This window comes from Anabrus simplex, chromosome 1, assembly GCF_040414725.1.
Source record: "Anabrus simplex isolate iqAnaSimp1 chromosome 1, ASM4041472v1, whole genome shotgun sequence".
NCBI classification, from domain to species: domain Eukaryota; kingdom Metazoa; phylum Arthropoda; class Insecta; order Orthoptera; family Tettigoniidae; genus Anabrus; species Anabrus simplex.
The window spans coordinates 444,065,065-444,353,422 of NC_090265.1; the positions used below are offsets into that span (position 1 = coordinate 444,065,065).

Here is a 288,358-nt window from a genome sequence, read left to right on the forward strand (position 1 = left end):
TTCTGGTGGTTCTGCAACTCTGCAGATCGTATTATGAAGCCGTGCCTGTGTACAATGTACCTCGATATGAATGTGTTCAATACGTCATGACAGTAAGGTACCAGAATTGCATAAATTTCGTTCTTCACTTAAGATACCAAAAACTTTGTCAATGGCGGTAACTTACTTTGTGAACTAATATATCAACATAGTTAGAAAATAATTCTTCAATTTCTAATACAAACTGAAATGCAAACTCTCTTTGAAGCATTTAATTCGAGTTAACTTCACATAAGGTAAGCCAGTGGGCTCTAAACTACCTAAGTTATAAAAACATTTCTCACAGTGTCTGGAATTCTGCTTAATGCTCTTAAGCAGATAACAACAATACACAGACCGGGCTGAGTGGCTCAGACGGTTGAGGCGCTGACCTTCTGACTCCATCTTGGCAGTTTCGATCCTGGCTCAGTCCGGTGTTGTTTAAAGGTGCTCAAATACGTCAACCTCGTGTCGATAGATTTACTGGCACATAAAAGAACTCCTGTGGGACTAAATCCTGGCACTTCGGCGCCTCCGTAAACTGTAAATGTAGTTAGTGGGACATAAAAACCAATAACATTACTATTAAACAATACAGAGAGTTCTTTTCACTTTATTTTTCAATCTTAAGCTCATTTTGCTGAAATGTTGCACTTTCTGCTGACGCTCTAATTGTTTAACACAATACCTTCATGATATATTTTCTTAGGCCTGTTGGTACAGTCGAATACACAACAACCCGGCATTTTCACTTGCTTTGCATTTATGACCATTAAAACGTGTTTACAATACAGTGCTAGGGAGAAATATGGCGGATCGAGATGTGGCCAATCAGAAATCGAACCGACTTGGCCGCATTGTATCAGTATATTCACTGTAGGTGGAACTAATTTTTTTGCTATTGGCTTTACGTCGCACCGACACAGATATGTCTTATGGCGACGATGGGACAGGAAAGGGCTAGGACTGGGAAGGAAGCGGCCGTGGCCTTAATTAAGGTACAGCCCCAGCATTTGCCTGGTGTGAAAATGAGAAACCACGGAAAACCATCTTCAGGTCTGCCGACAGTGGGGTTCGAATCGAACCTACTATCTCCCGAATACTGGATACTGGCCGCACTTAAGCGACTGCAGCTATCGAGCTCGGTAGGTGGAACTAATAAGTCTTCAAGGAAGTTCTCAGTCTCGTCACCTGCGTCAAAATAAGTTTTCATTCCAGACAGGAAATAATTTGTCTATGCGATAAAGAAAGTGAGTCAGATGCAAAGCCAATCAAGAGAAGATAAAAAGACAGTGTGAAAGGTCTCCCGTCTATCATTACTTCATTGACTGTGAAATGGCTCGATTTTATTATCTGAGTCCGAAAGTCTATTTATTGACCTTGACTCTAGTCAACATGCGAAGCCTTATAAGTCCTCAGCGAATATGCATGACGTAATGGTTCCTTTACGAAGTGTTATTGATACCTATGCTACTGATTATGTAAATGAGTGTTGCCGCTCCTAATTCCAAGCACATCTTATCTGAAACTGTCACCACTTGACCGATGATGGAAACAGGTGATCTCTGAGGACTTGAGTTTTTGAAGACAACTCAGAGAATGATTAGAGATTGAGTGGCATCCATTTGCGAATCGAGAGATCAAGGCAATTTAGCGATATCCCATGGTCACAAAAATAACAAGAGATCATATGTATTTAAGAAAATATACTGCTGTGCTTTCTATTTTGTAGATAACGTGATCATAAGCCCTGTACCTCAAGAGGAAATTATGTTTCACTCTCCGTGCCAACGAGCTAGAATAACATACAAGGGCTGTATGTCTGACATCAGCGCTCCTTGCGGAAGCAAGTTCATAAAGGGAAGCCATGTTTCGAGTTGTCAAAACAAAGCGAGTTTGTACGAGAACATATAAGGTAAAGCGGAGATTGTGCGTAGCGATTGAACATCGTAAGTTTTAAGAAGTGGTAAGTTACATTCTCGCCTTCAAGAATGCCAGCCGTATGCTCAGCGTACGGCTGCACTAATCGGAGTGTGGCGATTGATAATGTTCCCTCTTTTCGACTTATCATCATAAGGGATGTTTTCTTGGTACCTTGAGAGTTCGTTTCTGTTGCCATCCAGTGTTGCTGTGTGCTTCATTTAAGTTCGATGTTCAAGTTCTTTTTTTCTCTCCCCAATATAGTCCTGAAGGCTGTGTGTCACTCTCTGTGTCGTGCTTGGGCACTGGTTTGATGCAGACCTATTGTAGGTACTTCAGTCAAAAGTACACGAAGCAGGCTATACACAGTGTTTTACTGCTGTTTGTGAAATTTATGAAGTGTTTATTGCAGACTTGTCGCATTAATATTTAAAATTAGGCTATGTATGTTTAGTCCTCAGCCCGTAGGCTGGTTGGATCCTCAACAGTTCCGCCATCAGCTGTCATAGATGGCCTAGGCATCACTGAAGAGGTGTACTAGGGAAATGAGGAGTGAGGTAGTTTCCCGTTGTTTTCCTCACCGAGCCAGAAGTTGCTATTACATATCAGTCTGCCAAGCCCACTGAAATGCATGCACCAACTGACCCTACGTTCCATAATGGACAACTTTCATGCTTACCTTTCAGCTAGTAATCCCAGTATGATACGGTAAAAGGAAAAAACATCCCCTACATTATAATAAATACTTTTACCGAGCGAGCTGGCCGTACGGTTTGGGTCGCGCCGCTGTGAGCTTGCATTTGGGAGATAATGGGTACGAACCCCACCATTGTAGCCCTGAATATGGTTTATCCCTAGTTTCCCGTTTTCACACCAGGCAAATTTGTTTAATTTCCCTGGCACGGGGGTTGGGGGTGTGTGTGTCGTTTTCATCATCATTTCATCCCTATCACGACGCGCAGGCGAGCCAAATATGCCCTCGGACACTCTCGGCACTAAAAGCTATACGCCATTTCATTTTACCAGGCAAATGCTGGGGCTGTACCTTAATTAAGGCCATGGCCGGTACCTTCCCAATCCTAGCCCTTTCTCATCCTTCTGTCGCCGAAAACCTTCGATATGTTAGTGCGACGTTTGACAAGTAGCATAAATAAATAAATAAATAAATAAATAAATAAATAAATAAATAAATAAATAAATAAATAAATAAATAAATAAATAAATAAATAAATAAATAAATAAATAAATAAGCAATTATAGTGGTATTAATACTCATGGGGATGCAATAGGTTTAAACATATGATCAGAATGAGGTATCAACCTAACGTAATAGGCCCATTTCGTTTTAAAGACTTCCTTCATAAATACTCACCTATGTCCACAGTGTTTATTGTAATTTACGCTTAACAACAACAATTCTTTTGCTGTGACCGGTTCCAGACTTTGAAATTCCTTACCACTCAGTGTCAGGGACAGTAACTTATTAACTAAATTCAAGAGATCTTACCGACATTACCTGTTGAAAGCTACCGACTGACGTGTGCACTGCACAGCTGAGTGTGTGAATGGCGACAGACTGTGTTTTTTCTGGTATATGTAGACTAGTTGACCGCTGCGTATGTGTGTGTTCGATTAGTATTATTTCATATTGGTTATGTACAGTATCATATTTTAATTCCTTTATAAATGTGAGTAAGAGTGATAGCGTAATATAATTTTACTAAATTATAACTTAATATATCTGCAGAAAAATATTGTAAGTGTGGTTAAGTGTAAAAGGGAGGGCCATGCGCCCTAACTTCGCCACTTTGAAAAAATAAATAAATAAATAAATAAATAAATAAATAAATAAATAAATAAATAAATAAATAAATAAACATGGTAACGCCCTTGTTCCGATTTCGTGGCCTGTCCGTATGTCACTGTATGACGATTCTCTTTATATCCTTTTCAAAGTACCATACATTCAGCTGATCGTGATGTTGCAATTCTCCCATTAAATCCTACCAACCATATATATAGCAATAATCACACTTCACACTCACTAATCGATCTAATCATAACAAACAATCCTCAGAAAGCCTTAAATCACGGCCAAATTCCTGTTCCATCGATCTCAACACACGACCTAGTGTATTTATCGTATTCTCTTCGCATACCCAAATACAAACCTAAGTTCACCACTTGTAGGAATATAAGAGATATTAATTTAGATCAACTGAAGTATGACGGCTACAACCTACCCTGGAATGATATTCTACTACTAGACGATATTGACGCAAAAATAGACAGACTAAATTCCCTCATTACTAGTCTATACGACAAACACCCTCCCAAACGACAAGTGAAAGTGAGTCGTTCCCCCTGCCCATGGTTAAATGACGAAATTAAGAATTTGATGGCTCGCCGTGGTTCATGGTTCCGACGGTACAAACGTACCCGTAACGAATCCGATTTTGAAAACTATCGGGTACTTAGGAACAGAATTAACCAAGAAATCAGAAATCAGAAATTTAAGTACTTAAACTGTCTTTCAGGTAAACTGAATGCCAGGAATTCCTGGAAAGAACTACGCTCTCTTTGTATTGTAAAAGGCCAACAACAACAACAACGAGAACCAACTGTTCCCCTAGACGAGCTTATTACATATTCCTCTGAAGAACGAATCGCGTTTAAATCAATCAATCAGGCAGAATTAAATACGAATCAACCAGCCATCCCTCCACTTAACCGTCCTCAATTTTCATTCCAAGAGGTCACTAGCAACTAAATTAAAAAAGTACTGTACTCTATTAAATCTAAAGCAGTAGGAGTAGATGACATCCCTATACATTTCATACATAATATAATAGGCGCTATCCTCCCGATTATCACACATATATTTAATTACTGTCTTAGAAATGGAACTTTCCCTGCACTCTGGAAACAAGCTAATGTCATCCCAGTGCCCACGATAAACGATTCTAAACTGACCTCTGACTATCGCCCAGTTTCTATTCTTCCAGCGCTTTCTAAGGTTTTGGAGAGACTGGTGTACGAGCAAGAACTGAAATATTTAAATAACTATTTTCTCCTTGACCCATTGCAATCGGGCTTTAAGAAAGGGTACAGCACTGCCACGGCTCTCCTTAAAGTGACAGAAGACATCAGACTAGCTATGGAACAACGACAAGTTACAGTACTAACGCTACTGGATTTCAGTGGTGCATTTGATACTATAGACTTACAACTATTAAGAAAATGGAATCTTACTTGTTTGACCCTTTAGTACTGAAGTTTTTTACGTCATATTTGAAAGATCGGAGGCAGCGGGTGATAACTCGCGAAAGAAATTCAGAATGGCGTACAAGGAAAGTTGGCACGCCACAAGGTAGTATTTTAGGACCGTTGCTTTTAACATTGTATATCAATGACATTTCATCTTCTCTAAAAACGTGTAATTATCACCTATATGCTGATGATCTCCAAATTTATTACCATTGCAGCTTAAGCGAATTACCAAACGCAGTAAAATGCATAAATGATGACATGAAAAAACTCAGTGAATATGCTCTCGCAAACAGACTTCTCATAAATCCATCAAAATCGCAAGCTATCATTGTCGGTTCCCAGAAGCTCCTACACAAGATCAACGATTTGATCATTCCTCCTCTACAAATAAATAATAGCACAATCCCGTACAGTAAAACAGTGAGAAATCTTGGGGTGACTATGACTGAAACTCTAAATTGGACAGAACGTATCAAAAACGTAAGTCAGAAGGTGTTTGCTACTCTACACCCACTGAAATTAAATTATATTATACCACTAAATATGCGGCAAAGATTAACACAGACCCTAATTCTTCCTATCCTTGACTACTGTGATGTTATCTTGGTAGATGCTACTAAAGAACAAACTAGGAAACTGCAGCGTATTATGAATTGTTGCCTTAGATTCATTTTTAACCTAAGGTGAAAATGAAAACCTACAACCTGTTTTCCAGTCATTGACCGGGTCAGGGATGTAATGAATGAATCATATATAGGTTATTATTACGATGGGGTCGCCACTCCCAAAGTGATTTAGTAATGACTGATAGATGCTATGAAATGAGAATGGAGAGTGTTGCGGAATGAAAGATGACAGGGAAAACCGGAGTACCCGGAGAAAAACCTGTCCCGCCTCCGCTTTGTCCAGCACAAATCTCACATGGAGTGACCGAGATTTGAACCACGGTATCCAGCGGTGAGAGGCCGACGCGCTGCCGTCTGAGCCACGGAGGCTTTTAACCTAAGGTATGATGTGCATATTACTCCTTATTATCAAGCAATGCACTGGTTAAAACCTGATAAGAGACGTGAATATCATATACTTGTCTTAATACACAAACTCCTGCATAGTAACTCCCCCCAGTATATTTCATCTAAACTTCACTTCCTCTCTTCCTTCCATAACCGTAACACTGGCTCGCGCTCCACTTTAGCTATTCCTTTTCACCACTCTTCTGTGTATAATAAATCTTTTATTGTAACCGGTTCCAGGCTTTGGAATTCCCTGCTAGTAAGTGTCAGTTTTCTTTCCTCAAATTTAAAATATCTTGCCGAGACTTCCTGTTGAGAGTTACCGATTGAAGTGTGTATTGGTGTGTATTGTGTGCGTGTGATTGGTAATTGTAAAATTAAAAATTGTTTCTGTTAGTTTTATATAATGTAAACGTAAGGGTAGTTGATAAGTGTGTGCATTGTAAGTGTGTGTGCAAGTGTCTGTGTGAGATAGAAAAGATGACTGAAGTAACGAGCTAATAAGCTAATAAGTGTGGGTGTGTAACTTAAGCTTAATTTAGGAAACAGTATAAGTAGTATAATTAGTAATAGGCAACCTTAATATTATTTGTTGTATTGTGGTTAAGTGTAAGAGAGGGCCGTGTGCCCTAACTTCGCCACATGAAAGAAGCCATAATAAATAAATAAATAAATAAATAAATAAATAAATAAATAAATAAATAAATAAATGTTGGCCTCGCGCTGCAACATGAATGATGTGGTGCTATTTGCATTCTATGATTATTAATGCTCTAAGCTTTGCGGTCTTTAATTTATCACCAATGATTCTATAATGTGTATTTTCAACACGTTTCGTCATTCGACAGCCACGCCCCCTTGCTTATGTGCCCACTGAAAACATGGCGGACGTTCGATCAATTAGCTTCAGTCAGATAACGCTTCCGCCTCTCTATGTTATTCTAGCTCGTGGGTCCGTGCCCAAGCCTTTCTGTAAACCACATCTCGTATGGCGTATTATCAGGAGTACCTACTTTGCCTGACGTACTTAAAATATACACAGCAGTACCGGCATTAGTCACGGTCGAGCGCACGTCAGGCGAGCTGCGTGCAGGTGCAGGGTAAGGTGCCTTTACTCACATGGGGTCTCAGCTGGCACATGCTGACTCGAGCAGAGCAATTCGAAGGAGATGTATGCGTTAGAGGGGCATAGATTACTTCCTTCATTACGAACGAAGTGTGCTACCTCTAAATGAGAACTGCCCTTCACCAATATTAGTAAGGCACCGTAAGTTGTTAATTTACATGAAATAATAACCAGCACATTGATATACGCAAAGACAATAGAATTGTAGGCTATATAAATACTACACATACCGGGCGAGTTGGCCGTGTGGTTAGGAGCGCGCAGCTGTGAGCTCGCATCCGGGAGATGTATGCGTTAGAGGGGCATAGATTACTTCCTTCATTACGAACGAAGTGTGCTACCTCTAAATGAGAACTGCCCTTCACCAATATTAGTAAGGCACCGTAAGTTGTCGGCAGCCCTGAAAATGGTTGTCCGTGGTTTCCCATTTTCACACCAGGCAAATGCTGGGGCTGTACCTTAAGTAAAGCCACGGCCATTTCCTTCCCATTCCTAGGCCTTTCCTATCCCATCGTCGCCATAAGGCCTATCTGTGTTGGTGCGACGTAAAGCAACTAGCAAAAAAAGAAAAATACTACACACATTAACCAAATATTAAAAGAAGAATCAAATTCTGACTTCTTCTTCTTTCTTCTTTTTCTACCGCTTTTCCCACACCTGTGAGGTCGCAGGTGCGAACTGCGTCGCACATGTGGATTTGGATGTGTTTTACGAGCGGATTCCCTTCCTGATGTAATCACTATTGCGTCTCTCTGTGGTGGTTGATAGTGTGGTGTGTTGTCTGAATATGGAAACGAGAGTGTTGGGACATACACGAATACCCAGTCCCCAAGCCAAAATAATTAATCAGAAGCGATTTAAATCCGCGACCCGCCGGGAACCGGACCCGGGACCCTCTGAACCTAAGGGCAGTACTACGCTGACCATTCAGCCAACTAGTCGGACGAATTCTGACATGTTCAAGATACATAAATTAATAAATTAAGCGTATTATAGACTATAGTTCACAAAACAAAGGTGTGATTAAATAACTTAAAAACATCTCGGTGATCACTTGACTACACACTGGTCATAGTGGTTTCGCTTCAACTGAAATTAAAAAAAAAAAAAGAAAAAAAAAGTTACCTAAAAGCGACCCATTTATGTTTTCTGATTTCCTGAGCCCTGTTGACGTTTACTGGCAATAATTCTGTCAATGCTAGGTTTGATGGTGTTGGCACTTGGTAGACACTATATTCATTACTGCATGGAGATGTATGAGTGTTAACCAAGATTGGAATCGAGATTTGATCTTCATCCTGGAAAAGAACTGTTCACGTCTGTAAGTTCTTCCAAAGATTGACAGGATTTCTGGTAAAAAAATATGCCGATATTTGGAACTTTTAACTACCGTTGTTTGGACATTACTGTTTCGCATTGTCCTTACTGGTGGTGGCGGTGGTGATTATTATTATTATTTTTTTTTTTGCCATTTGCTTTACGTCGCACCGACACAGATAGGTCTTATGGCGGCGATGGGATAGGAAAGGCCTAGGAATTGGAAGGAATCGGCCGTGGCCTTAATTAAGGTACAGCCCCGGCATTTGCCTGGTGTGAAAATGGGAAACTACGGAAAACCATCTTCAGGGCTGCCGACAGTGGGGCTCGAACCCACTATCTCCCGATTACTGGATACTGGCCGCACTTAAGCGACTGCAGCTATCGAGTTCGGTGATTATTGTTTTAAGAGAAAGTACAACTAGGCAACTATCCTCTATAAACACTAATCAGAGAGAAAAAATTGAAGGGATCCGACTCTTCGAAAAACGAAGGTATTGGCCGAAGAAAGACAAGGGCCACGGAGGGCGTGAAAATGAAAGATTCCCTAAGCCTTAATACATAACACCGCCGGGGTCGGAAAAGAAGAGGAGTTGACCAAGGGAGGTCGGATAGGATATATGAAAGTGAGGAGCCTGGCACAAGTAAGTGGAAGCAATGTCAAAACTCAGCTAAGGGTCCCGTGGCTTCCAACCCACACACCCCCAGTTCAGAGCCCTGGCGCCCCTTTCAGTCGCCTCTTACGACAGGCAGGGAAACCGTGGGTGTTATTCTACTGCCCCCACCCGCAGGGGTTTTTCCTAACAAACTACTTTTTAAGAACACATCACTTAAGTATACTTACAGCTTTCAAAGTACCGTATTTCGTAGTTCCGCTGTTAATTTCATTATCTCATCCCCAGTAATACCACTGTACTGATGTGCATTATACACCTCATAATGACGCCCAACATTAAACTTGTGCAGACGACATGCCGTTTACACACTACTGTCGACCAAAATATTATGTGCTCTCGAGTTTGGAGGTTGTTTATGAAACACCCAATAGGCCTACTGAAAATTCAATAACACCATCATTTTCCTCGTTTCATTTCACGTTAGGTCATGTAGGTTTCGAATTTTTAATTATTATTGTAATTTTTTTATCGCAAGTGGAGTGCAGAAAGTGCCCATTTTTAAGCGTGTTTCCACCATGCGTCAACTTCTTTAACACATCGTTTCTCCAAAACCTGTCATCTGATTGTATCCAAATTTTAACACAATATACACTTGGATATTTTAAATATAGTTTATAAATTTCAGAATGTTTTGTTTCCAGACTGTATCTCTTATAAGCGCTTCTGATAAGTTCACCTGCATACACCCCAGCGTCAGTGGGTAAGGTCTGACACATCCCACTCTGATGAGTCTAGTGTCAGACCTAAGACGAAACGCTGGTTAATAGAGCAAACGCCTGAAAAGCTTTACATCTGATCTGTTTTGACATTTTTGACATGCTCTATTGGTGAAAAATATCTAATTCCCTCCATGGGAATTTAGAATTTTCCATTCGGAATTGCTAGGCGGGCAATAATTCCATTGTGGAGATTTATCTCCCGTATGCAGTTTTCAGACTGTGCCTCTTATAAGGGCTTCTGATAAGTTCACCTGCCATCATACACATCACAACATTCCAGCTACTTGTGTACTGTATGGCAACAGCTACGAACAGCAACACCTGTATATTAGCAGCAGATCAACAGAGGGCACCATCCGTCGACAATAATTTATTATCTGCAGGTAAAGCAACATTCATGGCGTCCGGAAGTTCTACACCACCACGAGGACAACAAACCGTGATGGACGAGGAAACAATAAAACAAGCAAGGAGTCTTGAATCCAACGATTCTCCGAGTCTCACTCATCGTAAGAAGATCGCCATTGCTCCTGAGGATGACAAGTCCCGTGCATCGACTCGCAGTACCTATACAACACTGTCAGCCAATCCCGAAGCATTTCCAAGCGGCATATCACTTCTAAACATCAAAGAGAGTTATATTATAGCACCGTTTCATTTACCACCTGGGAACCAGTCTCCGGAATTTATGCCATCAAATATTAGAAGTTATGTAGAGGCAGCAAAAAATCCTGCACTGCCCTACCAAGTACAACAGCGCAGTGGCACAGCAAAAAACATTGGTCTACCTGCCCCATTCTACATAGTGAAATTGAGGCATCTGAACCCGGACATCAACCATCCGAAAGCAACCTACCATATTATCACCAAGTTTCTGCCCAACGCCATACATGAATACAATCTAGAAATTCAATGGAGCAAAGACGGCTACAATATCAAAACTTCTAGACCATTCTACACAGTCCTAGTCAACTCCATAGGAATGGCGCACTTTGGAAAGCACGCTGCAGCACAGAACCTGGCTCAACAACCACGGCGAAACCAACCACCTTCGCGTCCATCCCCCATCTTGTCAGTGGTGGCATACGGGGTCGATCGCAGTTACACTGAGGACGAGGTCGCTGCCCAACTCCAGCAGCAGGGACATCAAATCTTCCGGGTCATTCGTATCCGGAATGCCAACGGACCGACCTCGCTGATGCGTATCCTCTCCCGGGATACTGCAACATTGGACCTGCTACTGAGGGATGGTGTGCTGATCTACGCGAAGCAACATCGTGTGGAGGCCTCCCGCTCATCTCCACCACAACGCAGGCGCTGCGATCGTTGTCAATCCTACGATCATCCTACTACTGCACCGTGCTTTCTCGATCAGGTATGTGCAATTTGTAGTGGTCAACACGCCTTACAGCTTGCATGAATAAGGGATTACCCAAATGCAGCACCTGCGGCGAAGCTCATCCAACATTTTCAGTCAAATGCAAGGGTAAACCTCAACCTTCCCCCACTCAACCAGAAACCGTGTTACCTATCACTCCCACTGACCTTCCCACCCCGCCTTCCTCTTCCACTCTTTCCCTCCCTCCACTGAGAACATTCTGCGATTCATCACTATAGTGCTCCAGAATGTTCTCCCCTTTCAACGTCTTAATATTCTGTATCAGGTCCAGTTAGCGGCGCGATTGATCTTCCAGACTCACTTGGACGCAACATTCTCTGGGACAAGAATGCACTGTGCATTCTTTCCCCTTGATCCTAGTCCACTATTGTAGTAAATGAAAATTTATTACGATAGTGTATGTTCTTTGAGGGCCAAGCGCCCGCTGCTGGATCTGAAGATAGATCAACACAAACCGGATATCATAATTTTTAATGAAACATTTTTAACAAGGAAACAAAGTCCAAAATTTAAAAACCATTCTTTCTACCGCTCCGATCGCTCCACCAGAGGCCGCGGAGGGGTAGCTATTAGTATTCATCAATCCATTCCCTCACAACAACACTATCACTATTTAAATGAATACCCATCTGAAAAAATCATAGAAATCACGATTGGAAATCAAATAATAGATCTAGCAACAATTTATATACCTCCAGGTTCTTCCCCACCAAACAAATTTGTGGAATATATCGATCGTAAATACAGTACGTACATTATTATCGCAGATTTCAACATTACGTCATATACGCAGCAACAACAAACCACCTACGACCAACTATTACATGATATCCGGGGTATTGACTTACCCTTCCCCTCCCCCACCCGCCCTATATCACAAACGACCCCTGATATTCTAATCCTCACCCCTAATCTAGCAAAGAACTGTGACATCACTATGCTTCCTTCAATAGGCAGTGACCATGTTTCTGCCCTATTAACCGTCACAAATGTCCTAATTAATCCATACCAATACTATCATTCTCCACACTGGACTCTTTTCTGCCCATTGGGGACATGCTACTATTTTGTTATTTTTAAATCCTAAAAAACTACCATCCCTCCTAAATTCATATTGTCCTATCAGCCTTCTAACAGTGTATTCTAAGATCTTAGAAACCATCCTCGCACGCCGTATATATTCCTATCTCAACTCCCTCCATCTCATACCTAAATCGCAAGCCGGTTTCAGTCCTCAGCACTCCACACATGACCACCTCTTTCATATCTCTGCATCCCTCACAAAATATTTACCTCCCAAAAACCGCGCAGCCCTTATCAGTCTAGACGTTGAGAAAGCATTTGACAAGGTATGGATCGACGGACTGATATTTAAACTTCGTCACCTCCCGGTACCTATGTCGATCATCCGTTTCCTCGCCAACTTTCTTAAATCCCACACAGCCCAAATCAATATCCATAATACATTATCCTACATCTTTCCCATTAAAGCAGGAGTCCTACAAGGTAGTCCATTGTCACCGCTTTTGTATCGATATTCCCCAACCTCTTCCCCCACTCAGATTATATCAATTTGCTGACGACATAGCAATACTGGCTCTAGGAACTAATAACCGATCCCTGCAATCCCGATTACAAACCTACTTAAATGAACTCGAACAATGGCTGAATCTTTGGCACATCAAAATCAATGTAAGAAAAACACAATTTATAATTTTCCGCAATCATAAACGTAGATGCCGTCCTACTAACCAAATTTACCTATCCTTACATGATCAACCCCTTACCGAAAACACCACTCTTACCTACCTAGGCATCACTTTACAAAATAATTTAAAATGGAATATACATTTGGACCAGATTTACAAAAAGGCATCCCGCAGGTTTCATCTCCTCCGCTGGTTGTTAGGTCAAACTTGGGGATTAAAAGCAACACAGATTAATAATACGTACAAAGCTTTTGTTCGACTTGTTATCACGTACGCCTCCTTATCCTGGATCTCCGCCTCCCTTCTTCAATACCTCGACATATTAAAACTAGACCGTCACGCCATCCGACTGGCTTATCGCCTCAGACCAGAAACTAGACTCGAAGTAGTAAATGACCTTTATACATTCCCAACAATCCTTTCACATCTACATTCTATTCGTCTTCGCTATTTACATAATGCTGTCTCCCGCAGCTCATCTGAACCTTTAGAAGCAATTAGCCTTTCTCCTCTCGCCACCGCCATCCTTACAAACCAACCAACACCTCTTATCAAACACCTCTTCCCACCATCGACCTCAGCCCACAGCTAAAGCTAAACGTACATAAAGTTATGGACCACTGCAGATCGCACAATTCTGACTGAAGTTCTTATTCCGGTTATTTTTCCGCTGCCACCATGGGCGCCCGCAAGGGGGGGCACTTGCCCCCCCCCCCCCCTGGAATTCTAAAGATGTTGATGTTCAATTGTTTAATATCATACCAGATTATTTCATAAACTGAAATTACTGACAGTCATCTAGCATGTGTTATAACTGGGAGTTTCTGTAGACAATTTAATGTTGCTGACGTTATATTGGTTTTTTATATTCAAGAAAATTGTTAATGTGCCCCCCTCTGGAAAAGATCCTGCGGGCGCCCATGGCTGCCACCTTACACATTTAGTGGAATTAATGGCGATACCACCGCCATCTCTGATTACATTTGTGTTCAGTGTATGTGTGACCTCTCAAAACTTATGACGACTTGGCTTTTTCACTTGGACAAGAATTGGTTATTAATATTATGTTATTGCGTGTACATTTAAAATCCGATCTTGTTTAGCATTTCATTCCATATTCTTTATCTTCAAGAAAACAATGTTTACTGTTCTTGTGTTAAGTTTGTAGTGCTTCGTACTTCAAGAAACAGACTTTCATTTCTGCTGATGTGTTCTACAAAAGAAGACTTTTTTTTTTTACTTTAGTAAAACGTGTGCTATTAGCACACACTCATATAAAACATTTCACAACAAATTATTGTACATGTAATCGGCCAAAGAGTTCCTTTGTTGGACAGGTAGTCCGCTCCCCTCACGGGGAGAATGAAATAACTATTTGAATAAAAGAATAAATAATAAAAAGTTCACCTGCATACACCCCAGCGTCAGTGGGTAGGGTCTGACACATCCCACTCTGATGAGTCTAGTGTCAGACCTAAGACGAAACGCTGGTTAATAGAGCAAACGCCTGAAAAGCTTTACATCTGATCTGTTTTGACATTTTTGACATGCTCTATTGGTGAAAAATATCTAATTCCCTCCATGGGAATTTAGAATTTTCCAGGAAAAGAGGTTATCAACTTTCTATGGTAACTTTTTCTCGGCTCGGGCTGGTTGAAAAATTGTGTTCTTAGTCGCGTTGTAATCTTTACGAATCCAATAGTTACGTTGTATGTCTGTGAAATACGTAAATGATTTCGCTTTTTTATATCAGTTTGCATTTGTAGTGGGTAGGACGACATAAATGGGAAGCTGACGTGTGGTGGGAAGACCCTGCGACGTTGCCGTGATAGTTCCAGATACCGCGCCATGCCACGCCACGCTGGATGTTGTATCTACTGATTACAGTTGCATGTACAGTAGCATTTGCTTCCCCGTATGCTTAAAACGTTCCTCCGATGTTTAATAATTACCTGGAATCAGCATTGAAGCAAATGACATTATGTGGTAATGGAAAACATTTCCCGTCAGCTTTTCTCACGAGGGCATTGGGCCTCCAATGGCAGCAATAAAATGCTTTTTTTTAAATACTTTTTATGTTATTTGCTGTTTATATTTTATTTTTAATAATTTTGACAGTTTGTATTTACATATAACTAAGTATTTACAATATATACATTGGTTTGATTTAGTTTACAGTTTATCAATAGAAATATCGTCATCAATTTATAATTCATACTAATCGCTTTCAGTATCAGAACTTCCAAGACTGACAAAAACTGGCTGTATTTGAATCTCGTCGGGAAGGTTGTATTTTTTCCAATAATATTTTTCTATGTCTGTGGCATGTTTTGGAGCCTCCGTGGCTCAGACGGCAGCGCGTCGGCCTCTCACCTCTGGATACCGTGGTTCAAATCTTGGTCACTCCATGTGAGATTTGTGCTGGACAATGCGGAGGCGGGACAGGTTTTTCTCCGGGTACTCCGGTTTTCCCTGTCATCTTTCATTCCAGCAACACTCTCCATTCACATTTCATAGCATCTATCAGTCATTAATAAATCACTTTGGGAGTGGCGCCCCCATCGTACTAATAGCCTATATCTGCTTCATTCATTTCATCCCTGACCCGGTCAATGACTGGAAAACAGGTTGTAGGTTTTCATTTATGGCATGTTTTATACCTTTTTTCCAGAGCTCAGACGTTACGAAACGTAGGGTTTCTTGGCATGGGTCTCTTGTCATATTTATGCTTCGTCCCTTCTCTTCAGAGTTCGCAAGGTTTATTTTTGCAATTTTGTTCTTCACAAGTGCCCAAATAAATTATAGAGCATTCATTTAACAGTGAGCTACTGGCAGCCAGATAAGTTCAACCTCTTTTCTTAATTATTTAGTGATTCGTTCAATTTTCTTTCGAGGCGTTCTGAAGTAGGGTTTGGCATGATGGAGTAGTACTGTTTTTGTTAAGGAATTGAAATCAACTGCATCAGGCGGCAGTGGGATGTTTCTTTCTCAATCCACGCAATAATGTCGGATTTTAACCATAACTTGGTAGGGTTCTTAGTTTCTGTGTCCCAGCTTTGTGTGGTAAGGTGCGTGGTCTATAACTACAGCAGATTTTGGAGGGAGTAGGCTTAAAACCTTCCTGAACCCTTCTTCGAAGTAGAGTGAATTAATTTCCTGGTGATAATCACCTGTTCCTTTCTTTCCCACGAAGCAGAGCTCGGCTCCTTGAAGAAATCCCTCCCTGTTCACTGCCAATGTGTAGTACCGGTATTATGTGACACGCTGTCCACAGGGGCGTATATAAGCGGGGGGGGGGGGGAAGGGGCCCCCTCCGAAATAATGAATATAAAGAAAAAATAAGTACCGTAATCTGAATTATTTTAATGAATCATGCGCGAGGGCATCGCCTACTTTCCCGTGTAGGCGAGGGGAGTGGGGTGGAAGTGATGTGAAGTTCGTGGCAGTGATCACTGACAATTTGATTTTTCCGAACATCGGAAGCCCCCGCTCTCGCCCGGCTATCTGCGCGTACGCAGACAACTGAACTACACCAGTCGCCGCCAGAGGCCAGCACAACAACCGGGCGCCGGGGGTGTGATGAACAGTTCAGTGGCAGTCATTGGTTGTTGTTTACGTTTGTTCGACATCTGTTGTACTGAAGTATGGTGCTGTTTTAAGTGTTATTGTTTATGTACTTTGTCAGTATACTGAAGTTGGCCGTAAGTGAACCACTATCGTAATGAAGAGGCAAGCTTCCATTCAAAACTTTTTCGCCAAAAACAAATGTCAATCAGCCTGTTGGCGATAGTCCTGAAGTCGGTAGTGTTACGAATGGACAAAGTGCAAGTGGGCGCGACGGTGACAATGCTGAAGTTGGCTGTATTGGTAGAACTGCTTCTTGTGATGTCGCTACTTCGAGCTCAATTAATGTAGTTCCGCTTGAGGAGGATAGTAGGTCTAACCAAGTAAGGAAAAATATCTATGATATTGGAAACTATTGTCAAAACAATTCCGTTCAGTCTTTCACAAACGAAAAAAAAAAAATGTTAGAAAATGTTTGGATACCTCAGCCTGGATACAAATTTCCCTCAATTACTAGTTCAAATCATATTAGATCTTTTCAAATGAAGTGGCTAGAAAAATTTACGTGGTTAGCTTATTCAGAGGAAAAATCTGGATGTTTTTTGCAAGTACTGCGTGTTATTTTCCCATAGCGAAAATGTAGGGAAAGGAAATCACCAAGTAGCAGGGGCGTTGGTCACTCAGGCTTTTACCAATCTTAAAAAAGCCAGGGAAATGTTTAGCAAACATGAAAACTTATCCTATCACAAGAAATATGTTTTGATCGCTGAAAATAAGGTATAGTTAAGAAAAAGTCTGAAAGTGTTATCAATCAGGTCAATGCCCAAAGAAGACTGGATATTGAGAATAATAGAAAACGGCTAATCCCTATAATACAAACAGTACGACTTTGCGGGAGGCAGCAAATAGCTGTAAGGGGTCATCGTGACTCTGGACGAATAAGCCTTGAAGTACGGACCAAAATGTTGGAAATTTTCGATCGTTGTTGAGATACCGAGCCAACAGTGGAGATAATATTCTTAAAGACCAATTAACGACCAGTGGTGGCAAGACGATGTACACAAGTTCTTTCATTGAAAACGAAATTAACACACTCGGTCACTTAATGCAATCAAAAATTGTAGAAAATGTCAGAAATCTGTTTTTTAATCCGTTTTAGCATATAAAACCACTGACATCAGACAAATCGAACAGTTTTCTCTCTATGTACCTTACGTAGAGGACCAAACTTTCAAAATCAGAGAAGATTTTCTGACTTTCGTACCCTTTATGACGTCACTGGAGCAGGTTTGGCCAACACAATATTGGAGACCTAGTCAACATTAGGGCTTGACCTAAACAAAATGAGAGGCCAAGGGTACTATGGTGCTGCCACGATGAGCGGGCAATTCAGAGGAGTTCAAGCTTCCATCAGAGAAAAGCTACCGTTGGCCCTGTATACACATTGTTCTTCACACACTCTAAGGCCCGGTTTCATCAACACATGTTAAATATATACTAACAAGTAGTTAGTTAATACGGAGTTAAAAATTTAACATCTTGTTAGGTTTCTTGCGTTTCATCAAACTTTTCTTGTGAAATGTTATCTAATCGACTGTTAACTCTCCCAATATTGCGAACTGGTGCGAATCAAAGAGGCAGTGGTACGAACATGCTGTTTTACAGCGTGCTCCGATGCGCTTTTGTTTGCGTACAGCTGTAAAATATGGCGCGAGAAGTGAAACGGAATCGTAGTTCTAATTTTTCCTCCTTCGAAAAATAGTTGTTAATTGAATAAATGTATATAAGTTATTGAGTGCAAGCGCACGGATGGCTTGACGATAAAAGAAAAGGACGAGGCGTGGGAGAAAGTCCGCGATGGTTTCAATGGGGTTAACAGTCAATTTTTTAGCGGGTATCCACTGTCACCTAACAAAATCACTTCGTTAATTGTCCAACTTCAAACTGTGCTCCGATATGGGAGTTATTAAATATTGTATTGTCGTGTGCAGAACCAGACCACCTAGCAAGTATATCCCTGATTTGGAGGTTAGGCGCTTTAATCACCTGAACATTAACAGAGAAATATCCCTTCCGATTACGATATATTTCGGCCCAATTGCCTCCAGGTGATTGGATTCTTACATGTGTGTAATCCATTGCACCTAGAACAAACACTAGGAAAACGGCTTATTTCGTAGAAGTCGCGGATAATTTGCTGACGCTCTTCTACTGAAGGGAATGTTACATACCTCCTCATGGATGCTATTGCTGCAGACACTCGTCAAACAACTCTACTAACTGTGGCTTTAGAAATCCCAGCATTGTCTCCGACCATTATGTGAAAATAACCAGTAGCAAAAAATCGTAATATTATCAGTACCTGCAACATTGGAGAAAGAGGTTAAGTTTTTCTTCGTAGGATATTCTAACCTCACTTGAATTTCGTCAACAACCTTAGCAACGACTATTTTCGATAACCTGTATCTATGAAGAAATTCCGCATCCGTCAAATTTTCAAGTCATTATGTCGCTGAACTCTTCTTCGATCAGGATTGTTTTGTTAAAGATCTAAATATAGCAAGTGCGCATCGAAAGCGAGATTCACAGCAGCCATTTTGGAACAGGTTGCTAAATACTAATGTTAGCCATTTAACATTGGAAATGGCTGATGTTAACTTTAATACGCAGTTTAACATTTGCTAATGTTAACAGTTGTTGATGAAACGCAAATTTTCTTAAATCGTATGTTAAAATGATTTAACACCTTGTTAAGTACTAACATGTGTTGATGTTTGTCAGATGCGAGCAAAATACCTTCTATAAGAAACTGTACGGGTGTCATAAAAGAAGTCTCTGGATTCTTTCATATGCCAGCCAAAAGAACCGAAATATTGAAATCAATAATTTCTGAATGTTGTCCAGAACAAAAGAAAAAGAAACTTATTTCACTGTGTGAAACCCGATGGGTAGAAAGGCACGACTCAGTAATTTTATTTAAAGACATTTTGGAGCCTATCTTTCTGTCCCTTTACAATACAGAAGAGGAATTAAGTGGTTCAGCATCTAAGGCTCACACTCAAAGGAGTGATATTAGTCAATTTGCATTTCTTGTTAATCTTTTTGTTTTGAGCTGGATGCTATCAACCACGCATAACTTATCTTAGCAATTTCGAAATAAAAATATATATCATCCACAGGCTTGACTAACGTCGCGAGTGTCTTGCACCTTCTATCGAAAGAGAGGGCAAATGCTGAAGACTCATTTAAAGCTTTGTATAACCACGTAAAGTCATTCGCTGCCAAACTTGACATTAAAGAAGAGATTCCGAGAATTTACCGCCTTCAAACAGCACGTAGAAACGTCCCTTACACCACAGAAGAAGAATACTATCGAGAAGCTGTTTATGTGTCATATCTGGACGATTTTTGTAACTCACTAAAAGAACGCTTTGAATCGCACAAGGAAACAGTTGCATCCTTACAAAACATCCTTCCACAATTGTGCATCATAACAGATTTCGGTTTACTGGAGGCTGCTTTTAGTTTCTACGAAGAAGATCTGTCACATAAAGAGATTGTGCAAAGTGAGTTTATATTTGTGGAAAGAAAAGTGGAGTCAGGAAAATCCTTCAAATCTTCCAAAAACGGCTGTAAGTTTTCTAGAAAAATATGACAAGACTTTCTTCCCCAACATTTTTACCCTTCTCAAATTACTCGCAGTTCTTCCCGTTTCTGTCGCAACCGTAGAAAGAACTTTCTCTAGCCAAAGGAGACTGAAGACTTACTTAAGGAACAGCACATCTGAAAGTAGGCTTAACGGGCTTGCTTTACTCTCTATCCACAGAGACATTATAATTAGTGACGAAGAAGTTCTTGATAAGTTTGCAAGTGTACCAAGAAACCTGGACTTCATTTTGTAACTTTTGGTGTACTGTATGTATGTATGTATGTATGTATGTATGTATGTATGTATGTATGTATGTATGTATGTATGTATGTATGAATCAGCCCAAATCAATGTTTCCGTTTACCTTTCTCAAGTGTTTGAAATCGTCTGACCTCTTAAATTTACTTAACCTAACCTTACATTAATTCCCCCCCCCCCCCAAATATATTCTATATTCGCCACTGGCTGTCCAGCTCCTGTCGGAGTTTTAAAACCTCCCCTCCATCCGTATATTTCCTGCAGGTGGCATCGGTATTGGTCATAATTATTATGTCTACTCAGAGCTTCAATAACTTTTCTCGCCACGCATACGTCTTCGTTTAGGGCGCGCCATGTTTCACCTGCGTAGAAAACCTTGTAGCCTTCTCCCGGAAGTTCTTTTGTTTGCTAGTTGCTTTACGTCGCACCGACACAGATAGGTCTTATGGCGGCGATGGGATAGGGAAGGCCTAGGTGTTGGAAGGAAGCGGCCGTGGCCTTAAGATACAGCCCCAGCATTTGCCTCGTGTGAAAATGGGAAACCACGGAAAACCATCTTCCGAACTGCCGACAGCGGGATTCGAACCTACTATCAAATACAGTAGAGACAATACGCGACACTCACGGATTTAGCCTTAGTGACTTTAGCTCCTAGTGACTTGACCTGAAAAGTCGCGGTAAATTCAAATATCAATGGAAATGCATATACGAAAATGGATAAATAAATCACGTCTAGAAAGAAAGTGTTATTGAGATATTAACTTCGAAGTTCCTAAAGCAATTCTGGATAAATGAATGAAGAATTATTTAAAAGGTTATTATTCAAAGACTGAAATTAGACATATAAACAAGATGTGAAATGGACTGCTGTGAAATGGCTTGATCTTTCATTTATGCATTACTTTTTTGCTTTAGCATTCCTGCCTGAACTTTTATGGTTAGATTTGTCTTTTTTCTCATTTAAAAAAACAATGTATCATCATATTAAGACACTTGTCAATAAAAATATCGGCACATTCCTTACACACATGATGCAATGAATTAACATTTAAAAGGTGGACAATTTTCCTCTTAACATGAAGCCTACTAACAGAAAGAAAATCTATAAAATCCCGGCTTTAATCTGAGAAGAGGGATAAAAGAAAGAAAAGTATGAAAATGTTGTATATAGTGATGTTTTGAGGAATATTTACATACAATTAGAGTAAAAATGTAACATACCGTTGGCTGTATAGTCGAGGATTTCTAAAGTCGCTGGCCTGGAAATGATCTGAACTGATCTTATAACTCACTGAAAACGCATAAATAACACCAAAAACTTCACACACAAATACATGTGCTCTTATGACAGAATCAGAAGTTCTTAGGTCTACCCGCTAGAGAGAGCTCTAATAGCTGTCCCTCGATATCTCGCTGAGTGTCGCGTATTGTCTCTACTGTATTTGCTACTATCTCCCGGATACAAGCTCACAGCCGCGTGTCCCTGACCGCACGGCCAACTCGCCCTGTCGTCCCGTAGTCGAACGCGTGTCTGGAGGCCTCAACCGATAACGATTTCATAAGAACAGGCTTTTTATTCAGTCTTTTAAAGCGAAATCCGATACTAGGGACAATTTGCCTAAGTTTTTCAAGGGACATTTCTGGAAAGTCGGTCAATGAATGCTGAAGCCGATCTTTTAATTTTAAAATCTGAGAACTCCAATAGTGAACTGATCTATTACAATGCTCGGTCGTTCTGCTGACAGTTGTTTCTTCTTAATGGGCGTGGGAATACGTTCTATGTTTTCCTTACAGTTATTTTCTTTATTCTTCTTCACTGTGTATTTGACAGACCGAAGTGATATTCCAAGGCAATCAGTTGTTCGTTGATGAATAGGAAACCGCTTTTCACCCAGATTCTTGTCCTCTAAGGTAAAAAATAAAAATAAAATAAAAAGGCACTCACTATCATACAAAGCAAATTCAGTGAACGAAAATCTTGGAGACATTGAACAAGACTGAACTGAAGTTAGTTAATACGAAGACGGAAAATACAGTATGTGTTTGTTGAGGGTAGAAAACCCCAGCATGGGAATTCCAGTGACTCGTAGGACGAAAGGCCAGGTAGCAGCGGAGAAGTCAGGCTGGTACGTAAGTACTAAAAACTTTAAAAATTAAGAAATGTAAAATGCAAAAACAACATAAACACAAAAATAATACACTTTTAAATTTGCGTTGGAGGTCCAATGTTCTTACGAGAAAAGCTGTCCACCAATCGAGTTGGCCGTGCGATTAGAGTCGCACAGCTGTGAGCTTGCATTCGGAAGATAGTGGGTTCGAACACCACTGTCGGCAGCACTGAAGATGGTTTTCCGTTGTTTCCCATTTTTACACCAGGCAAAGAGCGGGGTACCTTAATTAAGGTCACGGTCGCTCCTAGCCCTTTCCTATCTCCTCATCGCCACGTAAAGCAAATTGTAAAAAATAAAACAATAGTTACCGGTAAGCATTTCCATCATGGAGGTTGATATACGTTACATGTTATGTGTAATTTAACTGATAAAGAAGAGTCTGTAAACGCAGTGCATGACAGCAGTAGCAAGCTTTTTCATTAGAGACTTGCTTATCAGAACAAGCGTCACGTCAAACAACTTTTCGAACGCGAATTGGGTACAGTTCCATTGGATTCGGAGTTGCAGTATGCGAAGGTGGTGCTAACGGCAAAGTGCATAAACTAAAATTTGAAACTAGAGAAAGAGCAACCGTTTCTGGACAAGTAATTTACGCGGATGTTGTTGGCCCATTTGAGCGTTCAGTGATGGGATTCTATCATTATGTTCTTTTTAAAGACGACTTTTACTCGCTATAGATTAACTTTATTATAGAAAAGTGTGAAGTGCATGATAAGTTTGTTCAACTCCTGAAGGATTGTAGATGAACAAGTCATACACTTAAAGCATTTTGGTCTGACGACAAAGGTGAATTGAATAACACGCAGTCCGAGTCGTTGGCTAAACGGTCAGCGTACTGGCCATCGGTCCAGAGGGTCCCGGGTTCGATTCCCGGCCGGGTCGGGGATTTTAACCTTAATTGGTTAATTCCAATGGCACGGGGGCTGGGTGTATGTGTTGTCTTCATCATCATTTCATCCTCATCACGACGCGCAAGTCGCCTACGGGAGTCAAATACAAGACCTGCACCTGGCGAGCCGAAACCGTCCTGGGATTTCCCGGCACTAAAAGCCATACGACATTTCATTCCAATAACACGCAAATGAAAAATACGTGAGATAAGTGTGGCAATGAACAACTTTTAACTATGCCTTACTGTAGCGAATGAAATAGCAGCTTCCTAAGACGCGAACATGAAGGAGGAGTTCAGTGCTTACTGTCGACCAAAATATTATATACACTGGAGTTTGGAGGTTGTTTATGAAATAACCAATTGACCCACTGAAAATCCAATAACACCGTCATTTTCCTAGTTTCATTTCACGTTAGGTCAAGTAGGTTTCGACTTTTTTTTTTTTTTTTTTTTTTTGAACGCAAAATGTGCCCGTATTTAAGCGTGTTTCAACCACGTGTCAAATTTAAGACATCATTTCTCCCAAACCCGTCATCTGATCGAATCCAAACTTTAACACAAGATACATTGGGATGTTTTAAATGTAGTTTATAAATTTCCGAAGTTTGTGTTTCCAGGATGTTATCAGTTTTCTAAGGTAACATTTTCTCGGCTCGGGCTGGTTGAAAACTCTTGCAACTGGTGCAGCTCTTTTCAGACACACCCCCAATGGAGGTGAGCTGCATGTACCATTCTATAACAGCCTTCCTGGTATTCTTAAATCTGTGGCATTACCGGTAATCGAATCCAGATCCCCCAAGGACGGCATCAAGTAACGCTAACCGTTACACTACGGGAAGAGCCAGGAGTGGGAAGGAAGTGGTCGTGACCTAAACTAAGGAACAGCCTTGTGTGTAAATGGGAAACCACGGAAAACCATTTCAGGGCTTCCAACAGTGGGGTTTGAACCCATAATCTCCCGAATACTAGATATTGATCGCACTTAAGCGACTGCAGTTATCGAGCTCGGTATAACTGTTGTTTGACAGTCAATTAAACATCTGTATATTTCTGTAGTTCGCTCACTTTTTGACATTCACTGCCAACTTGACTTAAATGATTTTGTCCTGAGCAGTTAATATGGAAAATATATTTTTATGCACACCAAGTACATACCACACATTGGATAAGGCAATATCTCTATAGCTATTATTACCATCGTGTATCTTAAGTCTTACGTCACCATATCCCACAGCAGGAACACTGTCTCCATTCGCTATTGAAACCTTGCGCGGTCCTCAAAACTCATTCACTTGCGTAAACAGACTTTTGTTGTTACAAATGTGATTTGTGGCGCCGTTGTCCACGTACCGACTATAGCTATCGCACTCTCCTGAAAACACGTCGTTAGTAGTAGCAAATAAAACCATATTAGTACTTATTAGGTTCAGACTTTGCCTTAGGCGGGCGACGATCCTTCTTCCACTTCAAACAATTTCTATCTACGCAGCCTTGCTTTTGACAGTAATGACAGGTGAATGTAGGCCTAGTTTTAACTTTATAAATTTTAGCGCCTCTTGCGAATCTAATGACTTGCTGATAGAAGGTTTACCTTTCAAAGCTCTCTCAGGAGCACACAGCTGACTTGTCTAAACATACATAGTTCGCTCACTTTTTGACATTCACGGCCAACTTGACTTAAATGAAAAGTATGTAGTAAAATACCTAAAATTTTGCAGATAAGAATATCCGGCAATAGTTGCGGACTAGCACCTTCTGTCATCTCTAAGTTAAGGTTGTTCCAAATGTTCTGTAGTTTGGACAAATGATTTGCCATATCATCATTAACATCGAACTTATACCAAAAAAGAATTGCATATAGATTAAAGGTCTTATCTTCTGTTACGCCTTAGTATAGCCTAATCTGTGTCATTCAAATCAAACATCTCGAGCTGACGTGGATCTCATTACTTTCGTCAAAGTTTCCTCCGTCATATTCGTAGTTACTGTAGTATTAATAACGCTTTAGAATCGCCATTTGTGAATAATTCTATTCATTGTATTCACTTACTTGATCTGCAGTTTTCGTTTATGGTAGATCGTCAGCTTTTGTCAACTTGCCTTTAAAAATGAAAATCCACAGCATGTGTCTAGTCATTCCACCGGGTCAAGAATGGAATGAATGAAGCCCCATCTAGCAGCGAGAATAGGAATTGTGCCAGCTGCCGAAGACTGTCACACTCCTCTGGGGCAATGGTTAATGAATGATATGTGAAATGAAATTATATTGGAGAGTGTTGCTGGAATGAAATATGACAGGGAAAACCGGAGTAGCCGGAGAAAAACCTGTCCCACCTCCGCTTTGTCCAACACAAATCTCACATGGAGTGAGCGGGATTTAAACCACGGAACCGACCGGTGAGAGGCCGGCGCGCTGTTGACTGAACCAAATACAGTAGAGATAATACGCGACACTTACGGATTTCGCCTTGCTAAAATGGGAGACAATTCGACGGTCGCGCTCCTAGTGACTTGACTTGAACAAATCGCGCTAAATTCAAAGATCAATGGAAATGTATATACGGAAATGGATAAATAAATTACGTCTAGAAAGAAAGTGTTATTGCGATATTAACTCCGAAGTTCCTAAAGCAATGAATGAAGAATTATTTAAAAGGTTATTATTCAAAGACTGAAATTAGACATATAAACAAGAAGTGAAATGGACTGGTGTAAAATGGCTTGATCTTTCATTTATGCATTACTTTTTTAGTTTTAGCATTCCTGCCTCAACTCTTACGGTTTGATTTGTTTTTTTCCTCATTTAAAAACATTGTATCATCACATTAAGACACTTGTCAATAAAAATATCGGCACATTCCTTACACATATGATACAATGAATTAACATTTAATAGCCTACTAACAGAAAGATATTCCTCACACATGTGATGCAATGAATTAACATTTAATAATAATAATAATAATAATAATAATAATAATAATAATAATAATAATAATGTTTTTTGTTTTACGTCCCACTAACTACTCTTTTACGGTTTTCGGAGATCCGAGGTGCCGGAATTTAGTCCCGCAGGAGTTCTTTTACGTGCCAATAAATCTACCGACACGAGGCTGACGTATTTGAGCACCTTCAAATACCACCGGACTGAGCCAGGATCGAACCTGCCAAGTTGGGGTCAGAAGACCAGCGCCTTAACCGTCTGAGCCACTCAGCCCGGCGAATTAACATTTAATAGCTGGACAATTTTCCTCCTAACATGAAGCCTACTAACAGAAAGATAATCTATAAAATCCCGGGTTTAATCTGAGAGAAGGAATAAAGAAAGAAAAGTATGAAAATGTTGTCGATAGTGATGCTTTAAGGAATATTTACGTACAATTAGAGCAAAAATGTAACATACCCTTGGCTGTATTGTCGAGGATTTCTAAAGTCGCTGGCCTGGAAATGATCTGAACAGATCTTATAATTCTTATATAAGCGTAACGCCCCTTCTTTCTTGTACACCTTATCCAAATCGCTTCTGTGACATTTCAAAACCCACAGATCACACCTACAACAACACATCGGTATTGAAGGTTAACTGCTGCACTATACAATAAAATATGCGTATTACATTTTATGCCAGTTAAAATATGGGTCGAGCAGGTCAGAAGATTATGAAGTACTATAAAAATCTCTGTCACTGGAAGAATATATATGCAAACACAATATTACTTACATGTTCTTGTCACGAGGGAACCTGAAGAACGACCGCGCATTTTTCTCTACTTCGTAATTACTGCAGCCAAACACAGCACATACCTTTCCCCTCATGTTGAGAGGAGATACCAAGGAATGACACACACTACTATTTATTTATGTCAAGTCACTGAAAACGCATAAATAACACCAAAAACTTCACACAAAAACTTCACACAAAAATACACGTGCTCTTATGAGAGAATCAGTACTGTTCAGGTCTATCCGCTAGAGTGAGCTCCAGTAGCTGTCCCTCGATATCTCGCTCAGTGTCGCGAATTGTCTCTACTGTATTTGCCTGAACCACGGAGGCTCTAACTTACCTTTGACAAAAGTATAAAAACTTTATACCTCCACGAAGCCCAGTTCATCTTCTATCTAAGTTTCCAATGTTAAACTTTAAAAATCTCAAAAATCTCCGATAATAAAGAAAGGAAGTTAACCGTTTCTAGAGGTTAAATTGTTATTTACGAAACTCAATTAGCAGTATAGCGTTACTTGACCCATAACATATTGAATTATTGAAAGTATTTAAACTCTTCTGACTTCTTTACTTGAAGCTTAGGTCCAAGAAAGGAAAATCAAAACTCTGTCAACATAAAGCAATCAGCCGTGACGTCAATAAAACAATAATAAATATCAAAGAATAAAAACTATTAAAACATATTTAATTGAATAATTAAATAACCTTTACATTAACACTTTAACGTTTAATAAATATAGATAGTATAATTTCGTGTGTCTATGTCTAGCCGAGTGCAGCCCTTGTAAGGCAGACCCTCCGATGAGGGTGGGTGGCATCTGTCATGTGTAGATGGTGTTATGTGTAGCGTGTGAGTCGCAGGGATGTTGGAGACAGCACAAACGCCCAGCTCCCGGGCCATTGGAATTGACCAATTAACTGATTTAACGTTAACCCGGGGCCCTCTGAACCGAAGGCCAGTAGCTGACCATTCAGCCAACGAGTCGGACAATAAATATAGTGAGTCTAATATAAACCGTGCTGATCTTATTACTTACCGAAACACCGTGCCTTTTCAACATAGGGTGCCTGGAACTGCCACATTAATTCATTTCTATTTTCATTTTTTTACTTTTACACAGATCGCTTTGCATAGAGTTCCAGTTATCAGTATCCTTAAACTATGACTGGCAGTAGGAAAGGGACCTGCCAGTATAATGAAAACTCCCCAAAACGACTGTGACTGATAGTAGGAAATGAGGTCTGCCATTATAACGAAACACCACTACTCGATTTTGACTATCAGTAGGGGAGGGGCCTGTCATTATAATGAAAACTCTCCAACTGGAATTTGTCTGGAAGTAGGAAAGGGAGCCTGCCATTTTAATGAAAACTCTCCAAATCTATTGTGACTAGCAGTAGGCAAGGGGGCTGTTGGGAATACTGAGTGAGCTGTATCTGTTTGCTAAGATAGAAGAGGCTGTATGTAGTCCATCTCTTATGATCCTTGTAGTCAATTAGGAAGAATTGGCGACGTAGGCATTATTATGCAACAAAGTTGTGTTTCTTTAAGTTTATAGAATCTTTCCAGTTGGTGGAGGGTGGAGGACCGAACATTTGACATTTGGCGCCCAGCGTGACGGCAGCATAGTTTTCTCGTCAGTGTTTTGTGATTATTTCCGCAATGGAGAAGATTAAACGTAGAAGAAAAATCGACAGATCGTTGTTTACCCGACATTCCGTTGCTCTTAATAGGTTTCTTGAAGAGAAGAAATATGAAGAAGCTCGCGCAGCATTTGCTTCTTTGGAAGAATATTTCGAGAATATCAATGCCCAGAATGAAGAAGTTATGGAATGGATGTTGGATAACGGTGCAAGTGAAGAAGAATTATATCAAGAGGTGCTATCGGCCGACGAGTACCGCAGTAAGTACGAACTGTTGAAAGTAAGTTGCTTAAAAATTGATTCCCTAGACCGACAGTCTATCGCAAGTGAAGATTCAGCAAATTCAGTAAATGTTGCTCAAGTAAATAGGAAAATCAAGCTCCCAGCCATAGAATTTCGTAAGTTAGGTGGCAAACTTAGAGATTGGTTGCCATTTTGTAACCAGTTCCAGCGTAGTCATGACAATATAGAGATTGCACCAGTGGATAAATTTTTTTAAGTTACCTGATGCAAATAACTTTACAAAACTCAAGAGCTAGGTCTGTTGTAGACTGTTTTCCAGCTACAGATTACAATTACATGTTAGTGATAGAGGCACTTTAAGAACGTTTTGGGAGGGAGGATCTTCTAATTGAAGTATACATTAGGGATCTTCTCAGTTTGACCCTTCCTGCAAGTAAATCATGCCGTTCCCTCACGGAGATGTATGATAAGAAGCTGGAGTGTCATTTAAGGGCACTTGAATCTCTTAGGTGTCACAACTGGGAAATGTGCAGCAATCCTTTGTCCTTTGTTAGAATCATGCATTACGGAAGACTTTTTAAGAGAAAGGCAACGAAGTCCTTTATATAGTGATATTGCTAATGCAGAACAACGGCTTCTAAATTCATGTCATTTATGAAGGCTGAAGTTCAAAATGAGGAAAGGATCCATGTTGCCATGTCTGGTTTTAAACAATCAGCTGATAGGACAAAGTAAGTTCAGAAAGATAGCAGTTCTAAATCATGCTCAAGGCAAGATGTTCCTGCAGTAATGGGCTTACTCTCTTTACAGAAAAATAAGCATTCTGCGTGTATATTTTGCGGTGATGTACATCATAGTAACACTGACTGCCTCTCTCGGAAAAAAACTTGAAATTATTAAGGATAAGAAATGTTGTTTTATTTGCAGTGACGTGCAGTAAACACATTCGTTACCCCAGCTGAAAAAGAAAAGGAAAAAAACAACAAAAAAGATTGCAGCCCCACCAATCTCTAAAGCCAACATTACTATTTTACAAACTCATTCCATAATTAAGTGGAAATATAACAAGCAAACAGATCAGACATTGAGTAAGACAATAATTTAGGTCTCTATTTTCAACCACATACTCGCATATATTTCCAAATTGGTAATAACGGGAGTGACGGCACCATCATAACTTAAACTACAGCAAATTTTAAACATTTTTCTTACAGTTATCCGCTGGCGCTTCGTAATAGTACAGTCATGGATTTCACAAGAATATACTGTGGCCAACTTTGTTTTTTAACTTAAAAATTATAACCTAAAATGAATGAGCCAAATTTAGCAGGTATTTTACTGTCGCCGAAGTTTTACAGTTTCACTCGCTTACCGAGTGTAGGTACAGCAACGACAAACGAGAGAAAATATTCCTCACGACCTATACCACTGTCATATTCACGAAGAATGACACAAAACTCGCGAAAACTTCACCTGCATTCAAAGAGGAACGCTATAAAAATTTACAATATACCACCATTACAGCTAAACCCACTCGTATAAAGCAACCAAATGCAATTTTTTTATACTTCGCGCTTAACTCTGTGTTCAAGCTGGGCAAACAAATTATTTTTCCGCGTGAATCAAAAAAACCTCTACACGTGCCATCAATGAATCACTCCCAAAAGCCTCATACGTGCCGAAATCCACACAATAAAATAAATACTTTTATTTCAATTGTTTTCATAAAATGGCTATTTTTATTAACAAGACTAGGCTATGTGCAAGTGACTGTACTATTTTTGTCTTGTGCCTCCGGTGTGTGGCGCAACACTTCGAGTCTTAGCTATTACAACTAACGTGTACCCTAGCTAGCTGCTCCCTCGCTGCAAGACACTGTGAATCTCGAGCGAGACCAACAGCTATCACCCCGCCTTCCCAAGAAAGGAGGCTTAAAACGCACACGTCAACCAACCGACCTGAATATCGCTGGGGTATCTCTCTTACGCGTCGGAAACCAGCTCGCTGGAGAGAGCTGGACTGATTTCGCGCCGGCAAATAAATTGCGGTGGAGCGAACAGGTTATCGAGACAGCTGTACTTGCCTTGACTTAGCTGTTTGCATTTTTTAACTTGATAAAATCCGGCTCCATGGCTAAATGGTTAGTGACCTCTTTGGTCACAGGGGTCCAGGGATCGATCCTGGCACGGCCGGGAATGTTAACCATGATTTCGCTGGCACGGGAGCTGGGTGTATGTGTCGTCTTCATCATCATTTCATCCTCATCATGACGCGCAGGTCGCCTACGGGTGTCAAATAAAAAGACCTGGATCTGGCGAGTCGAATTTGTCCTCGGACACTCCCGGCCATACGCCATTTCATTTCACTTCAACTTGATAAAGAAACGTTCTAAGGAATAATAAGAATATGTAAATACAATTGTTTTTCCCAGCAGCCCTGGGATAGCTGGAGTTCAGTGCACACCACTGTTTATTTGAATTAAACGAAACCATGTGGCTAAAAAGTGCACTTTTAAGCAAAAGTGTTTGATTTCTTATATGCGTCACGTTATCTTGTTATGTCTAGATTTAAAGAAAGTAAGAATATAGTTACCAGTAATGACTCCTGCAGACCTGAAGTCGTGACTGTGCAGGATGAAACCCTTGTCAATCTGACGTGTGATAATAGTGCGTTGCTTCCCACGCTTCTGGTGAAGGTTCGAGGGAATGGATCTGATCGTACTGCGAGGCAGTTCTTTATACAGGGTTACAGCGATCCTACATCTTGATGGGAATCTCGAGCGAGAATGAATTAATCACATCTCGGGAGGGAAACTATTGTCCACTCACTATTTTGAGGTCGAAAAACTGGCAATTGTGAGCATGATATGTATATAATTCATCTTGCGAGTCTCAGGAATGATTTTTGTGCAATTTCGAGGTCTTGGACTAAGACAATATTTGTGACAATGTACCTCATATTCAAGATAGGGCATTGGTTAGTGAAATAGTTCATGATAACAATTTGCAGAAAGTCATACGTACTCCAGGTCCTATAGAAATTCTTATTGGTGCTGACATTGCTGTCAGACTCTTCACTGGCAATGTTAGAAGTTTATCATGTGGTTTGCTAGCTATGGAGACTAGGTTAGGTTGGACTATTTTCAGTAAATATCCCAGTAAACAACCCAGAATTACAACTGTTATGATTGTCAAATCTATGCTAACTAATGAATTAAATATCTCAGATCTTTGGAAAATGGAGTTGATTGGTATTACTGATCCTGTTGATAGTGTACCATTTCACTGCCCTGATTATCTAATACGGAATGTTAAAGTCGTCATTTGCCGTGAATAACGCTAACATTTTCGTATATCAGACGGCAGAAAATACAGGTTAAATGATACGAGCAAGTGGAATCAATGTGGCCGTGACCGAGGTAAATGTACTCATTTCAAATTGTTAAAAGTCAACAGAGAGAACAATCGAACACTGAATTGAGATAAGCCAAGGTGAAATTCGAGAGACAAATTTCGTGAAGAAAATAACGTATTTTAAAGGAAGAATACCAAATTAATCGATAAAACTATACGTATTACGTAATCCTATCGCTGTGCATCTCAAATATACGAGATTTAAAACGAAGTATATAGGAGATAAAAATACAGTTGAATGTATAATGGGATTGCACTGAAGAATAACGAAAGTTTCTCTAGGAAACATTTACGAAAACGCTACTATTTAGAGCGAATTATCGATAAATTAGACGATACTAAGCTACCATTAACATCATAGAAACTTCTGTAGCAGATCATTTGACGTCATATTTTACCTTAAAAAACATAGTACAAGAAGGCTTTGCAACTAAGAAGGAGATGATATTAATATTGTCTTTGGATATGTTTTTATGCATGTGCCCGAGAACGTAATGATGGGTTGCTAAATCAAAGATGGGATTGACATCTGATGAAATCCAGCCGACTCTACCCATGAATACGAGTTCAACTGCCGAGACTCGTAGATAACTGAACCGAGGTCCAGAGAAGAACGTTCCCGAGGAAGGATGTAGCAACAACTACCGCGGCCCACAAACACACGCAAAATAAGATAAGTTTCATGGAATATTTTTAAAATCAATTAAGTTTTTCTGTCTTGTAGTGAGTTGTTGATTGTGATGTTTATAAGGAATAGGTCGTTATGTCTTCGTGGAGTGTTTTAAATACGCAGTTTCAACGCGAGTGAATTAATAGTGATATTTTAAGGAAGGTTATGGGTAGTCTTCCGAAAGATTTAAACACATCCAAGTGTAGGAAGAGATGCGTATGTCAATGAAGTGTTATGCTAACAATATTTCAGTTTATTCTACAGAGATAATACCAAAGATAGTGAGTTTTGATGAATATGAAGTACGATATAGGTTTATATGAAGTCATAGGTTACCGAGGTCATAAATATCGGTAACTTATTGCCAAATGTAAGTCAGGTTAAATATGGTAATGTTTTGATAAGTGAAGTGCATATTGCTAGGAATTTGTTAGTTCTTGATCCATGAAATATTAATTTTACTGAGTTGAGAAGTTAATTGAGTTGTGCGTTACATTGAATTAATTAAATAATATTTGCATATGCTGCGATATAAAGATACGATGAAAATATGAGATAAGGAATGTGAGATTAAGGAATAGTATTATCTTGGATAAAGTAGTTGCGGAATTATGATAAATATGACGCCGTATGAGGAAAGATATTTATGTAAAGTTAATTAATGAAAGATTAAGTAACGCAAATATGGATCAAAGTTATAATAGATGCTAGTAATGATGTGAAATATGGAATAACCCATAATATGAGTTTATGGCAATTTGATAATGGACTTACGAGACAATAATAGATTGTGGTCATCAAAAATAATTTCAAGTAACCTATAATTAAGAATCTGATGGCCACTTCAAAGAGAAATTCATGTTATATTTCTGGTTTAAGCTGATTTAAGCTGAAATAGCAGATCATTCATAGCAGATACTACCTTAGTGTCTCTATTATGTTAGTATATCACTATTAAAGAATTAGAAAGTTCATTCATGGTATTCCTTGACGACTTGCAATCATATGATTGTATTTTATGAAGTGATATAACTTAAGTACAACCTGTCAACAAATTTGTTAAAACTATTTAGGAAAATTTTACCTATTTCTTAGGACCGAGCTCGATAGCTGCAGTCGCTTAAGTGCGGCCAGTATCCAGTATTCGGGAGATAGTAGGTTCGAACCCCACTGTCGGCAGCCCTGAAAATGGTTTTCCGTGGTTTCCCGTTTTCACACCAGGCAAATGCTGGGGCTGTACCGTAATTAAGGCAACGGTCGCTTCCTTCCCACTCCTAGGCTTTTCCTGTCCCATCGACGCAATATGACCTATCTGTGACTGTGCGACGTAAAACAAGTAGCAAAAAAAGCTATTTCTTAGAAAAGTATTTCGAATATAACTATTCATGATTAACATATTTTTATTATGATAGGTAGCCATTGAAAGCTACAAAAGTGAAGGTGATCTTATTCTGCGTATATTTAATAAAATAATTGATCGCGTACATCGAAGATGAATGAAATAATCTGCCTTAATCATTCTTAATTGACCTGAAGAATTTTATTTTATTCTTATTGTATGATTTCAATACTTTCAAACATGTTAATCGAGTTATTTTTTTCGTTTTCAACATAAAGAATTCTTGAATTTTTATTCTTCAATAAGAGACATGGGAGATGTGAATAGTAATTTATATGAGGTCAAGATGATTTCATTTAAGTAATTTCAATCCGAGCAAACTTCAAGGAGAGGAATTATATTTGTTTATGAACTCAAGACCTTGGAAGAGCTGATAGTATATTATATGATTGCGGACAAGAATGTCGAGATCAAGAGAATGAATACAAAACAATACTTTCAGAGATATATTGGTGTAAATAGTAAACAAATATTGGAATCAAAGATTTAACTTATCCAAAGTATACTACTTTATTTTGAATAAATAATGCTTATTAAGAATGTAATCCATTTTTTGATTCGTTGTACCCAACTGTGGAGCGCGTTTGAACTTATTTTGCACAATGTTTCTTCTTCTTTTCTTCCCAATCTCTCTTCATTTTTCACTGTGTTCCTTTCTGCGTATTTCTGTCCAGCCTGTATTTTCTCTTGTTGGTTTCTCTGCAAATTTATGTTTGTTTACTAAGCTTTTAAATTTCATTCTATCTTGAATGGTTTCGTCCTCAATGCCCATTTCTTGTAGATCTTCATGAATTTCTGCTAACCAATTGTTGCGGATTTTGAGGGTTAGAGCTAGATTTAGAATTTTGTCAGCCTGTTGTTATCCATTGTGTGTAGGTGTCCGTAGAATTTTAGTCGTCTCTTTCTGATGGTATCTGTGATTGTTTCTGTGACTGAAAAATTTCGTGTGGTTTCTTTTTCATCCAAATTCCATTTTCGAACTTTTGTCCTAGGATTTTTCTGAAAATTTTCCTCTCTTGTTTCTCAACGCTTTTAATTTGTGACCTGCCGCCAATGATCAGTGTTTCAGATGTATAAAGTGCCTCTGGTTTGATGACTGTATTGTAGTGTCGTAATTTTGCATTTTTGATATACATCTTTTGTTGTATCCGTTCCATGTGATTTTGTAAGCCCATTGCAGTTTAGCAGTTCTTTACTTGTTAGCTTCCTGATTTAACCCTGCTGGCTGAATAATTTCACCTAGATACTTGAATTTGTCTACTTGGGAAATTATTCCACATTTGGTGATTAATGGTTAATTGTCGAATCTTGATTTAGTTCCTTCCATAAACTGCGTCTTTTCAAGTGAAATTTGAAGTCCGGTTTTGGCGGCTATTTCATACAATTTTTATATGGAGTAGATTGCATCTTGTCTGTTGTTCGAAAGGATCGCAAGGACATCTGCGAAAGCTAAGCACTCAAGGTGAATTTTGTCTTTAAGAAGCCTGCCAATGTTTATACCTTTAGTTTCTTTTCTCCATTCACGAATCACTTTTTCCGAAACTAAATTGAATAGTAGTGGGGATAGTCCATCTCCCTGTCGGACACCAGTTCTGATTTCGAACGGTTCAGAAATTTCTCCCAAGAACTTAACTTTTGATGTTGTGTTGGTGAGAGTTTGTTTAATCAATTCCCTCGTTTTCCTGTCGACTTGAAATTCCTCTAGTATGTTGAACAGGGTCTGCCGATCTATGGAATTGATGTGAAGGAACATGTAATCACCTTTTATAAGGTTTTATTAAACTTAAGACGACCAACTGGTGCATAAACAAATTCAGCGGCAACAGTAACATGTGACTAGAAAGTGTCAGAGAAAATAAACAAATAAGGCAACTTTAAAACTGGACTAAGACATGTCAAAGAGATCACACAAATAAATTATATCATTCACCTCCACCTAGATAATAGTCCTTAAGGTGGGCAGGACAGCGACGGATTCTTGTGCTCCGTCTCGGTAGCTGGTCAGGAGTGGGAGACGCGGTTGGACCCCTTTCTTCTAACCTTAATGATTCAGGAGATTCCGTCTCGCATGGAGCTGGATCTGAAGATTCGGGTGATGAGACAGGGGTGTGGCAATGTTCTGGGCTTCCATGGGAATGTTGTTCATCTATTACTCCTCCGGCATCTTCTTTCTCTCTAGTCGAAACAGTAGTTTCCCTTCCACCTTGGTGTTGTATATGAGCATACTCGGGATTTGCTTCAAGAAGAGTAACTTCTTCCACGAGTAGTCCGTACGTAGATTGCCTGACATGCTTCCTTAGGAGTATTGGACCTGGAGTCAGAAGCCGCGAGGGGATTGAGTGTCCATAACTGGATTTTCTTTGGTGCTTAACATTCGCTCGTGGGGAGTTTCATTGGTAGTAATACACAGCAGTGATTTGACGGCATTGAGGGCATCATATACAACTTCTTCCCACTGTTGGATATGCATTCCCCTTGATTTCAAAGCTAGTTCTATAGTTTTCCACACAACTCCAACATATTTTTCTGCTTGGCCATTGCCTCTTGGGTTGTATGGAGTCGTTCTGCTTGTCGCCACACCAACAGCCGTGAAGAATGTCTTCAATTCGTGGGACATGAATGCTGAGCCTCGATCGGAATGAACATATGCAGGCAATCCAAATATGGAGAAAAGTTGCTTAAGTTTAGATTACATCTGGGCAAGGAAAGGCGAAGGGGAATCTGGAATATTCATCAACTAATATGAGGAGATAACGGTTTCTAGATTTGGATGGTAGAGGTCCCTTAAAGTCTATGTTGAAGCGCTCAAAGGGACGGGTAGCTTTGACGAGATTACCTTCATGCCTGATGAATCTAGGTTTCAATTCAGCACAAATTTTACAAGCTGATATGACCTTCTTTACATCTTCTAGCGAATAAGGCAAGTTCTTCGACTTAATAAAGTGATTAAGCCGTGTTATACCAGGGTGACATAAAGCTTCATGGAGGATTTTCAGTTTAGGTCCGCAACACTCAATAGCCAAACAAACTCTGGAGAAGGCATCTGCAGCTTCGTTATGTTGTCCTGGTCTGTAAACTATTTCATAATCAAAACACGAGAGTTGAAGTGTCCAGCGCAATATCTTCTCATTCTTCACCTTACCAAGATGTCTAGTATCAAACATAAAGGCTACTGACTTCTGGTCAGTGATGAGTCGAAAATGTCTTCCTAGCAGGTAATGTCTCCATTTTTTCACGGATTCAATGATAGCCTGCGCTTCTTTCTCCGCGGATGAATGTCGTTGTTCAGATCGGTTTAGTGTGCGAGAGAAGAACGCAATGGGGCGTCCATTTTGTGTTAGTGTTGCTCCAATGGTGTGTTCTGAAGAATCAGTCTCTACAGTGAACATAGCTTTATCATCTATAGCTGATACTAGTGCATTTTTCACATCATCTTTCAGCGCTTTGAATGCTTCAATAGCTTTGTCATTTAATGGTAAAATACCACTTGAAAGGTTATGTATTTTCTGGGAGAATCTTGGGATGAAGTTGGTGAAATGAGCGAACATGCCCATCGCTCTTCGAAGAGAAGCAGTGTCAGTTGGTAATGGGAGCTCTTGTAAAGTTGTCAATCGGTCGTGATCTGGGCGAATTTGATGATTCGAGATGATATAACCCAGTAGGTCTATTGTTTTGACCGAATAAACGCTCTTCTTCTCGATGATCGTGAATTCATACTTTTGCACGGCTTTCAGGAACTTCTTCAAATTGAAGTCGTGTTCTTCCTTGGTCTTGCCACCCACAATGATATCGTCTAGGTAAGCAGTAACCCCATTAAGTCTTTCATTTTAGATGATCGTATCTATTGTTCTTTGGAAACAAGGTACCCCATTTGTAGGGCCAAACGGAATCCGTTTGTACTGCCAAAGTTTACCGCATGCCTCGAATACTATGTATGGGCGATCCTCCTCATTGATGGGGATCTGGTGATAAGCGTTTTTCAAATCAACTGAACTGAACACTTCATAATTTGCTACCTTGTTCACTATATCCTCGATACGTGGGAGTGGGTAAGCATCTAACTCGGTATACTGATTTATTGTTCGTGAATAGTCAAATACCATACGGCGTTTGTGGTTTTCTGATTGGGTAACAAGAACCTCAGCACGCCATGGAGAAAAGCTTTCTTCTATAACATCCTCATTCAAAAGTCGCTGAACTTCTTGTTGAATGAATTTGGTATCAGTTACTGTTTGGCGTCGGGACTTTATGGCGATAGGCTTGCAACCTGGAGGTATATTTCGGAAAAGTCGAACAGGTTCGACCTTCGCGACTGTTAATCCGCAGATACTCAGAGGTTCTCTATGACCCCTAAACTTAATCTCTACAGATGAATGACGGCCAAGTATATCATGTCCTAAAATGACGTCATAGCAAAGGTCTGCCAAAATGTTAAGTTCAACATCTTTGTAAATGTGGTCTTTAATTTTTATATCTACAGAACAGGCTCCTTTCACTAGAGAGCTAAGCGACATTGAAGCCATAGTTACAGTGAGGCCGCTAGCAGAAATAGGTACTTTGAGCTTTTGGACCAGCTTCTCGGAAATAAAACTTGTTGAACTGCCCGTATCAACTAGAGCGTTGGCCTTCATTCCATTCAAACGGATGGGTATTATAGCTTTAGATAAACAACCCAGTGGAGAAATAGAAGCTAAAAGTATGGTATGACAATGGCAAGATTTGTTGGAGCTTGAAGATTTTGAGCTCTTACACACCTTTGCGTAGTGGCCGATTTTTGAGCAGGCACGGCAAATGGCCTCCCTTGCTGGACACGAGTTTCTATTGTGATAATTAAGTCCACAGAAGTAGCATTTCTTTGTTGTTGCGGCGACAACCTCACCTGATATTTCACTACCCGCCGAGCTACGTTCACGTCTTTCGCCGATTGAGTGAGATGGACTAGAGAAACGATGCTCCTGGACAGTATTGACTAAAACAGGTCCTTGGTACTGAATAGATTGTTCCAGTGCCGACTCTAAAGCCTTTGCTTTCATCGAAGCCTCCTCGAGAGTAAGATTAGGATTCTCCAATAACCTCTGACTAATGCTTGAGTCGAGAAAGCCGGCAATAAAAGCATTGCGAATACAATCGTCTCTGTTCACTTCTGCCGTCACAGCTTTAAAATTACAATCTTTGCTCAGAAGCTTTAAAGACTGTATATATGTATATAGATACAGTTTCGCCAGATAGCTGCTTCCTAGTTGCCATTTTGTGTCGGGCAAATATCTCGTTCACGGGCTTGGAAAAAATACTAACCAGGATACTAATGGCGTCATTATAAGTTTTGGCTTCATTGATATATTCGTAAACGGTAGGTGAAACATGGTTGATCAATATGCGTAATTTGTCAGCCTCACTTACTTGATACGCCAAAATGAAGTTCTTGAACGTGCTGTACCATGTTTCCATTCTTGTTGGGCGTTACTGGATTCTGGGTCAATGCTTAAACGTTCCGGACGAAGTAATTTTTCCATTATCTTGCTTTCTTCTTAAGTTTAATAAATTGATGTGAAAGAACATGTAAGTTAAGCACCTTTTATAAGGTTTTATTAAACTTAAGACGACCAACTGGTGCATAAACAAATTCAGCGGCAACAGTAACATCTGACTAGAAAGTGTCAGAGAAAATATACAAATAAGGCAAATTTAAAACTGGATTAAGACATGTCAAAGAGATCACACAAATAAATTATATCAGGAATCATGCGTCTTTTTGAATTCAACAAAGGTGATTACTGTTTGTTTGGTTTTGCGAATCTGTAGCATGGTTTTTAGGTTTAGGATTTGTTCTGCGCAGGATCTCCCTTTTCGGAATCCAGTCTGATAATCTCCGATCAGGTGGTCTGTTTGTTTCTCTAATCTATTAAGTAGAGCTTTAGAGAAGATTTTATATACGAGTGAGCGGAGATAAATTCCTCTGTAGTTATTAATATCTGATTTGTCTCCTTTCTTGTGAAGTGGGTAAATCAATGCATATTTCCAATCCTCCGGAATTTCTTCAGAAAACCAGATGTCCTGTAAGATTTTTTGAATACTCTGGGCCAGTTTGTCACCACCAATTTTCAACATTTCAGCGATTATTCCATCTTCTCGTGGTGCTTTGTTATCTTTTAAATCTCCGATTATTTGTTTGACTTCTTGTAATGTGGGGCGTTCTGAATCTGGATTAGATGTTGGTTTTTCGTAGGTGAATTGTTCTTTCGGAGATTCACAGTTTAAAAGGTCCATAAAATGGTTTGCTAGGAGTTCACAATTTCCCTTATTACTTGTTTCCAAAGTCCCATCTGTACGTTTGAAACAGAGACTAGGTGCCTGGTAATTGGATAATTCTTATCTGAATGTTCTGTAGAAGTTCCGTGTATTGTTTTTCTTGAAATCTTCTTCGATTTCTGCCAGTCTGTTTTGATCATATTTTAGTTTTTCAGATCTGATGATTTTTGAAGTTTGTTTCTGTGTTTTGAAGAATTCATCACGATTTTGATCAGTTTTATGGGAAATCCAGTTTAGCCAGGACCTAATTCTTACTTCTATGGCCTTGTTAGAGGTATCATTCCATCACCTGTGTTTGCGTTTCCTTGGGGGGTTGCTGATGTTTTGTGAAGCTTTCAAGAGTGTGTCCTTGAGTTCTAGCCAGTTTGAAGGAGCATCGTTGGAGATATTCGCAAGGAACTTGTCTGAGTTCTGTCTCAGAAATTCAGGGTCGATTCTTGGGTTTCTGATTGTTTTGGTTTTCTTCCTGTTGGGATGAAACTTCACTTTAACAAGAGATAGGTGGTGGTCGGAGTCAATACTTCCCTTTTTGACTTTAACGTTCATAATTTATTTTTGGTTCTTCTTGGAAATAGCCACATGGTCTAGTTGAAATTCTCCTAAATGCATGTTCGGGGATCTCCATGTCATTTTCTTTTGTGGAAGTGCCAGGAAATGGGTTGACACCAATTTTAGATCAAAATTCTCGCAGAAGCCAATTAAACGTTCTCCATTTTTATTGGTTCTTTTGTGAGCAGGGTAAAGTCCTACAGTGGTCCTAAATTTCTTCTCTTTGCCAATTTGTGCATTGAAGCCCCCCAGCAGAATTTTGACATGATCTACCTTCTGTGGGTCTTTTTGACCGTAATTGTTTGTAGGTGCATGTGCATTGATTAGTGTATGAGCTTTGTTTCCTGATTTGATTGTCATTAGCGAAATTCTTTCAGAAGGAGATGTAAAGTATAATACCGAATTTGTGATATTTTTTCTCACTGCAAAACCAGTGCCAAATTGTAATATTTTGTTAGGGAGGAGGGTAGCTGGTTTACCTTTATAAATTCTATAGTTTCTTCATTCAAAATGATTTTCGTCACTGTACCTAGTTTCTTGGATTGCCAGAATTTGGATGTTGAGTTGGTCTAATGTGTCTGTTAAGTGCTTCAACTTTCCAATTTTGCGAAGCGTGTTGATGTTTAAAGTGCCAATAAAATGTTTTCCTTTGGGCGAAGAGATTTGGGAAGCTCCGATACATTCCCGCATGATGTTCTCGGTCCCCCAGAATCCGATGACAGAGAAAACCTAGTATGAATACTAGGGCCTGGGGTAGTAGTATCATTAACTGACGTTGCCATCATGCTAGTAAGTCGAAGATAATGGGGAGATTGATCTTTGTCAATCTCATAGTTACAACTAAGGTATTGAGCCTCAGAGGTTGCCTCAAGATGATTTCTGGCTGTGCCTGCTTTTGGTCCGCGAGAGGTATTTTATTTCCCTCAAGCCCTCCGGACAAGTCCAGCGAGCCCTCCGATCCGCCACCTGGGACGCGCCTGACAGGGGAACAGGCAAAAACCCCCACGGGAATGTAATCCATTATTATTATTATTATTATTATTATTATTATTATTATTATTATTATTATTATTATTATTATTATTAATAATAATATATTATAATATTAATATAAGTTAATCTTATAGTTGATAATAAGTTGTAGAATCTGCAGTTGAATTTTAAGGCACAAAGGTCCGTAAAACTTAAATATCGCAAATGAAGGAGAGATAACGGATAATTCTCAGTCGAAATTACGTAAAATATTTTATGTTTAACATAGTCCCTGAGATGTTCTCCGACTTTAGCTGCGGATATTTTTGAACGCCAACGTGGGCTAAATGGAAGAAAGAGAGTATACCCAATAACCACGCACGGCGCAATAGGAAAACAAAGTTTGAATTGCAGATAGAAATTGATAAGCATTTTGGAGAGACTGTAAGGGTAAATTTTGAAGGTCGATACAAAGTTCGGCTTCCCTGGAAGGATAGGCACCCTCCTCTTCCATCGAATTACATCCTGGCTGAAAAACGGCTGGACTCCACTGTCAAGAAGTTGAAGGCTAATGCGCTGTACTTAGAATATGAACATGTTTTTGAGGAGTGGCTTGAAGAAGGTGCAATTGAAAGAGTTCCTGACTTAGATATTGTTAGCGATAGGTGTCATTATCTTCCTCACAGACATGTAGTGAAAGAAAATAGTACCGGTGCTACAAAAATTAGACCTGTGTTCGATGCATCAGCTCGTGAAAATAGTCCATCATTGGATATGTGCTTGGAGAAATGGATACCGTTGATAGAACAGATACCACTACTTCTTTTAAGATTCCGTCTGAAGCTAGTAGGAGTTGTACCTGACATCAGGCGAGATTTCTTGCAGATTAGTGTGAATATAAATGATAGGAACTTCCTACGCTTTTATGGAAGGATGATTTAGGGAACGTCATTGTTTATCGTCACAGGAGAGTTGTGTTTGGTGTTGTTTGTACCCCTTATCTGTTAAATGCAGTCATAAGACTTCATCTCACAAACGTTCTAGTTGAAAGTAATCAGAGAGTTTCTGCACATTCAGAGACCACAATTAAAAGTCTTTAAGATTGCTTTTATGTTGATAATATAGTCACGAGTGTTAATGGCGAGGATCAGCTTAGAACATTAATTCAAGAAGCCACCTCTATCATGGCTGATGGAAAGTTCGAATTACGTGGATGGGAGTTCACAGATCCAGATTCAGTTACAGGGGCTTGTTTCACTAATGTACTTGGTTTAATGTGGGACAGAAAACATGATACTCTGCCCATAAGCTCGGACTGTTTCCAGAATTTTCCGGAGAAAATTAGCAAAAGGACAATTCTTTCCACAGTCGTGCTTTTAAGGGTGGAGGCGATTCAGCAAGTAAATGTACAGTTAATTCAGGCAAAAACGAGAGTTTCTCCTACGAATAATATAGTCGCGATACCTCGTCCAGAATTGCTTGCTGCATTGATAGGTGCTGGGCTCCATTCATCAATCATTGAATATCTTCCCAGTAGCTGTGAATCATATTTCTGGAGTGGTTCATCTACAGTCATAGCATGGGGAAGCGGGTGAAAGAAATAAAGAAGCTGGCTCAAGTAGAACAGTGGCATCACGTTCCAGGTGTTTGTAATCCTGCTGACCTGCCATGGTTGTTCAGGGAAAGAGTTACTTCAATCATCATGGTGGGAGGGACCCGAATGGTAGTACCAAAAACATAGCAGTTGTCCTTCAGCCGAAATAAAATTTGAAGAGAATGTTATTATTCAAGAAAGAAAGAATACTGTTGTTTCCTCTACGCTTCGTGCAGATGCTGACTCTCTTCCAAGTGATTGGTACTACAGGTACTATTCAAAGAGTGCGAAAACTATCAGAATGGTTGCTTGGATATGTCGATTTGTAAATAATGGAAGAAGGTGTAATTGAAAGAGTTCAGTTGATTCAGAGATAGTGATAGGTGTCATTATCTTCCTCACAGATATGTAGTGAACCAAAATAGTACTACAAAAGTTAGACTTGTGTTCGATGCATCAGGTCGTGAAACGAATAGTCCATCATTGAATATGTGCTTGGAGAAAGGGATACCATTGATAGAACAGATACCACTACTTCTTTTAAGATTCTGTCTGAAGCAAGTAGGAGTTGTAGCTGACATCAGGCGAGATTTCTTGCAGATTAGTGTGAATGTAAATGATAGGAACTTCCTACGCCTTTTCTGGAAGGTTGATTTAGGGAAGAAGACGGGACCCCTTTCTACTGAAGAAGTTAAAACTGCTGAAATAAGGGTATTGAAACTAGTACAGGAAGATGCATTCCCCAGTATTGCGAACCCTAGAATCTCAAGTCTACAACTCTTTGAAGATCACGACGGTCTCCTCCGCTTACGAACCAAGATCTCCAATAGACATGATAGCCGTGACTTCCGGTATACTGTACATTTACCTAAAAATTATCCCTTTGTGTCACGGCTGACTATGGATATTTATGTTCGAAGATGCCATGCTGGAGTTAAAGGTCTGCTTTCGATTATGAGGGAAAGATTCTGGGTGATAAGAGGAAGAACTCTACGGTCAGTGTTAACAAAATGTGTCATCTGTAAGCGCCAGGAATCTAAACTATTGGTAGTATCCACACCACCACCTCCATCAGAACGTGTAAGAGATACTGCTGCCTTTGACATTTCAGGTGTTGGACCTCTTTACCTGAAATACTATGAAAAGGCGTGGATTTGCTTATTCACTCGTGAAGTCACCAGAGCGGTCCACTTAGAGCTGCTTTTATCATTATCAACAGATGCGTTTTTGAAAGCTTTTCGTCGATTTGTAGTCAGGAGAGGACGACCAGCTGTAATCTTTAGTGATAATGTTACTAGATTTGCTGGTACTGTTACTGCCTTCAGTCGAATTAATTGGTCAAAGGTACATGAGTATTGCTCAGCGGAGAGAATAAAGTGGAAATTTAACCCATCACCTGCTGCCTGGTGGGGAGGTTGATAGGACTTGTGAAAAGGTTACTTCGGAGAGTACTAGGACGAACATCTCTCACCTACTTTAAGACGGAAACGGTGCTATGTGATTGTGAGAGTGTAGTAAACTCAAGACCTCTGACGTATACAACCGATAATTCAAATGAACTAGGAGTAATAACGCCTGCCATGCTCCTTCAAGATATTCGTGAAGCTGCTGTGCCTGAGATTGATGTCACTGAGTCCTCCAGTTTGAACAAAAGGTTGAAGTATAGATTAACACTGAGGGAGACTCGGAGAAAGAGGTTCCTCAGTGAGTATTTGGCTCAACTCCGCCAGCAGATGGATGCCAAGTAATGAAAACATGTTCAGGTTGATAATGTTGTCTGCATTGGAAATGAAGACTGGATTGGCCTTTAGAAAAGGTTCTAGAACTTCTGCCCGGAAAGGATGGAGTCACCCGTCTTGTCCGCCTGAAGAATGCTTCTGGATAATTTCTGCGCCCAGTTCAAAGACTCTACCTCCTCCTAGAAGGCAAAGATAGTGAACCTACATCAGAGATTAAATCTTCTGTTCCAGACACTGGAAGGATGACTGAGTTGACTGTGTCGTTGGATAATGTGAGTGACGTGGGAGATGTAAACAAGACTCGAAGTGGAAGAATTCTTAAAGTACCAAAAATATATTTGGATTAACTTGAACTTGTCTGTCTTTTGTGTCACTTTGTTTGTTTGTTTGTTTGTTTGTTTGTTTGTTTGTTTCAGGTGTGAGCAGAAATGATGATGTTCCACATCCGTTAACTTGGTGGGAGAGTGTTGCGAACATTGAGTGAGATGTTTTTGTTTGCTAAGATAGAAGAAGCTGTGTGTAGTCTATCTCTTATATGATCCTTGTAGTCAATTAGGAAAAATTGGCGATGTAGGCATTATTACGCAATAAAATTGTGTTTCTTTAAGTTTATAAATCTTTCCATTTGGCGGAGGGCCGAACATTTGACAGGGGCTACCATTATAATAAAACTCCCAAACTCTACTGTTACTGGCAGTAGGAAAGGGGGCCTGCCATTATGATCTAAACTTTCCAACCCGGACTTTACATGGGATGCAACGTATGGGGGACCCCACCCCCCACGTGGTGCTTCTCGCATAACGCTAAGAGACATGCAATTTAATAACATGTTACTCATTGCGTGTACAGTAATTGACCTAGAAATCCGTATACAATGTAGAATACCGTATCGAAGCACGGATACATTTGCTAGTACAGTATAAACATATTCCCTAATACGTGCTTTTTAAATGGGAAAGAATTACACTTTTTGCTCGCTTAGAAGAAACTTCGGTTGGAAAGGGTATATTTAATCAATCATGTACCTACTTACATAAGTATATTGATATGTATAATCTATTTAGAATCAATTAATTCCCACACTCTAATAAACTAACACTAACTCAAATAAATAAGCCGAGCTGAGTGGCTCAGACGCTTGAGGCGCTGGCCTTCTGACCCCAACTTGGGAGGTTCGATCCAGGCTCTGTGCACAAATACGTCAGTGTCATGTCGGTAGATTTACCGGCACTGACTAAATCTGACACCTCGGCGTCTCCGAAAACCGCAAAAATAGTTAGTAGGACGTAAAGCCATTAACATTATTATTCCAATAAATAAATAAATAAATAAATAAATAAATAAATAAATAAATAAATAAATAAATAAATAAATAAATAAATAAATAAATAAATAAATAAATAAATAAATAAATAAATAAATAAATAAATAAATAAATAATAACATTTATTATAGCAATGTTTATAGTTTAAGTACTTCATAAAAGTGGGTGTGTTGTGGTTTTAGAATAAATAACTCGCGAGATCATGATCAAACTATCACTATTGGCAATTAAAGTTAACTGTTAGTCATAGCAATGCTATACCTAGTGAGACTTGCAATGTCCAAATACGACTTCAGACTGAACAATTTTACTACGTTTCTCCAATTATTTATTGCAAATATGACCCATCTAATGGCAGAATTAAAATAAAAATAAAACTAACATGAGTATGCTTGGAGAAATATGTCCCAACATTTGCTGTACGGCATCTGTTGATTTTTCCTCGGGATAGGGGTTCTCTTTGCATGCCTTTATTTTCGTTCTTCTGAGTCTGGGAGCCTTTTGTTAACCGACTTACCCAGGGTTATTTAAGGGTTTTACAAATGCAATTACTTTGAGAAAAATTGGAAATGATTAAGTAACATTTTAGTGATTACCATGAACTGTTTAAAAAATAAATAGTTTTCATTTATAAGCTTGAATACGTGACAGCTATTCGGAAAGAAGTCTATTGGGACACTATAATAATAATAATAATAATAATAATAATAATAATAATAATAATAATAATAATAATAATAATAATAATAATAATAATGGCGTATGGCCTCCGGAAAGGCCTGGTGCGGGTCTTTTTCTCGTAGACGGCCTATTATAAGCTCATTCCATGTTAAGAAAACAGTATTGCTCTTATGACAGCAGGGTTGTCATATCGAACGGCTCTACTCAACGCCATCACAGGAAAATGACGGCACAGAAATTTGTGAAATTCAGTATATAAGTTCAAGACAAGAAGTGGAAGAAACTCAGCTACAAATTATTTTATGAACTAAAGGGGACGGGGCAATTACAGGGGCTATATTTTGTTTGTTCCGAATCAAAGATAAACTACGGCACATAAAAAACTTCAGCATTGAAGTGTAAGGCAAATTGGAGGAGTAAATAGACAAATATTTTGTATGGGCTCGAGGGGGAAGGGATGTATTTAATAAATTTCTCCAGACAATAAAGTCTAGAAAACCGACGCAACAAATAAATACTGTAGATGACTCTACAAAAGATCACAGAATTAATCTTAAAGAAAGAAATCACACACGTAGGTTTATTGCCTAACTCTTCCTCAACACAAGGCAATTACGCACTGATTTAAAGCCTAAAAACACACACGCAACAAATAAATACTGTAGATGACTTCACTACGGAAGTGAGCTCCGGCGGTTCACATAGTGAGGGTTTACGCAAGGCGTGTACCAGATCAACACAGAAAAGGAAAATGAAGGAAGGCAACAAAGCGATGGCTGTTCCCGCCATTGCGCTTCCTCCCTACAAATGTATTTATGCAAAACAATGCTATGTAGTTATTTTAATAACTCGCGGGCAAAAATGCCTCATCCTTTTTATCTATCTTTCAGAATACATTACAAAGTACAGTATAATATCCCTTAATCACGAGGAATTATGGGTGTCTCAAGGGGAGTGTGTTCACTCCTTGTAGGTCCATAAGAGCAATACAGTTTTCTTAACGTGGAATGATCTTATAGGCGACCTGCATGTCTGTGAAGATGAGGGCCCTACCTAGGATGATTTCTAATGCTGAATATGCCACATTCACCCAGCCCCCGATCCATTGGAATTAACCAAATAAGGTTGAAATCCCCGACGCGGCTGGGAATCGAAGCCTGGACCCTCTGGACCAAAGACCAGCACCCTAACCATTTAGCCATGGAGCCGGACTATTAGGACACTGAAAAATGGCCTTCGGTTCATATGGCCCCGGGTTTGATTTTCGGCTGGGCCGGGGATTTTAATCACGTGTGGTTTATTTCTCCAGCTCGGGGACTGAGTGGTTGTGATCGCCTTTATACACATGACATATCACACTACTAACCACCACACAAAAACACAACAGTGATCCCTCGATGTAGATTTGGTCTCGGGAAGGAGCGTCCTACCGTAAAAATATAAGGCTTAATCAATATTATTGCCAACCCCGTTAACTGGAATAAAGGTCAGAAAAAAAGAAGAGGAATCTTTTAAGCATATCTGAAACATGAACTTACAACAAGCGTGTCAGAAGCCGAAGACAAAATATATCATTCATGCTTAGATGTAAGACCATTTAATTTAAAAGTATTTATGTTATTTCTGTATTTGTACGACGCTAATAAATTGCCCAAACAAAACATTTTAGATAAAAAAGTACATATATGATGTAGGCTACACTGGTTGCCATGGTTACCGTGGTGTCGGGAAATTTTCGACGCAAAACTCTCCACGCTAATTCTAGATAGACCTCCAGCCCAAAAAAATCATTATAACCATGTTAAAAATTACCGACGTTCCTCCGCTATACAGAGAAGCATATATACATAGATATAGTTTTCCTGTTCTAGTATACATAGGTGGCGTACACGCTTTGCCATGGCTACAGTGACTCTATAATGTATCACTGTAGCCATGTTACCGTGGTGTTGGAAAATTGTGGACGCAGAACTCTACACGCTAATATATTCCAGATAGACCCCCAGGCCGAAAACATATCCATGTTAAAACTTGGTCTGGAGTGAAAATAATTTGACATGGGTGCGAAATTTATAAAGAACGTTATAAACCATTCATATATCTCGCCCAAATTAACATTTCCCTTTATATTTTCAATAAATTTAACTACACGGTATTCATAAATATGGCCTAACTTTTATAGGTTAAATTCAAGTGTTTTATTTAACAAATGGGTTTCAAAATCTGTCCGCCAGTGTATTTCAGCACATACAGCATTTCACAAATATTTAAGGTGGAAGTTTTAGGCGATTCACTCTCACTGGCAAACACAGACGATCATTTCTCCCGGCGATTGGCCTGGCCGAATCTTGATGGCGACTTGCGTGATTCTAAATCGATAGAGGAAACGGTCTATCGCCCTAATAATAACAATAATGCCATACGGGAGAATAATAATGAAACATGAGAATTTAATACTGAAGTCAACATACATAAGTACGTAACCAATAGATCGTGTCCAAAGGTAGCTGTTCATTTTAGGGTGGTCTATGAGCAGGGCTGTAGTCGAGTGTACATCTGCGTAAACGCCGTATGCCCTCTGCTTAACTCTAGTCATTAGAATATGCCTTCTGAATTTTTACATATACCTTCTACTTTGGTTTCCGTCAGTGAGTTTTTAACTCTCCAGCAACGCCCGTAACATGAAAGGTTTAGCTTGATGAACGTCTCCAACCTTATGTTCATACATTCAACTGTCTCAACCAGTTGACCGATTTAAGCCTGAAAAATATATGAAGGGCCGCCTCTGTGGTGTAGTGGTTAGTGTGATTAGTTAAAACCCCCGGAGGCCCGGGTTCGATTCCCGGCTCTGCCACGAAATTTAAAAAAGTGATACGAGGGCTGGAACGAGGTCAGCCTCGGGAGGTCGATTCCCACCTCAGCCATCCTGGAAGTGATTTTCTGTGGTTTCCCACTTTTCCTCCAGGCAAATGCCGGGATGGTACCTAACTTAAGGCCACGGCCACTTCCTTCCCTCTTTCTTGTCTATCCCTTCCCATCTTCCCATCCCCACCAAAGCCCCTATTCCGTATAGCAGGTGCGGCCGCCTGGGCGAGGTACTGGTCATCCTCCCCAGTTGTATTCCCCGACCCAATCTCTCACGCTCCACGACACTGCCCTTGAGGCGGTAGAGGTGGGATCCTTCGCTGAGTCCGAGGGAAAAACCAACCCTGGAGGGTAAGCAGATTAAGAAAGAAAGAAAGAAAGAATATATGAAGACGTGGCTGCAAAACCACCGCACTACAACATACACCAATTCAAGAGTTTGTTCCGGTGAAAAGTGTGATCGCAAATAAAAAGAGGCTACCTTGGATTGTTTTTAATAACTAGCTGGCAGTAAGTCCAGTAGAATACTACTGTGTAAGCAAATTAAGATTTTCAAACTAGTGCATTAAAATATGGATTTCTCATTTATCTCACAAAATGTCTTCTATATGCCTGATTTATGCCAAATTGAGCTGTAAGCCACTACATGTATGCTCCGGGGAGGTCTGGCATCCGGATTTGTCATGCTGTGACTTATTTAAAGAGAGGAATTTGGGACCTGCGGCAGCGCTGTCTTATGTTACCTATTTCATAATCGAAAGGAAGGGTACTCTTTAGAGACAGTTTTCAAAATAGACTAAGCTAATCTAGAACCAGACCCTGTTTAAATTGATAACATACTGGACTTCCAGTCTACTTCGGAACTTTCCACTCAACTCAAACCATGTGGAAAGTTACTGCACAACTTACTCTGCTATTACGCCACCGTTCTTGCTCTTCTTTTACCTGCAAGTGACAGATAGGCCTACGGCAGACTGGGAGAGATTAATTTGTTCCTCCTTGCAAACACGTTCAGTGACATGACGTCATTGTCTTCCGCTGCAGGTACCGTACCGTACTGCATAACAAGTGTGGAAGAAGACGAGGGATTGTGAGAATATAAATATAGTGTTACTATAGCCTGTTCTCTTTGGTGTATAGGACGGTGCAGCATGGGACTCCTTGGCTGAATGGTCAGCATTGAGGCCTTCGGTTCAGAGGGACCCGAGCTCGATTCCCGACCGATTCGGGGATGTTAATCCCGTCGGATTATTATTTTGGCTCGGGAACTTGGATTTGTGATTGTCCTGACACCCTCCTCTTCATATTCAGACAACACGCCGCACTACCAACCACCACAGAAACAAGCAATAGTGATTACATCCCTTCATATAGGATTGGTGTCAGGAAGGGTAACCTCCGTAAAACAGGACCTAATCCACATGCACAACACAGTTCGCACCCTTGACCCCATAAGTGTAGGAAAAGCGGCACGACAGTTTAAAATAAAATTCAGAGTAAAAAAGGAAAGTATTAATGCAACAGGAATCAGAATGTCTTGAGACACGTCGTGAATTCACTAACCGCACACGGGTATCACCACAAACTCTGCAAGTCACATGTTTCCATGAACCACAGACATATACTTGTACCGTATGTCTGTGCCATGAACCGAATGAGACTGTATCTGCGAACAGTTGTGTGATTAATTTTGTGATCGGTACCATGTTATTCACTGTGTTATACGGAACAGATCGCTAATTTAATTTTGCCTTAACTCACAATGTAACGCTATTGTAACTCCGCACTTCTTGTGCGAATTATAAAATATACAAGATGTCTTAAGAAATTAAAATAACTGATTATAAAGTTGGGAATCCTCGAAGTGGTTTTGCGCGGTTTCCATGGGCGCCCGCAGGATGTTTTCCAGAGAGGGGGGTAGGGGAGCACATTTACACTTTTCTAGATCAACTTCCCTGCTATAAAGAAGATACATTATATCGTTTCATTACCTACCTAGATGATGATGATACGCAAGCAGCCCCACCCCCACCCATTTTCGTTGCATTTCTTACTTGCTTCGTTAAATGCAGCACTTTGCTGCTCTGAAACCGTTGGCTACTTTATGGCCGGAATGAATGGATATTTAACCTTTAGTTCAAAGATTTTGACTACAAAATTTAGTGTTTCCTCTTCTGTGATTCATTATCAAAAGGTTGAGTTCTTAAAATGGTTACAAATGATATAATTATCAGTTCGTATTTCCAAAAATTAGAAATCAAGCAATTCTTAAAATGGTAATGCTAACCAAGCTGGCGGATTTTCTAAACAAATGGATATATTTTGAGATAACTCCAAGTCACTATGTTAAATTAAACTATAGAAATATCTCTAAAACTCAACCTGGCTAATTATTCGAATAGCACACACAATGGAATAATTTGTCGGTTTTTTAAATCTAGTTTTACACTCACCGTTACAGTGGATCATCACGTTTTTCCTCTTCTTCGCAGCCAATCATGAATATCTTGCAGTGCTCTTGTTAGAATATTGAAACACTTGTAATATTCATTTTATTTCCTCACACACTTAGTTTCACGGCAGTGATAAAAAGTACTGGCTACGCAAATGTTCTCTCTACTTTAAGTGAGAAGAAAAAAGTACGAATCAAAAATCTGTACTGACTTAGCAGCGTTAGGAATATGAAGGCTTAGTTTCGTAATAGGATTTCCAGCATACACATTCATTCAATCAAAACACATCTACCACTTGACAAAATATTATCCATCATTTTGATATACATGGACGTAAACCACACTTGAATCTGATCAATAGTTTAATTTTTTTAAAAACGTAATATGTCCTTAAACATCAGAATCGGGTAAGGGAAGTTGCATTCTTCTAGGAGCTTCTCTAGAAAATCGTGTAAGAACGTTTTTAATAAACTTCTGTTTGTCCTCTGCCATTCTTTCACGGTGCAAAGACAGCGTGCAAAACTCACTAAGTCGATCATTGTTGTTCTAAGCCAAGATTTCACCCACAAAGCGGCTGAAACTCCTCTCCGTTGTGCACGTTGTCGCGGGTAGAGAAATACAAAATTCTAAAACAACACCTACGCTTGGGTAAAAATCCTTACTTTCTTTTAAAAGTTCCAGGAAATTCATATCTGGTTTACAGTCCTTGGTTTGCCACACGTCATACCACAACTCTGCGTCCACCATTAACCTGTCTATTTTGTAGTTATTAGAAACAACTTTCAAATCTTCCTTTCTTAATGTCTTCATAACACAAGGATGAAGAGAATATAGCATCAGCATGGTCTTGTTTTGTTCTTCAAAACGCGATTCCAGAGACTGTATCAGTGAGTCCATGTAGGGAATGTTCTGTAGATTGAAACTCTGTAATAGTCCCTAGCCCTACTTTCATTCGCCCTGTGACGCTGCTTGGCAGCGAGGCGAGGGAGCGTTATTTCAAATCCACTATTAGAAGCTGTGTCCTCAGCATCCACCATTATTCTTTGATAGTGGGTAATTGCGCCTGATCGTTGCCTTTTAAAAAGGTCCAGTAGCAACAAGATATGTTCTCTAAATTTGAAGAGCTCCAGTCCTTCCGCTTGAAGGGAGTTTGTTACCGGTTCTAAAATGCCACTGTATTTTGCCATTACGTGAAATGCTGAACAGTGAAGGTTATGTGCACATTGTCGAGCCTTGGAATTGAAACTTCGCCAGTTAGAAATATTTTCGAGAGCCTTCATGATACTGGAAAAGTTTTCTGAAAAGAGCCTAATGCTTTTGTACCTTGAGGACCATCTTGTTTCACAGAAAAGAGGTAATTTGCAGATCTGCTTTCTTCGGAGTGGACTTTCATGAAAAAAGTGAGTCTCATTCTGAATGTAAGCACCTCCAGTCTTATTACCGACGTTCTTGACCTACGTAGAGCGTTCTCCTGTCCAAGACTAAAGATATCCCTTAAGCCTCTGCAGCTTGTATATATATCCTGGTCTGGCGCTTGCTAACTAGTGAGAGGGGGAACTCCCACCCTAGTACTAGTCTACCCCCAACTGGGATCCCTCTCCAGTAGGTGGTGCTATAGTGGTCAATCTCAGAACCACTTATTCTCTGTCTCACTCAGCCTAACTCATATCTCTCACTGAGTGGAATGTTTTGCCATGAAGTGGAGATTTTCCGATGCTCCATCCTTCCATGAGTCATGTATTCTTTCCTTGTCTCTCCCAATGCTAATTATTCTGAATGCTGGATTTGTGCTTGTAGCTAGCCACTGTTCATTTACTCAACCCTTGGTCAGTTTACATAGATAAGATTACAACTCAATAACAAGTTACTCATAAGCCTTCCGTAGCAGGACTTGAAGAACAAGTAATTTCACATATCCTATTCTTAATGTTTCAAATATAAAGTAGCACATTTTACACAATTAATAACCATAATTCTTCTTATAAGAAAACTCTTTATCCTTTCGTTTATACATTCCTAGTGGTCTCCTGTACTGAGGATACACTAGTTCAAGTCTAATCTCCTTAACTTAATATATGCTATGGGACTTAATATATCTTGGTTCGATTCCCGGCATCGGTGCCATCACGACACCTACCTTACCCGGGAAGAAATGGGCGCAACACATTTGCGTCCATTTCGACTATGAGGAACTCACAGCCTCGCTTCTGATGACCTCAACGGTCTCCTGGCTATTGGTGGTGGCGTGCCTCGTTCTCTTATCTCGTGTGAACTTGCCTCGATAACTACTACTTCTCGGGATTCCACAGGTGAACTGAGACGTCTCTCAGTGAGCCTGGGACTTTCCAGTCTCAAAAGCCCCGCAGGTGAGTCAGGACGTCTCCCAACAAGCCTGGGGTGCTGAAATATCACATTAACATTCTCTTCCGAGGTTTTCGCCTTACCTTCCTTATTGATTACAGTTTGTTTGATACAGATACTTGGACAATGCTCCTTCGCATCGTCCATACATTTACTGAAAGAGTATCCTACCTTTCTACAGGAATTACAACAACAACAATTACAACAATAACACCATATGAATAAACCCACTATACTCACCATGGTCCAGACTATGTATCTATATATATTTACATGTTGATACATGGCTTTTTGCCTTATTTCTTCCTCTTTTTGTCTGACCATGTTTTCTACTTCCTCTGTCTTATGGGTAGCCCAACGTAAGTCATCGATGTGATTTAACAAGTTAGTTGTTGCTACTTTATTTAACTCAGGGACCTGATCTAACCTTAATTCACTGTCTATCTGCTCACAGCAATCATACTGTAGTGCTATCATTGGCACTAAATCCTTGTCTTGCGTACTATTTATTTTCCCTACTCCCTGAATTTTACTATTTGGGCCATACAGTGTACACATAGGACTTATTTCTATCGTACCTGTACCCTTAAGCATGATATCACTAGTAGTATCTTTGCACATGCAAGTCACCTTTTTCTCTTCAGGGGACACATATATATATTTATTATTCTCTATGAGAATCCACATCAAGTCTCTAACGGGCAACACGCGTTTGGCACAATTTTCAGGCATTTGATTGACTCCACTAATTAATTTAACAACACAATTATTTTGCGTGTGCACCGTATTAATTGGAAACCTTACCTTGCATAATTTCCACATGGAAGTTACCTGTTTGCATTTGTTTAATTGTTCTTCACTCAATTGCGCGAATGTTTGTTTTTCCTTATCCATGATTATATAATTCTTTTCCTCGTTCACATACACGTAATGATTAGGGTTATTTATCACTTGAGTAGGAAAAGGTATCACTTTATACAATAAATAGGTTGTCTTATCTGTTAAGGGTGTTTTCATTTCATACACTAAGAAATTTTTACTTAAAAACACTTCTGCTGAAGCTACCCTGTATATAAGGTAGCCATAAGTCGACTTTAATTCAAATGGCAAGGAAATACCTCTTGGAAAATCTCCCTGCGCTTTTCTATAGGCCTTAATGATCTCATCTGGTGTAATTATCTGAGGATGTATTATCCCAGACTGAGCATTCATAATACCTTCCAATACTATACTATAATGATCATGCAACTGCATTAGAAGACCTTCAATTTCAATTAAGTGTCTATTAATAGCTATCTCCAATTCTGCTTGCCTAATCGCTCCAGCTACTTGGAGTGTTTCATTCTGTAAATACAATCTAATTTCATCTAAATTCTTACTGATTCTAAGTTCATTTGCATTTACCTCGTAGATGGTGCTGTTCGTGGTTTGTAGGGTGGACCTAACAACAATCATCTGCTCTTTAGCAATTTTCATAATAGAGAGCTGCTCCTTCTCTAGCTCAGAAATCTTTCCCTCGTATCGTTCTGCATCGTCTTCGCTAAGTGTTCCAAATAACGTTTTCGCTATTGATCCTACGGCATTAATTAATCCTCTCCTTCGTCTATTCCCTTCTTCCCTTGCCACGCCTTTTGTGATCCTATTAATAACATCTTTTGATCCCTTTATTCTTTCCAAATGTGTCTGCAGCATATTTACGTCCTGCTGGCAAGTAAAATTTGAAGTAACTTCTAATTGCAAACATAGCAACCTCGTTCGTCTCACATATCTCTGAGCTAGAGCAAATGTTTCTGTCAGCTGATTCAAATTTACATACGTTACTAGGGTCCATTCTGTAGTATATAACTGCACTTCGCCCTGGTCATCGAAATATACACCAGGTGTATTCTCATATGGCGTCACTCTGACGTCTGTCACCTCTCCACCTGCCTCGAGATGAGACGACATCATCATCCACAGGGTTACTACGATGTGGAACCAACTCGTTATCTCCGCCATCGTCTTCTGTCAACTGTAAGGTCCGACAGGAAATTCGTTACCTAACAATTATAAATTTCCCCAAACTTAATTTCTATTACTTAACTGACTGTTTACATTCCCGCATTATTAACCTAGCTAATTTCCTTTATTTGTGTACCTCTTTTGCTATCCCACTTAGCTCTCACAGGAACATCCTTAGTCTATTTTTGTGAACTTTTGTTCTCTTTCCCTTTTTGTTCATTTGTAAGGTGCAATTTACACCTGATTCGCCTACTATAATGTATGGACCTTCAAAAGGTGGGCTCAATTTCCTGGATTTCCCTCGTCGCAGTGCGTCATTACGTAACAAAACTTTATCTCCTACTTGGAAGGTTACTTCGTTTTGCTTCTTGTCATAGTCCTGCTTCTCTCTTTCTTTTCTCTCTATTAAGGTTCGTCTTGCTGCCTCGTGGTTTCTCCTTAACTGCTGGGTTAGCTCCTCAACCACTGTCTGATACTCGTTATAACCTGACTCAGGTGGTTTTTGCAATACTCCTGGGATGTTTGCCTTCTTACCGAATATCAATTCGTAAGGCGTGAACCCCGTACTTGTGCTCTTGGTCGTGTTGTAGACAAAAGCTGCCGTTGGGAGATACCGGTCCCAATCGTTCTGTTCATTGGCACAAACATAGTGCCTAAGGTACTCCACTAACACTTTATGGGATCTTTCAATGCTCCCATTTGACTGTGGCCTGAACGCTGTGGTGTGAGTTTTCTGTATCCTCAACACCTTACAGAGTGTTTTGAACACCTCGCTCATGAAGTTACTACCCTGATCAGTCAATATCTGGTTGGGTATCCCGTATATACTGATGACATTATTTATTAATGTACGTGTCACCGTATCTGTTTCTTGATTTGGCATTGGACTTGCCACTAGATACTTGGACAGCTGGTCCTGGCAGGTGAGAATGTACCTGTTACCAGCTTCCGTCAAAGGCATAGGGCCTACTACGTCAAGCGACATCTTCTCGAAGACTGTGCTTGGAGTATCTGTAATTACCATGGGGGCTCTGATGTCTGGCCGAGTCCCCTTATTTCGCTGACATGATGGACAAGAGCGAATGTACTCTTCTACGTCCTTTTTCATACCCTTCCACTGTATTCGCTCGCTCAGTCTTGCGAATGTCCTCGCAATCCCTTGATGGCCTCCTATTAATGAGTTATGACACTCCTTCATTATGGCTAATTTCTCCTCCTCTCTTAGCCCTTCTATTTCTCCTTCCGGTGAACTACCTTCGGGCTTGGATTCCTCTGCCTTAGCGTCCTCGGAGCCCTCGTCCGTGGTGTAGCCGACTTCGATTCCCTCTGCCTTGGCGTCCTCGGGTTTTGAACTCGCTACTCTAACCTTAACGTCACCAGGATACTGAGTGTCTCTTCTGACCTCCGTCTGGGGTCCTTTCCGAGCTGAACTGACCACTCTAGTTTGGCTCTTCTCTACAATGGGATTACGACTCAGGGCATCGGCGTTACAGTTCCGCTTACCCTGCTTGTATTCTATGACAAAATCGTACTCTGCCAGCTTTAACCTAAACTTCAGCAGGCGTGAAGACGGGTCCTGCACATTGAAAACCCACTTCAATGGCTTGTGGTCCGTCACTACAGTGAAATGCCGCCCAAATAAGTACGGCCTGAAATACTTCACTGCCCACACTATTGCCAATAATTCCTTTTCGGTTACACTGTAATTTACTTCTGCCTTGTTAAGCGTCCGGCTTGCATAGGCAACTGGAAGATCCTTCCCAATGGGTCCTTGTGACAGTACTGCTCCAACCGCCTCGTTGCTTGCATCAGTGGTAACAACGAAGGGTTTTTCAAAATCTGGATATTGCAGAACAGGCTCCTCTATTAGCCTTCGCTTCAGTGTTTCAAACGCTTGCTCCTGTTTGTCTCCCCACACAAAGGGAACGTCTTTCTTTACTAATTCATAAAGTGGCTTTGCAATTTTACTATAGTTAGGGATGAACTTCCTATAGTACCCACTCAGCCCGCAGAACTGCTTGATCTGGTGGCTGGTGGTCGGCCTGGGAAAATCCCTGACTGCCTGGACCTTTTTAGCATCTGGGTGGACTCCATCTTCTGTGATTACGTGCCCTAAAATGCCACCTCGGCCCTTAAAAATTCGCACTTATCAGGCTGGAGTTTTAAATTATTCTCTCGCAGCCTCTGGAGTATTACTCGTAACTTGGCATTGTGCTCGTCTACTGAGCTACCATACACAATTATGTCATCCAGATAACATAAACATTTAATGCCAGTTAACCCTGTTAGCACAGTGTTCATCAGCCTTGTGAATGTGGCTGGGGCATCTCTGATACCCATCGGCATTCTCTTATATTCATACTTCTGCCCTAATGCTGAGAAGGCGGTCTTGGGCCTATCTTCAGGCTTCAGTAGCACTTGGTAGTACCCACTCGCTAAATCTAGAGTCGAGAAATATTTAGCCTTTCCAAGGGCATCTAACAATTCGGAAATTAATGGTAGGGGATAACTAACTCCTATTGTAACCTCATTTAATTTCCTATAGTCTATAACGACCCTCCATTTCTGTATGCCTGAGGCATCTAGTTTCATTGGGATTAAAAGTAACGGCGCATTCCAGGGTGACACACTGGGACTGATTATGTCATCCTCCAACAGTTTATCTATTTGTTTTCGTATCTCTCCCTTCTGTGTTTCTGGGAGCCTATAGGGCCGTACGTTAATAGGAGGTTGTTCCCTAGATATTGGAATCTCATGCTGTATTACCTTCGTATGGGTCAACTTGTCCCCCTCTAAGTGAAATACATCATCATACTCTGTACAGATGGCCAATATTTTCTCTGCATCTACCATGTTCAAATGGTCTATCCGCAGCTGTTCGGTCACTCTCTGTGAGCGAAACTTTCCGAAACCTAAACCATTGTCTTCGGTCTCCTTGGTTAGCCTTACCCTTCTTCCTTGTGACAGGCATGTGTAATCAACCTCATGAATGCATACCACAGGGCTCTGTATCTCTACTTCTTTCTCGGTGGTGTTAATAATGCTTACAATAGCCTCATTTCTCTGGGACCTGGTTAAACATTCGGCTAAATACACCCCTGGTGCTACTTCTGCTCGCTCTATTACGCCAACAGGTAGATTCTTATTTACCTCAATGGCCACTACCTTCTCGGTCCTAGGTTCGAGACGGATCAGCTTTGTCTCTCGAGCCCCCCTTGAGTACCTGGTCCCTTTTATTATGACGTAGCCTTCCTTGTAATTTATTACGCCATCTGACAAGAGGTCCTTCCCAATAATGCCATCTTGGGTCAAGTTAATGTCTTTACCCACTACATGGAAGGTGTGACTGGAACCACTTATCTCAAACCGTACCGTACCCTTGGTATATAGCTTGCCTTCACTGACCCCGGTGAGTTCTATGACATGTCCCCTCATAATTGCGCATACTTTCGGTACGCTTCCTTCTTTGACCAGGCTAATTTCTGACCCTGTGTCTAACAAGAATCGAAGCGGTTTCCCTCTCTGGACGATGCTAAGTAACATTGTGCCTTCGTCATCTGAACTTTCGAGACTTATTTTTCTACGGGATTCCGAGGTTGTCTCCGGCCTTCGGTCCCTGCTTAGTTTGTTGCTAACCTGGTTTTCATAGCCTGTCCTTGGCTACTCACTGATCCAAACGGGCCCTCCTCGGTTTGTTGCGACCCCCTGTCACCCTCGTCTCCAGACCTTCGGAAGACTTTCATGTCCGTTCTCCCTGTCTGTTGACCCATTGTTTTCGTGCGACAGTACCTCTGTAAGTGCCCCGCTTTCCCACAAGCATAGCACTGTTTAGTGGACTGTTTACCAAGTACATTTCTCCAACAGTCCCTTTCCAAGTGACCATCTCTACCACACGAATAGCATCTCGTTATTTCGGTATGTTGTCTGTTAACCGGTAGCCTGCAATTATCTTGCTCATGCCCTTTCCTATGGCAATTGTAGCAAGTTCGTGTACCCCTGGTACTCTCCCTCATGCCCGCCTTGACCGTGCGGACCGTTCGCGTTTCTACACCTACTTGGTCCCTTTGCTTCTTTCGGCAGTCTCTCTCTATGTGCCCTTGTTTCTTACAATACCGACACGTTAGCGTTGTCGGTGATCTTTTTAATTCTGACTCTCCGATAGGTTGACCCTGTGTTTCCTTTCTCGGACTTGTACATTGCCTAGCTAGGTGGCCCTCTTTATTGCAATTGTAGCAAATCACCCTAACCATTGCTGTTTTAGGCTTAGGATGCCACCTTCCTTCTGGTTTTGCTACATTAGGCTTGTTCGTTTCAATTCTCCGTGTGAACCCTAGTGTGTTCCGCCTACTTTGCAATCCTTCCTTAGCCTGTTTGGATATAATGACTGCTTCTTCCTGCCTAGCTATTGCCACGGCTCTTTCAAATTTTAAAGGTTGCTGATCCTGCACTCTACATTGGATTCTTGGGTTGTTTAACCCTTGTGTGAAACTAGCCACTCCTATCTTTCTCACGCACTTCAACTGTGCCTGCCTGTCCTCTAAGCATTCGCCCTCCAATAAAGCATCCCTGAAAGCTGACGCCATCGTGTCTACGCGATGCGCCCAGGATGCTACACTCTCTCGCGGTTCCTGACTGCTTTGGAACATTTGGCAGATATATAGATCTAACGTGCCCTGCCTACCATAATATTCATTTAGCGCTACTTTAGCGTTCTCCCAGTTAGTAATATCAGCTCTTACCAAGAGCTTCTCTCGGGCCTTGCCTGTAATTTTTGTCAATATATATTTAAAGAAAAGTGCCTGATTATTCTCCCTGATCATGCGTACAGCCGCATCTACGTTGGCAAGAAACTCTCGTAGTCTGTCTGGCTGACTACCGTCAAATTCTCGACCAATCAGTCTGTGTCCCTCTACTACAGTTACATACGGTCCTTCTAAGCTACGTGCATCATCATCATCATCAGCCTCTGCTATCTGAAATTCTGGCCTTCCTGCATTTAAATCTACATCCTCCTCCTGACTTGCCATACTGAATTAAAGTGGACTCACCCTACGATGTCTTCTGTACTGCTGGGCTTGTTGGCTGCGATCCGTGTAGGCTGCTTAATAGGCTGCTGGGCTTGTTGGCTGCGATCCGTGTAGGCTGCTTAACAGGCTGCTGGGCTTGTTGGCTGCGATCCGTGTAGGCTGCTTAATAGGCTGCTGGGCTGCTGGCTCCCTGCAGCTGGGCTGGATTGTGGCTCCTACGATGCGCGGTTCGATCTTCTGCGATGCGCGGTTTTCGAACAATCTTCTTCGGTGCGCGGTTCAATCTTCTGCGCTGCGCGGTTTTCGGACAATCTTCTTCGGTGCGCGGTTCAATCTTCTGCGATGCGCGGTTTTCGGACAATCTTCTTCGGTGCGCGGTTCAATCTGACTGATATGGTTCTACTGTTCGTCGGAGTTCGAACTAAGGGCACCCCACACCTGACACCAAAACGTAAGTCTGTCGTGACTCACCTTGTCCCGAGATGTTCTGGACGATTTGTTCTCCCGAGCGGCTTGGAGAATCTGTGGGTTGGGTGCCCTGAACCATTAAATGAAGTACTGAGTCCCATTTAATATGATATATATTTGAATTCAACTCTGACTTCCCAACTACCGTACATATTTACAATGTCTATTTACAGCATACTTCAGTGATGTGCCTGCTCCGGAAGCTTTTAGAATACTGACTTCCGACCTGGGTAGAGTCTATGTTGAAAACCTGAGAGTTGCCCTCTAGCTTGTCTCTAAGCCTAAGTCCGCATCTCCCACTACTGTCTGAGAGACTAAGTCTTTCCAATATCACTTCTAACGCGGCTATGTCCTACTCCTCTCTCTCATTCTGAATGTAAGCACCTCCAGTCTTATTACCGACGTTCTTGACCTACGTAGAGCGTTCTCCTGTCCAAGACTAAAGATATCCCTTAAGCCTCTGCAGCTTGTATATATATCCTGGTCTGGCGCTTGCTAACTAGTGAGAGGGGGAACTCCCACCCTAGTACTAGTCTACCCCCAACTGGGATCCCTCTCCAGTAGGTGGTGCTATAGTGGTCAATCTCAGAACCACTTATTCTCTGTCTCACTCAGCCTAACTCATATCTCTCACTGAGTGGAATGTTTTGCCATGAAGTGGAGATTTTCCGATGCTCCATCCTTCCATGAGTCATGTATTCTTTCCTTGTCTCTCCCAATGCTAATTATTCTGAATGCTGGATTTGTGCTTGTAGCTAGCCACTGTTCATTTACTCAACCCTTGGTCAGTTTACATAGATAAGATTACAACTCAATAACAAGTTACTCATAAGCCTTCCGTAGCAGGACTTGAAGAACAAGTAATTTCACATATCCTATTCTTAATGTTTCAAATATAAAGTAGCACATTTTACACAATTAATAACCATAATTCTTCTTATAAGAAAACTCTTTATCCTTTCGTTTATACATTCCTAGTGGTCTCCTGTACTGGGGATACACTAGTTCAAGTCTAATCTCCTTAACTTAATATATGCTATGGGACTTAATATATCTTGGTTCGATTCCCGGCATCGGTGCCATCACGACAGTGAGTCCATGTAGGGAATGTTCTGTAGATTGAAACTCTGTAATAGTCCCTAGCCCTACTTTCATTCGCCCTGTGACGCTGCTTGGCAGCGAGGCGAGGGAGCGTTATTTCAAATCCACTATTAGAAGCTGTGTCCTCAGCATCCACCATTATTCTTTGATAGTGGGTAATTGCGCCTGATCGTTGCCTTTTAAAAAGGTCCAGTAGCAACAAGATATGTTCTCTAAATTTGAAGAGCTCCAGTCCTTCCGCTTAAAGGGAGTTTGTTACCGGTTCTAAAATGCCACTGTATTTTGCCATTACGTGAAATGCTGAACAGTGAAGGTTATGTGCACATTGTCGAGCCTTGGAATTGAAACTTCGCCAGTTAGAAATATTTTCGAGAGCCTTCATGATACTGGAAAAGTTTTCTGAAAAGAGCCTAATGCTTTTGTACCTTGAGGACCATCTTGTTTCACAGAAAAGAGGTAATTTGCAGATCTGCTTTCTTCGGAGTGGACTTTCATGAAAAAAGTGAGTTATTTCCTTGATGGTACCTGCCGCATTATTCACAACCGAGAGCTCATTTAGGTCGTTTATTGCCAGGTTAAGTTTATGACTAGCACAGTGACAGAAAATAGCCTTTTGATACCTATCTTGTATTAATTTTGCAACTCCACCTTCACGTCCTGCCATAGTAGCACAACCTAAAACAACATAAAAACAAAAACCAAACCCCATGGCACTAGAGCCCTTGAAGGAACTTGGCCTACCAAGCGACCGCTGCTCAGCCCGAAGGCCTGCAGATTACGAGGTGTCGTGTGGTCAGCACGACGAATCCTCTCGGCCGTTATTCCTGGCTTTCTAGACCGGGGCCGCCATCTCACCGTCAGATAGCTCCTCAATTCTAATCACGTAGGCTAAGTGGACCTCGAACCAGCCCTCAGGTCTAGGTAAAAATCCCTGACCTGGCCGGAAATCGAACCCGGGACCTCCAGGTAAGAGGCAAGCACGCTACCCCTACACCACGGGGCCGGCTCCTTGACCACATAGTTTGATTCAATCCAGACCAGAGCTTGTTAAAAATTTCAAAATTGAATTTACGATTGACTTGGCATTCATTTCTTCCAAAGGCTGAAACCCAAGGAATTCTTCACATACTTTCAAATCATCACTAGATGTATTCTTGACGAACCGAATTCCAATAGACAGCTGCTCGGTTTCAGATATGTCAGCTGTCTCGTCAGCAATAACAGAGAAAGCATTGCATGAATTTGCTTCGGTAACCAGTATCTCTCGTAATTCCTGTTCACAAAATCTTCTCTTTTCATTTTGAATTCGATAAGAAGTGTACCTACTTGGCATTTTTTGCAGAATTTGAGCTAGGTGTTCTTGTAGTAGAGCATCTCTCGCCTCCAGGCGGAATTCCAATAATTCATGGAAAATTCCGCTGTCTGACGTTTTCCCTCGAAGTGCCACAAAAAATAATAGTTGACAAAATTGGTTCCAGCTTCTTTCTATTTTGTTCAATCTGATGGTGGAGACTACTATTTATTTGATCAGCTACCGTGAGTTGCCTTCCTTCATAGATGTCCACAAAGTTTTTCGCCTTTTCTGATGATTCTCTTTGCCAATTTGATTTTGTATGGCCTTTGGCGCTGGCATTGAAGTCATTATATTTTGTGAAAGGTTTCGTAATGAATGAACCTTGAAGAAGTCTTTTAACGCTCCTCTTAAACAGAACACACGTTCGGCATAAAGTGGCCTTCAGTCAAATACAGTAGAGACTTTTAACAATAATTCATACTTAAGAGTGTCACATATATTTTCCTGCATTAAAAACATGCCAAATGTCTTTTCTGTCACTTTCATCTTTCAGAAACACTCTCTTCTGTTCAATACTGTCACTTGACGCACTTATTTCCTCAGAACGTCCAGCCCCTTCACTAAAGTTACTAAATTACTTAAGTTACTAAGTTTAGCCTTTTTGAAAAACCGTCTTATATCCATTCCTAATGCATAAAAGTCGCTAAATCGTTTGATTGTATTAGCAAACATTTGTAACCGCTAACTTAAATAGATAAAAATTACTAAATCACTTCTCACTATAATAATTGTAGATGATTTAACACTACAAGTTAAGAACCTACTGTACAACAACAATGGCAGGCTGCCATTCTATTATAGCAATCGTCACTTTGTTCACAAGAAATTAGCTACGTATTTTTCACGTCTTAAAAATAACAATATACAGAATTTCACAGCACGAACAAAGATTGCGGTAAGATGAAACGGCGTAAAATAAGGAGAGAGCACAATAAATAATCCGCTTTGTAAGCACGACCTTATGGGACTCATGTCTTCCGAGTCAGCAAACACGACCTTAGTTTAGGGGTTGAGCTTCGCTAGAGGTGTGGTAATGTATAAAAAATATGTGCTTTCCGTTATGGTCACTGCTGAGGGCAAATTCCTAAGGCACTGTATGAGGGGTGGCAAAAGTAGGTAGTCGCCACTCATGATGATGATGGTGATTAATGTAATGGAAACATATGGTACCTAAAACTAGGGTAGGCGAAACCATATTGGAAACTGAAGCAATGTTTCCATTAGTAGCCTATTGTACGACATTATTAGAATATTTTTCTAGAATATAAAAACCAATATAACGTCAGCAACATTAAAATGTTTACAGAAATTTCCGATTATAATAGATGTTTGATGACTGTCAGCAAGTTCAGTTTATTAAATAATCTGGTACAATTGAACATCAACCTTTTTAGAATTCCAGGCGGGTGGGCAAGCGCCCCCTCCCCCTTGCGGGCGCCTATGCTGGTTTCCCACTTTTCTTCCAGGCAAATGTCAGGATGATACCTAACTTAAGGGCACGGCCGCTTCCTTCTCTCTTCCTTGTCTATCCCTTCCAATTTTCCCATCCCTCCACAAGGTCCCTGTTCAGCATAGCAGGTGAGGTGATTGGTGGTGATTATTGTTTTAAGAGGAAGTACAACTAGGCAACCATCCTCTATATAACACTAATCAGAGAGAAAAAAGAAAGGGATCCGGCACTTCTAAAAATGAAGGTGTCGGCCAAAGGAAGACAAGGGCCACGAAGGACGTAAAACTGAAAGACTCCCTAGGCCTCCATACGTAATACTGTCGGCGTCTGAAAAGAACAAGAGTTGACCAAGAGAGGTCGGATAGGATAGATGAAAGTGAGGAGCTGAGGGCCCCGTGGTCGCCAACCCATGCTCCAAAGTTCAGAGCCCCTGGGGCCCCTTTCAGTCGCCTCTTACGACAGGCAGGGGATACCGTGGGTGTTATTCTACCGCCCCCACCCACAGGGGCCACCTGGGCGAGGTACTGTCCCTCCTCCCCAGTTGTATCCTCCGACCGAATGTTTCACGCTGCCCTTGAAGGATCCCTCGCTGAGTCCGAGGGAAAAAACAACCCTGGACGGTAAACGGATTAAGAAAGATACAAAAGGACAAACTAGGTATCTGAACAATTAATAAGAAAACAGCTCTGGAGGACCTCATTAATGTAACCAAATACAGTGATGTAACCTACAAATGATACCGCAATATGGTGATCGACCGCTTTTAAAGGAAACTGGCTGGCGTAAAGAACCTACCAACCGAGTTGGCAATGCGGCATGGGTCGTGCCACTTTGTTTGCTTTCGTGAGATGATAGGTTCGAATCCTACCATCGACAGACCTGAAGATGACAATCTGCGCCAAGTGAATTGGCTATGCGGTGTGATTGTGTAATTGTAAACTTCCATTTAGGAGATGGTGGGTTCGAGCTCTAACGCTGGCAGTCCAGAAGTCCGTGTTTTGCCAGTTTCAAGTCAGACAAATGTTGGGGTGGTATATTCATTCTTCACAGCCGCTACTTTTCCAAGTCCTAGCCCTTTCCCATTGTGCTAATCCTTGTAGCTCTTCGTGGACAAAGTAATCAATTTACTGATGATTATCAATTGAATTGGCAATTGTTGTTGTTGTTTGAGTCATCAGTCCATAGACTGGTTTGATGCAGCTCTCCATGCCACCCTATCCTGTGCTAAACTTTTCATTTCTGCATAACTACATCTGCTCTAATCTACTTGCCATATTCATACCTTGGTCTACCTCTACCGTTCTTACCATCTACACTTCCTTCAAAAACCAACTGAACAAGTTCTGGGTGTCTTAAGATGTGTCCTATCATTCTATCTCTTCTAATTTAGCCAAATCGATCTCCTCTCGCCAATTCGATTCAGTATCTCCTCATTTGTGATTCGATCTATCCATCTCACCTTCAGCATTCTTCTGTAACACCACATTTCAAAAGCTTCTACTCTCTTTTTTTCTGAGCCAGTTATCGTCCATGTTTCACTTCCATACAATGCCACGCTCCACACGAAAGTCTTCAAAAACGTCTTTCTAATTCCTATATCAATGTTTGAAGTGAGAAAATTTCTTTTCTTAAGAAAGCTCTTCCTTGCTTGTGCTAATCTGCATTTTATGTCCTCCTTACTTCTGCCATCGTTAGTTATTTTACTATCCAAGAAACAATATTCATCTACTTCCTTTAAGACTTCATCTCCTAATTTAATATTTCCTGCATGACCTGCCTTCGTTCGACTGCACTCCATTACTTTTGTTTTGGACTTATTTATTTTCATCTTGTACTCCTTACCCAAGACTTCATCCATACCATTTAGCAGCTTCTCGAGATCTTCTGCAGTCTCAGATAAAATAACAATATCATCGGCAAATCTCAAGGTTATGATTTCCTCTCCTTGGATTGTGATTCCCTTTCCAAATTTCTCTTTGATTTCCTTTACTGCCTGTTCTATGTAAACGTTGAAAAGGAGGGGGGACAAACTGCAGCCTTACTTCACTCCTTTCTGGATTGCTGCTTCATTTTCAATGCCCTCGATTCTTATCACTGCAGACTGATTTTTATACAGATTGTAGATAATTCTTTGTTCTCAGTATCTGATCCCATTCGCCTTTAGAATCTTGAATAGCTTGGTCCAATCGACATTATCGAATGCCTTTTCTAGATCTACGAATGCCATGTACGTGGGCTTGTCCTTCTTGATTCGATCCTCTAATATCAGACGTACCGGTAAAGCCAGGATTGCTTCACGTGTTCCTACATTTCTTCTGAAGCCAAACTGATCTTCTCTCAACTCAGCTTCAACTTGTTTTTCTATTCTTCTGTAAACAATACGTGTTAAAATTGTGCAGGCATGAGAGTATGGCAGTATCCATAGTAATATACTGTAATTTACCTGTTATGACAAAAGCAAACAGGGCAAGGAATTCGGTTCAAAACAGACAAAAGAAGGAAGCTGGCATGGTAGTGCGTTGGCTGTGTTGATCATTAGAAAGTGAATTGTCTTCGTGAGGCACTCTTTGGACTTCATTTGCATGTACTGAACCAATAAGAGAGCTTGATTTTCGTGACGTCAGATGTTTCGCAACCAGAACAACACGTAGGCTAAACAGATTACAATTTCTTCTTAGTTTGCGAAAGGAAGCGTCTGACGGTGGTGGTATAAATTTTCGTAATAAGGAACAGCGTAATTGCAAGTTTTTAATCCATCGAATTCTTATTCGACAACACACTCAAGCATAACAATGGGCATTAAAGATAAGGTAAATCTAGTTATTAACCAAGTACTTGGAGCTAAACTATTTGAGAATATGCGAGGCATTCTATCCCGCTCGAGGTAGTTGTATTTTGGATACCAAAGTGAGATTGTGATTTCCCATTTCGTACACAGGTAAATCGTCGCTAGCATTTTGTTTGATAATCGGTTGTCAAATGACAGTGTGTGTTCCCATTAGTTATATAGTTTAATTTCGAAGCTCTCTGCCTTAGGATATATTTTTGTTAATAATCTTTTAAAATTCGAAATACTGTAGATTGATCGATGTGGGGAAATTCATAGCTTGCCCTCTGTTATTGATTCGAAGGCAGCTGTCAGTTCTACATTCCAGTCAACCGAAGTACAGTAGGCTATTTACAGTAGGCTATTTGCTTTCGGCTATCGTTGCTGGCTCAGTGTGGTCCTGTGTTGCCATTTCCTACATGCCCCGCCCGTCTTAGGGCCCGCTCATTGGAATATTTTGCTAGTGGTGTATCGATCCGTGAGCATAAGGTCTGCCAAGGATCATGTAAGAGAATTGGACATTTGTTATATAAATTATTCCATTTGAGAGTATGGTGAATCCCTCTCTCCAAATGAAATGAGTGAGTGTGTTGAAAATATGCTCAAATGTGATTGGTGAAAATGATGTTGAGTTTCAGGCATTTGCATGAACATAACTGGTTTTAATGATTGCTTCAATTTTTATTTAATGTTTTGTAAGATACAGTAATAATAGCTAGACAGATGTCTTTCCAGTATGCTCTGAACAAGTTTCGTGACAACCTGTTACCTGCAACACGAGAAATTGTGTGACTTATTGATCCAGTTCAATCGTTGGGACCAGAGGTGTCAGTAGTGCGAAGTTGTCACTTTTAATCCGAAAATCTGTAACTGTACGGCCTATTGCATGCAACATCAGCCCTTGTATTTTAGTGGTATATTTTGAAGCATTAGCAATTCGTTTTCCTTATCAACCGTACCTATTGTGGAGAGATCTCATAGCATGCCCCATGTATAATAGCATAAAATACAATTGGTGAAATAGTACTGCAGTGTTGATTTGGGAAGATTATTTGTTTGTTATGGAACATTGCCTCTGATTATTATTGGTTCCAGACTTTGTCATAAATGTCTGGAAGGAAATCAGAATTGGCAAGCTTTCAGACAGAATGAAAAGAAATAAACAAATGGTTTGCTGATGTTAAGATGATGGAAGGGGGAAGGATACCAAAGCAGATGATGGATGTTAAGGTAGAAGGAAATATAATTATAGGTAAACTGAGATGGTTGTACTCTTATCAGGAGCAGCATAGTAAGAAAGTCTGGTTTGGAATGCAGTTGAGGAGCAGCGTCATACAGCAGTTCCTTGGCTGAATGTTCGGCGTGCTGGCCATCAGTTCTGAGGGTTCAGGGACGGGGTGTTAAGTGTTAGTCCCAACACACTCCTTTTTAATACACGTACAACATTTCCACTCTGCAAACCACCACAGAAATACACAATAGTCAATACCCTCAACATAGGTTTGACGTCAGGGACATGCAGCGATAAAACTGGCTCATATCATTAACATATAATAATGATGAATTAAACACACTGTGTACTTTTAACAAATAGTTGTTATAATGTCCCTTGAAAGTTATCATCGTTTGCATAGAAGTTCAGGGAATTTCTCCTCTCCTTACAATCGATCAAGTGGTACTGAGGGCAATACAAGCCGCAGAGCGTACAGGAACACTGGGTTGAAGCATGATGGTAACCTCGTTGGTGACAAATTCTGTGATGAAAGCCATGCGCTGCAGTCCGCGTGAAGACATGTCGGAGTTCAAAGTTGGACTCTTTCCATACATCTGTGTTCATTGCTGGAGTTTCATAGAAGTCTGGATCTATTGCTGCAAGCTTTTGCCATCTTTGCTCGATGTGGGCTTCATATGCTGGGGTGGATTCTAGATTATTGCTTATCATTATCTCCCTTATGAAAAAGTCCGTGTCTACCAGTTTGTACACTAACCGTGTCCGAACTGTTCTGTGTAGTCGTAGTGCTCTTTTCAAGTAGGTGGCTTTCACAGCTTCCAGTCTCCCCAGGTTGGCCATAGTGAGGTGCTTCCATATTTTGCTGATGGCATAGCAGGCTGTTGGAGCTATCTTAATGTTAAAGAGAATGAGGGCGGATCTTGCTGATAGTTTCTCAATGCTCTTTATTTCAAATATGGATTTGATCGCTGCGGTGCAACGTTCCTCTATGTGTTTAGTGAACGTCTTCCCAGTTACTTGCAAAGTTAAGCCTAGATAACGGTACGAGTTTACCAGCTCTATTTTGTTATTGCCGCACTCAAAGACATCTTCTGTGGAGATATTTCCTCCTCGCCTAAATTTCATAACTTTTGTTTTGCTGGTATTTATCTCTAAATCATTTCTCAGTGACCATTCATTTAGCTTATTGAGTCCTTGCTGCAGGGATTTTCTGTTTTTTGATAGCAATATCATGTCATCAGCGTACATGACCATTGCAATATCTTCCGAGGCCACCTCACTGATGACATCGTGAGTCAACAGATTAAAAAGCATTGGGCTGAGAGGGTCCCCTTGGAGTACGCCATTAGTCTGGGCTATAAGTCCAGACCGGCCTACTTTATCACTAACCGTAAGCCAGTTAGAACTTAGTATATCTTCCAATAAGTGCAATAGTGGATTCCCTGGTCCTAAGATAAAAGATAGTTTCCTAAGTTGAATGGTTCTGTTAACTCCATCGAACGCTTTAGTGTAGTCCACAAAGATAGCGTAGACGAAGCCTCCAGTTATGCTTGTAGCATCCCATATAATGCTAAGTACCCTCTCAATTGCTTGGATTGTTGATCTACCGGCAGTAAATCCATACTGTTCTTTTGGTATGTACATCATGGCTTGTGGTAGGATGCGGTCTAATATTAACTTGGTAAATACTTTAAAAGGAGCACATTCGAGGGCTATCCCACGATAGGAATCTGGAGTCCTTTGGCCCTTTTCCTTTATATAGCACCTGGATAGTAGATTCCCTCCACCTCCTAGGGATTTTCCTCTGTACGATGCATTCATTGAATATTGCTGTCCATATAACTACAGTTAGAGGAACTGATTCTTTTAGAAGCTCGTTTGTGAGGTTGTCCGGACCTGGCGCTTTTCCTTGTTCACATCTTTGAAATGCATTCCACACTTCTTCCACTGTGATTGGCACGATTGGATCCTGTTGCGTGGTTCGAGTCTGTGTGACGGCCATTTGGGTCCTTTGATATATACTTGAAAAAATGTTCCTCCCATATTTTCATCGGTATAGTGGGATTCACTTTCGTTCTGTGGGGTTCTAGTATTCTATACGGTTTTGATTCTGCTGCTGCTATTGTCTCCAGCTCTTGCTTTAAAATGAAGTCTTGTCGTTTCTTTCTGATTAATTCCTTGTATTTGCTCCTTTCTTCTGAGTATTCTTTCAGCGTTATTTCTGTTTTGTGTTCTCTCCATCTGTGGAGTTTCTCCAAGGTTACTTTCCTTTGGGTGTAACAATCCTCGTCAAACCAGGGCTTGCTTATTCTTTTCCGGGGCATCTTTCCCGCTGAGTTAAGTAAGGTATTTTCTAGTATGTCTATGGCCTTATCGATATTCCCTCTAGATAGACATGAGGTTATTGCGTTTTTATCTAGTGACTGTTCCAGTAATGCTATGTTGATGTGCCGTGGGGCCCATTGTTGCTTAATGTTAATGATTTCCAGGTCATCTATTTTGAAACTAGTATGTATTGGAATGTGCTTTCTGATCGGTAACCAAATGTGTTTCTGTTGTAGTATGTGAAATTCGTTACCTCTGAAGAATATTAAGTGTATGACACTCGAGCCATTGTGACCTATGTACGTTGGGAGTTGTTCTTGGTTGACCAGAGAAAATCCTTCTTCAAGGGTTTCGAAAACTGTTAGAGCCTTACGGTCGGGTTTGTCCAGACGGCAGTTAAAGTCCCCTGTTAGTAGTATTGGTAAGTTATTACTCACTTTTTCTAAAGCATGTAAAATGGTTTCTATCACAACTTCTGCAGAAACGTTGGGTCTTATGTACATTCCGATTACAGCAAAGTGTCTAAAAGTGACGATCACGGTGTCGAATTCTGTGTATTCACTAACTATTTGACCCATAGACGGCTTGTAGAAACAGGATACTCCTCCTGACGGTCTGCCTTGATGTCCTATCGTTGCCAGTGAATGAACCGAGTAGTAGCCCTCGATGCTGATTGGTTCCAGGAGGAAAGTTTCAGTTAGGATTATTAAATCTTGAACTAATATGGATATCTCAGGAGTGCGCGTAAGTGACTTGAGGCCTTCGACGTTCCATAGGAGGCATGTTAGTTCACTGCTGTCGGATACGAAAGGAGCGAAAAGTCACATCTTCTGGCCAAAAATCAGGGCTGAATATTCTCTCCTTAAACTTAATGGGAACTCCAACCTTAAAGGCTTTGTTTGATCCTTGGGTGGTCAACATGGAACATTCGGTGACATTATCAATACCATTCTCCTTCAGATATTGGGTGATGTCAGACGCAGTTGTATCGCTGTTAAGGTGACCCACATATATCCATACTTTTTTTCTGCTGCTTTCAGTGCTCCAACTGTTGCAGTACCTCTTTGAGCGTCTGGTGGTCTTCTGCGTCTTGATTGCACCTGGTGGCCTGGATATTGATTGTGTTGTCCACTTGTTCGTCCTATAACTTTGTTCCATGGGGCTTCTTCTTCGCCGGGTTGAACGACTACCTCATTTACATCCGCCTCTCTCTCTACGCCGACTGGAGCAGTAGCTCTTTGGAAGTCTGGTGAAGTTCATATTTTTGATTGCAATTCTTGTTCTGGATATTGACTGTTTTGTCTACGCTTAAGTCCCATAGCTGTGGGCTGCTGGGCGTCCCTTTCAACAAATCGGTCAACTGTATCTTCTGTTTCTGTCACTGAAGTGTGTGGTGCGATTGCGACGGCATTTGAGGTTATCCCGGATTGCTGATCGTTTAAGGAATTCCTACGTGTAGATGCAGCTGGTGACTCTGTCAATTTTCTTCTCGGCTTCTGCTTATATGATCCTGATCACTTTCAGAATATCAACAGCTTAGACATTATCAAAAGCCTTTTTCATATTTATAGATGTCAAGTATGGGGACTTGCCACTGATTTCATATTCCTTCCAATGTTCCTACATTTCTTTGGAAACTAGTTTGATTTTCACTCGACTTGACTTCAGCTTGTCTATTTATTATTCTGTAAATAATTTGTGTTAACATTTTACACTCATAGGGAGAGTCACTACAGTGTATAAGCTATTTGAGAAATCCTTAAAGAGTCAGCATTAAAAAACAACTATATGTGATGATTAACAACATATATTGTCAGACTTGGCTGAACAGTCAGCCTACTGGCCTTCAGTTCAGAGGGTCCTGGGTTCGATTCCCGGCCGGGTCGGGGATTTTAACCTTAATTCCCATGGCACGGGGGCTGGGCGTATTATGTGTTGTCTTCATCATCATTTCATCCTCATCACGACGCGCAGGTCGCCTACGGGAGTCAAATAGAAAGACCTGCACCTGGTGAGCCGAACCCGTCCTGGGATATCCCGGCACTAAAAGCCATACGACATTTCAACAACATGTATTGATACAAAACTGTGTACACAGATGTAGTAATGGTTGGCATACAGGTTTATTCAGTGTAACTGCCTGTAACTGCAATAACAGCTATAATGCACAGATCACATGATCGTAATGTAATGGCAGCTTTTAGGGAATATTCATTAGTCTCCTGTTCAGCAGTGCTTCACACATAATAATCTAGGTGATTTAGATTTGGTGAGTTATCTGGCCTCAATCTTGTGGGTTTGTGCACACGTACAGAGTCTTGCCAAAACATCTACGGCCTTCCTATCTGTCTATCCTGTGTTTTCACAACTGTTTCCTGCACCCCATTGAGGCTAGCAGTATTCACCCTAAGACCTTGTGGAGAGAAGTTGGAGACATGAAGTGTTCTTCACTACTCGCCACCCATAAAACCATCACAGTTCTGGGAATTTTTTGCATCCATGCTACTGGCCTGGACTTATACCCCCCACCCACTGAAATTTTTTGGGTATGCCACTGCATCCACTCGCCATTTAAGGTAGTTAGAGGTAAGCCCAAAGAATGGTTGGATCCTCAAAATACACCACCATTAATGATGCGGTTATGGCTCAAAAGTGCTAAAGAAAGGTAAGGGACGGGATCTAGTGTTTTAAGTAGAATCCGAATCAATAGAACATGATTTCCCATTTTAAAAATGTTTCATGCATCGACTGCAATTCAAGCCTCGGCCTTCTTGATGAGAGGATAGAACCATTGGAATTGAGTTGTCACGCCCGCTAATTAGAAAATAGTTACCCGCACTTTTGATGGTGCCATTTGAGGTTCCAATCAGTCCCCGGGCATTTGACAAAATATACAGTGGAACCTTGGATTGCGAGCATAATCCGTTCCGGCAACATGCTTGTAATCCAAATGATGATTCGTCCACAACACAAAAATATTTATTCGCATACCATTTCTGAAACAAAATATAACGTAAAACAAATTAAAGTGCACTTTACCTTACCATTGAATCATTGTTGGTGTGAGGGAGACGAGAGATGACATGAGAAAAGTTACTGTGTGGCACGAATTTCACGAACGGGATCACTGCTATCTGTTGGCTCACTGGAATTGTTTTCTTTTCGTGCAACTTTAACGAGGAGCCTGTCCAATGACTGTTGCTTTTGCCTCTTTTTTGAAGATTTCATGAAAATATGACATTGCATTCTCATTAAACTGGTTTATAGCTCGCACTGCTACAGCCTTATTCGGGTGGTGTTTCTCTACAAAATTTTGCACAGTTTCCCACATTTTGCAAATCTCCTGAATCTCAGTTGAAGTGAGAGATTCTTCCCCGGACGAGATTTCCTCCATAACTTCCTCTTGTTGTTTGCGATGCACGCCCATCAGTTCGTTGGTGGTCAGTTCCTGGCTATGTTCTTCCACCAACTCTTGAATGTCCACGCCATGCACCACCAGCACCATAGTCTTCCCTAAGGACACAATTTAATCAACAATCGGCGGCTCACTGTCACCAACAATCCCCTCAAAGTCACGTCCAAAAACACAGTCGGGCCACAGCTTTCCCCAAGCGGAAGCGGAGTTCCCTTGGTGACTCCATCTCTGGCTTTATCAATGATCTTCAAGCAGTACATGATGGGGAAATGATTTCTCCCAAACTCATGGAGGGTAAGTTTTATTCCTTCGGTCACTTCGAAGCATCACTGAAATAGTGCTTTGGTGTATAGCTTCTTGAAGTTCGAAATGACTTGCTGATCCATAGGCTGGAGTAGTGTTGGGAGGAAGGAACTTACCCTTAACGAGCTTGAATTCCTCCAGTAAGTCGTCCTCAAGGCCTCAAAGCCTGGAGGATGAGCAGGGGCATTGTCCATAACCAGCAAGATTATGAGCGGCAGATTATTTTCTGAAAGGTATTTCTTCAGTAAAGGACCAAAGACCACGTTCATCCATTCAACAAAGGCACAGGGGGGGGACGTAGACACACGTGACGCTCGTATTGCGGAACCTCACTCGCTTATCAAGTTACAATAAAATGTTTGCTCGTCTTGCAAAACACTCATAGATCGAGTTACTCGCATTCTGAGGTTTCACTGTATAGGCCTACCTATAGAACTTCGGCACGCATCTGCGATCTGTCTTGCTACTGTTAGAATAAAAAATGTTTTTTTTCATAACTTACCAAGGATGCACATAGTTTTGTCTTTATGACAAAGTGGTCCATTTTCTTTCATCGTCTGGAGCAGTTTCCAACCACAGGCTGGGTCTGCTTGAAACGTAAGCCGCTCCATTGTTTTCTGTCCATCCACCACTTCTCTGTTCTCACTCTAGTCCAGTTGTCTCGATGCTCTTCTTTACACCTTTCAGCCATCTCTCTCTCGGTTTTCCTCTAGGTCTCCTTCTCTTCAACTCCATTTCTAACATTTTTCTTGGTATCCTTTCTTCTCCCATTCTCTTAACATTTCCATACCACTGCAGCCTTGATTTTTCTATCTTTTCCTGTAGGGATACCTTATTTACCATCTTCCAAACTCTCATTTCTTACTCTGCCCATTCTTGTTAACCCTAACTGACACCTTTGAAACTTCATTTCCACTGCTTGTATTCTTATTTAATGCCTCACCTTCATCACCCATGTTTCTGATCCATATGTCAGAATTGGCACAAATAATTCTTGTAGATACCACCTTTACATCTCTGTGATACATCCCTGTTCCATATCAATCTTCCCACACTCGTAAAAAATCCATTTGCACGCCTTCCATCTTCAAAAAAAAAGTTACTTATATGGCACAAATTAAGGAACTAACGTGCAGCTCACAATCCTCCCACTGTCTTCTGAACGCTGCAACTCTGAAACACAGCACATCTCTCAACCCTGGTACTACCCCACATCTCTCAACCCTGGTACTACCCCAGGATCCCTACGATATTGTTGTTTCCTGGAATCGATGTCCAAAAGCTGACACAATGTTGTAAATTTGCAACTGTTTCTTGCCGTGGCCCTCGTTATCTCGGTCACGTTCCGGCCCCCTTCTGAGTAATCCCTTGCTAATTGCCCTTTTCCTCATCTCTTGACATTTGTCAACACATGGTTATGTTCCCAATACTGAGGCATCTACAACACAGGGAAGTATCCCCTCGCATCACAATCCTAAATGTCTCCCTTATATTCAAGCAGTACAAATATGGAAAATTATGTATGGCCGTACTGAGCCTTGCTAGTAGGTTCTTTGTCGCTACGTTAATTTAACATTTCGGCGTAAGTTTTTAAGTTGTTCGTACCGTACGTAAAGTAACAGCTGATCCTCGCTCTAGATTCAGGAAACATTTTTTTGGGGGGTGGGGGCTCCCCCCCTTGCTACGCAAGTGCATTACAAGTCTTATGTTTTAGGGTGTTCAAACTGTTATTCCCACCACCGCCAGTGGTCACAAATAAATAGAAATCTGCACCACAGGAAAGCGATCTTGCAACTACTAGCGAGAACTTTCTTTGAAGTCAGTCTCAACCAATCCTCCACTCGCCCTGTTTTGGGTGTTGACAGTGCAGAGACAAACCTGCTTTTGTTTCACTGCTTCCAGGCAGGTTTGGAGAGAGGGTAGTGTGAGTGGGAGAAAGGAGGATAGTGTGAGCGACAGAGATGGTATAGTAAGCATCATAATGTATGAGCTTCACGTTCCGTATTAATGATATGTACGAATATAGCACTAGTGGGTGTTCCTCCTAATTAATACAAGTCAAGTTGGTACACAGTTATATTATTATACATACATTATACTAGTTTCGGCCCTACAATCTTGGGCCATCTTCAGCTATATAACCATAAAATATGATAAAAAATAATTAGCCTAAGCATAAAAATCTTTCAACATAATACACTTGACTTAAAATTATCCTGATAATTTTTCATTGGTTGCATTAATATGTATTGGATATTGCTATGTTTATTCTTATGTTATTGATGTTAATCATGTGTGTGGATGGTTCATGTGTGTGGGTTACTGTAGTCACGTCCTAGTTCATGAACCATGGGTAACGGCTGAGTGGCCTAGTAAGTGGTCCTGAGAGTCGGGATACCAGTTGCTATGGAATGGGAGTGGGCATCTCGGACTTATTCTGAGTCCTAGCCCTCCTTGTGCTCAGGCGGCTGGGACTATACAATCCACCGGTGGTCCATAACCCGTTGGAGGAGAGATCCTCACTTGGACTATGTGCAAGTAGGGCAGCATCCTGCTTCATGAATTTACAGAGCTCAGAACATTTTAAGCAAGCCTCTGACCTATGAGAGCAACGGAGTTCCACTCCCATTTAACAGGCGAGGGACTCCTTGGAAACAACTTGGCGAACAAAATGGAATTGGATGGGGAGCTATCAATATTAATGGGGTTTATGGAAGAAAGAAAGTAGAACTGGCTGAGTCAGCAAAGAAGATGCATCTGGATGTGCTAGGAGTAAGTGATATTTGGGTAAGGGGAGATAACAAGGAAGAGATAGGAGATTATAAAGTGTACTTGACGGGTGTTAGAAAGGGAAGGGCAGAGTCTGGGGTAGGGCTCTATCAGGAATACCATTGCACGCAACATAGTTTCTGTTTGGCACGTACATGAGCGAATGATGTGGGTAGATTTGTCAGTTGGAGGAATTAGGACTAGAATTGTGTCCGTGTATTTACCATGTGAGGGTGCAGATGAGGATGAAGTTGACAAGTTTAATGAAGCATTGAGTGACATCGTGGTCAGGGTCAACGGCAAGGATAGAATAGTGCTAATGGGCGATTTCAATGCGAGAGTTGGGAATAGAACTGAAGTATACGAAAGGGTGATTGGTAAATGTGGGGAAGATATGGAAGCTAATGGGAATGGGAAGCGTTTGCTAGACTTCTGTGCTAGTATGGGTTTAGCTGTTATGGATACATTCTTCAAGCATAAGGCTATTCACCGCTACACATGGGAGGCTAGGGGTACCAGATCCATAATAGATTATATCTTAACAGACTTTGAATTCAGGAAATCTCTTAGGAATGTACGAGTTTTCCGGGGATTTTTCGATGATACAGACCACTATCTGATCTGTAGTGAACTAAGTATCTCTAGGCCTAGGGTAGAGAAAGTGAATTCTGTCTGCAAACGAATAAGGGTAGAAAATCTCCAGGATGAGGAAATTAGACAGAAGTACATGGATATGATTAGTGAGAAGTTTCAGTCAGTAGACAGTAAGCAGGTTCAGGATATAGAAAGTGAATGGGTGGCATCCAGGGATGCTGTAGTAGAAACAGCAAGGGAATGCCTAGGAACAACTGTGTGTAAAGATGGGAAAAGGCGAACATCGTGGTGGAATGATGAAGTGAGAGCAGCTTGTAAACGTAAAAAGAAGGCTTATCAGAAATGGCTCCAAACAAGGGCCGAGGCAGACAGAGATTTGTATGTAGATAAAAGAAACAGAGAAAAACAAATAGTTGTTGAATCCAAAAAGAAGTCATGGGAAGATTTTGGTAACAACTTGGAAAGGCTAGGTCAAGCAGCAGGGAAACCTTTCTGCACAGTAATAAAGAATCTTAGGAAGGGAGGGAAAAAGGAAATGAACAGTGTTTTGAGTAATTCAGGTGAACTCATAATAGATCCCAGGGAATCACTGGAGAGGTGGAGGGAATATTTTGAATATCTTCTCATTGTAAAAGGAAATCATCGTGGTGGTGTTGTGAACAGCCAAGCTCATGGGGAGGAGGAAAATGATGTTCGTGAAGTTATGCTTGAGGAAGTGAAAAGGATGGTAAATAAACTCCATTGTCATAAGGCAGCAGGAATAGATGAAATTTGGCCTGAAATGGTGAAGTATAGTGGGAAGGCAGGGATGAAATGGCTTCATAGAGTAGTAAAATTAGCATGGAGTGTTGGTAAGATACCTTCAGATTGGGCAAAAGCAGTAATTGCACCTGTCTATAAGCAAAGGAACAGGAAGGATTGCAACAACTATCGAGGTATCTCATTGATTAGTATACCAGGCAAAGTGTTCACTGGCATCTTTGAAGGAAGGGTGCGATCAGTCGTTGAGAGGAAGTTGGATGAAAACCAGTGTGGTTTCAGACCACAGAGAGGCTGTCAGGATCAGATTTTCAGTATGCGCCAGGTAATTAAAAAATGCTACGAGAGGAATAGGCAGTTGTTTGTTTCGTAGATCTAGAGAAAGCATATGACAGGGTACCGAGGGAAAAGATGTTCACCATACTGAGGGACTGTGGAATTAAACGTAGATTATTGAAAGCAATCAAAGGCATTTATGTTGACAATTGGGCTTCAGTGAGAATTGATGGTAGAATGAGTTCTTGGTTCAGGGTACTTACAGGGGTTAGACAAGGCTGTAATCTTTCACCTTTGCTGTTCGTAGTTTATATGGATCATCTGCTGAAAGGTATAAAATGGCAGGGAGGGATGGAGGTGGAAATGTAGTAAGCAGTCTGGCCTATGCTGTCGACTTGGTCTTAATGGCAGATTGTGCCGAAAGCCTGCAGTGTAATATCTTGGAACTTGAAAATAGGTGCAATGATTATGGTATGAAAATTAGCCTCTTGTAGACTAAATTGATGTCAGTAGGTAAGAAAAACAACAGAATTGAATGTCAGATTGGTGATACAAAGCTAGAACAGGTTGATCATTTCAAGTATTTAGGTTGTATGTTCTCCCAGGATGGTAATATATTAAGCGAGATTGAATCAAGGTGTCGTAAAGCTAATGCAGTGAGCTCGCAGTTGCGATCAGCAGTATTCTGTAAGAAGGAAGTCAGTTCCCAGACGAAACTATCTTTACATCGGTCTGTTTTCAGACCAACTTTGCTTTATGGGAGCGAAACCTGGATGGACTCAGGTTATCTTATTCATAAGTTAGAAGTAACAGACCTGAAAGTAGCAAGAATGATTGCTGGTACAAACAGGTGGGAACAATGGCAGGAGGGTACTTGGAATGAGGAGATAAAGGCTAATTTAGGAATGAACTCGATGGATGAAGCTGTACGCATAAACTGGCTTTGGTGGTGGGGTCGTGAGGCGAATGGAGGAGGATAGATTACCTAGGAGAATAATGGACTCTGCTATGGAAGGTAAGAGAAGTAGAGGTAGACAAAGACGACGAAGGTTAGACTTGGTTTCTAACGATTTAAAGAGGTATAGAACTAAATGAAGCCACAACACTAGTTGCAAATCGAGGATTGTGGCGACGTTTAGTAAATTCACAGAGGCTTACAGACTGAACGCTGAAATGCATAACAGTCTATAATGATAATGTATGTATGTATTGATGTTAAAATAACTTGCTCACACTTAGATTCTTTTATAAAATTGATCAAAAACAAATGTGGTATTGTAAGTCATATTATTGATACTTTCTTGGTCGTTGTGGTCCATATGTGGTAGAATTGAAGTTGGTTGCCTTAACAGTATGTTTGAGTAGCACATATGAATCTTGGCAAATGATTCTATTACAAGTAACTAACCTCATGTTTTAATCTGTATTGAAAGTCTGTTTAATTACAATAAAGAATGTTTTATTATAAGCAACCTATTCAATACATTAAAATGTTATTACATTTAGAGTTTCACTATTAATATAAAGTTATAAGCGGGACATGTTTCGTTCCCTTATAGAGCATCATCAGTCAATCTAGAATTCCAAAGGTTGTTTTATGTTTACAACTAATGACTTAAAAAAAACTATTTGTACATTTTACAATCTTAAACTTATTTTACTAATATCATAGAAGGGAGAATCATTGGTAGCGTGCCTTATTAACTAGAACTTAATAGTGGAAAAGTTGTTAAACATACATTCATTTAAAATTACGGTAGAATAAGTTAGCTCTCAAATATTTATAAACATTTGGTAGGCTATGTCTAAAATGTTGAAGAATGACTTGTGATTCAATCTTAAGGACTTATGATTAGGTCATAGATATTTAAAGTTTAAAAGATGAGATCGAGCTAAAAGTTTGTTATCCTTTGATGGTAAAAGTCTATGAAATTCTAAGATTTCATCATCTTGTTGATTTTAACATGTGACAGGTTAAACTTTAGTCTTTACGAAGTTTGAACTTTTGTTGTCATTTTACACCGGTGATGTTGTTGATTATATATTTGTTGACATCAATGAACAAAGCTTTGAAGCAATGAATTAAAATGGAGCATAGTTAAAATGGACGTGATTCGACAAACAATGTAGGTACAAGTTGTTAAATAGACTATCACTTGTTGGCATGTCTGTAACAAGAAAAAAGGATTCGTGTGAGTGTCGAATGTTGTTACTAGTTGAGTGAGCACTTAAGGAAACTTCACTTACCCCTCTAATTATTGCTTGTCTATCTAGTGTTGTCTAAAGTTGCATAGCAACTGCGTGTTGTTCCGCGTCTGCTCCTTGTGTTGTACGAGTGAGATGGTAGGGGTTGGGGTGGGTGGAGTAATGTTAGTACATGTGGCTTTGGGAGGGGAGCGTTTAGAGGAAGTGCAGGGAGGGATTGTGTTCATTAATGTTACATGATTATTGTTTTGGGGATAAAAACTTTAGGAAAATTTCTTTTCTCTGGATTGAGCATTTGTAAAAGTTTAGGCAATTGTTCATGTAAAGGATTTTTTATTTTGATTTCATCATTTAAGTTTTTTCCCTATTAAAATGCTGGTGTAGATGAAAATATATATTTTCTAGTTCTGTCATTAATTTTCCCTTTTCTATCTTTTTGATGATTTGTAAGTCTTTTTCTATAGTTGTAAAATGGTGGCCTGATTTTCTTATGTGAACACTCATAGCAGAATGTTTATTGTTTTTTGCAGCATTGACATGTTCAAGGTATCTTGTAAGAAAGCTACGGCCAGTTTGGCCAGCATATGAAAATTTACATTCTACACATGTTAGTCTGTAAATACTGGAATTTAGATAAGGGTTATTGCTTGAATTTACGCTATTGTGGTTGAAAAAAAATGTTTCGTTTTGTGTCTTGAATCCTATTTTAACATCCCATTTCTTAATAGAATTAGTTATTTGATAAATGGCTGGATTAGTGAACGTGAAGGTTGCAATTTTTGATTTCTTAGTTTTGTCAGGAGTAAGGTTAGTTGCTAATTTGTTTTTTACTTTATTAATGATAAGATTGACCATATCCATTTTGTAGCCATTAATTGAAACCAGATATTTTATGAATTTAAGTTCCTCTTTTTAAGTTACTATTTGAAAGAAGAATTTTGAAAGCTCTGTAAATCACTCTAAAGAAAGCCTGTTTGTGTGATTTAGGGTGGAGTGAGTAGTTTTTTTATCGTTAACGGAGTGTATGTTAGTTTTCTAAATATTTGAAAGTCAAATTTGTCACCTAATCGTGTTACACTAATGTCTAGAAAGTTTCGAGTTGTTAGATTCGTCGTCTTTCGTGAATTTTATATTGTAGGTCAGTATTATCAAATATAGTAGAGACAATACACGACACTTACGGATTTCGCCTTGCTAAAATGGGAGACAATTCGACGGTGGCGCTCCTAGTGACTTGACCTGAACAAATCGCGCTAAATTCAAATATCAATGGAAATGTATATACGGAAATGGGTAAATAAATTACGTCTAGAAAGACAGTGGTATTGAGATATTAACTTCGAAGTTGCTAAAGCAATTCTGGATAAATGAATGAAGAATTATTTAAAAGATTATTATTCAAAGACTGAAATTAGACATATAAACAAGGTGTGAAATGGACTGCCGTGAAATGGCTTGATCTTTCATTTATGCATTACTTTTTTAGCTTTAGCATACCTGCCTGAAATCTTACGGTTGGATTTGTCTTTTTTCCTCATTTAAAAACAAAAACAAAAACAAAAAACAAAAAATATCGGCACATTCCTTACACATATGATGCAATGAATTAACATTTAATAGCTGGACAATTTTCCTCTTAACATGAAGCCTACTAACAGAAAGAAAATCTATAAAATCCCGGCTTTAATCTGAGAAGAGGGATAAAAGAAAGAAAAGTTTGAAAATGTTGTCGATAGTGATGCTTTGAGGAATATTTACGTACAATTGGAGTAAAAATGTAACATACCCTTGGCTGTATAGTCGAGGATTTTTAAAGTCGCTGGCCTGGAAATGATCTGAACAGATCTTATAATTCTTATACAAGCGTAACGTCCCTTCTTTCTTGTACATTTTATCCAAATCGCTTCTGTGACATTTCAAAACCCACAGATCACACCTACAACAACACATCGGTATTGAAGGTTAACTGCTGCACTATACAATAAAATATGCGTATTATATTTTAAGCCCGTTAAAACATGGGTCGAGCAGGTCAGAAGATTATGAAGTACTATAAAAATCTCTGTCGCTGGAAGAATATATATGCAAACACAATATTACTTACATGTTCTTGTCACTAGGGAACCTGAAGAATGAGCTCGCATTTTTCTCTACTTCGTAATTACTGCAGCCAAACACGGCACATACCTTTCCCCTCATGTTGCGACGAGATATCAAGGAATGACACACGCTACTATTTAATTATGTCAACTCACTGAAAACGCATAAATAACACCAAAAACTTCACACAAAAATACTCGTGCTCTTATGACAGAATCAGTACCGTTCAGGTCTATCCGCTAGAGTGAGCTCCAATAGCTGTCCTTCGATATCTCGCTCAGTGTCGTGTATTGTCTCTACTGTATTTGGTATTATTTAAGAAATCTGGGATTTTTTCACTATCGTTTTGTTGACTGTCACTTATGACAAAGATGTCATCTACATATCTAAGCCAAAGAGAAAGTCCTTTTGTTTTTATTTTGTTTTGCTCCAAATGGTCTATATATATATATCGGCCTGTATGCCCGACGTGGGGTCACCCATTGCGAAACAGGTTTAATGGTAAATCTTTTTGTCAAAGGTAAAATTATTATTATATAAAACAGTCTTCAATATTTTAATAAATTTTTCTATTAAGCAAATGTGAAATAGTGGTGAAACTCTAATTGTAATAATGGTTTAATGTATTGTGTAGGTGGTTTGTAATAAAACAATAAAACATTTATTGTAATGAAATGATTCTATGTTGTCGATGTTACGTACCGGTAGTGAGTTATCACAATAAGTGAAGTCGAGTAGTTATTGGCTTAGAGGGAACATTCTTTCTGGTGCCATTTTGTTTGGTTTAATGGAACATGTTGATAATATTGCAGTCCCAGGAGTTGTTAGTCTATTGTATGCATCTGGATTGGATATGCTGGATGTCTGTAAGTATAGAAAAGTCTAAATGAGGAGTTGAACGGAATAGACTGTGAGTATAAAATGTGATAAATTTTAAGTAACGTACTTGCTCCCTCTAGCTCGTGTGGATCTTAACACCACGTTCGGGTCATGCTGTCTACTGTCTTCTGTGCAAGACTTGTGTGGTGAGAGGTCATGAAGGAGGGGTGGGGTGGGGGGAGGTGTGGTAGGCAGGATCGGAGGTGGTGCTTGAAGTCGCTGTGGGGGTTGATGTATATGGTATGGGTTGGAGAACTTGTTAAGATATGCGTCAGAAATTAAAGAAATGATAGAAACGTATAAAATACTTAATTTTTCAGTGAATTCATTTACATTATAATTTGGATTAGTGTACTGGTCAATTTGAATAAAAAATGTGTCTAATGTTGAGTTGGGTGCCTTTTTGTCAAATTTTTAGGACACACAAATCTTGTTTTATCCAACTGAAATCATGTTTGAGGTCTGTCATGTGTTGGCCCGTGGCTGAAAATCTATTATAATTTGTAGCATTGGGATGTGCTCAGCGTAACGTGTTGCTAAGTTCCTTCCCGTCTGGCCCACGTAACTGGCTTGACATTTTTTACATTCCAGTCTGTAAATTCCTGAATTGTGAAACATATTAGTGGGGTTGATATTGGAATTATGAAAAAAGTGGGTGTTATTAGTAGAGGGTCGTTATTTATGCTTGGCAGAAACTTTCTCGCTCGGCCTTGGCCGCCAGTGACGGTTCAGTTGCCGGCTACTGTGCGTGCATATGTACGGCAGAATACGGTGCTCAAAATCATTATCATGCATTTTACTCACCATGTTTACAGTTTATGCTCAAAAATCATTGTCATGCATTTTACACACTATTTTTACAGTTTATGCTGAAAATATTCCACATGCGCTGTCAAACATAATCGGCATCTCCTAATGAAGTTTTAAGTTACTCTACCAAGTTCTTCAGCACTGATGGATACAATTGCAGCTCTTATATTGTCCTTAAGTTCATCTAGTGTGTGAGGGTTGTTCCCATAAAGTACAGTTTTTAACATTCCCCACAAATAAAAATCACATGCCGTTAATCTGGGCTACGAGGGGCCACAGATTTTTACTTATGATCCTCGTACCAAACACGCTTCAGTAAGGAGATAATGGCCATTACGTCTATTTTTATTGTTTACTGAACCTGTAGGTTTGAATCTCTTGGGCAATTGTTTTATTGTCCTATTGATAGGAATGGGTCTCCCTGGAAATTCTGCTCGGAACTTTTGTCTTGTCTTAGCGCACGATTTTCTGCACTTAATGTAAATATTGTGCAAATATACACGTTCACGTAACGAATATTTCACATAGATTACAGCACTATACACAATCACAATAAAACACTATACAATACGACAGACAGTACGCAGTAGCTTCATTGAACACCCTACTATCTCGGAGCTCGGCTCTCAGCAACTGCAGAAGTGCCGGAAACCGTGCGCGCCAGCGGTCGGTAGCAGCCTGTCGGCGGCGACCAAGTTCAAGCGATAATGTCCCTGCAAATCATAAGTAAAGACCCTGTAGTTTTAAATGCTATTTTACTTTGTTTCTTGAACAAGTTGGTTATATGGTGTATATTATTGTTATTGAAGGTAAAGGTTGAGAATTCATTCTTGATCTTTGGTTCTTTAATTTTGATTTAGGTTTGTTTTGATTTTAGGTATTCGTTCGTTGAGGAAGTCTTTGTTGAAACCATTTTTGTTTGCTATAATTCAAATAGTGTTTCTTTGTGCAGATTATCTTTTGATAATTGGTATGTTATGTGCTCTCTCTATATCTTTTCTTAGATGTGGGTTGCATAGAATCCTGTCTTGCGGTATTTGCCATTTGTGTAGGTTGTTTTTTCGCAATTTTAGACACACATCACACCAATAGCAATCACGTACTAGAGAAACTGAATACATTGGATCTTCACATTAAGTTCATAGAAACAGCAGAAACCAATCATTCACTCAATTACTTAGACTTAACAATAACTAGAATAAACAACCAGTTAAAATATAACATTATAGGAAACCTACACAAACAGTAAATACCATAAGAAAGGATTCTGTACACCCCACATCTAAAAAAAAAAAAAAAAAAAAAAAGCAGTGTATTACAGCATGAGATATAGAGCATGTAACGTACCATTATCAAAAGATAATTTGCGCTAAGAAATAAAACTCGATTCAAATTATAGCAAACAAATATGGTTTCAACAAAGACTTCATCAACAAATTATCTAAAATTAAAAACAAACCTAAATCAAAATTAAGGAACCAAAGAAGAAGAAGAAGAAGAATAAATTCTCAACCTTTACCTTCAATGGCAATAATACACACCATGTAACCAACTTGTTCAAGGAACAAAGTAGCATTTAAAACTACTAATAACAACACCCACTTTTTTCATAATTCCAGTACGATCAACCCCATTAATAAATTTTCAGGAATTTGCAGACTGAAGTGTAAAGAATATAAAGCAAGTTACGAGGGACAGATGGGAAGGAACTTGGCGATATGTTACGCTGAACATACCACCGCTACAAAAAAATAGATTTTCAGTCATGGGCCACCACATGACAACCTTAAATATAATTTCAGTTGGATAAAACAAGATTTGTGTCCTAGAAATTTTACAAAAAAGGCACCCAGCTCAACATTACAATTTTTTAAATTCAAATCAACCTATACACTTCCCCCAGATTATTATTTTATATGAATTAACTGGAAAAGTAAATATTTTATAAGATTCTACCATTCCATTAATTGCCAACACATATTTTAAAAAGTTCTCCAACCCATACCATATACAGTACCATAATTTCAAACTCCACCACCTTCACATCCTCTCACCACACAAGTCTCGCACAGTAGACAGTGTAACCCGAACATGTTTAGAAGATCAAAACAAGCTAGAGGGAGTAAGCACATTACTTAAAATTGATCACATTTTATATCCATAGTCTACTCCATTCAGCTCCTTATAATACTTTTCTATACTTAGACATCCGCAAGATTATTGTTCGATGAAAACTAAGGTAAGAAATAGCAGTTACAGAATATTATTGATAAGAGAAATAAAAGCACACAAACAAGGGTATTCGTAAGATGCCCAATATTAGGAAAACACTTAAAAACTAATTATTGATATTTACATTGTTTGTACAACCAGTGTCCCGTTCCTCTACGTGTTCTGGTATGAGGTGAGATGAGTCTGTCTTTGTGGTTTTTATGACCGGATGCCTTTCCTGACATCCTCATCAGAAGTGTTAACGAGATGCAATGAATGACGTGATGATAGTAGGAAGGGAGAGGGTGACACCCGGTGCCGGGACATAGCCTATTCATGTCAAATAGCACCAAGGGGTCTGTTCATGGCTTAACGTCCCCATCCGACAGATGAATCACCATCAACAGCGTTATGCCCTCATTCCATGTGAGCACTGCAGAGAGGTTTGGAATTTAATCCAGGCTTTTGGCAAGCAATCTAGTGATTAGAAATTGTTTACCACCCCCTACCCTGCCAGCCTATATTCTGTTGGTGAAAAATTTTTAACCAACAGGACTTGAACCAGCTAACCATGGTTTCAGGCCATTTAACTTCAAACGCCTTAACGATCATGGCCACCAGGCAGGCTATTGATATTTACATTAAGGAACATTAATATTTCAACCTCTTTTCATGAGAACTTTGTTCTTGGCGTTAATTACCAATCCAGTTCGGCAAAACAAGTCTTCCACATGGCACCGATGTGAAATTACTTCTTTCACATGATACCCGTTACGAAAAATACTTGGCACTAATTCTTCGTATTTACAATGAGGAACATCAACATTTTGACCTTTCTTGATGACAGCCTTGTTCTCCTTTCATTAACAATCAGTCCAGTTCAAGGAAAAAGTCTTTTACGCGGCACTGATGTGACCACTATGTTTCACTTTTTTTAATGAATATTTGTGCCTAATTGGGATACACGTTAGTGATTTTTTCACTAGTCTAAGGGGCAGTTACATTCTCCTGCTTCTTTTACACGAGGTTAAATGTCATCTTTCAAATAGAAATCCACTTCCTTAATGGCTCAAGACAGAGGGCTGGTTTGAGTACATTTATCTCCAATACCGCCATTGAAAATGCTCCAAGCGCTTATTGGACAAGAGGGCTGAAATGCACCAGTTGTAGATGGAAGTGAGGACGGAATGTCACTATTTTTCTTCTCGCTGGTCTGGGTTTTCCTCTCTATTAGATCCACTACTAAATTACACAACTTCTTTTTGATGTTTTCTAGTGCTTCAGGGTCTTGAAAAACATTGTCTTTATAGCGTGGATCTAACAGAGTGCATAAGGCAAAGGTGCTGTTTTTGTTCTTGAACCTTTCTCCTAACCCTATAATAAGGCTAGCAGTTATGGCCCTCACTCCTGTGTACTTGGATGATCAAGTTTTTTTTTTTGCAAATACCCTTGAGACACCTGACGGCCACAGTCACGGAACTTCATCATATCCTACTCCACTCAGTGAATTAGTCATTTCTTCAAACAGAGCTAGCAAAGTAGCAGTGCAGTAGTAGCCGTGAGCTTCTTAAGAGTTCTACAAATTGACGCAGCATGGAAAAAGTTGAGTTCCAGCGCATCGTGACATCTTGGGAAAGGCGTTTAGGCACTGCATGTCCACTTGATATTTGGTATTTCAGTATTTTTTCGTTTGTTGGTGAACTTCTCTTGAAGTAACTAACAATTTTTTTATTTTCTCAATGGTGACTTTCATTTCCTGAAGAGAACACTGGACAATCAAATTCAGTTTATGAGCAAAACAGCCATAGTGTTCCCACTTCAATATTTCCTCAAATGCGTTAGTTATATTACTAGCATTATCAGAAATGGAAAAAATCATTTTGTCATTCAGCTTCCAATCGGTTAGTATGCTCTTAATTTTGTTTGGTAACACAACAGACTTATGGCTTCCAGAAAAACTAGAACACATCAGTAAAACAGTTTTGAAGGAAACTCCTTCGTAATGTAGTGTGCTGTTATGGCAATGTAACACTCTGCAACTAACATTGTCCACAAATCGATTGCTATGCACACACTCTGCTTCATTGGTCACTGTGTCGTTTGTTTTCCATCGGAAAACTGTTTTCTCCAAACAGTTCGGCGTTTTCCTGTCCATCACTAGTTGAAAAGGAAAGAATAGCCTACCTGTTCGAACAACTGATAATATCGTCATAAAAGGAAAGAAAAATTCCACCTAATCAATACATTTATTTTCTTGTAAAGTATTACAATCTAGGACCGGTTTCGACCCTTCATAGGTCTTCCTCAGCTACATCAGAATCACATTTGCATTTCTATCTTATACCTCTGAAAGACCTTCATGATATATTGTTTCATAATTTTCAGTGAAAACTTATCTTAAAAACTTACAAATTTCTAAGCGTTGTGTTAAAATTAAAAATTAAAATTACAAAACTTTGTCTAGTATATACATGCCCTTTGGCTGACAGAATGCGTCCTTGGGTTGATTAAGCATCTGTCTTAGGTATTGTTGCTTATTCTGTTGAATCGATTCCCTTTTATACTTATGTACAATCGTGAATAGACTATCAGTAAAATTTGATAAATAAAGCTTGCGTGATAATTATAATAAAATATCATGTTACATCATTATACCATATTGCTGGAGTGATATTATTTTAGGTAGAATATAAATGCGTGTTGACCTCTATAAAATATTTTTACATAAACATATTTTAAAGTCTAATCATTGTACTTTAAAGTCTAAAATACTTATTGCTTTGGATCTTGCGTTGTTATGTGGTAAAATATTGAAACAATTTGTCTTATATAACATCAGATATTGATAATATTTAAATATGCCGTGTATGGTTGGCTTTTAAGTCTAGTGATTAAATGTCAGTTCCTTCTTGCATAAAATTACAAGTTTCATATTATGTTGATTATGTATTGTATAAAACATAAATGTCTATTAAATAGAATGCTTATCATTTACTACAGAAGTTTTTTTTTTTTTTTTAAACACTCGAATGTCTATTTAATATAGTCAGTGTATTAGTGACACTGAAAAGTGTTGGCCTTGATTCTTGCGTTATATTTCCATAATTTGCCTTTTTTTATATATGTCGAATGTTGGTCTTTATAGGTTCCATTTGTAAATAACAGCACTTTCCTATAATTGTGAAATGGATCAATATAAGCTTGATACGTGTTAAATTATGCACTATATGTGTGATTCAGTTCTGGCCTAACTTCTGGAGTTTTCTCCCATCAAATGCCGTAAGAATGTGGTGGTTCCTTTCCCTTTTTGAGGCTGGTAAAGTCTGTAAGCCAAAATGAATGAAGTGAGTTAGCATTTAAGACTACACAAAATAATAGGCATGTCATATACAATAGCAAATCAGTAAATAGTAGTAACAAATATCTTCAATCAGGAGTCTACCGAATGAAATGTAACTACTGTTTAACAAGTTATGTGGGGCGTACGGGCAGGAATTTCACGACTAGATATAATGAGCACGTAAACGCAATTAGGCATAATCATTTCTCGGCAATAGGGCTTAATATAAGTGAAGAATTATATATAACACTAGATCAGTATGCAAATCCTAATTATAACATAAATGAGTTATCTGAAAAAACTAATATTTTGTTCAATAAAATCGTTCCTGTCTTAAAAAACGACTACGTCAAAATAGTCAACAGACGACGTCATACACAAGCTACGGCGCAGACAGCGAACCTCAGTGACTCCGCCCATACACACGTAACAACCTCCCCTACTTATCCCTCCGCCCCTCTCACAACAGACAACACTAGAACCATCAGTACGAGGTACATTACTCGTCAAACGGCCAAGAAACTCTCATTTCAAACATCCAGCAGTAAGTAAATTAATTCAGGCTTTACAAATTCACACAATATTACACTTCTATTGAAATCTAACTCGCTTCATTCATTTTGGCTTACAGACTTTACCAGCCTCAAAAAGGGAAAGGAACCACCACATTCTTACGGCATTTGATGGGAGAAAACTCCAGAAGTTAGGCCAGAACTGAATCACACATATAGTGCGTAATTTAACACGTATCAAGCTTATATTGATCCATTTCACAATTATAGGAAAGTGCTGTTATTTACAAATGGAACCTAAAAAGACCAATATTCGACATATATAAAAAAGGCAAATTATGGAAATATAACGCAAGAATCAAGGCCAACACGTTTCAGTGTCACTAATACACTGACTATATTAAATAGACATTCAAGTGTTTAAAAAAAAAAAAAACTTCTGTAGTAAATGATAAGCATTCTATTTAATAGACATTTATGTTTTATACAATACATAATCAACATAATATGAAACTTGTAATTTTATGCAAGAAGGAACTGACATTTAATCATTAGACTTAAAAGCCAACCATACATGGCATATTTAATTATTATCAATATCTGATGTTATATAAGACAAATTGTTACAATATTTTACCACATAACAACGCAAGATCCAAAGCAATAAGTATTTTAGACTTTAAAGTACAATGATTAGACTTTAAAATATGTTTATGTAAAAATATTTTATAGAGGTCAACACGCATTTATATTCTACCTAAAATAATATCACTCCAGCAATATGGTATAAAGATGTAACATGATATTTTATTATAATTATCACGCAAGCTTTATTTATCAAATTTTACTGATAGTCTATTCACGATTGTACATAAGTATAAAAGGGAATCGATTCAACAGAATAAGCAGCAATACCTAAGATAGATGCTTAATCAACCCAAGGACGCATTCTGTCAGCCAAAGGGCATGTATATACTAGACAAAGTTTTGTAATTTTAATTTTTAATTTTAACACAACGCTTAGAAATTTGTGAGTTTTTAAGATAAGTTTTCACTGAAAATTATGAAACAATATATCGTGAAGGTCTTTCAGAGGTATAAGATAGAAATGCAAATGTGATTCTGATATAGCTGAGGATGACCTATGAAGGGTTGAAACCGGTCCTAGATTGTAATACTTTACAAGAAAATAAATGTATTGATTAGGTGGAATTTTTCTTTCCTTTTATGACGATTGGTAAATGTCAATACGGAAAATGAAATTCATAAATCAAGAACTGATAATAGTCCATCATGCTTATGGGGATGTCTCGGAGACAAATAAAGCAAGCTTCTTTATTTACCAAAGAGTACAATAGTGAGAAGATTCAACAACGAAGACAGATTGGAGACAGCTCCCTAAGGAGGTCAGCCCAAGAAACTCGCTGAGTGTGAAGAATGTATATTGATTACGGAGATAAACATCCCAGGTGGAGTGGTCATAAATTAGCAAAGAAAAATGTTGTTGGAATGCTGGAATCATCACATTTGAAATAGTCTTTCTACCAGATAATTCATAGCCAGGGATCCACTTCATAAGTTTAGAAAATCCTGTGCTGTCTGTACATTGCTCAGAATTTAAAAAGAATGGTATTTCTGTATCGGTCGTGTCCATAGTGACAAGGAAATGCAGTTTTAAATTTTCCGTAATGTATGTATGTATGTACAGTAGAGTCTCGATTATCCGACCTAAACGGGACCTGGAGTATGTCGGATCACCGAAAATGTCGGATAATACAGAACAACTTTGAAAATGAACTGAAGCAAACAGGAAGGCTGTACTCTAGCACTAAAACAATGACATGTTTTACGGTACTCTATTTAATGCATTATCAGATCAATTGTACATTGCATGCAGTATTGAATGAAAGCATTCCAAATGTCTTATGTAAAGAAACTTGTCAACAATGTCTGCTTGCCTGCTGATCCACGTTTTCTTGCTGCGAGATCCCGCCATCGATGAAAAATCAGCACCTCTGTTGCGCTTGCTTCCGGCTGTTGCTCAACATAGGTTAATGCCATTTCCAATGCACTTAATCCTTCACTGTGAGTCATCGTTTTCTCCTCTTGTTCTGCAATGCCTCGTTCTTCTTCATCATCATCCTCGTTTCCATTAGCATTCACAAAATCAATAATATCAGGGTCAGTTAGTTCAAACACCTGATCTTGTGCACACCACTTACTCGCATCTTCAGTCGTAGCATCCTCACAGCCAGGAATGCAATTCAGTAGGGGCACAATATTTTCCATGTCTTCTTCTACCACCTCTCAATGTTCAACCTCACTCAACAATATGTTCCAAGACTTTGCTAATGTCGTTGTTTCAACTTCTTCCCAAGACTGCGCTATCCAATATGCCACGTCTTTCATGTTGATTTGTTTTAACTTTTCTATCATGTCATTGCCATTGTCCATTTCCTCTATCAGGGATGAAAGGAGTTTCCGCCGATATTTCCTCTTCAATGTTTCCAGCACACCTTGGTCCATTGGCTGGCATAATGACGTCACGTTAGGAGGGAGGAACATGACTTTGATGTCACCACTTCTAAGTTGCTCTTCATTTGGGTGTGATGGAGCGTTGTCTAGTAGAAGAAGCGCTTTTCTCGGGAGATTATTCGAAGCTAGAAATTTTTCTACATCTGGAACAAACTGTGTAAAAAACCAGTCTTTAAATATGTCAGCAGACATCCAGGCAGCCTTCTGATTCGTGTACTGGACTGGAAGAGCATTAACAGAAATGTTTTTAAAAGCCCTAGGCTTCTTTGCTTTACCGATCATAACCAATTTTGCTTTTAAGTTCCCAGTAACATTACTACAGGCAAGAACAGTAACTCTTTCCTTACTACGCTTGTACCCAGGTGCAGACGTCTCGGCTTGGGCTGCGAGAGTTTTTGATGGCAGCATCTTGAAATTTAGCCCAGTCTCATCACAATTAAAAATCTGATCACCGGTTAATCCTTCAGCAAGAATTATTTCTTGAAATTCCTTTTTAAATTTCACAACCTCATCGGATTTAGCTGACAGTTTTTCTCCACAGATATTAAGCTGCCTAATGCCGTACCGTTTTTTCCACCGATCAAGCCACCCCGCACTGGCAGTAAAATTAGGGTCCCCTTCATTAAACTCCTTCTGGAAATACACCGCCTTTTCTTGCAGAATAGGGCCCGATATTGGCAGGCCCTTTTCCCGGTGTTGAGTGAACCAAAGAAATAGCGCTTCACTTACTTTTTCGTACTCACATTTTTTCATTGTTTTTCTAATTTTCAGTGCATTACTTGTTGCTCTGGTAGAGCACCACTTTTCAATTTCTTCCCTCTTTTTTTTCCAGTCTCCCACTGTAACACGTCCAACACCATAATCTGAAGCCACTTTTTGAAGAGTTTCCCCTTTGTCCAGTCTCTTTAGTGCACTCAACTTGTCTTCCATAGAAACAATCACTTTCTTCCGTTTACTCGCCATACTCACAAAGGATATGAAAACTATAACATCCGCACCCAACCAATACTATAATGAACAATGACTGAAGACTCACTGCACCTGTCCTTGAGAGAAAAGCCGGTCCTACCGCCAGCGGTCAGGCCAGTGCTTGTCCCAAGGTCGCACCCTCCACACCGGGTGTCCCTGAATTTAGTCTCCACCAAAAGTTCAAATTAAGTCTACCAGTGTCGGATAACACGGAATGTCGGATAAGCGAAGGTCGGATGAGCGGGACTCTACTGTATGTACACGCATCACGAGAAAATGGCTGAAGAGAATTTAATAAAAATCGGTACGTAAAGTCTGGAAATAAGTCGCTACAATCTAGGCCATAAATAATCTTATTCACGCTGAGAGAAATGGTAGTTTAGGGGAAGGCTTAAGATTTAATTTTCAAATATTTGTTATTAGTGGTCCTATCTTAATGAAAATCGTTATGCCAATTCGGGGAATAAGTCTCTACAATCTAGGCCATAAATAATCGTATTCACGCTAAGAGAAATGGTAGTTTAGGGGAAGGCCTAAAAGTAAATTCTCAAGTATTTATTAGTGGTCCTATCTTAATGAAAATCAGTATGCAAAGTCGGGGAATAAGTCGCTATAATCTAAGCCATAAATACTTTTATTCACAGTGAAAGAGTAGTTTAGGGGAAGGCCTAAAATTTAATTCTCAAATATTTCTGTTGTTAGTGGTCCTATCGACAAATGCTACATAACTATATAGTATAAAATTTCCGATCATTTATGACTTATACATATTTGCCGTACCGGCTATGATAACATTCATGAATGGTTTTTTTGTTGTTGTTGTTGTTGTTGCTAAGTCCATATCAGCACCAAGTCTCAAGAAAATGAGTAGGCCCTATACAGAATTTAATGAAAATCAGTATGCAAAGTCGGGGAATCAGGAACTACAGTCTGCGCTATAAATAATATTGTAAGGCGCTCTAATATCACAGAGTCGAAAGAAAACTAAATGTGAAGGCCTACAGTAGAGAAAGCTCATAACATTGGTCAACGATAACATTACATTGATCATTGTTGTGATGTGCTCTGTGTCTCTGTTGCCACTCATGTCCGATAGATCGGATTACCGCAGTATACCGAGTATTTTTTAAGAAATTTGCTTTACATTGCACCGACAGATAGGTCTTATGGCGACGATGGGATAGGAAAGGGCTAAGAGTGGGAAGGAAGCGGCCCTGGTCTTAATTACGGTATAACCCCAGCATTTGTTGGGTGTGAAAATGGGAGACCACGGAAAACCATCTTCAGGGCTGTAGACAGTGGGGTTTGAACCCACTAACTCTCAGATGTAAGCTCACAGCTGCGTGCCCCTAACAGCATGGCCAACTTGCCCGGTCGTACGGAGTATAACAGCCTGCCTGAATATTGGCGAGAAGTAGCTGGGAAGTTAGATAACTATCTTCTTTAGCATGCCATTCCTCTGGTTCATAAATTTTCTGATACTACTGGTACGTAACAAACTGGTTCATCATAGCATTCGAGCTATTAAATCCCTACTCTGAGGTATTGATTGGAATTAGCAGTGTGCATATTTAATGGAATAATGGCAGAGAAGTGTTCACAGCTGTCTGCGGCCTGGTCATTCCAGCACTGGAACTTTGGACTGTTAGATCGGCACCGTAATAACGTTCGTTAAAAGTGAGAACATGTACGGTTTTTCATTTGATCGAGTATTTTACATAATAACATTGCTTTCAATCGCTACATTCCTACTGATGTTTTTTAATGACCTAAGTTGACGTCACTTAGGAAAACCACGATGACATTCTTTCTGAGGATCCCGTAGCAAAGCATGCGTAAATCAGCTAGTCTAAAATAAATCAAGTCATGATAGGTTAATTTCTTTTGGGCAGATGAGACATTTTTGGTGACGTACGACCTAATTAATCCTTATCTTTTAGGCACGACACATGAATCAGCAGTCAAGGCTTTGCTATCAGTCCTGCTAGAGCTAGTACCAGGTTCCTCTCTATCCTCTGTAGGCCTACTGGGTCGTTTTTGCATAGGCGGTATTTTCTTAACACTGAGACATTAATTCAGTGTATATTACTATGTTTTCTTTGCAGGCCTCCTTTCAAATTGGTAATAGTTGACTTGTAAGAAATAAGTTGCTTGCAGATGGTGCAAAGTGCCTTATCATTTTCACTTCATGAAATAATTCCACACCTTGCTTCATTTTGACATGATATAAAACAACTCTCCTCCCTCAGCACTTGACAAAGTACTGCTCCGTTAGCTGTTTTGACGATACCCGTAAATCACCTACCAACAGCTAGCAACCAGCAATAAGCTAAAACGCTGAACTGTTTGACTAAAACCTGCTTTCCAAACAGCTCTTGTCTCACTGCCTCCTGATTACGAGACAAACAGTTGATTTGAGAGCGAGGGAATGGGAGTGGTTAACTATCGAACAATGCCAATCTCAGCCAAATAGCTCCGAAAGCGTGGTTAGTTTCCATGAAAGGTTACATCTAGTCACTAGCGAACAGTGAAAGACGAATGGTGGATCATATTTAAGGAAAAACTGTTATGTGTATCTTTTAAAAAGTTTGTTTGTTTTCCATCGGAAAACTGTTTTCTCAAAACAGTTAGGCGTTTTTCCCATCACTAGTTGCAACAGAACTCCCCTAAATTGAATGTTTTTTGTGCCATATCCCAGTGGAAGGTTTATAGGCCTGTATTTTATGCTGAAGCAACTTTTACTGGTCTTCCTTATCTTAATGTGCTTGAACAATGGTTCTTTCCTCAATTACAAGAAGCGGAACTAGAGAACGTTATTTGGCAGCAAAATGGTGTGTTGCCTTGTTGGCATAACTCGGTACGATCAGTTAAACAACAGTGTACCCGACTGCTAGATTGTCTGTAAGGTGCCAGATGACAGAGCTTGTTTCGCATGGCCTCCACGTTCACCCGATCTGATGCCATGCGATTTTCACCTTCGGGGATTCACCAAGGTTTACAGCTTATAAATCTCATATTTTGTTCCGTATTGGCTCAACACAACTAAGGTTAAGTCATAAGGAGATTCTCACCTTCCAATACTTGTCAATTTCTTATAATAGTTTTACTGTTTACATGACATAATCCAGCTTAATCTCTAGGTGTATACTAAATAGGACATGTTTCGTTCTGATTATGGAACATCTTCAGCTAAAAGATTTGACAAAATGGCAAGACATTTAAAACACATGTAATGATCATGGTGATAAAATAAAATGTTCATTCATGCTGGGTTAAAATTTCCAACAAGTCAATGTCCAAGTAACGAAGGAAAATCGGCGTACAGGGTCGTCTTTATGCTGGAGACGTGTATGCTTGTTGATCTTGATGAATACAATTAGTGATATAAAAGATTTTCTTAAAATATAGTTGTCGGGGGAACTCTTGGAAAAAAAAAAAAGTAGTTGAAGTTATACTGTCAAAATGAGTGAAACAAGAAGAAATTAAGTAAGGAGGGATATATTTTAAACCTTAGTTGATTCATCAAGGATCGTGTGTTTGTACCTCTGCTGCCAGCTGACCTAACCAATTTGAGAATCAGGATTGATGCAACTGTTGCAACAATTACTCTAGACACACTGAGCAAAGTGTGGGATGAACTCGGCTATCGACTCGATATGTGCCGTTTGATGAATGGTGCTCACATTGAACACTTGTAGAACAAACTGTTTGAGTGGCTCTTTCACTTGATGTATTATTTACAAATGTAACTACAGAGCCTTAAAATCCCAATATTGATTTTCAAACACCTTGTATATGAACTTTTTGCACTTTCTTGATTGTAATGGACTAGTATCTTATACATTGCATGAGTGTGCATTTTCTGCAACTGTTACTCTTGAAAATGACTTGTTTTAACAAGATGATTTTTTTGTTAGATGTCTTGTGACACACTGGAGATGCGTGAGAAGGCTGCTCGGCTTTGTAGGGACTATCTGCATGGTGTCTGGAAGCACATTACATCCAAAGATATTGTATTGAAAAGAATCAGGTAAGATGTGTTATAATTTTACAAACTCTTTATTATGCTTGTGAGATGTAGGTCAATGGTGTAAACTTGAAAGTATTCATTGGTGCTCATTAAGATGATATAAGATAAATAATTTCCTAAAGTTTCTTATAATGTTAATCAGAGGGATTTTCTGAGTCCCTTTTCCTTCAGCCACATCTTAATCTTAGTTTTGTAACTAATAACTCTGCCTCGTGAAATAGAGGGAGCTGATGTTACTATCACCAAACATGTTCCTAATTGCTGGCCCTTTGAATGTCAAAGGAGTGTTAAGATATTGTTCATGTATTGTTCTGAAGTTGTGGTTTCTTACAAGAATAATGTTACCAACTCTTTATACTGCTGGGATGTAGATCAATGGTAAAAACTTAAGTATTCATTAGTGATATTCTAGGTCCACTAACTACAAAACCGTATGTCCACCTGCCACTTTTGTATCCCATGAGTTATGTGTGAATTCTCTCTCCCATGGCAAGTGTTTCGTGTATGTATAGTCGCTCAAAGAAAGAATGAGCACGTGGTATTGTACAAGTTCCTCACAGGCACAGCTGCGCATGCAGGATTCCATTGAGTACAATTTGGCTAGGGTTTTTAGATTATTCTGGGCAATGGAATGACAGAATGTAAAGAATTCAAATTCACATTAGCTCTTAATAATCTGCCTTAATAATCTGGTAAACTAACCTCTTAACTGAAAATTAATTTTCCACGTGTTGTGTATTTGTTTTTTTACTTCAGATAATTTTTTGTCACTAAGGAAATGTTCAAGCATTGTCAATGGTTCGGGATTATCCCCACAGTTGGCATGAATCCCACTGTTGCTGGTAAAATCTAATCTGTTCTGCGGCCCTCCAAACGTAACCCAGTCAGTCTGTATGTTTTCAATTTCTTCACATTCATGTCTGTCACCGTGGAATTCATCCCTCGATTTGGGAGAATAATTGTCACTTTCGTCTTTACTTCCATCGCAAAGCAAAAACATTAGCTCAGTATCACTGTTTGCTTAATTACTTTATTTGTTTACACTCGGGGATTTTGGTCCGGAAGCCATATTTCTTCAACTGCTGACCACACAGAAAACGTGGGTACGGCCACATGAATTCTACACAGAATATGATATTCTATGGAAATAAAATTCAGTACTTTGTTGCAAAATAAGGCCAATAAATGTCGAAAGTATCTATAGACTTCTGCTGCTTCTAAGCGGTTGACGCAATCTGAAATACACACAAACTTGGATGTGCTTATAAGAGGTTCATGCAACTTGCGAATAATTACTTTGATGCTTATAAGCAGTTGACACTGGGAAAGGGTTAAGAAATGAACATTGCCTGTAATTACATTTATCCATCCAAGTTCAATAGTATGATGCACAGCAGGCTGTTTCGTATCTGTGCCAGGTGGCATAGGCGGCTGAAACGTAGATAGTCGTAGACATGTCCAAATATTGGAATTTTTCATTTGTACATTTCGAAGATAAGTTTTGTTATTCACCTCATAGAATTCATTACTACTTAAATTGCTTATACTCAATCAATCTCAGGCATTCCGTTCTTGTGTGTTTGTTATCAAACATGAAAAAATTTCTTGTTTCCTGTTACAATGTCCAAAAGAATATTGTGATGCCTTTTACTACCTACTATCTAATATCCTTGTATGTTGGTATGTGGCCCCTGCACTGTTTACATCTGCTGTTCCTATAATGGCGCAGGCCGATGACCTCGATGATAGGCCCATTTAAACAAGCATCATCTATAATGGTGGAACTTGTGGACTGAAGGTCAGCCATGTTGGTGCTGGTGAAGGTTTGTTTTTGAGCTACAGAAACTGATCATAGGGAAGGAGTTCCCATTTTTAGTACTAAGCAATGGGTTAAGCTTTACAACGAACATGCTCAACAAGCAAAGAAGCATTCTACAGGCTGCCTGTGCATCTCTACTAGAGATCAGGATGAGGCCCTCCTTGCAGCACTAGAGAACCCCTTCCTGACGGTTGTTACACTGAGGGCTTTGTCTTCCTTTTCTGGCACTTTGCAGACTGCTCATCACCGGATTAGGGATGTGGGACTCCACAGTTATGTCGCCATGGGGAAGGTTTCCTTGACCAAGGACCAACTAATTGTCTTGTATGTGCCATGGGAACGCTGAACTTGCGTGGAAAGATGTCTTCAGTGATTGAAGTCATGTTTTCCTATGGAGATGAGGAGCAGTTTTGCGTGTACCATGAATCTAACGTCATATATGATGCTAAATTCGTTGCCACCTGTAATGGAAATGGTCGTGTTATTATTCATTGCTTGGGTTGGTTTACCTCACATGGTGCTGGGGAACGTTCAGAGAATTCTGGAAACTCTTCCAATGCAGAGCTTTACAAACTGCTTTTGAGTCTGGTTGATTCCAGCATTGGACATGATTTATCACGAAGAACAGCATGTTTGCTTCCAGCGGGATAATCACCTAGTTCATACCTTGAAGGCAGTTCAATGATAGTTTGTTTTGCGGGCAAGGATTGAATTGGTACCTTGGCCTAGAAATAGACCTGACATGGAAAGAACTGAGGAAATGCCATTGTCGCCTGAGCTTAAAGGAAGAGCTATGGACATTGACGCTCAACCTTTGGGAAGAACTGACCCTTACAGAACGGTTCTTCCAGACCAACCCATGCTTCTTCTGTGCCCAATCGACTTAAGTGGTCATAGAGCACAAGGGTTGGTAGACCCAGTACTGATTTACGTTTATTTCTGGTGTGCAATATTTGTAGAGATTGATGTTAGTCACATTTTAATATTTGTAAACAAAACTCCAGATGAGTAAAACCTACTAGTGATAAATATAACATTCGTATACATTAATGTCCACATCTCTCTTAGCAACAAGACATTGGTGTAATGAAATTTGGAAAAAAAAAACCAGCATGCTAAGAGGATTTGAATCTACCATAGTTTCCAATTGCCTCCGTGTCAGTTTTTCAACCCAATGCCTCTACCCACACAGCTTACCACGCGGCTCCTCCTGTGGGTTTGGACAGTAGAATACATCCACAGTAACCTCTGCCTGTTGTATGAGGGGATTAAAAGAAGGACTAGCGGTTCTCAGTTTGGGAACATGGGTTGGTGACCACGGTCCCCCTAGCAGAGTTCATTGCTTCCACTTAACCTGCATCAGGCTCCTCACTTTCATTTTTATTACCTGACCTCCTTTTTTCAACTTTTGCTCTCTTCCAACCTGATGGTATTAGGTTTACAAGGCCGAGGGTCTTTTTCATTTTCACTCTCTTCATGGCTCTCCCTGCAATACCATCATTCTTCCAAGTGTCGGATCTCTTCAGTTCTCCTGATTAGCGTTGCCCTGTTGTACTTCCTTTTAAAATGGTAATCATCACCAGAAATCATTAACACATGGCTTCCTAAGTCACTTCATTTCTTTCTGACTTATCAAGAGGATTTTATTTTTATGCAACTGTACATATCCACTAGGAGGAAACAAGCTTTTAAGCTTGTTTAATCCTGTGCTTGACAAGATTCTACATTCCTATGATGGGTGGCTGAAAGGTTTACTGTGGTTTTCTTGTAGCTTGGCTGTTCTATAAGGACTCTTTTGAGATGGCACATGTCTCACTCCACATTTCAAACTAGTTGCAGTGGTACATGTTAGAGGCATATGCCAGGAAAATGTCATTACTTCAACAACAGAGTAAGTTGGCCATGCGGTTAGGGTCGCATACCTGTGTGTTTGCATTTGGGAGGTAGTGGGTTTGAATCCCACCGTCGGCAGCCCTAAAGATGGTTATCTGTGGTTCCCATTTTCACACCAGGCAAATGCTGGGGGTATATCTTTATTAAGACTACGGTTGCTACCTGCCTTTCCCATTCTTGTGTTGTCGAAAACCTTTGATGTGTTAGTGTGACATAAACCATTAACAAAAGATACTTCTGCATGCGCTTGGAACTATGTTACGAAGTACATATCAGTGATAAATACTCTATGCTTAGTGCTGGGCTGGGTGACTTGTAGAGTACAGTAGCAACTTTCTGAGCTAAGTTTGCTCATATACACCAGCCTCATGTCAGATGTAAGACCGATAATGCTTCTTCACAATCTGCTTTACATTGCACCGACATAGATGGGTCTTATGGCATCAATGAGATAGGAGAGGGCTAGGAGTGGGAAGCAACCGTGGCATTAATGAAGGGAAATGTAGGGTAGAGGATAGGAAAAGACAGGTAGAACAAGGTCATGGGAAGAGAAAAGGGAGGAGTAAGTAGCTTCTGCAGCTATCAGGAAACATAGGGCTGACCAGGAGGGGAGGGGATCAAATGAGGTGGGTAGGGTTGAGGCTCTGGTCATGGGGGATTCTATCGTTAGACATGTGGGGAAAGTGTATGGAGGAAAGGGAACCAGGGTAGAGTGTTATCCAGGAATTAGGTTGAGGCAGATGTTGAGGAAAGTACAAGAGAGGGAGGTGGGGAAGGAGAACGTGGTAGTGTTTCATGTTGGTACAACAACTTAAGGCAAGCTGATATAAGTACCAACATAGTTGGAGATGTGTGGGATCTGGTAAATGCTGCGTGGGTGAAGTTTAAGGAAGCGGAGATTTTTATCATTGGAATACTGTGTAGGAAGGATACTGACTGGAGGGTGATTGGGGATTTAAATGAGACTATGGAGTGGGTATGTGGGGAAACAGGGAGTGAAATTTCTAGATCCTAATGGGTGGGTAGGAGATAGGGATCTGCGCTCACATGGCCTTCACTTAAACCGCAGTGGTTCGTATAAGTTAGGAAATTTGTTTAGAAGGGTAATAGGGAGGTACATTCAGGGAAACGGGGTGGCCTAGGGAGCGGTGATAAGGGAACTGGGATTCAAGCAGAGATGACATAAAAATATTAGTGTTGAACTGTAGAAGTATTGTAAAGAAAGGAATAGAATTAAATAATTTGATAGATATATATTTACCAGATATTGTAATAGGAGTTGAATCTTGGCTGAGAAATCATATAATGATGCAGAAATTTTCTCATGGAACTGGAGTGTGTATCGTAGAGATAGGATAGGAATGATGGGATGGGGAGTATTCATTCTGGTGAAAGAAGAATTTGTAAGCTACGAAAAAGTTGAAGATGACACATGAAATTCTAGGTGTAAGGCTCATTTCTAAAGATAATAGGCAAGTCGATATCTTTGGAGTGTACAGACCGGGAAAGGGTAACGCTGACACAGATCCAGAATTATTTTATAAGATAATCAGCTATGTGGGGAAACGACATGGAAAGGAAGCGGGAGATCTGAATTTACCAGATGTCAATTGGGAAGGAGATGCGAACGACAGGAAGCATGACCAACAAATGGCAAATAAGTTAATATGGGAAGGACAGCTGATTCAGATAGTGATGGAACCAACTAGAGGGAAAAATATCTTGGATGTGGTGCTGGTAAAACCAGATGAGCTCTATAGAGAAACCGAAGTAATAGTTGGTATTAGTGATCACGAAGCTGGTTATGTCTTAGTTAAAAATAAATGTGATAGAAAGGAAGGTCTTAAAAGTAGGACTATTGGGCAGTACCATATGGCTGATAAAGCAGGGATGAGGCAGTTTCTAAAAAGTAACTATGATCGGTGGAAAACAGTAAAAAAAAAAATGTAAACAGACTCTGGGATGGGTTGTAAGCAGTTGTTGAGGAATGTGAAAACAGGTTTGTACCTTTAAAGGTGGTAAGGAATGGTAAAGACCCACCTTATTATAATAGAGAAGTAAAGAGACTAAGAAGGCGGTACAGATTGGAAAGAAATAGTTAGAAATGGCTATGGAAGTGAGGAGAAATTGAAGGAACTTACTAGGAAATTGAATCTAGAAAAGAAGGCAGCTATGGATAATATGATGGCAAGCATAATTGGCAGTCATACAAATTTTAGTGTAAAATGGAAGGGTATGTATAGGTATTTAAGGCAGAAACAGGTTCCAAGATGGACATTCCAGGAATAATTAATGAACAAGGGGAGTGTATATGTGAGGATCTTTAAAAGGCAGAAGTATTCAGTCAGCAGTATGTAAAGATTGTTGGTTACAAGGACATTGTTCAGATAGAGGAGGAGACTAATGCTAAAGAAGTATTTAATTTAAATATGATAACAGTGACATATACAGTAAAATACAAAAGTTGAAAACTAGAGAAGCAGCTGGAATTGATAGTATTTCTTGGGGATATACTAAAGACAATGGGTTGGGATATAGTACCACATCTGAAGTACATATTTGATTATTGTTTGGTTGAAGGAGCTATACCAAATGAATGGAGAGTTACTATAGTAGCCCCTGTGTATAAAGAAAAAGGTGATAGACATAAAGCTGAAAATTACAGGCCAGTAAGTTTGACATGCGTTGTAAGCTTTGGGAAGGCATTCTTTCTGATTATATTATTAGACATGTTTGCGCAATTAATAACTGGTTCGACAGAAGGCAGTTCGGTTTTAGGAAAGGTTATTCCACTAAAGCTCAACTTGTAGGGTTCAAACAAGATGTAGTAGATATCTTGGATTCAGGAGGTCAAATAAACTGTATCACGATTGACCTGTCTAAAGCATTTGATAGGGTGGATCATGGGAGACTACTGGCAAAAATGAGTGCAGTTTGATTAGACAAAAGAGTGTCTGAATGGGTTGCTATATTTCTAGAAAATATATCTCAGAGAATTAGAGTAGGCAAAGCTTTATCTGACCCTGTAATAATTGAGAGGGGAATTCCTCAAGGCAGTATTATTGGACCTTTCTTTCCTTATATATATGAATATGAGTAAACAAGTGGAATCAGAGGTAAGGCTTTTTGCGGATGATGTTATTCTGTATAGAGTAATAAATAAGTTACAAGATTGTAAGCAACTGCAACGTGGCCTTGATAATGTTCTGAGATGGACAGTAGGCAATGGTATGATAATAAACGGGTTTAAAAGTCAGGTTGTGAGTTTCACAAATAGGAAAAGTCTCTCTCAGTTTTAATTACTGCATTGATGGGGTGAAAGTTCCTTTTGGGGATCATTGTAAGTATCTAGGTGTTAATATAAGGAAAGATCTTCATTGGGGTAATCATATAAATCGGATTGTAAATAAAGTTTACAGATCTCTGCACATGGTTATGAGGGTGTTTAGGGGTTGTAGTAAGGTTGTAAAAGAGAGGTCATATCAATCTCTGGTAAGACCCCTACTAGAGTATGGTTCCAGAGTATGGGAGCCTCACCAGGATTACCTGATTCAAGAAGTGGAAAAAATACAAAGAAAAGCAGCTCGATTTGTTCTGGGTGATTTCCGACAAAAGAGTAGCGTTACGAAAATTTTGCAAAGTTTTGTCTGGGAAGAAATAGGAGAAGGAAGAGGAGCTGCTCGACTAAGGGCTGGTTCTACCACCTACTGGTAAAGTAGCGCGTAACTTGCCCTCCGCGTAAAATGATGTTTCCGTTGTACCACTCCCAGGTAGCGCTATCGGCAGCATTAATCGTCGTTACCCGGCGCGTAATTTATCGTCCACTTCGAGGGCCCGATAAGACTTTACCTGCCGGGCAAGTTTTGAGAGCTGAACATTATTAGCTGTATTTCTGGTGACATACAACTCAAATTAGCATAGTATACTGAGAAAAGCATTATACTGGAACAGTGATCGATATTGTATTGCAGGATTTTCAACATTAATGCTTCTTTTAAGTTGCAACGGTCACGCCAGCCTCTCGCATCGGTAGCGTAGGGAACAAATTTTATACGTAAAGCTTTCGTAAAGAAACTAAAAGGATATAAAAACAAAACCTATTTGTAAATAATTTCAAATAGGATTTAATTTTCTACTTTTTCAGTTTTCATACACCAGGTATAAGTTAGTCCTGTGCATCCCAAATATCCTAAGTTCTCTCGTAGCATAATGGCTAACGCGCTCAATTCATAATACGAGGTTTACAGGTTCGAATCTCCATTTTAATGAATCCTTTTTATTTCATTATTAGCGTTGTATTAATCTGTATGCCTCTTTACATACGTTCTTTTGTTAATATATTTCATTGAAATGTTTAATCACAATATTATGTCTACAAGGAAAATGCTTTATCCTATTTGTGCTACTTGTAGAAAGTGATGTTACGATTAATATAGCATATAGGACTGTCGCCCAGGTTGCAGATTTCCTATCAGTTGTTTACATAGTCTTCTTGTAAATGATTTTGAAGAAATTGGAAACTATTCAATTCCCGAATTCCTCTTTCTATGATGGACATTTCCCCCCGATTAGTTCTTTAACAGTACGTTCCAACTTTATCTTCATAAAGTTAAACATTAGAATGACATGCATTATCAATAAATGGAAGCATGTGGAACTAAACGAGGTCACACAGCTAGTTGCAAATAGCGCATCGTGGAGATACGTAATCAATTCATAGAAGCCTGCAGATAGAATGCTCAAAGGCAATAAGACCGTAAGGAAGATGAGGGTGTGTATATATGTAACTTATATGGAAGCGTGTGAAAAAGAGTTAAGAACGTCAGGGAACGAAAATAATTTTTTAAAACCTGCTTACCTTCTATTTCGGAGCGAGCGACTTGACTAATCTACTACGAGAATACTATCCAAAAACGCTGCGTTACATGACAGGTTATAACTCGCGTAAGAAAATGTAATCTCGAGATTTTAATCCCAATTAGGTATTGATTTTGAAGCTCATAGATTAAAATCACGAAAGCTTTACATAAATCATTGTCCATAACTCTTAAGACTCCCCTTATTAGGTTTTTTGATGATATTCAACAGATGCAAGAACAGGAAAATAAGCAATCGAAATAAGCTTCATACATCTAACGATAGATAGCACCAAACTCGAAAGCGAGAAGTCGCTGAAAATCAGTCTAGCCAACTCCGTATATCGGTGTCTAGCTCCGGGTAGCTACCCAGCGCTTGCACGGAGGTGGTTGGACGCAAGGCAAAGTACCAGCCGATTTACACCCCCAGGTAGTTTACCTCCCGGGCAGCTGCCAGCCACTTTACCAGCAGATGGTAGAACCGGCCCTAAGTGGTATGTTCCGAGCTTTCAGCGGAGATATGGCGTGGAATGATATTAGTAGACGGATAAGTTTGAGTGTTGTCTTTATAAAAGTAGGAAAGATCACAATATGAAGATAAAGTTGGAATTCAAGAGGACAAACTGTGGCAAATATTAATTTATAGGAAGGGGAATTAGGGATTGGAATAACTTACCAAGGGAGATGTTCAATAACTTTCCAATTTCTTTGAAATCATTTAAGAAAAGGCTAGGAAAGCAACAGATAGGGAATATGCCACCTGCGCGACTGCCCTAAATGCAGATCAGTATTGATTGTTTGATTGAAGGTACAGCCTCAACATTTGCCTTTTGTGAAACTGTGAAGCCACAGAAAACCATCTTTAGGGCTGCTGACAATGGGGTTCGAACCCACCATCTCCCTAATGCAAGCTGATAGTTACGTGACCGAAACAGCACAGCCACTTGCTCAGTGATAATGTTGTTATTATTTGCTAAGTGGTATATTTTATCACAAAAACTTTATAAAAATGTGCATGTTAGGTTTACATCTTAATTGCACAAGAGCGTCCTAGATTGAGAGATGTGCAAGAACATTGCCTATGAGATATACAAGGCCATGAAGATGAGCTCTAAATAGAACGGAAAAACAGGACAGTATGTTTAAGTTTCCTGCTAGAAATCAGTTTTAAATGTGATGTTACTAGTCCAATGCTGGTGGAAAGGTTGACAGATGTGAATTGTAATTAATTAATACTGTTGTTAAACTATGGCCTTATGTTTCCTATTTAAAAATAATTAAGTTGTATTCCTTATTACATCTCAGAATCCCCTAAAAATGAAGACAAAAATTTATTTTCATTTCTTTGCGGGAGATGGAACCTGGGAGGGAAAATGGATGTCATTTCCATTCAAGGTATTAAATTGGATATTCTGTCATCTGTCATCCAAAGTACTGTATCTAGTTTACGTTCCAAGGAATTATACTTCAAAAAAGTGGCTGCTTCCTGATACCACACCCATTTTTGCTTGGTTATCCAGTCTGTAAGTGATAAACCATACCTATAGTGCAGCATATCAACAAGGCAAAGTGTAGTTGTGAAACTGAAAGCATCCTCCACAGCGGAGTTAGTTTGGCAACAGGAGCGTTCTGTACAAGCCCCATTGCTAGCCTGCTTTCTGATTTTACTTTATCTGACCCATGATGTGAAAACTACACCTAAAAGTAAGAAGCCTTTTCCTAGGTCATTCACTTTACCAGTTTCTCAGAAATCAGAGGAAACCATTATGGTTTTGGTCCTGATAATTATCAGGCATGTTCAATGTCTTCTCAAAGTTCACAAAGAATGAAATACAATAGGAATTTAAGTCTCTTCTTTGGTAATTAAACAAGCTCTTATGAGACATAGTTATTTGCAGATGAAAAATGTAATTATTGAATGGTAAAAAATTCAGAACTTTTGCATGGGATGAGCACAACTGAGAATTCTAAGTTGTATGGTTAAATAAAAAAACTACAGGAGAATTCAGAAAATGAGGAACTTGAAACAAAAATTTATTTTGGATCACATTGAAGCATACAAAAAATGGTTAAGCTACAAGGAGTCAACATTAAAAATATGTGTACTCTGAAACACTCAGGATATAAATATTTCTGCATGTTCCCAATCCAGCGGCATTGAAAATCTTGTAGGTTCACAAAGAGCGAAACTGGAGTAACGTTCTCCATTCACCACGGACATCTTGTGAATTTAGTAATCTTGCATGCGCACAGGTCTTACGGCGGGGTTCTGTAATAATAGACGAAATGTGTAAGAGGATCTGAGAGTTTACCAGTTCTTCTGGTTATAATGAAAATGAATTTGAAAATCTAGAGTGAATTGACAGAGAAGCCAACAAGCTTCTGAGTTTTATGTTTTGGGAGTCTTATCGATAGCATTGCCCATCCTGGTAGAATTTTATTTGCTCACGAAATAGCTGATGAATATAGGTGAACATTGTAATGAGTACGGGAATATCTGAAGTAGGGAAAACTGGTTTTTCAGACTTTAACGACTTATTGTGGCAGACAATAGTAATTCTTCAGCTAATTGTAATGTGATGACAGATGTACTAGGGCATCATTCGTCCAGAAATTCCACATTCAAGAGATAAAAACATATCCTAGTATTTAAGTTTCATTTCCAGTGCTATTCTTAAGAATGTACAATTGCAGTTTCTTCATTGGGATTTCTTGCACAACAGGGAAACTAATTTCCACTTTGTACTTATGAACACCAAAGGAAGTTTGTTGTTTTCCCATCCACTGTCTAACAGACTAGTCTTTGTTTCAAATGTATGTGGAAAGAGTTGAAAACTACTGTAGGCGCAGAAAGTATGCACAGTCGATTTTAAATGCTAATAAAATTTGAACCAGTCCACCAACCTAAAATATAACCACACCATTATAAATCTTGTTTTATTCTGCGCCCTTTTGTATTATTTGCATATTTTTACATGTTTCTTGTAAAAGTTATATTGGGCAGAATGCAAGAAGTACCTATTTTCATGCCAGTTTTTTGTAAGCAAAAAATTTATAGTACCATTAGATGAAAGTGCACTGTCAGATTTTCATGAAATTTAAATGGATTGTGGAATGCACTATTATACATATATTTCAGAAGTTTAATTACTTTACACACCTGGGCAAAAAAAAAAAGTTATTGTTTTGTAAAAGGCTGTCCGTTTGATACTAGTTAATCTTCGAACATAGGGATAGTTCATCAGAAAGGTCTGAAGTTTTGTTTCCAATCGTTGTATACCGAAAACGCACAATGATTTACGTATTTTATACAGATTTTTATTTGAAAGCGAGCAAGAAGCGCTCCGGTGTGAAATAAGCTTGCTTTCGCCAGGGGTAGTACAGCTAACAGGTGAGGCCAGTTAGCGCAAGCCTGAACGTGTTCGCGTATGTTCTGGTGCTCACGTGTTACATTAACAAAAGTTCCTAATTGACTTGTTGTATATTTACAGTATTTGCATTTCCCATCAGTTTTTCACTTGAGGGCTTTGGACCTCCAGCAGCAGCTTAAAAATGTTTTTATTTTATAAGTATATATTTTTTAAATTTTATTTTGTAAATTTAGAATATTATGTATGGATATCGCCTACAGTACTGTCTGTAAAATGGTTACTATTTACTATGTAAGCATCTGTTTGCACAAGTCATTTATTTACCTAAATCTGATATATCGTCACTGAAGTGGAAATTATCGGCACTTTTGGAATCAAGAGTCCTCAAGATCAATAATTAGAGGCTGTAGTTGTTCTTCCTCTTAAAACAATAATCACCACCACCTGTCATTAACGTATTTTCTGAGAGATGATCTTTCTCCCAGCAATAATTCTCAATTTTCTGTACGTGCATTACACTCTTTTTTCCAAAGTTCAGGTGTCACGGAATGTAACCCCAAATGAATTTTATGGCATTTAACTCGCAATGCACGGCAGGAAACCACACCAATTCAACATTTTGGCACAATTCTTTCGTAATTTGTTCAAGTCTCTTTTGTGGAATACCAAAATAAGGCTTAGCGTGATCATTCAGAGTAGTTTTTGTTAATATATTGAAGTTAGAGGCATCTGGAGGCAGAGAAACGTTCCTTTTCTCTATCCAGGAAATACTACTAGTCTTCAGCCAAGCCATCATGGAGTTTTTTTGTTCTGGGTAAAGCATTGTATGGTATGGTGCCTGATCAATCAAAATAGCCGACTTCGGTGGGAGTTTCATTAAAATCTTGCAAAACCATTCCTCAAAATTCAAGAAAGAAACCATATTTTCCAGTGTTGACTTATTAAATGTAGGCCTAATAAAAACTTTCCAGTCTGTCAGATACAAAGAATGACATGTTTCTTTCTACAAGAACATCCTCAGATTCTATCATATTACTTAAATTATATGCATAAATGTACAGTATAGTTTACATAGTGTAAACTTGTCAATGATATGGAGTTACGTGATAATTTGAACCACATGTGAGCAAAAAATGATTGTATGGGAAACGACCAACATCGTATAATGAAATATTTTGTACCTGTCTGCACTGCTGAAGAAACGTCTGTTCTCACCTCACTGTAACAGATCTGTGATCTCTGGGAGAGGAGCGGTTTTTAGCTTAGCTAACATTTCCCTGGGGCAGAGGTAGGGGAGGGGTGCGTGAAATAATGTTGATCTTTCCTATTGGTTGGGGGCATTATTAGCGGCGGAGCGTTGCGAAACTTTCTTCAACTATCTACTTCTAGTAATTATGTGTTATGAATAAATGCAAGTTTATGATGTGGATTTAATTAGTTATTGAAATAGTGTACCTATTAGGTGTTATTTTTAATGTTAGTTCAAGTTCTGACTACATGAGTAATTTATTTTATTGTTTTTTATGTTTACTAGTAATATTATTACAATACTTTAGGAGTGTTCCTGTGAGTTTATGTAGCGATACTTGATAATCTATAAAAGATCATCCTGAGTCTGCAAGGACAGTGTGCAAGTCAGGTGCTCTTACTACAGATAAGAATATTCTAACCCACATTCCAGACCTTTAAGTCAGAGATTACCTCCTGTGGGATTAATTAAGCGCTAATGTATAAGTGTAAATGTTGTCCAGATGTTAATTAAGATAAATAGGGGGAAATTTTTTAAAAAGGTATGTTCGTTCAGGTTGTTTTTGTCATCTTTTTTGGCGATGTAAATTTTGATGGCTTCCTTAATATTCAAAGATTTACTGTTATTTTCGAAGTGTAAGATTTTTAGATCCATGTTGATGTCTATGAAATGGTGTGAACTGTCGTATATGTGCTCTCCATAGGCTGAATGCTGATTATTTCTGATTGAGTTTTTGTGTTCTTTGTATCTTGTTTGGAAGTGACTTTTGTTTGGCCTTGGCTTTGCAGTTAGGTTCTTGGCATTTGAGTTCATATACTCCTGACTTGGTGAGAGGGTCTTTTTTGTTTAGGTTGCACTTGCTGATGTGTCTCTGTAATGCGTTATTTGTTCTAAAGGCAACTTTTAGACCTTGTTTTTTTTGAAAACATTAGCTACTTTGTGTTCTTGTTGACGTGCTGTAGTTGATAACTACGTATTTTCCCCTGTCATGCGTGGTGGTTTTCTGGGCATTTTTCTTATGTTTATTTAATAGTTTATCTACTGTGCTCGGAGGGTGGTTGTTTTCTTTTGCTATTTGTTTAATTATTTTATCTCGTCATTGAAATCTGTTGTGCTCATAGGTAAGGAAAAATAGCTCTGTGTACCATTGTGTTCAGACCTGCTGTTTTGTGCGGGTGTGGGTGGTTTGACTCATCAGTAATATGCGATGTCTGAGTGAGCTCCCTGTATACTTTATAAGACAAGTTGTCACTATTCCTCCTGATAATGATGTCTAAATGGTTTATTTTTTATCGTGAACCTGATGGACTTGTGCAAAGAATTTAGTGTGTTTAATAACTGGTGTGCATTAGTGATGTCTTTATCATATATGCAAATTACATTATCTACAAATCTGCTCCAGTTTAAGATTCCATTGGAATTCTTGCTGTTTAAGAAGGTGTTTTCGAAGTTTAAGATGATGTTTGCTATTATACCTGACAATGGTGACCCCATGGCTAACCCTTCGTTTTGACAATAGATTTTGTCATAGCAGCAAGCAATCCCCAAGGTGATCAACTGGTCCAGATGTGCCAGGAAGAGGGCCTTATTTTAGCAAACACGTATTTCCAGCTACCTCCAAGTCGCCTCTATACGTGAACCTCAAATGTTGACAGCAGTATTAGGGACCAGATTGATTACATCACAATTAACAATCAGTTCAGAAATTCTATCAATGTGTGAAAACATACTGTTGTATCTGGTCTAAACACCTCTCTGGTAGCTCACTAAATAAGTTAAATCTCACTAGATGAAAACACATGTTTATTTTACACTATACACACTTAAAAGCTAACAAGTACATCGTGCCAAAACACGGGTGGCATGACCACGCTCTTACTCTCTCGCACTTCCTCGCATCATGCCACTCGCTTCTCACTCAGTCCTTGACCAGTGCTGCCACAAGTTCCACATGTCGTCGGGTGAACTAAATACAGCTAAGTAACCAAACCCATACCATGGTGCCAGACCATAGCCTACTGTTTGTTTCTATGAATCTCAGGCTGAAGAAATGCCATTTAAAGGGGAGTTTTAGTCAGATTGAAATTCAGAAACTTCAAGGTCAAGCCCTGAAGGATGAAGTTCAGTCAGCCCTACATGTAAAACTTACGGAAGTTCAATACAGTGTGAATGTAAATGTGCAATGAACAACATAATTCAAGTAAAATTAAGGGATGCTTGAAGAAGGAAAAACAAGCCGTGGATGACAGAAGAAATTCTGAAGCTGATGGACCAGAGAAGATCTTTTAAGGACAAAGGTCCTGTAATTTCCAAAAGTTTGCAGACGTTAATAGAACAAAAAATAAGGAATGCAAAAGAACAACAACTTGCTGGGGAATGAATCGAAATAGAATTACTGAATTCAAAACATGATTTTCAACATGTACTAAAAAGTGAAACAAGTAACCAGTGCATACAACAAGAAGGGTAGTGGAGTCCTCCTTCATAAGAATGGTGACATCTTAGTAAGTACAGAAGAGAAACTGAAGGAATGTATTGAACATGTACAAAATCTCTTCTTGGACTGCTGAAATGAGGATAATGGTGCTTGGGCAGATGATGGTATATCACACGTGCAGAAGTAGAGTATGCCATAAGAGCAGTGAAGAATGAGAAGGCTCCAGGCCCTGATGAGATGTTTGCCGAGATACCGAATCTGCTTGAGAAAGAAAAATCCCTTTAATTATTAGTTGACCTATTGAACAGTATTCACCGCAGTGTAACCATTCCTCGTGACTGGCTCAAACTTTTGTAATATTAGTAAGAAAGACAATGCAAAATTCTGCAATGAATATAGAATAATTAGTTTGATGAGCCACGTTCTGAAAGTATTCCTAAAGGTCTTGCATTTGAGATTTTATCAAAAATCTGAGGAGAATATCGGAACCTCACAGTTTGGCTTCAGGCATGGTTTTGATACTAGAGAGGCATTATTCAGTCTACAGGTATTAGCCCAACGGTGCCGAGATGTCAGTGTCAAAGATTTTGCTTACTTCATCGACTACGAAAAAGCCTTTGATACATTCTGCCGTGACAAACTTTTGAACATTCTTCGAGAATTAGGACTTGATGGGCGGGACATCCATATTATTCGTAATTTCTACTGGAACCAGAGTGCTGGCATAAGAGTTGATGGTCGTGTTTCGGAAGAAGTCTCAATTATGAAAGGAGTTCGCCAATGCCGTTATTCATTCAGCCATGCTTTTCAAATATTCAGAAAAGATTTTTTGAGATGTTCTTTACGGAAAGACTCAAGGAGTTGTGCTTTTTTTTTTCTGTCATAAATATCAGGTATGCCAATGACACTGCTACGTGCAACCAATCTCCAGGATCTACAGGAACTATTTAATGCTGTCACTGAAACCAGCAACGCCATGGGCTTGAGGCTCAATGTAAAGAAGACTAAGTGGATGGTTATAAGCAGGAAAGATGGCATTGGAGGTAATCTCACAGCAACAAAGGACCAGATTGCAAGAGTGGCAACATTACAAGATATTAGAATCATTCTGTATTGACTGTTTTCGCTTTCCAAAGGTAAAATTAAGTGTATACTCCTAATTCAAACATTTAAATACCTGGGATGTCACATCAATGATGACTGGGACCTTGGTCATGAGAAGATCCGATGCAGAATTTAGCAGGCCAGAACTTCTTTTCAGAGACTTAAAAAACTTTTGACAGGCCGTGACCTTTCCGTTACACTATGGATACGACTACTCCAGTGCTACGTTTTCAGCATTCTGTTATACGGCATTGAGGCATGGACACAGACCATGTGCAAGAAGTTGCGAGAATTTGAAAAGTGGATGTACCAAAGGATGTTGAAGATGTACCAAAGGAAGATAGAACACTTTGGTCATATGAACTGGAACAGTAAATACCACCTTCTGCAAGTAATACCCCAAGGGAAAATTAATGGAAAACATGGTCTGGGGAGAAGTAGGACATCGTGGCTCAGCAACTTAAGCCAGTAGTTTGGGGTGACAGAGCTTACTCTGTTTGAACAGCTATGAACAAACATAATGCTACTGATCGCCAGCTATCTGCAGTGACATGGCACAAGAATAAGAAGCAGCTCATCTTTATAATACACTTTATACCCACTTTCTCTGAGTCTTATTTTTCTTAAAAATGCTTGTCTTGGAGCAGCAACAGACAATGATTCCATAAGGACAGGCTAATTGTTTTATTTTTTAAACCTAAAACCCATAAGATTACTCTTCAATTTTTTGATAGTTGAAAACGGTTTAGCCAGAAAGAACTCATGAGTAGACCTGCGAATTACTCCAATAGGGAAGTTTATCCACTTGAATACTCTGCCATCTGCTCGATATCCTCTTCCTCTTAGCCGGGATTGATAAATCAGCACACAAATTTTTTGTATTTTCCGCTTTAACTTTATGCACTGATTGCAGCGAAATACTAAGACAATCTGCCACTCGGCACACAGGACATCGGTTTTCACATAGCCTTTCTCCCTCTAGCATGAAAAAGCAAATTGCACTCGAAGGTATTTTTCACTCTGTCTTAACTGAGCAATACAGCCAGTGATACTGAAAGTGCAGATGAATGCAAATAACTACATCACAAATAAGTCTGTAAATACCAGGATTCCATGTCATCTTATCATGAAAGGGAGCTCACACAACGGGGTTTGCCTGCTTACTGGACACTCCTGAGTGCATATCGCTCACTCGCTTTCAAATAAAAATCGGTATAAAATACAGAAATCACTGTACGTTTTCAATATACAACGATTTTGAAACCAACTTCGTTCCTTTCTCAGTCTCAATTTTGGAAAACCATCCAGTATCAAATGGACAGCCTTTTACACAGAGAAAGCTACAATGTTAAAGTATTAAGAGCAGCAGATACAGGTTCAGATCATTACATAGTCAAAATGAAAAATAAGTTCACACCACTAAAAAGGAAACCAAGACGCAATAAACGAAAGAGTAACTTTGATTCACACAAATTAATTAAAAATGATAAATATAGAGAAGTCACACAAAACAAAACTGACTTAACTTAGAACTGGTTCCATTTCTCAGGCTGAAAATTTAGCCCCATTGGACTCGCATAAAAGACATGCCTTGTTAGACCTCAGAATGCGACAAAATTCGTGAAGAAAGACATCGGGCATGGTTAAAATTTCAAACACACAGAACACAAGAAAGTGCAACCAACCTCAAAAATATCAGGAAAAAGTTCACACAAATTATCTGATCCACTCAACGGAAGAAAATTGCCACAAAATGAATTCTGGAGACTTTTACAAAATGTTTGGAAGACTATTACAAAAATTTTCCTCTCCCACGTTAGTGATGGAAAAACGACACGTAATGACAAGGAAAATGCTGAAATCGTAGCAAAAGCATTCATTAAAATTATTGAATTGTGAAGAACCCCAAGAACTTTTAGCAATTAATACAAACACGCCCATCAAAACCCCGCCTGAACTCATAAACCCCCCAACAATTCAAGAGGTGGAAACAGCACTCAGAGAGTTGGAAAATGATCAGGCATGCAGAGAAGACAAGTTTTCGCAGAAATGTGGAAATATATTCCAGTGATTTGATTCGAATATCCTTACACATGGCCCTAACAAAAATCTGTATAACAGAAAAGTTCCCCGAACATTGGACCACAGCCATAATCCACCTACTGCACAAAAAAGATAAAAACAATCCAGGTAATTCTAGAGGTATCTCTCTCTTAGACTGCACATACAAGATTTTCTCCAGAATCCTATACAGGAAGATCAAAGAGCAACTAGAGGAAGAATTAGGTGAATACCAAGGAGACTTCAGACCTTGGAGGAGCTGTGCAGAACAAATCATTGCTTTAAAATTAGCCATAGCATAATGGAAGGAACAAAACAAACCTGTAGCAATAACCTTCATGGACTTTAAAGAAGCATATGGCTCTATCCATAGACTTCAAATGTTAAGAATCTTAAGAAATTTTGGGCTCTATCCAAAATTAATCAAATTGATAGAACTCGCCTTAACTAACACTAAATCAAAAGTAGAGTTCAGAGGGGAATTCTCTGAGCCATTCATCATAAAAACAGGTTTAACCCGGCAACGCCAGGCGGTACCGTACTGTACCAGGACGTCTTACTTCTGATTTTCTCCTACTGATTCTTACTCGTGCCATAAATCTGGCAACTTCGCTTTACATTGTCAAGGAGATACTCCCTACAATGCCCGACATCAAGAAAAGACTTTGAGTATTTGTTCGTGGAAACAACTGTTTGTAATTTGAGATCATGTCGAGAGAAATAAAAATGACTGCCCGTCTAAAGTAAGTTGCTCTACTTTGTTTATAAATGTTGACAATACAATTATGTATCATGTGGTTTATCTTGAAATATAAGTCCATAAAGTGAAATAACAAGCAATTGGTCAGCATTCTTGTGTTAGCTGTTATGACACTAATTATTCTGTTGGGACAGTACGATACCGCACGGCGCTTACCTTACCTCTGTTTCTTTTCTCCTCCTTACTTCTAAGGGTAATTCTAAAGTAACAATTCATACTGTATTTGCAAATAATGATTTATATGTATCATAAAACTGTATAATTGTAGATTTTACCTAAAAATTAACGACATAACATACTGAACCACTGGAATCTTATATATAATCTGAGGAAGATGAAGGGGGTCTCACAGATAACCTTACAGGAGGTCAGTTCCGGGCACCAGCAGAAATAGTGCTAAAGCAACAAATTCCGCACAGGAGTAGATAATCCATGTCCGACAATGATTCATGGCCCGGGAAGAGAGTGAAATCACCACCTTATCCACCAGGTACCTGGATGACAGATGGCCCACAACAGTCCAATTACGTTGTGCAAATTTTCCAATTTTCGATATATGATGCCGACCGATATATTTGAGAGTTTTTACGGTGAAATTGTGAATTTGTTGTGCTTGGAAGTCAACAACTATGAGCTTTTTACAAACGAAAAATAACCTTGAAGAAATTAAAATATTCATCGCCATTTTCCTTCTAAGTGGCTATGTGGAAGTGCCACGATCAGAAAACGGTAGTTGCAAAATATTTATTATGATATATATGTGTGTGTGTGGGTGGTATTTTGAAGATAAATAAATACAGTTGTTTACACTTCTTTTCTTAGTGTATCTGACACCTTGATATTCAATGGCCTAAATTACTATATCACTCCAACAAACCAATGCCGGGGCTGTGCGGCAAACAAATGCGAATCCCGCGGCCACACAGAATGCATTACATGTAATAAATATCATTTTTGGTCCGTATTGATGATATTTGATTGAAATAATAACACTCGACGCATTCTGTGTGATTGAAATAATAACATTAAGTTATTTATTAGACCACCTAATCAATACAAAATCGTCTTGGATGATTTACATAAATTTGTTAGCTAATAGTGGTACATGTTTCGCCTTCCCTGAAGGCATCATCAGCCATAGTCTTAACCTTAAATTAAAAATAAGCGTCTAAATAACATGTAGTAATGAAATGAATTTTAAAATCTTGAAGAGATTTGAAGTAAAATAACAATAAAAATAACAATGATGGTTTGAAAATGCAATGTGATGAGATACAATAGTGGAAGTATTAACAAAATTAACATTAGAAGGCTGCTAAAATAAGTACAATGGATAAAACAACAGATTGTTATACAACAAGTAGTAAGATTGCATAAAAGTAAAGTTGATAGTCTGGCGGTTATAATTAGATGATGGCGAAAAATCTTATATAATCAAAGTAAAGAAGAGAGAATAAAAGTCAAAGTTAGTCGAGAGATCCGAAGTTAATCATGATCTTGAAGATAAAAGACGAAAGTCAGATGCATATGGCGAAGTTGTAGAACACGTTGAGGATATGAAGTTGGTGAATAGAAGTTGAAGAACAGTTTCAAATAGGATCACTATGGACCATCTCAAAATTTTGAAGTGATGTTCAAATGTTGCAAATTGTGAGCTTGCAGATATTCAAGTTGAAAAAGCATATAAAAGTGGAATCTGTAAATGGAAGCAAGAAACGTAGAGTTAATTGTGTGAAAAGATATTTGAAAAATATTGAAGTAGAATCGTATGCACTTACCATTTGACGGTGACAAAGATAGCTTGCAATATTATGAGTTAGAAGTATTTGCAACAGTAGACTTCTTGCTACGTGTGTTATAACTGTAGTTTTGTGCTGGAGGGGGATCTGTTTGCGTTGACGTAATTATTGGAGGGGGGCTGCTATTGGTGGGAGGGAAGGAAGAGAGTGTATTACTGCGCGTGTTGTAACGGTGTAAGGCTATTGGAGGGAGCGATGTTACGGTGGGTGTGGCTATGGGTTTATTGGTTGTATTTGAATTAGAGGTACTAGCGGCGGGGGGAAGGGAGGGGGGTATATTAGCTGTAGGGGAGGTGGGAACTCTAATTGATGTGAGGTTGAAGATTTTTAAGAATTTGTTGGTGAGGGAAGTTGATTCTCATAATAAAATAAGAATCTGTTCATACAAGGGGCTTTTTTTATCAATAGTGTCATTTAGATTTTTATCTTTATTAAAATGTTGGTCGAGGAAAATAAATAAGTTTTCATATTCTGTCATGAGTTTGCTTTTATCGACTCTTTTTAGGATATGGAGGTCTTGTTCTATTGTGGTGAATTTATGCCCGGTGTCCCTCATATGGTTGGCCATTGCGGAGAATTTGTTGTGTCTTGTGTTGAGCATTACAATGCCCAAAGACACAACAAATTCTCCGCAATGGCCAACCATATGAGGGACACCGGGCATAAATTCACCACAATAGAACAAGACCTCCATATCCTAAAAAGAGTCGATAAAAGCAAACTCATGACAGAATATGAAAACTTATTTATTTTCCTCGACCAACATTTTAATAAAGATAAAAATCTAAATGACACTATTGATAAAAAAAGCCCCTTGTATGAACAGATTCTTATTTTATTATGAGAATCAACTTCCCTCACCAACAAATTCTTAAAAATCTTCAACCTCACATCAATTAGAGTTCCCACCTCCCCTACAGCTAATATACCCCCCTCCCTTCCCCCCGCCGCTAGTACCTCTAATTCAAATACAACCAATAAACCCATAGCCACACCCACCGTAACATCGCTCCCTCCAATAGCCTTACACCGTTACAACACGCGCAGTAATACACTCTCTTCCTTCCCTCCCACCAATAGCAGCCCCCCTCCAATAATTACGTCAACGCAAACAGATCCCCCTCCAGCACAAAACTACAGTTATAACACACGTAGCAAGAAGTCTACTGTTGCAAATACTTCTAACTCATAATATTGCAAGCTATCTTTGTCACCGTCAAAAGGTAAGTGCATACGATTCTACTTCAATATTTTTCAAATATCTTTTCACACAATTAACTCTACGTTTCTTGCTTCCATTTACAGATTCCACTTTTATATGCTTTTTCAACTTGAATATCTGCAAGCTCACAATTTGCAACATTTGAACATCACTTCAAAATTTTGAGATGGTCCATAGTGATCCTATTTGAAACTGTTCTTCAACTTCTATTCACCAACTTCATATCCTCAACGTGTTCTACAACTTCGCCATATGCATCTGACTTTCGTCTTTTATCTTCAAGATCATGATTAACTTCGGATCTCTCGACTAACTTTGACTTTTATTCTCTCTTCTTTACTTTGATTATATAAGATTTTTCGCCATCATCTAATTATAACCGCCAGACTATCAACTTTACTTTTATGCAATCTTACTACTTGTTGTATAACAATCTGTTGTTTTATCCATTGTACTTATTTTAGCAGCCTTCTAATGTTAATTTTGTTAATACTTCCACTATTGTATCTCATCACATTGCATTTTCAAACCATCATTGTTATTTTTATTGTTATTTTACTTCAAATCTCTTCAAGATTTTAAAATTCATTTCATTACTACATGTTATTTAGACGCTTATTTTTAATTTAAGGTTAAGACTATGGCTGATGATGCCTTCAGGGAAGGCGAAACATGTACCACTATTAGCTAACAAATTTATGTAAATCATCCAAGACGATTTTGTATTGATTAGGTGGTCTAATAAATAACTTAATGTTATTATTTCAATCACACAGAATGCGTCGAGTGTAGTGTTAGCGTTTGTGTAAACTGCATTTTGCCATTCTAAACTAGTGAAAAGTGGAAATAGTTGACTAAATAAGAAAAGCTGAAGTCTTTAGTAATATTCGTATTTCTTAGAGATATATATTACGTCTGAGCTAATGTTATTTTTTGGAATTCCCAAAGGGATATCACAAATAAACCTATAAACACCGTTTGTTCTTTTGTTTATTGCTCAGTAATTTGTAAGTGATATTCTGTAACAGTATTAAGCATTAAATTTCATGGTATTCTAAAGAGGTAACAATTTTTATGTTCCAACCAAAAGCTATGTCAGGAGTTGTAAGGTACCAGGCCCTCATTTAGAAACCAGCGATCCAATTTTTTGAAAAATTACTTTTAAATGTTCTCTGATATGTGTGTGCTGGGAATTAAATTTAAAATTTTTTTTAAAAATCGAAAATTGAAAACTCTGGCGTTCCTGGGTTAAGATAAGGAGATTGCTTGTCACCACTGCTGTTCAACTGTGCCTTGGAATATATAATGAGGGAATGCTACAAGATTAACCCAAGAATTGGAAGAACCAAAGACAACATAAGTTTAAATTGTCTAGGATTTGCTAATAACCATGTGCTCTTGACCAACAATATTCAGGAAACCAGACAATCACTACAGGAAATAGCACAGAAGATTGGTCTTGGAATATCGTTTGATAAGACAGTAATCATGTTAAATGACCCACCACTCAAAGAAAATTGCCATAGGAAACCAAGAAAAAAAAATGTAGGTATATTTAAATATCTGAGAGAAATCATAACATATAACCTCAACGAAAAGCCAACATGGCATAACAGAATTAAAAAATTGACCAGAACACAATATGTCACCAAGAAAACCTACAATGAAAAGGGCCTGTCAGTAGCAACAAAACTAAAACACTACAAAACAGTCACTCAACCAGAAATGACATATGCAAGTGAAACTATCTTCAAAACAACTAACACTTCACAAATAGACAAAATTCTCAAGATGGAAGAATCATTAGAACGTACATCAACAAATAATACCAAAAACATCGACACTGGAGACTAGCTTCTAATAAACAGTCTACAAGGAAGTAGAACCAGTAATGAGCACAGTCGGGAAGAAACACATTTCGTTTTTTGGACATGTAATCGGGACACCAGAGAACAGAATCATCAAGATAATAGAAAAATTATGGAATAGTAAGTGCAACATTAAGTGGATTACAGAAATCAAGGAAGATATGAACTACAAATTACGGTGGAATACCTAAGAAACAAAACCAACAAATCAGGAAACTCACAGAAAAACAAACCAGACTGGAAACCAGAATCAGCAAACAGACAATAGGAAGGATGATTTTCGATGAAGAAAGAAAGATAAGGTCCGAGAGAATGAAGAAGTACTGGGCTGACCGGAATCTGAAAAATTCTTTGTATAAAGTTGGCTGGAGTGGTCCAATGAAGGCCATAAAATGTAAATAATAATAATAATAATGGGCCCTTTTGTTCACAGCTCAGAATCTTCAAATCTTGGTCTATTGTCATGTAATTATGGTTGGAGTCTTTATGGTGGGCACTCATGGCTGACAAACGATAAAGTTTTTTTGGCATTACGATGTGTGTATCTTGTTATGAAATTTCGACCTGTTTGTCCAATGTTCTGTGTATCTTGTTATTAAATTTGGACCTGTTTGTCTGAAAAATGATTCACATGCTTGGCACGCTAGTTTGTATATTCTGAAATTAGTATACAGTACAGGTTTTATACATACATACAAAACCTGCCTTAACGGGCACTTCTCACTGGCAGACACCCCTCCTTAGCGGATGATTTTCTAGTTCCATAATTAAATCCCATGTTGTTTAGAAGTAATTTACCCCTCTTACACGGACACCCTCTATTATGGATGCGGACACTGTATAGCCACTAGAAACTCCAATTAAACCTCTCTTAACGTACTTTTTTTTTCAAAAACTATTTGTCCTGGAGAACTCTTACTTCCAAGATCTGTGATCTGACATGTTCGACAGCGCTGGAATTCGTACTTTCACTGCCAAGTTATTTTTAATTGACTCGTGGGCCTTTGGGGTATTCAGTTTTACATTAGTAAGCTGCTGTATTTTAATATGGCTCCGAGGAAGTTTATAACTCTAAAAGAAAAGGTAGACGTAATAGACTATCATAAACATGAGAAGTGTGGTGTGCGTCAACTGTCTGAAGTGTTCATGATTGGAAAGATACAGGTAGATGAAATTGTGAAAAAACAAGGTCTAGTGAAAGAATGGCATTTAAATAGAGAATTAAACTGTTTCAGAGTGTTAGTGGAGCTTTCATCGACAAGGCAATGCTAGAGTGATTCAGTAAAATAAGAAGTCAGAATGTCCCTGTGTCAGGACCAATGATACAAGTGAAAGCATTTGAATTTGCAGCATTGGAGATTTCAGAGCCTCAAATGTTTGGCTAGAAAGATTCAGAAAGCAACATCGTATTAACTTGGAGTGATTTGCGGAAAATCATCCATTGTTAATAACTTATGAAGTTTGTTGAAATCTGGTAAGAAAAATATATCTTCAATCATAGACAGGTATTCTCCAGAAAATATTTTGAATGCCGATGACACTGAATTATTTTTCCGTGCTTTACCTGATAAAACTTTTGTGTTTCAAAGGAAATCGTTGTACAGATGGAAAAGTTGTGAAAAAACGTGTTATGTGCAAGTTTGGGTGGAGAATGGGAAAAGCCCTTTGTGATAGTCAGAGCTGCAAAATCAAGGTGTTTAAAGAATTTAGTCATTACGAAGTTTGGCATTGAATGGAAAGCAAATAGGTTTGCATGGATGACCAGAGAAACAATGACTGACTGGTTCAGCTGCTTGACCAAGGACTGACCCATAACTTCAAGGTTATGTACAGACAGTGATGAAGCACATTGAATAGAATAGAACATCTCTTTATTGCCCACCCTAGTATACAACATCGGCTTACAGGCAATAAAGATAATAAAACAATATCTACTATATAACTCTTAAAACTACTTAACTACATAACTAATTTGGTGGCGCATGCACAGGGGGAATACCAGACCATGAGCTGCACCACCCTTCACTAGAACTACAACTAACAGAAAAGAAAAAAAAAGACAACTGGCTGTTCACGGTATCCCCTGATATGGAGAGAGCCCCTCCCACCTATGATACCACTATCAGCCACACCTGTGGGTCAGATGTCATCCCCACCTAAATCTCGTTGGCAATGTGCTTCCCTCCCATTCTTTGCGTGATGAATCCCTGAAGCGGAAACCAGTCTATCATGTGACCCGTCACGCTCTTATCTACTGCCCCGCCTGCTAAACCGAGTCGTCTCACATACACATTGCCTGCTCCCATCTTTGACTCTCCAGTACCTCTCTGTGCGGACATGCTTATTCTTTTCACTTTGGGATGGGTCTGTCACACCCCACCCTTCCGCCTCTTATATCCCCCACCCTTTTCCAAATCTTTCCATCTCTCTTTCTCACTTACACCTGTTCATCTACCTTATAGTAACTTATCCACTATAGTTACACACTGCTTACTTATTTTCAACACTATGTCCTAGAGTTAAAATTTTAAACACCTTTTAACAACACTGAACTTGTCTACAGTTCTACCGTTCCTTATTCCTCACCGATCTTTCATCTTATTTCCGTCTCTTAGTCTAAAAAAAAACCACACTAACCAAATGCACATTTCTTTACATTACCATTCAATACACCTGTTCATCTACCTTATTGTAACTTATCCACTGTAATTTACACACTGCTTGTTTATTTTCATCCGCTATGTCCTAGAGTTAATATTTTTAACACTTTCAACACCGAACTTGCCAACAGTTCTGCAGTTCCCTTACTCCTCACAGTTCTGTGATCTTATTTACGTCTCTTAGTCTAAAAAAACACTCACTAATTGCACGTTTCTTTACATTACCAATTCAACTATTATACCATCTCTTTACAGGTCCTCTCTCAACTTCCCTTCATCTATCTAATTTCTTTATAACAAGGTTTTCCTACCTCACCTTATCTAGCAATTACCTATTCATCACTTACTAGAATCTTTTATTCATATTTACAGGCTTCTTCTATTATGTTTAGATTGTCTATCCTATAACACATTTATCAACTCATCCTCGTCCCAAACCAAAGACCTTAATATTACTTATCTAGACACAGAGCGCACTGGTGCTATGCGGAAAATTTAATATCTTCGCACATTGCCATGTTGCGGGCACTTCAGTTTTGAATGCATGGTTAACACGTGGTGATGTTTACAGTTTCTTGCGTGTTTTTCATACCGATTCCTATCGGTTAGTGGATCTGTGGTTGTGTTATGTGATAAAGTGATAATTTATAGTATTGGCAACTATTTTAGTGATAAGTGGGAGCTTACATTGATCGGCGATATTAAAGGAGAGTAGGCCTACGTTAAGCCGTAAGTGCGGAGTGGAGAACTATTCACGATGGTGACCTCTTTTGCAGCTTTCAATTGCACAGTCGGTATCAGAAAGGATCTGGTATTTCTTTTCACAACTGAGTAGAAATTGAAATGTTATAAAATTACCCTAATTGAGAATGGGATACAGATTGCTGGATTCAGGGATGTATGGACGTGGCATTCTCAATATTTAGGCTTCTCCTTCTTGGTGTTTTTCATTTCATTAGGGGCAATTCTTAAGAACTAATCAGCTACTCTGAAAAAGTGCACAGTTTGTTCTTACAGACTGTGAACCCGTATTAAAATTTCGATAAACACGGGCCTAGAATCCGAAAAATATGATTGATGAAGTTTGGTAAACCATCTATATTTAGGTCAGATTATGACTTCAGATTATTAACAATTATCAGAAAAATGATTTATTGATACCATTATCCATGTTTTCACATCTCCTTTATAATAAAAGAATAATTGTTAAATATGCTGTTCCAGAGAAGTTTGACTAGTCTGACTCCTACTTTGCACTAGAAAACACTAATCGATCTACCTGTTTAAATGTTATATATGCTTAATATTCTAGCTCCTTTATTTTCTTCTTATCTGAATCAAAATGTTCCTGTAATAGAAAAGTTAGAACACATTTTCAATTTTAATTTGTGCTCAGAAAATCTCCTTTTAGTTCAAGTTGATAAAATCAGTATGCCTAATATTGGTATTCAAGACGAGAATAGTATGAGAGGGAATTTTGCATCCTAAATTATATATTTTTCCTCTCTTAAATTTAACCAACTGGTAAAAATATATTTAATTCAGAGAAACTTAAACTAAGCTAGGTATTCTTTTCATTGTTAGATACATTTAGAATTATGAGGTAGAGTAGCACTAGTGTAATGAGTTTTTTCAGGAAGAATATTTTGAAAATGTAAAATAATTTAGTGAAATGTGAATGATTGCTGGCTCCACCACTCTGTTCTGAAATATATCACATCAGGTTCTATTTATGAAGCAGATGAATATTTTGTGATAAATCAATGGGAGAATGTTCTGTCATTGTACCAGGAATGGTTGAGAAAAAAGGGAGGAGATAGATGTATATACATTTCTTTGATTTCGAATACATAGCTAATATTTTTTTAGACATATTGCTTACAGTTTTCTATTGAATAAGCCTGAACTTCTGTCGAAGTGGCTTGTTGCTGGTAAAAGAGACACGTTTGTTCTAACTTATTCCCATAGACTATGTTCAATTCACTTCAAAGAAGTAAGTTTTTGGCAATCTGAAGGGAACAAAATTCTGAAAGATGATGCAGTGCCAACACTGTTTGCCTTTCCAAATCATCAAAAAAAAGTACTTGTATGTCAAGTAATTTGGATTAGATATTGTATTACTTCATTTTTTTATTTTTTTATCAATGATAGGGCTTTGCTTATGGTAGACCCAATAGGCATATATATATTTATTTTTTCAGACTGACAAGGCTCCCCGTAGGATTTTAAAAAGGAAGTTAGATTTTGGAGGGACAAATCAACAGAATAACACCATAGATCCCAGTCCATGTAGCAGTTCAGTCAGTGTTGTTACACACTGCATTTCATCTGAGCACAATTATTTTAGTGCAGAAAGCCCCACAAAACATAATATAAAAATCTCAGTATATCTCAGTAGGTTTTAGATAGCTATTTTTCAGACCATATAGAAATCATAATTGAAGGTATACTCATCCTGATATACTATTTCATATTCTGGAAATAATAAAAAAGAAAAAATTCATTCAGATGGGAATTAGTAAAGTACTTGTGGTGAACACTGGGCATAGTTGTATTTTTTTACCGATTTCTGCAGTTATTTACCTTTTCAACAATCTGTTCATAGTACTGAATGATACCTGCTGTGATTACTCATCAGAAAGAAAAGATCTGCCATGTAACTTTCATAGAAAACATTCTATTTCACAGGTTTTCTTTTTGCCAATATTACAGATTCTTGCTTTTCATACAATTGTTGTTAATACTGTAAATATTGAAAGAATTGGATTATTGATGTTCTCCAGTCTCCAGAGTCACAGGTAAAAGATTGCTTTTCTCCTCATGATCTGTAAATCATACTGAAGTTGTAAACTGCTGTGATTTGAAAATGTCTTGGTATTTTCATGATAGCTTAACTGTCGAGTCTAGGATTTAATGGGACGTGTCTATTCCGAATATGCAAACAAATCAGTTAAAAATATGATCATTATAGTAGGCCTAATGTGAGCTACATGTTCTTTCTTGAAGATTATTAATTTAATGTACTAATAAACAATGTTTTTCTGTTTTTGGAGAGAGTTCTCTAAATTTAAGGCATGAGTTTATCTATGTAGTTATATATTATTTTACTATCATTACCAGTGTATTTTGAAGTCTTCTTATCCAGTCTTCTAAGTGTTGTTTTATTATGTCTGTTACTTATAGGCCAGCTATCCAAATGATTTGCAGAGATTTGTTCAATAAGAATGCAAATGTGTTCAGTTTGTATGCATAAGTATCATTTTCGTGTTATTACCGTCTTGATTCTTGTATATTTATTGCGTATATTCACGTTGGTCGGTCAGTCTGAGCCATTTATTATTAATGAATTAGGACCTGGGAATTACTAAATTTCCCCTGATGCTTGGAATGCAACATTTCCGTATGGATCTTCTGTTTTCTAAAGCGGCACCTTTTTAACATTTTATCTTGGATGTATCTAACGAACGTCTTTTCTTACCGTGTTATTCTGTATCGCAGGCATAAAAATAACCTGTCGCGAGGTGTTTTCATTCGTGCGTAATTCAAGTTAATGCATTAATTCCATACTACGATCACCTCGGTGAGCTGTGGAGTGCCTGCAACATGGCGATAACGCATGGACAGCTCTTCCCTAAGCATATGCTACTGCGCAGCCAACGGTGTAGGGCCTTGTCACTAACTAACTATTTCAACTCTTTTCTTAATACTAATATCTACAATCCCTTCTTTTGTCACTACATTAACTGAACATAATCCATTCTACAACGTAATACAATCTTCTTTCAATAATACATTCTTTTCCAGTATATTCAAATCTCCTCTTATTTATTTACATTGTATATAATCTAACAATTTTGTCTACATGTTTCATCCCATTCCTCTGAAACATCCTACCTATTATTCCCTTAATTTCTTTAAAAATCTAGCTCTAACCAAATTTTAAATATTTTGATATATTTGTTCCTCTTTCCCATTCTCTGCACAGCCATGACATCATCTTATAACCCTTTTCTACTTTTTCTCTCTCTTTCTTATTCAACACTTTCTTTTTCATCTCCTCTAATGCACTACATTGAGTAAATATATGCAGGTCCGACCATCCCCCCCCACATGAAATACATCTATCCTTATTTTCTCAACCTATTCATCCCCCTTTTTTTTTTTAACTCCCATAACTCACCAGTATAAACCTCTTTTACCCTTCCTACCCTCAAATTTGGTTTTCGAGTTCGTAGTTTTCACAAATTTGTTTAATACTGATAGCGAGTCTCTTTCCTTACATTCCATTATTAAACTCTGTCTTTCTATATCAGCCACTCTCTTTTTAACCCTTTTCCATAGCCATTCTTTCCTCTCTCCCCCTCTCTCACACCCTAGATCTCCTAACCCTAACTTTTGTAATTTATTTTTGCACTTATTCACCCAGTACCCTTTGTTCTCCATAATTTTCTGGAAGCTATACACCTCTTGTAATAAATCCCCTCCCTTCCCTTCTTTCAGTCTCATCCAATACATCACCGTCTTAGGTATGGTAATGTCTATCGTTTCTTTACATACTAATCTAGTCCCCACATTTGCAGTACAGTCTCGAATCCCCATCATAATCTTACTAAATTTTGCCACCACCTGGTTTAATTCCTTTCTACTCTCCTCCAATCCCCACACTTCTACCCCATATAACATTTTTCCTTTAACCATTGATTGGAACACCATTCTCTGAATTTTGTACCTAATATCCAGGAATTTATTTTCTAATACCCCTACTACTGCAAGTGCTCCCCTCCCCTTCAGTTTGGCTCTTTTGTTGTGATCCTTCCAGGATCCGTTACTACTAATTATCACTCCTAAATACTCTTTTTTTTTTTTTTTTTTTTTTTTTTTTGTCTGATTTCTTCCTGCTCTACTATCCAATTTTTTTTCTTTCTTGGCTTTCCTTTTCCTGCATACCATTATCTGCGTCTTCTGAACATTTATTCTAAGTGCCCATCTTCTAGTGTATTCCACAACTTCTTCTAGCCTCTTTTCAATCCACTTGCTGTTAGTGCCAAGATCAATAAATCATCTGCAAATAGCAGTCCCGGTATCTCACGTTTCCCTATCCAAGGATATTGCCATCCTTCACCTCCATGCCTGTCTAATATATTATTTATAAACAATAAAAATAATATCGGTGACAGTGATGAAGCACATTGTATCAGAACTTAACGAGAATGAAGTAACCCTTCAAACACTGACAAGGGGACTGATGTTTTAAAACAATTTTGTTAATAACCAATTCATGGAAAAACGTCACAACTTCAAAAGTTAGTAACTGCTTTCTGAAAGCTGGGTGTCTTGATAGTGGTGGATATCCCAAAATATAATCTGATATTTCTGACAGCATGGAAGCAACACAACAGTTAATTGATATAGCAGGTTATAGGGTAGAAGCGAATATTTACATCGAAATTGATTCAGATATCCCAACAGAGTGCAAGAGTGGAGACATGAAAAAGATTCTTCAGTCAATCCAAGGGAAGGAGGACAAAAATAAAGATTCTGATGAAAGCAGCAGTGAAGGTGATGCTAATGATGACTTTGAAGAAAATATGTGGAAATTAATGTGCTGCCAATAACCTTATACAGTGAGGCTCTCGGCTATGTTAAGCGACTGAAAGAATGTTATAAACAAAACAATGAAAACAATTTGACACAGTAAGCCAAAGTGGAAAAAACAAATGAACATAAGGGATTTTTTCAAGTGCTAATGTTTTACCAGAGATTGCTGCATGTACATATGGATTAAAAGTTTGAAAAACTTGTATGTTGTTCTTAATTTTAACATGGTGAATGGTTATAGTATACAGTATGCTCAATAGAGGTTTCCACAAAAGTTTTTTGTCTCTTTGATACATCGCAGCTGCTGCAGCAAATCTATAGCTTTCTTACACGAGTACAGTACAATATAACGTACAATACTATATACAGTAATCTGCGAGAGTTTTTAGTGCATGCAATACATGGCTTATTGTGTTCCAACTTATGTTTTATGGTACCGTTTTCATACCCTCTCTCGGGCTGACACCCCTTCATAATGGACAATTTTTTTGGTCCCATTATGGAGAGGTTTTACTGTATTTGTTGTTATCATTAACTGTATTTGTTGTTGTTAATGGTGTGGGGTTAAAAATTAATTTAGAATTGATGTTATTAGTTCTAAATGCTATTTTTATATAACATATTTTTAAAACATTAATGATCTGATATGTTACTGTTGTTGAATGTAAAAGTGAAAAACATTTTTTTAGGAGTGGGTTCTTTAGTGAACGTAGTCTTGCATTTATTTTTGTGTTTATTGGTGATTTTATTTATAAATGTTCTATAATCCATTATTCTCTGCTATAGTTTGGATAGTTCTTATTTCTCTTTTTAAATTCTTCTGGGATAATTTCCATAGAGGTATTAATATTTTTTTATTTTTTATTTTTTTTGCTAGGGGCTTTACATCGCACCGACACAGATAGGTCTTATGGCGACGATGGGATGGGAAAGGCCTAGGAGTTGGAAGGAAGCGGCCGTGGCCTTAATTAAGGTACAGCCCCAGCATTTGCCTGGTATGAAAATGGGAAACCACGGAAAACCATCTTCAGGGCTGCCGATAGTGGGATTCGAACCTACTATCTCCCGGATGCAAGCTCACAGCCGCGCGCCTCTACGCGCACGGCCAACTCGCCCGGTGGTATTAATATTATAAAAGTACATTTTCATACAAATGGTCCACTTTAGAACCAGGTCTCCTTTTTTAATTACGATAGTAAATCAATATTTAAAAATAGAAGTTCATGTACTTTTGATATGCAAGAGAGCGATCTGGCTGAGAACGGCCTAATTAGTAGACTAGTTTTGAACTCCACATTTCTTGACCTTGTATATCTTGTAGGGAATGGTAAGAGGCAGCTAAGTGCTTGTGTTCAAGCTGGACTACTGTTATACTGTTAACTGTTGGGTGGATGAGAAATATTTTTATTTGGTATCAGTTTTCCTTATAAATTTGAAACAACTTTTGAAACACTTTCGGCCGCATGATTCGGGTCACGTAGCTATCAGCTTGCATTTGGGAGATAGTAGGTGCAAACTTCAGTCAGCAGCCCTGACGATGGTCGTTTCCTTCCCATTCCTAGTACTTTCTCATATCTTTGCTGCCATAAGACCTATCTGTGTCGGTGTGACGTAAAGCAAATTGAAAAAAAAGAACCTTATTTCACACTATTCATATACACCTACGTTAGTACTCTATTATTTACCGGACGAGTTGGCCGTGCGCATAGAGGCGCGCGGCTGTGATCTTGCATCCGGGAGATAGTAGGTTCGAATCCCACTATCGGCAACCCTGAAAATGGTTTTCCGTGGTTTCCCATTTTCACACCAGGCAAATGCTGGGGCTGTACCTTAATTAAGGCCACGGCCGCTTCCTTCCAACTCTTAGGCCTTTCCTATCCCATCGTCGCCATAAGACCTATCTGTGTCGGCGCGACGTAAAGCCCCTAGCAAAAAAAAAAAGTACTCTATTATGTCAGAGTAAGAAAATTAACATAATTAAATATAATTAGTGTGTCGGTGTGACGTAAAGCAACTAGCAAAAAATATATATATATGATCAGTGTAATAAATGCTCAGTGATGGCTTTCTTCCTCAATATACTTATCAATTCTTTTAAGAAATGACTGATGTACACTATATGTAAAGGACTTGGGATCCTCCTCAATGACTTGCAAAAAGTTTCTGGTGACATATTTCTGACCCTGGAAATAGCTCTGTGTTTCCCAACTACATGTAAATAAACTGGTAGGATCTGCTATGGAGACCCTCCAGCTTTTGATATAACTTCACTAAATACACAATAATAATACTTTGTTGTAATATATACAGCACAGGAGTTTAATATACTATGTTCCATAACAAATATAACTATGGGGTTCTTGGGTACAGAGAGAGTATAAGAATTGATGTTTGCTTCAAAACTCTGTTGATTTTGAGATTGGGATTGTAGATGTTTATAAAGGATATTGTGTTTAGCTTCCTAGAGATTCTGGGGCCAGGCTTGACTGTATACATGATGCAAGATACTGTCTTTGATTTTCATGACCTTGACATTTTCCTTTCTTTTTTTAAAATAACTTTAATCTTAGAAAGGTTAGATCTCTTCCATTTTCTCCTGATTATAAGAGAGGATGATTCTTGTATTTCTCCTTAAAACAATGATACCACTGCTTTCTGTTGTAGTGGAGGAATGAGCAACTACCTGTACCATGTATCTCTGCCAGTCTCTATGCCACCACGTGCATCAGAACCAGCGCAGGTACTGTTAAGACTGTATGGGCAGATTCATGGAGAACATGCTTTGGAAGGACTCATTACTGAATCTGTGATCTTCACCTTGTTATCAGAGCGACGATTAGGTCCTAAACTCCATGGTATCTTTCCAGGTGGCAGACTTGAAGAATATATTCCTGTGAGTTCAAATCTATAATATTCTTTTTAATTGTAACTAAATTTTCAGAAGAAGTTGTGTTTTCAACTTAATGAATTCATACATATGTAGTAGTTAATTTAGTAACTTAAGATGTTCTATAAATATACCCTAATGAAAAGCAATGTTTAAACGGAGGGTGTTACGACTTACAACTTGCTCCAGACAGTTGATCTGGATAGTTGCTCCATCAGTTTAAAATACTGTATTAAATAGCGTCAGTCAGTCATTGAATGTTTGTTTAAGGCAAGTCCAATATACAATCTTTGTAGTCTACCCAGCATTTTTCAAAAAATTATGGAGAAATATTCTTAGTGAACAATATGTATAATTTTTTACTGGGTCAAATAATCACAGTCCTGAATATTTATATTTTGGAAAGGATAGGGATGTAGGGAACTCTTTCAGCTTTTTTAAAATCACAGATTTCTTCTCTCACAGGATGGAAAACAAAGTTAAGGACTTTACGAAGTAAGGACATAAAAGAAGTAAATCAAGACCATTCTTGTTATTCTGTTTGCTTGGGATTATCAATGTTAATATTTGTTTTACAAGCTCTGCCTTGCCTCAATAAGTCTTTCTATTCTTCCATTTGAACATTATTATGTGTATTCTATCCTGAAGACTTTCTATCTGTGTCCTGATCCTTGTTACAGTCGGCTATCGCAAAACTTCCATAACCACTGTTACTTCCTCCGAAAAAAGAGGAATAAGAAATCTTGAGGAATTTGTTAAATTTGTGTTACATCTTATTTGAATGGAAAAATAATTTACTTGGTAGTGTTTTAATGTGTTTTACTGACTTGCTTTCATATAGCATGTAATTATTTCCATTTTATAGGCTCGAGCACTGAAAACAAAGGAACTGAGTGATCCAAGATTGAGCCCATTAATAGCTGAGAAAATGGCACTGATTCATAAGATGAATGTTCCTATCAGTAAGGAACCACGTTGGCTCTGGGATACTATTAATAGGTATGTTCATTTTTACCCTTTGCATTAGCTTGATAATATCGGAGACAAATGAATGATAGAGAAAATTAGTATAACAGAATTGGTTTTATGTGGACACAAGTTAGTATTGTAGTGGATTATCAGAGTTCTTAACTCTAAGATTTAGGGATTTGTCGCGACTGGAATAGTGAAAAGTCTATTCCATATGCCCGGGGAATCGGGTAACAGATTCCAGAATCTATTCTGAGAAACTAGTAGCTCCATCTGTGATGCAGATACGTAAACATTTTCAGCACGAATGTGAGTTTTTGTTTTATAACCAGGTCATTCTACAAGCATTGCTTGCTCTCATAGTGTCCTTGAGTTATATACTTTAATGTGACTCTGTTTACAACTAATCAGTTGTATGGATTGTCAGTCAGTCAAAACTTGTACGAGGATTGTCTTAACTCATTGCGGACCGTGGACGGCGTAAGACGTGTAAGCTTGCTCCTATGCTGCAGGCCGTGGACTGCGTAAGACGTTTAATGTTCTGCGCGAAGCAATGCTGTTTATATTAGTCATCTATGCATTCTTACACCTTAGTCAGCTTTACTGGTTGTAGCAGGAAGTTGGTTGACCTTTTTGAGATAACCCTCGCATTGAGTGGCCTCATGTTTATCTTAGCTGTTTTAGCGGGAATATCTCGGCACTTCCTCGCGCGTCAAGACGGTACTTGAGATTCCAGTGCAGTGCATGTCGTTCTTAGCGAGTGTAGTATAATGGCTTATAAAACAAAGTTTCTTACGGAAGATTAATTATTAGATATTGTTCACAATGATTATTCTGGTGATGAAATTATTCCTGAAATAGACTCAGATAGTGAAAGTGAGAGTGACGAAATTCCGATTCCCGAATCCGATAGGCCTTAGAGGAAAGTGAAGTGCCTGATACATATCATCCTAGTTATTGTCCACCCGTTCCACCATTTACAGAGAATTCAGGTGTAAACGTTCAAATAAAAATAAGCAGGATCTTACGTGAGTATTTTCGTGAATGACGAATTTTATCAGTGTGTGTGAGCAGACCAATCTATACGCAAGTCAAGTGATAAGTGCGGTGTCCCGGCCTTTCACAAAGAATTTGATCATGCAATCGTGGAAACTGATTGGTCCAAAATCCTGATATAAAAATGTACTGGACCGAAGACCCTGTTTTTCATACTCCGATATTTTCCAAAACAATGTTCCGAATACGCCATCTTCATATTCTTTCGTTTCTTCACTTCAGTGACAGTAATCATTATGCCGAAAATACAGATAGGCTGTATAAAATACACGTATTTTGAAACCTGTGACACCAGATATAACGCCCTAAATATTTACTAGAGGGAAGCACAAAGTATCATTTTTCTAACATTTATATTTTAGGAGTAATTGTAAATTGTATCAAGTGATACACGTTAAGAGGGCCGGGCATGAAAATGACTGGTGCAGGCATTCAAGTGTCCCGCTCAGAAGCAGGTACTGAACGTGTTAATATAATTACACTATTTCAACAAAATATAATTGTACATAAGAGACAACCTTAGCTAGTGTTAAGCAGTGATGAAAAAAAAATTAGTAATTCTGACCAAACCAAACCCCATGGCCTACTAAGCAACCGCTGCTCATTCTCAAAGGCCTGCAGGTTACGAGGTGCCATGTGGGCAGCACGACAAATCCTCTCGGCCGTTATTCTTGGCTTTATAGACTGGGGCCACCATCTCAGCATCAGATTGTTCCTCAATTGTAATCACATAGGCTGAGTAGACCTTGAACCAACCCTCAGATCCAGGTAAAAATCCCTGACCTGGCCAGAGTAGAACTGAGACCTCAGAGTAAAAGGCAGGCACGCTACCCCTACACCGCAGGGCCGGCAGTAATTCTAACAGTTTTTCATAAGAATATTTAGTATTAGTATGAAATGTTCATTCCAAATTAAATGTATCTGAAGACAGGTATGCTACAAAATAAGTTGTGTACTTTATTACAAATGTTACTTAATTTCATAGGCTTTATACATTTATACTAGCAATATTTGAAAACCACATTAGAAGCAGAATACAGTATAAGCATAAATAACATCGATTGCTACATGCAGTGTCAAAATGTGTAATGTTATTTCCAGACTACAAGGTTTGTTGTTTCATTACTGTGACATAATTCATTCATAACAACTAATAAGACGTTTAATTTAAATGGGTGTTATATACTATACTGTATACAAACGAAAGGGTAAATGTTGCATGTTCGAATTTGCTGGAGTTATACGCGGATGACTCACTAGTGATGTAACTGTTCGACCCTAAGCTTCTCACTTGAGGAGACGAAAGTTATTACCTTGGGACACATGAATATCAAATAAACTATATGTGGCTTGCCCGCAAATTGCCACGCAAATAGAAATAATTAACATTCCATGGTTTCCCATTTCTCTATGTGATGTTTGGGCGCCAGGGGTAAACCAAAATTTATATTTACTAGCATAGAGACTTATACTTAAATCACAGGGGTAGGATTTTAAATAATTAACCATTAAGTATCGCTTAAGAAAGAAAATTAACGCAATGAATTTATTATACAAAAAAAATGAGATGAATCGGAAACGTTCCTTAAAGCGTGGAGGGATTTAGAATTTACGTTACTGAAATTACTAATTGCTTGCTTTATCTAATTGAAGCTCACCAGTTTCCGTTGAAGTCATCTGGTTTCCATGGTTACTCGTTCTCTTCTTCTCGATGTAGAATTAGCTCCATGGACATCCTTCTCTGATGTGGTACGGGCCATCTGGACTAACACTCCCTAATTGCCTAGTCTTTAAATTAGACATTGGCCCTTTATTTGTAAAAACTGATCAGCGTTGATCGTATGAGGAGAAAATTCAGAGATATGAATTTTTCCATGTTAGTAGAAATCTCTATCCAACTGAGCTATACTGTTTATACGGTACAGACTTGTACCAAATTCCATGGACTTGAACTAAACATAGTTCTTCGTCCAGAGGATTTACTGAATATAACACAAGCCGTAAGCTTGTTTCGTCTCACGTAGATCCGATAACATTACCGCAGCTGAGTAAAGTGTTGAAACGACAACACACTGTACAAAAATAACTATGTCTCGGAGAGACCGCACACCGTCTCAAAATCAGTAACGTCGTTCAAAGTAGATGTTCACAGTAGAAGTAGCGATGTGAGTCAGTATCCGAGACTCCGTGAATCGAGGAATGCTCCGCGCTACATAATATATCACCGGGCTCTCCCCACTCTTGATAATAGCTCAATATCAATTCTCTATATAACGAAGCATCTGATTCGTAGATCGCATTATCATCTCCCTCTCTTCTTTCTTCTTGACAAGTCCAGTAGGCGTGGCGATGATGTAGTCTGCAAGCCTAGCCTTGCACGCGGGTCGCTGTGTACTGCCTTGCTCATGAGTTTAACCCAATGACTCATGTAATTTTCCCCATTATAAGAATAACCTTTTCCGTATACACAAGTATGAGATGAAATGACAACAACTATGTCTCAACATATTGACCATATTTACAGTACATAATGAATTCCTATCCTACCTAATATATTAATTTAAATAATAAATGATGTTATAATTATATAATATGATTGCAAAAGCCTTATTTACAAATGCATGACGTTGAATAAATATGATATTACGAATAATTGCCGATGGCGGATAAACTTGATATCAAGTGATATCGCGTAAAATGATAGTATATTAAATTAGTCTGGCTGGAGAAGCCTGGACGGTTACAGTGAACCCAGGACACTCTGGTGACATCATCGCGGAACCGATTCCTCGCATGCTGTATTGAGTGCAGCCTCGGAGTCGCAGGAACTGATTCTCATTATTCCAGGCGTCATTTGCGCACATTTATTGAACTACCATCTACAGTACTACAGTTTACAGCAATCAAATGTTCACTCGTGTTTGAGTTTTCCTCTCAGCACAGTTTTTACTCCCGATCATAATCCACACCAACTCGGGCAATCATACTGCACATCCGCACCTCAAACTCTGTTTCTACACGGTTTCTGGCTTTACAGTGTCGTTCCAGAATAGCTCACTGCTAGCAAGCCTCGCTGAACTCTTGTTGTGTGCTGCATCTGTTGATTTTATGATCTGAATTGTGTTCTTATGAATGTCTTTAAGTTTTATAAGTTTTATACAGTGTCTGTCTTATAAACCCAGACCGAACGCACAGTGTTTGTGCGCTGCGCTATGGCGGCTGCCCTGCTTTAAGAGTGTATACAATCTTACATAAAATCTGACCTTGTAACAGTTCCTACAATGTGTGAGGATTTGTTCGATACACTTTTTCTTTCACTTTACCTCACAAGTAAAAATCACACACTGTTAGATCCGTAGAACGAGGGGGGAAATAGACCAACAATATCACTCTCTCTGCAAATACTTCCGAGATTGTAAGAAGGGAATCTTCTGCTGTATGAGCAGGGGCTGAATCTTGCTGAAACCACCCATGCATTCTTCTTCTTCTCCTCCTTCTTCCGTTAACTGATGGTATTCGGTGTGCTGTTAGTGCAAGACGAGTAGACGGCGTCACTGTCATCTTGGTACCTCTTTGCATTTACTGTCGCTTCAAAAAAAGCCTAAAGACTCAAAAGAATACACGCACGTAGTTATATGAGGACTATAACCTTGAGAATAAACATAACCACACCAAGCACAGAGAATCAAGTTTCATTCATACTGTGGGGTAATCAAGGGATATCAACAACCATGATAACATAAAGAAAAAAATCATTAAACGATATTGTTACCTGAAGTAATGTCAACGTGCAATAAAAGAAGGCCAGTGGTAGTAGAAAACCCATTTGAAATGTTTAAAAATTTTCAGTACATTAAAATTGCTGCATCTAGATGCATGGAATCCATCTTATATCTTATTAAAACCAGACACATGTTCTTCCAGTCAAAGAGATAAGAATACATTCTGGTGGAAAGTTAGACCATCCATGGCAGAGAACACAGACTGCCATAGGTCAGGAAGAAACCGAACTGACATAAGAATCAGAAATGGTTCATCTTATCACCCCCCCCCGCTTTAGAAAATGTCTTTAGCTGTTGATCAGACAAGGGGACACATTTTAAAAAGGGGCCCCAAAAATATTACTAAAGTGAGCACACTGACTTAAACTATGGTTCTTACATCTAAACAAAGTATTAATATACAGGATTATACACGGTTACGATAATTGGTTGCACCAAAGGGGAAGAGACACAGTGCACTCAAATTGCGGTCCATACACTGTCCAAAAGCACCAGGTACACATAAACGGTCCTTATCTTTTGTTATTGAGTACGGAGGTCACCTATGATTCTGATATTCTTAAATAGCATTGTCATTTTCATGCGAAGTCGGCCTTTTTCCTTGGCTTATGTGATCAGTACCAGGTCGCTTTTAAAACTTCTTCCCTATTTTAAAATTTTATTTTTATTGTCCTAGGAAAACAGTAGTTCATTGTTCCTGGAAAAGAAAATGTCTTGGAATTCTAGTATTACACGGACAAGAGAAAAAAATATTGCAACACCAGAAAGATGAAGTAAAAGGGGTATAAGGTTTTTAAGTTGTTTTAGATAGTAAGATTTTAGTAAGGATACGTGGGATTTAGATACCCTTTGACTTTTATGTCTTCTAGTTTAACTGTGAGGTCCAAGAAATTCAATCATTTTCTTGGGGCTGGACAATTTGTGACAAAGTTTAGCGGTGATTTGGTCCACTGCTGAACTGACAGGAAAAGATATCACGACGACCAGATCTCCAGCTTAGCAACTAATTGCTTTCCTTCCTTGGTTGAACCTTTTTGCCACACGATTGTGGACTTTGATCAGTTGTTCGATGGTTTCTTTCCATTTTGTCTTTACATCCAGGTTCCTCGATGACTCAGACAGGTATTAGATGTTCCATTTTAATGGAAGTGGATCCGCGATACTTTTCCCTAGAAATGAATCAGCTGGCGGATGGCGGTGAGATTCATGCACATCGTTGTTGTTGAAAGCTAGAACAAAAAAGGCTAGATTATCATCCCAATTGCGTTGATCAGTACTGTGGAAGGCGCTCAGGCAGGATTTAAGATTTCTCTGGAATCTTTCCACGTGGGATGACTTGGGGTAATGTGGACTTGGGAAAATATGCTTGATTCCCCACCCGAAGCAGAGGTGACAGAATTTATTACAGTTGAAAGTAGAGGCATTATCGGAAACTAAAACCTTGGGAGGCCTGAATACTCCAAAAATGTGCCGGGGCAGCACATAGGCGGCAGCATTCGAGTTTATTTTACAGACCGGGAACAACCATCAAATATAGAAAAGGCATCGATAACAGAAAGTATGTAGGATGCTAAATAGTTATTATGTCACCTATTCAATACATTAGAAATTTTAAACATTTAGGAATTTATCATTTCCATATGAGATGTTTTGCCCTTCTTTAAGGGCATCATCAGTCATAGTACTACCTCAAGGCATAAATCAGGTACCTGATTGTAATTAAATTGTAAATAGTAAGATATAAAATTGACATATTACAGTGGGAAAGTCAAGCGAAAAACAATGCTCACTGATGATATAGATAACAATATATCAGCTGTTGGTTGTAAATTATCAGTTGTGAAGGATAACAGCATCAAAATGTTAGGGTATGTCCTACAAAGTATGACTTAACATATTGACAAGTGGTCCATATGAACTGTTACTAAAATTTCATTAAGAAACCGTGTTCTTTGAGAAAACAATGTTCATTAATAAATGGAGTTTAAAGCGGTTACATTAACTTATTTGTAGACACAGTAGTCGGCACCAATGCGTAAAACCACAGGGTATTTTAGCAGTGTCCAGCAGTGGTGGTCCAAAGAATCATTGACACTACTCTATTAGAAAATTTTAGGAAATTATAAAGTTTATATATACATGGAAGCAATTTGGGGAGAAAGGGTACAACTGTCTGGCACCAATGTTCATACACTAATTACTGCCGTTGGTTGACGATCACAGTTTGACAGGACAACTACACGGTAATATTTACGTTATTCTATTGAACAGTTGGGAAATTACAAGCTTATAATACATATTTACAAGGGAGCAGTTTGGGGAGAAAGGATACAAAATGTCTGGCACAAATGTGTATCACATTATTTCTGCCGTTGGTTGATGATTGCAGTATTAACAAGACAACTACACAGTAATATGCAGTGTGGTCTGACCTCAGTTCAGAATTATTGGACTGCTAGGAAAAATATTCAAACGTTTTTTAAAGATTGCCCAATGAGGTTCTATTAGGCGATAGTCATACTGGAAGCTGCCTGGTTGAAGTCCCGGGTTCGTGAATATGGTTCTGTAAGCAACGGTGAATTTGGCTAGCGTGAAAGGAAACTTGTTTGGGTGTCGTAATGTTTAGGCATAATTTCAGTGTAGTTGAAACGAAAGGTCGTTGAGTACACGGTGCATTGTGAATGGCAACAATGACGGCAGTTATTTGTTGATAATTGTATTTTCAGGGAACATGTTGCGGGGTTAGAATCTTTCACTTTTGAGTTTGATAACTTCTTGATAACTATGAATGCTATGTGAAAAATACCAGCATGAGAATTTTGATGAAGTAAATAAAAATGTGAAGAACATGGGACGAAGTTTTTGTTTTTGTGATGTTGGCCTAGTGAAATAGAATGGAGTTGCTTTTGGTATAAACCGCAGTTGAGGGTTTAAATGAGAAAGTACACTACTAAAGAGTCGGAGTGTCATGGGTAGGACGAGACACCTTCATTTCTATTTGTGAATTGGAGCTGTAGTGTCACGCCATGTTCGTGCCGGTGCGTGCTGGATTCTAGCTATTGTTAAAAGCTGTGGTGGATGGAGTGGAAGTTATCTGTAATCGAGATGTTATTGTGAAATTGTTTTTTAAAGTAAAAGATCTAGGTAAGTAAAGAAGAGTAAAGGTTAGTGTTACATACCCGATGTGCCGCTGAGAAGCTACTTGTTTCTGAGTGTTGACTGACTATGAAGAAAGCTCAGCAGGTATTCCGCGCATGTGTTTGTGCGTTGGGGGACGGGGAGCGGGGAGCATTTGGGAGGTCGGAGCATGGGCAAAGTTCATGTGCAGAGGAGAGTTGACGGAAAGGTGGAAGGTAGTGGAGGGGCGAGCTTGTAATGTGTTGGGAGTGTTGGTTGATATGGCGTTGTGGTGAAAAAAGAGGAGGAGTGGGGGTGGGGTGTATGGTCTCGAAAATTATGTGGATAGTGTTGTCTTTCTATTGCAGTTGAGATATTATTTATTTGTGTTGGGTGTTGTTGTTTTGAAGGCCTTGTGGTTTTTACTTCTCGTATTGTATCCATGGGGTCGTAGTGGAGGGGGAAGTGCTTGGGAGGGAGGAGTTATAGGCTTGCTGTCATTGCATAGGGGAGGATTGGTGGGAGTGAGGGGGGAGGGGGGTGTCTGTCAACATGTTGGGAGACTTAGTTGATGTGGTATTAAAGATTTTAGAAAAGTTATTGCCTTGAAAATTCATTTCTTGGAGCTAAGTGGGAATGTCATCATAAAGGGGGCTTTTTATATCTATTACCTCGTTGAGGTTTTTGTCTTTATTGAAGTGTTGGTCTAGAAAGATGTATAGGTTCTCAAATTCAGTCATTAGTCTGCCTTTCTCAACTCTTTTTAGGATTTTAAAATCTTGTTCTATTGTGGCGAAGTGGTGGCACTTGCAACAGAAAGTATTCCGACATGATTGTTCTTAGATTTCATTAGAGGACCGAAAATGTCAATTAATAATTTTTCACCAGGGTAAGAAGCAACATCAGCAAAATGGAGGCCAATTTGCGAACTTTGTGTGGAGTTACACCGTTGGCAGATATTGCAGCTATTTACGTACTCTAAGACATCGTTTTTGAGGTTAGGCCAGAAGTAATCCCACGAAACTCTTTGCAAGGTTTTGAATTTACCTTGATGAGCGCCTAGGTAAGAATCATGAAAGTAATGCAGCATCGTTGATCTTAATTTAACGGGAATAAAAATTTTGTCCCTCCTATTCTTGTGGTTACGGGAGCCAACAATCCACGTTTGATTAAAAACGCGCTGTCACGAATGGACCCATCAGCGATCCCTTTGATCATTTCAGAACACTCTGTCTTCCTTTTGGTGCACAGAAATATCGGTGAAAAACCACGGATAGTTTTGAAGAATATGGATTCGCACTTTACAAAGGACTCGCCGTCAGGCAGTTTAAATCCATCGAACATCCACGACAAACAGTCTGCCACAACATTGTCTTTCCCACGAACGTGCACGACAGTGAATTTATAAGCTGATAATCGCAGAATCCACCTAGCCATCCTCCCAGTCTGGCGCTCATCCACGATAAGACTTGATTATCTATGTGGATGAAGAAATGACGGTGTTCCTAGTGGGAATGAAATTTCTCAACACCCAAAACTACCGCCAAACATTCCTTCTCATAAACAGAATACCGCAATTCAACTCCGTTCAATAACTTGCTGAAATACGGAATAGGAACCAGTTTCCCGTCGTCAGCACGTTGATTTAATACTGCAGAAACTGCAACCTCACTAGAGTCGCATTGTAGGACAGAATCCCTGGAAAAATCAGGACTGTGGAGAACAGAGGCTTCACAAAGGGCTTCCTTCAGCAGATCAAAAGCATGGGTTTGGGCTTCTCCCCAGACAAAAGATTCTTTTTTTTTTTTTTTTTTTTTTTTTTTTCTTTAGAAGGTTAAGAGGGGCTGAAACCTGAGAATTTTTTGATGGAATGACTGTAAAAACTGACCATACCCAGGAATCTTCTCACACCGCACACAGTTTTGGGCTGTGGAAAATCATGAATACATTTAACCCTGTCAAGATTAACGGCAATGCCAGAATCAGATATGACATGACCAAGGAAATTCAAACGCTTGGAACAAAGAGACACCTTTTTCGGATTTATAGTAAACCCATGCTTGCGTAAATGAGATAGGACCTCTCGGAGATGAACTAGGTGTTCCTCAAAGGTTGGAGAAAATATAAGATCGTCAAGATAGTTGAACACGTAGGAAAATTTCACATTCCCAGGGCTCGAATCTAGGATGTGGCCGAGCGCTTGACAAACTATAGATATGCCCATCGGCACTTTATTGAATTCAAAAAGTCTAAACAGGGTACCAAAGAAGTATAAGGACGACTTTTAGTGTGTAAGGTGATTTTATAGTATACTGAATTAAAGTCAGAAACGGTGAAAAATTTAGCTCCATGGAAATGTGTTGGAAGGCACTTTCAATGGTGGGCAGCGGGAAACTGTCAAAAATTATTTTTTTATTGACCTTCTTATAATCGACAATAAATCTGAATTTACTGTCCTTTTTAGGGACAAGGAAGGCAGGACTACTGGAGGGAGACTTGGACGGACTGATTACCTTCTTATCCAAAAGGTCATTGATGCAATCTCGCATAGCAGACAGTTTGGGAGGGGAACAACCAAAAGGAGGAGATCTAAGAGGAGTATCATCCTTTAATTCAATTGAATATGAAATTTTTTTCGCGCACCCTAAATCAGCAGTCAGGACATCAGAAAATTCCTCCAATAAACTGTTTAACATCAAACTCTGATTATCTGTCAAATCACAAGAGGCGTTGGATAGTTTGAAATTGGAAACGGAGCAAATGGCAGCCTTCCAATGGGGTGATTCAAAAGGGTAATTTTCGCCAGATTTGAAACGAAAAGCAAAGGCTCGGGTGAAAAAGTCAATGGATAAACCAGTAGATAACATAAAATCTGTGCCCAAAATGACAGGGACAGATAGATCAGGAACAACATTGGACATCCAGTTCCATGAGAGCTTGCGGATTTTGATATGACATTTAACCCGACCCACAGGACATACTTGACGACCATCAGCTGACATAAATTGCACTGAGCCCTCATCTTGGAGGTATTTCAAATTGATGCCACTCACAATAGATTGGTCCATGAAGGAACTACAAGATCTTGTATCTAACACATATAGTATGCGCGATCCACAAAAAAAAAAATTTGGTCCAGGGTGTGGACGAGGGAAGACTCCAAATCTTTTTACACGCATCCCTATCAGGCGCCAGCGACGGGCCATCACGCCGGCACGGATTTAGTTTCCCTGTTGAGACTTGCACCTAGTACATACATTGTGCGTAACACCATTTAGACCACGTTTGACATTTTAAGGGAGACTTAGACCAACAGTACTAAGAGACATGCCCTAATTTCCCGCAGTTCCAACATTTTGCTACACCACATTTCCTTTCAACAGTTAAGTTAGAATTTTGGACGACATTAATACTGCGATGAGTAGGAGAGACTAAGTTCGACCTACGATCAAAACTTCCAGGAGAACGGGTTGAAGAAGGAATTGCACCATGGGAGACAGATTTTGACGGAGCATGATAAGTGACATCGGGGAACAATCAATCAATCAGATGGCACGGGAGGCAGACAGTACAATTCATTCTGATAAATGTTTGTCTCAAACTCTCGACCCATCATCATCCTCACATTCATATGTAATTTTAATACAATCAGGTACCTGATTAATTACATTTTAGATTGAGATTAAGGCTGAAGATGCCCTTAATTAAAGGGCGAAACATGTCCCTATAATTTTATTCAAGATTTAATTTCTTAATTAAAATCTCTATTTGTGTATTGAATGGGTGGAATAAATAAATTTTAATATTTATTTGGCTCCAAACTAATGATTTCTTCCATGCTCTCAATCTGTGATTCTTTTACTCAACCTGTGATTCTTTTATGTAAAGTTTGTAATCGGGGGCCAGATTCCTATAAAACTGATCAAATACTTCTGATTCGGAGACCTTGATACACAAACAGTTGAATAGCATTAAAATGCCAGTGGCATAGTCATCAATGGATTCTTCTACTGCTTGAGTTCTTCTGAAAATTTCCTGTTTCAAGCAGTAGTCCATATTGGACAAACGAAATCTGTTTTATTTGCCTAGCAAAATCGTCCCAGGATTGTATATTCATTTTTACTAATCTGAACCATTTCAACCCCGGTCCTTCCAGCATTCCAGGGATGACTGGTACGAACAGATAAGGAGCTACATTCGGCAATATCTTCAACCCGTTCTAAGAACGCAATAATGCTAGAACTATTCAGCTTCCATTTACGGACAGTGTCAAAAAACCGGGATAATATTAGGAATACGTTTGCTAATTGGCCTAGTAATTTGTTAATCAGAGTTCACACGTTTTTCAACGAGGGCATTTCCATCACCAGCAGTCGTGCCCCTCGCTTCAAGATATCTAGCACTCTCACTACCAGATACGGGAGATGTGTTAATTTCATCTAATTGATGACCCTTTTCTTTCTCTTTGTTGGAGATATCTCCAGGAAAAATTTCACTCTCGCTGCTCATATTCAAGACTTATCTCTTTCCATAATTAGAACGAAATTTCAGCAGCAATAGACATGCAAAGGATAACGGAACTACAGAACTCAGTAAGCATACCCAAAATTAAAACCAGGACGTGACAGCAACACACATGGAGATTGGGGGTTAATCGGGAGTGATTTAACATACCCAGAATAAGTTTTCATCCCCAGCTCTAACTCGGTCTGAATTTGTTTCGAAGGAGATATCCCAGACCAATCGCGCGACTGCTGCCATTTGAGCCACACCCCGCAACATTCATAGAATCCTGCTCACCGTGCATAATATAACGTCATAAACTAAAAACTGAGACCCAGATCACATCTGGGAAAGGCTACAAGCCTTGAGTTGGAGATGAGCCTCTCGGCAGAAAAAAATACCAAGAGACTAATTCTCAAATCAAAAATACAATGAAATTCAACAAATAACAAGGATAAATTTATTGAAATAATAAATTGAAAATTAGGAGAAAAGTAAATGGATTTAAAAACGGGGAAAGATGATCGATATGAAAATATACATACGCAATCGCCCTTTGACAGAGCTGTAGCAACAGTGTCACCATGACAGCATACAGTCATTACATAAAATCAGCTTCATGGTCCGTATCGCACTTAATTTTAAGGACACTTCCTCTAAAGCATTACTTTGTCAATTTTATACATTTTTCATCTAAACAGTGTTATGTGGCTGAAGATGTTGATAATATACGAAACATGTACCACTTTTGACCATTAAAAATTGCCTTAAGCAATCATTGTATCGACTAGGTGGAAAATAAATACTTAATTGTGAAGCATACAGTCATTCGGAATCATTATATTCCAGTCATTTGAACCACTTATCAGCGTGCAATTGCATTCGTATTATACCTGTCACAAATACGATGCAATCCATACAGTTCATTAAAAGGTGGCGTAACTTTTCAACAGCTATTAATTTCACCAACTCGTCTCCACTCCTATATATCAAACCTTTAATCTTTTTTTTTTATCTCACGACCATCCATCCCAAAAAAAACTATACTCCCGTGCATCAAAGAGCAGACTAAAGGAAATAATTATTCGTAAAACTCCCTGAATAGATAAAAAAGGAACACGAACCACACAACATTTTTTTTAAAAATAATGGTGAGGGCCAAAGGCATGCACAGTGCATACATGAGAGAAAGATAAAATATGTTGGTCGGAAACAAAGCAAGAGGCAAAGATAGATGCAAAGGCTGGAAGGAAAATGCATCAACAACCCTGTAGAGAATTTTTTTTTTTTAATTCAAAGATATTCCTTCTTGATTCCCCACCCACTTACACTCACACCCGTACACACATACATTCAGGCAACAAAACAATAAGAGCGAAGAGAGGTCCTGAGTGTCCATCAAGGATAACACAACACCAAGGTCGGTAGAAAGGGGTACCCAATTATTTGGGTCATGTGTATACATAATCATAAATTTAGCAATGTAATCGGAAAGTCCTGTATTTGTACAAAATAAAATGGAGATTAACTTTAGTGAGGTGGATATAGATGATGTGTATAGAATAGGGAGAAAGAAGGGCAATAGGCCCATTAAAGTTTTGCCGAACAGCCGTCATTGCAGTACTGCCTACAGTTCAGTGGACATGACTAGCCAGCGACATCTAGCATGACAGTGACTGCTGCTTGCCGATAAGCGATTTCCAAAGACTGCCAATTGATCATGCTTCCACACACATCACTAAAGGAGCATTTTAATTTAACGCGTTAACTTTGGATTGAAATTACGGGAAAACAGAAGTTAATTAACATTTCAAGCAAGTTTAGAAAAAAGTATCTTGATGCAAATTTTCGTTACACCGGGATGTGCGATGGAAATATATTCCTTAGAAACGGACTTTTCCTTATGTTGGGGTTTGTTTGAAGGGGGTTTAAATAACATTGTGCATATGGTGATTTGGCTGTTTTACGAAAATCTTCATTAAAAGTGGGAATTCCTTAAAAGCGGGCATGTTAAAATGGGGTTCTATGTATGTTGGAAGATAGATTTTGTAAATATTGAGGGGGGTGAAAAGCAAGTTGGGTAATGGAGAGTGGTAAAATTAGTGGAGAGTTTTGATATTGTGGCCCGTTTGGAGACGTGGTAGGGAAGAGTCTATTGTGGAAGGGGTTTGTAGTAAGGAACATAACGAAAAGGAAACTGAGGCAGAGGGGAAGAAATCCAGGGGGATTAATGTTATTGATAAAGGAAGACATATGCAAATTGATTGAGGAAATAGAAAATGAGATCGAGGTGATTTAGATTAGGTTCAAGATGGAGTTGAGGAGGGAGTACAAGAGAAAAATAATAGAAAGGAAAAGTTATGGAAGAGGGAACAAACAGAGGCAATTAACGGCGATTGTAAAAACAAGCAAGGAGAGAAGGTATGGGAGAGAATCAATAAAATTAACAGGGGAGAGAAATTACGTAAAACTTATAATTGACTATGAAACATGGGTGGAATATTTTCGTATTCTAGGAAGGAAGGATGGGTGGAAGGAAGAGAAAGGGGCTAAGGAGATCTGTAGTGAGATAGTAATAGGGAGTTATGAGCTGGATAAAGAAATATCAGGGGATGAGGTGTTGGAAGTGGTAAGAAAAGCAAAAAAAAAAAAGGACAGTAGGGGGTGGGAATGGAATAACAAATGTGTTTTGGAAAGAAGCTGTAAAAAAAAAAAAAAAAAAAAAAAAAAAAGGTCTGATAAGGGTAAGTATAGTCGAGTTATTTAACAAGGTGTTCGAAGGTACCAAACATTCTAAAGGGTGGCAAAAATGTTTCGTATGTCCTATTTATAAAAATTAAGAAGTAAGGAATAATCCTAGTAAAGACGCATCGAGTAAGGTGTACAGTATACGGGCATATTCGCGAACAGGTCGAGAAACTGTGTGGAAGAGTTTTCCATACTATCGATTTACCAGAGTGGTTTTAGGAAGGGACGGAGGACGATGGATAATGTAATAATAGTTAAGACAATAATAGATAAAATATGTGAGGAAAGAAGGAAGAAATGTGTATACAGCAGGGGTGGATTTTGAAAAGGCCTTTGATACAGTGAGTAGGAGGGCGCTGTTTGAGAGATTGGGGAGGTGGGAATTTCAAAAAAGATGACTCGCGATTGAGGCCATATATGAGGAGATGTATTGTAGCATTAGAATAGAGGAAGGGGTTGTAAATGGTTTACTTGAATCAAATATAAGTTTAAAACAGTGTTGTAAATTATCTCCAATTCTACTTTTGATATTAATAAATGACATATTTAGGCAGGCATGGGGAGGAGAAGTGGGCTTGTCCTGTATTAGAACAAGAAATCCCAAGCTTGATATTTGCAGATGATGTCTTATTGATGGCACTGGCTGGAGGGGGTTTACAAAAAAAGTATAAATGAGGTATCAGAGTATGCTAGTAAATGGTCATAGAGAATAAATAGTAATAAAACAAAGGTGGTGACTTACTTGGCATTAATTAAGGTGCAGCCCCAGCATCTGCCTTGTGTGAAAATGGGAAACAACGGAAAACCATCTTCAGGGCTGCGGAAAGTGTTATTTGAACCCACTATCTCCTGGATGCAAGCTCACAGCTGTGCGCTCCTAACCACATGGCCAACTGGCCCGGTGTTTCAGCTTTCGCCATATCCAATGTGAGTGTCCTTTTTCATAGCAGTTGTCACTTCTTTTGAATCGGTTCAGCTATTGTTTTGGTTTCTTGGAGATTTATTCGGGTTAGCGAGAGTTATCGGCCCAAGCGTCCTAGCCTGGTGAGAGGCTGCCCCTTTGCGCTTCCAGGTATGCGGGAGTTTTCTGTTTTGGTTCTCTCCTTTAGCCTTTAGGGATCCCTCCCTTTCCCCACAGGGCAGTGGTTGCTAATCCTATCTATTTACCCAGGCAAGCTGGATTGCCTCTTTTGCCAGTTCCACCGTTCCAAGAACTCTCCACCTTCACTACCATTGAGGACATCAGCAGAATTCACCAGAGCCACGTTAGCCACTGCTTTTCAGGGTTCCTGCAGGGCCTTCACAGCTATCATGGCGGTGCCGGGGCACACAAAGTCCCCACTGTACTTTGCCCCTACAGGCCATCCCCTACTTCCTGCCGTTGCCCTTTTCCCACCACAAGGAGGGGGGTTGGACTTGTGGGAAACGCAAAGGTGATGATATGCAGGAAAAGTAGGAAAAGGAAGATAAAGAAGAATTGGGTGATAAAAGGATAGGAAATAGCAGAGACTGATAAACTAGAGTATTTGGGTGTTTGTATAAATAGGCATAGTAAATGGTCCGATCAAATTAAACGGGCAAAGTGGAGGGGGTTAGCAGCACTTTCAGTTATAAGGACATTGGAAAATAAATTCCTGGTTATCGATTATAATATTCAGAGAATGGTGTTTAAAGCAGTAAAAAGTAGGGTGTTATGTGGAGTAGAAGTATGGGGAGTTGAAAGGGAACATTATACACTAAATCAGATAGTCAGCAGATTTAGTAAAATTGTAATGGGCCTTCCTAATTGCACGGCTAATGCAGCTGCTAGAGTTACGTGTAATGAATACATAGAGGTCAATATTATGAAGAGTGTTTAGTTATTGGAGAAGATTCAAAATGGGTGGGGGTGGCCTACTCCTGCAGACAGCTTACCAGCACCAAAATGAGAGTAGGTATGGGGATTACTGGATAGATAAGGTAAAGTATCATTGATAAGTTGATTTACTTGACTTACTTGACTTGACTTGACTTATTTCCTGTGGCTCCTTCAGGAGCATAGGGGTTCAATGAATTTTCGCCAGCGGACTCTTCTGCGGGCCATCCGACTTAGTTCTCCCCAGGTCTTTCCTGCCTCCAAATAGTGTTACCCGTTTCGTGCTAAAGGTCGTCAGCTTTTTGTGCGTCCGGCTATTTCCCGTCTCTGTTTCTTTAATAGGTTGATTTAAGAGCTTAAGAGTTATTGGCCCATAAACTCCCAAGTGCCTTGGTGGGGCTGCCACCTTAAGGCCAAGGCACTCGCCCTTACACGGATGTTGGTGTATATACTGAAGAAAGAGCATTTTCTCTCCTCTTAACAGTGTATACTTCGGTTACTCGGTCGTCATTGACCCAATCTGTGATAACAGGGAGCACCATGAGAAGGTTGGGTTTGACATTTGGCTGACATAGGCTGTGTATTGCGCATCATCAGCCCTTGCTCCCCATTGATAAGTTGGGTTTAGGAATCTATTGGGAGAAGGGGTGGGAAAGGATATAGTCTATTATTTAGAATAATCTGGAGGAAGAAAGAGATCCCTGAAGAGTGGGGAAAGGGATTAATTGAGGCGTCTAGTATCAAAACCGGCCAAGTCACAAAATTTACGAAAATGGGTTAAGGTTATCAATTTGAAGTAGGAGTATAGCACTATCAGGTGAAACAGGAATATGCTTTAAAATAGTCCATGTCTTCATGTTACAGAGCACCTAATTCTTGGTCATGCAACAGAATGGGCCAAGCCATGCAGGCAATAAATTCATAACCAGCCATTTCATATTGCAGCACAATTGTCTGGAATCTTGTATTGTTACAAAATGCAACAGTGTGATAATATCAGTAGGCAAAATCGTTCCTTGTATTGTATATTCTTTGAAGTCCTAATATTTCGTATGTTGTTAGTTTGCAACACTGATTTACGTATTCACAAGCTTCTTATCGTCATTTGCGCGAAAGCAATCCTATTTCCTGTGTGCTCGTATTTTGTCATTGTGTAGTGTACTGTAACGTGTATATTTTTGTGAGTGGTGAACTGAAAATTTATTTTCATGCCTTGTTGTACATAATGGAAACATCAATAGATGAAACCCCCAGTTCAAGTGCGAGATCACAGTGGAAATCACAACAACTTAAAGCGAGAGTGGCAAGAATAATATTTCATTTTATTTTACTACAGATTATCAAATTCTACACATTGTGTGGACAACCTTTTTCTGTATTAGAAGAATATTATATACATAAGAAAATGCCCCTATAATAACAGTCCATAAGTAAGTTTGGCTTTCGACAGAAAAGAATGCTTCCAGTCACTATGTTTTACATTGGGAAGTACAACTCGCAACATATGCTAGTTGTTGATAAACTTAACCATGATAGGTTAATATGGTTGTTTGATCTGTATTGACTAGTCTGAATGTATTACATAACTACTTAAAATACTGTAGTTTTATTTGAATCTGCCTTGTCAATACACTTATTAATGAAAGACAGCTATTTATTTAACCATACATGTTTTGGGAAGTAAACCATTACCTTCATCAGTGGTCAGTTCAAAGAATAAAACAATATAACACAATCTTTTGTTCTTACAATTTAAAGAAGTATTGTGACCTAATACACCATATCAATGAATAAAGAAAACTTACAAAATATTATAAAAATTATTAATACATAACCGGGCTCGATAGCTACAGTCGCTTAAGTGCGGCCAGTATCCAGTAATCGGGAGATAGTGGGTTCGAGCCCCACTGTCGGCAGCCTGAAGGTGGTTTTCCGTGGTTTCCCATTTTCACACCAGGCAAATGCCGGGGCTGTACCTTAATTAAGGCCACGGACGCTTCCTTCCACTTCCTAGGCCTTTCCTATCCCATTGTCGCAATAAGACCTATCTGTGTCGGTGCGACGTAAAGCAAATAGAAAAAAATTAATAATACATAAAATTTTGTTGAACTGAATGAGAATACTTATATAAATTTTCTTCTTTTTCTCTTATTTTTGTTCCTTAAATGATCATATGCTAGTCTATACTGTGGGTTATCTTCTGCATTTCTCTCATTTAAACATGATTCAACATTATTTTTTTGTGTAAGATAAATTTCTAAATTTTCCAAAACAGTCATTAATTGCCCCTTCTTGGCCGAATGTCATAATTTCATGTCATTAGAAATGTCTGTAAATTTATGATTTTTTTCAACCATATGTTCTCTCATTGCCGAATATCTTTTATGCTTGACTGCATTAACATGTTCTTTGTACCTTATAGCCAAACTACTTCCAGACTGTCCTATGTATCGTTGTTTACATGTTTGGCATGTTAATTTTTAAATTCCTGATTTATTAAATATACATTTATTCTCTATCTTAATTGAAAATTATCTTAGTATTGTTATCCATTTTGTATGCGACATTGATGTTCTTTTCCTTGATAATTGTAGCCAGTTTATAAGAGTGCTTATTTTGAAAAGTTAGAATTGCTGATTTTCTCCTTTTGCTCTTTAATTAAAGTTGTTTTTGGTTCATTTTTCACTTTATCATTCTGTTAATAAATCTTTTGGAATATCTGTTTCTACAAGCAATTTGATGGATTATATTTATCTCTTTTATAATTCTTCTTAGACATAGGTATCTTCATAGCTCTATTAATTAAACTGTAAAATGTTGCCTTTTTATGTTGACCTGGGTGATTGGAGTTGGTTCCGATAATAGTATCTGTTTAGGTAGCTTTTCTGAAAGTTTCAAAATCGAAATGACCAGAATTTCTAGTAATTGTTAAATCTGAATAATTTAAAGTCCTATCATTTTCAGATACCATCGTAAAATGCCCTTGTTTATCCAAAGTATTTAAATACTCTATCATCAGGTTTAACCTTTTGTTCATCGATAATAAATATATTGACGTATCTCAACCATGTAATAAATCCATCAATTTTATTCACTATTTTATTATATTCCATGTAATCCATGAATATGTTTGATGAAATACCTGAAGCCGGCGAACCCATTGCTAGGCCTTTAGACTGTTTGTAAATTTTGTTGTCAGAAACGAAAGTTTTTTTCCAAAGTAAATTCTAGTAATGTTAAAAATTCTTCAATTTCCACCTTACTTAATTTGCTATGTTGGGTTAAATTCTTTCTTACTATTTTTATAGTATCTACACTAGGAATGTTGGAGTACATATCTTTGATATCCAAACTATGTATCATGTAGTAGTCTGTTAGCTCAATGTTTTAAATTCTGTTACAACAGTGAATAGTATTAATTAGGTGCATCTGGCTTATAGTGTTCTTTTAAAAATCTTTGTATGAATTTGGCCGTATGTACCGGACTGTTTCTAAAATTAACTATTGGTCTAATAGGAATTTGTTTATGAATTTTCGGTAGTGCCCTTAAAGTAGGTATTTCTGGGCTCATGTTAACTATTAATATTTATAAATTTCATGATCCCTATTGAAGTGGGATTACAATAATTGAAATTAAGAGGGTTCCTCCTATTCAATACAAAGATATTTATTAACATGAATGAATCGCATATCGTTCACATGAGGTACTAGTTTCGGCACCAAACTATGTGCCATCATCAGCCAACAAGTCAAATCGGGCAAACACAATATAACCTTAAAACAACTTCAAATACACTATAACACCTGCTTGGATGAATATGAACTATAACTTTGGCGGTTTGTCCAGCTTGATTAAATCCAAAGAATTAATTCCCACTTCAATATGGGTTTTGGAACCTTGAGCAGCCTGAGTGATCGGCGTCCATGTTTTTTTTTTTTCGGAACCAAATTACAGAACACACATAGTGTCAACTTCATACGACATTAAACTCCGCAGCATAACTTAACAGTTTACATAAACTAATGACATATACAAGCTGAACAAACCGCCATGGGTATACAACAATGGAGTCATCGTCATTTTAACAGATTTTAAACTGAAATGCAACATCATCATGTACCATATTTTATTTTATATTCATCTGTGCAAGTTTTATAGTGTGTTTTAAAGTTGTTTTAAAGTTATAGTTCATATTCATCCACGCAGGTGTTATAGTGTATTTAAATTTGTTTTAAGGTTATATTGTGTTTGCCCGATTTGACTTGTTGGCTGATGATGGCACATAGTTTGGTGCCGAAACTAGTACCTCGTATTGAATAGGAGGAACCCTCTTAATTTAAATTATCATGTTAACTAGACAGTTAGTATCTTTGGAGTCTAATAAACAAGTTATGTTATAGAGAATTTGTTTAAGATTTTTCTGCATAGATGACATGGGATCTTTTTTTATGAATTCAAAATTATTACTACTGGTAGTTCGAAAGTTCTAAGTATTTTCAATATAATCTTGTCTTCCTATCAGCACATTAGTATTGGCTTTATCAGCTTTTGTCACATTATTATTATTATTATTATTATTATTATTATTATTATTATTATTATTATTATTATTATTATCTATCTTATTCTTCAATAATTTAAGTTCAGTAAGAATATTAAATTATTGAAGAATAAAATAGATAATAATATTGTTTGACAAAAGCTGATAAAGGTAATAGTATTGTGGTGATAGGAAGACAAGATTATATTGAAAAGACTAAGAACTTTCGAACTAGTAGTAATTTTGAATTCATAAAAAAGATCTATGCAGAAAAACATCAATCAAATTCTCAATAACATAACTTTTTTATTAGACTCCAAAGATACTGTCTAGTTAACATGAGCACAGAAATACCTACTTTAAGGGCACTACCGAAAATTCATAAACAAATTCCTATTAGACCAATAGTTAATTTTAGAAATAGTCCAGTACATAAGGCCAAATTCATACAAAGATTTTTAAAAGAACACTATAAGCCAGATGCACCTAATTAATACTATTCACTGTTGTAACAGAATTTAAAACATTGAGCTAACAGACTACTACACGATACATAGCTTGGATATCAAAGATATGTACTCCAACATTCCTAGTGTAGATACTAAAAAAATAGTAAGAAAGAATTTAATGCAACATAGCAAATTAAGTAAGGTGGAAATTGAAGAATTTTTAACATTACTAGAATTTACTTTGGAAAATAACTTTCGTTTTTAACAACAAAATTTACAAACAGTCTAAAGGCCTAACAATGGGTTTGCCGGCTTCAGGTATTTTATCAAACATATTCATGGATTACATGGAATATAATAAAATAGTGGATAAAATTGATGGATTGATTACATGGTTGAGATACGTCAATATATTTGTTATCGATGAACAAAAGGTTAAACCTGATGATACATTAGAGTATTGAAATACTTTGGATAAACAAGTGCATTTTACGATGGAATCTGAAAATGATAGGACTTTGAATTATTTAGATTTAACAATTACTAGAAATTTTAATCTCTTCGATTTTCAAATTTTCAGATACTATTATCAGAAATGACTCCAATCATCCAGGTCAACATAAAAAGGCAACATTTTACAGTTTAATTAATAGAGCAATGAACGTACCTGTGTCTTAAGAAGAATTATAAAAGAGAGATAAACATAATCCATCAAATTGCTCGTAGAAACAGATATTACAAAAGATCTATTAATAGAATGATAAATAAAGTAAAAAATGAACCAAAAACAACTTTAATTAAAGAGGGAAAGGAGGAAAGAAATCCGCAGTTCTAACTTTTCGAAATAAGCACTCTTATAAACTGGCTACAATTTTCAAGAAAAAGAATATCAATGTCGCATACAGAACGGATAATAATACTAATAAGATAATTTTCAATTCAGATAAGATAGAGAATATATGTATATTTAATAAATCAGGAATTTAAAAATTAACGTGCCAAACATATAAACAATACATAGGACAGTCTGGAAGAAGTTTGGCTGTAAGGTACAAAGAACATGTTAATGCAGTCAAACATAAAATATATTCAGCAATGGGAGAACATATTGTTGAAAAGAATCCTAAATTTGCAGACATTTCTAATGACATAAAATTATTACATTTGGCCAAAAAGGGAAAATGAATGACTGTGTTGGAAAATTTAGAAATTTATCTTGCACGAAAAAAATTATTTTGAATCAGGTTTAAGTGAGAGAAATGCAGAAGATAACCCACTGTATAGACTAGCATATGATAATTTAAGGAACAAAAAGAAGGGAAGAAGAAGAAAAACTTGATCTTAATTTTATATAAGTATTCTCATTCAGTTCAACAAAATTTTATGTATTAATCATTTTTATATTATTTCATAAGTTTTCTTTATTCAATGATATGGTGTATTAAGACACAATACTTCTTTGAATTGTAAAAACAAAGGATTGTGTTACATTCTTTTATTCTTTGAACTGACCACTGATGAAGGTAATGCTTGACTTCCCGAAACATGTATTGTTAAATAAATAGTTTTCTTTCATTAATAAGTGTATTGACAAGGGAGATTCAAATAACACTACAGTATTTTAAATGGTCCTGTAATATATACTGTAACAGTAAATATGGTACTTTGATGAGCATGAGTCAGACGCAGGGCGTTTACCGTTCTGATTGAAGTGCATACAGAGGGAGAGGGTTTTTCTTTTGAAAAAAATTCTTGAGTTTTTTCTGAGTTTATTAATAAGTTCAAAATCATATCACCTCTGTACAGAAGAAACAGGGTTGGCGATGTCCTAGAATTCCGGCTGCTCCGCTCCTCTCTGCACCATTGAACCACCGTTCCTCCCTCGATGGAAGTCCTTGAAGATCTCGAATTTCTAGAAGATCCATGCGGTGTAGAAGTAAGGGCGTTGAAGTAGACCACGTAAATGATAAACGTGAACGAACACCGTCAAGCCTTGGACGTGTTTATGCGAAAAGCGGCTTCTGCGCAGATGAAAAAAAAGATATAGCAATGGTTTTGACAAGGTTCGTAACACATAGGAACTGTATAATTGAAAAATTATCACACGGTAGAATGTCACTGAAATCTATCCGGTGTTATGCCATTAATCATTTGAAATTAACTCTATGCGGCAATATGTCACTAAGCTCGAATAAGCACATAAGTTTAACACTCGGAAATTTAACTCTTAAAATGAATAGCCCCTTGAAACTTGTTGTCGAATGTCAATAATGTCAACCTAATAAATAGGCATATACTTATGATATTATTTAATTTATTTTCCGGGTTGAACCGTGTTGTACTTGTACGCATATCACGTACAGTTTGCCGACGTTTCGAATACATTGCAGTATTCATTGTCAAGGCGACTGAAATACCCCTACTCGATCCGAGGTAATCAGTCTTCCAGGCAGAGTTACACTACTAGAGTGGCCTTGATCTTGGCCTTTTATATCCTAGCCTATCTGGCTGGCGTAAGCCCTGGCTGTCTCGCGAGGCTTCTGGAAAGTTTATGTCACAGCCAGGTAGCGGGGGCTTGCCCGCGCTGTTATGTAATGGGGTTGCGGCCCGTGTGTTTATGTTGTGGTCTGTATGTCTTAAACTATGAATGATGGGCATCCAAGAATTACTGATTTTGTATCCTTCTTCTAAATTAATGTTATTCGGATGTTTCTTGATTTCGATAGCCTCGCGGATTTTTCTTTCCAGATTCCAAAATCCGCGAGGCTATCTAAATCAAGAAACATCCGAATAACATTAATTTAGAAGAAGGATACAAAATCAGTAATTCTTGGATGCCCATCATTCATAGTTTAAGACATACAGACCACAACATAAACACACGGGCCACAACCCCATTACATAACAGCGCGGGCAAGCCCCCGCTACCTGGCTGTGACATAAACTTTCCAGAAGCCTCGCGAGACAGCCAGGGCTTACGCCAGCCAGATAGGCTAGGATATAAAAGGCCAAGATCAAGGCCACTCTAGTAGTGTAACTCTGCCTGGGAGACTGATTACCTCGGATCGAGTAGGGGTATTTCAGTCGCCTTGACAATGAATACTGCAATGTATTCGAAATGTCGGCAAACTGTACGTGATATGCGTACAAGTACAACACGGTTCAACCCGGAAAATAAATTAAATAATTCTTCACACCGTGGAAGCTTCACTTCTAAGATATACTTATGATACTTGGCATAATCTGAAGTTATTCCACACGACATATTTCTGAGTCTGAACACTGTTCAATGAAATCAATTGGATTGAAATGAAATAAGAATCTTTCACTCGTGAAGTTAATCTTGTTCACGCATGTTAATGAAAAAATAAAGTGAGATTGATCATTTATCACCAGTCCTTAGTTCGAATGTTTGTAGAGTTGAAAAATGCACAGTTCAAATACACAGTCTACAGTCCATCATCTACAAGATATTTACACAGTTTAGAGAATTATCTACGCACGAAATTGTAAGTTAGTGACGTAGTCGCTAAGTTCAAGTTAATTCTGTACTCAATCACTTGTTCATGTTTGCCACTTGAGGAATTCTAAGTTAAAACACAGTCACGTCAGTGAGATTTCTCAAAATATTCAATCACTTTTCTTTCATTTATGGCTTATATTCAATCACTTCGTAAGGAGCAAAGACTGTTCCAAATTCTATCACTATCCACAACATTAACTTTGAATTATGAGCACTGGGAAAAATAATCGCAAGTCTTAGACATTCATTCAGAATAAACAATCATTTGAGAATATTAAGAGTTTGATGAAGCACAATTTATATCACTCTCCATTGTAGCAGAATTCTATCACTCATGAGGTAAAGAAAATTGTGTAAGTCCACACTCAACGCTACGGAGTTAAAGTCCAGGACTCGACGAAATATGACAATCGCTTCACGTCGTATCGCAGTCCCCACGAGCCAACCGCTCGCTGCTAGCCGCACGAACTCCACTGCGATACACACTGGTCTGCTAAGGTAAGCAGCTCTCCATTTATACCTGATCCACGCCAAAACATGCCTTCACATCTCGCTCCACGACTTCGTTGTCTCTCGTCGGATTTTTATCAAACTTTGTAGGAATGGGGATAAGATATCGGGCTACACAATGATGTGGTTAATTTTGTCTAGTTATTATCGTGGGGAAAGTTATTAACCGAAGAAACTCAAGGAACATTCCATACTGATCTAGGCTCTCTCGGTGTTAGGGGGAGGCAGGCTGTGACGTCACTCTGTTCTACGTCACACACAGCTGTTCCTTGCTGTTCCAGTCTGTCTTCCGCTGCTGGGCCGGCGCGTAACGCGAAGTTTTAAATTTAATTACGGGGACTTAGTTTCGTACCGCTGTTCCCGGTACAATACATACGCTAGTTATCGGCTGGTGGTTTGGCGCATTTTCTACAGCACGGCTTTATTTGGAAGGAGTGACTTCTACACATACAGCGAGTGGGAATATCAGAGACCATCTCTAGAAACCATTTGGGAATAGATTCTCACTGTTTGGACTCCATATACTTGGGAACAAACTATTTTTAAAAGTTTCAAAAAGAAAGGACCTTGAATGCTCTCAATTGCAGTGCTTGGCTGATGAGATGGCAGTGAATATGACGTCATTTGGAATTTTGACCCGCCGGTAGCAGGGAAGTTGGCAGCATAAGACGATAATTCAAATGAAAACAGTGGTAAGGTTTACTCAGGTTTACTGTGCGCTAAGCCTACTGCTCAGCTGAGACACAAATGACTAACCGTTAAGTTCTTTTGTACCAATATTGCATAATATGACAATACGATACCCTTATCCCTTTCCTTTATGGGGCCGAGTATAAAGTGAGACAAATCTTCATAGAGAGTTTTTACAACCATATGCCCTTCCTGACTTCAACCTCATCAGAGGAATTAATGAGATGAAACGAATTATAAATATGATATGAGTAACTAAAACAACTATATTTACTTCATATGTAGGCCTAAAAGTTGTGTTCACCATTTGTCTTTTTACATTTAGAAATACTGCCTTGCAAAGAAAATAGCCATTAGAATTCAAATACATTAACAAGTTTGTTAAAGAATGGTGTAGAATGTTTACATGTAAAATGTATAGCTTGTTATAGCATAGAAGTCACATGTTCACTACACAAAATTTGAGGTTTTTGCATGTTGGACTCCGCCTACTTTTTTTTTTTGTTGTTGTTGTTGTTGCTGTACAAGTGGGAAAAATGGGAAGTCTAATATGCGAGTTAACATGGTAATATATTGAACCATCTTGGTGTTAGGATTAGTAAAATTGATTGAAATGTTTTTCTTTCATAGGTTGGCCCACTTTATTTCTGTTACATAAGTGTATTTAAGTTTTAAAACGTGAAAATGATTTACACTGGTATTTTATGTTTGACACAGGTGGCTACAGAATATGGAGACTGACATGAGTGAACTCCAAGGAGGAGATATTGAAAACAAGAAATGTATTGACAAGCTCAGCAGCTACAATTTAAGAGAAGAAGCACAATGGCTAAGGTATATGTTGTATATTAAATACATGAAATACTGTATACAGTTATACCTTGCTTTTACGTTCCCATATTCAAATATTTCCCGTTGTTTACAACTTTTTTTTTTTTTTTTTTTTTTTTCGGTCCCCTCAGATTTCTAATGCCCACAAATGCATTAAAATCCTCAAATTTATGTTTGCAATATTTCATTCACACCACATCGGGCTGTTCGAGAGGGGAACAAATAGAAGTAAAATGGTGTTGCAACTAACCTAAAACTCGTAGAGTAACCATGGCATGATGACTAAATCAAACAACCATTGTCTCGAGCATGGAAATTCTTTCCCTTGCTCGCGTGTAGGTATGCTCTGAAGCTTGACCCGAGCATGTTCTTTCTTTGAAAAGCTACATTGGTGTAGTTATTGAGTGATTCAGCGTTCGTTATTTCATGGTTGCTGTTTTACTGTTGATTTTGTTGTTGCAGTTGCGAATACTCCCCCTATATTTTTTCCAGAATTTAGTGAAGAGAAACTGGGTGTGCCCATTATTTGAAATATGGTTAGTACCGGTACCACTTCACTTCAAAGAATAGATCAAGTTATACTACAGCTTTGTCCAATCTTCGTCTTTGTAGCGCCTTTGCGCAGTAGAAGTTACGTGTGAACTGCATATTAAGTACGGCTACAGGTTCTCGTAATCACTCGCTCAAGGCTATAGGAAAGCTTAGGGTTATTAAAGATGCAAAGAACATTGGAAACTCTGATGTCAGAGAAAGTTGTTCTTGCAACTGGCAAAAAGACAGACTTTTTTTAAAGTTTAATCGCCAGCCATTTCGCACAATAATACTGGACAGTGTACTCATGACAACAACACATGGGCGAGACTAGCTGATTACAAATGTCAGGGGAAGGTAAGCAAACCGTATGACGAAGTCTGACGAGCAGGATGCCTGCCAAACAGATTTATATTTTAACACGTTCAATGTGGATCACGCGCTGGGCGCGTGACGCTACTTTATAAGCACGTGCGGAGCACGCGCCTAGCGCGTCATGGGACGGTTGCTAGGAAATGTAAATCACAGGTTTCCCGCATGGTAAGAAAGGCTCTAATTGTCATCCCACACATCGTGTAAGTGCAGTCTACTAGCAGATTCATCTGTAGCCATATTTGCGCATGCGTATTCAGTTTCCCGCGCATTTCCTCTCCAGAGTTGTCGTCATATGTCATAATTCATTTACGAGATCTTTGAGCAGCAAGACCACTTCAATGCGAGGTAAGACACTGTATTTTCTGTTCAGTAATTTTTCAGGAGAATTAAGAGTGGTTCTGCTTTTGAAATAAATACATTCCACTACTGCAATATGTTCAGTAAAAGAACTGAACTTGTTTTTATTCTTGCATCATATATGTGTATAAGATGAAAGAACTTCTAATTGTCATATATTCCTCATCACATTTATAAGGAACTTGAAAGAACGTGCAGTAATCATTTTTGACTGCATCGCGATGCTTGTTATCATTTTATTTACACTTAAGAAAATGGAAATTGTACCACCATGAAGGCATTGGTCGTTTGTGTTGATTTTTAAGATATGGAACAATGCCATGTAGGTATGTAAATGATCAAAGTTTCAGACGATTGTTGCTACATGTCTCCCCACGTGATTGGTCGCGGAGGAATCAACTCCAGTATACGGACTCTGGTGTAGCGTAGTTGACTTGCATTCTGTGCAGTGAAGTGTTCCCCGTCAAACGTGCCTTGACGACAGAGAAGAGCACGCTATCAACAACTGTCGGCGTTTAGAGGGCTCGGATAATTGGGCTTTGTGAGGCTGGATTATCGGTAAGGACTGTCGCTGCACGTGTTCACCGACAGGCATCTACGGTACAACGTATATGGCAGCAGTGGTCAAATGAAGGTACTCACACTCGTAGATCTGGCACAGGCCCAGCACGACAGACAACTGTGAGAGAGGATCGCCGCATCATTCGGATGGTCCGGATGGAACCCCATGCAACAGAGCAAATTTGAGCAGCTTTGACACCCCACGTTCCACAACAAACAGTTGGTAATCTCCTACATGCAGCTGGTTTACGAGTCCATGTCCCTGCAGAAGGTGTTCCATTGACCCCACAACAGCGACGTGTTAGGCTGGCCTGGTGTCGAGAAAGATCGACGTGGGTCGATGAATGGCATAAGGTCGTCTTTAGTGATGAATCGCACTTCTGGCTTGCCTGCAGTGATCGCCGGAATCGTGTGCACCGACGTACCGGGGAGAGGGGCCGCCCAGATCTTATTGTCGAGAGGCACACAGGGCCAACACTAAGCATTATGGTCTTGGGAGCTATTGACTTTAATGTGAAATCATAATTAGTGCTTGTTGAGGGCACTATGACTGCTCGACAGTACGTTGATAGGGTACTCAATCCAGTGGTTGTCCCTATGATGGCGAACATTGCTAATGGAATGTTTCAGCAGGACAATGCCCGGGTTCACACTGCACGCATCTCCAGGGAAGCTCTCCACGACATCACAACCTTAGAATGGCCCGCCAGATCCTCGGACCTCAGTCTTATTGAGCATGTGTGAGACATGATGGGTTGGCAACTGGCCATGGGCAATGGGCCACAATTCCTCAGGAAGCGATCCAGGGCCTTGCTGACTCCATGCCTCGACGAATTCATCAATGTATTGCAGCTCGTGGTGGGCACATCCTGTATTGATTGTTGTCCAAACTTGCAGTCAGTGGGACCTGAAAGTGTTATCATCGAATCACAACTGAACACTCGTCCTGTATGTTCAATTGCAGCAATGTAGCACTACTACTTCTGGGTGCTGCAATTTCCATTTTATTCAGTGTATATTTTTTTCTGATGGCCGAAAATGTGGTTCCTTCAACATCACAAGACCTACCCAATTAGCCAAAGTATTTACTCTGCAAAATGCACACGGCCTAACCACCCAAAAGCTGGTTCTATTCCTGTGATTATTTAATTTTTGTTTGTCAAATTCTGCAATAGAGAAGTGTAAATATGAATACTGTATATTTACGTCTGTAACATACTTAATGCATTTGTTTGCTATCTGCAGTATATAATGCAGAGTAGTCTACCAATGCGCGTGGCTTGTGATCCGTCTGGTGACCAGTATTACTTGTCGATTTCAACCACCGTGCGGGTCATGCACCAGGCACCAGTGGGATAAGTCCACGAGTTCGATAGAACTCGTCCTACCAGAGTACAAAACTTCGATAATTACAACTCTTAGTCCCACACAAATATTTTGCTCAGGTTGGCAGGTATGTCACGCTCTGTTAATACGCAGTGAACGTATTAATTAGGATGGGAATAGATAAAAAAGTAAACTCGTGCCTTCAACCCGAGGTGATGCAGCTCTTTTCAGGCACACACAGAGTGGAGGTGGAACTGCATGTACCATTTCAATCACATACCATGAATCTAACCTGAGCCCCTGAGGGCAGCTGCTAATAACACTAACCGTTGTGCTACGGGGGCAGGCTAATTATGTAAGGCCGGGCTGCGTTGCTCAGACGGTTAAGGCGCTGGCCTTCTGACCCCAACTTGGCAGGTTCGATCCTGGCTCAGTCCGGTGGTATTTGAAAGTGCTCAAATACGTCAGCCTCGTGGCAGTAGATTTACTGGCACGTAAAAGAACTCCTGCGGGACTAAATTCCGGCACCTCGGCATCTCCGAAAACCGTAAAATAGTAGTTAGTGGGAAGTAAAACAAATATTATTATTATTATTATTATTATTATTATTATTATTATTATTATTATTATTATTATTAATTATGTAGGATTAATTTCTTGCACATAAAACACAAATTAAAGGTAATTTTCTTTTTTCTCTAAATTCTCTCGTAAAATTAGGGTTTGCAAATTATTCATTGGTGCGGATTATTGGCTTATACCAGGCATCGTCAATCAAGAGCGAAATTCCTTCGGAGCCAGTTTGCTCCCCACTCTCGAGCAACGAGAGTAGCTCGGCGAACAAGTAGGGGAAGTGCATTGAGTCTGTACTGAAGGCCAGTGGTGCAAGGGTATTGCACATCTTTTTGGACAGGTTAGATTGTGACACGATACGGGTGAACTCGTGAGGTGACAGTGCGTTTCCGCCTTTATCCTTACACTGCACGGTGCTCAAATCTAGTAGGTAAATGGTGCATTTACTATGGAAGAGAGTTCAGCACAGCATAGGCCATCGACGCCAACAAGTTTCAAACCTTCCTGGGAAGAAGAGCATTTAATACTTCAAGAAAAATACTGTTGTCTGTAGATTTTTCTGGTACGTAAAGGAACTCCTCTGAGTATAATTTTGACACCTCAGCATCTCCGAAAATCGTCAAAGTAGTTAGTGGGATGTAAAACCAATAAGGTTATTATTATTATTATTATTATTATTATTATTACCAAAAGTACGCTTAAATCAGTTTTTGAGCGACTAAAAATGTATTGTATAGGCCTAATATATTTCATGTATCTTTCATATTTAAATATATACTGTAAATAAAATTCTTGTATATCTGCATTCCATGAATAATTTACTCAGCCAAATTGTTTGCCCGTAATTTTGGTCAAAAAAAAAAGCATTCATTTTTCAAGCAAATATGGTTGATTTGTTGCCTCTTTGGAAAATTCTCTTTCTTTTGACACCTCATTTGTTGCGACTAGTTGGAGCAAGAAGATGATAGGGCTTGTTCAGACATTCTTGTGATTATAAAGCTCATAATGAACATAAAGGAGAAGATAAATTGTAGAAGAGTGCAAAAAAAATTTAAAAAAGAAAAAGAAATGCATTTTAAAAAAAAAAGCAGATTGAATGACATAAGGTAAATTAATTTATTCATTTTATGCTGGCAATTTACGTGAATATTTAGTATGTATTGTTGTTGCATTGACTACATTTTGATTTTAAAGAGGGTTTCATGCACGGCATTTTAAGGGTATATGGTATGTATTTTATGTACCTTAACCCTACACTGCATGAATTTCTTTAGCTCCAAAACTCTGACGTGAAAATATTCTTAGAGGGAGATTAGATATGTAACATCACGTTGACAGCACATTTTTGATGTATTTAATCATGCTCGTGAGCAAAATTGGAAAAATTCAGGAATGTGCAAAAACGCTACATCATGCGTAGAAGGCTACTTATGTACAGATGTTACCTAGTACAGTATATGAGCAGAATTATTGTTTATTACTTATAATAACATAGAAAACTAATAAAATTATTTTTAAACAATTAAGAGATTTATTGCATTGAAGGAATTGGAAAATAATAGCTTGCTCAAATGGGTAGGTCATATCCGCAGTTCAACTGATGTGATAGCATTTGAAAGAATCTGCATTCTTTTTCAAACACAATGCTGCTCGGTCATGGTCATCCATCAATGGCTGCTAATTTCAGATTACCACCAGCCATAAAACATAGATTGCATGGTTGCTGGTTAACATTGTTTGGCCATCCATCCACCCATACATACATACATACATACATACATACATACATACATACATACATACATACATACATACATACATACATACGTACATCACACCACAGCCTACATGGTTCCAAGGTACCATTGTCTGGCCAGCCATCCATACCTTACATCACAGCCTGCAGAGTTGCTAGGGTTACACTTTTGTCAAGCTAACTTCCATAACACAAATTTTCAGATGTTCCCCAGATATAAGATATTTATGTCAAAAGGAATTACGAATATATTTGATAAAGGTAAATAAATCCATGTTGAGAAAATGCAATATAAATTACAATACAGTACATATTGTTATTATTATTATGGTTATTATTATTATTATTATTATTATTATTATTATTATTATTATTATTATTATTATTATTATTATTATTATTATTATTATTATTATTTGGACTTAATTCTTGCAGCATGGATGAAATAATCATTAAGTAGAACACTATCAATAAGTACTTAAAGTACTTAGCTGCATGATGTAGCAAAACTGTCACTCATATTTCATGACTTTTTAGTAACAAATATTGTAAATTAAACATTATTAGACATTTATGATAAAAGATAAGTATATTGTGGATAGTGCAGTATTTTTGTTAAACTTCAATCGTCAGCGAATCACCTAGAATTATATTTCAATTCTACTCATGCATGTACAGCCGCCATGACACATGTCCAACTGCCTCAGGCTAAGATAGCATATAGATGGAGAAAATCATTGCCTTTAGCCCCTGGTAGCATAACTTCTGGAAGTACAGATTTCAAAGATATTATGTACATAGCTAGGTTTGCCATGTTTTAGCGTATTACTGAAGAAGAAGAATATTACGTAGCGAAACACTACACTATACAGTGTAGGGTTAAAGTCCATTAAATTAAATTTTGAGTCAATCATAAATCAAAGTCTCTCAACAGCTAAGAAACTGCGTATGAAGAAAGAAGAATGGAAAGAATTCGATAATCGCATAGAGAGAAATGATATTGATTCAGCTGCCATGACACTGGAAAAAAGCGATTCAGTCTACTATGGTATACAGTCAAAAGAGAAGAGCTCGCAAATGGTTTGACGCAGAATGTTATGAAAAGAGATAGATTACCCTTCTTGCATTACATACAGCCAAATCCAGTCATAGTTTATTAGGAGCATATAAAATCCTACAGTCAAATCAGAATAGAATATAAAAATCTACTGAAGATTTAAAAAAAAATTTACATGGAAAAGGAAGCAACAAATATGGTGGAAGAAGTCAGAAAGGACCCGAACGTGGCATTGAGGCCACGGAAATCTCAGAGCAATAGCAAAATAGACATAGCAGTTTGGGAAGAACATTTCAACAACATTCTCAACATTGATAAAACAAACACTGCATATGAACCGATGAATATGAAGACATGCCTAGCAGAAACTGAAACCTTCACGACAGAAGAGGTATACAAGACAATAACATGTCTAATAGACAAGAAGGCACCAGGTCCCGATGGCATATATAATGAACTTATCAAAGGCTCAGTTATCAGTAATAAGATTATTATTAGTTATGTTATTGCTTCAAGCAGTCAGATATGTTAAACCTATGCTTAAAAGAGGGCAACATAACAAAAATATGGAGGATCTCTACAATTAACATATTTTTTAAGGGGAAAGGCAATCAATTGGACCCGAATTCCTACAGGGGAATTTCCCTGGAAAATTGCATATTGAAGATGCTCACAAGCATTATCACAAGGCAAATTTATAAGGAAGTAGAACACAAGATTCCAGAAGAACAATTCGGTTTCCGAAAAGGCAAGAACACTCTCCTTGCCATTAACAATTTAATTGATGATATAGAAGATACATTAAGGCATCCTCAAGGAAAATTCCATGTAGTCTTTGTAGATTATACCAAAGCTTTCGATACACTAAACAGACGTATCCTAATCTCAAAGCTGGAATCAATAACAGGAAAAGATAAGCTCACTGCACTAATCCATAATATAATGACAGCCAATTTCATTCAGATCACAGATGGCGCAACCACATCGAAAACAATAACTCAGACCAATGGCGTCCTGTAGCCTGACCTATTAAGCCCCCTACTCTTTAATATCGCCACATACGATGTACAGATGATTAGGCAAGAGACGAAAGATACAAAAATCTACATATATGTGGACGACATGGTCATTGGATCGAACTCCACCCACAACCTGCAAAGAGCCATAAACCAACTTGAGAAGTGGGCGCAAGAAAGCAAAATGGAAATTAACACCCAAAAAACTGTGCAGGTGACATTCCGCAATGGGAGTCGAGAAGCTGTGGAGGACAGGATATATCTAGGACCGAAACCTCTTGTGACAGTCAACAGCTTCAAATACCTGGGAGTGACTCTGCAAACCACTGCCAGATCTTTCAGAATATACATGAAATCCTGTGCAGCATCTGCCAGAAAAGCAATTTTTGACATCAAAGAAATATCCAGATTATCATTAACCACTATGACCTTATTCCGTGCAAAAATAGTTCTCATCGCAACCTACCGAATAGATATTATTTGGGATAAGTTAAGTCTATATAAGATCTAATGAGTTGGGAAGCAGTTAAATCAAGACTCTTGAAAGCCGCTCTAGGTGTTTCGAAACGCACCAAGTCGACGTTAGTATACAAGCTCACGAGAAGCTGTGGAGGACAGGATATATCTAGGACCGAAACCTCTTGTGACAGTCAACAGTTTCTTTACAGAAGAACTGCGTATGAGACTCCCATCTACTGACAGCTCGAATAAACTGCTTCTTGAAAGACAAAAGAAACGAAGATAAATTTGGCTGGACTTTTTTTATACTACAGAAACCATGGTAAATAGATCCTGGGCCAACACAAAGACCTCCGACATTTGGTGACGTCAACAGCTGTTCATGGGTACCACCACAAAGTATGCAAGAACAAGCGTTTTCACGATCCCGGGAATAACTGCGTATGTGAGTTGTGCGATCAACCTTGTGATCATTACCACATGACCACTTGTAAAAAAGGAGTAATACCCTTCGTAGACTTTTGTGCTTAATTAAAATGTGTACAATCAAAATGCGGAGTATAAAATGTATTGCCGAAACTTATGTAACTTATATACACAACTTGAGTGCATTTCTTAAAATAATAAATAAAGCCCATTAAAATTTGTAACCCAGATTGTCGTTTGTTTTTAAATTTACTGTTCACCCCTTCCCGGGCATTAGAACAAATAATCAAGGTTTTAATGTAACTTGCTGGAATCCTACAAGTTGAGCTTCAGTGGAAAAAACTTTTCCTAAACCCAAACTGCCTTCTATCGAACCAGTTATTAATTTTGCAAATATGTATAATATAAATCAGAAACAATGCTTTCCCAAAGCTTACATGCAGCATATCAAACTGACTGGCCTCTAATTTTCGGCTTTATATTCATTTCCCTTTCCTTTATACACAGGCTATGGTACAATAGCAACTCTCCATTCCTTTAGTATAGCTCCTTCTTGCAAACAGTAATCAAATAAGTATTTCAGGTATGGTACCATAACCCAACCCATTGTCTTTAGTATATCCAGAAATCTTATCAGTTCTAGCTTTTTTTTTTTCTAGTTTTCAACTTTTGTATCTTATTGTAAATGCCTTGTTATCATAGGTAAATTTCAGTACTTCATGTCCGACTCATTGGCTGAACGGTCAGTGTACTGGCCTTCGGTTCAGAGGGTCCCGGGTTCGATTCCAGGCCGGTCGGGGATTTTAACCTTAATTGGTTAATTCCAGTGGCACGGGGGCTGGGTGTGTTGTCTTCATCATCATTTCATCCTCATCACGACGCGCAGGTCGCCTACGGGTGTCAAGTAGAAAGACCTGCATCTGGCGAGCCGAACCCGTCCTGGGATATCCCGGCACTAAAAAAAGCCATACGACATTTCATTTTCATTTCAGTACTTCATGTATTATTAGTCACCTCCTCTATCTGAACACGATCTTTATAACCAACTATCTTTACATACTATTCTGTTGTCTGAATATTTCTGCCTTCTGTACATCCACACACACGCGCACACACACACACACACACACACACTCCCCTTGTTCAATGATGATCTGTAAAAAGTCATTCTTGAAGCCTGTTTCTGCCTTAAAGTACCCATAAATTCCCTTCCCTTTTTTTTACTAAAATTTGTATGACTGCCAATTATGCTTGCAGTCATGTTATTCTTAGCTGACTTCTTTGCTAGATTCACTTTCCTAGTAAGTTCCTTCAATTTCTCCTTACTTCCACAGCCATTTCTATTGCTTTCCAATCTGTACCTCCTTCTTAGTCTCTTTATTTCTCTATTATAATAAAGAAGGTCTTCACCATTCCTTACCATCTTTAAAGGTACAAACCTGTTTTCACATTCCTCAACAGTTGCTTTAAACTCATCCCAGAGTCTGTTTACATTTTTGACTGTTTTCCACCGATCATAGTTACTTTTAAAAACTCATGCCTGCTTTATCAGCCATATGGTACTGCCTAATAGTCCTACTTTTTAAGACCTTCCTTTCCATCACATTTATTTTTAACTACGACAGAAACAGCTTCATGATCACTAATAATACCCTGTATTACTTTCTCTGTAGAGCTCCTCTTGTTTTACCTCCTTCTCTCTCTGGACATTATCTTTATAACCAACAATCTTTACATACTTTCTGCTGTCTGTACATTCTCACACACACTCTCCCAGTTGAGCACCACGTCCAAAATATTCTTCCCTTTAGTTGGTTCCATCACTTTCTGATTCACCTCTCCTTTCCAGATTAACTTATTTGCCATTTGTTGGCCATGCTTCATGTCGTTCACGTTAACTTTCCAATTGACATTGCTACAATCCCTTTCCCTTCTGTATTGTTTTCCACATAGCTGATTATCTTGTCAAATAATTCTGAATCAGCATCTGCTTCACCCTTTCCAGGTCTGTTCACTCCAAAAACATCAAGTTGTCTATCATTTCATTTTTGTCATCCTGAACTTTTTTGTAGCTTACAGATTCTTTTTTCAACAGAATGAACACTCCCCCTCCTACCATTCCTATCCTATGTGTACTATAAACACTCCAGTTCCGTGAGAACATTTCTGCACTCATCATTTCTCAGCTATGATTCAACTCATATTACAAGATCTAGAAAGTATATATCTATTAAATTACTTATTTCTATTCCTTTCTTTACAGTACTTCTACAGTTCAGCACTAACATTTTTATGTCATCCCTACTTGACTTCCAGATCCCTTGTATCCTTATTACTACTCCTTAATCCATACAGTTTCCCTGAGTGTACCTCCCTATAACCCTTCTAAACAAACTTCCTAACTTATACACATCATTGTGATTTAAGTGAAGGCCATTTGAGCGTAGATCCCTATATCCTACTCACCCATTAGGATCTACAAATCTTGCTCACAATTTTCCACATGCCCTTTCCAAAGTCTTGTTTAAATCCCCAGTTACCCTACAGTCGGTATCCCTCCTGATAACACTTTCTGCTTTCTTAAACTTCTTCCATGCTGCTGTAAGTAGATCCCACACATCCCCAACTATGTTGGTACATATTCGTGCTTGCCTTATGTTATTGGTACAAACGTGGAAAAGTATCACCTTCTCCTTACCCTCCTTCATCCCTTCTATGTGCCTCAACATCTGCCTTAACCTAATTCTTGTATAACAATCTACACTGGTTCCCTTTCCTCCACACACTTTCCCCACATACCTGACAATTGAGTCGCCCATGCCCAGAGCTTCAACCCCACCCTCATCATTTGATCCCTTTCTCTCCTGGTCTCCCTTAACTTACCTGACACCTGCAGAACCCACTTTTCTTTTCTCCCTCTCACTACCCTGTTCCACCTTTCTTTTCCTTTCCTGTACTCCCACATTTCCCTTTCCTTTGGCCCCACCCCTTCTCTGTAACACTTAACTAATCTCCATTTTCCCTCTACTGATCTTCCTGCAGTGACTCGTACAGATTCCTCGCCGATACCTGTCCTGTGCCTACTGCCTGAGGAAAACCCTTAGTTCTTGTTTTCCTTGACCTTAAAACATTAGCCCACCTATCTTTCACAACTTCTCCCCTTCCTTCCCCTCCCTCTTGCCCACTTACCATATTCTGTACATTGATTGAGGACCTATCTACATTCCTGTCCTCCATTACAAGTCTTATCTCCCTCAAACTCTATCCATTCCCTCATCTTCCTCAGTTCCTGTTCACCCACAGTCGTTACATCTGCCTCTCTTATCTCTTCAAAGAAACCTGAAATAATATGGAAATGTCAACAGAAATAAAATAGCATACTCTATGAATAGAAGCATGTATATATGTCTGCGGGAGGTAATAATGTATACTACACAAAGATTTCATGACTAGTGCAACCAGGAAACCAACTTGTACAATAACTACACTACAAATATTCAGTACTCTGTCCCAGCGTACTTGCGAGATGGAGTAAACACAAGAAGCTGTCTCTCCCTACTGCTGCAAATGCGTGTGAGGAACGCTATTAGCATTCATGAAAACATACGCTGTCTCGCTGAGGCAAGCTCTGTTGTGCTAAATAAACACATGCAAACATTTAAAAATATAAATAAAAATAATAAAATTGTTAATAATAAAATAAATACATAGATAAACCAACTTGTTAAGAAATAAAATAACTGTAAGGAAAGATCAAACTGACCATAAAATTTCTCACTGTCTATGACGGCTTTGATCCCTTGCATAGTGTTGTCACTGTCAGTGTCATCACCCAGTTTGACGACAGAGTTTTCCATGACATCCAACTATGTAATCATCCGTTCTCATATCATTAACACACTAACCCCTACATTGTTTTTAATATCATTTAATTTAATTGGTATTTTTAGTAGTTTTTAAGTGAATCAATGTACCTGCAAATTAACGTGTTTAAAATCTTAGCAATTCACCTAAGCTACAATAACAGCTGAGGATGTTCCTAAATAAGGAACGAAACATGTACTGTTGACAAATAAAAAATTTGCCAAAAGGCAAAAAAAAGTATCAAAACGGTGGAAGAATTTTAAATATTGTAAAACTTAGTGATTAAATTTTGATACGGAAAATGAAGTTGATTACTTGCAATTTACTTCCTTAGCCTTTGAAGATCCCTCTTCTCCACAAGGCAGTGTGTCCTCTTCTAATTATCCCCAGGGAGGATTGGTTGCCTCATCCACCATCTCCGCCATTCCGAAGGTTTCCTTCTCTGCCAAAGATGCTGTTAAGGTCTTCGCCTGTAACCCTGGGCATGGATTCCATCCTTCCACAAACAAATTAACTGGGGTTTTGTGTTTGAATTTCAAATGGGAGAAAATTATATTGAAACTGCATTTGGAAACTTTTTAGATAAATTGGTTGACTTGTGGTATTTATGTTCACCTCTGGTAATATATATATTGAAACAGGAACGCCTGTACTTCAGATTTTCGGAGAGCATGAGAAACGACAAGGCGTGTACGGCCCATGCTAAGAGAGTGAGAGAAAGGGTAGTGAAAAAAAAATTTTATGATTAAAGTGGATCCTTCAGTTTATTCAATAGATATGCAAAGAATTATGTCACCTTTTACAGCTGAATCGTGGGGTTGTCCTTGAAGGCGTGGAGGGGACGTCGTCCTGCGGCGTCCGCGTCGTCTTGCGGTTGGCGTCGGCGTTGTCTTCCGTCGTTGGTGTTTTCTCTGTATTAGTGTTGATAGCTACTCGAACCTGAGGCAGGAACGGGGAAATGTGGAGCTTCCGCATCGGACGTCATGGGACTCTGGTGTGACACCTTTCTAAGGCGAAGCACACCGAAATAGTTCCCGCAGTCAGTGATGTTGAACGCGCTTTAGCAACAAGGATAAAGTCAGTCACAGTTCCATGAGAATAAGATGGAAGGAATTATCGTATTTGGAATAATAAACAAACGAAAACAATCTAGGACCTTCCGAGGTGCAGTGATTAAGCACTTCACAAAGAAAATTAAATTCAGCGGGTACAGTCTCTGCACTGTACACCATGAGCATAATATTCACACACTTGTTGAAATAAACGACGGTCCAAGTTCTGTTATGTCGTAATTTTCAGAAGATTATCACTGACACTTAAGATCATACGTGATTCTGAACAGGTTATGATGGGAATTGGCATGGTCCCTCGGAAAGAAATGACGATACCGTATTCCACAAGTTAATACTGTCTTTAAGAGGGAATGTCGGCACAGTTTTATTACGAACACAGTTCCGAAAAATGGATAGACACAGTCTTTAAATGAAATGAAGACTGGCACAGTTTATGTTAGAAACATTATCGCTGTTTTCACACAGTCTTTAAATGAAATCAAGGTTGGCATAGTTTATGCTAGAAACATTATCGCTGTTTTCACACAGTCTTTAAATGAAATGAAGGCTAGCAGAGTTCATAACGCACATTCATAGTCCACAAACAAAATATAATCGCCCAGTCGTACAGACTGATAAAAACGAAATTACGTTTTTGTTCATGCACAAAGTTCAAGCCCACGGAGAAGGCTTCCAACACTAACGTTTCCGAACTCAAGTACACAGCCGGACCGAGTGACGAATTATATCGCGACGTGCTTACTTGCACACACACACACTGAGCTCACGGCTTACTGTCGACTCCTCTCGCTCTCTCCGCCTACGGCACACTGCAGCTACACAGAGCACACACTGCACACTCTCCGATTTACCCCAGGTTGGCGATTCGCTTATATTGCCGAAGGTCGGTGGGCGTGGCTACACCTGTGGGCCCCAAGAAAATTTTATATCTTGGCCATCTTTACACCGATTGACATGAAATTTCGGCTAACAGCGTTCATTATTCCTGCCTGCAAGGTGACGTTATTGAAATATTGATATCACATTTCGTTCATGCTGCAATGCTATGGAACACGAAAGAACCTTCTGCGTGACGTCGCTTGACCTTGGCCGGTGTTCTGGAACAGCGCGAGCTTGCTTGCAGTTCCCACAATGCCTGTGCGCTCGGCGCAAGTTTTAAATGCTTACGGCCGGGTGTTAGCGAGTTCCTCTTAATAAATGAATGAAACGTGAATGCTCGTAGGGCATTCCCGTTTCATCATATATATATAAAACAAGTTTTGTTTGTACATTGCTCAGAATTTGAAAATAATGGTATTTCTGTATCAGTCATGTCCACAGTAACAAGGAAATGAACTTTTTACTTTTCCCTAGTTTCTATCTGTATGTACACGCATTACGAGAAAACGGCTGAAGAGAATTTAATAAAAATCGGTATGTAAAGTCTGAGGATGAGCCACTACAATCTAGGCTATAATTAATTTTATTCACGCTGAGTGAAATGGTAGTTTGGAAGAAGGCCTAAAATTTAATTCTCAATATTATTACTGAGCCTATCGATAAATATTACATAACTAAAGTTACATAGAATTAAATTTCCGATCATTTGTCATACATTTTTAATGTGCCGGCTATGATAAGAGATATTCATGAATTTAATGAAAATTGGTATATAGAGTCGGGGAAACAAGGAAGTACAGTCTAAGCTATAAACAATTTTATTGACCCTGGATGAAATTGTAGTTTAGGGGTAGGCTCCTAAAATTTAATTTTTAAGTACTTGTGTTATTGGTCCTATCAAAAAGTACTACATAAGTTATAGAAAATACAATTTCCGATCAATTATGTTCTACTCGGTTTTACCGTACCGACTATGATAAGAATGGTATTTCAGAGTCAGAAGAAAACTAAATATGAAGGTCTACAATCTCAGTTTATAAAAGGATTAATTTTATTACCCCACCTATTCAGTACAATTAATACCACGTTATGTGGTTAAATATAGAAATTCTAAATTTTTGGGGGACATGTTTCACCCTTCTTTTATTGGGCATCATCAGCCTTTATTTAATCTTAAAACAAACATTTTTAGAGGACATTGACATTTATAATTTATAAAAATTGAACTGTGATTTCGTATGGTATTAACACTAAGGAATAGTAGTTATAAAATATGATGTTGGGGCATGACATGTACAACACATGTTAAAATCATTGTAAACAATTTTTAAAATCTTGTCCTAAAGAAAATTTGTCATATAAAATTCTAAAAACCTCACAGGTCTGCTACTGAAGTGGATCCTCTTCGTAAGAAAATTCAGCATATACTTGCTTGGGGCAGTTGTCAACACAAGTTTTCAAGAGAAAAGGCGAATGTTAAAAGTTGATTAATCCAAAAATTATCATGTTATAAGCAATGCAAAAAGATGTTGATGTGCTGGTTGAAGCTGCTTTTGAGACAAGTATATCAGAGTATTTGAAGGGTATGTTTGATTGTCACGTGAAAATGTAGTCCTTCTAGAAGATGCAGAACACCAAGGAAAAGAATGTGGTTATACTGTAAAGGAACAAAAAAACGAGTTTTACGTGTGCATGTTTAAATCGTATATTTATGTCCAAGAATTATGTAAAGCGGGTACTTACTCATTCGCCGTAATTATGTCTATCTTACTGTATTAGCAGCGTTGGTCTGTCTGGAGTTCCTACTCCTCGTGTTCTGTCGATGTGATAGAGAAGGGGAATGCTGAGGGGAAGTGGAGGTAGGCGGAGCATTACAAGTCTGTTAATGTGGAAGGGGGATTGTTTGGAGGGGCAAGTGCAGGCTCAGTATTCAGTGAGATAAGGGAAGTTTTTGATTCAAAGGATTTAAATATTCGTGGGACTCTATTCTGATTTGGATTGACTATTTTTAATAGCTTAGACATTAACATATATTAGGGACTCTTGACTTCCGTATCATCGTTAAGGTTAAAACTCCTTATCATATCCTGTCTTTGTAAATATCCTATCAACAAGCCTATCAATATTTAAGTTTAAAAGAGGTAATATTATTTCTTTCTCCCAACCCAGAATCGAAACAGAGTAAGACCTAATCTACAACACTCAATCTATCAAATGCCTGTGGAACTACCAATTTAAAATCTAAATAAATATCACTAAACTCATTCACTAGAAATAAACATTAAACACCAATGTTTATAGAACTAAGTGGATCACACACAAAAAATTTCTTTTACACATGATACTGTATAGGCATTTGGGCTTATGCCGTGTCAAGAAAATAAGGTGAAATTCTTAACGTTTCACAGAAAACTGTGTTCTCGTCCTCAGAAGAAATTTCAACTGACCACAAGATAGGCTTCTTAAACGATGACACTTTGAAATTTGGACGTTATAATAGGAGTGGAAATGTAAACATTTTGCTGGGTGCGATACATCACCATAAACAGGACAAAATCTGAAAACTAGAGATATTTGAAGAGGATTATACAAGAGTGCGGGCAGTATTTAAGAAAAATTTAAGGTGGTTGTCATTTTGACCCTTTCTGCTTTTCTAGTGTTGAGTTGAGTGTGTACTCTGTACTTGTGACTAAGCTGTCCTGTCCACTCTACTCCCCCTGAATGAGAGGGAGGCTAGAAAATGTACGCTAAACATAGCCTAGCTATCATTACCAGATTGGACAGTCACATCTGGAGAGTACACCAGGTACAGTTGAAACTCTACTAAGAAAATTAAATTCACTACATCAAACATTCATATTCTGAAGGACATTTACACAGACCACAATGTTAAACAGCAGTATTTTGATTCATGAATTGAAAAATTTAGGCATAGACATTGTTACTTGGAGGGAAACTAGATGAGCAGAAGGGAGGTCAGCAAAGTCAGTAGGTGGTAGATACACTTGGAAAGGAAACAGTGTACATGAAACTTTGTGCTCTCAGCATTGTAGGAAATAAAATCCATTTGATTTCATCTTCTCATTAAATTTTACCAATCAACCTGTGAAATCATTATGTCTTTGATATATTTTTTCTTCTTTGCAGGAAATTCCTTTGTCAAGTACAGTCACCTGTTGTATTCTGTCATAATGACATGCAGGAAGGAAACATCCTTCTTCATTGTGACAACATGACTGATCAACAGGCTCTTAATGACCCCCGACTGGTAATAATTGACTTTGAGTACTGTTCGTACAACTACCGTGGTTTTGACATCGCCAATCATTTCCTTGAGTGGACATATGATTACACATATGAAAGGCATCCATTCTACTCTGTCGAATATAGTAGATATCCTTCCAAAGAACAACAGGTAAGACGGTGACAAGTGGGATAGTAAGGGTTTGCATTTGATATACTCTTTACAGTGATATAGTTGCTATAAATATGTCCATCTCATTTTTTGGCTGTATTGAATGCTGTTTTCTTCTAAACACAAATCTCTTTAAAATCTCCCAAAGTTGCTGGGGAGACCTGTAATGCTCTTCAAATTATGTTAGGTGTCTTTAAAACAGCATGAAGGTTCCTGTCGTACTGTTAATCTTTTACGAGCACCTGTTTTCCTTTTGGCATGATTTTTAAAACTTTCATTTAAATGGTCTAGAACAGACATAAATTGAAGGATGGACACATTTATTCTTTCAGAGGTTTATTCAGTGTTTCTGCTGCTTGAGATATTGTCATTCTTTCCAGATTGATCAGCCTAAGTTATTTTATGATTTGTAATGGAATTTCTTTCAGTTCTAAGCTAGCCAGTGACACATTCTCATTACATTGTTCACCATTTTCTTCTTAAAAACATTTAAGCTCATTAAGTCTTTAGGCTTTTTCAATCTTGAAATTATCAGCCTAAAGACTTAATGAGCTCAAATGTTTTTAACATTACACAATTGATGAAATTAAATTATGGTTTCCTTCTAGGAACCTTATTTTCATTTTCTTCTTGTTTCACAGTCACTTTCATTTTAAGTTACTGCATGTGTTTGTACATTTAAATGACATTGTCCTTTTCTAGACAGTGTTTGGTGTGATGATTGTTATTGGTTGGCATACAAAAAAACAAATTTGAAAGTAGTTTCTTTCAATAAAATGTAGCTTCTGAAAAGGGATGAGGCAGATTGTTCTAATAAACCATTAGTTTGACAGGTTTACATGAGATGAATTGCTCATATTCATGTTAATCCCATGGGAACAGCTGCTGCGTTAGTAATAGAGAATACTCTTACCATCTTGTCATTAATTTTATAAAATTAGGATTCTCTGTTTGTTTGCAAAGGAAGAAGTCTTCAGGAAGTGCATTAAAAGATTCAGGGAATGATTATGGAATAGGAGCCTGGCTGAGTAGCTCAGAACAGAGCGATTTGGCTGTGCAGTTAGGATTGCACAGCTGACTTTGCATTCAGGAGATAGAGTTCGAACCCCACTGACAGCAGCCCTGCAGATGGTTTTATGTGGTTTTCCATTTTCACACCAGGCAAATGCCGGGGCTGTACCTTAATTAAGGCCACAGCCTCTTCCTTCACACTCCTAGCCCTTTCCGCTCATAATTGCCATAACACATATTTGTTGATATACCAATAGATGTTGATTCCTGTAGGGAACCTGAAATATTTGTCATGAATGTGTAAATTTATATTTGTTTTGGTGTGACAAAGCAAATTGTAGAACAACATTTTTAAAAAAGGTTGTGAGAACACTGACTTTCTGAGCTCAAGTTAGCAGGTTCCACCTGAGTCCAGTGATATTTGGAAGTGCTCAGATATGCCAGCCTTGTCAGTACATGCAGACACACAAAAGAACTGTGGGACAAAATTTCAGCATCTCCAAAAACAGTAAAAAATAGTTAATGGGTCATAAAGCCAGTAACATCATCAATCAAACAGAATACAAATCCAGATGTGTGAGTTTGGGATTAACATGTCACATTCTAATACACAGAAAACATCTGTTATTGTGAAGAGTTTTAGAATGTCAAACTGCCAAATTTCTTTGAAATTAGCTTTGATTCTTGACGTAAATGTTTCTGGCATTTACAAAACATGCCATAATTGAATAAGGGAATTTAGAGAAGGGGGATATCTTCTATAGTATTCTTCACGCTTACCATAGCTGAATTGTCAGAAAAAAATCTTTGGTTATGGAGTGAAGGAGTGTCATTCCCTACTGCTGAGTTAAGCCACTAGTATGCGGGATTGGTTTATGTTTGTATTTTTTTTTTAAAGTTGTGTAGGCATTGTTAATACCTGCATATAAGGTTGAATGAATTGAAAGGAACATGTGGCTTCAGTAGGTATTGTAATTGTGGTGCATAGCTCTTATAAGGAAAGTTCTACACCTAATTTTTATCGCAACTGAGTTTCCCTTGAAGAGCTAGTTTTTTATTCCCTTATTAATGAAAGAACAGGGCATTTTTCTTGTCTGTGAGAAGTTCTGGTTGGAAAAGGCCTTTGACATTCTAAAGCAGAGTACAAACATTTTTGAACATAGAATTTTATTTTCATCTTAACAATCAGGTAAGATACTGCAATGAATAATTCATTATTTGCTTTTGTTTCCCATTTGTATCATTATTTCCTCATTTGACAGGAAAATCTTTTGGACACCTTTAATTTGATATGTTACCCATATAAATGTAATGTTCTTGATAAATGGCAGTCTTTTGCAGGCTGACATGAAAATATTCTGAATCAGGCAAGGGAGAAACATGAGTTGCAAGCAGAGTTTTGGTACTGATGTAAAATTTGTTCTCTTTTTTTTTTTTTTTTTTTCCTTAAGCATATTGGAAAAGTTTCTTATTTCCTTTCATAAGACCTATTTACATTATGCCAAATGATATTTCAGATATTCATGTATAGTACTGTATATACTAACTTCCAGTTACAATTAAGTTGCATTCTGAAGTTGCTGTTTTACTTATTCAGGAATATTATATATATATGGGTAAATAAGCTAATGAATACTGGTGCAGATAGTCTCAGGAAGCCCAGATTGGAAGGATTGTTCCTAAAGAAGAGGAGCTGTCTGTGATGTTGTTTTTTTCAGGCCTTGGGACAAGTTGGCAGCAATAGCATACTATTTATTCAAGAATCTATTTTGAGGCATGAGTGTCTCGATTCGCCTTTTGTTTTTTTGTGTGCTTACATTTCCCAGTTCGGTGTTCGCTGAGCGAATGAACGAACGTACCAACGATTGGGTTGGAGGGACTGACTGCATCCGCCTCGAGCCAGCAAACTAAGGGCCCATCAACTGCTGAGCACAGTAAAAAAAGACAGTTCTATTAAAGAGAAGTGGAGTATCACATCCGGTTGCGGCTTTCAAATTATTAAATTATTTTGGAAGTTGTCCATTAATGGCTGTGAGTCTGCTTAACCATGGTCATTTTCCTATGAGCTTTAGTTAGTCCTTAAAACATCTTCCCTTGTATGTTCCTTTTGGCACTAAAACCTATCTCTGAATCTCTTTACAATCCATTAATGTTACAATAGACTATTTTGATATAAACATGATTGTTAACTTTTTTTTTAATGCACTTCAGAACAGATTGGTTGATTTTTTTCTTTTCTATCAAGTGGGTGTGCTGTTTTGGTCACGTAGCTGTCAGCTTGCATTCGAGAGATGGTGGGTTCGGCTCGCTGTCGGCAGCCCTGAAGATGGTTTCCCATTTTCACACCAGGCAAATGCTGGGGCTGTACTTTAAGGCCACAGTCGCTTCCTTCCCATCCTAGCCCTTTCCTATGCCATCATTGCCATAAGACTCATCTGTGTCGGTGCTATGTAAAGCAGATTGGTTTTTTTTTCTTTTCTTTTTTTAATGTTCAATTTGTAATTTGACTTGCCATTGTATGTTTAGACATATTGCTTGTTCTGACAAAATAAATTGTAGGGATATGAGGGCTCATAAAAAAAACACGAAAAATTTAAAAGATTCATATTTTATGTTCCAAAGTTATCCCGCTTTATCATATTTGTTACGTGCATTTCAAAATCCCTTCCAACTTTGAGAAATGATACACATATAATGTAACAAATAACAATATTTGAATATTTTGGGATTGTTGATTGACCACTTCATGTTAATATTTTCATCATTATCTCTGAACTCTTGGCACATCCTTGGATTTCTCCATTATTGTATTAGTCTTGAATAAAATTGGTGTTATCCTCAGTCAGAGTGATGTGCGTGTTTCTTTGAAACACTTCACCAGTGTGGCAGTAGAATTCTCTCTTAATTACCACTCATTTCCTGTTCTCACTTCACGTTGAACATGATCGTTTCTCTGGGAGTATGTAGTTACGGGTTATATGACTGGTACATGTAACTCTTGTGTATTTTGTTCAGATACATCTTTAGCTGCATCATTTCTGTGAAGATATAATGAAGGTAAATCTTTACCAAACTCTCACCAGCGGAGGTATCACGGTTTGATTTATCGCTAGGGACGTACTTAGTTCCTAGCAACTGCTTCCAACTGAGAGGGACGGACGTTGGATGGGCACGCTGTTTAATTGATTCGTTGCTATGTCGGTAAATAAATTTCTAGTTGCTATGTTAATAAATAACTTATTCATTGCAATAGTAATCTATAATTTATTGTTAAAATGGATGCTGCTTAGAGATCACTGATTTAAAGCATAACTTCAAAAGTTTAGTGATGTGTTACATTAATCACAGCCTGATAACCAGGCAAAGAAAACTTGAAAAATGAGGGCATACCATGAAATTGAGTATTAGGCAAGGGAACCCCTTTCTATTAAGGTATGTACAATTTTGCTACATTGTTTTGTCTATATACGTTACACTTTGTTTACATGTGTGTATGAAATAATTTTTCAGCATTTGTTTCCCCTGGACCAATACTAGTACTAATTGCAAAATGATGGTTAGCCCTGGACCAAATATGACTTACTAACAAATTGCACGAGAAATTGATAATTTGAAAAAGTTATATCACCGCAGTCTATGTTAGTGTTGAAATTTCTAATTCTTTTTTTGTGAAAAATGCTACATTATACCAGGGTTTTATTGGGGTCAATTCTTCAATCTGTTGAAGGTTATCAGTGACTTTTTTTTTTTTTTTGCCTTTTCCGCCCCTAGTTTCCTATTTTCCTTCCAATGACTTAAAATACAATTTTTATTATTCACAATTGTGCTCTCGCAGTTTAATTTTTCAGGGAGTTTCTCTCGCTGAAAGTCCGTTCCCGCTACATTTTTTTCTTGTCTCGAGATCTAAACACTCTCATCCCTCCTACTCGTGTACTGGGCAAGAAATGCTATGATATTTATGCTTCAAAAACAGCTCATGAAAATCTCTTCGTTGTCAGTAAACATTGTCAGATTTAACTACCTGACATCGACCTTATCAGCGACAATCCAAGTGTGAGTAGAATGATGCAAGATATGCTGGAAAATCCCTTGGTAACTTGTCAGTAAGCAGTCACAGGTAGCATTCCCAGGCAACTATTGTCCGTGCAGAACTAAAATAGGATTGGCGTTTAAGAGAGCGAGATGCTCAGTGTTGCATGAAATAAATTTCACAGTTGAAAGCCTGTATTGTCAGTGCTAAAATATATGTGAAATTCCACGTTTTCAATACTTTAATACATATTTATGCGCAGTGTTGCCACGTCGTATTACTCATTGAAGGCTTCTTCACGGCAAAGTCAATAACGTAACATTAAAGATGTTGTTTAAAGAATGCAAGCAGTTATTCAAAGTAAAATATAACCATGAGCTTATGTAATGCATAATTAAGATTAGTATATGCTGCAAGAACAAATATGTGTGAATGTCAATAAATATAATTCCTGTACGACAGTTGCCCGTTTACAATCATACTTTTTTCCTGTTTTAACTAGTGGTTTTGCTTACTCTAACTGCACCTTCAGTTCTACCTTACTTTCCATTCAAAGTACTCCCATACTTAACAAATAACGTCCTGAGATTGTCACTTAACGGGAATAACTTTGCCAAAACTTTTCCTCTCTTCACTTTCCGCCATTGGATTAAAATTAAGATACTGGGCATGTAATATACAGCGACAATATTTAAAAATTAACTGCACTACTATAACTAAACTATTATTATTCACGCACACATGTCTTTGGAGAAATTGTTTATGAATAACAGTACAATAATTATACACACGGACACAAATACAAACGCAAAGTAACCTTCACTGTTAAGAAACTGATAGCACTGTGTACACTGCTGGGGAAAGCTGTCTCTTCCTGCACATGTTACAAAAACAGCAACATTATCTTAAGCTTTCTGTCCCTTCTCTTTGCTGGTCCATGATCTTTCGTGATAATAGTCGCATGTGATTGGTCAAATTCTGGGTTGTCAAGACAACCTGCTAACACTTTCTTCCCAGTGCATCCCCATTACAGCTGGAGAACACGTTGAAGCAATCCCATTCTAGTTCCATGCGGACAGTAGAATTCTCAGAATGTACAGTAATTAGAACACAAGGAGACTAACAGGTGTGGAAAGAGCTCTGTTCAGAACATTTAACTTCATGGCTACTTTAGTATTCCTATGTGCGTTTCATCTCTTTTTCTTGGACTCAAAGTAGTACAAATATTCAAATGGAATTCCTGTATGTCTCCAAAATTATTTTAAGATATGGGATGACATAGCCTTGTTTACAGAAAGTGTCCTGGAACGCATATAAGTGCCTGCTTAAGACAAGTGGACAAGACTAATGGCAATGTCTGCTGTCCAGAATTTAAGGGTCCGCTTAAGTGAGGCTTAATTAGCACATGTCTTATGTAAAATCAAATTGATTTCGTGGAAAAATGTCTGTATAGGGAGGTGTCCGCTGAAGAAGTGTCCGTTAGGGCAGGTTCGACTGTATTTGTTATTGAGATTGTTTCAAGAATAAGTAATGCATTGCTTTTAATAAATACTATTTTAAATGCAGATCTGAGAAAAGTGTAAGATGCTGTAGTTCGGGAGCAACTAGTTGACAAGTAGCGAAATAAAGAAATTAATGTTGTTTTTTGTTTTTGTTTTTGTTCATATATATATATATATCTATAGCTCTGTTCTGAAGTCTTGGTTATTATTTCTGAAGAGATTTTGAGGTAGTGTAACTGTCAGAAAGGATATTTATCCACTTTCCTTGCTTTTAATGGATTGGCCATTCATAGACAACTCAAATTATATTAGTTTGCAACTTGGAAGGTTTCATGTAATAAATGAAGAGAAATCAAGAATAAATAAACTTACAGTAAGGTAGACTGAAAAACAAGATATCTGTAAATAAGATAAATTAAAATGTAAATTTGAGTAATGAAGTCAAATGGTAATCTTTGCTTTGTATAAATTTATTCCAAACTTCTGGAAAAGATGTCCTTGAAACCATTTCTAAATGTGCATCTTTGTATTCTGATCATATTTTAAAATTTAATGAGGATTTGTGGGACAAAATTACAGAACCTTCACTGTTGCAAACCATCAGAAAATGGTATGGAACTTTTAAATGTAAATATTGATCTGCACTCAGCTCATAATTAAGTTAGGTCATTCTTTCACTGTCGGAGAGTTTGTGATTTCTTCTCATCTTTAAAGAAAGAATTCATAACTGCATTATTGATCTAGTCTGTGATTCAGAAAAGTTAAAAATAAAAGTAATCAAGGGTAGGCATGTGTATGTAGGTGGAAGGTGATTTTGTCCCTAATTTGTTTGAAATTATTTGCTCTGCATGCTTTTTATTTCTTGCTTATATTGCACACCAATACTCTTTTATAATTGTTTTCTGTTTTTATTCATGAATGTAATGATGGATAGAGCCTTATTTGGAACATCAGTTTAAAGTGCATAATTTCTACTCCTTCTGCTTAGTATATATCATGGGTTTACAAGCAAAACACACAAGGTTAAAATCTTACTTCTGAGAAAACAGGTTTGAAAGTTTTCAGGCTTCCATTGCTAATATCTACTCTCAGAATTAGAATATTTCTCTTTGAAATTTTGCAGTGGGTTTGTATCCAGAATAGGACTGTAGGGCAGTGTGAAAATGTAAAAGACTTAAAAACTGACGACGTCTTTTGCATGTAAATTCATTATATATTCTATGTTTAAGAATGCATTTGGCTGCTGTAGCTTCTTCATTTCTCTATGCTGTTGATAGGTTGGAAGGAAACTTATCTTTCTGCTTGCATTGATAACACTGCTTGAATCATTCATAATATGATTTGGTTACATTAAGATTGGAAAGATAATTTAATGTGTGTACTCCTTATGAACATTTTCTTTGTACAATTTATAATAATGAATTAAGAAGGGAAGACTTTTTTTTTTTAGGGAGGTTGAGATTCTTTGCTATTAGTAAGTTATTAGTAACAGATGTAGAAATCCATATTACGGCAAAAATATTACAAATCGAATTTCATTAATTATGACAGCTGTGTTAGAATAAATTTGCTGATGAATGTTTGCCTTTGGCTACCTAAGGGTTAAAAATGCTTTTATAAGTTCTTAATAATTCAAAGACAGAGACACGGTATAATTGATTTGAAAGTTGCCCCAAATTCAGATTTTAATTGTAGTAATATTCTGCATGTCTGTCTTGATCCATAGGTAGGGAACCTAATGGTGCATACCTTTTGATAGATGTAGATGGTTGCACACATGAACACTGTATAGCATTTATTCAAGTTGGCTGTTCATTTTTCTTTACCAGAATATCGTGCTACGGCCTGTTCAGAGATCCTTGTTATGATACTTTTGTCCTCTCAATTAGAAGATTCATGATCAGAACAGAAGGCTAATTGTGCAAACTGACCATGAGTAAAATAGAAAGTCAAATTGCCTCAGAATCTGAGTGTATCAGGCAGTGTTCAACTGTGTATTTGCTTTTGCTCCACTGGCTGGTAAACCAAGGAAACACGAGTAGCTCTGATGTTACTGTGCTGTAAGTGCTGAGTGAACTAACTGCTCCATCAAGTTGATTATAATATGTGCGCTGCCTCACTTCCGTTTATTTGAAGTGTTTTTATCATAATCAAATGTGATGACAGTTTGTCGAAATGCCTACCTGTAGTGTGTGTGTGTGGCTGTAAAAGCATGAGGAGTAGAAACCGGAAGTGTAGGGAGAAAGAAATACATTTCCCATCTAAGAAAGTCTCCACATAGGTTCAGCACTTGGGTACAATTTTGCAAGACAAAACGTTTTTCTTCCAGTAAGGGAACTACTGTGTGTTCAGTGCATTTAAAAAATACAGATTATGATGAAACACAACTTTTGAAAATGAAGTTGATGCGTACGGAAAAGCTACAAGGTCCAAAGTTGAAGCCAGGGGCTGTTTCTTCAATAAGATGTTTGGCGCAGACAAATGGATATACTCCTCATACAGGAATACAAATTCCTACAGAAGCCGCTTCACAAAATACACTGTGGGAGTACTAGTCATTAACTAAAAAGAGCAGGATGGAAAGGAATGAGACTAAAGACGAAGGGAGTTTGTTGACACAGTATTAAACAAAAGTGATAATTGATAAAGATGTACAAAACATTCAGAATGATTAGTGAAAATATTTCACCAGACAAACGTGAATGTACTGTAGTTTAGAAATATAGCCCAGCTGTGAACAGTGGCTAATTGCAGTCCATGAATTTACCCAGAAAGTGAACTGTTGGTAACGAATGAAATGCCAAATTCTGTTGAATGGCTGCGAGTAAATAAACGTTTCTTTGCCCTGTTCATTGTTCTTAAGTTTATTATACCTTGTCATTGTCAGCACTTCACTGTCTAAAATAAGCCTTGTAAACAAGGGATTTGTTGTTATACACATGAATTCCTCCGATTCCACTGCTTTTACATTGTTTAATTCACAACAGCATACACTTCATATACATGATGGTACACTCATTGCATTTACACCAAATTCACGTGCAGCTCAGCCTGTTGTGTTTAACATATCCATGCCAAGATCACTATCTGAATGGACATCAGCAAACATCGTTCCTTCTGGCTCAAACTTATATGGATGAATATTATTTATATCCATTTTAAGTCAAAATAAGCCCACTAACCTTGGCAAAAGAACAACACTGCAGCAGCAGATGGAGTGAGGTAAAAGACTGCTAGAGTTCATGCACATTGTCAAGGCTATGAGGTAGACTCTGTAGCGGAGTGACGTCGCAAGAACTTACTACTTCCTCACGTAACTTGGGAACGATTGGTCATAGGGACACCAGATTAACGGCATTGCCATTAAATTCCAATATTACATATTTAGCAATGAATAATGAAATGAGCATAAAATAAACACCAGTTCCAAGTATTTCATATTATGATTGAAATTCAAGATAACTTTTTATTTTCTATTATGATAATTTTGCTTTCTGAGTGTGGTACTTCAACACTTCACATTTTAATCTCATCCATTGGGTAGGCTTACTTTCTATTCAGTTATTTTTTAATGTGTTCTTGCTAACCTTTAATGTAGTTCTTCAGTCTTAAAAATTTCAACAAATTAAAATACTACAAATATAATAATAAAGCAGATAAAAGAAATTACTCTTGGGAGGGTGGTCCTCCAAGCCTTCCTTGCTAATTTTTTTCTACCCGACATTCATATACTTGACTAACAAGGTTACCTTTTCTATAATTGGTGCATTTTGTGCATCGTGGTGTATAAAATGTCCTGAATTATTTTTACGCTATCATGGAGTCGATTTGTTTTCATCACAATTCAGTTACAGTATATGTATTAGATACAGTAAAGAAACTAGTAAATATCCAAGGCTACGACAAGTAGATAAAACACAACTAAGCATTCCTGAAAGAGATTTAATTATAAAGTGTTGGCGTCTTCAAATACCTGCCAACATAATATACTTTTATTTTAGTATGGTGAACTGAAATAGGGTGCATTTTGTGAGAGAGACGTTATACCATTCTCTTGGAGGTTAGAATGCTGCAGTTTATATGGTACCTTGCTTGAGTTATGATGATTGATTTTCATCATTTCAAAAGATAAAACGTTTCATTTCTCTTCTATTCCATTGAAATCTCCTTTTGAATCAAGAGTTACTTTTTTTACTGTACATTTTTAAGATAGGGTTGAATTCTTTTGTGTGTATAAGAATTATATGTACAGAAATCCTATGATGATTTTTTTATTCTTGCAGCATTGGTTACTTGGTCACTTAGAATGGCTGAGGTTTCTGCACACCTCCGGCTAACAGGAAAAAAGATGGACAGTTTTCTACTGCATATAAAACATATACTGTGACTTTCTCATTGCCTTCTGGTGTTATTATTTGTATATAATGCTAGTTATTTTTCTCTGAAGCCATAATGAAATAGTGTCTGTGGAAAGGATTCTAGTAAGATTCCTAAAGTTGGTAGTATTGACTTTTGTATTGAGTGTAAATGTTTATACGTTTGCAAAGTTGCTAGTGCTTGGCTCATGACGTGATGAGTAGAACTATTGTATTTGACTGCAGTTCCTTAATGATTCATGTAATACAATACTAAAAGATATATTTCTGTATTGAAAAAAAAAAAAAAAAAAAAAAACGTAATTTCACCAGTTTCTGGTAGATGTCCTGATTTTCAGAATTAGGAGTGTCAAGATTAGAGAACTCAAGAGTTGTTGAGAAATGGAAATCTCAAGAATTTTTTCTTCTCATGATTTAAATAGGACTTCGGTCAACAACTATGGGAACTATTGGAAAAGATAGGTTTAGCTTGGACCATGAACAAAGAAAAGTCCCGTGGTTTTGGACACCTGACCTTTTCATACTGTTCACATGTAGTCCAGGGTGGAGAGAAATAACCGATAAGGTTGAGAGAGGTTTCGTTTCCTTCTCAGAATTCCATTTGAAATTGTTCACATTTAGACATTTAGTTTATCTGTTTGAGAGTGCTGAATATTTTCAGTTCAGTAATAACTGGTTTGAGTCATCTTAACCTTTTTACTAAAAAAATTTATCATGAAATTTTATAGTGTTTAGTTGTTCATTACTTTTCAAAATAAAAGTACATTAAACTCCCAATTCCTGCATTCTCTGTAATATAGTAAGGAGGACTTATTCCTATAGATACAGGATGACAAATGTTGTTAATGTCCAGAGAGAAATGCAGAATATCGATTAGATGGTCGCTGGGAAAGGAAAAAGAGAGCAGAGCAAATTCACTTCACTAAAATACAATTGAAACAAGAAAAGGAATATATGATATGACGAACATAATTGTTGGTCAGTGTGGAAAGAGGGAACAGCAGGAGATGGACAGACATGAAAACACAAAAGGACAACAGCAATCATTGCATCTTCAAACACTGCAGCCTTCAAATAGACACTCTCTCTTCTCAACAATCCAAGTTGTTCTACATCTCTCTCTTCTCAACCTCCGATGAGCTCGTTTCTGCTTCCCAACTTCTTCAGAAGGGCGGGTATTAACACTCATTGAGGAGCCATGTTGACGGATCTTCAGTCTTGATGAGGGTGAGAAGTAGTGCAGGATAAGAAGAAAGCTGAATAAATACAGGATTTCAGGATTGGAAGTGTCAAGATTAGAACGAGCTATCGAGAACTAAGGAGTTGCTTAGAAATGGAAATCTCAGATTTGTTGTTCTTCTCAGGATTTAAATAAGAGTTTGGTCAAGTACTATGGAAACTACAGGGCTTTATTTTCAACACTTGACAGATGCGTTCACCTTTCTGCCACCAAGTGTGCGTCCAGAGTGCGTTCTCGGACTATCTGCTTCAAATGCTATTTGTACAATACGATAAAAAACTTATAAATAGAGCCCGAATTATATGTAATATAAAAATGTGAAATATGTACATAAATATGTAGCTAAAATAGACAAAATATGCAGTTAAATATGTAATAAATAAAAAATATGTAACTTAATATCTGAGCTCTATTTGATGTAATTTTGCACACAGAAAAGTAAACGAAACCAAAAAAAGTTAAAAGTGCAGAAGTTATTCGACATCTAATTATCATTGTAACTAAATATTTTTTTCAAATGTTTTGTGGCCATCGAATGCCTTCTCTCTGTTAGGATGTTCATATATATATAATAAAAAGACCTTTCAACTTAACATGAAGTCACTGGCACGTATTTCAAATGAGGAATGATACTGGAAGATATGTTCTCATTTACGGGAGCTGCACAGACACGCTGTTGAGCACACCTTCGAATCTTGAAGACACTCGTACACACCTTCGAATCTTGAAGACACTCGTACACACACACAGATGCTGCATTTTCACGAGGATGTGTTTCCACAGACTTCACTGCTTGAAAATGCTCTTTAAAGAAGTTCACAGCTTCTGTCCACGTACCCCACCTGGTGATCACAGGCTATGGAGGTATAGGCACATCTGGTAACAATTTCTTGTAACACTGCACGCGATAGGGAGATTTGCGGAAAACTTCTTTTGTTGCTGATACTCTTGATGTAATCCATGTGCCAAACACATGAAGTGGACCATATTGGGGTAAATAAAACACAGACAACGCAACTGCAGCATTTAGCAGATGCAGCATCTGAGTAGAGCACCAACACTTTTTCTTCATTAATCCCTAGTACTTTAACACCCGGTTTCAACAACACGTTAAATATATCGTCCCTACTCTGGCAAACTAACGAATCTGCAAATTGTCAAAAGGTTAGGAGTGCTGAAAGAAGTTGTGATTACTCATGTCAGATCAGTGTTTATATTTAATGATTGGTATATTGACAGATGATGTACAAAGAATATACACGTACAATTGAAGTCGGTCACATAATGTGACGTACTGGAACTAGCCTGTATCTATGAAGAAATTCAGCATCCGTCAAATTCTCAAAGTCTTTTACATCGCTGAACTCTTCTTCGATCAGGATTGTTTTGTAAAAGATCTAAATAGAGCAATTCCGCATCGAAAGCGAGATTTGCAGCAGCCATTTTGGAACAGGTTGCTAAATGCTAATGTTAGTCATTTAACATTGGAAATGGCTGATGTTAACTTTAATACGCAGTTTAACATTTGTTAATGTTAACAGTTGTTGATGAAACGCAAATCATATGGTAAAATGATTTAACACCTTGTTAAGTACTAACATGTGTTGATGAAACCGGGCCTAAGTCTGTTGTTGATGAATCGCGAAACTGTAGCATGATTTGTATGTTCCAGTGGTAAATTAAATAAGACTCGCATGGAGGGTCTGGAGTCAATTTACCTGCTGGATTTGCAATGAAACGACCCAAGGCATCGGTCGGCTCGTCAACGGCAATCCATATGTATGAATCGTCAAGTTCAGCTCTAATTGTTCTCATCGTGTCAATGTAGCAGGAGTTCAGATAGTTTTTCCGGAGTGTTGATTCATCCAGAATATTCAAGTTGCAATATTTGCGTAGTAATCCTTGAAACTTCGGACTCCAATTTTACTCGGTATGTTTTTAGCGGTCATTTCTATGTACAAATCTTCATTAAATTCACTGGTAGAAGACGAAGGTTCCAGCACCCCTTGTGGAAGAAGAACTTGTTTCTTTGACGGAGCAAGTTTTTTTTTATTTCTCACATGAAGATCAGTTTTTAAATGCTGTTCTAATTGTGACTTCATGGAGCACCGAATATGTTTGTCACACACTCTGCATAGCACGATTTTACAGTCACTTGTAAAAGCTTCATCAATCAAAATCCAATCTTTTAACTTTGACGCTAGTTTGGATATGATGGGTGCCATAGCGATTCACTAACTGTGACTCAGGATATGGTTTGATGGTGGTGGTGGTGGTGATTGTTGTTTTAAGAGGAAGTACAACTAGGCAACCATCCTCTATTAAACACTAATCAGAGGGAAAAGTGGAAGGGATCCGACACTTCAAAAAATGAAGATATCGGTCAAAGAAAGACAAGGGCCACGAAGGGCGTGAAAATGAAAGACTCCCTAGCCCTCGCAAACCTAATAGCGTCGGGGTCGGAAAGAACAAGAGTTGACCAAGGGAGGTCGGATAGGATAGATGAAAGTGAGGAGCCTGGCACAAGTAAGTGGAAGCAATGACAGGACTCGGCTAAGGGCCCCGTGGTCGCCAACCCACGCTCCAAAGTTCAGAGCCCCTGGGGCCCCTTTCAGTCGCCTCTTACGACAGGCAGAGGATACCGTGGGTGTTATTCTACCGCCTTCACCCACAGGGGGTGATATGGTTTGAGCATGGTTGTTTTCGCCAAGCAGTCATCCCAGCTGCAGGGTAACTTTCAATTTGTGTCTTCCTCCGTAGTAGCAGCGACATGTCATTGACCCACCCTTCACACTGTACCATTACTTCTTAGGGATGTACTGTCGTATCCCGGCCAACAGGTGAGACGCCGAGCGGTGAGTGGAATCACCTGATGGCTAAAAACAGTACTAAAAATGAAAGGGATATAAGATGGTAATTTATAGGCGTTAGGTAAGTTGGTTGTTAAGAGTTGAAACTCGTATGATTTCCTGTATATGTGCGTATATTGACAGATGATGTACAAAGAATATACACGTACAATTTGTTGGTCACATAATGTGACGTACTGGAACTAGCCTTCCTCAGAACGGCTAGTCCAAGTAAATGCAAGTGGACTCTAAAGCATTAGAGTACCACTGAAATGCTAAGCGATGTTAAAAACAGAGTATCGTGGAGTCTCACAGAGATTCCTCAAGCTTTAAGTTGCCAACTACGATAAAACACAGAAGAACTAGGGCTTAAGTCGAGAATCAAAGTATGAATGGTGAATACCAAGTGTTAGCACCACTGTTCAACCTGATCTACTAAGAAATATTCTAAGTAGTGAGACCGCTTGGAGAATTGATCGCAATTCTCTAACGTGAGCGGAAGGCAAGGCTCCCAAAGCGAAGACTAATGCAATAAGACGCTTGTTCCTTCAATTACATACGTATTTAAAGGGACTAGCAATATGATATGAGGGTCTCCCCTCCTCTCAGATAAAGCCTTACTGGCTTACCATTGGTGCTACCACCTCCCCCCATGCATCACAAAATTCCAAGCTATGAACGTGGCAGTATTTATTAACATGAACTTGACTTCTCGCCCTTAAACCTATGCTCATAAAATAACTCCCCCATTTCTAATACTTGTCATCATAAACATGACTCTGCGTCCCGTTTCACTTAATTGGGTCTCCCATTAATTTTAAGTATGTTATCCTTCAAACTACCCCCTTTTCTTGCCATCTCCAGACGACAGGACATGACTATTTAGATTCGTCCGTATCGACTTCCTCGTGAGACCTCTTGACCTCACACAACGCTGTTTTTAACTGTCATTCTATATCACCCCCAACACATGGCTGCTCAGACAGCATGGCCAATGGATTGAGTTTCCAAAATAATCACTATGTATTACTTATGTACTGCTACTTGATGACTGAAGATGGTTTTCCGTGGTTTCCCATTTTCACACCAGGCAAATGCTGGGGCTGTACCTTAATTAAGGCCACGGCCGCTTCCTTCCAACTCCTAGGCCTTTCCTATCTCATCGTCGCCATAAGACCTATCTGTGTCGGTGCGACGTAAAGCCCCTAGCTACTTGATGAAGGTTCGTGTCCCTGGACATAACAGTACAAACCATCAACATAGCTAAGGGATGAGATTCTTTGACAGAATACTTTACTTTAAATTATTAAATTATTTTTAGATGTTAGAGACATACAGGATTTTAAAACTATTTTAAAGTGTTTAATTGAAAACTTAAATTGATGTAAAATTAGTGAAAAAGAATTGCTTTTCTTGTAGCTACATGTATGGGAACAGAATATGTAAAAACTGTTAATTTGTGCTTGCATTTGTTTTCCTCTGAGCCAGTACTGTCAAATTTATTTACAATATTGTGAATTGCTATTTAGAAGATGGCTCTTCACCAAGAAAGTTCCAAACAAATTCAACATGCACCCAACAAGCTGATTCATATTTAAAATATTTTTTACACTTGAAGATGCACTGCTGTAATGAAAGTATCTTTGCAAATGAACAATCCAGGGCTTCGACCTTTGATTGAGCACTCGCCACCATACACTATAGACCAGCTTTCAAGAACAGAACCGGTGCTGTTGCACTCATGTCATTGGGCAAGAGTTAAAACATAAAGCCCCATACTAGAAAGGATAGGTTTAGCGTAGGTTAAGAATAAACAAAAATAAATCCCCTGAGAAAGGTTTTGTTTCTTAATCAGAAAACAGTTTAAAATTGTTCACATTTAGTTTATCTGTCTCAAAGTGTTAAATATTTTCAGTTCACTTTTTGAATAGGTTGATGGATGTAGAAACAACTGGGATTGATGAGAGAGAGCCTATCTATTCGAAACAGCAGTGCTTGAAGATATGGGGATTCTTATCCTATTGTGTTTTCCTGTTTGTCCTTGTCTCAAGTTTCCATTGCTCCCTCTTCCCAAACTGACCTGCTATTATGTTTGTCCTATCATGTTCTCCTTTTCTTGTTCCACTTTCTATATATCAATTGATTGCTCCTATTTAACATGTAGAATATAATAGAGGCTCTAATGTAGTAGAACAGTATCAGAGTGCTATACTCTTCCAGTTGTTTAAGACATAATATTGAAATAATCCTTGTCTGAAATTGTTGTAAATTGCTTTCTGCATTCTTGCAAAGTTAACGTAGGTCTTCATTCATACATATTCAGATATGATACCCAGCAGCATTATAGTATGGTAACTACTGATTTACACTCTGTCAAAATATGTTGCTGGTTATCTGGGATGCGAGTACTTTTTCTTACTCTGTACAGGTCACTACTATTACCTGATATTTTTACATATCTGTTGTTTGATCATATTGGTCTCATTTTTTATGCAGTTGTTATTCATCCGGAGCTACCTCCGAACATATCGGAGAGATAAGCAATCTTCCCAGGGATCTGCAGATGAAGAAAACATGCTCTTAAAGGAGATCAAAGCTTTCACCCTTGCATCACATTTCTTTTGGGGACTCTGGAGTGCTGTCAATGCTAGATTGTCACAAATTCCATTTGGTTACTGGGTATGTAAATGTTTATTGCTCTTTTAATTTTTACATAAAAACGTTCAAATTTAACTTTTCTAAAACCAAGATTAAGAACACACACGGATTACCAAGCAGGGTACAAATGTACCTAACAGAATATTGTGTAGTTTTCCATATTTTATTCAAAAAAATTCAAATATTGTCAGCTGATACAGTCAAAATTAATCTTGCTTATGATGTGAAATACTTTCACAGTCATTATGAAACCTAAGTCGCCCTTTTGAACTTTCAGACTTAGTGTCTGAATGTTCTAAAGTTCAAGAACCAAATACATTAATTTTTCGGATTTCCTCTCTTTCTTGTTTGCACAAACATTTCACAATCTAATGGTAGAGCTTGTTTCCAGCATACTTTTCTCCTCAAGTTGGGTTCTGATAAGTCCCTTCAGTTGAGTTACCATGTAAATCCAAGTATTCCTGAACAGGAATTGCATGTTGTTTTAGGTGCATAATTTTTAAAATGCTGTTTCATTTTTACTTTTGGCTGTATCCTGATGTTCAGCAATGTTTATTTAACAATGTAACAGTGTATGAAAACCGACAAAAATGTTAATGAATATACTGTAATAATTTTAAAACTAACACCTGTGGTACATTAGGACCCCGCTTGGTATATGAAAGGTTAATTGACTATTATTTCATGTGAAGCAGCATTGTTTGTCAATTTTCAGTAAGCTGTATTAAGTTATGTTGGGATTAGATTTAACTAAGGATGTTAACTGAATATCATAGGATATAAACTTCATGGTTTTGAACCGTATTAAATTGTGATCAAAATAATAATTATTAAATTAATGTCATAATACATTCAATGTATTACATTAAGGCTGAAGATGGCCAGCCAAGGCCAAAACTAGTCCCTAGTTAAATAATGTAATTCAAATATATTGTGTATTATAGTTTGAAAAGGTAGACCATTACTACATTAATTTAATAATTATTATTGTTATGTTAAATGAATAGTCATTCCTTGTTTATATATATATATATATATATACTGGGTGTACCAAAACTCGACGGCAAAAAGTTAGGAATGGATTCCTCACGTAAAGGGAAGAAAGAAAGGTTATGACAACATGAGTCTGGAAACGTATACTTACGGACTTATTCAAACTTTGTCACACAAATTAATGTTAGTAATAATTTACATGTCCTGTTTGCTGCAAAAGAATCGAATCACCGGTTATAATTGTTACATAAGTAATCATGTTGTGAATGAATCTGATTTTGAGTCTTAAAATACCTTAGCTCTCACACATCTGGAGACTGCTACGAGAAAACCTTTTGTATCTGTACCATCTGCAGCGTGTACAAGCCTTGTCTGCTGCAGATTGCAAGAGTAACGTTCTGTCGGTGGTTCCGACAACAATGCAGCATGACGCCTAACTTTGCAGCTTCTGTGTTGTTCACAGATGAAGCGACATTCCCAAGAGACCGAATACACAATTTCCATAATCAACACATGTGGAGTGATACAAATCCTTATGCAATCATCCAATCTTCCCATCAACAGAGGTTCGCCGGTAACACCTGGGCAAGCATTGTTGGTGAATCCTTGTTGGGCATTCGTGCTTCCAAATAGGCTTACTGGACAGAACTAAACTAATTTCTTGTGTACTGCATTGCCTGATTACTTGGAAGACATGCCACTTGCATCCCGTCGACAAATGTTTTTCATGCACGATTGTCTTCCAGCCCATTTCAGTCTACCTGCTCGCAGGTACCTGAATACCCATTTTCCTGAGCGCCACACTGTCCTGACTTGCACCCCCTGGACTTTTACCGGTGGGAACGCGTTAAGTCTCTCGTGTATACGACTCCTGTTCCTGTTTAAGCAACTTTACGTGAGCTCATTGTGACAACCTGTCAGGCAGTACACTACACCAGGCATTTTTGATCGCGTGTGTAACTCCATGCAACGATGAGTAGAGGCTTGTATTCAAGCTGAAGGTCGTCACTTTGAAAATTTCCTCTGATACATGCTCAAAGTGTTTCAGCTGCCGTTACAGACGTACAGTGTAAATGTACAAAAGTTTGAATAAATCTGTAAGTATACGTATCCAGACCCATGTTGTCATAAACTTTTTTTCTTCTCTCTATGTGAGGAATCCATTCCTAAATTTTTGCCGTCAAGTTTTGGTACATCCTGTATATCTAGGCTAGTCCATAAAGTTCTGACCTGATCTACCTGTAATTACTCATGTATTAACCCCCCCCCCCCCCTTGGCTTTCTGAGACAAAGAAAACTAAAAATATCTCGCACACAAGACCCCCCCGCCCAAACGTAATTGTCAGAGAAGAGCAATGATTCTGCTTTGAAGCAGGTACAAGCCTTACTGCAACTCTGATGACATCACACAGATTTGTGAATAGTTTCATCTGTACGACCCACGCAATGAAAACGCTTCGAAGTCATGCGGTACATCTGTGTCTTGTAGTTAAGAAATGTCCACCTCCGTAGCGTGGCCTACTGCAGCTCTGATGTCGCATAAATATGTGAATAGTTTCAAGTCCGACCCACGCATTGCAAGCATGCATCAGTCATGTAAATATGTCTGTTTTGTAGTTACGAATGTCCACCAGCATAATGCTTAGGACCATTGGCTGCCGTTCTCGGGAGCCTGAGTTCGATTCTCAGTACCATATCGCCAGAGATTTACAAATGGCAGGACGGTTTATATGCGGTAAAAAATGGTACATACAAACTAGGCCACGCTACGGAGGTGGACATTTCTTAACTACAAGACACAGATGTACCGCACGACTTTGACGCGTTTTCATTGCGTGGGTCGTACAGACGAAACTATTCACAAATCTGTGTGATGTCATCAGAGCTGCAGTAAGGGGCTGTCTATAAAAAAGAGCTGCACTACCTCGGGATAAGGAAACGAGTTTAGTTAAGAAATATTCACGGCTGTTGCTATTAATATAGCAGGTGAAATCATTAACAAGTGATTGTTTAGTATCTCGTAACTTGGGTCAATATCAGTTTTTTTTAGATATGTACGTTTAAAATGTGATAAAAACAATCCAGTCATAACGATTATTTTATTCGCTATCATACCTCACAAATAATAATTTTACGTCCCCACTTAATGATTTTCGGAGATGCCAGACAAAACATACTATGTGTTAATAAAAAATTGGAGATGATTATACGAAATTAAACATAATGAAACGTATTACCGCCACACCTGTAGATATCCATAAATGCAGCAAACTTTCCTGTTATTTTAATTTTCCTGTCGTGGAACTTCTGGCACTATGCGGGTACTTGATAGCATACCTAACCTACACAATGCGGTCTCTCTTATCTCACAGCTGTTTAGGTAAATCCTGGTGTGATAAATATGGAGAACAAGCGTGAAATATACTTTAGGGTTTGGCTTTCAGCAGCAGCATTTATCTAAAGAACACTTCCATTCACTATGTATTACATTCAGAAGTACAACTTGTGACATTCGCTAGTTATCAACTGGTTGTTCGGCGCGCTTTGTACAGCACGGCTTTATTTGGAAGCAGTGACTTCTGCTACACATACACTAAGTGGGAATATCAGAGACCATCTCCAGAAACCATTTGGGAATAGTTTCTCACAGTTTGGACTCTATAGTCGGGAAAAAAACAAAAAAGTTTCAAAAAAGACAGGACGTCGAATGCTCTCGATGCTTGGCTGACGAGATGGCAGTGAAGATAGTCATTTGGAATGATGACATGCCAGTAGCAGAGAAGTTGATGGCACAAGACCTAATTCAAATGAAAGCAGTGATAAGGTTTACTGTGTGGTAGGCCTACTGCTCAACTGAGAGAAAAATGACTGTCCATTAAGTTCTTTTATATCAATATTGCACAATATGATAATACGATCATCAAATCAAATCAAAATCTCTTTATTTGCAAATGGGGTGTCTACCTCGGTGGCAAATGGTACACTAAAATACATAATAATAATAATAATAATAATAATAATAATAATAATAATAATAATAATAATAATAATAATCGTATGGCCTCAGCTACCATGTGCAGACAGTTCGATTTGACGCCATCTGGCTGTCTGCTCGTCAATTTCGACTTTCCGTTTTACTCTAGGCCCACTAGATGGCAGACCGAGTAAACTGGATCTCTCTTGGGCGTCTATGGCTGAGATTTAATTAATTTTGTCGCGTAAATACCAAATGTATCACCAGAGATCTTTTACATGCCGACATCGTACGACATGGAGTATCAAATGGACTTTTTTCCGCCCTTCAAAAATCCAACTACCGCTGCCGGGTTTGAACCCGCTATCTTGGGATCCGGAGGCCGACACTCTACCACGGATCCACAGAGGCAACTAACTAAAATACATTATTGTCAAGCACTAAATATTAAATTAAGAAGGGAAGAAAATTTTCCTATAATACAATATTATACAATTTACGCTAACAATTTTTTCTATTAAACACACAGCTCATCCTTAATAAATTTAAATTGTTTACAAAATTCTACTTACAATATCTCCTGTACTACTTACAAATATAGTCAAGTGATATACAGTATGTGGAATTGCTTCAAATGACACTATACAACTGGTATAAGATTAAACTTTACATTGCATTTATTTTTATATATATATATATATATATATATATATATATAAAATTCGCTGGGGCCATCAAGGACCATGTTAAGTCTTGTTGCATTTGACACTGAACTTGGCCTTCTTTAGAGCCCAAATTTCCCTCATTCTTTGTGAGTGGGCCTGCTTACGCTCCTCTGTCCAAGGAGCACAGTGTCTTCTCTTCGGTTGCTCGTCTTGGTTTAGCCCGTTCGTCAATATTTTCTTGCGGAAGAGATCTCTGTTAAGGGCATCTTCAGCTGAGATATGTAGCATTTGCAGGTCTTCTTTGGTATTTTTAAACCAGGGAATTGTGGTTTTGGGGTTTGAATCAAAAAAGTTAAAGATTTCTTTAGTTAACTTTCTTCCGTCCATTCTTTTCAGATGAACGTAAAATAGTGCCCATCTTTTTCTGATTGTGTCGGTAATTTTCTCTATTTTTCTGTAGACTTCCTTGTTGGATCTCTTTTGATGGATTCCATTTCTGTACTTTGATCCCAAGATTCCTCTCACAATTTTGCGTTCTTTTTTTCTCCAGTTCTTGAAGGAGTCCTTTGTTGGCATTTAGAGACAGGGTTTCGGCTGCATATAGAACTACTGGCTTCAGAACTGTTTCATAGTGACGTATCTTGGTGTTTTGGGAAAGGCATTTTTTGTTGTAGATTGTGCGGGACGTTTGGTAGGCTATTTCCAGTTTGTGTACTCGCTCCTGAAGTGCTTCTTTGTCCAGTCCATTTTTCATGATGATCTCACCTAGGTATTTGAATTTGTCTACTCGGGTCTACCCATTCTGGACGTCGAATCATCATATTACGCAATATCCCTTTTCTCTACGGGGTCGGGTATGAAGTGAGACGAATCTTCGTAGCAAGTTTTTATTACCGTATGCCCTTCCTGACGTCAGCTTCATCAGAGGAATTAATGAGATGAAACTAATGACGTGATATGAGTAACTAAAATTGACTATACTCTATTTATATGTAGGCCAGAAGTCGTGTTCACCATTTGTCTTTTTACATTTAGATATGTTGCCTTCCAACAAAAATAGCCAGTATAACTCAATACATTCATAAGTTTGTTAATGATTAGTGCAGAATGTTTACATGTATAATTTATAGCTTAGAAGCCATGCATTCACCGCACAGAATTTGAGGTTATCGCATATTGTACCCCCTCCCCTACATGTTTTTGGCTAAAAATGTGGGGGCGGGAAAGGGGGTCTAATACATAAGTAAATGTGGAATTTCACACATAAAGCTGGAGATAAGGGAGTGTTTAGTTTCAGCTTGAAGTATTATTGTTGATAAATGGAAAGAAAGCTGTATCATACTTTTGAATATTATTTTCTTTCCATGTTCTTTTAAAGTCCTGCTTTGTCTTTACTTTTTGGGCTTTTTCTTGTTTATTGTAATGGTCTCGGGCAGGTCTTCAGATGATTGACTCCAGTCCGGATCCAGACCCCAATGCTTTTTTCTTGGACCTGTTCGATTTATGTGACATCAAGAGTAAGAATGAAAGGGGAAAAAATTACAATTAGAACAGTACAAATAAATATTCTGGAGAGTAATGTAGCACTTTCACGTGCCCTGACCTAAAACAATATTTTCTCTACAAATGGCGGTACTAAATATTGAAGAAATTAGTGTGAACGGGTTTTGTATTTGCTCCACAAATGGCAGTGAGAGGTTTCTTCCTTCCCCCCCCCCTTTAATCTGTGGCCTCTAACCTGCCGCAGTTAGTAGTTAGTCGTTGCTTGGTCTGCCCTCAAATTCAAAATGTTTTGTTTATACATCATTGTAACTTTTCAATTATTTTAGTGAACTTTTGTGTCGTGAGTGAATACTGGCATCTTCAGGCCTGAATGGGAACAGCAGTTCTCGGTTTGCCTGAATGTACAGACACAAAACAAACATGTTTTATTTGCACTCAGACAGTTGCTTTGATTAATAGTAGGAATTTAATGTGGCATTTTAACAGTAAGCATTTCCGTTACAACCAACAATTTTCACTTAAACATTGATGCAAAATAACTGGAAGGTTAAAGATTTGGAAGCTTTGTAAAGAAGGAAGTCATACTTTCCAGTGTCAGCTCAGTTAAATGTAACTTTAAAGCTTTTCAGTCTGTCAAACACGCAAGTTAGTTATAAATATTACACTGTAACATACAGTACCTGTAAAAAAAAAAACACATTATTTTGTTTTGTGTTCATATTTTAAATACCAGATAAGTCATGATGTATTGTAATTAATGAGCAGTATATTAGTTTTTTTTTTAAATGGTGTTTGATTTGTGGAAGAATATTGCTTGGCCTCAAGGTTATTCAACGCAGTCATGCAGAATACTTATATTGGACACTATACCGCATTGTCGTAGTATGATATGGAATAGGAAAAGTGTTATAGGTGGCAACAGATGATGGGTACTCCTGTGTGGTGGGAGGTAATAATCATTTAAGATCAAAATAGTAATGTGTTTTGCCACTGCATTGTGCACTAAGTTGTCTCCAAAGTTGTTTGACATACGTTCACCTGTATAGTTAATTTTTATGTGAGAGATCATCAACACGCACACTTTTCAGAACCTACCTTGAAGAATTTCATGCCATACACACTGATCATTTGCTTCACAACAATGTTCACTGGCTTAGCAAAGAAAACACAATTCTTTAGTTTGAAAGACAAAATTAGAAGTGTTCACAATGGGTGTGATGTTAAAGACAGTAAGCAAAAACGTCAGTTCATTAACTTCCTCGGCGGCTAAGAAACAATCCAGCAGGTTGCTTTCTTCGGTCACATATATTACCATTTGACAATCTTGCCACAATATCACAGGTGTGCATGAACTGCATGCTAACTTAATGTCTTTATTCATGACCTGAGGGAGGAAAGAATTCATTTTCCCAAAGTTTGTTTGTATCTTGTAATAAAGGTTTTTGCAAAAATTGTCATATTTTTGTAGCAAGTGTAGAAAGAATAATGGTGTACCTCTAATTCAAAATCAGCCAATTCAAAATCCTGTTTCAGTTGGAAGAACCTCTGGTTACCAGAAACGTGTGGTACGATTTTGCATGTTATTTAAATTAATTCGAAGTATGGATAGTTCGTAATTCAAAGAACAATATTGGTCCCATTACCAAAATTCAGACTTTTAATTCAAAATTGTCTTGACATTTAAAAAAAAAAATTTTTGCAGAGTAATTTAAATTCAACATTTCTCCGCATCACGATAAAACGAGTCTTTCGGTACATAAATGTGTAGCTTTCTGCACTTTCACTCACTTCGGCGTGTCTTACACTGTGCTTTAGAGTTGCAAAGTTAGAGTGAAATTGTATTTCTTCTGTTTATTTGCAGTTACTCATTTTACCTAAGTTTTAGTGTACATTTGTGTACTTCATAGTTATATTTTATTAATACTGTATTTTAGTTTAAGGTACACATCTTCAGTTTTGTGTTTCGAGATGGCTTGAATACTGTGATGCTCAAATCTAATCTATATAATTACACGGTATATCACCATTTCACAGCCTCCTCCGAGGGTGGATGAACGAATTGAGGTCAGGGCACTCTCTTGTCCTTGGGGTGAGAAATTGCCCCTAAAGGCAGATGAACCTATACATATTGGTCAACTGCACAGAATGGGAAAGGCAATGGGAAACCACTCCATTAAAGATCTTACGGATATCCCAAGTAGAATGCAACCATGGAAGCTGACATCAATGAGGAAACGTTAATTACTGATCATGGATTTCAGAACCCAAGGTCTGGCAGGAGAGGTAAGAGGGCTTCTCAGGTCATTAGCAAGCAAAATCCCTCTAAAGCCGCCATGAAGGTGGGAACATGGAATGTACGAGCCCTATTGAAAGCAGGAAAACTGGATGAAGTGAAAGACCAGATGAGGAAGAATGAGAGATATATTAGGTATGTGTGAGACAAGATGGGGAGGAAATGGAGACTTCTACAGTGATGAGTTTAGAGTAATTTATAGTGGTGGAGAGAAAAGAGGAAACCATGGAGTGGCAGTTATAATAAGAGGAAAATGGTCAAATAATGTTTGCAGTACCTACCATGTCAGCGACCGGTTAATGATGGTGAAAATTAATAGTGCACCTGTGGACTTAGTAATAATTCAGACATATTTCCCAACATCGGCTCATGACTTAGAAGAAGTGGAGACTATGTATGAAGATATTGAAGAACTATTAAAACTAACTAAAGAAAAAGAAAATGTCGCAAAAATGGGCAATTTTAATGCAATAGTGGGATCCCATGCAGGCAGCAAGACGGTAGGTAATTTTGGTCTGGGGGAAACAAATGAAAGAGGTGAAACTTTGGTAGATTTCTGCAGTCAAAATGATATGGTTATTACAAACACATTATTTGAAGTTCCTCTTAGAAGAAAGTACACGTGGGAGGCGCCAGACAAAAGACGATTTCAGTTAGATTATATACTAATGAAGCAAAGATACAGGAATCAGATAAAATCATGCCACAGCTACCCAGGTCCTGATACAGATAATGACCATACACTTGTGTTAGCCAAGTGCAACATTAGATTTAAAAGAACCACAAGATCTATCAAAAGGAAGTGGAGACTAGGACTGAAAGAAGCAGCAACAAAGGTGGCTTTTGAAGAACAAACCAATAGTAGATAATGGAAGTGATAGGCCAGTGCAGTGGAATAACTTCAAGATAAGGATAATTGAAGCAACAAATGACATTTTAGGAAAAAGGAAATTGGAGCCCAGAAAACCTTGGATGACAGAAGAAATACTAAACCTAATTCAAGAAAGGAATAAGCTCAGGAAGGAAAACGATGTAGATGACTACAAAAGGATTAAAAATCAGATCACAACCAAATGCAGAGAAGAAAAAGAGAAATGGATCAAAAACATTGCTGAAGAGATAGAAGATATAAAAAAGGGAAAACAGGATCAAGTTTATAAGAAAATCAGTTCCCTTCAGTACAAAAATAGAACCAAATCTGTAATAGTAAAAAACAAAGAAGGAATGTTGCTTATAGACAACGATAAGATACGTGCTCGATGGAAAGAATACATAGAAGAACTGTACGATGATAAGGCCTTAAAGAATGACAATAAGCTAATTGAAGACATCAATGAGTGTGGAAGAGAAATTCAAGGTCCTCCAATCATGAGACATGAATTTGAACATGCCCTTCAGAGTCAGAAAGAAGGAAAAGCAACCAGTGTAGATGACATCCCAGCAGAATTACTGAAAACTTTAGGTATCAACATGAAAGACCAGTTATTCAGAGTAATAAATGAATGCTACAAAAGGGGAATCGTGCCGGAAGACTTCACACAATGCAGAACCATTACCATACCTAAAATAGGAAGGGCAGTTGACTGCACCAATTACAGAACACTATCAATATTAACACATGCCTCCAAGATACTCCTTAACATAGTTAAGAACAGAATAAAAGGAAAAGTAGATAAGTATGTTGGAGAAGACCAATTTGGATTTAGAGAAGGCAGAGGAACAAGAGAAGCAATTCCGGCCTTACACATGTTATTGGAGAGAAGGATGGAAATAAATAGAACGACTTATCTTACCTTCATTGACTTAGAAAAAGCTTTTGACAATGTGAACTGGGAACTACTGTTTAGAACTATGAGGAAAATAGGACTGGACTGGAAGGATAGAAGAATGATTAATCAACTGTATCTGAACCAAAGCACAAAAAATAATCAATCAGGTAGAAGAAAAGGCCAGGATTAGGAAAGGAGTTAGACAAGGTTGTCCCCTATCACCGTATTTATTTCATATGTTCATTGAGGAAGCTATTTAGATCATGAAGGAGAAGACAAAGGGAATAAAAATCAATGGTGAAAGGATACATTGTTACAGATTTGCAGATGATATCATATTAATTGCAGACTCAGAAAAAGGAATGAATAGAATGCTGAAAGTCCTCTCAGGCACTCTTAAACTATGGAAATTATAAGTAAACAAACGGAAAATGAAAGTAATGGTAGTACGGAAAAATATGGAAGAAATTAAAACCAATATCAAAATTGATGTCGGAATTGATCAGGTCAAACAATTCTGTTATCTTGGTAGTATGATAACAGAGGATAACAGATGCTTCCTGGAAGTAAAGAGAAGAATAGCATTGGCAAAACAGGCATTTATGAGCAAGAAAAACATTTTAACCAGCACACACATGAATATAGGTCAGAAAATCCTTTGCAAAATCATTTGTATGGAGTACACTTCAGTATGGAAGTGAGAGTTGGACTCTGGGCAAATTAGAAAGGAATAGACTTGAAGCTGCTGAAATGTGAATATGGCGGAAAATGACCAGAATGAGCTGGACGGAAAGAAAAACCAACCTGGAAGTCTTAAGGGAAGTTAAAGAAGGGAGAATATTTTTAAACGAAATGGAAAATAGAAAATTAAAATTTATTGGACATGCCATCAGACACAATACTTTCATCACTAACATACTTGAAGGGAAAGTGCTGGGGAAAGAAAGGCAGAGGAAGACCTAGGATGAAGTATTTGGACTACATTAAGAAGAGGTTAGGTTGTGTCAATTACATGGAACTGAAACGAACAGCCAATGAAAGAAGAGTGGTTGCATCGACAAGGCATTAGCCTTTAAGGCTGGTAAGGCTAGGAACTTTCTATCGCGACACGTCCAGAGTAGATCATGTTGTGCAACATCTGTATCATGTATCCCATTTCGAATGGGAGTCCTGCGACATGCAACTTTTGTATCACGACAGACCTAAAAACGGAAAAGATGTCGCAGGACATCCCTGGGACTTATCGCGATACATGTGTTCCGCAACTTTGTCGCTTGGTGTGTACTAGCCTTGAGAATATTGAATTGAATCACCATTTCACCACCTGACGATGGAGCCTGGTCTTCCACTTTTTCAAAAGCGAGTGCATTTCTTTAGCAATTGTTTGCTACGGCCAGCTAATGTCTTTTCACTTTTTCTTTCAATACAAAAAACATAATTACTGATGACAAATATGTATCATAAAAAAAACACTTACCTTCATCAGTTTGCTTTCATTATACACTTCATCCCTTTCAGTTTCAGGAATCATCCTTAGCTGGCAAAACCAAGGAGACAGAAACATTGGCATCTTGTGAAACAAATGTGTGGGGTATTTTCCTGTATAAATGTTGGTAATCTTTGTTCAATTTCGTGATGGTTGCTTTATCACTAGGCAGCTGTTCACAATGACTGGTGAGATTATTAAACCATAGTAGCACTTTTTGAATTACTGGAATACTATCTCCTTCCAACTCATTTTTCCCTCTGTGGGTGCGGGCAGTAGAATACATCCTTGGTTTCCCCTGCCTGTCGTAAAGGGTGACTGAAAGGGGACTCCTGGGCTTTCATCTTCAGAGCGTCGGTTGGCGTCCACAGGTCTTTATCGGAGTCTCGCATTGCTTCCTCTTCGAATGGGAGTCCTGCGACATGCAACTTTTGTATCACGACAGACATCATGTCTTAAATATTGCATACCAATCTTTCTTCTTCTTCTTCCTCTTCCTCCTCTTCTTCTTCTTCTTCTTCTTCTTCTTGCTGCATAGGATCACTTTTGTCACCTTCATCTTTCCTACCTGACCTCCCTTGGTTAACTATTCCATTCCGATCCTGATGGTATTAGGTTTGCGAGGCCTAGCGAGACTTTGATTTTCCTGCTGTTCATGGCCCTTTCTATTCTTTTGCCGTTACCTTCATTCTTCCAGGCATCGGACCTCTTCGTGGCTTCTTTGAAAGGTTGAATGAGTTGGGGAATAGTTGGGTTAAAGAAACTCCCGATGCATGGCGACTTAAAAATGTGTAGTGAACAGCAAGAGGAAATCATTTTTGGTAATCATCCTTGCACACTTCTGTAGTTATGCAGCAGAATTATTATTTTACTTTGCTTCCTGAACTTCCAGTATAACTAATTGATAAATAGGACCGACAAGTTTATGACTTAAAAATGTTAGAAATATGCATTTACGGCCTAAAAAGGTTTGACAATAAATATGACTTAACATTTTTTGGTCACATTTTTGAGATCTCCAGAATCTTGCTGCTGTTAAATTAGGTATTCTGTTATTCTATCAGTTCCTCTTAGATGCAGTAGAGAAATTATCAGGTAGACTGCATTTATACAGACTTCTCAAAAGCTTTCAGCACTGTTGACCCTGATATCTTGTTGCAAAAAACTAACAGGTTATGGAATTAATAGGTCTCTCCTATCCTGATTGGCATCATGTCTTAAATATTGCATACCAATCTTTCTTCTTCTTCTTCCTCTTCTTCTTCTTCTTCTTCTTCTTGCTGCATAGGATCACTTTTGTCAGTCCATTGTTCAGGTCTAAAATAAGGAATCATTTTTCTGAACCTATCACTGTTATCAATAGAGTTCCTCAAGGATCTTGCCTTGCTCCCTTACTCTATACATAAAGGACACAAAAAAGAATTAAAAGTTAATTTTTCTGGATGATTATGCAAAAAATTTGTTAAAGTTAATTGTCCACTTTATTGTTTAAAACTCCAGGGTGATTTACATCAAATGAAAAAGTATTGTACACAAAATAAGTTTAAAATGAATCATGATAAATGTATTTTTTAACAAAAGGAACTTTCATTTCAGTACAAATTCAGTAATAACAACATTCTCATCAATCAATCGATCAGTGATAAATGTATTTAGGGCTGTCGTCCATGTGGCAGCTTCCCTTTCATTTGTTTACCTAGCATTTTCTTAAATATTTTCCAAGAACTTTGAAATTTATTGAACCTTTTCCTTGATAATTTATTCCAGTCCCTTCCTCCTCGTCCTATAAATGAATATTTTTCCCAATTTGTCCTCTTCATTTCCAACTTATCTTCATATTGTGACCTTTCCAATTAATGTCATGGTCATTGGAAAAAAATATATGCAAAAATAAACAGAACATTATTGTTTGGCTCTTGGGTACTTCCCAAAAGCCAATATGTAAGATCGATGTACTTGCAACATGTAGTAGTTGAGTTGAGAAAAAAATTATGCTGGTAAACTGTGTGTTTATCAACAAGGCGTGAGTCAAATCCGTTCAATTATATCTATTGTTATCCAGATACTCTTTGTCCTTGGGCAACCTGCAGCTATTGCAGGAATATTTTACAATAAATAGTAATTTCCGTGGTTTCCCATTTTCACACCAGGCAAATGCTGGGGCTGTACCTTAAGGCCACGGCCGCTTCCTTCCCACTCCTAACCCCTTCCTGTCCCATCGTCGCCATAAGACATATCTGTGTCGGTGCGACGTAAAGCAACTAGCAAAAAAAAAAAAAAAAAAAAAAAATAGTAAATAAATAATTTAAGCAAAGCTGAGTGGCTCAGACGGTTGGGGCACTGCCTTCTGACCCCAACTTGGCAGGTTTGATCCTGGCTCAGTCCTGTGGTATTTGAAGGTGCTGGCACGTAAAAACTCCAGTGGGACAAAATTTCGGCACTTCATTGTCTCCAAAAACCGAAAAAGTAGTTAGTGGGATATAAAAACATTATTTTTATTTTTACACATATTCAGGTACTGTTCGTCCTTGGGCAACCTTCGGCTGTTGGAGGAAAGCTGTACAGTAAATAATTACATATCCAAAATGGTGTCTTCAGCCTTATTTAAGAAACAAAATCAGAATTTGTTAGTTTCTGCTGTAAATTCAAACAGCAAAATTTCATGTTGCAGTTTCATGTGTTTTATTTTTGACAGTCATGTTGTTTTTGTCATGATTAGAAAAATGTACTATTCTGTTTTCTTTTGCAGGACTATGCCACTGATCGTTTGGAATCATATTTCTATCTCAAGAACAAACTTTTACATAACCCAACCCCATCAGGAGACTTGCGTGTTAAGAGAAAAATTACAGACCTAGAGGGGTGAAGTCATATAAACTGTAACTTAAATGAATGCCTGAAGCATTCTTCGTGAACAGCGGATGCATTTGGGAAGCCTAATGTCCTATGTATGTGCCCAAGAGATTATGCTAAGTCATCCAGGAAGCAGCAGAATGGGGCAGGATTTTACAGCCTTTTGCAGTCTAAAATGCTGTGCATGTTAAGTCCATTTTATATTTGGTCACCATTTAGGTAGTGATGATTATTATTATGGAAATTGCACAAAAATTGTTATTTATTTAATATGAAAGAGAATGAAGCATGTTGAGATTAGCTTCTGTGATAGGTCATGAAGACCCAGGGGAAATTGTTGATAATTCTTCTGAGCTACTTAATTGCTCAGTTCACGTATGTTAGTTTTCCCTTTATGGAGAACGAACATGACTTCATAATAGTTGGCAATATTTGCCACTTGGTTTGTACATAGTTTGAAGCGAAATGAGATGTATTTAAAAAAAAGCTTTACTCAAACTGTTGTATTCACACCAAAGAATAGGTTTGATTGTAATTGATATAAAAATTTTAGCAGCTTTTTATATAGTTAATTTATTTTTATTTGTCAGACATAAGCACGAAGGGAATCAGTCTGGATTGTGTGTTGTCTTCATACTTTTGTAAATAATAAATTCCAGTCTTTCAACAGTATTGTACAAAACACACGTTATGTATATTAAAATCTCGTTTTGTATATTTATGTACATGCTGTATGTTGGATATTTTGTATTTCTGTATACTTTTTTTATTTTCAAGGAATGTACAAATTGAATTTGAATAAATATATATTTCAGTCAGAGAATGAGCGTTCTGTTATACCATGAATTTTGAATTTCCTATCCAGGAAGGTGAACGAACTAAGAACTGAATAATATAAAGTATGGACGTTACAGGTGACTAAATTCATTTTTCATGCTCCATATTGACTATGATCAAAAGAAGAATCTGTGTGTCCACCTATTCAATACATACATACCTATCTCATAGATTATTTTACATAACTATAGTACGAGTTTACAAAGTGGTATAGACAGGACGGTTGCGATCACCATCACATCTTGCGGTGACTTTTTTTTGTTTTTTACTGTGTAATGGCAGAAAGGTGCGTGTCTTTGAACAACTGTTTTCTAGCCATGTACTTACAATACTCACCGTGTTAGAAGTGTAATCACATATTACCTTACTTTATACAGCAAAATTGGTCTAAATTATGTACGGTAATAACCTTTTATAAAAATCATGTTCAGAACTCTTAATTGTACAAGGTATATTATTTAGGGTTAGTTGTGCTACAATAGCACTGTCTGGCCCAGTGAGGAAAGCAATGGCAAACTACCTCACTCCTCATCTTGCCTAGTACGCCTCATTTTGGTACTGCCATTGGTTTTTGTGGTTTCCCTATAACTGCATAGCCTTTGGTGATGCTATTTGAGGATCCAACCAGCCTCTGGGCTGATGACCTAACAGACAGACCTTATTTTTAATTAATGCACATATTTTGTATGAGGGGGAGGGGGATCAGGATATATGGAATACAAGTAATGTTCCTTTCTTTGTATGTATCAATAGAGTATTTTTAACATTCATTAGAATAAGAACACGGTACAGAAACACGTCCATGTAAGGTAGATGTACAGTATTTAATAATACATTTCATTGAAATAAATAAATAAAGGGCGTGTGGCCTCTGAAGAGGCCTGGTGTAGGTTTTTGGATTTGACGCTTGATAGGCGACCTGCACATCTGTGAGAATGGAGCCCTACTGTCATAAATTCTAATGTTCAAGGCAGCAAACACACCCAGACCCTGAACCATCTCAGTTAACCAATTAATGTTACAATTCCCAACCCAGCCAGGAATCTAACCCAGGACCTCTTGGACCAAAGGCCAGCACTCTAACCATTTAACCATGGAGCCGGAGATACATTGAAATCAGCACACTGCACAGAAACACATCAATTTAAGCTAGATGTACAGTGTTTAATAACTATCATATAAATAATTGCACTGTGCAGGAAAATACTCCCTGTGGGTGGGGGTGGTAGAATTAACACCCACGGTATCTCCTAACTGCCTTAAGAGGCTCCAGTGGCTCTTAACTTGGGAGCCTGGGTTGGCAACGACGGGCCCCTTAGTTGAATCCGGGCATTGCTTCCACTCACTTGTGATAAGACTACAGTGACAACCTCATGTACAGTGTGGTGAATTCAATGAATTTTAATTAATTTTGTTAAATTTTGTACATATAGCCTACACTGGTATTTCTCTGCACAGGTGGTGGTTCCTCTATTAACACGTTCACTACCAGCTCCTCAGCGGGTGCTTTAAACCTCCAGCCCAGCCTTTTTAAATCCCCTCAGCTCTATTAATGCACTATGTTATATTAAATGTTACTGTAAGAAAACTATCGTAAGTACAATATTGAAATTTTCAACATACCTTTAGGATGATAACTAGTAGTGCTTGAGGCTGTGGTACTGGGTTTGACATTTTCCTGGATGGAGAGGCACGCCACACTTTCCACAGAACCACCTGGTTTTGCGCCGAATGTTGCTTTTCGCGCACACTCTGCACCGTGTAGTTGGGAAATTGTCTGATTTCATGCCTGGGAATTTATGAAGTACATGCTCCTTTATTTTCCCATCAAGTCGAAATGGTGGATCATTAGCCGGAGTTCGCTTAGGAGGCTGCACCGTTGGGCTACACATAGATTCTGACGAGCCTACTGAAGACTGAGATGGGACCGGTGACACAGAAATATTCGCGGCTTCTGATAGTTTTTTGAGTTCGGATTCGATTTTTGGAAAAGCCAGAATGCATTAAAAAATGTACACTGCAAAATGTCACTTCACCGTTTTTCGCATGAAAGGATACATTTCCAAATACTGGTCGGCTGTATCCATTCCGTGTATAAACTGATTATAATCAATGATGCTTACAGGTTTCATTTTTATTTTCCCAAACCTGTTCAGAACTTCGGCCATTTCTGCAGAATGTACTGTTGAAACCATGGTAATTACTTTTTTGTCCTTCCATGAACATAGCAATACTTCATTGTCCCTATCAAAAGTCATTTTCCCTGGTTTCAACTTCTTCAGCCTTTCACTGAATTCCTTAGAAAGTCCCCTATCCTGCCTTATTGTCCTAGATACAGCTGTTTCTCGTTCATGCAGTTCCTTCGCTAAGCCTACACTATTGTAAAATTTGTCCATGTACACTGTATACCCCTGGCCAAGGTAGGGATCTAACAAGTCAAATATAGTGTCTCGGATGTTCATGCCACTTGCATCATATATCTTCAACTTGCATATGTACCCTGCAGGGGATTCACACCATTCTTACTAAAATCCCATACTTAGTTATTTTTCCTGGATTATAAACTCGGAAACGCAAACAGCCCCTCCAAGATAACCCCCTCTAGGGACACCATGACCTTGACGTCGGTGTGGGGGCTTGTGTGCTTGTTGATCCCGAGGGCTGTGCCAGCACAGGGTTACCCGTGCTGGATTGGCCTCGGTGTAGGGCCAGACTAACAAGGTGTCCCCCGAGTTGCCTGAGAGGTGTCTGTGCTCTTTAGATTTCATAACTATTTCTACCCTTCTGTACTCACATTCTTAAATTTCTTTCCTCTTCCTGTCCAGCCAACCTCTCTGCCTCTGGTAGAATAGGATAGTATGGAGGTTTTATCCTCCCCCAATTGCAAGTTTCGGGTCGTAGCAAGGTGATGCATGGCTACTGGGAAAGTAGTTCTTAGCGGCCCAACCCAATCACAAGTTTCTGGTCGTGTCGAGGTGATGAATGGCTACTGGGAGAGTAGTTCCTAGCGACCCCCCTCCGGACACCGGGCGCCCTCTGGAGTATATAGCATTGCCTTCGGTACGTCAGGGCTCTGCCGAAGGTCGGCCTTTTATATCCCGGGTACTCGTGGGACATGTATGGTTTTTGAGTTTGATATTGGTTTTAATTCGTCGAAGGCTGCAGGCCTTAAAACTGCGTCTTTAAATTGTACCGCAAAGAAACGTAAACGCTTCAACAGAGCCAATGATTTGTTCAATAGGGAAACGTCTGAGGAAAATCTGCCTCGATTCCTGGTTGCCTCCAGAGTCGATGGACAGAGCTTCCTTCCAGAAAATCTGTTTCTAATTAGTAATGCTGTACAGGATATTGTTGGTGGAGAGGTTGATGAGATGCGGAAGCTACGAGACGGCTCCGTACTTATCAAGACTACTGCGGTTGTACAGAGTAAGAGGTTACTGGAAGCTACAATGTTCGGACCAGTACCTGTTAATTTTTTTTTTTTAATTTCGTGTGGCTATTTCTAGCCGGGTGCAGCCCTTGTAAGGCAGACCCTCCGATGAGGGTGGGCGGCATCTGCCATGTGCAGGTAACTTCGTGTTATTGTGATGGAGGATAGTGTTATGTGTGGTGTGTGAGTTGCAGGGATGTTGAGGACAGCACAAACACCCAGTCCCCGGGCCATTGGAATTAACCAATGAAGGTTAAAATCCCCGACCCGGCCGGGAATCGAACCCGGGACCCTCTGAACCGAAGGGCAGTACGCTGACTATTCAGCCAACAAGTCGGACACCTGTTAAGGTGGAAAAGCACAAGTCCCTGAACTCCATTAAAGGAGTCGTCTTTCACAGGGACTTAGTCAAAGCCTCTGATGATGATCTCATCCGAAGCCTTGCACGTCGGGGAGTTTCAGACGTCAAGAGGCTCAAGAGGCGTGTCGGAGCTAATCTTCACGACACAGGTGCTTTCATACTCACCTTTGACAAACAGACACTGCCCGAACGAATTAAAGTTTCAATGTATACGCTGACAGTTCGACCGTATATTCCAGCACCTATGCGCTGTTACAACTGCCAACGGTTTGGTCACAGATCACCGCGCTGCCAAGGCCCAGCAACTTGTGGGGAATGTGGAAAAGGGGCACATGCCAGTGTAGAATGCACACCACCACCCGTGTGTGTAAACTGCACAGGTGAGCATGCCCCCCGATCCAAGAATTGTCCTATATTCAAGGAAGAAAAGAAGATCCAGGAGATTAAGACACTGGATAAACTATCTTATCCAGATGCCCGGAGGAAATTTAAATCAATGGCCCCCCCAGAATTCTCCGTCTCCTTTGCTGAGAAGGCAGCGAAAGTACCAATAACACCAACAAGTTTTGTAGCAACTGCTCCGGAGAAACCATCAACTAGCAAGCAGACAGTTCCTCACAGCACCAGTAACCAAGAAAAGAGAGAACAAATACCGACAAAAGCATCGGTAAGAAAGTTATTGCCAAAAAATTCTGGAAAGAGCACTTCTCAGACACCTTCGGCTGGAAACCAAAGCACAGGTCAAGGAGGAGAAAGGGAAGGGAAGAAATTGGCAGGTAGCTGATTGATAGAAAGAAGGGCAGGCAATTGTCCTAATTTCCTAACGCTACCTATCCACACAATGGCACTATTGCAGTGAACTGTTGCCTAGCTGAGTTACGTCAATTGATATCCGTCTATGCGGTCTCCATAGTCTGTCTACAGGAATCTCGTTTGAGACCTGGACACGACACGACTATGAGAGGATATCGTCTTTATTCCAAAGATAGATTAGCTGTGGATGGCGCGGCAACTGGGGGGGTTTGTACCCTAGTTCGCTCCGACATCTTCAGCTAAGAAGTACCGCTCCGTACTCGGCTAGATGCAGTTGCAGTTCGCACTCCGTTGCCAGTAATGACAACGGTGTGCAACGTGTACTTTCCACCGGACTATGATCTTGAAACACATGCACTACAAGATTTGATCGCTCAGTTGCCTCCCCCTTTCCTTATGCTGGGAGATGTGAACGCCCATAACACACTATGGGGTTCTCAATCTTCCTGTGCTAGGGGGAGGATGCTCGAGCGACTGATCAATATGTTTGATCTTTGCGTGCTTAATACAAGGGAACCGACACACTTCAGCAGCGCACATGGCACATTCTCACACCTGGATGTCACGTTGTGCAGCCGTGCGCTAGTTCCCCTGCTACAATGGCAAGTGCACGATGACCTCTGTGACAGTGACCACTTCCCGATAATTATATCTATCTTGAATCAAAGACCGTCCGAAGTACCGAAGCGCTGGTTACTTCGGCGGGCAAACTGGCCAGAATTTTCAAAATGCGCAGTGATGGCCGATGATATGCTGGAGTCTGTTGATGACCACGTCTCTTCCATTACTACGGGAATTTTGGCTGCTGCAGAGGAAACAATTATTTCCTCGTCCGGTACTCGTCGCCGGAAAGAAGGTCCCATGGTGGACGGACGAAATTGCAGCAGCAACACGTGATCGCCGACGGGCTTATAAGCATTATCGTCGGAATCCTAAGATGGCCTATCATATCACATTTAAGCGTCTGCGCGCGAAGGCCTGTTTTTTGATTCGAGAAAGTAAGAAAGCTACGTGGGAAAAGTATGCGTCTTCTATGACTGCACATTCTCCATCATCACAAGTGTGGACGAAACTCCGCCATATTGTCGGTGTACAGAATGTGCCCTCAGTACCCGGAATCTCCATTAATGGAGATATAGTTACGATTCCTTCTGTCATTACTTTACATAAAAACAATATATCCATCAATATCCATCAATACGGAAATGAAACTTATAAACAACAGTCCTTCTGTCATTGCCGACCACATCGCATCACATTTTTCAGATACATCCAGCTCTGCGAGATACGACCCTGCATTTCTACAAATTAAGCACGAAGCAGAGGCACACCATCTCTCTTTCGCCTCCAGTGCTTCGCATCCCTACAACGTGCCCTTCACGGAGTGGGAGTTGTGAAGTGCACTCGCGCTATGCAGGGATACGGCTCCTGGACCGGACAAAATCCATAAAAGCATTTGAGTGACAGATGTCTCAAGGATATCCTCGGCCTGTTCAACAGAATATGGAGTGAGGGAGTATTTCCATCTCAATGGCGTGAGGGAATTGTGATACCAATTTCCAAGCCAGATACAGATCCAAAACTCCTGGATAGTTATAGGCCAATGTGCCTTACAAATGGCCTCTGTAAGTTATTTGAAAGGATGGTTAACCGGTGTCTTGTGTGGGCCATGGAAAATGAAGGTCTCTTGTCTAACTACCAGTGTGGGTTTCGCTCTCATCGGTCTGCCACTGATCATCTGGTCAGACTAGAGAGCGCCATTCAGGAGGCCTTGCTCCGGAAGGAACACCTAGTCGCTGTGTTTTTTTGACCTGGAGAAAGCTTACGACACTAGCTGGCGATATGGGATTCTCTCCACACTACACCAGTGGGGATTTCGGGGAAATTTGCCAACGTTTATTGAGAACTTCATGTCCCTCCGTCTCTTTCGAGTCCAAGTAGGGAATGCATTTTCTCAATATTACGTTCAGGAAAATGGAGTACCTCAGGGATCTGTACTAAGTGTCACGCTGTTCGCAATCGCCATCAACGGCATAGTTGCCGCTGCTGAGTCCGCAGTCGTTCCATCGCTGAATGTAGACAACTTAGCTCTACATTACAACTCCGGAAGGGTGGCTTTTGCTGAGAGACAGCTACAGCAAGCTATTAACCGAGTCGACAGTTGGGCCCTGCAACATGGTTTTCGATTTTTAGCAGCAAAAACCTCAGTTGTACACTTCTGTCGACGTCGGCCTGTGCATCCCGAACCAGAGCTCCGCTTGCGAAACAGTGTCTTACCAGTGGTTGACACCTACAGATTCCTGGGTCTCCATTTTGATAAGAGACTAACGTGGCAGCCCCACATCTGTCAGTTGAAGGTTGCCTGCATCAAGAGACTGAACATGCTTAAGTTTCTCAGCAGCACCTCGGGGGGGGCTGACCGTGCGGTACTGCTACGATTTTACATGGCGACGGTCCTCTCCCGAATAGACTATGGAAGTGCGGCTTATGGCTCGGCATCAAAATCTACGTTGAGCCTTTTAGACAGTATTCACCATCACCATAGGGGAGTAAGGCTGGCAACGGGAGCTTTCCGTACTAGCCCCATTCCCAGCTTACTCGCTGAAGCAGGAGTTCCACCTTTACGGATAAGGAGGCAGCAGTTACTTCTCACATACGCTGCGAAAATTCGTGAAATGCCGCTACATCCAAGCTATCAATGCATCTGTCGTACCCAATACCACCAGAGGTCCCAAGACCGGCCGAATGCCACACGGCCGGTTGGGTTTCGGATTGATAGCTTGTGTCATGATTTGAATATCAATATCGGTGGTTGTCTTGAACAAACGCTTAGCGAGGTACCTCCGTGGTTGGTTCCGCGACCGGATGTACGTCTAGATCTGCTCCGTGGACCCAAGGTGAACACGGATTCCTCCGTTTATCGAAGGTATTTCCAGGACTTCGTTCACCAATATCCGGCTGCGAGACTTATCTTTACGGATGGTTCTAAAATCGGAGATAATGTTGGTTGCTCCTTTGTCATTGATGATATGAGCTTGAAGATCTTGCTTCCTAAAGTACGTAGCATGTATACTGTAGAGATGTTGGGATTGCGGGAAACGAACTTGCGGATGAAGCTGCAAAGGAAGCTGTACTTTTACCTCAAAGACCAGTCAATGTACCTGCTAAGGATATTTGTTCTCAGCTACGTCGAACCATCTTGGCGTCCTGGGAATCGGAGTGGCTAGATATCCGAAATTCCAACAAGCAGAGAACAATTACGAAGACTACTACCGTGTGGCGGTCCTCTTTCCGACCTTCACTGAGAGAGACCATAGTACTGTGCAGGCTGAGGATAGGTCATTTACGATCCACGCACTCTTATCTCCTGAAGAGGGGAGACCCCCCCCCCCAGTGTGTTCTTGTGGTGCCGACACCGTGGCCCACATCCTCACAGAGTGCGCCGATCTCTCTGGCCTAAGACGGAGCCTCGGCCTGCAGGAAACACTCGAACGCATACTAGCCGATGACGCGACTACTGCTGATCTCGTCATCAGCTTTATGTGCGACAGTGGACTTATCAAAGGTATATAAATTACAAGTGTACTTTTACTCGGGGAACGTACGTTCCCTTTTGATACGCTAGTAATCTTTTCGGCCTAATTCTATAATTATATTTTGTACTGCGTTTCAAAATTCCTTCGTTGGATAAATAATTTTGTTTTATTTTAAATTTCTTTTCCACTAATTTGTTCAGAGAGGATGATTACCTTGTTGTACTTCCTCTTAAAACAAAAATCACCACCACCACTCCAAGATAACATTCCTTCATCAAGGGCGATTTTCCAATCTGGAGTGTACACAACTGAAAACTGGTCGCTGAGCCTTTCGAGAATCGGCCTAATTTTTTATAGCTTATCAGGATACCCCTCATAATGACTGCTATCGCTAAAGTGCAAGAACAAAATGTTTTCGAACCGGGTTCGTGCCATTGTTTTAGAAAAAATCGGCGACCCGAAAATAGTGTCCTCTGTCCAGTACATTTTCAAATCTGATTTTTGAATTATTCCCATTACAAACATTAGTCCTAAAAACTTTTTCATCTCATTTACATTGACCGGTTTCCACGTCTGAAATGTAGAATATTTAGTGAAAGGACGCGGCGCTGTACTAATAACTTGTTCTGTGTAAAGGTTTGTCTGATCGCGTATATATTCAAGGAAATCGCCATTTACAAATAAATTGACGAAAGACATAATTTCGTTGCTATCTTCGATCTCAACATTTAATCCTACTCGGTCAGTGAAATTGGAGGCAGGCGATAAGACGGATGCGTATCGGTTATTTGAATGTGCTGAATTTCACTTTGCCCATAGTCTGGTATGTCATCATCGGAATTGCTATCACTGAAATCAGGGATGAGTTCATCACTAGAATCATCGTTCAGTAGTATGTCTTAAATTTCCTCACTTCGAATACTGTCTTTGTAACTCGTCATCTTGTTGCGACACAAAAACTCACTTCACTACAAACCCTCACAAGAATATCACGACTGGCTTGGGTCTGTGTTTACTCAAAGAAAAAAAGAAAGAAAGCATTGGAATGTACCCTCTGGTCCGGTAGTCAAGGCGAGGGTCTGGTCATTTATATGCCATCTATGGTTTTCATCACGAACTACGACTTCGTGCGAATTTTGCGCTAAAATCAAACTGTTTACATCGTGCTGCAATAAACGCCTTAACTCGGATACGGTCCCGCACATAGGTAGCTTTTAAACGCCTTAAGGCGTCTATGGGAGTGGATGTGTTAACACTAATCAGAGGGAAAAAATGGAAGGGATCCAACACTAAGAAAAATGAAGGTATCGGCCAAAGAAAGACACATGCCACGAAGGGCGTGAACATGAAAGACTCCCTAAGGCTTCGCGAACATAATACAGTCTGGGTTGGGAAAGAAGAGTGTACCAAGGGAGGTCAGATACGATAGAGACAGAGCTCTGTAGCTGCAATCGCTTAAGTGCAGCCAGTATCCAGTATTCGGGTTCGAACCCTGCTAACGGCAGCCCTGAGGATGGTTTTCCATAGTTTCCCATTTTTTCACCAGATAAATGCTGGGGCTATCTTAAGGCCACAGTCGCTTTCTTCCCACTCATAGCCCTTTCCTATCTCATCGTCACCATAAGACCTATCTCTGTTGGTGCTACATAAAACAACTTTTTTTTTTTAAAAAGTACAGTAGATGAAAGTGAGGGGCCTGGCACAAGTGGGTGGAAGCAATGCCAGAATTCGGCTAAGGGGGCCGTGGTCATCGACCGAGGCTCCCAAGTTAAAAGCCACTGGTGCCCCTTTCATTGGCCTTGTACGACAGGCAGGAGATACCGTGGGTGTTAATTCTACCACCCCCACCCACACGGGGGTATTTTACTATACAGTTTGATTATATGAATGTTATTAAACGCTGTACATCTAACTTAAATTGGCATGTTTCTGTGCAGTGTGCTGATTTGCAATGAATGTCCGGCTTCATGGTTGAATGTTTAGCGTGCTGACTTTTTGTCCAAGGGGTCCCGGGTTCGATTCCTGGTCGAGTTGGGGATTTTAACCTTCATTGGTTAATTCCAATGGTTCGGTATCTGGTTGTGTGTGCCATCTTGATCATTAGAATTCATGATAGGCAGGGCTCCATTCTCACAAATATGCAGGTCGCTTATGAGGCATCATATCAAAAGACCTGCACCTGCACACTATTTATTTAATTATTTATTTATTACAAGATATAAGAATCATTCCGTATTGACAGTTATCACTTTACAAAGGAAAAATTAAGTGTATCCTCCTAATTCAATACATAATATAATTCCATCATTAGATGGAGTAATCAAATTCAAACATGTTTCGACTCGTTTGAGCCATCTTCAGTGCAAAAAGGGCGGGATTGAAGTAATTTATATAATACAAGCTAAAAATGTGCCCAAAAACATAATGAAGGAACAAATGAAAAAACAAGAGAGACATGACGGAAATAAAAACAGCACAATATACAATATTTACAGTACATCATCATATGGAGCAATAAACAACTCGCTGCAATAAAATTCAGTGAAAACAGGGGTTAATACAAAACATAATTGAATCTAAAAACTGTGTTTACCTAAGAAGAAAAGAATGAAAAACAAATGATACAGATGGAAACGAACAATAAGTGCATATGGCGAGGTTGGGGACCTTTCGGTCTAAAAAAAAATTGATTTTATAACAATTTAAAACAGGATGAAATCAGTGTCGAAAATTCAGGCCGAAAGTCTGCCGTTGTAGAAACACCATCACATCGAATGGCTAGGAGGGGAGCAGGAGCAAAAAAGTTTGAGAAACCAAGCCTGAGATAATGTGCAGGCGAAATGCATGTGACAAGTGATGGAAAAACGCCTATGAAATTTAAAACTTTAGAACAGCGGCATTCTCAATTTCTTCTCAATCTAGCGGTCCCGTTCTCAATTACTGTTTCAGAATGTAGGCTGGTTTGTTTGCCTTATTTTAAAAGGTCGGGAGGGCCGCAACAAAAATTGAGAAGCTGTTTTAGAGAAGATGACAGATGCATGGTAAACTGTAAGTGACCCTAGTGGAAACCATCAATGACGTTCCAATCTGTGATGGAAAAAATGAGGTTGTGTGAAAAACTTGGGCTGATAAATAAAAAGTGTAAAATGGGTGTGAAAAAAGCTTTTAAACTTACGGTGTTTAAGAGGTGGTTGTCCCCTCGAAACGGCCTGGCCTTCTCAAAGTTAACGGTCCCGTTCGTACGATCAAGTTTATTGTTGGCTCAGCTGTGTAGGATGGAAGGAGAGGAGGGTGGGGGGGTGGGGGGAGTTGCAGGGCTGGTGGGGAGCTGGGAGTAATGGTGAGTAGGAGAGATGGAGGTGGGGTTTGTTTATATTATGGAAGTTCTGACAAATATCAAATCTTTCAGTTCAGCAATTTAAGTATAGGCGAAATAGATGAATTTATTCAGATTCTGAAGTTTACATTGAATAACAATTTCTTCACTTTCAATAATGTCATTTACCAACAGATACGTCTTCCCATGAGGTCACCAGCTTCAGGAATCCTTGCAGATATTTACATCGATAATTTAGAACATTCTCACAATCACTAGTAAAATGAATGGCATTCAACCCTGGACACGCTTTGTAGATGACACGTTTGTTATTTTAGACTCCCGCATTACTAAAAGCAACACAGTACTTGAATTTCACAACTCCACTGACCCACATATAAAGTTCACCAATTGTTGTAAAAGGAAAAGAAATTCCACCTGATCAATACTTTTTATTTACATGTAATGCAGATTATCACATGTCTAGGACCGGTTTCGACCTCTAAACAAAGTCCTAGATATGTGATAATCTGCATTACATGTAAATAAAAAGTATTGATCAGGTGGAACTTTCTTTTCCTTTTATGACAATTGGTAACTATCAATACAGAAAAATGAAATTTATAAATCAAGATATAAAGTTCACCCTAGTCAGAAAACAATAATGCCCTTAGTTACCTGGACTTAACCATTATGTGCAACAGCAACAACACTATCCTTAAATATATACAGGAAACCCACCCACACCATCAGTACCATCCAAAAAACCTCTGTGCACCCAGACATACATAAGAAAGCAGCTTACAATAGCATGGTCCTCAGAGCATTAACTGTTCCTTTATCTCGCAAGAATTACCAAAAAAAAAAATTAATACTATTTACAATATTGCAGAACATAACGGTTTCAGTAGAACGTTCATAACCAGAATCAATAGATATAAGAGCAGGCTCAAGACTACCCTAGAAAAAGATTCCGCTCAAAAAGAAAAGTTTTCCACATTCACTTTCAGTAATAGTAGCATTTACCAAATTTCTAATATTTAAAAAAAAACACAATATCAAAATAGCATTTAGAACCTCCCACACAAACTCCAAACTCATTTCCAATCCACACACTTTCAACAACAATAACATAAATAATAGATGTTTGAACTCTGGAGTTTACAAATTAGAATGCCAATCCTGTAATTCCAGCTATATAGTAGTGATGGGCAGCCTTGAGACTAGATCTCCAGATTTCTCGGGATTTCTCGAGACGTGCGCAGGCACTATTTCTCGTGAGAAATTTCGAGAGATCTCGAGAGCGTTGTCCCCGCATTGTGCGGCGAACAGCGTGTTGTAGGCCTACAGGTAGTCGGAGCTGAATGTTGTTTGTGCCGAGTATGCCTTCTCCATTTCATAAATACGTGTCAACAAGCAACTAGGGCGTTCATTTTTACTGAGTTATATTTTGACACAGTAATAACATAATTATAAAGGATATGCATTCTGGCATTGTATGCAGTGGTAGGTACATGAATTAATAGGCTAAGTACAGAAACTGACGACTACTGTAGGTACACCTACCTGGATACTAGAGGCGAGCATTATTCGAACTTGATACGAGGCAAGATGTGCCTTGCTGCGTATGCAACCACCATTACCCATGAGTGGAATGTGTAATCTTAAGTACTTCAGTTTGTTCCAATACTTTCGACAGATAGGTGTACATCGTTATCACACTCCACAGTCAATAACATAATTATGACCACTACTTGTGTTAACCGATATTTTGGTGACGAAGGATGTAATTCCTTACAATGTTATGGAGTATTCCCGGCGTAATTCGGTACTTCTATATACGACGTTGCAATGTGAAATTGTACTAGTTGTACGCGACAACTTGAAGACAATGTCCGAAACGCAACATAAGTCGTGGATGTCGGTTATTTCGAAGAGATGTCACATAGCGGAGCCCGCTGTGTTGCTTCTTCAAAAGAAGTAAAATACGTCAGCAGAAATACTTCTGGGACGATCCGGCACTTACAAACGCATAATATCAATGAAGAGGAATCATCACAGAACACCTCCGGCCCGGTCTGCATCACAAGAAGCTACTCTGTCGACTAGTGATGGGCAGTCCGAGACGAGATCTTGAGATTTCCTTAAACTAGCACAGACACTATTTCTCGCGAGAAATTTCGGGAGATCTCGAGAGCATTGTTTTCGCAGAGTCTGCGAATACTAAACCACGCACCTTCTCCATTCTGTAAATACATGTCAACAAGCGACTAGGGCGGTCATTTCTCTAATTTCTAGCGAGGTCTGTTTTGACACAGTATAACATGATTATAAAGGATACGCATTCTGGCATTGTATGCAGTGGTAAGTTCACGAATGAACAGGATAAGTACAGAAACCGACTGCTACTGTAGGTTCACCTACCTGGATGCACCCTGCTGCATATGCAACCACCATTATGCATGAGTGGAATGTATAATCTAAAGGCGGGTACTCACTAGGATGCTGCAACATGCAACGCAATGGTTGCTGCAACCTTGCATAATGTGTACGTTCTTCAAACCTCAATGCGAACACCAGTAGTTCCGCAGCGTTCGTTGTGACACATGCAACCATGCCGTGCAGTGTACTCGTCGTAAGTGTTGCGTATATTCTGGTCCATTACCTAATCGAGGACTATAAACATCCCCGTCAGTGGTGGCAAGCTGACTTTTACAAACGTAAAGCTAATTCCAATTTGCTTCTGGATTTGAAATCTTGAGAAATAAGTGGACATTTTAAGAATTTCACTCGTGTATCACCAACTGACTTAGAGTATTTATTGAATTTGGTTGGACCTAAAATAAAAACAAGGGACACGAAATTTAGGAAAGCTATATCTGTTCAAGATAAATTGGCACTTTGAGATTTTTAGCCACCGGTGACAGCTTCACCAGTTTGCAGTATCTCTTCAGAATATCCAAGCAAGTCATCAGTAAATTTGTACCACAAGTGTGTCAAGCAATCATCAGTGAATTAAAAGATCACACAGAGGTAAGGTTCATTTAATTTTATTTCATTTCATTAAACATAAATTATTTTTTGTATGAGCCGTAATACATTAAAGTCATTGATATTGATCATTTGACACTTCACTGCATGTAGACTGTGGGGACGGAGATGTAGATGCTCGAGACGAAGTTGGTTGACTGGGAGATAAAGGTATTTCAGGTGAAGGAATTCATGCACAGGGGCATGGACGTTTGGGATCTGAATGCGTAGGTTCGGTCATTTGAGGGGTATGAACTGGCTGAGACATGGGAGCCCCGTAAGTTTGTTGGGCATAGCCCCCACTTGAATAGATATTACCTAAGTAATTTTGATCATAACAGCCATTATCAGCTCTAAATATAATTTCACAGACAGCTTGCTGTACATTATTCTTTGTATTGTCATTGTACCTCCTCATTTTATTTCCTACAAAAGACAAACTCTTCATTTAGTCAGGTTCGTTACTTGAGGATGTTTAAGCCGCCTTCAATATCCCAAAGGCTTCTTTCAACATAGCTAGCTTTTGGTCTTGTTTAGGAACTTTCTTTGGTGGTTGTGAGACTGGAGTTTCTTCTTCGTTTATACCGCCAGCCTCGTTATCATATGGCATCTAAAATGATAAGATATAAGTAATATATTACTGTGCGAAATGAAATATGATAAAATAGAATAAAATAGAATAAATATTATCATGTGTAGTCAGTGAACAGTGAATAGAACTTCAAAGGGATTCTCTCAAATTGTTTTAGGTATGGTACTAAACTTGAATAGAATGCTGTACTAATTATTTTATGGATATATGACTTGATAATGCCGTTCGGCAGAATTTATACGAACCTTCGAATAGTTCGAACCTACAATGCTGGTAAAATAGCATTGACCCCACAGCATAAATGACCACCATTTCAAGTTGTTTTTAATTTGTACTACATACTTTCTTAACTTAAAGCATAGGCTTACAAAAGAAAAATCGAACAATATTTTTCAAAAAATAAGGTTCCTAGAAGGAAACCATAATTTAGTTTTATCGATTGCATAATGTTAAAAACATTTAAGCTAATTATATCTTTTTTATACAGGCCAAAGGCAGGCATTTATATAAGTGGAGGTACATGCTTCCCCTAGTGCACTGCATTGTCCTACATAGGAGGCTTGCAGTGGTGTCTCAACGGCGCACTAGCACCAGCGTCTTGGAAAGGTGTAGCAATCCAACTGATGAGCCCACTGCAACACTGGGGCGAAACGCTGGTAATTTTATGATTGAAAATATTTAATGAGCTTAAAATGTTTTAAATATTTTTGCAGTTCCACACAGATCGATACTGAAATGACATCGATCATTTAGTTATAATGATTATGTCTATTATAGACATTCGAATAAGAAAAGAAGTAGAAAAGGGGTAAGTTGAGTGACGTTGACATATTTATTTCCAGCTTCCAGGCAACTCGCAAGACTGGAAGAAGGTTTCAGAAGACTTTAGTCGTGTGTGGAACTTCCCTCATTGTGTAGGTGCAATGGATGGGAAGCACATACTCATCCAAGCACCTTTCAATAGTGGATCCGAGTTTCTACGTTCAGTATAGTACTGTTTGCTGTAGTGGATGCAAATTACAATATTTTATTTGTGGACGTTGGCTGCCAAGGTGGGGTGTTTAAAAACAGTCGTTTCTATAAAATGATTGAAAATAGTAGTCTTCAACTGTCGGTATCTGAACCTTTGCAAGATCAAAATAAAACATTGTCTTATTTTATTCTTGGTGATTCTGCATTTCCCGTACTTGAAAATGTCATGAAACCATACCCCGGGCAAGGTTACAATAAAACTGCAAAGGAAAGAATTTTCAATTACCGCCTCAGTAGGGCACGACTGGTTGTGGAGAACGTTTTTGGGATTATGGCGTCAGTGTTTAGAGTTTTGAGTCAGCCTACACTCATTGAACCAGACAAAGCATAAAGTGTGGTGATGGCTATAGCTCACTTGCATAACTTTTTACGTCACAGTTCTTCCCGTGCTTTGTATACACTACCTAATTCCCTCGACACTGACATAGACGGCCACTTAAATGTAGGAACCTGGCATGATGATCAAGACATGACATCATTTCGTCCATTGAGAAATATACCCCGCAGTTCTCCTACAATATTTAAAGGATTTTGAGATGAGACTACTTCATAAAAGGACGTGTACCATGGCAAGAAAAGTACTCTTAAAACATTACAAATAAACTAAAGAATTAACATTTCACTTACAGTATCAATTCGTTTCCGGGGTTTATCCTGATTCCAATATAAATGCAAGTGCAGGAAATGCAAATCATGAGCTGCGATACACTTCTAGTATTCCTGTAAAAGAAATATTGTTTATTGTAAAATAACAGAGATATCTTATACCTTAACATGTACTGTATGACGTATTGAAAAGAAACATTAAATTTAAGCCACACATGTTCGTGTTAACACATATACAGAACTTACCTTTCCCCGTTCCTTGACTTTTATTCATTTTGGCAATCTCTGTTCTGAAGGATGTCAGTAAAGTGATCATTTTCTTCTTGCAGATTTCATCAGTTGAACCCAAAGTCTTACCAATTTCCCTCCAAGCATCAGCTTTTAAATTCTTTTTGAAATAATTCGGATCTGAAGGGTCCCATAATAATGTAGAATTGCGATATAATTCTATTAAATTGAGACAGGATTCCTCCGCCCACTCCATGACCTCTGTGCGTGCTGACTACGAGATGTGCCTGGAACACGTCGACGAACACACTGCGCGCCGCTTTGTGTTCGCTAGAATACCGACAACCGGATGGATCACAGCGCGCCTCACTGCGAACGGTTGCAGCAACGAAGCTCAAGGCGTACTCATTGGAAAAATATGGTTGCAGCAGCCATTGCGTTGCATGTTGCAGCCTCCTAGTGAGTACCCGCCTTAAAATGCTTGAGTTTGCTCCAATTCTTTCGATGGGTAGGTGTACATCGTTATTAGACCCCACATTCAGTATCATATTATGATCACTGCTTGTGTTTACCGATATTTTGGTGACGAAGGAAAAATTACTACTCTATTCGTGTCATATGTAAAGTTAGCATAATTACCCAACAACAACAAGAGTACAACATGCAATTCCGTGGAAAGGAAATCTTACAAGAAGTACTGCTAATTTAACATTCTAAATCCATCATCATAAAAAAATTCAGTATTTCCAGTCCTTAACACTACCGCTTACAGTACTACGGTTGAGCTTTCTACTAGCTTAACATTACAATGATATTAAAGTTAAAACATAACTACCCAACAACTACAACAACAAGAGTACAAGCAGTTCCATGGAGAGAAAATATTAGAAGAAATACTACTAGTTTAACATTCTAAATCCAGCAGAAAAGCACAAATTCAGTGTCAGTCATTTACAGCTTTTACTTTTCAGTTTACACTAACCCTAATCATCATCTTAATCAATTTGATATATCATCGCCATAAGATCTATCTGTATCGGTGCGACGTAAAACAAATAGCAAAAAAATAGATTTGATACCGGAAGAGAATCTATCAAAGACTGCTGCAGGTAATTTATCCCAATCCCTTCTGGTCCCATTAATGAAGGAAAACTTGCTCACATCAGTATGCTGGTTATTATTTCACTACTGTAAGTGACCATTGCCAACGGGATATTTCCCATTTGCGATGTATTTGTTAATAATAATAATAATAATAATAATAATAATAATTAGGTACTTCGGTATATGACAGTGCAATGTTTAATTGTGTCTAGTTGTACGCGTCAACTTAAAGACGATGTCTGAAATGCAACGTAAGTCGTGGATGTCGGTTATTTTGAAGAGATGCTGCATAGCACAGCCCGCAGTGTTGTTTATTTAAAAGAAGTAAAATACTTCTGGGATGATCCGACACTTAAAAACACATAATATAAATGAAGAGGGATAGTCATAGAACACCTCCTGCCCAGTCTGAATCACAAGAAGCTACCCTGCTGACAACGATTGTGAGGCATCCAGGTAGGTTTACATCCTAATAACAGTTATTAACAAATTATACGGGTTATTCAGCTAAGAAGTCCACCTAAAATAACTCTCGAAGAGTTTAAGATGCTGGCATTCTGTCATCACTTTCATTAATGGTATTAAGGAGCTCATAGTTCAACATGCACTGCTTTCCTAGGCTTTTGACAAAATTTATCATCACACAAGTTTCCATATGAGAAGTACTACCAAGCTTACACTCGTAGTTACTGAGACGTTGATTCGCAAAGCTCGCAACACACGAGAATCGGTCTCAAGAGCGTTGCCTATCACCCCTGCTGAAAGAATTAGAGCAAAGTTGGGCATTTTATATTACACGTTCCACTCGTGTGTAAGGGAGGTTGCATATGTAGCAAAGCACATCTTCCCCGTCTCAAGTTCGAATAATGCACGCCTCTAGTATCCAAGTAGGTGTACATCCTATCTACAGTTATTCACAAATTATGCAGGGCTATTCAGCTAAGATGTCCACCTCAAATGAGCCATGTACAATTCGAGATACTGACATTCAGTTATCACTTTTGTTAATGGTATTAAGGGGTTCATAGTTGAACATGCAGTACTTTTCCAGGCTTTTGACAAAATGTATTGGCCCACACGTTTTCATATGAGAACGTTATTTCATGCAATAACTGCCAATGATGTACTATCAAGTTTACAGTCGTAGTTACTTGCATTACAGGAGGATCAGTCTCTAGATTCTTGCAAGAGTCTCGAGCGAGAGTGTTGCCCATCACTACTATATAGGTCAAACAGGCTGCAATTTTGTCATAAGATACGCCGAACATCGCAACGGTCTCACATATAATTGTGTTTCGAGTGAACATCACACAGCATCCAGCTATGAATACACTTCAATAGATAAAGATCTTAAGATCTTGCATTATAAGCAAAAAGCACCTTGCTCAACGTTCTCAAGAGCATCCACATCGATTTAGATCAGTTTATGAACCCCTCTCACAATTTAAATGAAATCAATGAAAGAAAGAACATTCTACTTGAAACATTCATTCCATATATTTGTCAGAACTTCCATAATATAAATAAAACCCCGCATCCATCTCTCCAACTCACCATGACTTCCCCCCTCCCCACCAGCCCTGCACCACCCTTTCCCCCTCCGCTCCTTCCATCCTCACAAACACAGCTGAGCCAACAATAGACTCGTGGATGAAAATATAAAGAATGAAATTAATCAATTTATAGGTATTATTTGAGGAATAAAGAAATATTAAAGTATTTAATTATTTTAGTATGACATACTAATGTTATGAATTAACTAATTTCTTCTTCAGAAGTAGGTGTTAATTACTATAAAATGGTTTAAGAGACCAGTACTTACATCATACGAAGTGCGAACGGGACCTTTAACTTTGAGAAGGCCAGGCTGTTTCGAGAGGACAACCACCTTTTAAACATTGTAAGTTTAAAGCTTTCCTCACAACCATTTTACACTTTCTTCTTATCGCCCCAAGTTTCTCACACAAACTCATTTTTTCCATTAGAGATCGGAATGTCATTGACAGTTTCCACTATGGTCACTTACAGTTTACCATGCATCTGTTATCTTCTCTAAAACAGCTTCTCAATTTTTGTCGCGGCCCTCCCGACCTTTTAAAATAAGGCAAACAAACCAGCCTACATTGTGAAACAGTAATCGAAAACGGAACCTCTAGATTGAGAAGAAATTGAGAATGCTGCTGTTCTAAAGTTTTAAATTCCATCAACCTTTTTCCATCACTTGTCACATGCATTTCACCTGCACGTTATCCCAGGCTTGGTTTCTCAAACTTTTTTGCTCCTGCTCCCCTTCTAGCCATTCGATGTGATGGTGTTTCTACAAAGGCAGACTTTTGGCCTGAATTTTCGTACAGTGATTTCATCCTGTTTTGAATTGTTATAAAACCAAATATTTTAGACTAACGAGGGAACACATACATGTGTTACACTCGGATTCGGTTGAAATTTGGTAGGAATATTTGTGGGAGGCAGTAGAATGCTAAGGTAAAAACTGCATGTGCCCAGCGCAAGTTTAAATGTCAAAATTGGACAAATAAATAGTTGTAAAATTAGAATGCCGTGGGAGTATCAGGGTGTTTCACGTCCGCTGCTTCGCTCCTCCCTACCTCTCCGCCACACCCCAATACTCCCGCGGCAGTTCCAATTTTACGACTATTTATTTGTCCAATTTTGGCGTTTAAACTTGCGCTGGGCACATACAGTTTTTACCTTAGCATCCTACTGCGTCCCACAAATATTCCTACCAAATTTCAACCGAATCCAAGTGTAACAAATGTATGTGTTCCCTCGTAAGAGGTCCGCAACCTCGCCATGTGTACTTATTGTTAGTTTCCAACTGTACCATTTCTTTTTCACTTCTTTTCTTCTTAGGTTAACACCGTTTTTAGATTCAATTATGTTTTGTATTAACCCCTGTGTTCACTGAATTTTATCGCAGCAAGTTTTCTATTGCTCCATGTGATGATGTACTGTAAATATTGTATATTGTGCGGTTTTCATTACCGTCATATCTCTCGTTTGTTTTTTCATTTATTCCTTCATTGTGTTTCTTGGCACATTTTTAGCTTGTATTATGTAAATTACTTCAACCCCTTCCCCCCCTTTTCACTGAAGATGGCTCAAACGAGTCGAAACATGTTTGAATTTGATTACTTCATCTAATGATCATTTCTTGATGGATACAGTACTTTTGTATCCATCTCTTGGCACAGGCCGGAGTAAAGTGTAGCTTTCACCGAAGTCCCAGTCTCATCCATGGCTGTGACAATATGGAAGCTGCTGCGGTATGGGTGGTGCTGAGTAATGGCATTCAGAGCACGACTAGTGCATCTGAGTGTTATGAAAGGTGTTGCTCATAGGGTAGTCATGTTGCAATAGCACTTTCTGACCCAGTGAGGAAAGCAATGGCAAACTACCTCACTCCTCATCTTGCCTAGTACGCCTCATTTTGGTGCTGCCATTGGTTTTTGCGGTTTCCTTATAACCGCATAACCTTTGGTGGTGCTATTTGAGGATCCAACCAGCCTCTGGGCTGATGACCTAACAGACAGAATGATGGAATTATAAATCTTGAATTAGGAGGATACACTTAATTTTTTCTTTGTAAAGTATTTATTTATTTCAATTAATTGTACACTGACTGACAGAGCAAATGCAACACCAAGGAGGAGTAGTTCGAAAAGGATGAAAGTTGGGGGAAAAACAGAGTCGGCACGGAAGAATAATTGATGTTTATTTCAAACCGATATGCAGGTTACACAATGCGCACGGCATCGACTCAGTAGGATGTAGGACCACCGCGAGCGGCGATGCACGCAGAAACACGTCGAGGTACAGAGTCAATAAGAGTGCGGATGGTGTCCTGAGGGATGGTTCTCCATTCTCTGTCAACCATTTGCCACAGTTGGTCGTCCGTACGAGGCTGGGGCAGAGTTTGCAAACGGCGTCCAATGAGATCCCACACGTGTTCGATTGGTGAGAGATCCGGAGAGTACGCTGGCCACGGAAGCATCTGTACACCTCGTAGAGCCTGTTGGGAGATGCGAGCAGTGTGTGGGCGGGCATTATCCTGCTGAAATAGAGCATTGGGCAGCCCCTGAAGGTACGGGAGTGCCACCGACCGCAGCACATGCTGCACGTAGCGGTGGGCATTTAACGTGCCTTGAATACGCACTAGAGGTGACGTGGAATCATACGCAATAGCGCCCCAAACCATGATGCCGCGTTGTCTAGCGGTAGGGCGCTCCACAGTTACTGCCGGATTTGACCTTTCTCCACGCCGACGCCACACTCGTCTGCGGTGACTATCACTGACAGAACAGAAGCGTGACTCATCGGAGAACACGACGTTCCGCCATTCCCTCATCCAAGTCGCTCTAGCCCGGCACCATGCCAGGCGTGCACGTCTATGCTGTGGAGTCAATGGTAGTCTTCTGAGCGGACGCCGGGAGTGCAGGCCTCCTTCAACCAATCGACGGGAAATTGTTCTGGTCGATATTGGAACAGCCAGGGTGTCTTGCACATGCTGAAGAATGGCGGCTGACGTGCCGTGCGGGGCTGCCACCGCTTGGCGGCGGATGCGCCGATCCTCGCATGCTGACGTCACTCGGGCTGCGCCTGGACCCCTCGCACGTGCCACATGTCCCTGCGCCAACCATCTTCACCACAGGCGCTGCACCATGGACACATCCCTATGGGTATCGGCTGCGATTTGACGAAGCGACCAACCTGCCCTTCTCAGCCCGATCACCATACCCCTCGTAAAGTCGTCTGTCTGCTGGAAATGCCTCCGTTGATGGCGGCCTGGCATTCTTAGCTATACACGTGTCCTGTGGCACACAACAACACGTTCTACAATGACTGTCGGCTGAGAAATCACGGTACGAAGTGGGCCATTCGCCAACGCCGTGTCCCATTTATCGTTCGCTACGTGCGCAGCACAGCGGCGCATTTCACATCATGAGCATACCTCAGTGACGTCAGTCTACCCTGCAATTGGCATAAAGTTCTGACCACTCCTTCTTGGTGTTGCATTTGCTCTGTCAGTCAGTGTATTATTATATACTGTACATCTAGCTTACATGGACGCATTTCTGTACAGTGTTCTTTTTTTAATGAATGTTATTAAATACCGGTACTCTGCGTACAGGGGCTGCCTGGCCGAGGCGGTAAAGGCGTGCTCGATTTGCCCGGAAGGACGTGGGTTCAAATGCCCGTCAGGAGGTCGTAAAACTTAAGAAACAAGATTTCCACTTCCGGAGGTGCATATGGCTCTGAGGTTCACTCAGCCTACACCAAAAATGAGTACCAGGTTAATTCGTGGGGGCAAAGGTGGCCAAGCATAGAGCTAACCACACTACCCCATCAAATGCCGAGGTTACGGATAGTGGAAGCCTTTAACTTCCACCCCTCCAAGGGCCTTCATGGCCTGTACGGAGATGCCTGCTTTTGCTTTTACTCTACATATAGCCTACATTGACATTTTTCTGTACAGTATGCCGATTTCAATGAATGTTATTAAATACTCTATTGGTACAAAGAAAGTAATATTAGTTGTATCCCATTTACATAATCTCCTCCCCTCACACAAAATATGTGCGCTAATTAAAAAGAAGGTATAAACAAAATATTTTGTACAATCAAGTGTTCCGAACAAGATTTTTATAACAGTTGATTACCGTACATAATTTAAACCAATTTTGTTGTGTAAAGCAAGGAAATATGTGATTATACGTCTTTATCATGGTGAGTTTTATAAGTACAAGGCCAGAAAACAGCTGTTCAAAAACATGACCCTTACTGTCATTACACACCTTAAGATAAAGTTAACCGCAAGATGTTGCGGCGATCGCAGTTGTCCTGTCCACACCACTTTGTTACATGTTTTGGCTCCTTGAGCCATCATCGTGCTGAAGTCAAGGAACCTTAAAAAGAATGCTAATATTGTCAACATTAGTTTGTGCAACATTCTTTTAATTGTTCAGTCTTCATTCATGTGTTTTAATTGTTCAGGATGCTAATTTTAAATAGAACAAAATAATTTTAATATGTATAACATATGTGAACTAAGAATTCTTCATTCTGTTTTATATCTTGTTCAGTTGTGAAGTTTTATAACTGATAATGATTCCAGAAGCCAAAACATGTACTCCAATTATGTAACATATTATAAGATATTATACAGTATTATATTTGTATTGAATAGGTGGACACATAGACTCTTATTTTGATTAGAAAAAAGGAAACAGAGAGCAGAAAAAAAAAAGAAAAAAAAAACATCACATTGGTCCAAACATTTCTGTATAGGGAAGTTGGTTTGATGATCACTAGTGGTCTATATTAGGGATAGGAAACAGTCTCAACTCTCAATACTGACATCGCAAAGATTCTGCAAGATTCCCAAGAAGACTAAGTTTGCTTTTGGAGAACTATTAGCATAATCAATATAGAAGTGTTCGAGTTTCTCAATCTTTAAAAAACAAACAGTTTGCCCCAGTGATGCAGTGGGTTTAGAAGCCTGAACACTTATCACTTTAGGTTGATTGATATTCCCAATCGTAATCAAATTATGGTTTCCTACTGGAAAACTAATTTCTGAGAACTATTAGCTAGGACTTACACATGACAAAAGCTCGAGGAATTGTAGTTAATATACTCCAAACTATGCTAACTTAAACACCTTGACATAATTGTAATGGTATACATCAGATGAAGATATAGTAAATTCTCTTTCCTAAGCATAATATAAATTTAATTGGCACTGTCATTTAAACATTACAGTTAAAACAAAAAGTAATTTTCCTTGCTGTCTCTGTGTAGCCTGCTTTGTTTCTAATCAACCTTTTTAAGACTGGGTATATTAAAGGATGGCACACCTAAAAAGACCAGCTGTTTAGCCTGTGGTATGGTGGAAAAGACCAAGGTATTCAAGGCTTATTTTTCACATAAAGGTTTCTTTGTGACTGTTTTTGCAAAATCTTGAGAAAACAACCCTTTCTTATGACATTTAAACAGAGGCAGTTTGAATAAAATTACCATAATATTATACCATATACATCAGCGCGTCGGCCTCTTACTGCTGGATACTGTGGTTCAAATCCCGGTTACTCCATGTGAGATTTGTGCTGGACAAAGCGGAGGCGGGACAGGTTTATCTCCGGGTACTCCGGTTTTCCCTGTCATCTTTCATTCCAGCAACACTCTCCATTCTCATTTCATAGCATCTATCATTCATTAATAAATCACTTTGGGAGTGGCGACCCCATCGTACTAACAGCCTATATCTGCTTCATTCATTACGTCCCTGACCCGGTCAATGACTGGAAAACAGGTTGTAGGTTTTCATTTTCATATACCATATACATATACCATAACAAGTGGAAGGAAAAGTGTCACCTGTTGGATACTATAGGAACTGTGATGAATCTTCCACTAGGGGCAACACAGTTACTATCTGAGGTTTAGTATCTGTATTTGTAATATATTTATGTTCTGTAACATTCCGTGAAGGCAGAAACTTGTGTCGTGCATTATTGTTAAGTGAAAATGAAAAGCGTGTCGTGTGATTTGGTGACGGTATTCATTTATTTAGTGAAACATAGTGCTTAGCTTCTAAAACTTCAAATATACCAATGAGGGGAAAAACCACCTACTTGCTTCGTTCCAGGCTGTAAGTCTGGCTATGAAACTACAAAAGGTAAACACTTTTTCAAACCACCTAAAATTAAGTGGAATTTTCAAAATGGGAAAAGGCGATTCCCAGAAAAGACAAATATCTTTCTGATAAGTGTTATGTGTGCGATTCACATTTTTCCTGATTAATTTATAGTTAAATCAGACTCATTTTTAATACAAGGCAAACAGATAGAAATTCCTAGAGATAGACAGAAATTGAAAACTGGCACTGTCCCTTATGAATTTCCTAATTTGCCACACTCATCCACCATCTTCACCATTCCAAAGGTCTCCTTCTCTGCCTTAGATGCTGTTTAGGTCTTCACCCTCAACCCTGAGCATGGGTTCCACGTTATACCCCGTGAGACTGGGTACGGCGATAGAAGTGAAGACAGAGAGAAACTGTTGGACTTTTGTATTAGAAAAACCTGATAAGAACACGTGGGTTATGAAGAGGAATAGCCATAAGATCAGCCAATATACCATAGTTGGGATGGGCAGTATGGAACACTCATACATTTTGTAATAACAGACTGAGAATGGGGAAGATACGTCACAAATGTGAAGATAATCCACAGTGAAAGTATGGAAGGTGATTATAGATTATTAATTGTAGAATTAAAACAAGTAAAAATCCCTAAAATTGTACTGAAGAAGAAACTAAAGATCAGGGTTTGGGAATTGGAGGAGGAGTAGGATAAAAGAATGGCATTCCAAGATTGGATAAAAAGGAAGTTGCATAACAGATGTACAAAGTAGAGAATAAGAGTGGGACAATTTAAGACAGACATTTGTGGAAGCAGAAATAGAGGTTTGCGGAAAAACAAAAGCAAAGGTTAAGGGGAAAGAGAGACAGTGGTGGACAAACAAAATAAAAAAGGAAATAAAAGAAAGGAACAAGGTGAAAAAGAAATGGATAAGGAAAAGCAAAAAAGGTATCAGAGGGATGAGAATAAAATAGAAAGGCTACATGTGGAATATAAAAGAGTGAAACTACAAGTCAAGAGAAGTAACAAGGAGGAAAAGGAGAAATGTTGGGGAGAGTTAACCAACAAAATTGAGAAAGATAGTCGAGGAAATCAGAAACTATTATACAGAGTAATAAAATCGAAAAGAATAAATCAAGAAAAAATAAAGGCATTAGAGAGAGAAGATGGATTCAGAGTACATGACGAAAAGGGTCTTCAGAAGGTGATGGCAGGGGATGACTGCTCGGAGGAAGAAGGAGTTAAGAAAATGGAAATAATAGATGGAGAAAAAGAAGAGAACCCGATAACATGGTTGAACTTGAAAGGGCAGTAAAAGCAATGACCAAAGGTAAAGCAAGTGGAAAAGACGAATTCAATGCTGGTATGATTAAGGCAGCAGGAAGCATTGGACTACAGTGGCTATACTGAGCCATCAATGTCGTATGGAAGGATGAAAGAATACCGGGAGATAGTGGGTTAGAATCCCACTGTCGGTAGCCCTGAAGATGGTTTTCCGTAGTTTCCCATTTTCACACCAGGCAAATGCTGGGGCTGTACCTTAATTAAGGCCACGGCCGCTTTCTTCCAATTCCTAGGCCTTTCCTTTCCCATCGTCGCCATAAGACCTATCTGTATCGGTGCGACGTAAAGCCACTGGCAAAAAAAAAAAAAAAAAACCAACAACAACTATTTCTGCGATGAGACCAGGAATTCTCATTATTTGACGAAGTAAAACTAAGAGAAGAGGTTCAGTACCAACTCATTCAAAGTTGATGGATTCGTAAATTTAAGAGAACATACCTAAGAACACAGGAAAAATAAACTCTCAAATCATGCATTAGTGTTTATGTTTGTGCCCATATTGCATAACTGGGTTCAACCAGTTACTGTGTATGCAAGTCAAAATTCCATATCTGGTGATATTTTGTCATGAATTTTAATCCAGGTGGTCTTGCAACTGGAGTAAATTGGCACCAGAATCATTGGTTTCACCTCAGACGAAAGTCAGTCTAATAAAATGGTGTGGACATGTTTAGGAATGAATGGAAAAGAAGGGAAGGTAAAGTGCTCTATTTTGACCATGGGGCCCTCAGCTGAGTCCTGGCATTGCTTCCACTTACTTGTGCCAGGCTCCTCACTTTCATCTATCCTATCCGACCTCTCTTGGTCAACTCTTGTTCTTTTCTGACCCCAATGCTATTAGGTTTGCAAGGGTTAGGGAGTCTTTCTTTTGCATGCCCTTCATGGCCCTTGTCTTCCTTTGGCCGATATCTTCATTTTTCAAAGTGTCGGATTCCTTCCATTTTTCCCTCTGATTAGTGTTATATAGAGGATGATTGCCTAGTTGTACTTCCTCTTAAAACAATAATCACCACCACTACCACCAGAGTCCTCTATTTCTAATCCTTTTAATTCTAGCAAGAAACTTTGGGCCTTTTCAGATGCTGTACATATAATTAAGCGCATCAGAAATAATTTCCACGACATAAAGCAAGTCTATTACAATAATGAATTTGTGGACGTTAAATTCTATCAACAGGTATTTGAGATGGATAACTGCCATAAATTTGCAGGTTTGAAAGTTTGCCACAAACTAACATATAGACCTCACTTCATTTCAGTGCATGAATGTGAGACTTGCTTTTCAGTTATTTAGTAATTATGTTGCAAACAGCATAAAAATTTTAGACGGATAAACTCAGAGAGATTTGAAGACAGTGAACTGACAGAAATGTTGACTAGGGAATTAAATATTAATAGACATATTAAATACTACTTCACCAGCAGGTGCTCTTTATAAAGATTCAATAGGGCAATAAACCTCTGTGAGAAGAGTAATACTCTTTGCTTCAGAAAGAACTCTTGAATTCTTAAGAGTAACAATTGAGAACACCATACAGGTGTCAATATATTTATGGTATAATGGATTCTGATATATGCTCGCAAACAAATTGAATAAAGATCCACTAGAATGGCACTTTGGTATACTACTATATCTCTCAAACAGAAATCAGCACTCAAAATAATTATGCACCTGGGAAGGAGATATCGTAAATGAACACACAATAAAACTAACAAGCACTGGTAAAGATCTATGTCTGCCTCTTCTATGCTTCTATATGAGCAACGTCCCAGTAACTATGAGCATAGGCAACTCCTGAAGCTTGGTAGTTGGTATATCATTGATAGATATTGTGTGAAGTAACATTCTCATGTGGAAGCACAATTGTAATGTCTATGCTGAGAAATGTTGATAAAGATGTTGATTCCCACAGGGAACCTGAAATATTTGTCCCAAATGAGTAAAAAATACGCTGCCGTAGTTTTAAATTGTTATTCAACGATAATCATAACAGTGTTTATAACAGCTGACTAAATATTACGGAATATGTAATGTATGGTACCAGTTCCTCAGAATGTTAAATCTAAACCAAAGGACATTAAAGACCAGCTTCTTTTCACTGTATATGAAGAACTGAGGTCAAATGTACTGTAGGTACTGTGCGCAGTTAAGGACACAAATCATTAATGTCATTAATACTGACAAACACGACCTCTAGTCATGACATAATTTGTATGCCTATAGCTCACTGGTTTTACTGGGCAAGAGTCATCATCATCATCATCATCATCATCACTTTTCAGTTCCAGTTTTCCAGGTACTGCTGGCAAGCCTCTTCCATTCTGTCTTATTGAAATACGTTCTGTTGTTAATGACGTCCTCCAGTGTCCTTCCCCGATCAGCAATGTCCATCTTTACGATGTCCATCCAGTGGGTTCTTGGTCTTCCCACCATCCGTTTCCCTGCCACATGCCGCTCCAAGTTAACATATGTTGTCCTTGTTGGCTCCATCCTCATTACATGCCCAAACCACCTCAGTCTGGACATGCTGATTCGATCTAACAATGAAGTAACAATCCCAGCTTCTTTCCTAACCACATCATTCCTCAACTTGTCCAGTTTGGTTTCTTTGAATTGTGTACCTAAGGAACTTCATCTTGGATGCCTGCAACCTTGATGAGTCTTTCTTAATGAGGGTGCAGGTTTCAATACCATAGGTCAAGATTGGTATGAAGTAATGATTGAACATCACCAGCTTTGAAATTGGTGGTACTTTGGGATCCCAGAGGAGTGTTCATACTTGCTGGTAAAAGTGAGAGCTCTTCTGCACTCTAGTTTCCACCTCCTTTGTGGTTAGTGTATCTCGAGATATTACACTGCTGAGGTAGGTAAAGCTTTCCACACTTTCTAGTGGATGGTTTCCTAGCATGATGTTCACTGGTCGTCTCTCTCTGTTTATTGCCATCACTACTGTTTTGAGTTTGCTATATCTTGAGATTGAACTCCTGGAACTTAACCTCCCATTCATTGAGTCTCAACTGTATTTGTTCCTCAGTTTCTCCCCAGATCATAACATCATCAGCAAAGGCCATTGCATTTAGTTCACCAGAGGTTTTCTTGATGTTCTTGATTATGTCATCCATGATGGTGATAAAAACAATAATGGGGATAGTGCACTGCTTTGCTGTCCTTGATAAGCCAATCTAGTTATCATCGGAATATTCTGTGCAAAGGCATAATTTATCAGTGTACTCAGTTGGGGTCTCGGACCATATCACAAAAGGCAAATTTGAACATTCATGTATTTGTCGAACAACATTCAGTTTTGCTTAGCTGTAGGCCTTACTACACGCTACTTGGTGCACGATATGCAGACAGTGCTCTTGAGATTTACTTTACAATAGAAACGTTTTTATTATGACCTGCTGTTCAATACATGAATCCATCTTTTGATGAAGTGATTTTTAATCTAACATGTTTTGGCTCATTTTGAACCATCTTCAGTGAAAAAAAAATTAAAAGCTACATGAACTGATATTGAAAGAGTATCATTAAAACCAATGAAAAAGAACGTATAAAATCCAAGTGAGACATGGTGATAAATCTAAAACAAAATAAGATTATGGAAAGTTTGGAAACCTCACAGTCTAAAAGTTTTGTATGCCACTAAAACGAGAACAAAATCTCAAATGAAAATGTAAGAACAGTCTTATCATCAATGAATCACATGTTCATGTAATCTGGAGGGCAAGAGAATTTAGTGGACGTAGTATAAGAGAGACGAAAGACCAGGTACAGCGTCGTGTGACTCGAAATAGTGGAAACCATCAATATCATGTGAAGTCCAATCTGCAATGTAAAGAAGGTGAATGAATGTGTGTGAAATTCTTCAGGTAATAGACAAGAGATAAAAATGGTAAGAAACTTACGACTTAATTGTTAAATTATTGCCCTCTCAAATGGCCACTCCCTCCACTCCTTCTCCCAACCGTACAATCACAGCTCAGTCAACCGCAAAACACGACTAGTGGAAGCGGGACCTCTAAACCAATAAGGTCAGGCCATTTGAGAGGGCATTCTTTTAATAAGTAAGTCTTAAGTTTCTTACTATATTTACCTCTTGTCTATTAGCTCAAGCATTTCACATACATTCATTTACCTTCTTTCCATTACAGATTGGACTTTACATGATATCAACGGTTCCAACTATATTGAGTCACACAACGCTGTACCTGACTTTTTGTCTCTCTTATACTATGCCTACTAACTTCTGTTGCCCTCTAGAATACATGAACTTGTGACTCCTTGAAGATAGACTGTTCTTACGTTTTAATTTGTGACTTCATCCTCGTTTTAGAGTGGCATACAAAACTTTCAGACTGAGAGGTCTTCAACCTTGCCACAACTTCGTTTTGTTTTAGATTTATTGTCATGTCCCACTTGGATTTTATATATTCTTTTTCATTGGTTTTAATGATACACTTTCAACGTCAATTCATGTAGCTTGTAATATTATTTTCACTGAAGATGGCTCAAAATGAGCCGAAACATGTTGGATTACAAATCACTCCATCAAAGGACGGATTCATATATTGAACAGGAGGACATAATAACTTTTCTATTGTAAAGTGAAAACCATCAATATGGAATGGTACTAATATATTGTAATGCTCTTGAGATCTTTTGATACCTCTCGAGCAACAAGTCATTTCACTAGTCTTGGAAATTTTGAGATCCCATTTGATTTTCGCTACACTGCTCATGTATATTTTCGAGCTAGAACTACTGAGGCTGAATATCAGCTTTCATTGAAACACCTATTGCAAGGGTTTGATGAGTTTGGAAGATGCCTCTCCACCAACTTATGATGCATCTCTATGGTCACATATTGTTCTGTGAGCAAAATAATATTTTGCTGCTGCTACTACTACAGTCTGATATGTATGTGAATTTCAAATACTGTATCACCCTTACTACTTAGAAAGTTGCTAGTCCGTTGGTAGGATGGACTAAAAATGAGAAATTGCGACAGGATCCTCCCACCATACCCTTAAACAAGTACAAAATTATGGGCATACTGGACCCACTTCCTTATTATGGCTTACTGCAAGAAGTAAGGGTTGTCGATAAGAAAGTTACAAATATGATATCAATATCTCATGTCAGCAGGATTGCCTACTTGAAAAGATCACTGTCTACCTACCCTACATCCAAAGCATAGCAGCACTTTGGAACCAAGCCATCTCGCCAACATGTCACAGCTGCGGAACTCCTGATACCTTTCTTGACAAACATTGCTGTGGGATGATCCTGAGATATCTGGACACACATTGGTTTGATTTTCCATCCATAATCTACATTAACCCTAAAGCTAGCTTTTAACACTACCTAGAAGGACTGGAGGTGGTTTTGATTACAGTAGAAATTATTTCCAAAATAATTGGAGTGGTGATCTGTTAAGATTATCTGAGGAAAACCTATCTGAAATTTTGGATTGCTGGGGTTCTGCTGAACTACCTACAATAAAGTTTTGTTCCAAGAAAATTTTCTCTAAGATTTCAATACATGGCAATTCAGGAACAAAAGCAGCATTGTCAATGACTAACCTTTTTCTGCTACAATAACTTTCTTTTGCTTTGGTACACATCGTGAAAACCATATTTAGGCGGTTTCTGTGCACTTTCCATAAATACTCTTGGCATTCCACATAGTACCCAAATTTGCATCTTATCGTAGGTTATCATGACCTTTGGATTCTTCTCTTTATCATGGGTAATTCTTGTATGGTTACATGGCCCTGAAATTCACTCAGCCTGTACCAAAAATGACTACCAGGTATATCCTGGAGGCAAAGGATCAATCAATCAATCAATCATTCACTACTGATCTGCATTTAGGGCAGTTGCCCAGATGGCAGTTTCCCTAACTGTTGTTTTCCTAGCCTTTTATTAAATGATCACAAAGAAATTGGAAATTTATTGAATATATCCCTTGGGAAGTTATTCCAACCCTAACTCCCCTACTTAAAACGAATATTTGCCCCAATTTGTCCTCTTGAATTCCAGCTTTATCTTCATATTGTGATCTTTCCTGCTTTTAAAGACATCACTCAAACATATTCGTCTACTGATGTCATTCCACGCCATCTCTCACTGCCAGCTCGGAACACACCACTTATGATATAGATGTCGATTCCCATAGGGAATCGGAAATATTTGTTCTGAATGTGAGTAAATTTATAATACCAATGTAAATGGTCCGTTATTGGAAATTACAAATTTTCCAGCTAACTCATTCCTGGTTGCCAGCGTTTTGCCCCCGTGTGCTAGGCTGGGCTCTTCAGTTGGTACCTAGCACACCTACCAAGACGCTGGCTAGTGCATACCGTGGAGGCCACTGCGTAGGCTAATTTCAGCCACCGGCAGTGCCAATGCACTATGAGAAACTCTGTCCCTTTACCAAAAATTGATGCCTGCTTGGCCATCAGATGATATAGATGTCGATTCCCACAGGGAATCGGAAATATTTGTTCCGAATGAGTAAATTTATAATACCAATGTAAATGGTCCGTTATTGGAAATTATAAATTTTCCAGCTAACTCATTCCTGGTTGCCAGCGTTTCGCCCCCGTGTGCTAGGCTGGGCTCTTCAGTTGGTACCTAGCACACCTACTAAGACGCTGGCTAGTGCATACCGTGGAGGCCACTGCGTAGGCTAATTTCAGCCACCGGCAGTGCCAATGCACTATGAGAAACTCTGTCCCTTTACCAAAAATTGATGCCTGCTTGGCCATCAGATAATATAGATGTCGATTCCCACAGGGAATCGGAAATATTTGTTCCGAATGAGTAAATTTATAATACCAATGTAAATGTTCCGTTATTGGAAATTATAAATTTTCCAGCTAACTCATTCCTGGTTGCCAGCATTTCGCCCCCGTGTGCTAGGCTGGGCTCTTCAGTTGGTACCTAGCACACCTACCAAGACGCTGGCTAGTGCATACCGTGGAGGCCACTGCGTAGGCTAATTTCAGCCACCGGCAGTGCCAATGTACTATGAGGAACTCTGTCCCTTTACCAAAAATTGATGCCTGCTTGGCCATCAGATGATATAGATGTCGATTCGATTAGCCTACGCAGTGGCCTCCACGGTATGCACTAGCCAGCGTCTTGGTAGGTGTGCTAGGTACCAACTGAAGAGCCCAGCCTAGCACACGGGGGCGAAACGCTGGCAACCAGGAATGAGTTAGCTGGAAAATTTATAATTTCCAATAACGGACCATTTACATTGGTATTATAAATTTACTCATTCGGAACAAATATTTCCGATTCCCTGTGGGAATCGACATCTATATCATCTGATGGCCAAGCAGGCATCAATTTTTGGTAAAGGGACAGAGTTTCTCACAGTGCATTGGCACTGCCGGTGGCTGAAATTAGCCTACGCAGTGGCCTCCACGGTATGCACTAGCCAGCGTCTTGGTAGGTGTGCTAGGTACCAACTGAAGAGCCCAGCCTAGCACACGGGGGCGAAACGCTGGCAGCCAGGAATGAGTTAGCTGGAAAATTTATAATTTCCAATAACGGACCATTTACATTGGTATTATAAATTTACTCATTCGGAACAAATATTTCCGATTCCCTGTGGGAATCGACATCTATATCATCTGATGGCCAAGCAGGCATCAATTTTTGGTAAAGGGACAGAGTTTCTCATAGTGCATTGGCACTGCCGGTGGCTGAAATTAGCCTACGCAGTGGCCTCCACGGTATGCACTAGCCAGCGTCTTGGTAGGTGTGCTAGGTACCAACTGAAGAGCCCAGCCTAGCACATGGGGGCGAAACGCTGGCAACCAGGAATGAGTTAGCTGGAAAATTTATAATTTCCAATAACGGACCATTTACATTGGTATTACACACCACTTAGTCGAGCAGCTCATCTCCTTTCTCCCAAGTCTTCCCAGCCCAAACTTTGCAACATTTCTGTAACGCTCCTCTTTTGTTGGAAATCACACAGAACAAATCAAGCTGCTTTTCTTTGGATTTTTTCCAGTTCTTGAATCAAGTAATCCTGGTGAGGGTCCCATACACTGGAACCAATACAATGGTTGGGGCCTTACCAGAGACTTATATGCCCTCTACTTTACATCCTTGGTACAACCTATAAATACCCTCATAACCATGTGCAGAGATCTGTACCCTTTATTAACAATCATATTTATGCGATCAACGCAATGAAGATCTTTCCTTATATTAACTTCTAGATACTTACAATGATCCCCAGAAGGAACCTTCACCCCATCAATGCAGTAATTAAAACTGAGAGGACTTTTCCTATTTGTGAAACTCACAACCAGACTTTAACCCCGTTTATCATCATACCATTGTCTACTGTCCATCACACAACATTATCGAGGTCATTTTGCAGTTGCTCACAATCTTGTAACTTATTTATTACTCTGTACAGAATAACATCATCTCCAAACAGCCTTATCTCTGATTCCACTTCTTTTCACATATCATTGATATATATAAGAAAACATAAAGGTCCAATAATACTGCCTTGAGGAATTCCCCTCTTAATTATTACAGGGTCAGATAAAGCTTTGCCTACTCTAATTCTCTGAGATCTATTTTCTAGAAATATAGCCACCCATTCAGTTACTCTTTTTTCTAGTCCAGTGTCAAACCAGTTATTAATTTCACAAGCATGTCTAATATAATCAGAAAGAATGCTTTCCCAAAGCTTACATGCAATGTATGTCAAACTAACTGGCCAGTAATTTTCAGCTTTATGTCTTATCACCCTTTCCTTTATACACAGGGGCTATTATAGCTACTCTCCATTCATTTGGTATAGCTCCTTCATGCAAACAATAATCAAATAAGTACTTCAGATATGGTACTATATCCAAACCCATTGCCCTTAATATATCCCCAGAAATCTTATCAATTCCAGCCGCTTTTCTAGTAACTTTTGTATCTTACTCTAAATGTCATTGATATTGTTACGGGGTTACCCTTGGAGCCGAAAGAGGTTAAATAAGGTGCCGGGGTGAATGGGTCTATCTACAATATCAAAATCAATTTAAAAACTTGAACTGAAGGTTATATTTTTTCAGAAAACAACAACTTAACAATTTTCACTTGGTGAACATAAAACATACTGGTATCAGGTACCAGGTACTCTTGAAACAAGATTTGGAAAGTCCGAGATTAGTGACTTTTACAGATCCTGGGCTTCAAGCCCGTAATTTTACAATTTCCAGAGCTCCCAGCTCAAATTTACAATAAAAAAATTAGAACAAATTTAGTCAAGCACAGAAATCCCCTAATTCAAAGTGCACTTGCTCCTAAAATCACAATATCTAGCCTTCCAGAAGCACTCTTTACAATTACAAAACTTGAAAAAAGCTAACAGGCTCTCAGTTTCTCAAGCCTACTCAAGGCACCATTGCCTGAAAATCTGACAATCTCTGGCCTTACAAGGCACTATTTACAAATAGAAATATAATTACACAGAGGTATCTAGTACCCAACCTACAGGGCCTTAGTGAAAAAGAACAGGTTAAATAAACGGCCCAAGTACAATTTGAATGGAGGCGAAAATTAAAACCTATACGGCTCTCGGCCAATGAAACAGGGGCTATTCCCAAACTACTGAGGTAGCACACATGGAAATAACTTTAATACATTGCAGAAACAAAAGGTTACAAAAACGTAGGCACCTCAAACCAAGATGAAGGGGAGCTCGAGAGGCTACTTCACTCTCTATCCCCGATTTACAGTTAAAGACGTACGAAGCTGAAAGATGATTTACATTTTAGAAAAGTAGATTACGTAGTTAATGATTCGGACCTTTCCCTCAGATTAAACTGCGGAGGTAGCAAGAAAGAATAAAGTTATGTGGCCATTACCTTGTAGATGTTCTAGCTGCCGACGAAAGAGGCCGCCTGCCTCCTGCTTAACACACACACACACTCAGATAGATGTCTATCAATTGGCCACAAAATGTGCAAAGCCGCAGTTTATAAACCCTCAGGGAAGGTCCGAGATCATTCAAGACTAAACCAACCACACCCTCTCAATTTTATTGGTTTAGTTCAAAAGTAACACACAAAATCGAACAAGAAGCCTGTGATAGGTTGAAAATTAATTACAGAAAATTTTCATTGGCCAGATTCAAAACTGGCAGAAAGGAAAAGGAAATATTGCCAACCCAAAAATAAATTAACATCAATCAGTTACATAAACCTAGAAATACAAAACATCTTTAAATTATAAGTTCTTTCAGGGTGGATGATCATAGATTTTTGGTAGTGTCATCTGTGGATAAATGTCCAAACTTCTTGATGTATAGCAAACAAAACTAGGAGAAATTCAGTCAGCTTAGGAAACTTCACAATAACAAAATTACTCAATATTTTAATGGTGACATCTTCTGATTAAAGTTCCAAGTTGGTGTAGTTTCAGTTTCACTGTTTTACCAATAGAGGAGTTCATTTAGGCGCTAATTTTGAATGTGCGGCGTTGAGGTGTACCTCCCGGTACAGACCTTCTCCCCCCAAATGTCCTTCCTTGGAGGGGTTAGTCGTGGTGATGGTCGCCGCAGATTAGAAGTATATGTGCAGTCCCCAGAAGTGTTGGCGATAGGGTTACTGCACTTCAGCCTTTGTCGGGAAGATGGACCCCGGCACGCCATTCACAAGGTGTCTTCATTTATCTCGCCAGATGTTGCTGCACGGCGGCTGATGGCTGAGGGGGCACTGAAACAGTAAGATCTAGGCGACAGAGAAGTGTTGTTGGTTGAGATAGGAGAGTACGATCTTTATTGGTGATGCAGAGGGGTGGGCGGTGTGGAAGGTACTTGTGTGCCAATAGTACATGAATGCAGGAGACGGGGGCTTGGTAATGTCTACTAAGGAATTGACAGCAGGAAAACCAGAGGGGAAGATCGTACATACAGATCATATACCAAATTTAATAACATAATCGGGGCAGAATGCCTCGAATAATAATAATAAAAAAATATAACACTCAAACTCCTGCTAAATTTAGCGGCTAACGGATATAAGAAAACCAATTATACAGGTTTCACCTGGGAGAGGTGGACTCTAAAGATCCTCTCTGTGGCTGGATTGCTTACCAATAATGTAACTGGCATCAAAAAATCTAATATAATGCACGGCCCATGAAATCTGGGGGCAAGCTTGCCCGCGGGAACAAAATTCCTAAGCATGACTTGATCTCCAACTTTTAAATCAGACACTTTTCATGGGACACTTTAAGATTGGCCTTAGCCTTCTTCCATAGATCTCTAATATTATCGGGATATATTGTCTCTGGTAATACATCATTAAGTGACCAAAGGTTAGAGAGCGGCGTGTTAGGAACAAATTTAAACATCAGAGAAGCTGGAGTGAACTTGTGAGACTCATGAACCGCCGAATTTAAAGCAAAGGCCAACCAATGCAGGGACATATCCCACCTGGAATGATCTTCATGATGAAACGCAATTAGAGCAGACCTAAGATTACGATTAACCCGCTCAGCCAGAGATGGTTGAGGATAATACGCTGATGTAGTTACATGTGATATAGACAGATCAAAACAGAATTTGCGGAAGAGGTTGGATGTAAAGGCTTTAGCCATGTCAGAAACTATATATTGACAGGGACCAAAAGAAGCAAATATGGTATTTAAACAAGAAATGATGGACTGAGCGGTTACCAGCGTAGTCGAAAATAACCAGGAAAATCTCGTGAAACCATCTACACACACTAGAATAAATTTATTGGCGTTCCCCTTTGATTGAGGAAGGGTCGACATAGTCTATATAGAGGCGTTCCATGGAGTGCGACGCTTGGTGAGATGATAATAGACCTAGCTTAGTGGACAAGGTGGAATTTCGCCGTCCATACCTTTCCAAATGAACATATCTCGGATCTTTTCCCGAGTTTTGAAGATGCCTAAATGCCCCCCTAATGGGGTCTCATGATAGTACTTGAAGATTATAGGCACAAGAACAGCTGGGACTACAACTTTCATCTTTTGATCATGCCTCGACAGGCAACATAAAACTCCGTTCCTCAACACATAAGGGACGACATGTTCCCCAGAAGAAAGGGTTTCAATTATAGGGGCCAGCACAGGATCTTCACGTTGATATTTTTCAATATCCCTAAACAACATGGGGGCATCAGTTAGAATGGCATTAATACCCGAAAGCATGGGCGTGGGAAGAGAAGAACTATCTTTCTGTTCGGTGGCCTCCACATCATGACAAAACATGCGGCTTAGTCCATCCGCAACAACATTTTCTGATCCTCTGATATGTCTCACATCAAACTGGAAGGCAGAAATCCTAATGGCCCAACGGGCTATACGACCTGTACGACGCGGCCTAGCTAGTACCCAACTTAAGGCTTTATTATCTGTTTCCAGGTCGAACTTGACGTGTTCCAGATAGAGGCGGAACTTCTCTAATGCAAATAAAACTGCCAAATCTTCAAGTTCATAGATGGAATATTTGGCCTCTTGGGCCGATAATGTCCTAGACGCATAGGCGATGGGCGTCGGTTTGAACGATGAATTTCTTTGAAAAATCAGGCATAGCAAGGACAGGGGCGTTGCAGAGAGCTAATTTCAGATCTTGAAAAGCAGCTTGTTGAGAAGGTCCCCACTCAAATTTGATGCCTTTCCTACGGAGTAAGTTCAAGGGCGCCGCTCTGTTAGCGAAGTTAGGAATAAATTTTCTGTAGAAATTCACCATGCCGATGAACCTGGCAATACCTTTGATGTCCTTAGGGGGTTTGAAATCATGGATGGCCTGTGTTCTAGAATGATCAATAGAAACTCCATCGGGTGACATAATATGCCCTAGGAATGACATTGAAGGTTTAGCAAATGCTACCTTGGATAACTTGACAGACAACCCAGCTTTATGAAGGCGATTGAGTACTTTCTTCAGATGATCTAGGTGTTCTTCAAAGATCTCAGAAAATATGACGACATCATCAAGATAATGATACAAGTATTCAAATTTGATGTCAGAGAAGACCCTATATAGCAGTCTAGTGAGAACAGCTGCCCCCGTGGGGAGCGCGAAAGGCATGCGGTTGTACTCATACAAGTTCCAATCCGTGGCAAAAGCTTTTAGATGTTTCGATTCTTCAGCTAGAAGGATCTGATTGTATGCCTGATTGAGATCAAGGATGGTAAAGAACTTAGCTTTCCGAAACCATGAAAAACAAGAATGAAGGTCAGGAAGAGGCACAGATTGTAACACCACCTTCCGATTTAAAGCCCTATAGTCAATCACAGGCCTGAAGCCACCTTGGGGTTTTGGCACCAGAAAAATAGGCGATGAATACGCCATCTTAGAAGGGTTGAATAATACCATATTTAACATCTGGTCGATGATCTCTTTATGAGCCTTCATTTTAGGTGGAGACAGCCTATAGGGTGGAAACCTAACTGGAATTGAGTCCATAACCTCAATCTTGTATTCAATAAGGTCAGTAACATCAAGGGTATCGGAAAATACATCCGGAAATGACTGTCACAATTTACGAATACTTTCAGCCTGCTCCTCAGGTAGATGTCTAAGGTCTAACAATATCTCATCCTGGGTAGGCGAAACAGATGAACATGACACAGAATTACATTTTAGCAAAGGAATTTTGCAATTATTAGCAAATTTGAAGGTGCACGACTTGCTCTGAATGTCGAGCACCAGACCAGTGGAAGACATGAAATCTGCTCCTAATATTATGGGGCAAGACAAGTGCTTAGCCACAAACAATTTAACTTTCCAGGTGAATTTAGAAATACAAATTTTGGCAAGGATGAACCCTAAAATTTCTAATGGAGAGGAATTAGCCGAAATGCATTGGACCAAAGACAAACAATAATCAGAAAATTTACAAACAGTCTTTAATTTAGAATACCATTCAGCCAAAATTAGAGAACAAACACTCCCCAAGTCTAATAGAGCAGTGACGGGTTCACTATTCAATTCAACTTTAAGAAAGGGTACAGGTACGGGGGTCTCTGCCGCAATTCTGAGGCATTCTTTTGGGCATTCAAATGACGGGTTAGAAGAACCCTTATCCTTACCCGAGCTTTTGGTGGGTTTAACAGGGGCTGAGCCTTGGGAAGATGAACATGCCGACTCAGCTGATGACACTAGTCATTTTCCATTTTTGGAGTTCACGGAGGTTGCACCGGAAGTTGAGCAGGAGGGGGTGCTATTGGCATTAGGGCAACTTTTAGCGAGGTGGGTAAACGAACCACATTTGAAACATCCTTGAGATGACCCTGCCCCATTCTTTGTCCCACTGGATTTGATCACTGGGCATTTGTTACGTAGATGTTCCGTAGACCCACAAGCGTAGCACTTACGGGTGGTGAAAGTTTGGCGAGGTGAAGGCCGAAAATTATTAGAAGATGGAGGGGGCTCCTTATCGACTCTTAGGGTGTCGGCATACCGCATTCCTTTGGCTGAGACAGCCATAGTCTCTAATTCTGCCAAGGTTTGGGGACGAGACTCAAAACATAAATAGGATCCATACGGTGGTGAGATACCTTCAACAATAGTTTGCACTATTTGGTCTTCTGAAAAATGCAGGGCGAACACTCGGGTATAAAATTTGATATCATGGATGTAATCCACCAGATTTTCGTCCAGACGTTGTAACCTAAAATAGAACTTCTGTATTAGAGACAACATTGTCCTAGCCGGAATGAAATTTGCCAGAAGGTGAGCATGGAAGTCTTCTATGGTTGATTTATCAGCTATAGCCTTAACTATTTTGTCCGAGAGGACGCCTACTGAATACGGGAACATGATTTGAAGAATTTGCGAGTGAGAGGGAGAAAACACTAGTGCGTGATCCTGAAATTCAATTAAAAACCTGAGAAAAGAAATTACATCATTAGTGGAATTTACTGAAAATTTAGAAATTCCCCTAAGCAACATAGCCAGTGGATGGGGAAGACTACTAAAACACAGTGACATAATTGGTGATGGCCTAGGGGGTAGAGAAGCTTCTGAGACAGCATTATTCAAACAGAAAGGTGGAATTTGTTTGGGATGACCAGACTTTGTTTCCAATGGGGCAGATGTTTGTTGCGTTGCTACAGATTTCCTACTTTCTACACCCTTGGAAGAATCTTCATCGCTTACAATGTTTATCACAAGGGCTTGGTCGGTTTTGGGAGCAGCTGCCACAGACAACAATTTTAATTTGAGAGACAATAGGTCCCTAACCCCATTATAAAAATGGAACAATCTTGCCTGCACTCTTTTAAGCTGATTATGAGATGGATCACTCACTTCAAAAAACTTACTACGGATGCTAGCTCGGTGGTGTTGTCGGTGATAGAGGAGAGAGCCTCATCAATTTCCTTCTCCCCCAAAGTTGGGATACAAATGGGTAATTCTGATGGCTCTTTCAGTTTGGGGGTATATGCCGCAACCGTGCCTCCAGATTGAATGTTTCTAATTAGTAACTCATAGATCAATTCCTCCTTGCGCAAGTACCCAGGATGGAGGACTTCACGAGGGCCAGACATGATGATATAAAATTTACAAATTTAGAAAAAAGAGAAAAAAAATTCCAGCGAATGAGAAAATTCTTAAGAGTTCGGTGCAGATTCTATGTTTAGCCGTCAAAAAGGGCTTAATTGAGACCTGTTAAACCACGCTCTGCTACCACTTGTTGCGGGGTTACCTGTGGAGCCGAAAGAGGTTAAAGAAGGTGCCGGGGTGAATGGGTCTATCTACAATATCAAAATCAATTTAAAAACTTGAACTGAAGGTTATATTTTTTCAGAAAACAACAATTTAACAATTTTCACTTGGTGAACATGAAAAATATCAGGTACAACAAGGTACTCTTGAAACAAGATTTGGAAAGTCCGAGACTAGTGACTTTTACAGATCCTGGGCTTCAAGCCCGTAATTTTACAATTTCCAGAGCTCCCAGCTCAAATTTACAATTCAAAAATGAGAACAAATTTAGTCAAGCACAGAAATCCCCTAATTCAAAGTGCACTTGCTCCTAAAATCACAATATCTAGCCTTCCAGAGGCACTCTTTACAATCACAAAACTTGAAAAAGAGCTAACAGGCTCTCAGTTTCTCAAGCCTACTCAAGGCACCATTGCCTGAAAATCTGACAATCTCTGGCCTTACAAGGCACTATTTACAAATAGAAATATAATTACACAGAGGTATAGTACCCAACCTACAGGGCCTTAGTGAAAAAGAACAGGTTAAATAAACGGCCCGAGTACAATTTGAATGGAGGCGAAAATTAAAACCTATACGGCTCTCGGCCAATGAAACAGGGGCTATTCCCAAACTACTGAGGTAGCACACATGGAAATAACTTTAATACATTGCAGAAACAAAAGGTTACAAAAACGTAGGCACCTCAAACCAAGATGAAGGGGAGCTCGAGAGGCTACTTCACTCTCTATCCCCGATTTACAGTTAAAGACGTACGAAGCTGAAAGATGATTTACATTTTAGAAAAGTAGATTACGTAGTTAATGATTCGGACCTTTCCCTCAGATTAAACTGCGGAGGTAGCAAGAAAGAATAAAGTTATGTGGCCATTACCTTGTAGATGTTCTAGCTGCCGACGAAAGAGGCCGCCTGCCTCCTGCTTAACACACACTCAGATAGACGTCGATCAATTGGCCAAGAAACGTGCAAAGCCGCAGTTTATAAACCCTCAGGGAAGGTTCGAGATCATTCAAGACTAAACCAACCATACCCTCTCAATTTTATTGGTTTAGTTCAAAAGTAACACACAAAAAATCGAACAAGAAGCCTGTGATAGGTTGAAAATTAATTACAGAAAATTTTCATTGGCCAGATTCAAAACTGGCAGAAAGGAAAAGGAGATATTGCCAACCCAAAAATAAATTAACATGTATCAGTTACAAAAACCTAGAAATACAAAACTTCTTTAAATTATAAGTTCTTTCACTTTGCACCAGGGTGCATGATCATAGTCTTTTGATAGTGTCATCTGTTGAGAAATGTCCAAACTTCTTGATGTATAGCAAACAAAATTAGAAGAATTTCAGTCAGTTTAAGAAACTTCACAATAACAAAATTACTCAATATTTTAGTGGTGAATTAAAGTTTCAAGTTGGTGTAGTTTCAGTTTCACTGTTTTATCAATAGAGGAGTTCATTTAGGCGCTAATTTTGAATGCGCGGCGTTGAGGTGTACCTCCCGGTACAGTTATCTTAGGTAAATTTTAACACTTATTTAGTATTAGTCACCTACTCTAACTGGACATTATCCTTCTAACCAACAATCTTTACATAGGGCATACTGCTGACTGAATACTTCTGCCTTTTGAAGTTCCTCACATACACACTCCCCTTGTTCATTAATGATTCCTGAAATGTCCTTCTTGGAATCTGTTTCTGCCTTAAAATACCTATACATACCCATTTTTTCATTAAAATTTGTATGACTGCCAATTATGCTTGCCTCATTTTATCCTTAACTGACTTCTTTGCTAGATTCAATTTCCTAGTACCGGTAAGTTCCTTCAATTTCTCCTTACTTCCACAGCCATTTCTAACTCTATTCCTTTCCAACCTGCACCTCCTTCTTAGTCTCGTTACTTCTCTGTTATAAAAGAGTGGATCTTTACCATTCCTTACCACCTTTAAGGTACAAACCTATTTTCACATTCCTCAACAATTGTTTTAAACACATCCCAGAGTCTGTTTACATTTTTATTTACCATTTTCCACCTATCATAGTTACTTTTTTTAAACTCCCTCGTGCTTGTTTTATCAGCCATATGGTACTGCCTAATAATCCTAATTTTAATACCTTCCTTTCTTTCACATTATTATTTTTAACTACGACAAAAACAGCTTCGTCATCACTAATACCATCTATTGCTTCGGTTTCTCTTTAGAGCTCATCAGGTTTTACCAGCACCACATCCAAAATATTCTTCCCTCTAGTTGGTTTCATCACTTTATGAATCAGGTGCCCTTCCCATATTAACTTATTTGCCATTTGTTGTTCATGCTTCCTGTCGTTCGCATTACCTTCCCAATTGACATTTGGTAAATTGAGATCACCTGTTACTATCACATTTCTTTCCATATCGTTTCCAAAATAGCTGATTATCTTAACAGATAATTCTGAATCAGCGTCAGCGCTACCCTTTCCCAGTCTGTACACTCCAAAGACATCATGTTGTCTATTTTCTTTAGAAATGAGCCTTAAACCTAGAATTTCATGTTTGTCATCTTTAACTTTTTCGTAGCTTACAAATCCTTCTTTCACCAGAATGAATACTTCCCCTCCTCCCATTCCTATCCTATCTCTACGATACACACTCCAGTTCCGTGAGAATATTTCTGCATCCATTATATCATTTCTAGGTCATGATTCAACTCTTATTACAATATCTGTTAAGTATATATCTATTAAATTACTTAATTTGATTCCTTTCTTTACAATACTTCTACAGTTGAGCACTAACATTTTTATGTCATCCCTACTTGACTTCCATTTCCCTGTACCCTTATCACTGCTACCTAAGTCACCCCGTTTCCCTGAATGTACCTGTCTATAAACCTTCTAAACAAATTTCCTAACTTTCGTATGTACCACTGCGGTTTAAGTGAAGGCCATCTGAGCACAGATCCCTATCTCCTACCCACCCATTAGGATCTAGAAATCTCACTCCCAGTTTCCCACATACCCACTCCATAGTCTCACTTAAATTCCCAATCACCTTCCAGTCAGTATCCCTCCTACACAGTATTCCACTGATAACAATCTCCACTTCCTTAAACTTCACCCGTGCTGCATTTACCAGATCCCACACATCTCCAACTATGTTGGTACTTATATCAGCTTACCTTACATTGTTGGTACCAACGTGAAACACTAGCACCTTCTCCTTCCTCTCTTCCTTCTCTTCTGCTTTCCTCAACATCTGCCTCAACCTAATTCCTGGTTCCCTTTCCTCCACATGTCTAACCATGGAATCCCCCATGACCAGAGCCTCAACCCTACCCACTTCATTTGATCCCCTCCCCTCCTGGTCAGCCCTATATTCTCTCAATTGCCTTGTGGCAGTAGCTGTCTTATCATTCAGAAGTAGTGTTCTTCTGAATCTGTATCTCTACTGCTATTATGTAATATTTGTCAGAGTTTTTAATGGCATGATTAGCATAATAGCTTAGCTGCTATCTTTCCTCCTAGATTGCCATTTGAATTGTGATAAATTCATGGTTGGGATTTTCCCTTGAAAATTGTATGACATCAGGAAGAACATCCAGCCTTAAAAATATCCTCTAGCCAAAAACCAAAAGTGAGCGAGAGTGACTTCAGTAATGCCAGAAATAAGCTAAATATTTTTTTAAACTGTTTCTTCTGTTTTCAAGCACTTGCTATCAGCTATTAACTGCAAGCCTAAATTAAAGAAACCATTCTAATTGATTGAATAATTTCTGTAAATCTGCAATACTGTCTACTTCTCAGCTAGAAATTGCAGTGTAGTCTCTGTATCCTGCAACAATCAACTGAACAATGGTTATATGGTTGGAGCCACAAACATTTATATAATGTGTGAGTGGGATTTATTAGTCGTCGTCAGTGGCAATGGCAGCTGTGACTCATGTCATCTTCCTCCAACAATCTTCTTCATGCTAAATATAGTTTGTAGATATACTTCTGAGGATTAAACAGGTTGATTTTAGCATGAAACCAGTGTCCCCATAAGGTGCACTTAAAGTGAGCGAGTTGGCCATGCGGTTAAGTCTTTGTAGGCCCCTTAGGCCTCATGCCATAGCAAAATTCGCCGTAAAGGATTTGGCAAGGAAACGAAGTATCCATGCTATGTAAAAGCCCAGTCCATCTGAGCTAATAACTAATGACGGTGGCTGGGCAGAAATACATTTTGTAGGCTCAGAACCTGTATGTGGGATTTCCTATGGACAAGCCCAACACTAGTTTTCTGCAGCTGTCAGGAAAGATAGGACTGACCAGGAGGGGAGGGGATCAAATGAGGTGGGTAGGGTTGAGGCTCTGGTCATGGGGGATTCTATCATTAGACATGTTGGAAAAGTGTGTGGAGGAAAGGGTACCAGGGTAGAGTGTTATCCAGGAATTAGGTTAAGGCAGATGTTGAGGAAAGTAGAAGAGAAGGAGGAGAGAAAGGAGAAGGTGGTAGTGTTTCACGTTGGTACTAACAACGTAAGACAAGCAGGTATATGTACCAACATAGTTGGGGATGTGTGGGATCTGGTAAATGCAACACAGGTGAAGTTTAAAGAAGCAGAGATTCTTATCAGAGGAATACTGTGTAGGAGGGCTACTGACTGGAAGGTGATTCAGGATTTAAATGAGACTATGGAGTGGGTATGTGGGAAATTGGGAGTGAGATTTCTAGATCCTAATGGGTGGGTAGGAGATAGGGATCTGCGCTCAGATGGCCTTCACTTAAACCGCAGTGGTACATATAAGTTAGGAAATTTGTTTAGAAGGGTTATAGGGAGGTACATTCAGGGAAACAGGGTGGCCTAGGGAGCGGTGTTAAGGGAACAGGGAATTGGAAATCAAGTAGGAATGACATAAAACTGTTAGTGCTCAACTGTAGAAGTACTGTAAAGAAAGGAATAGAATTAAGTAATTTAACAGATATATACTTACCAGATATTGTAATAGGAGTTGAATCATGGCTGAGGAATGATATAATGGATGCAGAAATATTCTCACGGAACTGGAGTGTGTATCGTAGAGATAGGATAGGAATGGTAGGAGGGGGAGTATTCATTCTGGTGAAAGAAGAATTTGTAAGATACAAAAAAGTTAAAGATGACAAACATGAAATTCTAGGGATAACACTCATTTCTAAAGATAATAGGCAACTTGATGTCTTTGGAGTGTGCAGACCAGGAAAGGATAGCGCAGATGCTGTTTCAGAATTATTTGATAAGATAATCAGCTATGTGGGAAATGATAAGGAAAGGAACATGATTGTAGTGGGTGATCTCAATTTACCAAATGTCAATTGGGAAGGTAATGCGAATGACAGGAAGCATGACCAGCAAATGGCAAATAAGTTAACATGGGAAGGGCACCTGATTCAGAAAGTGATGGAACCAACTAGAGGGAAGAATATTCTGGATGTGGTGCTGGTAAAACCAGATGAGCTCTATAGAGAAACTGAAGTAGTATATGTGAAAGAATGGAAAAGATTAAAATTAGGACTATTAGGCAGTACCATATGGCTGATAAAACAGGCATGAGGGAGATTTTAATAACTATGATCGATGGAAAACGGTAAATAAAAATGTAAACAGACTCTGGGATGGGTTTAAAGCAATTGTTGAAGAATGTGAAAATAGGTTTGTACCTTTAAAGGTGGTAAAGAATGGTAAAGATCCACTATATTATAACAGGGAAGTAAAGAGATTAAGAAGGAGGTGCAGGTTGGAAAGAAAAATAGAGTTAGAAATGGCTGTGGAAGTAAGGAGAAATCGAAGGAACTTACTAGGAAATTGAATCTAGCAAAGACGTCAGCTAAGGATAACATGATGGCAAGCATAACTGTTGGCCATACATATTTTTGTGAAAAATGGAAGAGTATGTATAGGTACTTTAAGGCAGAAGCAGGTTCCAAGAAGGACATTCCAGAAATCATTAATGAACAAGGGGACTGTGTATGCGAGGATCTTCAAAAGGCAGAAGTATTCGGTCAGCAGTATGTAAAGATTGTTGGTTACAAGGATAATGTCCAGATAGAGGAGGTGACTAATAATAAAGAAGTATTAAAATTTACCTATGACAACAATAACATTTACAGTAAGATACCAAAGTTGAAAACTAGAAAAACAGCTGGAATTGATAAGGTTTCAGGGAATGTACTAAAGACAATGGGTTGGAATATAGTGCCATATCTGTAGTACTTGTTTATTGTTTGCAAGAAGGAACTTTACCAAATGAATGGAGAGTTGCTATAGTAGCCCCTGTATATAAAGTAAAGGATGATAAACATAAAGCTGAAAATTACAGGCCAGTCAGTTTGACATGCATTGTATGTAAGCTTTGGGAAAGCATTCTTTCTGATTATATAAGACATGTTTGCAAAATTAATAACTGGTTTGATAGAAGGCAGTTTGGGTTTAGGAAAGGTTATTCCACTGAAACCCAACTTGTAGGATTCCAGCAAGATATAGCAGATATCCTGGATTCAGGAGGTCAATTGGACTGTATCACGATTGATCTGTCTAAGGCATTTGATAGGGTAGATCATAGGAGACTACTGGCAAAAATGAGTGCAATTGGACTTGACAAAAGAGTGACAATGGGTGGCTCTGTTTCTAGAAAATAGAACTCAGAGAATTAGAGTAGGTGAAGCTTTATCTGTCCCTGTAATAATTAAGAGGGAAATTCCTCAAGGCAGTTTTATTGGACCTTTATGTTTTCTTATATATATATATATCGGTGATATGTGTAAAGAAGTGGATTCTTAGATAAGGCTTTTTGCAGATGATGTTATTCTGTACAGAGTAATAAATAAGTTACAAGATTATGAGCAACTGCAAAATGAACTTGATAATGTTGTGAGATGGACAGTAGGCAATGGTATGTTGATAAACGGGGATAAAAGTCAGGTTGTGAGTTTCACAAATAGGAAAAGTCCTCTCAGTTTTAATTACTGTGTGATGGGGTGAAAGTTCCCTTTGGGGATCATTGTAAATACCTTGGTATTAACATAAGGAAAGATCTTCATTGAGGTAATCACATAAATATGATTGTAAGTAAAGGGTACAGATCTCTGATTGAGTGATTGATCCATAGGAAAATGGATACAAAAGAAACAAATGGAGAACTGGGAAAATACTCCAGGATGCAGGCTTGCAAAGGAACTGATAAAAGGACCAAACAAGAAGCATACTAAAAAACTGTTGAAACTCAGCAGAGAAAATATAAGATGGGTAGTAGGATTGTTGACAGGACACTGCCATCTGAAAGAACACCTACATAGAATTGGAGTAATAAGAGACAACATATGTAGGAAATGCAATGAAGCAGAGGAATCAGCTGAACACATACTTTTTGAACGTGAGGCGCTGGGTTTAATCAGACTCTCCACTCTAGGACTACCAGGTGAAGAGAGAGAAAAAATTCAATAAGACCCAATAAGAACAACCTGCAACCTGCAAGCAGGGAACAGGTATATCTAGATGGGAATGAAGGAAAAACATGGTAGCAAAAGATCTTAGAGGTCGACACTAATTAGGAACTAATATTTAGAGGCCCTATGAAGAAAAGAAGAAGAAGAAGAAGAATTATGGTGGCTTCTATGATATTGATTTGTGCCCTCTTAATAGCTGTAATGTTGGTGAGGTAGTCTGCCCATTTGATGTTCAAGCTGGATCTAAGTTTCTACTGATGGAAACAATTTTTTGTCATGAGGGTTATAAAAGTAGTGTTGAGATTACAACAGTTTGGTATGGCATGCCCTGTTAGGTATCTATTTATGAAGATTCTTATTATTATTATTATTATTATTCCTCTTCATGTGCCATGTCCTCGCAGAACATTGGCGATCAGTAGCATGATCTGTTGTTTGTTCATAGCTGTTCTGAACAGAGTAAGCTTTGTCACCCCAAACCCCTGGCTCACGTTGCCGAGCCATGATGTCCTACTTCTCCCCGGACCACGTTTTCCATTAATTTTCCCTTGGAGTATTACTTGCAGAAGGTGGTATTTACTATTCCGCATCATATGACCAAAGTATTCTAGCTTCCTTCTCTTGATGGTAGTGAGAATTTCTGGTTCTTTGTTCATACGGTGCAAAATGTCTATATTAGTCATTTTAGCTGTCTAAGGTATCTTCAGCATCCTTCAGTACGTCCACATTTCAAATGCTTGCAACTTCTTGCACATGGTCTCAGTTAGTGTCCATACCTCAACGCCATATAACAGAATGCTGAAAACGTAGCACCGGAGTAGTCATGTCCGTAGTGTAATGGAACGGCTTGTCATAAGTTTTCTAAGCCTCTGAAAAGAAGTCTGGCCTGCTCAATTCTGCATTGGATCTCATGAGTAAGGTCCCAGTCATCATTGATGTGACATCCCAGGTATTTAAATGTTGCCACGCTCACGATCTGTTCCTTTGCTGCTGTGAGATTCCCTCGAATGCCATCTTCTTTCCTACTTATAACCATCCACTTGGTCTTCTTTACATTAAGCCTCAAGCCCATAGCGCTGCTGGCTTCAATGACAAGCATTAAATAGTTCCTGTAAATCCTGGAGATTGGTTGCAAGTAGCACAGTGTCATCGGCGTACCTGATGTTATTTATGATGAAACCATTAACCACAACTCCTTGTCTTTCCGTAAAGATCATCCCAAAAAATCTTTTCTGAATAGATGTTGAAAAACATGAGGGAACGAATACAGCATTGGCGAACTCCTTTCATAATTGAGACTTCTTCTGAGACACGACCATCAATTCTTATGCCAGTACTCTGGTTCCAGTAGATATTACCAATAATATGGATCTCCCGCCCATCAAGTCCTAATTCTCGAAGAATGTTCATAAGTTCATCATGGTGGACTGTATCGAAGGCCGTTTCGTAATCGATGAAACAAGCAAAAACATCGACATTGACATCTCGGCACCGTTGGACTAATACCTGCAGACTGAATAATGCATCTCTAGTACCAAAACCATGTCTGAAACCAAACTGTGAGGTTCCAATATTCTCCTCACATTTATGATAAATTCTTGCATGCAAGACCTTTAGGAATACTTTCAGAACGTGGCTCATCAAATTAATTGTTCTATATTCATTGCAGATTTTTGCATTGGTTTTCTTAGGCAATATTATGAATGTCGATTTGAGCCGGTCTCGAGGAATGGTTCCACTGCAGTGAATACTGTTCAATAGGTCAACTAATAATGAAAGGGATTTTTCTTTCTCAAGCAGTTTCAGTATCACAGCATACATCTCATCAGGGCCTGGAGACTTCCCATTCTTCGCTGTTCTTATGGCATATTCTACTTCTGCACGTGTGATATCAACACCATCATCTGCCCAAGCACCATGATCCACATTTCTGCGATCCAAGAAGAGATTTTGTACATATTCCATCCATTCCTTCAGTTTCTCTTCTGTGCTTGCTAAGATGTCACCATTCTTATTAAGGAGGACTCCACTACCCTTCTTGTTATATGCACCGGTTACTTGTTTCACTTACTTGTACATGTTGAAAAAAATCATGTTTTGAATTCATTAATTCTATTTTGTTGCATTCCTCAGAGAGTTGTTCTTTTGCATTCCTTATTTTTTGTTGTATTAAATTCTGCAAACTTTTGTACTTTACAAGATCTTTGTTCTTAAAAGACCTCTCTGGTCCATCAGCTTCAGGATTCTTTCTGTCATCCAAGGCTTGTTTTTCCTTCTTCCAGCATCCATTAATTTTACTTGACCTACGTTGTTAATTGCACATTTGATGTAATTCCAAGTGCCTTCAACATCATTTACATTAACGCTGTTTTGAACTTCCGCAAGTTTCACACGGAGGGCTGACTGAACTTCATCCTTCAGTGCTTGATCTTGAAGCTTCCAAATATCAGTCCGATTAAAACTCCCCTTTAAATGGCTTTTCTTCAGCCTGAGATTCATGGAAGCAAACAGTAGACTATGGTCTGAGTTGATATTAACACCAGGGTAAGTTTTCATAAAACTTTGAAAAAAGCTGTGAACATTCCACGCTGCTATCCTTCTCATGATTGGCCCGGAGATTCTTAGCACCCCCTGCCTACTGAAGGGCTGCCGGGGACTGGGGGCCTTGGTTTTATGTTTCCCAGTCATGCTAAAGATTTTCCTGGGGATGAAATACGAGGTGGTTTCCCATTGCCTTCTTCACACAGTTTTGAGACCACTTACACCACTATGGTTACGCTCCCAAATGTGTGTCACATCACCGTATCAGCCGATACCTTGGCTGACGCCAACGTGCACTAATGACGAAGCTGCTGCCCTCTGTCAGTATGGATTCTAGTAGCATTTCCTCCACTGAGGGACCATATCTCTCCCTAAAGACTCAACCGCCTGAAGCCGTTGGCCTTTTAGGGTGGTCAGGTTATTTCCCGCCGTCCAACATTCGGTCTACTCCACATATCATAACAGATTATGTGGTCTAGGTAACACCGGATATGTAGTGTGGAGTTCCTATATGAATCGTGGTTTCTATGGTAATTATGTTGAATTGGACAAGATGACTGACACTGATCCCCCTGTGGGTGGGGGCGGTAAAATAACACCCACGGTATCCTCTGCCTGTCGTAAGAGGTGACTAATAGGGGGCCCAGGGGCTCTGTACTTTGGAGCGTGGGCTAGCGACCACGGGGCCCTTAGCTGAGTCCTGGCATTGCTTCCACTTACTTGTGCCAGGCTTCTCAGTTTCATCTATCCTATCTGACCTCCCTTGGTCTACTCTTGTTCTTTTCTGACCCCGACGCTATTAAGTTTGCGACGGCTAGGGAGTCTCATTTTCACACCCTTTGTGGCCCTTGTCTACCTTTGACCAATATCTTCATTTTTCGAAGTGTCGGATCCCTTCAATTTTTTCCCTCTGATTAGTGTTAATAGAGGATGGTTGCCTAGTTCTACTTCCTCTTTAAACAATAATCACCACCACCACCACCACTTAGGGCAAGAGTCTATAGATAGATATAATAAACTGCCATTTTATCTAGTGCTATCTATGGAATGATTGTAGGAAATCCAATATGGCTGTCACTTCGGGCATAAAACTTTCACAAATATAACCCTAATAACAGCAAATAATGATCGTAAAACTACTAGAGAACACCAACACTAGGTCAGCACATCAAAATAAGCCACAAATATCCAACAGAAACCACAACTGAAACATACTTCTTGCACTGAGGTCGATATATTATGCAGCACAACTTCACTAAAACCTTTGCCAATTCAATGAAGATGCTGTGTGTTAAACATCTAAATGCTGCATGAGCAGCATTAATTATTCTCTTCTCTACATCCTGTTTGCAGGTACACCTCTTGGATAAGATTCTTCCAAGGCACAAAATATGGCCTACATGTTCCAGTGTTGTATCCAAGATGGAGACAATGAAATCTGGAAGTGTTTTGCCAAGTGAAGTTTGAGCAAGTACTTTGGATTTTTGAATGCTGATAGAGAGGCCAAAGCGATAATATGCATTCTTGAAACACTTGACTGCTTTTTGCAGTTTCTTGGGTGCAAGAGCAAGTGCTGCATTGCATTTCATTTCCTGTCTTGGTAGACTGTAAAGTCCTCTGTCAAAACAATACCTAACATTTTTGCACCTGAGTTGTCTGTTGTTTTGTATACCATGGCAGCCAAATATAGAGCAAAGTGGTGGTGGTGGTGGTGGTGGTGGTGGTGGTGATTATTGTTTTAAGAGGAATTACAACTAGTCAACCATCCTCTATATCACACTAATTAGAGAGAAAAATGGAAGGGATCCGACACTTCGAAAAATGAAGATATTGGCCAAAGAAAGACAAGAGCCACGAAGAGCGTCAAAATGAAAGACTCCATAGCCTTCAAATGCTCTAATAGTGTCAGGGTCGGAAAAGAGCTTTTAAACTGAATAAAATAAATTATTTCAATTTCAATTTTTTAAAAATTTTATTACATTTCAATTTGTTTTTAAGTAATTTCATAGCAATATATGACATTGCAAATTAGATCCACAGACTATTTTAAATTCATAATCATTTTCCTTATCATTATCATTATTTAAATCGTAGTCAGTGGATAAATTTTAATCTATTATTTCATTTTGTCTCATCTGGTACCTTCAGGGGCCGAAGACTCTTTTAAACAACAATCATCATCATCAAATGGAAGTTGGCTCTGTCTGTGCTATGATTGAACTCAAGGTAAGGAATAGAGACATTCACCTTCCATCATATTACACAGTTGTGACAAAAGAGGCCAGAAGGGAACCTTTCCCTCTTGAAGCAAAATTTTGTTTGTATGATTTCTTTCTGAACTATGTAAGTCTAGAGCTTCAAAGATAGTCTTCTATTCAACTTAGATTTCGCGTATCAGATCCCACCGTCAGAGACTTGGTCTAAATTTCAGTCCCTCGTAAATCATTATTTCAAAATTTTATATGTTTCTTCCTGTTCAATATAAATATTTTGTTTGCATTCTAGTAATATATGTTTCATCCCTATGTTTGGACCCTATTCAGTAAAATTAACTTAAATTAAAATATCTTGAATATGTCGCTAACATTATGGTAACTCTGATACATAAAAACATTTAAAATTTGCTATGAATGATAAACTGTGACTATGCTACATCGAAACATGTATGCAATTAAAATATTGTACATTTCTTGAATAAATGTGTTATTTTTCAGGTTTGTAGATGTTAGTCCTAAATAAAAGTGTGAAGTCCTAAATAAAAATATGATTGGTTAAACCATTAGAGACAATCGCTGGAATGATATGCGAGACCATATACTGAATCTATTTCTCCTGAGGTTACACTTTGTGGTAGTATATATATCACACCCTCGCACTGTATTCAGAAGTAAGAGATATTATTATTCTCATTAATCCATTTATTATTATTATTATTATTATTATTATTATTATTATTATTATTATTATTATTATTATTATTATTATTATTATTATTATTATCATTCAGTTGTATATTTTGTTCTTAATATTCTAAGCTGGAAGGTCTCCATATGTGATATGAATAATTTGTTTTGTACATACAGATGGGAAAACAGTGCTATTTTCAACTCAGAAACTTTGTATGAGTCCAGTGGAATAGCCCAGAGTCCGTTGATGTTATTGTCATGGGAAGTGGTAGTGGTTCAGGGCGTGGTCTTGATACGGCAAGAGGATCTTCTACTCTTGATTGGATGGCCAGGATCAATCTAGGCGTATCATGTGAGAGTAAGGGGAAGCTGAGGTCTATATAGGCATGTGAGAAAACAGCATAGAGGGGACTTCAAACAGCGGAGAGGACTTGACTACAAACTCTGGTAGGAAGAGGAGATGCAACTTTGATGGAACTGGGTTTTATATTATTTGTGGAATGTGAAGTTTGGTACTAACCTACAACTGTGGAGTGTTTAGGCATTTGGTATTGTATCACTTGTGGCGACTTGGTATTATATGTTGGTAAAAGCTACGGGGTACTGTGCCTCAAACTTTCCATAATTTATGTTCTGGAACAGCAAGCATGTGTTGCTTGAGTATATGTATCTTTAAACCAAGTGTTAAGAGTCAGTGAATACAGTATTATAAGGTACAGTATCTGTGTGATATAGCAAGTGCTGATAATGAGAATATGCAAGTTGTGCTGATACACAGAGACAGTGAAGGGTGTTCATCCACATATATATGCTTTGTAATGAACTTTCAGTGGACTAATTGCAAATGGTAGCTTGGTCCTCACTTTTGGTTTCCCTTTTTTGTTGTTGTTGTTGTTGTAAATATGAAGTCTTCCAGTAGTATTTTGTTTAGTGTATTTTATGTATATTTTGGTTTGTTGATGAGGTGCCCATGCACAGATGTTATTTAGAATATAGTTAGTTATTTTAGCATCAGTGGAGTTATTGATGTAAACCAAGGTGCATTTCCTACCTATTTAGTCGTTTTCAGAAGATTAGGTAAGGCCTAAAGCAGATGTACCAGTACACAGCTTTATGTACATGCCCTGGGAGAGAGAATTATCATGCTTTATCAAAATTCAAGGGGTCCTTTCTGGTGAACTCTGGCACTCATACTACAGACATTTTGATTAATTATTTTTATTAATTTATTTTATTGTAATTATGTTGGTAATTTATTCAGTTATTTATTCATATATTTTGAATTAGATTGCAATTTACACCCAAGCGTGAGGCGATTAAGTCTTTTATTTTATTCATATTTGATTATTTTAATCATATTGTGATGGTTATTAATAATATTATTATTATATTGTTATTTACATATATTACATTTGGCTGCCCAACATGAGGCTGAATGATTGGTACATCTGTTAGTCTTATAAGCGTAGGTGCACTTGTCAGGTGTGGATGGAATTCTAAACACTATGTCAGTGAAGTGTTTTATATGTACGTGATACGTATTTTGGAGTATGACGAAATGTTTTAGCAAGTCGAGTAATATAAAACTGAGAAATAGAGACGTTGTTAAAGTTGTTGGTACTATGAATCAGTATAAGAGAGGTCAAAAGAATTCCACCACATTGAGTCTATCCAATTTAAGTGAAAGTACTGAAATGGCTAATAGTAATAAAGATCAATCGGCAATGATAGGTGAGGAATCGAGTAACCCATCTGAGACTCAGCATGTAGGGTATCAAGGGGAGACTTTAACTCTTAGTATGATTAAATCACCTTTAAATGAATTGTCCAGTAAGATAGATAGTCAGAGTAAAAAGTTGACAGCTGAATTGTCCAGTAAGATTGATAGTAAGAGTGTTGAATTGTCCAGTAAGATAGTCAGAGCAAAGAGTTGAAGAGTGAATTGAGTTTCTTAAGTAATGAAATATACAGTATCAATAGTGAATTAAATTCAGTTGGTATGGAACTGTCCAGTAAGATTGATAGTCAGAGTAAAGAGTTAAATTCAGTGTTAAATTGAGTGTTAAAATGTCTTGTAAAATTGATAGTTTAAGCAGTGCTGTGAATGGTAGAATAGATTAATTAAACCAGAAGTTTGACCATCAAAGCAGGTAAATTCAGGAAGTTAACAAGAAGATAGAAGCTCAACTCATGAAACTGACTGAGAAAATTGAATGCTGATTTAATGTAGTTAGGAAGGAATTTGTTGAAAACACCAAGGAATGTGATAAGAGAATAAAAATAGTGGAAGATAAAGTCAAAGAACTAGATTGAATTAAAACCAATCAGAATGTTTCAGCAAAGCGAAAAGATGAGAAGAATGAGAAATTGGAGAAAGACCTTAGGTCTGTAGAAGAAGACCTCAAGGCAGTAGAAGGAACTGCCAAAATGGTACCGGTAGTGGAAGAAGGAATCAAAGCATGTCATGTGAAGTTAAGGCAGGAGATCAGTCAAATCCAAGTAGGTAGCAGTAAATTACCCAAGTTTAATCTGATGGAATTCTTGAAAATAGTGAAAAAATGGTTTTCCAAGAATCTTGACGATGGTTTGATTGAGTGAAGTATGGTTGATGAGATGTTGGATGTTGCATTTGTTGGAGAAGCAAGGTTCCAAGCTTATAGACAGGGTATTTCGAGTTTGGAGGAATTTAGGGAGAAATTTAGTTCTAAACTTTGGAGTGAAGTTATTCAGAGAAGGAAAAGAGATCGCGTGCTATTTGGCAAATAAAGACCTCACAAAGGTGGAATATTGAAGGTCTAGCATCGAAGAGAGATACAGGCTGCCAGATGTTGAGGCATTTTCCTGAGAAGGTCGGACTAGCTGCATGTATGCAGAATATCATTACGATTAAGGAATTAGAGCAGCTTTTAGAGAGGTTTGATGTTTTCGAAGGGCAGGGGAGGACTAGGTAGAGTGAATGTAGGAATTATGGGGATAATGCAAAGACAAGGTAATCAGCTAGGAGGAGATAGGAATAATCAGAATTTCAGTCATTCTAGACAAGGGAATCAGGCTGGTAATTATGGAAGGGGAAACAGATACTCTAATCAGGGAGTTAATCACCAGGAATTTTACTTCAGAAGATCGAATCAGTGAGAATCAGAAAGTAGGGGATGTACAGATCAAAGACCTCCAGATCAAATGCAGAGACATGGTAATAGTGAACAAATCACTTCAAGTAATTTAAACCAGAATCGGACTTCTTAGTTGGGTGAGATAGGCAGTTCAGTACTGAAATTCCTATTCATGCAATGAAACGATTTAGACGCGAAAGAGAAATTATTGAATTATCAAGTGTTTTGTGATCAGATAGATTTTGGGAATAGGGGGCGTGATAAAATTAAGGAAGATGTGTTGGATGACTTACTTTGTGCCAGTGGTGATGGTAATAGCATTATTATGATTGATTTTCTTAAGGAAGTTTCTGAAATTGAAAGTGAAGTTTTTCGTGAAGGTGATGAGGGTTGTTTAGTGAGTGAAGGGTGTTTATGGTGGATACATCAGAATGAGTATGATTTTGTTGATTTAAGTGTAAGTGAGAAGATTAAGGTTAGGTCGATTATGTGTGAAAATGGTGACTTTGAGATTAATGAAACTTCCGGTAAGATGGTTGAGAGTAGCAGTGTTGTTGGCATGAAGGTAGTGAAGGTAGGAGCCAGTATGGAAGGTGGTGAAGATGGATTAATTGTTAGGGCATTAAGCAGTAATGATAGCAATTTCGAAATGAATTATGGTAATGATGTCAGTAATAGAGTGAGCGTGAGTGAGAAAATGTGTGCTAAGAGTGGTGTGAATGAGCTTGAAGTAACTGAAGTAGGTAAGTTTGATAAAGGTGGCTACACATGTTACTGTATAACTGTGCGATTTAACTGCAACGATAAACTGCGCAGTAAAACTGAAGGGCCTATAGCGACCACACGGTACAGATAACTGCGTCGATAGATGGTTCTCATCTGACATTTATCAAAGCAACATGTCATCGACGGACGATAATGATGTACTAGCGGTGTTGGGTCTATGTGTGTGTAATGAAAAAGCAAAAAGAAGACACACAGCATGTGGTCTAAAGATTGGTTTCTACAGAGAAAGCAATATTCACATGTAAATTTATTAAATGAGTTACGCTTCATACCGAAAGATTGGCACAATTTCTATAACTGGTGACTCCCTTTTTAAAGAAAAAGGATACTGTGATGAGACAAGCTATTACTCCTCGTGAGAGATTGTCTGCTACCTTAAAATGTTTAGCCGTGGGTCAGTCATCTTTTTTACAACTATGTCTCTGTTGTTTAACTTCTTTTTTGTAAGAACTCTTAAAAATTATTAGTCTTTTTACAACTACGTCTCTTGTCAGCTTTGCAGTCAATGAATTTAAATTTTTCAATCAACTTATTGTAGGTGGCATCTTTTCTGTTCTGATTGTGATAATCTTTAGATTTCGTCTGCTAGAGACAAGATTCATTTCTATAACATTCAATGAAAGCTTATAAATGTTCATGATATCCACTTTGGTCTTCCTGAGACATGTTGTGACAACTTGTAGTGCGCACTATCTTAACGAGTGACTCACTTGAACTGAGCAATCGGCAGTCGCCACGATCCACACATTGCGATAAAACTGTGCAAACGCAATCGACACAGATTTAATGGTTAGAAAAATGAATTTGCTCCGATGAACTGTGCAAGCTGAAATAACTGCAACGATTTACCCTCCACATGTGAGATAAATCTCCTCAGTTCGATTGGTGCAGTCAAATCGCACAGTTATACCATAACGTGCGTAGCCACCTTAAGTGTGAGTTAACTATGACAATTGTTTGTGAAGGGTTGTTTGAAATGGATTGTAGGTCATATTTTGTGCTTAAGGGAATTCATCAGAAGGATGTTAAATTGTATAGTGATGCAGGGTTTGAAGATTTTGTGAGAAATTGTTGTGTGGGTGTGTTGGGAATGTTTAAGGAAAGTGAGAATGGAAATGTGCATGAGATGAAGGAAGTCTATTCAAGAAAGTGTTTAATGTTATATTTAATGCTGAGAGTTGTGTGAATGATTTGAATGACGTGCTGAATGATATCGATGTGAGATGTGAGAAAAAGAATGTGATCTGTTTGCCTGCATTAATTATGGGTTTGTGGAAAACAAAACCTAGTGAGATTCTTGAGCATTTCATGAACAGGGATTTTTTAAACGTGAACTTTGTTATGAATGTTCCAAATGAAAGCTTGTATGATTCTTGTGTGACTGGATGGGATGAGTGTTTGTGTGTGAGATGTAGTCAGATTTTATTACGGTATGTATTTCTCGTCTTTCGATGCTGATATTCAGTTTATGTATAGTTCTTTCATTTATATCAGGGTCCGTATACTACGGACAGTAGAATAGGTAAGTGTGCTTATCCGCTTCTAATCTCTGATGACAAGGTCCTTGGGACATATAATATTTATAGTCTTCGCAAATATAAGAGATAGGACCTGCACCTTGGATGTAAATATTATCAATTTTGAGTTAAGTGTTCAGTAGTAAGAAGGGATTGTGTTCCAAGGATGTATGAAACAACCAGAGTTGTTTGTATATAGTATATAGGCTGTAGGACTAACTATCTCCAAGGGGTAACTGCAGAGACAGCAGTATTACTAGATGAATATTACAAATCATACAACGAAAACCCATTTAGTGAGGAAACCTCCAACGTTGCAACACGTATCCTCTCTTCAATCTCTGAGGCAAAGAGAGACCAATGGGAGAAACTGATGGCAGAGTGTGATATGAGTAGGAGCAGCCAAGAGGCTTGGAGATTGCTACAGCGCCTAAATAATGACCGTTCTCGAACAAGTACACATGCAAATGTCAAAGCTGATGAAATTGCACACCAGCTCATTGAAAATGGTAAAACTACTAGAACCATCAAGACTAGTAAGAAGACATTTGAGAGAAAACCTGATCAAGAATCCAGCATTCTATATCAACCTTTCACTCAGGCTGAGTTTGATTATGCATTGAGCAAAACCAAGAATGGTAAAGCTGCTGGCCTTGACGATATAAGAGTTGAGCAAATTAAGAACTTTGGTCCAGCCACAAAGCACTGGCTAATCGAGCTGATGAACAACTGCATCCAATCATGCAAGATCCCGAAATTATGGAGGAAAGCCAGAGTTATAGCTATTCGCAAGCCAGGTAAGGACTCAAATGATCCAAAGAGTTATCGGCCTATCTCGCTCCTTTGTCATCTGTACAAGATCCTTGAAAGACTCATACTCCATAGGCTAACGGAGAAGTTAGAGGCAATCTTCATACCGCAGCAAGCTGGATTCAGAACTGGGAAGAGCTGTACATCTCAAGTGTTGAAGCTAACGCAGCATATCGAAGATGGTTTCGAAAGGAAACAGATCACTGGAGCTGTATTTGTCGACCTTACAGCTGCATATGATACCGTCAACCATAGACGACTCCTTATGAAACTATATAATGCAACTAATGACTACCAGCTTACCTGCTTCGTTAGGAATCTCCTTGAAAATAGAAGATTTTTTGTTGAATTTCAGGGGAAAAGAAGCAGGTGGAGATCACAGAGGAATGGATTACCTCAGGGAAGTGTACTCTCTCCATCATTGTTCAACATCTACACCAATGACCAGCCGCTACCCGAAGGAACACAGAGCTTTATCTATGCAGATGACTGTGCCATTACCACTCAAGACACCTGCTTTGACGCTATTGAGGAGAAATTATCTAATGCACTTTCAGTGCTGTCTACTTACTACAAGGAGAATCAGCTGAGACCGAACCCCAATAAAACCCAGACTTGTGCCTTCCACCTCAAAAATAAAATGGCAAACAGAACTCTCAAAATCACTTGGGAAGGAACCACATTAGAACATTGCAGCACACCAAAATATCTTGGAGTTACCCTTGATCGTGCTCTAACTTACCAGAAACATTGCTCGAACACCAAGCAAAAAGTGGCTGCCAGAAACAATATTATAAGGAAGATAACAGGTACTACCTGGGGGGCACATCCCAATACTGTGAGAACCTCTTCCATTGCTCTATGTTACTCTGCAGCGGAATATGCATCCCCAGTATGGTACAAGTCAAGTCATGCCAGGAAGGTAGATGTTGCTCTAAACGATACCTGTCGCATCATTACCGGCTGTCTAAAACCAACTCCGTTGAACAAATTGTATAGTCTTGCTGGTATTGCCCCTCCTGATATCCGTCGAGAGGTTGCAGCAAAAAACGAGAGGAAAAAGGCGGAAACTTCTGAAGCTCACCCTCTGTATGGATACAGGCCAGTTACTCCAAGACTCAAATCAAGGAAAAGTTTCCTCAGAACAACAGAGGCTCTTAATGGGACACCTCAGCAATCCCGAACTGCTATGTGGCGCGCAAGCTGCACTCGCTCCGAAGAATGGTTGACACCAAGTGAAGAATTACCACCTGGTCACATGGAGAAATGGAGTACCTGGAGATCACTGAACAGATTAAGGGCAGGCGTGACTAGATGTAAAAGCAACCTGCAGAAGTGGGGTTTCAACATCGAGTCATCTTTGTGTGAGTGTGGTGCAATCCAGACGACGTCTCATTTGTTGCAGTGTAGTAAGTGCCCTAAAACATGCACACTACAAGATCTACTTCAGGCAACAGAAAATGCACTGGATGTCGCCAATTTCTGGTCAAAAGTAGTATAGACCTTTGTTTTTTGATAAGATTGACTTTGTATATAATGTATTTAATTCAGTAAGAGTATATATGTATATGTATTTATAGTATTAATGCTTCTGATACGAATAAATAAATTATTATTATTGTTGTTGTTTGGACAAATTGTATTTTGCATGTGCAAATACAATAAAATAGACACAATGTATATTATATTTCGATCATGGTAATATAAGAGTTCAGTTATGTCATCCTAGGATTATTTATGAAGTTCTGTTTTGTGGTGAATCATAATATGTGATATCATTGATTCACCAAGGGGGCGTAATGTGATAGTACATAGATCACACCCTCGCTCTGTATTCAGAAGTAAGAGATATTATTATCATTGTCATTATTCGATTAATTATTATTATCATTATTTCAGTTGTATATTTTGTTCTTAATATTCTAAGCTGGAAGATCTCCATATGTGATATGAGTAATTAGTTTTGTAGAAACGGATGGGAAAATAGTGCTATTTTCAACTCGGAAACTTGTGGAATAGCCCAGAGTCCATTGATGTTATTGTCATGAGACGCAGAAGTGGTTCAGGGTGTGGTCTTGATACAGCAAGAGGATCTTCTACTTGTGATTGGATGGCCAGGATCAATCTAGACGTATCATGTGAGAGTAAGGGGAAGCTGAGGTCTATATAGGCATGTTAGAAAACAGTGAAGAGGGGACTTCAAACAGCAGAGAGGACTTAACTTCAAACTTTGGTAGGAAGAGGAGATGCAACTTTGGTGGAACGTGGTCTTATAATGTTTGTGGAATGTGAAGTGAGGTACTAATCTATAACTGTGGAGTGCTTAGGCACTTGGTATTGTATCACTTGTGGCGGCTTGGTATTATATGTTGGTAAAATATATGGGGTAATGTTTCTCAGACATTCCCAATTTATGTTCTGGAACAGCAAGCGTGTATTGCGCGAGTGAATGTATCTTTAAACTAAGTGTTAGAGTCACTGAACACAGTATTATAAGGTACAGTATCTGTGTGATATAACAAGTGCCGATGAGAATATGCAAGTTGTGTTGATACACAGAGACAGTGAAGGGTATTCATCCACATATATATGCTATCACACTGTACGTCAAATACTTTGGGATGAAACATTTCCGTTAGTTTCCAAGATCAGCTTATACAAAATATATCTAGTACCTATATTGACGTATGCCTGGAAGCAGCAACACTTACGGGACCAACAAAGAGTCGTCTTCAGGCAACAGAAATGAAGTTTCTCCGTTCTTGTCTACAAAAAACAAAAATGGATAAAATAAGGAATGTGGATATCTGACAACAGCTTGGATTGGAAAGAAGCTTGCTGGAGACTCTAGAAGTAAAGAGATTGCAATGGTATGGTCACATGAAAAGAATGAACCCTTATAGGGCTCCTCGAACATACTTTGACCACTAGTTCCTGGGAAGAGACCAAGAGGAAGATCTCGTGATATTTGGGAAAAACAGATAGTGAAGAACATTGAAATTAGAGATGTAAACTGGTGTCACATGTATAACAGCATCTGTGGATGGCTAGAACAAACTGGAGGAGGCTCGTACACAACCGCACCCGGCTTGCTGGAGCGAAGAAATGATGATGATGATGACGATGATGAATGAACCTTCAATGGACTGACAGCAAATGGTAGCTTGGCTCTCGCTTTTGGTTTCCACTGTTGTTGTTGTTGTTGTTGTAAATATGGAGACTTTCAGAAGTATTTAGTGAGTGTACTTTATGTATATTTTGGTGTGTAAATGAGGTGCCTATGAATGGATGTTATTTAGAATATAGTTAGTTATTTTAGAATAAGGGGCCTCCGTGGCTCAGGTTGCAGTGCACCGGCGTCTCACCGCTGGGTTCCGTGGTTCAAATCCCGGTTACTCCATGTGAGGTTTGTGCTGGACAAAGCGGAGGCGGGACAGGTTTTTCTCTGGGTACTCTGGTTTTCCCTGTCATCTTTCATTCCAACAACACTCTCTAATATAATTTCATTTCATTAATCATTGCCCCAGAGGAGTGCGACAGGCCTCGGCAGCCAGCACAATTCCCATCCTCGCTGCTAGAAGGGGTCTTCATTCATTCCATTCCTGACCCGCTTGTATGACTGGAAACAGACTGTGGATTTTCATTCTCATTTTAGAATCAGTGGAGTTACTGATGAACCTAGGTGCAGTTCCTACCTATTTAGTCGTTTTCAGAAGGTTAGGTAAGGCCTGAAGCAGATGTACCAGTACGAAGCTTTATGTACGCGCCCTGGAAGAGAAAATTATCATGCTTTATCAAAATTCAAGGGATCCTTTCTGGTGAACTCTGACGCTCATACTACGGACATTTCAAATAATAATTTTTATTAACTTATTTTATTTTAATTATTTAGTTATTTAATTAGTTATTTATTCATATATTTTGAATTATTCTACAATTTACGCCCAAGCGTGAGGTGATTAAGTATTTTATTTTATTCATATTTGATTACCGGTACTGGTATTTTAATCATATTGCGATGGTTATTAATTATTATTGTTATTTACATATATTACAACTTTTTGCCTTCTTGATATGGCTTGTATCAATATTGCATTAAAACATCATAGTCTTTGAGAGGAACATTAAGTAAAATATAAAATAGGGCTAAGGGGAGAAATAAAATGTTTGAAAGTTTTGCCGAACTGTGACCTTGTAGTGAAGTTGTAGTTGGCTGTCAGTGTGAATATTGTGTAGAGTTGCATCCAAATTTAAGTGTTCAACATGTGTATAGATGTCTGTAATATAGAAATTCTGTATTATAATAGTATAATATTTATGTAGAAATGAGAGAAAAGGTGTTATAATAACTGAAATATTACACTTACTCCCTGCTACCCAGCTGGAATGAAGTGCTCCTTTCAATGATTCAGTTTTAGACTAAACATTGCTATCACGATGAGGTATGTTGTTGCCACTATTGGAAGTAGGAGGGGAGGGAGGGACAAGGCCTTGATTTGCTGAGGGTGGGACAGTAAGTTATATGGTTTGTATTTACAAATAAAAGGGGTAATGGCTTTGTATAATATATTAGTTTTTCATTAATCTCATTTCAATTATATTCTGGGTTGGCATATTGAGTCAATGTGAATGTACAGATTTTCAAATATAAAGAACAGGGTGCATTTGTTTGTAAAATAAAGGGTTTTTAACTTTTGATCAGCTGTGATTGGAATCTTTCATATGTAGGCTCATAGCTGAAATATAGTTTGTGTTTGTTAGCATTTATATGTTCATGGTACCTTATTGTGAAGTTTCTACCAGTCTGTCCAATGTAACATGCCTTAAAACTGACAGCTAAATCTGTAAACTCCTGACTTGTGAAATTTATTGTTGTTATTGACAGTATGTGTTTGAGTTGGTATTAGTTGTTATGAATGCTATTTTTATGTTGTGTTTTTTAAAAATGCTAGTGAATTTGTAGACATTATTATTTTATTATAGATTATTATTATTATTATTATTATTATTATTATTATTATTATTATTATTATTATTATTATTATTATTATATATACATACATACATACATACATTATCATTATAGACTGTTATGCCTTTCAGCGTTCAGTCTGCAAGCCTCTGAGAATTTACTAAACGTCGCCACAATCTTCGATTTGCAACTAGTGTTGTGGCCTCATTTAGTTCTATACCTCTTGTCTTTAAATCGTTAGAAACCGAGTCTAACCATCGTCGTCTTGGTCTCCCTCTACTTCTCTTACCCTCCATAACAGAGTCCATTATTCTCCTAGGTAACCTATCCTCCTCCATTCGCCTCACATGACCCCACCACCGAAGCCGGTTTATGCGTACAGCTTCATCCATCGAGTTCATTCCTAAATTAGCCTTTATCTCCTCATTCCGACTACCCTCCTGCCATTGTTCCCACCTATTTGTACCAACAATCATTCTTGCTACTTTCATGTCTGTTACTTCTAACTTATGAATAAGATATCCTGAGTCCACCCAGCTTTCGCTCCCGTAAAGCAAAGTTGGTCTGAAAACAGACCGATGTAAAGATAGTTTCATCTGGGAGCTGACTTCCTTCTTACAGAATACTGCTGATCGCAACTGCGAACTCACTGCATTAGCTTTACTACACATTGATTCAATCTCACTTACTTTATTACCATCCTGGGAGAACATACAACCTAAATACTTGAACTTATCGACCTGTTCTAGCTTTGTATCACTAATCTGACATTCAATTCTGTTGAATTTCTTACCTACTGACATAAATTTAGTCTTCGAGAGGCTAATTTTCATACCATACTCATTGCACCTATTTTCAAGTTTCAAGATATTAGACTGCAGGCTTTCGCCACAGTCTGCCATTAAGACCAAATCGTCAGCATAGGCCAAACTGTTTACTACATTTCCACCAAACTGAATCCCTGCCTGCTATTTTATACCTTTCAGCAGATGATCCATGTAAACTATGAACAGCAAAGGTGAAAGATTGCAGCCTTGTCTAACCCCTGTAAGTACCCTGAACCAAGAACTCATTCTACCATCAATTCTCACTGAAGCCCAATTGTCAACATAAATGCTTTTGATTGATTTTAATAATCTACCTTTAATTCCATAGTCCCCCATCTTTTCCATTGGTACCCTGTCATATGCTTTCTCTAGATCTATGAAACATAAACACAACTGCCTATTCCTCTCGTAGCATTTTTCAATTACCTGGCGCATACTGAAAATTTGATCCTGACAGCCTCTCTGTGGTCTGAAACCACACTGGTTTTCATCCAACTTCCTCTCAACGACTGATCGCACCCTCCCTTCCAAGATGCCAGTGAATACTTTGCCTGGTATACTAATCAATGAGATACCTCGATAGTTGTTGCAATCCTTCCTGTTCCCTTGCTTATAGATAGGTGCAATTACTGCTTTTGTCCAATCTGAAGGTACCTTACCAACACTCCACGCTAATTTTACTACTCTATGAAGCCATTTCACCCCTGCCTTCCCACTATACTTCACCATTTCAGGTCTAATTTCATCTATTCCTGCTGCCTTATGACAATGGAGTTTATTTACTATCCTTTCCACTTCCTCAAGCATAATTTCACCAACATCATTTTCCTCCTCCCCATGAGCTTGGCTGTTTGCAACACCACCACGATGATTTCCTTTTACATTGAGAAGATGTTCAAAATATTCCCTCCACCTCTCCAGTGATTCCTTGGGATCTATTATGAGTTCACCTGAATTACTCAAAACACTGTTCATTTCCTTTTTCCCTCCCTTCCTAAGATTCTTTATTACTGTCCAGAAAGGTTTCCCTGCTGCTTGACCTAGCCTTTCCAGGTTATTACCAAAATCTTCCCATGACTTGTTTTTGGATTCAACGTTTACAGGCTGCTCTCACTTCATCATTCCACCAAGATGTTCGCCTTTTCCCATCTTTATACACAGTTGTTCCTAGGCATTCCCTTGCTGTTTCTATTACAGCATCCCTGTATGCCACCCATTCACTTTCTATATCCTGAACCTGCTTACTGTCTACTGTTCGAAACTTCTCACTAATCATATCCATGTACTTCTGTCTAATTTCCTCCTCCTGGAGATTTTCTACCCTTATTCGTTTGCAGACAGATTTCACTTTCTCTACCCTAGGCCTAGAGATACTTAGTTCACTACAGATCAGATAGTGGTCTGTATCATCGAAAAATCCCCGAAAAACTTGTACATTCCGAACTGATTTCCTGAATTCAAAATCTGTTAAGATATAGTCTGTTATGGATCTGGTACCCCTAGCCTCCCATGTGTTGCGGTGAATAGCCTTATGCTTGAAGAATGTATTCGTAACAGCTAAACCCATACTAGCACAGAAGTCCAGCAAACGCTTCCCATTCCCATTAGCTTCCATATCTTCCCCACATTTACCAATCACCCTTTCGTATCCTTCAGTTCTATTCCCAACTCTCGCATTGAAATCGCCCATTAGCACTATTCTATCCTTGCTGTTGACCCTGACCACGATGTCACTCAATGCTTCATAAAACTTGTCAACTTCATCCTCATCTGCACCCTCACATGGTGAATACACGGACACAATTCTGGTCCTAATTCCTCCCACTGACAAATCTACCCACATCATTCGCTCATTTACGTGCCTAACCGAAACTATGTTGCGTGCAATGGTATTCCTGATAAAGAGCCCTACCCCAGACTCTGCCCTTCCCTTTCTAACACCCGTCAAGTACACTTTATAATCTCCTATCTCTTCCTCATTATCTCCCCTTACCCGAATATCACTTACTCCTAGCACATCCAGGTGCATCCTCTTTGCTGACTCAGCCATTTCTACCTTCTTTCTTCCATAAGCCCCATTAATATTGATAGATCCCCATCGAATTCCATTTCGTTCGCCAAGTTGGTTCCAAGGAGTCCCTCGCCTATCAAATGGGAGTGGGACTCCATTACTCCCATAGGTCCGAGGCTTGCTAAAAGTGTTCTGAGCTCGGTAAATTCATGAAGCAGGATGCTGCCCTACTTGCACATAGTCCAAGTGAGGATCTCTCCTCTAATGGGTTATGGACCACCGGTGAATTGTATAGTCCTAGCCGCCTGAGCACAAGGAGGGCCACGACTCAGAATATGTCCAAGATGCCCACTCCCATTCCATAGCAACTGGTATCCCGACTCTCAGGACCACTTACTAGGCCACTCAGCCGTTGCCCATGGTTCACGAACTAGGACGTGACTACAGTAACCCACAAACATGAATATAACATAATATATAACATATAAGATATATAATTCGCTGGGGCCATCAAGGACCACGTTAAGTCTTGTTGCATTTGACACTGAACTTGGCCTTCTTTAGAGCCCAAATTTCCCTCATTCTTTGTGCGTGGGCCTGCTTACGCTCCTGTCTTCTCTTCGGTTGCTCATCTCGGTTTAGCCCGTTCGTCAATATTTTCTTGCGGAAGAGATCTCTGTTAAGGGCGTCTTCAGCTGAGATATGTAGCATTTGCAGGTCTTCTTTGGTATTTCTAAACCAGAGAATTGTGGTTTTGGGGTTTGAATCAAAAAAGTGAAAGATTTCTTTAGTTAACTTTCTTCCGTCCATTCTTTTCAGATGACCGTAAAATCGTGCCCGTCTTTTTCTGATTGTGTCGGTAATTTTCTCTATTTTGCTGTAGACTTCCTTGTTGGATCTCTTTTGATGGATTCCATTTCTATTGATCCCAAGATTCCTCTCACAATTTTGTGTTCTCTTTTCTCCAGTTCTTCAAGGAGTCCTTTGTTGGCATTTAGAGACAGGGTTTCGGCTGCATATAGAACTACTGGCTTCAGAACGGTTTCATAGTGACGTATCTTGGTGTTTTGGGAAAGGAATTTTGTGTTGTAGATTGCATGGGATGTTTGGTAGGCTATTTCCAGTTTGCGTACTCGCTCCTGAAGTGCTTCCTTGTCCAGTCCATTTTTCATGATGATCTCACCCAGGTATTTGAATTTGTCTACTCGGGTGATGTCCCCGTATTTTGTATGGAGTTTTGGTGGAGCCTCTTTGATGTTAGTCATTACTTCTGTTTTCTCAAATGATATCTGCAAACCAGTTTGTTCGGCAAATTCCTTTAAAATTTCAACTTGAGCTCTAGCAGTTTCTATGTCGTTTGAGAGAACAGCAATATCATCGGCAAATGCTAAGCAGTCTGTTGCGATCCCCTTGGATTTGGTTCCTATTCTCAATAGACTGTACTTGGTTTCCTGTAATCTCACCCGCCAGGTTCTGATGATCTTTTCAAGAACACAGTTGAAGAGTATCGGGGATAGCCCATCACCTTGTCGGACTCCTGTTTTGATGTCAAAGGAATGCGAGAGACATCCGTGGAACTTCACCTTGGACTTTGTATCAGTCAGGGTGGCTCTAATTAATGCCAGCAGTTTCAAATCAACTCCAAATTCATTTAAGATGTTTAGCAGGACTTCCCGGTCAATGGAGTCATACGCTTTCTTAAAGTCCACCAAGACAGACACATACTGCTTAGACCTTAGTGTACAATATCTGATGATCGTTTTGAGATTTTGGATCTGTTCAGCTGTTGAGCGACCTTTTCTGAACCCTCCTTGGTATTCACCTATTTGATGTTCGACTTGTGCTTCCAAACGCTCCAGGATGGCAAGTGATAGAATTTTGTAAGTCATGGGTAGCAAAGATATTCCTCTGTAGTTGTTTATGTTCTTCATGCTGCCTTTTTTGTGTAATGGATGGATCAAAGCTATTTTCCAATCTTCGGGTAGGGTCTCCTTGTTCCAAATTTCTTCTATTTGCTTTTGCAAGATATCAAGTGATTCCTCTGGGGCATATTTCCATAGTTCTGCTACTACCGAGTCTTCCCTCGGCGCTTTGTTATTTTTGAGACGGGCAATGTGGTGCTTTTTTATTATTATTATTATTATTATTATTATTATTATTATTATTAATGAGGTCTAGGTAATTTAATGAAATGTTGTTTTCAGACACCATCATGAATTTTATATAAGGGTCTATTTTGATCAAATTATCAAGTAGGTCATTACTATTAATGAACTGTTGATCAATAATGGCAAACACACAATCAACATATCATGTCCAGCGTATAATTCCTTTCAGAATACCAATGATTATAGGTTTTTCAAGATGGTCTAAATATATTTCTGCTATTATTTGTAAGATCCTTGAGGTTGGCGACACCATTGGCAGACCCTTTTGTTGATAAATTGTGGTGTTAAAACTGAAATAGTTGTTATTTAACACAAATTCTACAGTGTCTAGAATTTCTTCTATTCTCTCTTGCTTAACCCTCTGGAACTGCATAAATTGGAGTCACAGTAGAACATGCGTGGCGACAAATTGGCCGCATTTTTTTTTTTCTTTCTGCTCATAAATTTAAAGATAAAAATTTCATAATGTTCCATATTGA

The 288,358-nt window shown here is 38.9% G+C and overlaps 1 protein-coding gene across 3 annotated transcripts; it reads left to right on the forward strand.

Annotated features, from left to right (window-relative positions):
- The first annotated feature begins 69,705 nt into the window (after positions 1-69,705).
- On the forward strand, positions 69,706-215,984 carry LOC136856931 (choline/ethanolamine kinase). Of its 3 annotated transcripts, none has more exons than XR_011017521.1 (8): positions 69,706-69,853; positions 101,021-101,133; positions 136,495-136,723; positions 137,583-137,716; positions 165,178-165,294; positions 182,692-182,959; positions 185,797-185,933; positions 200,464-200,511. XR_011017521.1 is itself a non-coding variant. In XM_067135194.2 (8 exons), exons 1-8 carry the CDS (start codon positions 69,836-69,838, stop codon positions 215,172-215,174), a joined length of 1,179 nt encoding a protein of 392 aa, XP_066991295.2. In that variant the 5' UTR covers positions 69,706-69,835; the 3' UTR covers positions 215,175-215,984. The 3 variants fall into 3 exon arrangements, 2 of the variants coding, with proteins under 2 accessions (XP_066991295.2, XP_066991296.2); XM_067135194.2 differs by lacking the exon at positions 185,797-185,933 and adding an exon at positions 215,058-215,984 and having other exon boundaries at positions 200,464-200,646; XM_067135195.2 differs by lacking the exons at positions 69,706-69,853; positions 185,797-185,933 and adding exons at positions 73,829-73,847; positions 215,058-215,984 and having other exon boundaries at positions 200,464-200,646.
- The last annotated feature ends 72,374 nt before the right edge of the window (positions 215,985-288,358 follow it).

Bases quoted from the DNA above. Each gene is read 5' to 3' on its own strand.
- LOC136856931 (XM_067135194.2), top strand. The intron at 136,724-137,582 runs GTGAGTTCAAAT...TCCATTTTATAG, and splicing joins GACTTGAAGAATATATTCCT to GCTCGAGCACTGAAAACAAA. The intron at 137,717-165,177 runs GTATGTTCATTT...TGTTTGACACAG, and splicing joins CTCTGGGATACTATTAATAG to GTGGCTACAGAATATGGAGA.